We start from the raw sequence: 288,358 nt of genomic DNA on the forward strand, positions 1-288,358 counted from the left end.
CACGGCATTTAATGAGCAGCCATATTTGTTAAATCATAATAGACAGAGAGAAAAAAAATGACGATTATACGATATATTTGCGTAAAAAATGACAAAATCGTGCACAGAAATCTAAGTTTATGATATATACATGAATTGGTTCAAGAATTTGATAAACACTATTTTTCACCACTCAGTCGTTTCTAATGACTTTAACATGCTTATTGTCTTTCTGGGGCCTTTTATAGCTGACTAGGCAGTATGGGCTTTGCCCATTGTTGAAGGCCGTACGGTGACCTATAAAATTGTTAATTTCTGTGTCATTCATTAGCAATGATACCACAACTTATTTTTATATTAACTAATTTCTAGTTGTTAAAAAGGATCCATTTTCAGCAAATAATTAAACAAGATGTTTCTAGTCTAATAATTGCAATATCTTTAATACACAGATATATTTTTTTTTCTTTTTCTGAAAATCTACACTTCTTTAGAAATTATAAAAACTTTCGTTTTTTTTCAATATCAACTTTTAGTTTCCGATTTTCTCAATAATTTACCTAAGTATCTAATATAAACTGTAAGTCCGTGCTTGAGTGTGATGACATTTTTTTTTTTCGTCTGCATAAAAGAACAATAATAAAAATTTCAAGATAATCATTATCTCAGATATATTTTCTCCTTGTTTTACTCCTAGTTCTCATTTTAAAAATACGAACATGTGACGCCCGTCGTGCTGCTTATGTTATTTCAAACCCGGTACGTCTAATTCGGTAGGTCACATTCGTGGAAAAGGGGACGGGATTGTAGTTACGGCATTTGTAACACATCCGTTATCATCTGTAAAACAGATATTACATAACGGCCAACCATTACGTGATGGCGGCAGTAAAATTTACGAAGGGACTGATGATTTCAACTTGACCACTTGGAACATGTTTTAAAAGTTTCCCTTGTGAGAAACAACCCTCTATCAAGGAAAGCATGATACGAAATACACGCACCGTAATATCTTATCAACTTGGAGATATATACTCCGTATGCTGAAGTGTTGCTACATAGAAATTAAAAGTTCACAATATGGAGGCTAAAATCATCTATTTTGTCGTGCATTCTGTATGTCTAGTATGATTTAATCCCTTCATACATAGTTTGTATAATTCGTGAAAGTCTACTTCTACTACAAAATCGATGGAAAACAATAATTATTGTTAAAAACCGCGTCTACAAATTATAAAGAGTACTCTCTTAAACAACGCATAAATAGTGAATGAGATTTTGCACATCCACAACGTATCCTTAACTGTATTAAATCGCATCGTGCTAAAGATGGCCTGTATGAGGAGGTACGAAGATGGTCTAGCTCTGAAGCATCATGCAATATACTAAAATATACATGACCTTTCCGTGCTCCCACAGCCTCGATAAAGCTTTTGTTTGTGCTAATTCCTCGCAAATTAATAAGCAATTCAGTAGAAGAATTCGCACATATAACACACTTATTTCATTCCCTCCGTTTAGGGCTTGATGGACATAGTTTAACAGGACTGTGAATGTGTGCCGGGTCTGAAACGTGACCGAAGGATTTGATTTGTATATTACAATTATAACAAAACTATCAATTCAAAAAAACTTATTAAAGTTATAAAAACCAACAAAAAAATATTTCCTAAAACAAAACAACGATCTTCAAACTAACTAGAGTATTCAAAACATACAAATCGACCATACAACAAGCAAAAAAGAGAGAAATGAAGTTAGTGACAATTGTCCTAGTTAATGACCTGATAGTGTAAGCTACAAAACGATTAACGGCATGAGAAAAGGCGTGTTTGAATCAAGGCAGAATTATCACTAAATTTTTGTTTTAAATTGCTACTTTCTTCTCACCGATTAACATTACACGAAAGATGTTTGGCACACATATGAACCATGTCTTATTGATGTAATCAGAGTAAAAATCCCGTGAAAGAAACACGCAATAAATTTTCTTTCGTTCAAAATGGGGTAAATTTCAGCTAAAAAAATGGTCTTACTAAAATCATAAAATACTTATACTTAAATTATATAAATCTTTTCAGCTTTCGTTATATGATATATTTATTTTTTAAGCTAAATGATAAGTACTATCATTTGAACAAATAACACAGAAAGCAATAATTTTATTTTTCGTGTTAAAGATGGCCTGTATGACACAGGCACTTGTTTCTGTCAATGTGGGGTTTACTATCCATACCAGTACAAAAAAACACAAGGTAGCTAACGGAAATTTTCAATGTGTTCGCTTCAACCAATATTTTTTTAATTTCCCTTGATTTTTTCACAAATAAAAGTACAGTCTGTCGGTAATTGATTTATCTTTACAATGAAACAACTTTCACGTACCTTGAGAATACCCCTCAAACAGAATAACACACTTCAGATGAGAATTATTGACCTTTTTCCAGACCATTGAATTTGTAAGGACTTAACTTCCGGTAAACTTGGGAAGTTAATATAACTGTGCAATCCCATTGGTTTAATTCATCTGGTTACCTGTTTATTTATACTAGTTACCAGTAACCAGAAAAATGTGACCAATGGGATTGCACAGTTATATTAACTTCCTAAGTTTACCGGAAGTTAAGTCCTTACAAATTCAATGGTCTGGAAAAAGGTCAATAATTCTCATCTGAAGTGTGTTATTCTGTTTGAGGGGTATTCTCAAGGTACGTGAAAGTTGTTTCATTGTAAAGATAAATCAATTACCGACAGACTGGTGTACTTTTATTTGTGAAAAAATCAAGGGAAATTAAAAAAATATTGGTTGAAGCGAACACATTGAAAATTTCCGTTAGCTACCTTGTGTTTTTTTGTACTGGTATGGATAGTAAACCCCACATTGACAGAAACAAGTGCCTGTGCTGTATGAGGAGGTATTTTTGGGTACCCTAAGAAAACACAAAATTTTGAAAAACGTGACCACGGTAGCTTACGACGACATTCATGATTGGAAAATATAATGTTTTTCCAATAGTTTGCATATAAATATAGCCGTGTGTTATCCGTTAACTCAAACTCGTTAACTAGACGTCTTTTTCGATACTGGGCACCCTACTACTACGGTATTTTGCGCGAGTATCCTTCTTTGAAGTTTCGAGAACGAAATGTCATATCTCTGTCTGCTCTGGTTATACCAAACGAGTCTGATGAAGAATATTAGGGACTCTCCGTTTTGAATTTTTCTCGGAGTTCAGAATTTTTATGATTTTACTTTTTCTGTTATGTCATAAGTGTGGATATTTCTATCAAAATCCAACTCGACACATTTTCGGAGGGCATCATTACCTCAAGAGTCACTACTTTGATGCTGGCATGATTTATAACAGCTATATTTATAATTCATAATTATCCGTTTATAAATTTTGAAATAATCAAGAAACAAAGGTTATAACTTTCTCAGGCAAAGTTGACCTTAGATGGATTTGGCTTTTATTTAATGTCCTTTTTGGTCATAAGAGACTTATGTTGGATAGGTCTTATCAATATAGGACAAACTGAATTGATTGCAACGTTTCATTTTATGGAATATGCATATTTGACACTAACTCTGCTATGATTCTGCAATGTGAAAGTGACAATTTTTCTTTCTGGAAAATTCACATGTGGACAATTTCACGTACGCATGTGTATAGGTTATATACTGGTTATGTAAGGTTTATGGCAGTTATTTTGATAGTTATACTAAATGGGCCTTTTTTCAGTGAGTGTTTTTCCAAGTTTTAAAGTTCCAAAGTGTTTTTTTTTTAAATGAGACATCGACTTAGTATTGACGAAAACACCATGTCAAGAAAACAATTGAAACCCAAAAGGATTATAAATTAAACTATGCAATAGGCGTTCGTACCATAAATATCTTCTGTAATACAATGCATGTGACCACATGTAGTGTGATAACAAACTTATGGCCAGAAGAAGTTCGGTGATAACGAATATACGGAATCAACATGATCAATGAATTTGAAATTTAAACACAGTCTAGTATTTTTTATTTGAACACCGAAACGCTTGGTAACAATAACTGTGCAGAAATCCAAGAAAATGATCCAGCAATCATTTAACACTGTGACAAGTACTCTTTCTTATTGACGTTTAATATACAAATAAACCATTTCTCTGGTAATTGTGAAACATAAGCACCTTCTAATACCGGTTATCTACCGATTAGTTTCTCCGCCATAAAATTTAACCCTCCTCAGACCTTAAAAGACTACAAACATTTAAAGCAGTTAGTAAAATCTGTTTTTTCATTCCAACTGTCTACAATCGAAGTATACCGTGGTACTGTAAGAAAATATTGGAGAAGTTTCAGTTTTCTTCGCTGTTTGTACATAACCAATCCTTTAAGCGGCTTTTTCCTAGATAAATAGAAGTAACGTGTTTTTGTGTACTGTCCTAAATTAATTTAAGTTATCCGTTGTTATTCTCTGGTTGACATCAAAATGTACTATTATGTTATTTTTTTTTTATGTATTTCTTTGTCTTGGTTGTTCTAGCATTTATTTGTACTGCATTCCCGTTATGTAATGTTGTCATTTTAGCGATATATTTAACATTGCTATAAAGCGCGAACCACTAAACCAGATCAACACATTTTTTTTGTACCAATGCTCTGTATGTCAAGTCAGGAATTCGGCAGTTGTTATCTAATAATTCGTTTCTATTTATGTTGCATTGTCTTTTGTTTTCTGTTACACTTCAGTGTTCTGTTGTTTTGTTGTTTTCCTCTTAGTTGATGTGTTTCCCTCGGCTTTAGTTTGTAACCCGGATTTGCTTTTTCTCAATCGAATTATGACTTTTGAACAGCGGTATACGACTGTTGCCTTTATTTAACACTATTTTGTAAATCAGGCGGAACTACATTTTGTCATCATTATCAGATGTTGTTGTTGTTATTGGTTTTAGTACTAGGCGGCTTACTTATGTAGTAATAAGCAAGTTTTTGTCGTGTGTGTACTAACTCATAATGACATACATACTTTTTTTGAAAGCGTCTGGTTGCGTTTGTTATCTTTTATCTTTAATTATTGCTACAACTTGCTATGATGCCCAATATAATTGAGGTTATGAATACACGAAATAACACAAGCAAGTTAACCAAACAAGAAACCAACAGAGGTCACTGTTTAAATCATGATCGCCATCTGATATAAAAGAGTTAAAGATCCACCTGTTTTATTTGTTACGGAATAGTTTGTAATGAACGAACAACCAAACAGTTGAATGAATTCTAGAAAACTGCCGAATATTTCTCGTTAAGTGCTTTAAACAATCAATTAAAAGGTAAAATAATGAAAATACCGAACTCCACGATAAATTCAATAGGAAAGTCCTTTACCAAATAGCAATATCAAAAGCTCAAACACACCAAACGAACGGAAAACAACTGACATATTCCTGACTTGGTACAGCATTTCCTTATGAAAAAATGGTAGATTTAACCTGGATTTAGTGTAAGATATACCTCTAACTTTTAAATTTTATGTAAAACTGAAGATACATTTTGCTTATATGATAAATAAGTGTTCCGCTTTGAAGATCATTAGCTTTGGAAAAAAGGGACAAAGGAACGCAACAGTCAAAATTGCTCAAAGGAGTAAGATCTTAATATATATATCTTAAATATCTCTGGCCACTTATCCAAATCCAGTCATTCGCAACAAATGATAGGTATATAGACATAACAAAACAAGAACGAATCAAATTACTGTGGTTTCTGCAGATGCAATTGTTGTTTTTGGTGATTATTGTCTGGTGATAATAGCTGATGGCAACGTTGGTGAAGATCATGGCTGGTTATTTTAAACATTACAGTATTTGGGTTGACTCTGATATCTAAAGTAACTGTTGTTGGAAGTCTTATATCTATAGTTGATGAAACGTAGGGATGCAAGTTGTGCGTGATGCATTCAATGGATCTTTATACGGTTGCATGCAGAGGCAATCAACTTAATTTATATTCATGCCAATGTCGAACCTTTGAAGAAGGAATGATATTGTGGTATTTTTATATGTATTTATCGAGATTCGGATAGTATGTTTAAAGCTTATATTCATTTCCTCTAAGCCAATTGTGTTTTTTAAACCATTTTAGATTTCGGTTATTGTGTTTCATTCTTCTAACGATTTCTCTTTTGTTGGGGATATGGCATATGTGTATAGTGCTACGCAATGTTCTGTTTGATTTAGCTTTCGCCATTATACTTTAGTATTATCAATGAATAATAGACATTTTTTCACATTTGATATTTTAAAAGTTTAATTAATTATAAATGTTCTACAATGCTATCGTTTTCCAAAGCTACTGGTTGCATCTTGTTGGTTCTTCTGAGATTCTGGAAAAAAAATGATGTACACATAGTTAATATAGATAATATTAATATACTTTTTTTTATAAATTAGGCACATTTTATTGAATCCTAACTATTGAATTAATACTTATATTCTTTTCAAAAACGCCAAATGCATCGATATCATACTACAAATAAAAATCATTCATCAAATCTAATAGTCCAATTATATTTTGTTGATGATTGATTATTGATTTGATTTACACTATCATTTGGTTCAACTATTGTGATTCATGTATTTTTAGGATAATTCAATTTTGGTATTCATACATATTCAGATGTTAAGATTTGAACATTTCTGATGGCAGTAATTCGAGGAATGTAGCATCTATTTAGTGTTATCTTAATTTTCTTTTGACATTTATTGGTGTTTTAAACAGAATTAATTTTATAAAATTGGTTAAACTATCAATTAAAAATGAAAAAAATATCTTACCAGTTGTCACACATGCATCACATTTACAGGCTACAATCACAGGTACACGGGCTTTGTAAAGTCTCTTCTGACCGGGTAAACCACATCGTATATCTACTGTCTGCATACCACGCACAGTACCCTGGCAACATTTACAGGTCTGTATACAACCAAAGTTATCATATTCCATTCCGTCGTCCATCATAAACACAGGTATACTACTACTGTTACCACAGCTTCCGGAGCAGTAGGTTACATTGATTTCGTCAACAGTTTCACAGTCACCTCGTGTTATAACTCTCTTTTCTGTCTTCAGTGAACACGTGGCTGTGGAAATTGACAATAGAGACAATATTAATTACAATTTTCAATGTTCGTAACCTTTTCATAAATACGCACAATTTTTTTTCAATCATTTGATTCAAGTTAATACAATTTTTAACTTGGCTTTCAATAGTAATATCTCAAAACGTAGACACATAAATTGGACGTCAGTTAATAGTTACAAGAGCAAAAATTAATGTACAAAATATGCAATGGCAGTTTTAATCATCGTGTACAAGCCGGGATAGAATGAGAAATATAAAGTAAAATATATAGAGCAATTAAATAAAGGCAACAGTAGTATACCGCTGTTCAAAATTCATAAATCGATTGAGAAAGAAAAAAAAAAACACAAATCCGGGTAACAAACTAAAACTTACTTTCTTCAGGAATACATCTAGGACAGCACGGATCAGTTTGGGGGTAGGACAGAACTTCTCCCTAAAATATACAAATAAGAAATTAACTCTCCTGATTCCTTTACTTTCATCATCAACTTTCGATTTGAATTAACGATAGAACTATATTACATTTTGTCATTTGCCAATTGATATTCGAAATTGATTTTAAAACAAAAAGCAACACACAGGCAAATGTTCAGTTTTCAAAGGACTTAATTCTAATAACAATATTAAATAAACATAAAGTTAACTGCACTATTTTACATACCTCTTTACATTCGGGAAACTCGCATCTCCTGTTACAGACAATATCTCCACCAACACATTGACATACCTCACAAGCCACTTTGGGGTTTTTGAAAATCTTTCCGGGCTGAAAGAAATAAAATAAAATATCAGCATAAACTCTTAAATACCACAATTTATAAGGCTTTCGAATTAAATCGAGGATACATTTGACCGACTTAATGAAATTTATCGTGAAGAGTTCGAAGTTCTGTTTCGACAATTACTGCCCAGTCATCTACCTTATTAAAAAAATGGAAGAAGGAATAAATTCAGAAACTGTTATGTGCCAATGAGACATTAACACAAACACAACAAACATTCTTATTTTCACAATACATTTGAGTACATATTTAAAAATTGAGTAAGTTATATAAACTTTCCAAACATTACCAATCTAACCATCAAAATTATTTTCGGCAAAACAAAATTCAATTTTTAGTGCAAGGGTATTCAAACTGCATTTGAAGAAGACAAACATTTTTTTAATATCATATTACATTTCTTTTGCACTGGTACTCATACCTGTATTGGTTCATCTGGACTATCAGGATGATAACAAACTGAGCAATTGTCATTGGTAACGCAGTTGCCATTTTTGTCTTCAAAGTACCCTTCCTCACAAACACAGCCAGGGTTGAGTTCTTCACAATCTTCCACTGGGATATTTGTGAATCTGTTTAAGCATGTCGTTTCACAACGTGAATGATTGCTCCATTTCTCATGACCTTTATCACATACTGAAGTGAAATACCAATAATATAAATATCTTAAGGCAACCGCTTCCTATTTTCCGTATTTCGTTTGAATCTTTTAGTTTTCAATTGATAACACTAAGTTTAAGTCAATTACTCAAGCCAATGGATTAAAACTACCTACGGCTTTTTGAAACTCATTGCAAAAAGGTAATATAATATACAACGTTATTGTTTTATAATTATAATGGGAGAACTTGATTTTGAATTAAAGTCTTCTTAGTGATTTTATAGTTACCGCAATCTGCAAGATAACAGTCTCTTTCTTCAACCTGTAATTGGTCACATTTTACATAAGTGCTTGGTTGAACCAGATCTCTCTTTCTTTGTGACAGACCGATACCACACTCTGCATTACAATCAGTCCACTCACTCCATTCGCTGTATCGGCAACCACCTATACAAAATATTATATTTCCTTTTATAAATTCAATTTCATATTAATACAAAATATAGTAAAAAAACCCATATATTTTCATATCGATAGTCTTTATACATGTTATACCGATTATTCCAATATGTGCACTTAAGTCTTTTTCAATGTTTTAAAAATATCTGCACCAAGTGAGGACTATGTAGGCCATTCATCAATTGTATCAATTATAATGGTCTAAGCCAGTCCTACATGTAACAAGTTTAAAGCCCGTTGACAAGCTGGTCTACCTCTGTTTGGATTTCCGCAATTTCCATTGTTCTTTCTCTCGGTTGAAATAATTCAGATTATTCTCGAGTTTTAATCATCTTCCAAAATTGGAAACAACTATCCCCTCTTTTTTCAAAAAAATATTTTAAAGCTCGCAACGTTTAAAATAAAACGTAAAACATTTAAAAACTATTATTGATTAATGTTCTATATCTGTATGACAAGTTTTACTTACATTCCCCAAGATTACAAGGTTGAATGTCTGTAATATTCACATCAGAACACGAACTTTGTTCGGATGGATCTACAAAGAATCTTGTTCTAACTGATTCCCCATCATCACAGGATGCAGAACATTCACTCCAATCGGACCATTCAGAGATAATGCAGCCTAAAAAAAAAATACCACGTCAAAACAATTGCAACTGCTTATTAATGTACAAGAAGGGGTACAAGTATATAAATGTCATTTTCTCTATATTTTATTAGTCTTTCAAAAAAGGTTTTGATTAGTTGACTAGGAGGTAACAATTCATCGTTGCGTGCTGTATCAAAGAGCATATATCATTTTACCACAAAATGCATATTTAACTTCAGATGTTTCGTATCTTTTGTGAAATTGTCAGTACAAATGCAGGATTTTAAACATTTGCAAAGTCATAATAAAATTCATGCAACAAATCATTGTTTGTCATGATACAACTACAGTATCATAGATTTTGTTGGGTAGTTGTCTCATTGATAATGATACCATATCTCTTCATTTCATATGATAAATGTTTTTGGCTCCCGGGATAACACTTATGTTATTAATGCCATTACTTACTTTTTTTTTTATCTTTTTTATATAAAGAAAACACATTTCAAATTAAACTTTTTAAAAGATTACTAAAGATATCAACCATATTCATTGTAGTGGTGATTTTTTATCCATACATTGTTGAAAAAGATCGTTACTACTGTTTTATTAGACACTTTGAAGTAAAACATATTTACATGGAAGTTCTGCGTTACAATCTTCAACCTCTTCATTTCTTCCTTCGCATTCATTTCCATCACACAGTGGTAATGGGTCATTGCAGAGCCTAACTCTTGATCGCACGCCACCATCACATGAACTGCTACAAGATGACCATTCCGCCCAATCTGACCATGATCCGTTGACTGAATGGAAAGTTACATACAACATTAGCTTACGATGTGTTTTACAATTGTTTTATTTAAGATCATTTTCTGTTAACGATACCAATTATCACTTATTTTTAGATTTCTTTTTTAATCAATAAACATTCTATCCTAGTCGGAATTTTCTTGCTGTGTTTAAGACCCAGTGATTGTCTTCGACTGTCATGTTTTTACTCTTTGGTCGTGTTGTTGTCTTTTTGACACATTCCCAATTTTCATTTATAAATCTCTTTATTGAACTAGCTGACTACGATATTAATTTCTAAAGGATGTATTATTGAAATATTTGTATCTGTATTAATAATTAATGTTCAATAAATGTTAATTTTCTGTCCATGATTTCAATGATCTGCAATCGCAGCTAAACATGTATTCCTTTCTCAATTTTATTCATGTACTGCGGATAAATCATGTGTTTACTTGTTTAAACCAATGATGAAATGCGATATTATAGGGTTATTGCATGAATATTGGGGAATATTGTCCCGAGTAGAATTTTATATTGCACGAGCTTGCGAGTGCAATATATATTCTACGAGGGACAATATTCCCCAATATTCATGCAATAACCCTTTTATTGTATAGCAATATAATATTTGAAAGTAAAAATTGGTTTAAACTAAGATTTTGTTGTTGATGACGTCATGAATTTTCAAGATTTATTGCACTAGTGCAATATTGGAATTTATTGCACGCTAACTTTTGGTTACTTTCTATGGGAAATATTATATTGCTATGCAATAATAATTGTTTCTTATTAGTGTAAAGAAACCTTCACATATGTTCGGTGTTTCCTTATATAAAGGATATTTTTTTCCCTTGGAAAATGATATGATGTAAATAATATGTATCAAGTTCTATCAATACATCTATCATAGCAAAACTACCAAAAGTATACATCACAATATCATGTAATAATGAATAGAAGTATTATAAGTTAAAATATTGGGTACTAGGATTTTAAACGTTTTCATTTAAAATTGGTTCTTACCATTGGCAACAGGATCCGGAACACAGTACGAGTTATGAGTAGAATCACAGTAGCTACAATACATAATCATTGCGTTATTTATACGATATTCAGAGATCCAATTAGACCATACAGTATATTAAGAAAGTAACAAAACATAAAAAAAAAAAAATAATCAACCTAATATCTTATTAAAAATACTTTTTGGTATTAGTAAAAGACTTTAACTTTCAGTATAAAATAAAACCACGAAGACAACTTTCATAAGTTGATTGTAAGTAGTTATTTTAGTTTTTATTCCACATTCAAAGTCGCCACATGTTATTATATTTTGACAGAAAAGCATACCACTTTGTACATCCATTATCCCTGACATCAACTAGATCTCCAACACTGTATTCCTCGTTGTTGTATATACAGTCTATGCATTCGTCAGGTAGTGATGTCGGTGGACTACATACTCTAGTTATCTTGTCCTCTCCACATGTGTGAGGGTCTCCCACCAACAATTCCCTATTTGGAATTAAAATATCAACAAATTATTAGAACGTTTTTATATACGATATTAAAATCAAGCTTACGTAACAAATTTGATGCATAGAAATAAAAGAATTGAGTTTTAACTCATTTCGATACGATATTTATATTCAACGTTTATTTCCTATCGATGTTCTATCAAGGTAAAAAAATTCTTGTAGAGATCTTTTGCAACATGTTTCCATAAAACAAATTTTGAGAGGAAACAACATATTACAATACCTGTATCTATTCTGCACTCCATCTTTACAAGATTCACTACATTCTCCCCAGTGTCCCCATTCAGTCCATGCACAACCTAGGATAAATATGAATAAAGTGTTGTTCAATTAACATCGCATCTTCATTTTTCATTCATAAGTGTAAACCTTTAGCGAAGAGATTGACATAAAACATTTTGCAAATGATTGCTTACTGTTTTCCCAAATAAAGTTCCTTTTATAATGGCAACCCTGTTTTCTACTAATTTTACATAAATCTTTTTACTAAATGTTAATTCCACAATTTGTTGAATATGATGTGAAATAACAGTGACAAAGTCGTGAATAGACAAAAGTTATACAGCTTGAATGTTTGATATAGAACAGTGAAACTGGTTGGATAGTTAAAGCCATACAACCTCTTACTTTAATTTGCCTTGCTAACTTTTTACTAGAGAGTCGTTTGTTGATGAAACGCAGGTCTGGCGTACACTTTTTGTAAATCTGGTATCTATATAATAATGAGTTTATTTACTGTTTATTCTGTGAAAAATATATAAATTGTTTTCTTTCGAAGAAATGAGTTTAAAATTAACCGTTTATCATATTATTAAATAGACAAAAACCCACTGTAACCATGGATTTCTGGTATACATGCGATGGAATATGTTAGTCTAACTTGACAATTCCTAATATTCAAAGACCAGCAGGAAACGGTATATATGATAAACCTTTTAATTTATATTTCAACTTACAGTCAGTTTTGATACCGCATGTTAATGTCAATCCTTCTGTACAGATACTGCAAATAAAAAGTATTCATATCATTCTGTAACTAAATTATAACATTTCCGTTATATTTCAAATGACGATACATTTTTTCGGGCACATGCAGGCCAAACAAATCAATTAAAAAGTTGAAGAAAAATTGGACACCTACCACTCCTCACATTCGGATTTCATATAACTTAGACCAGGATTTACAGCTGTTCCATCTTCTTTGTAACATTTCTGACATTCATGGATAGGAATACAAATATTACTTTCTTCATCAAGAACATAACCCTCCATACATCCACAGCTAGGTTCCATATCATCAGGAATAACACAGCTTTCTGGATATTGAACAGTATAACAAGTCAGCTGACAAGTTGGTTCTGTTATTAATACCAACGGATGTTTGCATACTAAAACAGTAAAGATAAATGCAAGTAATAATATAAACACATAACTATAAATTAGGTGTTAACCACAATTATTGATGTCATAATTACACTCAAGGCTGACATTTATGAGGGGGAGGACAGGGGGGTACCCTTCTCCCTTCTCCCACCCCTCTTCTCCTTTCTCCTACCCCCGTTCTCCTTTCTCCCATTAGAATAAAACATCTCCTTTTGAGATAAATTAAAAAAAATTCTCCTTTCACCAACTTTTTCTCCTTTCTCCATCTTTTTCTCCTTTCTCCCAGCCTTCCTCTCCTTTCTCCTACCCCCTTTCTCCTTTCTCCCACCCCCTTTCTCCTTTCTCCTACCCCCTTTCTCCCTGTCTCCCTTACCCCTGTCCTCCCCCTCATTTATGTTCAGTAAACGGAAGAGCTTGATCAAATCAATTTTAATAAATCACAAATTATGCTGTCTACACTGTTTAAAACTTTAAAATACAATGTAAAATAGAGCATAATCAATACTTATACTTATCGAAACTTATTACTTCCTAACATACAAATCTTTAATAATAAATATAAGTGATATTCAAATTGTATAACTTGTTCTTTTAATTACAAAAATTACTCCTATATGATTTTTTTATACCATTTAATATGATTCCAGATAAAGTCTACTAATATTTTAACTTACATCATGTTTCTGCAATTGTAATTCTCAGATTATTATGCTTACCTGGATATGTGCAGTTGTTTACACATGGCTCCTTTTCTAAGGACGGACTGTCAGGACAATGTCGTTCTCTTGATCGTACACCTTCAGTGCAAGGGTCAGTAGTGCTGCATTCATTCCATTCACTCCACTGCTCACACATTGGCATCGTTGCTGTAAAAAAATATGTTATGAAAGATATTATTTTAAATCAATAACACTTACTATTGAAAATTTGCAAAATGTTTCAGTTGAATGTTTTCAATGGATTAACATAACTTCAACCTTTCATTTTCTAAGGCTTTTTCACATATATATGATAAAAAAAAAACAACATCGTTAATCATTTGATGTTATATTTGTTATTCTCATCGGATTTTTTCTAATTCTTAGTTCGTTTCTGTGTGTGTTACTACTTAATGATGTGTCGTTGTTCTCCTCTTATATTTAATGTGTTTCCCTCAGTTTTAGTTTGTAACCCAGGTCTGTTTTTTTCTATCGATTTATGAGTTTCGAACAGCGGTATACTACTGTTGCCTTTATGTAAGTCTAATATGAAATATAAAATCTCTTAATGAATAATCTTACTTGGTGTAACGCATGGTTCTATGTTGCAGTCTTCAATTTCTTTTAGATCATCAGCACATATGTTAGGATTGGTAATTGTAATTTTAATTCGTTGCCTTGTTCTGGATCCAACATCACATTCTCTTGAACAAGGTGTCCATTCACTCCACTGTGTATATTTGCATTCTAAAATATAGTATTAATAATAAATAGATAAGGTTGGGTTGATAGTCGAGTATTAAAAAGGTCCTGGAAAAACAATATGAAGACGACAAACTGCTTCACATTACACAACAAAATAAAGACAGACAAACAAATGCCCCCCTAAAAAGCCAATCGTGAACGCAAATGTTTCGACTAGTTAGCACATTGTGATACTCGAATTGCACCCGTTGATAAAATATCTGGTGCAATGCAAGAATAAACGTAATTCAATGTTTGAATGAATCTTTATTCCTTAATGTTTCAATCTGATAGAATTATTTTGTTTTTTAATGCACATCTACATAATACAAGGAATGAAAATATCCAATACGTCATGTCACTCAAAATCAAGAGAGAAGTAAACTGGTTTGATTTAAAACTGTAAAGAAAAATTCATGTGATACCATATGGCCTTTTATATGAATAAGAGTTATGGGTGTATCTTAACATACCTTCACATTGTCCTATATCACATCTGATATTACCATCCATTGCACAAGTACTAAAAATAAAAATTCAGACACTCAACCGAAAATTACTTTTTTTCTATTTCATTACCGAAAGTCTATTTCAATATGGTCATCAACATTTATTTTTAACTCTATCTCCAATTTTTGTTCTTCCGTCAGACTGCTGTTTCCAAATGTTGAACTCAGTGGGTTTAAATATGATAGAACAATACCTGTTTGACGTTCAAACTGTATAACAGATTTCGACCTTAGAATCAATCAATTATTGTTTTCACTACAATCTGAAATTTTAGTTTACCAAAAATAATTCTTTAGCTTATTTTAATAATTCTTTAGAAATCAAGCTTTTTGATAATGAATATAAAAACTGCAAGAATGTATGTCTGTTTAATATAAAGAAACAGCATCACAAAAAAACAATAATTCAAAGCTTACAAACCAGGAATATAATAAATCTGTCTCCTACCAGAAAATAAAATAATGAGATTTTAAGTTTTAAGTACTATTCTGCCGAACAAATTAAAAACCGTTATAGAAATACACTGACCAGTTACTACATCCAACGAAAACGACAACTCCTTCCTCTATAACCGAATCAATCTGAATTATTTCACTATTGCTTGTAAGACCCTCAATTCCATCTTTTTCAACAAATCCAACTATATCTATCTGCTCGTATCCAAAATTGTCTTTAAAGGCTTCTTGTGTGAATTGACAATACATTGCTGTAACAAAATTAATAATGTATTTAATGCGAATGAAGTTCAGTGTTTGTTGAAGAATTCATTACTCATTATAGAAAGAAGAAGTAACCTTTATAACTGTTAGAATTATATGACTTTGACAAACAAAAAGATAAAACAAAAAAGCTGATATTGTATATATTTTCGTAATTATCTTAATTATACCATAGTGAGTAATTCAAAATTTTGTGTAGCTGTCAACCGAAATATCAACCACAGATTCCAAAAATAATTCGCAAGTTGTTTATTTCATGACAAAACGAATAGCTAACAGAAAGTATCAGTAACTGTGACAATTGATTTAGCTACTATAAACAATTAAATCAAAGAGAAAACAAGGTCTACGTTTTACCTGTTGTTGATTTGAAAGTTGTTGTTCCTGTTGTTTGGCTTACAGCTGTTGTTATCTCTAAAAAAGATAACACCCAATGATAATAATTCAATATCTTAAAAACTATCAGATCATCAAGTTCATACCTTTGAAAAACAATAGGATACTAATTAATTTATAATGTCAAAGATTTTATGTAAAACGTTAAAGTCCTATCTTGAAATTCGTAAAAGACACTGTCAGAGTGCAGAATGTTGTCATACGGACTCCCAAGCATCCAGCCACGAATAACAAGCAAAAAGATTTGACACAGAAAAATACTTTCAGCAATATCAAGTTGCACACATTTAATTACCTGCTATTACACCCAATAACTGTTGTTCTGATTCATTTCTGTAGGTTGTACACCCCAAACACTTACTGATTTAATGTTTTTATACCTTTTGGATGAATACAGGCAACCACTTTTACTTCAGAGATGATTGGTTTTTCTCCTGACGCAACAAATGTGATCACAATTTCAGTACCAATGACACCATCAAACATCAATACAACTGTTTCAGTTGAGGCTGACTCTGGTTCTTTCTACAATGAGTGATTAATATACTTAAAAATATGTATGTATTGCTTTTATCCTAATATTTAACAACTTAAATTAACGTTTTTTACTATTTCCCGAATACATGTCCGTGAATATAGTTTATCAGTGTCTGTTTATAATTATTTCACAAGTAAATCTTTTTCAAATCAACTCAGATGTGTTTAATACATAAATTATTTTAATAACAAATACAACAAACAAATTTTTGTTAAGAACAAGCACCTCGGACTCCCTAAAATAAGGAAGTCCAGTTTTTATTTTCTTGCACTTGTAACTGTCTTAGAGTCTCCGTTATAACATATATAAATTTTGACGAAATTAGGTTCAAACTCACTAATCCAAAGTTGACATTACATGGATTTTAGAGAGAGCCGTGGTGTAGTGGTTTGTGCATCGGAGTACTAACACAAAGGTTCCTGGTTCGATTCCCGTCTGGGATGAAAATTTAAGGAACTGAATTTTCGGCTCTCCCTTGACACCATTTGCGAGTATGGTCTCGAGGAAACGATGATAGTCCGTCGGAAGGGGACGATAAATGGCTGACCCGTGTTAAGAGAGAGCCATATCTCTTGCACGTTAAAGACACCCTTGTAGATTTCGAAAAAGAGCAGGCTAATGCCGCTACAAGGCAGCACTCGCACCCGCAAAGTGGAAAGGGATTAATATAAGTTGCAAAACTTGTTTCCCAATCCACTATAATAAATATGTTTAAACTAATGGATTTTTTTTGTAATGAATTAAAGTAATCAAAACAGGTTTACATCCTATACTTTGAAATGTTTTGATTACGTTCCTTAAGATGACTTTTCAGTCGTACCCAAATAAATAAATTGATATTTTTATTTTCCAAAATATAAAAGATTAATTGAAGAAAGAAATATTCATTTTATGAGTTTTATGATTGCCTTTATAATTATGTGATCGTTTCAGAGTGACAGTTTTCAAACTAAATAGAGACTCTATAATCCTGCTATGCGTAACCCAAGATCCTAATGAGAACCGTGGTTTAATGGTTACTGCATCGGACTACTAACACAAAGGTTCCTGGTTCGATTCCCGATCCGGGATGAAAATTTCAGGGCTTGAATTTTCGGCTCTCCCTTGACACCATTTGCGAGTATGGTATTGAGGAAACGATGACAGTCCGTCGGAAGGGGACGATAAATGGCTGACCCGTGTTAAGATAGAGCCATATCTCTTGCACGTAATAGATACCCCTGTAGATTTCGAAAAAGAGCAGGCTGATGCTGCTAGAAGGCAGCACTCGCACCCGCAAAGTGGAAAGGGATTAATATAAGTTGCAAAACTTGTTTCCCAATCCACTATAAAATAAATATGTTTTAACTAACCCAAGATCTTACTTTCTCGTTACAGATTTGGTCATATTTATGTATTAGACACTGGGTGTAGTAGACAATACTGTCTTTGAACAAACAAACAGAGCTCACACTATATTTGAAGTTCTAACGATTAAGGTATTGTAACTTTACTTTATATCTGCATTTAAGTAGATTTATGACAAATCAAGTAAACACTTGTACTACCTAAATCTTTTGGACTTATACGACTTACTGTAACTGATTTTACAAATTCGTTTTCCACATTATTAAGAACAGCTTCAATCTTTCGAACATTGGCTACATTCATTATAACTTGATAGACCATGGGGCTATCATTACTGTCTCTTAATTCCAATGTAATTTTGGGTTCGTTTCTTTTAGCCACCCATCCGGAGGTTTTAAATATGTCCTCTGGATTAAACCCAAGTGCAGAGTCTTCCGTAATGACTGCCAACATATCTGGGGATACATCCTCCATAGTAGTTTTTATACATTCTGTAATAAAAATAATTCAATTAACAATGTGCTATACAACTTAATCAGATCAAATAAACTCATCATAGATACCAGGATTAAAATTTTATATATGCCAGACGCGAGTTTCGTCTCTAAAAGACTCATCAGTGACGCTCGAATCAAACTAGAGGCTCTAAAGAGCCTGTGTCGCTCACCTTGGTATATGTGAATATTAAACAAAAGAAACAGATGGATTCATGACAAAATTGTGTTTTGGTGATGGTGATGTGTTTGTACATCTTACTTTACTGAACATTCTTGCTGCTTACAATTATCTCTATCTATAATGAACTTGGCCCAATGATGATTGTGGACAAGTTTGGATTAATTTGGCCCAGTAGTTTCAGAGGAGAAGATTTTGGAAAAAGATTACTAAGATTTAAGAAAAATGGTTAAAATTGACTATAAAGGGTAATAACTCCTAAAGGGGTCAACTGACCATTTCGGTCATTTGACTTATTTGTAAATCTTACTTTGCTGAACATTATTGCTGTTTACAGTTTATCTCTATCTATAATAATATTCAAGATAATAACCAAAAACAGTAAAATTTCCATAAAATTACCAATTCAGGAGCAGCAACCCAACAACGGGTAGTCCGATTCATCTGAAAATTTCAGGGCAGATATATCTTGACCTGATGAACGATTTAACCCCTGTTAGATTTGCTCTAAATGCTTTGGTTTTTGAGTTATAAGCCAAAAACTGCATTTTACCCCTAAGTTCTATTTTTAGCCATGGCGGCCATCTTGGTTGGTTGGCCAGGTCATCGGACACATTTTTCAAACTAGATACCCAAATGATGATTGTGTACAAGTTTGGATTAATTTGGCCCAGTAGTTTCAGAGAAGAAGATTTTTGTAAAAGATTACTAAGATTTACGAACTAGAGGCTCTCAAGAGCCTGTGTCGCTCACCTTGGTCTATGTGCATATTAACAATGGACACAGATAAATTCATGACAAAATGGTGTTTTGGTGATGGTGCTGTTTTTGTAGATCTTTCTTTACTGAACATTCTTGTTGCTACAATTATCTCTATCTATAATGAACTTGGCTTAGTAATTACAGTGGAAATTATTTCCTAAAAATTTACAAAAAGTAACAAAAATTTATGAAAATTTTTAACAATTGACTATAAAGGGCAATAACTCCTTAAGGGGTCAATTGACATTTTGGTCATGTTGACTTATTTGTAGATCTTATTTTGCTGAACATTATTGCTGTTTACAGTTGATCTCTATCTAAAAAAATATTCAAGATAATAACCAAAATCTGCAAAATTTCCTTAAAATTACTAAATCGGGGGCAGCAACCAAACAACAGGTTGTTCGATTTGTCTGAAAATTTCAGGGCAGATAGATCTTGTCCTGATAAGCAATTTTACCCCATGTCAGATTTGCTCTAAATTCTTTGGTTTCAGAGATATAAGCCAAAATCAACATTACACCTCTATGTTCTATTTTTAGCCATGGCGGCCATCTTGGTTAGTTGGCCGGGTCACTCCACACATTTTTAAAACTAGATACCCAATAATGATTGTGGCCAAGTTTGGTTAAATTTGGCCCAGTAGTTTCAGAGGAGAAGATTTTTGTAAAAGATTACAAAAATTTACAAAAAATTGGTCAAAATTGACTATAACTCCTTAAGGGGTCAATTGATAATTTTGGTCATGTTGACTTATTTGTAGATCTTACTTTGCTGAACATAATTGCTGTTTACAGTTTATCTCTTTCTATAATAATATTCAATATAATAACCAAAATCTGCAAAATTTCCTTCAAATTACTTATTTCGGGGCAGCAACCCAACAACTGGTTGTCCGATTCATTTGAGAGTTTCAGGGCAGATAAATTTCCACTTGATGACCAATTTTACACCTTGTCAGATTTGCTCTAAATGCTTTTGTTTCAGAGATATAAGCAAAAATCTACATTTCACCTCTATGTTCTATTTTTAGCCATGGCGGCCATCTTGGTTGGTTGGCGGGGTCACGCCACACATTTTTTAAACTAGATACCCCAAAGATGATTGTGGCCACGTTTGTATTAATTTAGCCAAGTAGTTTCAGAGGAGAAAATTTTTGTAATAGATTACTAAGATTTACGAAAAATGGTCAAAAATTGACTATAAAGGGCAATAACTCCTAAAGGGGTCAACTGACCATTTCGGTCATGTTGACTTATTTGTAAATCTTACTTTGCTGAACATTATTGCTGTTTACAGTTTATCTTTATCTATCATAATATTCAAGATAATAACCAAAAACAGCAAAATTTCCTTAAAATGACCAATTCAGGGGCTTCAACCCAACAAACGGGTGTACGATTCATCTGAAAATTTCAGGGCAGATAGATCTCCACCTGATAAACAATTTTACCCCGTCAGATTTGCTCTAATTGCTTTTGTTTTTGAGTTATAAGCCAAAAACTGCATTTTACCCCTATGTTCTATTTTTAGCCATGGCGGCCATCTTGGTTGGTTGGCGGGGTCACGCCACACATTTTTAAAACTAGATACCCCAAAGATGATTGTGGCCAAGTTTGTATTAATTTAGCCCAGTAGTTTCAGAGGAGAAGATTTTTGTAATAGATTACTAAGATTTACGAAAAATGGTCAAAAATTGACTATAAAGGGCAATAACTCCTAAAGGGGTCAACTGACCATTTCGGTCATTTGACTTATTTGTAAATCTTACTTTGCTGAACATTATTGCTGTTTACAGTTTATCTCTATCTATCATAATATTCAAGATAATAACCAAAAACAGCAAAATTTCCTTAAAATTACCAATTCAGGGGCAGCAACCCAACAAAGGGGTGTACGATTCATCTGAAAATTTCAGGGCAGATAGATCTTCACCTGATAAACAATTTTACCCCGTCAGATTTGCTCTAATTGCTTTGGTTTTTGAGTTATAAGCCAAAAACTGCATTTTACCCCTATGTTCTATTTTTAGCCATGGCGGCCATCTTGGTTGGTTGGCGGGGTCACGCCACACCTTTTTTTTAAACTAGATACCCCAATAATGATTGTGGCCAAGTTTATTTTAATTTGGCCCAGTAGTTTCAGAGGAGAAGATTTTTGTAAAAGTTAACGACGACGGACGACGACGGACGACGGACGCCAAGTGATGAGAAAAGCTCACTTGGCCCTTTGGGCCAGGTGAGCTAAAAATGGTTCAAAATTGACTATAAAGGGCAATAACTCCTAAAGGGGTCAACTGACCATTTCGGTCATGTTGACTTATTTGTAAATCTTACTTAGCTGAACATTATTGCTGTTTACAGTTTATATCTATCTATAATAATATTCAAGATAATAACCAAAAACAGTAAAATTTCCATAAAATTACCAATTCAGGGGCAGCAACCCAACAACGGGTTGTCCGATTCATCTGAAAATTTCAGGGCAGATAGATCTTAACCTGATGAACGATTTAATCCCCGTCAGATTTGCTCTAAATGCTTTGGTTTTTGAGTTAAAAGCCAAAATCCGCATTTTACCCCCTATGTTCTATTTTTAGCTCTGGCGGCCATCTTGGTTGGTTGGCCGGGTCACCGGACACATTTTTTAAACTAGATACCCCAATGATGATTGTGGCCAAGTTTGGTAAAATTTGGCCCAGTAGTTTCAGAGGAAAAGATTTTTGTAAAAGCTAACGACGGACGACGACGACGACGACGGACGACGGACGACGGACGACGGACGCCAAGTGATGAGAAAAGCTCACTTGGCCCTTTGGGCCAGGTGAGCTAAAAATGTTAAAAGGCCAAATAAAGTAGAAGAGCATTGAGGATCAAAAATTCCCAAAGTTTTGCCAAATACAGCAAAGGTAATCTATTGCTGAGGTAGAAAAGCCTTAGTATTTCAACATAATTCTATTTTGTTTTTTATCGTTTTCATAAAACATGAAAAGAAAATATCCCAATAGGTTTGTACATGTAAAATGAGTGTTCTGGTAATCATGTATCCCTGTATTTCAATACTATAAATGCATTTTTACAGTCACTTTGAATCTAAGGCGTTTTTTTTCAGATTTCAAAATCTGCCTACCCTTCTAGAGCACATACGATCAACCCTTGTTTTTGTTTGGATTCGTGATCGTGTTTCTCAGTCTTTAGTTTTCTATGTTGTGTTTTGTTTTGTGGTCTTTTTTCTTTCGACGTATGAGTTTGAATGTCCCTTTAGTTACGTTTCGGTTATCTTTTGCTACTGTTTTGCTCTTGATGCATCAATTAATCCATACACGTAATAATATTCCCCTGAATTTCAATTGATTAAAAATATAATGCAGTGTATACCTGTTGTTGTCGATACTAATGGTGTTGTTGTTGTTAGTATTTGTGTTGTTGTTGATGGCCCTGCCGCTGTTGTTGTCGATACTATTGGTGTTGTTGTGAGTATTTGTGTTGTAGTTGATGGCGCTGGTGTTGTTGTTGTTTCTGGAATTAAGTGATATAGCATTACAATTGTTGTTAAACAATTTAATTTAAAAGACACTTCAACAAACAATAAATAAAGTCAAAGTGTGTATTGATATTTGTCAGTCAAAGTGCTGCTATGAGTGACAATACAAATTGAAAAATTTAAATAAAAAAACCCTTTTTTTTTAGATTTCAAATACATAATAACAGAAATTTGCAGTCAATAAATTGTGCTATTTGTACAATTACACGTATTCATAACCCGAGGAAACTGGTGATTGATCAATTGACGCAAATATCACAAATCTTCATTACAAGAACATACCATTTTATCCCATATACATGATGAAGTCATCTAAGAACAGTTACTTAATTAGTTTGAAGATTCGATGGGATATTCAAGCAATTTGATGTTGGAGTTTTAGGTAGGTGTCCATTTATCTTAATCAAAATACACTAATTATTCTACAAAACATCAAAAAGTTACCTTTCCTACAGATTTTAACTACCACATCCTTCACAACAGACGTCGCAAAATCGGACACAGGTGTAATTATCAATTTAATCTTGTTACCAGGAACAATGTCCTTCTTAATATTTGGTAATTTGACATCAACTGTCGGGTCATCTGGTTGAACCTGTTTAACAAAAAATTCAATAGTTACTTAACTAATACGATATAACATTCACTGAAGATAGATAACAACGTAAATTTGCAGAGACTTTCCTTTGACAGCAATTATAAAACATGTTTTTGGAACGAAAATATGATTTCAATTTCAATATTAAATGCATTTAAAATATCCAATTTTCTTTAACAAATATATGTACGAAGGAAAAGTTGAGTGCAGGGAACTTTTTGTCTAAAATAATGAAATAGTAATGAAATGTACAAAATGAAACTATTTACATTTCTTCAACAATTATATAACCACTTCTTTGGATATATCATACCTTGAATGGCTCATCAAAAACAACTTCATCGTCATTGTAAACAATCATTCGGACAGTGTCAACCTCTTCTGTTACTACAATTACATCCATAATTGATTCTGGTTCATCCCATGTCAATACAACGGTTGGAGTATCATCATCAGGTGCTGGAGTCCATCCTTCAGGTTCAAGAACTTGATCTGCCTCAGTTGGATTAGATGATGTAATAACATTTTCAACATCTAAGGGTTCAGATACCGTATCTACTGGACATTCCATGATAGCTATAAATATGAATTTGAACTTATTCTATAACTTTATCATATGTTTAGTACAAAATACAGCAATTTTGTATCTCTAATAAAGGTTCTTTTTTCCAGTCTGTATCACCTACCCTGTATCGCATACCCCGTATCGCATGGCTAAACCCGTATCGCATACCCCGTATCGCATAGCAAATTCCGTATCGCATACCTGGCATGACGTCACAATTCGAATGACGTCAACGTTTGACCTATGACGTCTAGTTGCTGTTCCTACTAAAAAAATGTCCTATCATTTCAACTTAAATCGATATTAAAAAAAAAATCATTACCCAGTAACTTTACTAGCGGTTTCCATAAAAAAATAAATACAATAAGATGTAGAAATGGCTGTAAAAAACTGTAAAAGAAAAAGGCAGCTGAAAAAATACAGGAAAATCATAATGTTCTTTTCTTCCTTATATTTTCGGACGATTTAAAAAAAAAACGGATATTGCATGAATCTAATTCTCGACCAATATCAGCCCTCGGGACCTTCGGCCCTCGGGACTGATATTGGTTTCTCGTGATGATACAGCATGCGATACGGATTTTACCATGTATTATTCTATATATAATCAATCGTATGCATATTTGTTATAGACTAATCAGTTGGATTAGATGATGTAATAACATTTTCAACATCTAAGGGTTCAGATACTGTATCTACTGGACACTCCATGATAGCTATAAATATGAATTTGAACTTATTCTATAACTATAATCAATCGTATGCATATTTGTTATAGACTATATTCATATATTGGGATTAAAACAATTCTGATTTTAGACACTATATTTGGGAAAGATGAAAAAATTAAACACATAAAATAAATAACATTTGCTTAAAACCACAAAATATCCGTGCACAATATAGTACGGACGTATATGAAATATATTTAAAACAGAAATCAAATCAACTCCTACTGAATCTAATTCAAAATGTGTTAGGAGTTATATTTGCAATCTGTTTAAAACACTTTATTGATACACACTCGTATCTCATATATTTATTATTTTATTTTCCTTTTGTTATGTTAATTTAAAAGGTAGCGATTAAGTTTACACTAACATACCTGTCGTCGTTGATACCAAGGTTGTTGTGTATGTAGTTGGCAGGATGACTGTTGTAATCTCTGGAAAACATAGTGTTATATTATTTCTTTCTCCACACTAAAAACTTACAGCATAAACATATATTTGCAATGTGTTACTCAGATATTTTGCAAGAAAATGTACTCAACGTAGCAATTTATTTGTAACAACAAAATGAATATTACATGTCATCCTTGTATATCATTTCTGTAAAAAACAAGTCAAATAAAGAAAGCCAAAATATTTTTACTTGAAATTCTAACAACTTAATATCATTTTTGTATCTAGCCAATATTCAAAATATGCGTAGACCTATACTTGATCTATTCACAGTAGATTTTCGGTGATTACTTGTTTAGGAGGTGATTATAAATATAAATAAATTGCTGTTCTTTGAGTTACATATAATCTGTATCATATGTTTCACATTTTTGTATTGTGTTATCGTGTGAATAATTGTAGAATATATGAATTGAAACATAAAAAATATACCTAGTCCTTTACAAAAATCATGATAACAAGAACATCACAATGTTACCCCGTTACTCATCAAGACATAGTAACTTAGTATACCAAAATATATGAATCTTAGATGAGAAATTAAAGAATTTGATCAGAGTAGGAGTTGTAAGTAAGTGCCATCTTAGCTTTATCGAAATCAACTAATTATTTTACAAAACATCAAAAAGTTACCTTTTCTACATATTTTAACTGTCACATCCTTCACAACAGGCGTCGCAACATCTGACACAGGTGTAATTATCAATTTAATCTTATTACCAGGAACTATGTCCTTCTTAATATTTGGTAAGGTGACATCAATTGTGGGGTCATCTGGTTGAACCTGTTTAACAACAAATTCAAAATGTTTCTTAAAAAATACGATATAACATTTACGGGATGTAGACAAACAAATATATTTACAGTGGATATCTTTTGATAGCAATTATAAAACATATTTTTGTAACGTAACTTTCATTTTAATTTAATGTTAAAAGAAATTTCGATATCCAATTGTATTGTATTAATATGTGCACCAAAAAATGGTTGTGTGTAGGGAACTTTTTGTCTGAAATAATGGAATTAAGATATCAAGTGCTTTTGTAAAAACAATTGAAAGGTATGTGCGAAAATGATAAAAGTACAAAATGACAAAGTGTGTAGTCATCAGCGATTTACTATATATTATACCTTGAAAGGCTTATCAAAAACAACTTCATCGTCATTGTAAACAATGATTCGGACAGTGTCAACCTCTTCTGTTACTACAATTACATCCATTATTGATTCTGGTTCATCCCATGTCAATACAACAGTTGGAGTATCATCATCAGGTGCTGGGGTCCATCCTTCAGGTTCAAGAACTTGATCTGCCTCAGTTGGATTAGATGATGTAATAACATTTTCAACATCTAAGGGTTCAGATACCGTATTTACTGGACACACCATGATAGCTATAAGTATGAATATGAACTATTACTATAACTTGAATCAATTGTATGCATATTCATCATAAAGACTCTTTTTATATGTTTGGATTAAAACAATTCTGTGTGGATGAATCCAATTTCGTGTAACTTGTTTTGAAAAAGGGAATAAAGAGATTAAAGTCTACAAATATTTTTAATTATATCATCGACATCATTTTTCTTAAACAAAGTGGTTGTGTGAATACCTTGCGCTAATATTTATAGCTGAATAGGCGCTATTGCCAACAATTTTTTTTTTAAAATATGCAAATCTCATAAATTCATTAAGAGGATACTAATCATTGTTCAGAAACAAGCTCATAAGAACTTCAGATGGAACTATTACAAAATCGGGAAAAGTTAAACACAAGTATATACAATATTTATTCAATGAATCGTTATCAAAAAAAATCTTTTTGATAGGATGTAATCGCTTGACTCTGCTACTAGTATGTTGTTTATTAGGATATATTTCAAATGATTAGTTATTAAACGAGAAAGCATGGTTGATTATTAAGAATACTACTGCAGTAAAATTTGCTTTGTGTATGCATGCCCAAGTTCAACACTACATTTTATAGAACATGGGGTAGTTTTTATGTGAGTTTGGATTTGCATTTGTTGTCTAGTTGTAATACAACATTTAATTAAAAAAAAAACAGTAAAAAAACAAATTAAATAGATATGGATTTGACAATGGTTGTTGCCACTTGAATTAAATCAACATACTGTAGAAATGTTCAAAAATATAAGACTGAAAATAACAATCAAAACGTCACTGTACTATTCGCTCTCAATTGACAGCTTTGTTTATTTCGTAAACTCTTATAAACGATGGAATTTATCAACCATATGTTTGAAAGCTTGTGTCACTTTTTCGTTTGAAAACAAAACTAGTTAGATATAGGAAGATGTGGTATGAGTGCTAATGAGACAACTCTCTATCCTAATCATTATTTATAAAAGTATACCATTATAGGTCAAGGTACGGTCTTCAACACGAAACCTTGGTCCACACCGAACGGCAAGCTATAAAGGGCCACAAAAAGTTCATTTCTCATTTTTTATAAATTTATATTTAAAGCTAGTAAATGCACTTATTATACCTGTTGTAGTTGGTACCAAAGTTGTTGTTGATGTTGACGGCAGGATGACTGTTGTAATCTCTGAAAACACAATTGCATTATTTCTTTCTTTCTTTTAATCAAATACTAAATTCCACCATTAAAATATGTGTAATGTGTTACTCAAATATCTTGCAAGAAATGAGTGTTCAGGAAAATTAAATTAATGTAGCAATTTAATTGAAGATACAAAATAAACGATTACATTCACTTTTTTAGCTCAGCTGGCCCAAAGGGCCAAGTGAGCTTTTCTCATCACTTGGCGTCCGGCGTCCGGCGTCCGTCGTCGTCGTCGTCCTGCGTCCGTCGTCGTTAACTTTTACAAAAATCTTCTCCTCTGAAACTACTGGGCCAAATTTTACCAAACTTGGTCACAATCATTATTGGGGTATCTAGTTTAAAAATTGTGTCCGGTGACCCGGCCAACCAACCAAGATGGACGCCATGGCTAAAAATAGAACATAGGGGTAAAATCCAGTTCTTGGCTTATAACTCAAAAAACAAAGCATTTAGAGCAAATCTGACAGTTTAAAATTGTTTATCAGGTCAAGATCTATTTGCCCTGAAATTTTCAGATGAATCGGACAACCCGTTGTTGGGTTGCTGCCCCTGAATTGGTAATTTTAAGGAAATTTTGCTGTTTTTGGTTATTATCTTGAATATTATTATAGATAGAGATAAACTGTAAACAGCAATAATGTTCAGCAAAGTAAGATTTACAAATAAGTCTACATGACCGAAATGTTCAGTTGACCCCTTTAGGAGTTATTGCCCTTTATAGTCAATTTTTAACCATTTTTCGTAAATCTTAGTAGTCTTTTACAAAAATCTTCTCCTCTGAAACTACTGGGCCAAATTAAACCAAACTTGGCCACAATCATTATTGGGGTATTTAATTTAAAAAATATGTGGCGTGACTCGGCCAACCAACCAAGATGGCCGCCACAGCTAAAAATAGAACATAGGGGTAAAATTCAGTTTTTGGCTTATAACTCAAAAACCAAAGCATTTAGAGCAAATCTGACAGAGGTAAAATTGATTATCAGGTCAAGATCTATCTGCCCTGAAATTTTCAGATGAATCGGACAATCTGTTGTTGGGTTACTGCTCCTGAATTGGTAATTTTAAGGAAATTTTGCTGTTTTTGGTTATTATCTTGAATATCATTATAGATAGAAATAAACTGTAACAGCAATAATGTTCAGCAAAGTAAGATTTACAAATAAGTCACCAATGACTGAAATGGTCAGTTGACCCCTTTAGGAGTTATTGCCCTTTATAGTCAATTTTTAACCATTTTTCGTAAATCTTAGTATTCTTTTACAAAAATCTTCTCCTCTGAAACTACTGGGCCAAATTAAACCAAACTTGGCCACAATTATCATTGGGGTATCTAGTTTACAAAATGTGTGGCGTGACCCGGCCAACCAACCAAGATGGCCGCCATGGCTAAAAAATAGAACATAGGGGTAAAATTCAGTTTTTGGCTTATAACTCAAAAACCAAAGCATTTAATGTAAATCTGACAGTTTAAAATTGTTTATCAGGTCAAGATCTATTTGCCCTGAAAATTTCAGATGAATCGGACAACCCGTTGTTGGGTTGCTGCCCCTGAATTGGTAATTTTAAGGAAATTTTGCTGTTTTTGGTTATTATCTTGAATATTATTATAGATAGAGATACACTGTAAAAAGCAATAAATGTCGGCAAAGTAAGATCTACAAATAAGTCAACATGACCGAAATGGTCAGTTGACCCCTTTAGGAGTTATTGCCCTTCATAGTCAATTTTTAACCATTTTTCGTAAATCTTAGTTATCATTTACAAAAATCATCTCCTCTAAAACTACTGGGCCAAGTTCATTATAGATAGAAATAATTGTAAGCAGCAAGAATGTTCAGTAAAGTAAGATAGTAAGATGTACAAACACATCACCATCACCAAAACACAATTTTGTCATGAATCCATCTGCGTCCTTTGTTTAATATTCACATAGACCAAGGTTAGGGACACAGGCTCTTTAGAGCCTCTAGTTTAATTCATATTCGTAAAAGATTTGGTTTGTCAAATACACAAGGAAAGACCCAAATATTGTTATCTGGAATACGTACATTCATAATAACACTGGGTCGATGCCTCTGCTGGTGGACTATTAGTCCCCGAGGGTATCACCAGCCCAGTAGCCAGTACTTCGTTACTGGCATAAAAATACGGATTTTTTGTGTTAATAAAATTTGCTGTTATAAAATGATAGAAAATATTATAAATTAAGGAATGTATCTCCCTCATGCAAAGCTCTGATTCCTTTCACGGATTAAAGCTCTTCATCTTTTATATCAGCTTTAGATTTCAAATATTTTGGCCAAGAGCATCACTGAAGAGACATGAATTGTCGAAATGCGCATCTGGTGCAAGAAAATTGGTACCGTTAATTTTATTATAACTGTCTTTATCGTAATACAGATATCAAATCTTTCAGAAAGTTATATTGCAATGATTTTTTTGTTTTGGTATAGAACCAGTAATTCGGCCTGGTCAAAAGTAACATACAAGAAGTTAATAAATGAAAATATTTACTACGCAGAGCTGAAACTTTATCAAATAGTGATAATGAAAAGTTGTGGTATCAAATGAAAGCTTAACGACTTGTGAAAACGGACGCATGAAATTATTAAACGTGTTGTTTTAAATTTTGTCATCACTGGGTAGATACCTCTGCTGCTGGACTATCAGTCCCCGAGGGTATCATCAGCCCAGTAGTCAGTACTTCGGTACTGACATGATTTAACAAACTTTGCTAAAATGTTCGTTTATAAATTTTAAAATTTTTAAGAAAGTACGGTTTCAACTCCCTTTGGCAAAGTTGACTTTAGATGAATTTGGTTATTTAGTTTAAGTATTTTTGTCATATAGCTCTTCGACGGTTTCGGTAATTATGCATCCTCGGATTTCAAATGTTTGGCTTTGAACGTTTCTGATGAAGGTAAATTCCAGAAAAGCGCTTCGGACGCATGAAATTATTAAATGTGTTGTTTTCAATTTTTTTTGTGATAATGACAACATTAAATATATCCATGAAGTGCTCTAAATATTAATTTAACCATGTCAATCGGAAGTATTTTTTATGCATGTATGTGTCCAAATACACTTTGTTTAATACACATATCTACATTATGCCATTACGTACCTTTTGGATGAATACACGCAATAACTTCTGAATCAGAAACAATAGGTGCTTCAGCCCTCAGTGGTGACACCAGTTTAATTACAATTTCTGTACCAATAACACCGTTGAAACTTAAAGCTACTGGTTCTTGTCCGGTTGATTTTGGCATTTTCTGTAATAATATGTCAAAGATCAAGTGTACAGGATTTACACACAATTTGAATAAATGAATCTGCGCCGTAACACCTATATGCCATTCTCCGCCGTACTATGATGTTTTAAATTCTCAAAGATATAGAACATATCCCTTTTCTCATAATTTGGCAGACGGCTTCTCAGTTGGTTTTTTGTCGGATATTTATGTAACGCTAGAGTGATGTGGCTTTCTCAAACAGCAATATATTACTATTTTTAATAGTGTCATGCAGATATTTTCAAACTTCAAGACAACTGGTAATATCATACATAAAATCTATTCATAATATGATAGTCTGCCTAAGAATCAATTTCGAAATTCAGGATATCATCTTCGGCTTCGATTCCGAAACCTTAAAATACTGGCTTCAAATATTATGTATTTATGTATTTTAGTGAAAAACATGAAATTTAGACACTAAGTTTTCCCTTTTTAAAACTTCACTTTAAAAACGTTTTGATTAAACAGTTTAAATAACCGAAATCAAATACCTGAATTACGTCTTATTGAAAAAAAGGTGTATAAATCGAAGAAAAATTTCCGTAAGATGAAAATAAAATATGCATCCAAATCTTGAGAAAACTTGCAAGTTTGCTATATCTGCAGATTAAAGACTTACTGTTACAGTTGCTACTGTTACTCCTTCAACATTCTTTAATTCAGCTTCTATCTGTTTGACATTAGTGACAGTCATGCTAACTTGGTAAACCTTTGGACTGTCGTTGTCGTCATTCAGTTTCAAAACAATTACAGGGTTTCTACCATCGGCAATCCATCCATTTGTTCCCAATATGTCTTCTGGGTTAAATCCATTGGCAGAATCATCGGTAGTAACTGCTAACATTGTTGGAGTAAGTTCATCTAAAACGGTCTTCATACACTCTGTTTAACGATTAAAAAAGTATTTTGGTTTAAGTTTACATGTGTAAATAAATAGTTGAAGAGAATAACAATAGTTTGCCGAAAGACGTGGAACGAATTCGGATAACAACTCATTAAATACTATATAAGATGAACACAAAAATAATATTAAAAAAAAAACACGTAAACACACAACGCCATGGCTAAAAATAAGAAAACTAAATACTAAGCAACACGAACCCTACCAAACACTGATGGTGATCTCAGGTGCTCCGGAAGGGTAAGCAGATCCGTCTCCACACGTGTTGCTTATGTTATTAAAAATCCCATAAATATTCTAATAGCAAAGGTTCGCTATCGGGCAAGTTTTTGATATAAAAGAATATACATTCATTTATAGTTAATGAATTTTGTGATGTCAGGGGTAAGAAATGCCCAATATAACGATTTTTTAAAAATGTTTTTCTGTTGGTTCTTCGTGTTTTTTGGGGCATGGTGTTGTTATTTTCTGCTTCTTTATGTTAGTACTACTAAATATTTACCTCACGTTAATAGAGTTTGCATAATAAATCTATCACATTTCACATTTTTCATATTTCTACATGTGGTTCGAAGTTCGTTCTACTTGGTACATTACTTTACCTGTAGTTGTTGATAACAAAGTTGTTGATGCTGCAGTAGATGTGATGACTGTCGTTATCTCTGTAAAAGATATTCATATGATTGTTTCATCTAAACACAAAAATACATTGAATAAGAAAAATACACATTGATAGCAGTGTTCTATAGTTAAATATTATGCAACCGTTAAAACATATTGTTTTCAGTGATTATTAAATAAGACGATGATTAAATTCAACAAAGGGATTGCAAATCTTCAATGTGATAATCGATGCCAGAAGAAATAATTCTTTAGCGGTTCTGCTGTATAATTGAGGATTATTAATGATTTTTGAGACGAGATGATGTTTCAGCTTCAATATCTTTCTAGTGATGATTTTCAATGTTTATAAAATAGCATTGCATGAATTATTGTCACTCAAAAAATGAAAAAATGGAAATGGAAAAATACAAAAAGTGACAGTTGATTTTTGTTTACTATTGGTTTAACTGGTGTTTATAAATATGTTATAAAACTTTCTGTACTTCGAGTTACATAAAATCTGTATCACATCTTTCATATTTGTACACTGTTGTTTCGAAATGAATCAATGCAGTATATGTGAATTCGGAATTTCGGTGAAAATATGCCTAGTTATGTATTCATATGTTGATTACAAGAAAATGCAATTTTACCCTTGCAGTTATCCATGCATAGCTAATTAGTAAACAGAAAAGTATGAACTTCTAATTTCGAAGCAAAGAGGTGAAATTCGTGTAATTTGATTGGGGTTAGGGTTGTAAGTAAGTGCCATCTTAGCTTTGTCGAATTTAACTGACTATTTTACAAAACATCAAAAAGTTACCTTTCCTACAGATTTTAACTGTCACATCCTTCACAACAGGCTTGGCAACATCTGACACAGGTGTAATTATCAATTTAATCTTATTACCAGGAACTATGTCCTTCTTAATATTTGGTAAGGTGACATCAACTGTCGGGTCATCTGGTTGAACCTGTATATCAACAAATGCATCATGTTATTCAGATGATCCAATATCTAATATGCTGAGATTTGTTTTATAACAAAAAGGCATAGGCACAGTGGTTATCTTCGACAGTTATTATGAACATGTATCTACCGTTTATCTTTCATTTCACTTTGATCGTTAAGAACTTTGTATTTATTTTAACACTGTATGTCTTAGACTAATGTTTACAAAAATTATGAGCTGGAATGAGATACCTTTTTTTTCTAAAAATATTGAAATTGCTTAATTTAAACAGTGCTTCTCAACTTCCGCCTGTGGTTAGCCTTTTAACATATTTGATTAGAGCGTCTCTGATGAGTATTGTGCAACTACAATTTCACAAATCTCTTCTTAATCTAATTTACATAATGAAAATATTTGTATTTCTTCAACACTTTAACAACCCCTTTTATGAATATATATCATACCTTAATGGGCTCATCAAAAACAACTTCATCGTCATTGTAAACAATGATTCGGACAGTGTCAACCTCTTCTGTTACTACAATTACATCCATAATTGATTCCGGTTCATCCCATGTCAATACAACGGTTGGAGTATCATCATCAGGTGCTGGGGTCCATCCTTCAGGTTCAAGAACTTGGTCTGCCTCAGTTGGATTAGATGATGTGGTTACTTTTTCAACATCTAATATATCTGATACGGTATTTACTGGACACTCCATGATAGCTATAAATATAAATATGAACTTGTAATATAGCTGTAATTAATTTTATGCATATTCGTTATAGAGACTATTTACATCTTTGTATTAAAACAATTGTGTTTGGAGGGATTCGATATCGTTCAACTTGATTTGAAAAAGGGAATAAAGAGATTAATGTCTTTAAAATATTTTTAATCGACATCATTTTTCTTCAACAAAACTTATTGCATATAGAAAGATGTGGTATGAGTGCCAATGAAAAAACTCTCCATTCAAATCACTCTTTACAAAAGTGGCTCAAACCGAACAGCAAGTTATACAAGGTCCCACAACTTTTTGATTCTATTGAATTCATTTTTTCTTTCTAATTTTTTATAAGTTTATATTTGTAGCTTGTAACTTCACTGTAACATACCTGTGGTTGTTGGTACCAAAGTTGTTGTTGATGTAGACGGCAGGATGACTGTTGTAATCTCTGAAAACATAATTGCATCATTTCTTTCTTTTAATTAAATTCTTAATTCAACCATTAAAATATATGTGTACTTTGTTACTTAAATATCTTGCAAGAAATAATAGTTCAGGAAAATTCACTGAACGTAGCAATTTATTTGAAGCTACAAAATAAACGATACCATTCACTTTATTTTCATTCATATTGGTTAAAGTTTTTTTTTGTTAAATGCACCAATCAATTCCCAATATTGTTATCTGAAATATGTGCATTCATAATAAAACATATAACTGTCCAGAAAGTGAATCATTCGAAAACTAATATTGCGATGACTTTTAGTCTGTGTAATGAACCACTAATTCGGCTTAGTCAGAAGTAACATACAAGAAGCAAGTAAATATTTTAAACAAAATATTTGATACGCATAGCTGTAACTTTATCAAAAAGGGATTTTGGAAAGTTTTAGTATCACATGAATGCTTATTGACTTGTGGTCATGACGATATTTGATAGGTCCACAAAGTGCTCCAGATATGAATTTAACCATGTCAATCGGAAGTATGTTATATTCATGTATGTGTCCAAATAAAGTATGTTATATTCATGTATGTGTCCAAATTCAAGCTTTTTTGCTTTGTTTAATACACATTTCTACATTATGCCATTACGTACCTTTTGGATGAATACATGCAATTACTTCTGTATCAGAAACAATAGGTGCTTCAGCTCTTAGTGGTGATACCAGTTTAATTACAATTTCTGTACCAATAACACCATTGAAACTTAAAACTACTGGTTCTTGTCCGGTTGATTTTGGCATTTTCTGCAATTATATGTCAAAGAGCAAGCGTTAAAAGATTTATACACAATTTGAATAAATGAATCCGCGCCGTAACCTATATACCACCCTTTCTATGAAGTTTTGAATGATCAAATCTTGATTAAAAATAAACCAAACAATTCGATCTAGAAAAGAAAAATATTTACGGTCAAATATTTAAAATGGTTAAAACGATAATAAAATAGAAAAAAATACTTCTAAGCATGTGCCTCGTTTGCATTTATTTGTGATGAAAACGAGGCAATAAAGCAAATATACTCATAGGATTTGTGGACCAACAACATATTGCCATGTCAAAGATATAGAGCATGTATTTTTTCTTATAATTTGGCAGTCAGTGCTTTTGTTCCGGATATTTATGTAACGCAAGAGTAATGTGGCTTTCTCAAACAGCAATTTTTAACTATTTTTAACAGTGTCATGCAGGTATTTTCAAACTTCAAGACAACTGGTAATACATTTTCTAAGATTAATGAATTGCAAGTTTGCTATATCTGCAGATTCAAGACTTACTGTTACAGTTGTCACTGTTACTCCTTCAACATTCTTTAATTCAGCGTCTATCTGCTTGACATTAGTGACAGTCATGCTAACTTGATAGACCTTTGGACTGTCGTCGTCGTCATTCAGTTTCAAAACTATTACAGGGTTTCTACCATCGGCAATCCATCCATTTGTTCCCAATATGTCTTCTGGGTTAAATCCATTGGCAGAATCATCGGTAGTTACAGCTAACATTGTTGGAGTAAGTTCATCTAAAGCGGTCTTCATACACTCTGTTTAATGATTAAAAACATTTTCAGGGTTGAAGTTTATATGTGCAATAGTTCAAGACTACGACAACATCTAATGCAACACATTACTGATACCAAATTTCAATGGACAATTTTGTAAATACCAGTAGTCAAGCAGTAAGCCCTTGTCCGTTAACAGCAACTTAATACTGCAAAATATTAGTTATAAGGGGTAAGGGTTGATTTTGATTACGTTTTCGGACTATGATTTTCTGCTACCTTATTTGACAATGTTTTACTGGTTTTTTTATCGGTTAAAGTCTTTTAAAACAATTGAAACAACAAGCATATAATACCACTGTTTTTATTTCAAACGTTCACTAACAGTCACGTTAGTGGTAAAAAGAATTAATATGCATTGATAGTTAACAAAGGTTAATGAAGTTTGTGATGCCACGGGTAGGATATTAACCAATATGCCCAATATTACGATTTTTTTTAAATGGTTTACTGTTTGTTCTTTGTCATTTTTTTGGCATGGGGTCAGTTTTTTTTCTGCTTATGTTGCTCCCATGAAATATTTGCCTCACTTGTATAGAGTTAGCAATACAGATCACATTTATTCGACTGTTTATTTTATATTTCTACATGTGTAACGCAGGTCGTTCTACTTGGTACTTTACTTTACCTGTAGTCGTTGATAACAAAGTTGTTGATGCTGTAGTAGAAGTGACAACTGTCGTAATCTCTGTAAAATATATTTATATGATTGTTTAATCTTAGCGCAAAAGTATGTGGGATAAGCTTAAGATAAAAACACATTTACAGCAATTAAGTGTTCTACAGTTAAATGTTATGCATTATCAAATAAGACGAGATGATAATATTCACTAAAGGAATCGCAAATCTTCAACGTGATTACCAATGCCAGCAGAGATAATTCTTTACTTGTTCTGCTGTATAATAAGGATTATATATGATTTTGAAAGCGAGATGATGTTTCAGCTACAATATCATTGAGATACGTCCTTTCTTTCTAGTGATGATTTTCAATCTAAATCAAGTAGCATCGAATAAAAAAAATGTCACTCAAATAATGAAAGGAAAAATAGACAAAGTAGCAACAACACCATACAAGGTTTCATATCTACAAAACTGTATTATTGTATATACTTATATATAGAACATGTTCATGACCTGTAATGTTTGAGCTTTTGATTTTACTATTTGATTAGGGACTTTCTGTTTTCAATTTTTATTTGTGTGACTTTATTTTTTTTTTTATTTAGTGACATTTGACTTTTGTTGACTACTTGTTCAACTGGTGTTTATAAATATGTTATAAAACTTTCTGCACTTCAAGTTACATAAAGTCTGTATCCCACCTTTCATATTTTTGAAATATTATTTCGTAATGATTAATTGCAACATATTTGAATTCGGAAATTGAGGGAAGATATGCCTAGTAATATGTACTCATATATATATACAAGAAAATGCAATTTTAAACATCCATGCATATGAACTTAGTAAAGGAAAAAGTATGAACTTCTGTTTTCGAAGCTTAGAGGAGAAATTCATGTTATTTGATTGGAGTAGAAGTTGTAAGTAAGTGCCATCCTATCTTTATCGAAATTAACTAATTATTTTACATCAGTAACATTTTACAAGAAACAGTTACCTTTCCTACAGATTTTCACTTGCACATCCTTCACAACAGGCGTTGCAACATCCGACACAGGTGTAATTATCAATTCAATCTTGTTACCAGGAACAACGTCCTTCTTGATATTCGGTAAAGTGACCTCTACTGTCGGGTCATCTGGTTGAACCTGTTAAAAAACAAATGCATTAAAAGTTTTCTCATCTATGTCATATGTTGGATATAAACAAAAAAGGTTATGCACAGTGAATATTTTTTACAGTAATTTTAAAACCGTTTCTCTATCGTCTCACTTCGATTATGAAGATTTATGCATGTATTTCCACACATTATTTCCTGAACAAATGATTAAACCAATGAGTAGTTGATATCAGAAGGACAAATAAATTATCTTTCTTTAAAATGTTACAAACGTTCATTTGATTTTTCAACTAGAATTTCACAAAACCCTTCTAAATCAAATTTACAAAATGAAATATTTGTATTTCTTCAACACTTTAACAACCACTCATTTGGATATATATCATACCTTGAATGGCTCATCAAAAACAACTTCATCGTCATTGTAAACAATGATTCGCACAGTGTCAACCTCTTCTGTTACTACAATTACATCCATAATTGATTCCGGTTCATCCCATGTCAATACAACGGTTGGAGTATCATCATCAGGTGCTGGGGTCCATCCTTCAGGTTCAAGAACTTGATCTGCCTCAGTTGGATTAGATGATGTGGTTACTTTAACAACATCTAATATATCTGATACGGTATTTACTGGACACTCCATGATAGCTATAAATATAAATATGAACTTATATTATAACTATAATCAATTTTATGCATATTCGTTATAGAGACTCTATTTACATCTTTGTATTAAAACAATTACGTTTGGAGGGATTCAAAATCGTTCAACTTGATTTAAAAAAGGGGATAAAGAGATTAATGTCTTTAAAATATTTTTAATTATTTCATCGACATCATTTCTCTTCAACAAAACTTATTACATATAGAAAGATGTGGTATGAGTGCCAATGAAAAAACTCTCCATTCAAATCACTCTTTACAAAAGTGGCTCACACCGAACAGCAAGCTGTAAAAGGTCCCACAACTTTTTGATTCTATTGAATTTATTTTTTCTTTCTCATTTTTTATAAGTTTATATTTGTAGCTTGTAACTTCACTGTAACATACCTGTGGTTGTTGGTACCAAAGTTGTTGTTGACGTAGACGGCAGAATGACTGTTGTAATCTCTGAAAACATAATTGCATTATTTCTTTCTTTTAATTAGATACTAAATTCAACCATTAAAATATATGTGTACTGTGTTACTTAAATATCTTGCCAGAAATGATTGTTCAGGAAAATTCACTAAATGTAGCAATTTATTTGAAACTACAAAATAAACGATTACATTCACTTTAAATTAATTCATATTGGTTAAAGATTTTTTTGTTCTTAAATGCACCAAGCAATTCCCAATATTGTTATCTGAAATATGTGCATTCATAATAAAACATATAACTGTCTTTATCGTAATACAGAAAGTGAATCATTCGAAAACTAATATTGCAATGACTTTTAGTCTTTGTAATGAACCACTAATTTAGCTTAGTCAGAAGTAACATACAAGAAGCATGAAAATATTTTAAACAAAATATTTGATACGCATAGCTGTAACTTTATCAAAAAGGAATTTTGGAAAGTTTAAGTATCGTATGAATGCTTATTGACTTGTGATCATGACGATATTTGATAGGTTCATGAAGTGCTCCAGATATGCATTTAATCATGTCAATCGGAAGTATGTTATATTCATGTATGTGTCCAAATAAAGTATGTTATATTCATGTATGTGTTCAAATACAAGCTTTTTTGTTTGTTTAATACACATTTCTATATTATGCTATTACGTACCTTTTGGATGAATACATGCAATTACTTCTGTATCAAAAACAATAGGTGCTTCGGCTCTTAGTGGTGATACCAGTTTAATTACAATTTCTGTACCAATAACACCATTGAAACTCAAAACTACTGGTTCTTGTCCGGTTGATTTTGGCATTTTCTGTAATTATATGTCAAAAATTAAGTGTTAAAAGATTTATACACAATTTGAATCAATGAATCCGCACCGTAACCTATATACCACCCTGTCTATGAAGTTTTGAATGATCAAATCTTGATTAAAAATAAACCAAAAAATTCGATCTAGAAAAGAAAAATATTTACGGTCAAATATTTAAAATTGTTAAAACAATAATAAAATAGAAAAAAAATACTTCTAAGCATGTGCCTCGTTTGCATTTATTTGTGATGAAAACGAGGCAATAAAGCAAATATACTCATAGGATTTGAGGACCAACAACATATTACCATGTCAAAGATATAGAGCATATATTTTTTCTTATAATCTGGCAGTCAGTGCTTTTGTTCCGGATATTTATGTAACGCAAGAGTAATGTGGCTTTCTCAAACAGCAATTTATAACTATTTTTAATAGTGTCATGCAGGTATTTTTAAAATTCAAGACAACTGGTAATACCGTTTCTAAGATTAATGAATTGCAAGTTTGCTATATATGCAGATTCAAGACTTACTGTTACAGTTGTCACTGTTACTCCTTCAACATTCTTTAATTCAGCTTCTATCTGCTTGACATTAGTGACAGTCATGCTAACTTGGTAGACTTTTGGACTGTCGTCGTCGTCATTCAGTTTCAAAACAATTACAGGGTTTCTACCATCGGCAATCCATCCATTGGTTCCCAATATGTCTTCTGGGTTAAATCCATTGGCAGAATCATCGGTAGTTACAGCTAACATTGTTGGAGTAAGTTCATCTAAAGCGGTCTTCATACACTCTGTTTAATGATTAAAAAGCATTTTCAGGGTTGAAGTTTATATGTGCAATAGTTCAAGAGAATTATAATAGTACGGCGAATTAGGGGGAATGAATTTGGATAACAACTCAGCAAATTCTATAAAAGAGGAACACATAAATAATATTTAAAAAAACACATAAGCACTGGGAAAATTAAGGTTCAAGCACACAAACAGACTAATAGTTAGACCAAAAAGTAATTCAAATCAAACCAGAAAGTAATTTAAGTGTCGTATTCCATAGAAGAAACTGCTACACTAGTGGCTAAATATTTGAAAGAAATCGGTGAGAAATCGAATTTGACGCTGTGTAAAATAAGTATGTATGTTGTAAAAACATTTCCAATCTAAGTTGAACGACTTCATAATCTATTGAAGGTATATCCAAGTGAGAGAGATGATATGTACCACTTTTCGTAGCCCATACTCGTTCTAAAATTGTCGATTACGACAACATCTAATGCAACTCATTACTGGTACCAAATTTCAATGGACAATTTTGTAAATACCAGTAGTCAAGCAGTAAGCCCTTGTCCGTTAACAGCAACTTAATACTGCCAAATATTAGTTATAAGGGGTAAAGGTTGATTTTGATTACGTTTTCGGACTATGATTTTCTGCTACCTTATTTGACAATGTTTTAGTGGTTTTCTATCGGTTAAAGTCTTTTATAACAATTGAAACAACAAGCATATAATACCACTTTTTATTTCAAACGTTCACTAACAGTCACGTTAGTGGTAAAAAGAATTAATACGCATTGATAGTTAACAAAGGTTAATGAAGTTTGTGATGCCACGGGTAGGATATTAACCAATATGCCCAATATTACGATTTTTTTTTAAATGGTTTACTGTTTATTCTTTGTCATTTTTTTTGGCATGGGGTCGTTTTTTTTTCTGCTCATGTTGCTCCCATGAAATATTTGCCTCACTTGTATAGAGTTAGCAATACAGATCACATTTATTCGACTGTTTATTTTATATTTCTACATGTGTAACGCAGGTCGTTCTACTAGGTACTTTACTTTACCTGTAGTCGTTGATAACAAAGTTGTTGATGCTGTAGTAGAAGTGACAACTGTCGTAATCTCTGTAAAAGATATTTATATGATTGTTTCATCTTAACGCAAAAGTATGTGGGATAAGCTTAAGATAAAAACACATTTACAGCAATTAAGTGTTCTACAGTTAAATGGTATGCATTATCAAATAAGACGAGATGATAATATTCACAAAAGGAATCGCAAATCTTCAACGTGATTACCAATGTCAGCAGAAATAAGTCTTTACTCGTTCTGCTGTATAATAAGGATTATATATGATTTTGAAAGCGAGATGACGTTTCAGCTACAATATCATTGAGAGACGTCCTTTCTTTCTAGTGATGATTTTCAATCTAAATCAAGTAGCATCGAATAAAAAAATGTCACTCAAATAATGAAAAGAAAAAATAGACAAAGTAGCAATAACACCATACAAGGGTTCATATCTACAAAACTGTATTATTGTATATACTTATATATAGAACATGTTCATGACCTGTAATGTTTGAGCTCTTGATTTTACTATTTGATTAGAGACTTTTTATTTTCAATTTTCCTCTATGTTCAATATTTGTGTGACTTTATTTTTTTTTATTTAGTGACATTTGACTTTTGTTGACTACTTGTTCAACTGGTGTTTATAAATATGTTATAAAACTTTCTGCACTTCAAGTTACATAAAATCTGTATCAAACCTTTCATATGTTTGAAATATTATTTCGTAATGAATAAATGCAACATATTTGAATTCGGAATTTGGGGGAAGATATGCCTAGTAATATGTACTCATATATGTTGTTTACAAGAAAATGCAATTTTAAACATCCATGCATATGAACTCAGTAAAGGAAAAAGTATGAACTTCTGTTTTCGAAGCTTAGAGGAGACATTCATGTTATTTGATTGGAGTAGGAGTTGTAAGTAAGTGCCATCCTATCTTTATCGAAATTAACTAATTATTTTACATCAGTAACATTTTACAAGAAACAGTTACCTTTCCTACAGATTTTCACTTGCACATCCTTCACAACAGGCGTTGCAACATCCGACACAGGTGTAATTATCAATTTAATCTTGTTACCAGGAACAACGTCCTTCTTGATATTCGGTAAAGTGACCTCTACTTTCAGGTCATCTGGTTGAACCTGTTTAACAACAAAGGCATTAAAAGTTTTCTCATATATGTCATATGCTGGATATAAACAAAAAAGCTTATGTACAGGGAATATTTTTTGCAGTAATTTTAAAACCATTTCTCTATCGTTTCACTTCGATTATGAAGATTTATGTATGTGTTTTCACACATTATTTCCTGAACAATGAAATCATGTAGCTCAGATGATACGATATCTCATATGTTGATTTAAATTGCAAATTTTAAATAGTGCTTTTCACATATATAAGGTAGTGCTATCAGAAGGACAAACACGGGATAAATATATTTTTCTTTATAAAGTTACAACATTTAATGGCTTTGACACATATGAATGGATAAAAGTACATGCAGCAATCGAGTTAATATTTAATAGAGAGTTGTTGTACGTAAAGGCAAAGAAATGTGAGGTATAACTTTGATCAGATCAAAATGTTGAGGATTTTTCACCGCAAGAAACGATAACATAAGTTGTTTTTGGAAACATCGTTTAGAAGTTTTTCTCACCAATACTCTTCAACTTCCTCCTATGGTTGGCATTTTAACATATGTGATTAGAGCGTCCCTGATAATTATTTTTTGCAGACGAACCGCGTGTCTGGCGGACATTATTGAAAGCCTGGTATATCTTTGATCAGATGATTTTTACATGGATGTCATACACAGGGACTAAATCACTGTATGAAATCGGCAGACATATGTCTATAATGAAACGCTTTGAAGTGTACTCTCTATAGACAAAACTGAATATTTCAACTTATATATTATTTCAGAATGGAAAATGACATTAAAATGAATCAAATGTCGGTGTCACTGTGAACTGCCACCTACGTGTCATTTTGTTTTACCAAATTAACAAACAGTGATTTAAACTTTTTACAATTTTACATTTACGCTTTCCTTCTATCATATAACTATGATTTTGCACAAAGAAAAACAGAAGCAGACAACTGGTAGGGCATTCCATTTTTGATAAAAATTTAAAGAATATGTTAGAGAACATTCGATTTTTCAACTTCAATTTCGCAAATCCCTTTTTTAATCAAATTTACAACATGAAACTATTTGCTTTTCTTCTCAATTAATTGTCTCATTGATAATCATACCACATTTTCTGTTTTAACTAATATTTCTTTGGATATATCATACCTTGAAAGGCTCATCAAAAACAACTTGATCATCATTGTACACAATGATTCGGACAGTGTCAACCTCTTCTGTTACTACAATTACATCCATTATTGATTCTGGTTCATCCCATGTCAATACAACGGTTGGAGTATCATCATCAGCAGTTGGAGTCCATCCTTCAGGTTCAAGAACTTGATCTGCCTCAGTTGGATTAGATGATGTGATCACTTTTTCAACATCTAAGGGTTCAGATACCGTATCTACTGGACACTCCATGATAGCTATAAATATGAACATGAACTTATACTATAACTATCATCAATTGTATGCCTGTACATTATTTGTAGAGGAAACCAAGTTTGTTCAATTTGTTTTTTAAAGGGATATTGAGACCAATGCCTTTAAAACATCTCAAATTGTCCAATCGACATTATGTTCCCTAAAAATAAAATGTTTTTTGTGAATACCTTCCGTTGAAAACGTTCTATTACCGACCTATTCACGCAAGCCTAGTTCAACACTATCTGTATATGTCACTTTTTATAAAATAATTCATATTATTAAACATTTTGTTTTTGTTTTTTATATAGGTTTGGATTTGCTTGTGTTGTCTTATTGCTAAATAACATTTACATCGAATAAAAAAAACACCAACTAATAACTTAAATAACTATGTACACGAATTAAAACACAGTGTTTTAGAAATATGCAAAAATATAAGAAATTCATAATGAAAGAACTAGGTTTCGATTAAAACCGGCTAAACGTCCCTGTACCAGTCGATAGCAATTGACGGATTTGATTAGTTCGTAAATTCTAGTAAACGCTGTCATTTACAAATTTTCAATGATTAAAAGACTGTGTAACTATTCTCACGTGCAAAAAATACAACCTTCGGTTCCCTTGAATTTCATTTTTTAATATCTCATTTTAACAAATTGATATTGGTACCATGTAATTTTACTTTAACATACCTGTCGTTGTTGGTACCAAAGTTGTTGTTGATGTAGACGGCAGGATGACTGTTGTAACCTCTGAAAACACAAATGCATTATTTCATTCTCTTAAGGATGTTCGCTTGTCATGTTTTGGAATTTTTGTCAGATTTTCGGAATCCTCTGGTTTTAACCATTTGAATTACTTAAACTATTTTGCCCATTGACACCCATTTTTCTTTTTATACATCTTTTACATGTATAATTATATGTCACTTGTTAAAGTCTTATAAAATCCTTGTTATTTTTTAATAGTTATTAAGCACTTACACTTGTCAATGATAATGCTATGAAAAATCAAGAGAGAACATTTTCCCGCCAAAATTGCAATGGCTAATATCTCGAAAACAAGCACACGGACATATATATATATATATATATATATATATTTTTGCTCTTTTGGTTCCTTTATCAAACCCCTAGCAATATATAATAATGTTATAAAAAAAGTTTGTTATTTTGAAACCGAGTAGCGAACTTCCGTAATTGCATACTTAATTCCATCATCAAAATGTATGTGTAATGTATATATTATATCTTGCAAGTAATAAATATTCAGGAAAAGGAACGCAATATAGCAATTTATTTGAAGCTATAAAATAAATAATTGTATTTCTTGTTTTAAATTATAACGCAAAAATTTGCTTTTAAAAGTCAAATGAACAAAACAAAACCTAAATATTGTTAACTGAAATAATCACATCCATAAAATCATTTGTAACGGCAGAAGTATATATTTCAAACACTACGAATAGCTGTAATTTTATTAATAATTAAAGTGTTTCAGAAAAATGTGGTATCAAATGAAGGCTTAAAAAAACTTGTGATCACTGTAAAACACTTATCAAAGCTTTTGATATTTTTTTTTAAAGTAAGAAAGTAAGGCATATTTGCCCTGTTGTTTATTCAAGATGTCCCAGGAAGCAGTGCACTACAATATGCGATTAAAGGTAGCTGATTTATTTTAGCACAAATCCAGCTAATGGATGGTTTTACAGAGAGCAACAGAGCTATAAACTAGTGGTGTTATTCCTTATGATGTCGCAGAAAATAAAGTTATAAGAGTATTTGAAATGCGCATGTGGAGCTTTTTTTAGCCATGCTGTCTGCTTTACATTTATGCTTTCTCTCTTTCAAAAATTGCTACTCTATGAATGGAATTGATGATTTTACTCACGAAGAGTTAGGGTTCGTATAATATAACAAAAGAGCGATATTTTATTCATCAATGAAGCATGACCCAAAACAAAACTTGCATCATTTCTATCTCCAGATATGAATTAGCCCATGTCAATCGGGAGTACTTTATATTCATGTGTATGTCCAAATACAAGCTTGTTTTCTTTAGCTTCCCTATATCTATAGTTTTTACTTACCTTTTGGATGAATACAAGCAATTACTTCTGTATCAGCAACAATAGGTGCTTCAGCTCTTAGTGGTGACACTAGTTTAATTACAATTTCTGTACCAATTACACCATTGAACGATAGAACAACTGGTTCTTCTCCGGTTGATTCTGGATTTTTCTATTGTAAAAAATAGAGGCCCACATATGAATACATTTTTGTTTTATACAAAATGAAATATCTTATAAAATGTCGCTGGTTTGATAATGCATTATTAATAAAAATAGGGTTGCAACCCTTTCAAGTGCACCTTTGACAGCTATCTCTACCACAATGTGTTGATGCTCGTAAATATCTTATATTTTGTTTTCAAGCTTTTTTGTCTGACAATGTCAGGAGTAATATTATCTAGAAACAGGTTACATGCCCATAGAGATTTGGGTTTACTTTAATTGCTGATATACTGTGAATTTAAGGATTTTACATGAAATTTTGCTTCGATAATGTCCTTATCAACTGCCATTAATTTGACACTATAATGACGAAAAATAATGATAACAGAACAAGTCATGGAATCTGAGTCTTTGTGTTTGGCAATTTTGAAATCCTTCCGGTTTCATGATGTGCGTAGATACTTTTTGAATATTCAACTCCTTTCATATTTATCCGCTTTACTGTATAATTGTAAAGTTAAAGAAACAGTATTCAACTGTTGACATATTTATTAAACAAAGGGAAAATATATTATCTCGTCAAAAAAATAATTAACTGGCACATATTTTTTAAAACAATATATCAAGACAACATGATGCAATAAATGAAAGTGTGTGACTTTATTTGAATTTTTTTTTTTTTTTTTTTGTGTCAGTTTAATTGTTAACTATTCTGAAGGAATTCCAGGCCACTATCTAATAGAATAGTTTTAAAATAACATAAAAAAATCAAAAGAAGATACTTGTATTTGTGATTTATCAATTTTACGTTCTAGACATACCGTCACAGTTGTCACTGATAGTCCATCTACGTTCTTTAGTTCAGCTTCTACCCTTCGTACATTAGTGACAGTCATGCTAACTTGGTAAATCTTTGGACTGTCGTCCTCATCATTCAGTATTAATACAATTACAGGGTTTCTACCATCGGCAGTCCATCCAGAGGATAACAATATGTCTTCTGCGTTAAATCCATCGGCAGAATCATCGGTAGTAACTGTTAACATTGTTGGAGTTAGTTCATCTAAAGTGGTCTTCATACACTCTGGAAAGTAAATTAAGTATCGATATCAAGTTTATTGTGCATGATTAAAAGAAGGGCGAAACATATCAAAAGGGCAATCAAACTCACAGATCGAAAATAAACTGACAACGCCATGGCTAAAAAGGAAAAAGACAAACAGGCAAACAATAGCACACAAGATACAACATAAAAGAAATTAAGTCTAAGCAACACGAACCCCATCAATATAATAAATATGATTTTGGTTGTATATTAAAACCACAATAGCTGATCCTAGTTTTGATGATATTTCTGTTGTTGTTATTTTCTTTATTACTGCATGTTTTCATTATCATAATCTCCTCAACAAATGGTAGTATGAGAAAGATACGGTTTCACTTTGTTTCGTTTAACAGGATAATCCTCGGGTATGAACTTATAAGATAATATATCATGGCAAAAATAGAATTAAATTCGGATTATGTTACAAACCTGTTGTTGTTGATACCAAAGTTGTTGAACCTGGCGTCGATGTGATGACAGTTGTAATCTCTGTAAAATATATCAATGAAATGATTAATTTTCATCCCTTACATTGAATGATTTGGTTTTCTGGTGAAAATTAAAACAAATAAGAACTACTAGCTTATCTTTTATAATTGTAAATATGTATTCATCGTTTATAACAGATGTACTCTTTTTCTCAGTAACATTAGTATAACATTTACAATTTCTATGTAAAATCGATATGTTCGTATACATGTGATTCTCTGCCTTATATATCATAGTTAACCCTTACATTTCATTATATTCGAATAAATAATAACAAGTGTCATAAAAATCAAAAGAAAGACCTTGACAATTTCAAAGTTTACATCGAAGTTGAAAATCCGAGTCGATTATGTCCAAAACAGTTATGGTAAACCTTTATAGGTTAAAAGAATAATTCCGATCTAGGTAAAACAATAATGGAGAATTAATGTATGTTCTGTGCAATAGCTGGTACTACACCAGTTATTGTCTAATAAAATATGTTTTAATTAAATTGATTACTTTTGTAAAACAGTAATTATCTGTTTATTTTTAATTGTGATCATACAATTTCAGTTAGTTTTGAATTGTGACATTATAAGTATCTTTAAGATTTAATTAAGATGATATAATTATCCGAAAGCTTTAATCCTGATGATATAGTTATCCGTTAGTTTTTATTCTATTGTGCCCTATTACACAAATATTAGTTTTAATTGGATATTTACAGGCATATACATTTTCTAAGTAATTGATTATAATAACTGTTCAATTTCAGGAGTAACCAGTAAATGTTTTTTTATCTTACCTTTTGGATGAATGCAAGCCTCAACTTCTGTATCGGACACTATTGGTGGTTCCCCCCTGAGTGGCGATACAAGTTTTATGACAATTTCTGTGCCGATTTCACCATCGAAAGTTAAAACAACTGTTTCCTCGGTAGTAGATTTTGGACTTTCCTGTAAAAATATGTTATAAGATAAGGTGTGTGTTACTGCTCAGTTTTTTCCAGAGTGAAAAAAAAAAATATGTAGGGATCATATGTATTTCTTGATAATTGATTCATTAAACAATATCAGTTTCTCCAAAAACTATTTAGGGTTTATTATAAGTAACCCATAACAAAAGAATATTAAAAATGACTTATAAATAAAAAGCAGGATGATTAAACAAAATATGTGATACTTAACAACCAGAAAATGTTTTATATGCTCGTGATACAATACAGAACAGATGTCTATGCAATATAATTATTTAAATGGTATTAGGTTTTATAAACCAAAATCGATTGTTGTTCCCAAACTCAACAATTGGTGTATTATGAATATTTTTATTTTGTCTAACTGTCAATTTTACTTCGTTTTCTTATCATTATATTGAGATTGATTTTTCTGTATTTATGTTTTAATAATACTAAAAGACTTACTGTTACGGTTGCTACTGATACTCCATCAACATTCTTTAATTCAGCTTCTATCTGTTTGACATTAGTGACAGTCATGCTAACTTGGTAAACCTTTGGACTGTCGTCCTCATCATTCAGTATTAATATAATTACAGGGTTTCTAGCATCAGCAATCCACCCAGAGGATAACAATATGTCTTCTGAGTTAAATCCATTGGCAGAGTCGTCGGTAGTAACTGTTAACATTGTTGGAGTAAATTCATCCAAGGTGGTCTTCATACATTCTGAAAGCGGTATAATATTTATAATTTGTACATAGAATGTATTGTTCCTCATAAATATGTTTATATGTTCATCATCAATGAATGTTTAATTTTTTTTCAGAGTGAGTTTATGAATGTTTTCGTCAAAATTTGCAATACAACACGTTCCCGAAAAACCCTATAGAATAGATAAATGTCACCTTCAACAATAACAAAATGTGGTATATATTATCTCGAGCCCTAAATCGTCCAAAAGATTTTCAATCAATATCAAATTGCCTCAGTGCTCACTTGCAGTTGTGTATTATCTTTCTACTTATCAAATTTAAATATTTTATCCCTTTACTTGCTATTCAAAAATAATTTTCAGAACATTATCCAACCTTCAAGACATCTTTTGAAGGGTTGTGGAGGAATGGCAGATGTATTCTAGCAGTTACTAGAACTTCTTTTGTTGTTGGTAACGCATTTAAAAATCAAGTACTCCAAACAGTTAGCATATAGCAGTACGATAGTTGAATGTATATTGTTTTTTACAAACCTGTTGTAGTTGATGGAACAGTTGTTGTCTTTGGTGATGTTATAATCTTCGTTGTAGGTTCTGAAAGAAAAAAAAATATTCTTGAACAGTTTTGTCATAAATCCAATTTAGATCAATTTTACATTTACGTTTTTGATGTGTTGATTAGAAGCATTGCTAGAATAGAGCTAGCTTGATAGGTGGTAATGTCAGCACATTTGTAGAAAAATTATCAATCAATAAATAAATTGCAATCGTATAAATAGAAACATGTTGTTATGAAATTTAAAACGGAAAGTTCGTCAACAAATGGCAAAAGCTCAAACAATCGGACAACTAATGACGAGGAATCTGTTTTATAAAGTATTCACGAGCAGTTGTGTCTTATCGTACTACATTTTAATAGTTAAGCGTCAATGAATTCCGACACAAATTTGTCACCCTATTGAACATTTAAGTTTTTAAGCAAGTAACGTCATCTCTTTTGGATAACAACACACACAAAATAGCTTTAGGAATACCAACTACAGACACGAGTCTTTTATTTATTTTTTTCTTTTCAATCAGATGTGAAGAAAAACTGTAATTTTTACAAAACTTATATTCACTAAGTTTATCAATTTTGGCTGAATAACATATGTTTATTTATCAATCAGATGGATATGAAACTACTTTTTATATTGCAATTTTGACACCATATTGCTATAAATCTATATAAAATGTCATTACCATAATCATACTGTAATTTCCGTGCTAGTGAAATGTTGTGCAAACTACAAATTATTTGTGTACTTTTTTTCCAGTCAGGAAAAAAATGATTTACTGTTAAACATGCTACAATTCATTTATTCTTATGAAGATGAAAAAAATTAACTTATATGTAAAGTCCCTTCTCGGGACTTAAAGCAAATGCTAGTTTATGAGTGCGCAATAAAAACAAACGCTCTAACCCTTAGATGTTGGTAGTGGTGGCGACGGTGTCATGGTAACTGTTTCGATGTGAGTTGTTGGACTTGATGTTGATCCAACTGCTGTTGTTTTGTGTTGTGTCATTGTAACTGTGAGGATAAAATATGATATGAAGAAATATTATTCATTAGGCTTTTTACATCTGTTTTGACATGACTTTTGTCGTAAGTTTTAAAATATTGGTTGGTTTTCATTTATGTATTGAGTTTTGCAAAATGTGTAATCCATATGGTACTGACAGAAGTGGGTGGAATTAACAATCATACATGGCGAATACAATCAATTATAGCATGTTAAACAAACATTTCGGTTACATGATAGACAATTTGGTAAGGACAGATGTTCAGCCATCTCTATTAAAGTTGACATTTGAGGACCTTGCATTTATAGATCTTCAGTATAAGTGTCAGAATATAAAATCTCGCAATGAATAGTATGCGATTGTGTGCCCAACATTTTAAAACTTGATATTGAAAGACAAAATGACATGACATTTATTAATTGTATGATTCTGCGGCACTTTCTGGATATACCTTCAGCAGGAACGGTCAAAGCCAATTATTTAAAAAAAAGGCCGTACAAGTACAATAAGACGGGACGATCCAGATTGCAAATATGGACCCAATACTATAAAGGTCAACTTGGTTACAGAGCTTTCAGGTCCCTCTTTCGTTGCTTATATATTGTAAGTAACTTTTTTCATATTATTGCATTTGAGATCATGTGATTTGTTTGGCAAATGAAATACCATATGAATTCTCAAAATTACGTTATTTTTTATTCGCCCTATTCATCTTGAAAAATTAAAACAGAAATTATCAATAAACTATAAATAACGTTTCTCAATAATTCACATTCTTGTTGTAAAACTGTATAAAAAGTTTTAAAGACAAAGTTGATGCTCAAATACAATCCATGACTATATACTTAGAGAGTGATGTTAAAGTACAACTTGACATGGTTCTATCTGATCAGACACACTGTTGACCCTCTATAATAATGATTTATTTCAAAACATAGAACATGTATGTGTTGTTTTTATCTTTGACATTTCATCAATTCAAGCTTGACAACTATAATTGAAGTCAGCCTATCAAACCATATAAACTGACAAATCCTGTACTCTGACAAATATAGACACATATAAAATGGGATGTAATATTTTTTACAAGAAGCTTTGTCTGTGTCGCCTCTTTCTTTTTGTTCTTTTTTAAATGACAAAGCAATTACCTGTTGTTGTCAAAACGGTTGTTGTTGAAGAAACACTTGGTAAAGTTTCAGTTGTTATGACAGTTGTTTTTGTAGTTGACGATGGTGTTGTAGTGATACTAACACTTGGAGTTGTAATGGCACTGGTTCCAGTTGTTTGTGTCGATGGTGTGGTAGGGGCTGTTGTTGTAATAGCAGCAGTTGTTCCTGTGAAAAATGATTAAACAAATATTAGAACATATGAAAGAAATACAATGACGAAACGTGTTTCATAAGAACTAACAAAAATGAGTCATCAATTTAAATACATAAAAAAAGACAATTCCAAACAAGCAGAACTATGACAAAAACAACAAATAATTTGATCAATTCAAAGATGTCTAAATACAGTTATAAAAGTAAACAGCATATACTACTAAGAACTGAGTTACTGACAATAAGAATTTATACAAAACGGAAAGAGAGATAATATTTATCTACTTATCCTACTCGGAAAAAGAAGATAATGAAACAAAACAGTCTTTTGTAAGAAAAATGTTCATAAACATGTAAATAATATATAAAATCAATGATTACTTACCAATCTCTTCGAAACATGCCTTGATAACTACATTTCTTATTGTTGGTGACCCATCAGTAGTGTCTGGTTTAATAATCAATTCGATGATGTTCCCAGGTTTTCCACCAAGACTGATAGGACTGTCAAAGTTGTCAACCTGAAAGAGAAAGGAATGTCTTATGATCATCTATGCATCATCTAGTAGCTTAAGGTTTTTGTTTATGAATTCTTATGATGCGCTCGTTAATCAATGTACTTCTTAACAGAATCTTTATTATTCAATATTTCGTTCTAAAGATGGTCGAAACAAATGATCGTAATACTTACTGGTATTCTATCTATTACAGTTGTATCCTGTTTAATTTTCACAATTACAGATTCGACATTGGTTTCATCAAAAGTTATGGAGAACAATTCTGATGTATCATCTGCATCGTTTATCTTATAGATAAGTTTAGGGTTTTGGTCTGTATCTGCTGGACTCCATCCTTTTGGTTTCTGTGAATCTGATGGTAGATCCCCTGGAGCATTAGAAGAACTGTCTACCGTGACATCAGATGGTCTTGCACCATCTAACATGACTTTAATGCACTCTATAATAAACAAAGAAATATCCTCTTATATAATCAAAAGACATCATTTAAATGAGTCAAGATACATGATTACAATCATTAACAGATACTGGATATATATATATGTTAATTGTTTGTAGTGTTAAAGTTTGACAGTTAATTAATTTGGTTAAAGCTTTGTTAAAATACAACTTGACATGGTTCTATCTGATCGTTGTCGACCCTCTATAATAATGATTTATTCCAAAACGTACAATATGTATGTATTGTTTATGTTTTGTTTATATAGATTAGACCGTTGGTTTTCCCGTTTGAATGGTTTTACACTAGTAATTTTGGGGCCCTTTATAGCTTGTTGTTCGGTGTGAGCCAAGGCTCCGTGTTGAAGGCCGTACTTTAACCTATAATGGTTTACTTTTTAAATTGTTATTTGTATGGAGAGTTGTCTCATTGGCACTCACACCACATCTTCCTATATCTATTGTATTTATCTTTATATTTCATAAGTTCTAGCTTGAAAACTATATATGAAGTTAGCGTAACAAACCGTATTAACTGACATACCCTGTATTCTGACAATCTGAACAACCTTATACCCTCACAAACAGTATATGAAATATAAAGAAACTAGATGTGTCAAAGCAAACGAATGGCTCTGTCCCAAAAAATTGAAAAATCTGCAATTTCAATAACACATATAAACACAAACATGATGGTAGTATCACATATCAAAAATCAGCTCAAAATCTGGAGGCATATAGAAGAAAAGTCCATAAAACTGTGATTTTCAACAATTTATCAAAGTCCAAAGCCCGTAATTTTGGGGAAAATTCACCAAGTGGAACGAAACTTAAACTTGATCTGTACCTCATCATGGTTAACTCGCATATCAAAAATCAGCCCAATATCTGAAGGCGTTTAGAAAAAAACTCCGTATAATGGTTCAATGTGGAATGACCGAATTACGGAATTTCGGAATTACGGAATTTCGGACAAGCGTAAAACTATATGGCACCGACAACTTCGTTGCGGGCCAAAAAAAATAGAAACATATAAAATGGGATGCAATATTTTTTACATGAGGCTTTGTCTGTGGCATCTCTTTCTTTTTATCCTTTTAGAAATGACAATGCAATTACCTGTTGTTGTCAAAACGGTTGTTGTTGAAGAAACACTTGGTGTAGTTCCGGTTGTTATGACAGTTGTTTCTGTAGTTGACGATGGTGTTGTAGTGATAGTGGTAGTACTAGGTTGTGTCGATATAGAACTACTAACACTTGGAGTTGTTACGACGCTGGTTCCAGTTGTTTGTGTCGATGGTGTGGTAGGGGCTGTTGTAGTAATAGCAGTAGTTGTTCCTGTGAAAAAATGATTCGAAAAAATATTAGAACATATAAAAGAAATATACAATGACGAAAAACGTGTTTCATAAGAACTGACAAAAATAAGTCATCAATTAGAATCCATCAAAAAAGACAATAAATAACAAGCAGAACTATCATCACAACAACAAATAATTTGATCAATTCAAAGATGTCTAAATACAGTCATTAAAGTAAACAGCATATACTACTGAAAACTGACTAACTGACAGTATGAATTGATACAAAACGGAAAGAGTGACATTTACACTTATCCCACTCGGGAAAAGAAGATAATGCAACGAAACACTCTTTTATAAGAAAAATGTTCAGTAATATGAAAAATAATATATAAAATTAATGATCACTTACCAATCTCTTCGAAACATGCCTTAATAACTACATTTCTTATTGTTGGTGTCTCATCAGTAGTGTCTGGTTTAACAATCAGTTCGATGATGTTCCCAGGTTTTCCACCTAGACTGATAGGATTGTCAAAGTTGTCAACCTGAAAGAGAAAGGAATGTCCTATGATCATCTATGCGTCATCTTGTTGGTTACGGTTTTTTGTTTGAGAATTATCATGATGCGCTGGTTAATCAATGTACTTCTTAACAGAAACTTTATTATTCAATATTTCGTTCTAAAGATGGTTGAAATAAATGATCGTAATACTTACAGGTATTCTATCTATTACAGTTGTATCCTGTTTAATTTTCACAATTACAGATTCAACATTGGTTTCATCAAAAGTTATGGAGAACAATTCTGATGTATCATCTGCATCGTTTAACTTATAGATAAGTTTAGGGTTTTGGTCTGTATCAGCTGGACTCCATCCTTTTGGTTTCTGTGAATCTGATGGTAGATCCCCTGGAGCATTAGAAGAACTATCTACCGTGACATCAGATGGTCTTGCACCATCCAACATGACTTTAACGCACTCTGTAATAAACAAAGAAATATCCTCTTGTATAATCAAAAGGCATCATTTAAATGAGTAAAGATACAAACTTACAATCTTTAGCATATAATTAAGATATATATATTAAAAAATGTTTGTAGTGTTAAAGTTTGACAGTTAATTAATTTTGTTAAAGTACAACTTGACATGGTTCTATCTGATCAGCCATGTTATTCACCCTCTTTAATAATGACTTATTCCAAAACGTAGAACATAAAATTGAGAATGGAAATGGGGAATGTGCCAAAGAGACAACAACCCGACCATCATAAATCAGACAACAGCAGAAGGTCACCAACAGGTCTTCAATGCAACGAGAAATTTCCACACCAGGAGGCGTCCTTCAGCTGGCCCCTAAACAAATATATACTAGGTCAGTAATAATGAACGCCATACTAAACTCCAAATTGTACACAAGAAACTAAAAGTTAAAATGATACACGACTAACAAAGGCTAGAGGCTCCTGACTTTGGACAGGCGCAAAAATGCGGCGGGGTTAAACATGTTTGTGAGATCTCAACCCTCCCCCTAAACCTCTAGCCAATGCAGAAAAGTAAACGCATAACAATACGTACATTAAAATTCAGTTCAAGAGAAGTCCGAGTCTGATGTCAGAAGATGTAACCAAAGAAAATAAACAAAATGACAATAATACATATATACCATCATACTACTAGTAGTTAACTGACATGCCAGCTCCAGACTTCAATTAAACTGTATATTAGAAAGGAGCAAAGACTGGCGTCCAAAATATGAACCAGCATACAATGAATAAAGTTATGTAAAAATTATAAATCTGTTCGGCTAAAGATGTCAAACGCGATCCGTATTAATTACCCGAAAAAGATAGGGTATATCAGGGTATCGACTGACGTATGTATGTGTTGTTTTTATCTTTAAATCTAAAGTTCAAGCTTGACAACTATATATAAAGTAAGCTTACAAACCCTTTAATCTGACAAACCCTGTACTCTTACTGACCAACCTTATACTCTGACAAACAATATATGAAATATATAGAAAACATAGATACATATAAGATGGGATGTAATATTTTTTTTCAAGAAGCTTTGTCTGTGTCACCTCTTTCTTTTTGTCCTGCCTATTATTATTTTGAACTATCCTTTGTTATAAAACTGTAGTTAGCATAATGTTATAGAGACCATGGGTTCACATCATGTAGGAAGTCGAGTACGCTTCCCAAAACATAATCATATCTCATTAACCTGCATATTTCCTAGAACTTAAATGAAGCCTCACCTGTACTTGTCGTTGGAACAGTAGTGGAAGTCGTTGTTGTACCAGTTGTTAAAGTGGTCGGTTGAGCTGTTTCTGAAGGTGTAGAAAATCCAGCAGTAGATCCAGTTTTTGGGCCAGCAGTTGTTTGTGTTTCGGTCACTACACTTGGTTGTGTAGTAGCAGATGTACTCACACTTGGTTGTGTAGCAGCAGATGTACTCACACTTGTCGTTGTAACTGCAGAGGTACTTACACTTGGTTGTGTAACAGCAGAAGTACTAACACTTGTCGTTGTAGCAGCAGAGGTACTAACACTTGGTTGTGTAACAGCAGAAGTACTTACACTTGGTTGTGTAGCAGCAGAGGTACTCACACTTGGTTGTGTAGCAGCAGATGTAATCACACTTGGTTGTGTAACAGCAGAAGTACTCACACTAGGTTGTGTAGCAGCAGATGTACTCGCACTTGGTTGTGTAACAGCAGAAGTACTTACACTTGGTTGTGTAGCAGCAGATGTACTCAAACTTGGTTGTGTAGCTGCAGAGGTACTCACGCTTGGTTGTGTAACAGCAGAGGTAATTACACTTGTCGTTGTAGCCACAGATGTACTTACACTTGATTGTGTAGCTGCAGAGGTACTCACACTTGGTTGTGTAGCTGCAGATGTACTTACACTTGGTTGTGTAGCAGCAGAGGTACTTACACTTGGTTGTGTAGGAGCTGAGGTAATTACACTGGTTGTTGTAGCCGCAGATGTACTCACACTTGGTTGTGTAGCAGCAGATGTACTTACACTTGGTTGTGTAGCAGCAGATGTACTCACACTTGGTTGTGTAGCCGCAGAGGTACTTACACTTGGTTGTGTAGCAGCAGAGGTACTTACACTTGGTTGTGTAACAGCGGATGTAATTACACTTGTCGTTGTAGCAGCAGAGGTACTCACACTTGGTTGTGTAACAGCAGATGTACTTACACTTGGTTGTGTAGCTGCAGAGGTACTCACACTTGGTTGTGTAGCAGCAGATGTACTTACACTTGGTTGTGTAGCAGCAGATGTACTTACACTTGGTTGTGTAGCAGCAGATGTACTCACACTTGGTTGTGTAGCAGCAGAGGTAATTACACTTGTCGTTGTAGCAGCAGATGTACTCACACTTGGCTGTGTAACAGCAGAGGTACTTATACTTGGTTGTGTAGCAGCAGATGTACTCACACTTGGTTGTGTAACAGCAGATGTAATTACACTTGTCGTTGTAGCACCAGATGTACTCACACTTGGCTGTGTAACAGCAGATGTACTTACACTTGGTTGTGTAGCAGCAGATGTACTCACACTTGGTTGTGTAGCAGCAGATGTACTAACACTTGTCGTTGTAGCAGCAGAGGTACTAACACTTGGTTGGGTAACAGCAGATGTACTAACACTTGGTTGTGTAGCAGCAGATGTACTCACACTTGGTTGTGTAGCAGCAGAGGTACTTACACTTGGTTGTGTAGCAGCAGATGTACTCAGACTTGTCGTTGTAGCAGCAGAGGAACTTATATTTGGTTGTGTAACAGCAGAGGTACTCACACTTGGCTGTGTAGCAGCAGATGTAATTACACTTGTAGTTGTAGCAGCAGATGTACTCACACTTGGCTGTGTAACAGCAGAGGTACTCACACTTGTCGTTGTAGCAGCAGAGGAACTTATACTTGGTTGTGTAACAGCATAGGTACTCACACTTGGCTGTGTAGCAGCAGATGTAATTACACTTGTAGTTGTAGCAGCAGATGTACTCACACTTGGCTGTGTAACAGCAGAGGTACTTACACTTGGTTGTGTAGCAGCAGAGGTACTTACACTTGGTTGTGTAGCAGCAGATGTAATCACACTTGTCGTTGTAGCAGCAGATGTACTCACACTTGGCTGTGTAACAGCAGAGGTACTTACACTTGGTTGTGTAGCAGCCGATGTACTCACACTTGTCGTTGTAGCCGCAGATGTACTCACACTTGTCGTTGTAGCAGCCGATGTACTCACACTTGGTTGTGTAGCAGCAGATGTACTCAAACTTGGTTGTGTAGCCGCAGAGGTACTCACACTTGGTTGTGTAACAGCAGAAGTACTCACGCTTGGTTGTGTAGCAGCAGATGTACTCACACTTGTCGTTGTAGCAGCAGAGGTACTTATACTGGGTAGTGTAACAGCAGATGTACTCACACTTGGTTGTGTCGCGGCAGAGGTACTTACACTTGGTTGTGTAGCAGCTGATGTAATAACACTTGTTGTAGCAGCAGAGGTACTAACACTTGTAGTTGTAGCAGCAGATGTACTAACACTTGGTTGTGTAGCAGCAGATGTACTCACACTTGGTTGTGTAGCAGCAGATGTAATCACACTTGTCGTTGTAGCAGCTGATGTACTCACACTTGGTTGTGTAGCAGCAGAGGTACTCACACTTGGTTGTGTAACAGCAGAAGTACTCACACTTGGTTGTGTTGCAGCAGATGTACTCACACTTGGCTGTGTAGCAGCAGATGTACTCAAACTTGGTTGTGTAGCCGCAGAGGTACTCACACTTGGTTGTGTAACAGCAGAAGTACTCACGCTTGGTTGTGTAGCAGCAGATGTACTCACACTTGTCGTTGTAGCTGCAGATGTACTCACACTTGGCTGTGTAACAGCAGAGGTACTTACACTTGGTTGTGTCGCAGCAGAGGTACTTACACTTGGTTGTGTAGCAGCTGATGTAATAACACTTGTTGTAGCAGCAGATGTACTAACACTTGGTTGTGTAGCAGCAGATGTACTCACACTTGGTTGTGTAGCAGCAGATGTAATCACACTTGTCGTTGTAGCAGCAGATGTACTCACACTTGGCTGTGTAACAGCAGAGGTACTTACACTTGGTTGTGTAGCAGCCGATGTACTCACACTAGTCGTTGTAGCAGCTGATGTACTTACACTTGGTTGTGTAGCAGCAGAGGTACTAACACTTGGTTGTGTAGCAGCAGATGTACTCTCACTTGGTTGTGTTGCTGAAAAAAAGAAAAAAACGTAAATAGGACTTTTTGTTGTTTTGAAAATGTTTTTATTTACTTAAACTGTAATAAGCATTTGTTTTGATTTAGATATAAATGGTACGTCCAGATAGTGTATTTTTATAACCTATCATTTTAAAAAAGCTTATTTCTTAATTCATTGATTTAATTATGCTTAGTTACCTGATGTTTCAACAGAAGTTGTGGATACCGTTGTTGTGCCAGTTGTCAAAGTGGTAGGCTGAGCAGTCTCAGAAGCTGTAGAAAATCCAGCAGTAGATGTAATTATAGTTGTTTTGCTGGTTAAAGGTGTAGTAGCCGCAACTGTTGTTGTTGCTATTTCAAAAAAGAAATGAATATCTTGTTTACAAGAATTATCATATATAAAGTGCAATATTCGATTCCCTTAATTGTTCTATATTCAGTAAACTGTGTTAAGGTTTTTAAAACCGTCTCTAAAATATTCTTACATGTATTCCATGTACAAAATAAAATTTACAGTGTTTTAATTGATATTGCAAAGTAAAATTTCTTTAGAAACCGATGAAATAACAAATTTGAGATATAGGCTCCCTGTATTGTGCATGGCCCACAATACATAAATGTCTAATGCCAATATATTTGACAGGGTCATGTTTACTTTCAAATTCACGTCCGTTAATTGATAAGTTCATCATAATTCTTTACTCATATCGATAACTTAACCTCCACTTGTGTAAAATTGTTTCGTGTTTGAAAATTATTGAGTCGAAAACATAAAATATCAGACTGCTCTGCCCCAATACAAAGACGTGTTGGAAATAAATCAAAAATATTATATCTGTCGAATACATTGACACATTAGAAGGGAATTAATTGTATTACTTTAATCTGTTCATAAAAATTCATTGAAATTATAATCAAACTATGAAAATGCATGTATGTTTATCAATTTGTCATTTTCTTTTTAATCAAAACTATCAACTTACCAGCTGGTTCAAAACAAGCCTTTATAACAACGTTTTTGATAGTAGGTGACAACTGATCATTTTGTGGAACTATTTTCAGTACAATTATGTTCCCAGACACTCCCTTCAGATCAACAGGACTATCAAACTCAAATACCTGAAATAAAAAATAGCTGTTCATACCACACATTGTTGATATTTGGGAAGTTTGAACGGGAAGAGACTGCGTAGTATGGTAGGTATCTTTTCATCAAAGTCCTGGGTTGACTTTGGTTGTGTTTATATCTTAGTTACAATGTGTAGTCTGATTTCATTTTATTCGTGTCTGTCAGAAATCCCTTGTAAGACTAATTTGTGCCGGGTTTACTTTTTATATCAGTACGATATTTGCACAATTCGAAAAATAAACAAGCAATTGAAAAGGCTACTTACTAATTTAGTTGTTAATTTGCAAAAGATATATAATCAACCATTCCGCATACTTTATTTTGAAACACTAACCTTGATATCGAAATTAAACAAATAATCAGTATGTCTTCAGATTTCAAACAAAATAGCAAGATACTGGGAGAAGTTCTTTGTATGGTCGAATGCCTAATTTCAAAGCCCTTTACACACACGATTGCAAAAAGAGAATTTGAATCACGATAAAATACTATTAATCAAAGAAACGATATTTTGTTAGGTGATTTTCTGCTTTGTACTGACCTGATGAGTTAAACCATTTTGAATTGATAGTTTGTCTTAACTTATGTTCTAACACCACATTTCTGTGTTTTATGAGACGTGAGAGCTCACAAACATGTTAAACTCTGACCTTTTCTTAATTATGTGCCTTTTCCAAGTCAGGAGCCTGTTGATCAGTTGTTACAGTGGGTTCATGTCAAGTTTTATTTTTTAGTAAATTGTTTTGTTGCTAATGAGGCCCCTAGTTTTCTTTTTCAAGTCGAGGCCTATTAAAGCCGACTATAAGAGGCTTTTCTACCTCAGAAATATATAAACTTAGCTGAATTTTGGTCCTTAATTCTCTTCGTTCTTTATTTGGCCTTTTAACTTTTTGGGATTCGAACGTCACTGATGAGTCTTTTGTAGACGAAACGCGCATTTGGCGTAAATACCAAATTTAATCCTGGTATCTATGATGAATTTATATATTTAATAATGGCCGTACGGTTGCCTATAATTGCTTATATACCCATTATGTGAACTTTGGTTTACAGCTGTATCATTGGCAATCTTATTACATCTCCTTATTTAAATATAAAATACTATTATGAAAAACCTGTTACAAGTTTAAAACTAATTCAACTATATGTTTTTGTTAACTGAAAAATTCCTAGACATCAATGTTAAAGTAATATTTTACCGATGCAACCCCTTAGTCGATACCCTTAAACTAAATCCAGTAAACATAAAAATACATTTCAAATGCAATTATTTTTATGCTTATATGCTGTGGTAATAGTAAGTTACCTGTTAATGTGAATCTGATCAGTTTTTACTAAATTTCAAAACAAATGTTTAGATAATTTCAAATCATGCATTAAATAATTGTCTAGAGCAACACCAAATATTCAGTTACTGCAATATTCGTATAAGCACTTTGTTTTTGTATTTGTTTATTGTAATAAAACAAAAGCAATGTCTAGTATATATTCTATCCAGCCAATGTTTAACTTAAATTGATAAAAAGGCCGTTTTTCTTGAACCAAAAATATTCGTTGTTTTAATTAATTTATATTTTACTCATTAAGTTTAACATCAATGCCACAATAAAGCCAGTTAAATCAGTTGAATCAACAAAAGACTAACAGCACCGTCCTTGAAAATTTCAATTATGTTTCTCAAATATGCAGACAAATTACTAGTTTTACCTCCAATATCAAACAATACATGAGTTAATGATATACATGTCCTTAAAATTATTCATGAGAGCTATAAAAAAGAGGAATTATACCTTTAAGTAACATATCAGTTAAATTAGGTTAACCGCTTAAAATCACTACAAACAATTTTTTACTTTTTTAAATGGTATACTAACAGGTATTCTATCTATTACAGTTGTATCCTGTTTGATAATAACTGTTACAGATTCAACATTGGTTTCATCCAAAGTTATAGAGTACAATTGTGATGTATCATCTTCATCGTTTAACTTAAAGGATAGTTTAGGAATTTCGTCTGTATCATCTGGAGTCCATCCTTTTGGTTTCTGTGAATCTGATGGTAGATCCCCTGGTGCATTAGAAGAACTATCTACCGTGACATCAGTTGGTTGAGATCCATCCAACATGACTTTAACGCACTCTGTAATAAACAAAGATATTCTGACTTAAAACAATAAAAGACATCCTCAACACAATTTAATAAATACGCTTACGATCATCTGCATATACTAGAAATGATTTCTTATTTCTTGCTTTTCTTAAGTAGTACATTTGATTTGTGTCTGTCTTAACAAAGTTTAATCAAAATGTAGATTACTAAATCAACAATAGATAAAAAGGATAAATTATTCATGTTTTCAACCATTTGAGTATTTTCACATTCTAAACTAACAGAAAACGTTGTTCAACATTGACCACGTAGATCATCTCGTGACTCTTTGTTGAGTATCATAGTTTCAGTCAGCTTTAACTTAACTTGAATTCACAAACTCAATTTTAGTACAATCGAAAACTATCAAAGGTTTACAAAATGGCTGATGTAATGTATAGAAAATAAGCAAACTGAATTATAAAATAATACATCAAAAGAATAATCAGTATAAACACAAATATTCGAAAGTATCAAATAACAACATCAATCATAACGCATTTACACCAAAATAACATGAAAGTATAAATGATAGCGATTACCTGTTGTTGTCAAAACGGTTGTTGTTGAAGAAACACTTGGTGAAGTTTTAGTTGTTATGACAGTTGTTTCTGTAGTTGACGATGGTGTTGTAGTGATAGTGGTAGTACTAGGTTGTGTCGATATAGAACTACTAACACTTGGAGTTGTTATGGCACTGGTTCCAGTTGTTTGTGTTGATGGTGTGGTAGGGGCTGTCGTAGTAATAGCAGTAGTTGTTCCTGTGAAAAATGATTAAAAAAAATATCAGAACATATGAAAGAAGTACAATGACGAACGTGTTTCATAAGAATTAAAAAAAAATAGGCATCAACTTTAATCCTTAAAAAATTCCAGACAATTCCAAATAATCAGTATTACAATGTATTACCAAAACAACAAATAATTTGATCAATTCAAAGATGTCTAAATACAGCGCTAGCCATCAAAGTGAACAACATTAAACACTGAAAACTGAATTACTGACAATTTGAATTTATACAAAACGGAAAGAGTAATATTTCCACTTATTCTATTCTGAAAAAAAAGATAATGAAACAAAACACTCTTTTATAAGAAAAATGTTCATTAATATATAAATGATATATAGAATCAATGATTACTTACCAATCTCTTCGAAACATGCCTTAATAACTACATTACTAATTGTTGGTGACTCATCAGTAGTGTCTGGTTTAATAATCAATTCGATGATGTTCCCAGGTTTTCCACCTAGATTGATAGGACTGTCAAAGTTGTCAACCTGAAGGAGAAAGACATTTCCTATGATCATCTATGCGTCATCTCGTTGCTTAAGGTTTTTGTTTGAGAATTATTATGATGCGCTGGTTAATCAATGTACTTCTTAACAGAAACTTTATTATTCAATATTTCGTTCTAAAGATGGTCGAAATAAAAGATCGTGTTACTTACAGGTATTCTATCTATTACAGTTGTATCCTGTTTAATTTTCACAATTACAGATTCAACATTGGTTTCATCAAAAGTTATGGAGAACAATTCTGATGTATCATCTTCATCGTTTAACTTAAAGATTAGTTTAGGGTTTCCGTCTGTATCAGCTGGACTCCATCCTTTTGGTTTCTGTGAATCTGATGGTAGATCCCCTGGAGCATTAGAAGAACTATCTACTGTGACATCAGATGGTTGTGCTCCATCCAACATGACTTTGACGCACTCTGTAATAAACAAAGAAATGTACTTTTGTATAATCAAAAGACAACATTTAAATGAGTAAAGATACATGCTTAGAATTATTAGCAGAGACTAGAGATAGTTATATTAATTGTTTGTAGTGTAAGAGTTTGACAGTTATTTTTTTCTCTTAAAGATTAACCTAAATCTACCTTAAATGATTAAATGGACAATTAAAAGAATATTTGATTCCTATTTACACACTTAGTAATTTTACATTTTTCCGCAAAAGCAAAGTCTTGTTCAACATTAAACAAGTCATTTTGATTTTTGGTCAACATCCATAGTTTTGCTCAGTTATTAATCAGAATTATTGAACTCAAAAACTCAATTTATTACAATAGAGAACATTCCGAAAACAAAATTGGTCTGAATAATTCAGATAATAGATTTGTTTTATGAATTAATAAAGAAAAAGAATAATTTACGTTCTGACATTTTTGCAAATGTTGAAAAAAAAAAAATGCAGGAACAGTTATTGCAATTTCTGGAATAATTGCATGCCTATTACAAGTAATGTATCAGATATCAGAATGCAAGTTCTTTTATTTTGATACCCACTCAGATGCAAATTCTCAATAATAAAAATCTTGCAATAATTTCTAAATTACAGTAATTTGTGTTAATACAAACATCGACAGAACAAAATAGCATAACACCCAACAATGCTCGTTTACACCGAAATAAAAAAGACAGTATAAATGACGAAGCATTTACCTGTTGTTGTCAAAACGGTTGTTGTTGAAGAAACACTTGGTGTAGTTTCAGTTGTTACGACAGTTGTTTCTGTAGTTGACGATGGTGTTGTAGTGATAGTGGTAGTACTAGGTTGTGTCGATATAGAACTACTAACACTGGGAGTTGTTACGGCACTTGTTCCAGTTGTTTGTGTCGTTGATGTGGTAGGGGCTTTTGTAGTAATAGCAGTAGTTGTTTCTGTGCAAAATGATTCAAAATATATCAGAACATATAAAAGAAATACAATGACAAAACGTGTTTCATAAGAACTGAAAAAATGAGTCATCAATTTGAATCCATAAAAAAACTAAGAATTCCAAACAAGCAGTGTTACCAAAACAACAAACAATTTCATCAATTCAAAGATGTCTTAATACAGCCATCAAGGTAAAAAGCATATACTACTGAAAACTGTATTACTGACAACATGAATTTATACAAAACGGAAAGAGTGATATTTCCACTTATTCTACTCTGAAAAAAGAAGATAATGAAACGAAATACTCTTTTATCAGAAAAATGTTCATTAATATATAAATAATATATAGAATCAATGATTACTTACCAATCTCTTCGAAACATGCCTTAATAACTACATTACTAATTGTTGGTGACTCATCAGTAGTGTCTGGTTTAATAATCAATTCGATGATGTTCCCAGGTTTTCCACCTAGATTGATAGGACTGTCAAAGTTGTCAACCTGAAGGAGAAAGACATTTCCTATGATCATCTATACGTCATCTCGTTACTTAAGGTTTTTGTTTGAGAATTATTATGATGCGCTGGTTAATAAATGTACTTTTTTACAGAAACTTTATTATTCAATATTTCGTTCTAAAGATGGTCGAAATAAAAGATCGTATTACTTACAGGTATTCTATCTATTACAGTTGTATCCTGTTTAATTTTCACAATTACAGATTCTACATTGGTTTCATCAAAAGTTATGGAGTACAATTGTGATGTATCATCCTCATCGTTTATCTTAAAGATTAGTTTAGGGTTTTCGTCTGTATCAGCTGGACTCCATCCTTTTGGTTTCTGTGAATCTGATGGTAGATCCCCTGGAGCATTAGAAGAACTATCTACTGTGACATCAGATGGTTGTGCTCCATCCAACATGACTTTAACGCACTCTGTAATAAACAAGAAAATATCCTCGTGTATAATCAAAAGACAATATTCAAATGAGTACAGATACAGGATTACAATCATTAGCAGATACTGGAGATATATATATTAATTGTTTGAAGTGTTGAAGTTTGACGGTTAATTTGTTTTCATTGAGTTAAATGTAGATCTACTTTAAATGATTAAATGAACAATTAAAAGAATATTTGATTCCTGTTTTCCACACTCAGCAATTTTACCTGTTACGCAAAAGCAAAGTCTTCATCGACATTGAACAAGTCATATTGGATTTTCGTCAACATCCATAGTTTCGCTGATCAGTTTAAACAGAATTAATGACCTCAAAAACTCAATTTATTACAATAGAGAATAATCTGAAGTCAAAATTGGTCTGAATGATTCAGATTATTGATTTGTTTTATAAATTAATACAGAAAATGAATAATTTATCTGAAATGTTTGCATTCATATATATCAATTTCGATGAATGGACACAAATAAGAGAACAATTTGCGATTTCCGGAATAATTGCGTGCTGGTTAATGTATCAGATATCAGAATGCCAGTTCTTTTTATTTTGATAATCACCCAGAAGCATTATTCGCAATAATAAACAGCTTGCAATAATTTCTAAATTAACAGTAATGTGTATTAACACAAACACCGACAGTACAACATAGCATACCACCCAACAGTACTCGTTAACACCGAAATAAAAAAAAAAGGTATAAATGACAAAGAAATTACCTGTTGTTGTCAAAACGGTTGTTGTTGAAGAAACTCTTGGTGTTGTTTCAGTTGTTATGACAGTTGTTTCTGTAGTTGACGATGGTGTTGTAGTCATAGTGGTAGTACTAGGTTGTGTCGATATAGAACTACTAACACTGGGAGTTGTTACGGCACTTGTTTCAGTTGTTTGTGTCGTTGATGTTGTAGGGGCTTTTGTAGTAATAGCAGTAGTTGTTTCTGTGCAAAATGATTCAAAATATATCAGAACATATAAAAGAAATACAATGACAAAACGTGTTTCATAAGAACTGAAAAAATGAGTCATCAATTTGAATCCATAAAAAAACTAAAAATTCCAAACAAGCAGTGTTACCAAAACAACAAACAATTTCATCAATTCAAAGATGTCTTAATACAGCCATCAAGGTAAAAAGCATATACTACTGACAACTGTATTACTGACAACATGAATTTATACAAAAAGGAAAGAGTGATATTTCCACTTATTCTACTCTGAAAAAAAGAAGATAATGAAACAAAACACTCTTTTATAAGAAAAATGTTCATTAATATATAAATAATATATAGAATCAATGATTACTTACCAATCTCTTCGAAACATGCCTTAATAACTACATTACTAATTGTTGGTGACTCATCAGTAGTGTCTGGTTTAATAATCAATTCGATGATGTTCCCAGGTTTTCCACCTAGATTGATAGGACTGTCAAAGTTGTCAACCTGAAGGAGAAAGACATTTCCTATGATCATCTATGCGTCATCTCGTTGCTTAAGGTTTTTGTTTGAGAATTATTATGATGCGCTGGTTAATAAATGTACTTTTTTACAGAAACTTTATTATTCAATATTTCGTTCTAAAGATGGTCGAACTAAAAGATCGTATTACTTACAGGTATTCTATCTATTACAGTTGTATCCTGTTTAATTTTCACAATTACAGATTCAACATTGGTTTCATCAAAAGTTATGGAGTACAATTGTGATGTATCATCCTCATCGTTTATCTTAAAGATTAGTTTAGGGTTTTCGTCTGTATCAGCTGGACTCCATCCTTTTGGTTTCTGTGAATCTGATGGTAGATCCCCTGGAGCATTAGAAGAACTATCTACTGTGACATCAGATGGTTGTGCTCCATCCAACATGACTTTAACGCACTCTGTAATAAACAAGAAAATATCCTCGTGTATAATCAAAGGACAACATTTAAATGAGTACAGATACAGGATTACAATCATTAGCAGATACTGGAGATATATATATTAATTGTTTGAAGTGTTGAAGTTTGACGGTTAATTTGTTTTCATTGAGTTAAAAGTAGATCTACTTTAAATGATTAAATGAACAATTAAAAGAATATTTGATTCCTGTTTTCCACACTCAGCAATTTTACCTGTTACGCAAAAGCAAAGTCTTCATCGACATTGAACAAGTCATATTGGATTTTCGTCAACATCCATAGTTTCTCTGATCAGTTTAAACAGAATTAATGACCTCAAAAACTCAATTTATTACAATAGAGAATAATCTGAAGTCAAAATTGGTCTGAATGATTCAGATTATTGATTTGTTTTATAAATTAATACAGAAAAGGAATAATTTATCTGAAATGTTTGCATTCATATATATCAATTTCGATGAATGGACACAAATAAGAGAACAATTTGCGATTTCCGGAATAATTGCGTGCTGGTTAATGTATCAGATATCAGAATGCCAGTTCTTTTTATTTTGATAATCACCCAGATGCATTATTCGCAATAATAAACAGCTTGTAATAATTTCTAAATTAACAGTAATGTGTATTAACACAAACACCGACAGTACAACATAGCATACCACCCAACAGTACTCGTTAACACCGAAATAAAAAAAAAAGGTATAAATGACAAAGAAATTACCTGTTGTTGTCAAAACAGTTGTTGTTGAAGAAACTCTTGGTGTTGTTTCAGTTGTTATGACAGTTGTTTCTGTAGTTGACGATGGTGTTGTAGTGATAGTGGTAGTACTAGGTTGTGTCGATATAGAACTACTAACACTGGGAGTTGTTACGGCACTTGTTTCAGTTGTTTGTGTCGTTGATGTTGTAGGGGCTTTTGTAGTAATAGCAGTAGTTGTTTCTGTGCAAAATGATTCAAAATATATCAGAACATATAAAAGAAATACAATGACAAAACGTGTTTCATAAGAACTGAAAAAATGAGTCATCAATTTGAATCCATAAAAAAACTAAAAATTCCAAACAAGCAGTGTTACCAAAACAACAAACAATTTCATCAATTCAAAGATGTCTTAATACAGCCATCAAGGTAAAAAGCATATACTACTGACAACTATATTACTGACAACATGAATTTATACAAAACGGAAAGAGTGATATTTCCACTTATTCTACTCTGAAAAAAAGAAGATAATGAAACAAAACACTCTTTTATAAGAAAAATGTTCATTAATATATAAATAATATATAGAATCAATGATTACTTACCAATCTCTTCGAAACATGCCTTAATAACTACATTACTAATTGTTGGTGACTCATCAGTAGTGTCTGGTTTAATAATCAATTCGATGATGTTCCCAGGTTTTCCACCTAGATTGATAGGACTGTCAAAGTTGTCAACCTGAAGGAGAAAGACATTTCCTATGATCATCTATGCGTCATCTCGTTGCTTAAGGTTTTTGTTTGAGAATTATTATGATGCGCTGGTTAATAAATGTACTTTTTTACAGAAACTTTATTATTCAATATTTCGTTCTAAAGATGGTCGAAATAAAAGATCGTATTACTTACAGGTATTCTATCTATTACAGTTGTATCCTGTTTAATTTTCACAATTACAGATTCAACATTGGTTTCATCAAAAGTTATGGAGTACAATTGTGATGTATCATCCTCATCGTTTATCTTAAAGATTAGTTTAGGGTTTTCGTCTGTATCAGCTGGACTCCATCCTTTTGGTTTCTGTGAATCTGATGGTAGATCCCCTGGAGCATTAGAAGAACTATCTACTGTGACATCAGATGGTTGTGCTCCATCCAACATGACTTTAACGCACTCTGTAATAAACAAGAAAATATCCTCGTGTATAATCAAAGGACAACATTTAAATGAGTACAGATACAGGATTACAATCATTAGCAGATACTGGAGATATATATATTAATTGTTTGAAGTGTTGAAGTTTGACGGTTAATTTGTTTTCATTGAGTTAAAAGTAGATCTACTTTAAATGATTAAATGAACAATTAAAAGAATATTTGATTCCTGTTTTCCACACTCAGCAATTTTACCTGTTACGCAAAAGCAAAGTCTTCATCGACATTGAACAAGTCATATTGGATTTTCGTCAACATCCATAGTTTCTCTGATCAGTTTAAACAGAATTAATGACCTCAAAAACTCAATTTATTACAATAGAGAATAATCTGAAGTCAAAATTGGTCTGAATGATTCAGATTATTGATTTGTTTTATAAATTAATACAGAAAAGGAATAATTTATCTGAAATGTTTGCATTCATATATATCAATTTCGATGAATGGACACAAATAAGAGAACAATTTGCGATTTCCGGAATAATTGCGTGCTGGTTAATGTATCAGATATCAGAATGCCAGTTCTTTTTATTTTGATAATCACCCAGATGCATTATTCGCAATAATAAACAGCTTGCAATAATTTCTAAATTAACAGTAATGTATATTAACACAAACACCGACAGTACAACATAGCATACCACCCAACAGTACTCGTTAACACCGAAATAAAAAAAAAAGGTATAAATGACAAAGAAATTACCTGTTGTTGTCAAAACGGTTGTTGTTGAAGAAACTCTTGGTGTTGTTTCAGTTGTTATGACAGTTGTTTCTGTAGTTGACGATGGTGTTGTAGTCATAGTGGTAGTACTAGGTTGTGTCGATATAGAACTACTAACACTGGGAGTTGTTACGGCACTTGTTTCAGTTGTTTGTGTCGTTGATGTTGTAGGGGCTTTTGTAGTAATAGCAGTAGTTGTTTCTGTGCAAAATGATTCAAAATATATCAGAACATATAAAAAAAATACAATGACAAAACGTGTTTCATAAGAACTGAAAAAATGAGTCATCAATTTGAATCCATAAAAAAACTAAAAATTCCAAACAAGCAGTGTTACCAAAACAACAAACAATTTCATCAATTCAAAGATGTCTTAATACAGCCATCAAGGTAAAAAGCATATACTACTGAAAACTGTATTACTGACAACATGAATTTATACAAAACGGAAAGAGTGATATTTCCACTTATTCTACTCTGAAAAAAAGAAGATAATGAAACAAAACACTCTTTTATAAGAAAAATGTTCATTAATATATAAATAATATATAGAATCAATGATTACTTACCAATCTCTTCGAAACATGCCTTAATAACTACATTACTAATTATTGGTGACTCATCAGTAGTGTCTGGTTTAATAATCAATTCGATGATGTTCCCAGGTTTTCCACCTAGATTGATAGGACTGTCAAAGTTGTCAACCTGAAGGAGAAAGACATTTCCTATGATCATCTATGCGTCATCTCGTTGCTTAAGGTTTTTGTTTGAGAATTATTATGATGCGCTGGTTAATAAATGTACTTTTTTACAGAAACTTTATTATTCAATATTTCGTTCTAAAGATGGTCGAAATAAAAGATCGTATTACTTACAGGTATTCTATCTATTACAGTTGTATCCTGTTTAATTTTCACAATTACAGATTCAACATTGGTTTCATCAAAAGTTATGGAGTACAATTGTGATGTATCATCCTCATCGTTTATCTTAAAGATTAGTTTAGGGTTTTCGTCTGTATCAGCTGGACTCCATCCTTTTGGTTTCTGTGAATCTGATGGTAGATCCCCTGGAGCATTAGAAGAACTATCTACTGTGACATCAGATGGTTGTGCTCCATCCAACATGACTTTAACGCACTCTGTAATAAACAAGAAAATATCCTCGTGTATAATCAAAGGACAACATTTAAATGAGTACAGATACAGGATTACAATCATTAGCAGATACTGGAGATATATATATTAATTGTTTGAAGTGTTGAAGTTTGACGGTTAATTTGTTTTCATTGAGTTAAATGTAGATCTACTTTAAATGATTAAATGAACAATTAAAAGAATATTTGATTCCTGTTTTCCACACTCAGCAATTTTACCTGTTACGCAAAAGCAAAGTCTTCATCGACATTGAACAAGTCATATTGGATTTTCGTCAACATCCATAGTTTCGCTGATCAGTTTAAACAGAATTAATGACCTCAAAAACTCAATTTATTACAATAGAGAATAATCTGAAGTCAAAATTGGTCTGAATGATTCAGATTATTGATTTGTTTTATAAATTAATACAGAAAAGGAATAATTTATCTGAAATGTTTGCATTCATATATATCAATTTCGATGAATGGACACAAATAAGAGAACAATTTGCGATTTCCGGAATAATTGCGTGCTGGTTAATGTATCAGATATCAGAATGCCAGTTCTTTTTATTTTGATAATCACCCAGAAGCATTATTCGCAATAATAAACAGCTTGCAATAATTTGTAAATTAACAGTAATGTGTATTAACACAAACACCGACAGTACAACATAGCATACCACCCAACAGTACTCGTTAACACCAAAATAAAAAAAAAGGTATAAATAACAAAGAAATTACCTGTTGTTGTCAAAACGGTTGTTGTTGAAGAAACTCTTGGTGTTGTTTCAGTTGTTATGACAGTTGTTTCTGTAGTTGACGATGGTGTTGTAGTCATAGTGGTAGTACTAGGTTGTGTCGATATAGAACTACTAACACTGGGAGTTGTTACGGCACTTGTTCCAGTTGTTTGTGTCGTTGATGTTGTAGGGGCTTTTGTAGTAATAGCAGTAGTTGTTTCTGTGCAAAATGATTCAAAATATATCAGAACAAATAAAAGAAATACAATGACAAAACGTGTTTCATAAGAACTGAAAAAATGAGTCATCAATTTGAATCCATAAAAAAACTAAGAATTCCAAACAAGCAGTGTTACCAAAACAACAAACAATTTCATCAATTCAAAGATGTCTTAATACAGCCATCACGGTAAAAAGCATATACTACTGAAAACTGTATTACTGACAACATGAATTTATACAAAACGGAAAGAGTGATATTTCCACTTATTCTACTCTGAAAAAAAGAAGATAATGAAACAAAACACTCTTTTATAAGAAAAATGTTCATTAATATATAAATAATATATAGAATCAATGATTACTTACCAATCTCTTCGAAACATGCCTTAATAACTACATTACTAATTGTTGGTGACTCATCAGTAGTGTCTGGTTTAATAATCAATTCGATGATGTTCCCAGGTTTTCCACCTAGATTGATAGGACTGTCAAAGTTGTCAACCTGAAGGAGAAAGACATTTCCTATGATCATATATGCGTCATCTCGTTGCTTAAGGTTTTTGTTTGAGAATTATTATGATGCGCTGGTTAATAAATGTACTTTTTTACAGAAACTTTATTATTCAATATTTCGTTCTAAAGATGGTCGAAATAAAAGATCGTATTACTTACAGGTATTCTATCTATTACAGTTGTATCCTGTTTAATTTTCACAATTACAGATTCTACATTGGTTTCATCAAAAGTTATGGAGTACAATTGTGATGTATCATCCTCATCGTTTATCTTAAAGATTAGTTTAGGGTTTTCGTCTGTATCAGCTGGACTCCATCCTTTTGGTTTCTGTGAATCTGATGGTAGATCCCCTGGAGCATTAGAAGAACTATCTACTGTGACATCAGATGGTTGTGCTCCATCCAACATGACTTTAACGCACTCTGTAATAAACAAGAAAATATCCTCGTGTATAATCAAAGGACAACATTTAAATGAGTACAGATACAGGATTACAATCATTAGCAGATACTGGAGATATATATATTAATTGTTTGAAGTGTTGAAGTTTGACGGTTAATTTGTTTTCATTGAGTTAAATGTAGATCTACTTTAAATGATTAAATGAACAATTAAAAGAATATTTGATTCCTGTTTTCCACACTCAGCAATTTTACCTGTTACGCAAAAGCAAAGTCTTCATCGACATTGAACAAGTCATATTGGATTTTCGTCAACATCCATAGTTTCGCTGATCAGTTTAAACAGAATTAATGACCTCAAAAACTCAATTTATTACAATAGAGAATAATCTGAAGTCAAAATTGGTCTGAATGATTCAGATTATTGATTTGTTTTATAAATTAATACAGAAAAGGAATAATTTATCTGAAATGTTTGCATTCATATATATCAATTTCGATGAATGGACACAAATAAGAGAACAATTTGCGATTTCCGGAATAATTGCGTGCTGGTTAATGTATCAGATATCAGAATGCCAGTTCTTTTTATTTTGATAATCACCCAGAAGCATTATTCGCAATAATAAACAGCTTGCAATAATTTGTAAATTAACAGTAATGTGTATTAACACAAACACCGACAGTACAACATAGCATACCACCCAACAGTACTCGTTAACACCAAAATAAAAAAAAAGGTATAAATAACAAAGAAATTACCTGTTGTTGTCAAAACGGTTGTTGTTGAAGAAACTCTTGGTGTTGTTTCAGTTGTTATGACAGTTGTTTCTGTAGTTGACGATGGTGTTGTAGTCATAGTGGTAGTACTAGGTTGTGTCGATATAGAACTACTAACACTGGGAGTTGTTACGGCACTTGTTCCAGTTGTTTGTGTCGTTGATGTTGTAGGGGCTTTTGTAGTAATAGCAGTAGTTGTTTCTGTGCAAAATGATTCAAAATATATCAGAACAAATAAAAGAAATACAATGACAAAACGTGTTTCATAAGAACTGAAAAAATGAGTCATCAATTTGAATCCATAAAAAAACTAAGAATTCCAAACAAGCAGTGTTACCAAAACAACAAACAATTTCATCAATTCAAAGATGTCTTAATACAGCCATCACGGTAAAAAGCATATACTACTGAAAACTGTATTACTGACAACATGAATTTATACAAAACGGAAAGAGTGATATTTCCACTTATTCTACTCTGAAAAAAAGAAGATAATGAAACAAAATACTCTTTTATAAGAAAAATGTTCATTAATATATAAATAATATATAGAATCAATGATTACTTACCAATCTCTTCGAAACATGCCTTAATAACTACATTACTAATTGTTGGTGACTCATCAGTAGTGTCTGGTTTAATAATCAATTCGATGATGTTCCCAGGTTTTCCACCTAGATTGATAGGACTGTCAAAGTTGTCAACCTGAAGGAGAAAGACATTTCCTATGATCATATATGCGTCATCTCGTTGCTTAAGGTTTTTGTTTGAGAATTATTATGATGCGCTGGTTAATAAATGTACTTTTTTACAGAAACTTTATTATTCAATATTTCGTTCTAAAGATGGTCGAAATAAAAGATCGTATTACTTACAGGTATTCTATCTATTACAGTTGTATCCTGTTTAATTTTCACAATTACAGATTCTACATTGGTTTCATCAAAAGTTATGGAGTACAATTGTGATGTATCATCCTCATCGTTTATCTTAAAGATTAGTTTAGGGTTTTCGTCTGTATCAGCTGGACTCCATCCTTTTGGTTTCTGTGAATCTGATGGTAGATCCCCTGGAGCATTAGAAGAACTATCTACTGTGACATCAGATGGTTGTGCTCCATCCAACATGACTTTAACGCACTCTGTAATAAACAAGAAAATATCCTCGTGTATAATCAAAGGACAACATTTAAATGAGTACAGATACAGGATTACAATCATTAGCAGATACTGGAGATATATATATTAATTGTTTGAAGTGTTGAAGTTTGACGGTTAATTTGTTTTCATTGAGTTAAATGTAGATCTACTTTAAATGATTAAATGAACAATTAAAAGAATATTTGATTCCTGTTTTCCACACTCAGCAATTTTACCTGTTACGCAAAAGCAAAGTCTTCATCGACATTGAACAAGTCATATTGGATTTTCGTCAACATCCATAGTATCGCTGATCAGTTTAAACAGAATTAATGACCTCAAAAACTCAATTTATTACAATAGAGAATAATCTGAAGTCAAAATTGGTCTGAATGATTCAGATTATTGATTTGTTTTATAAATTAATACAGAAAAGGAATAATTTATCTGAAATGTTTGCATTCATATATATCAATTTCGATGAATGGACACAAATAAGAGAACAATTTGCGATTTCCGGAATAATTGCGTGCTGGTTAATGTATCAGATATCAGAATGCCAGTTCTTTTTATTTTGATAATCACCCAGAAGCATTATTCGCAATAATAAACAGCTTGCAATAATTTGTAAATTAACAGTAATGTGTATTAACACAAACACCGACAGTACAACATAGCATACCACCCAACAGTACTCGTTAACACCGAAATAAAAAAAAAGGTATAAATAACAAAGAAATTACCTGTTGTTGTCAAAACGGTTGTTGTTGAAGAAACTCTTGGTGTTGTTTCAGTTGTTATGACAGTTGTTTCTGTAGTTGACGATGGTGTTGTAGTCATAGTGGTAGTACTAGGTTGTGTCGATATAGAACTACTAACACTGGGAGTTGTTACGGCACTTGTTCCAGTTGTTTGTGTCGTTGATGTTGTAGGGGCTTTTGTAGTAATAGCAGTAGTTGTTTCTGTGCAAAATGATTCAAAATATATCAGAACAAATAAAAGAAATACAATGACAAAACGTGTTTCATAAGAACTGAAAAAATGAGTCATCAATTTGAATCCATAAAAAAACTAAGAATTCCAAACAAGCAGTGTTACCAAAACAACAAACAATTTCATCAATTCAAAGATGTCTTAATACAGCCATCACGGTAAAAAGCATATACTACTGAAAACTGTATTACTGACAACATGAATTTATACAAAACGGAAAGAGTGATATTTCCACTTATTCTACTCTGAAAAAAAGAAGATAATGAAACAAAACACTCTTTTATAAGAAAAATGTTCATTAATATATAAATAATATATAGAATCAATGATTACTTACCAATCTCTTCGAAACATGCCTTAATAACTACATTACTAATTGTTGGTGACTCATCAGTAGTGTCTGGTTTAATAATCAATTCGATGATGTTCCCAGGTTTTCCACCTAGATTGATAGGACTGTCAAAGTTGTCAACCTGAAGGAGAAAGACATTTCCTATGATCATATATGCGTCATCTCGTTGCTTAAGGTTTTTGTTTGAGAATTATTATGATGCGCTGGTTAATAAATGTACTTTTTTACAGAAACTTTATTATTCAATATTTCGTTCTAAAGATGGTCGAAATAAAAGATCGTATTACTTACAGGTATTCTATCTATTACAGTTGTATCCTGTTTAATTTTCACAATTACAGATTCTACATTGGTTTCATCAAAAGTTATGGAGTACAATTGTGATGTATCATCCTCATCGTTTATCTTAAAGATTAGTTTAGGGTTTTCGTCTGTATCAGCTGGACTCCATCCTTTTGGTTTCTGTGAATCTGATGGTAGATCCCCTGGAGCATTAGAAGAACTATCTACTGTGACATCAGATGGTTGTGCTCCATCCAACATGACTTTAACGCACTCTGTAATAAACAAGAAAATATCCTCGTGTATAATCAAAGGACAACATTTAAATGAGTACAGATACAGGATTACAATCATTAGCAGATACTGGAGATATATATATTAATTGTTTGAAGTGTTGAAGTTTGACGGTTAATTTGTTTTCATTGAGTTAAATGTAGATCTACTTTAAATGATTAAATGAACAATTAAAAGAATATTTGATTCCTGTTTTCCACACTCAGCAATTTTACCTGTTACGCAAAAGCAAAGTCTTCATCGACATTGAACAAGTCATATTGGATTTTCGTCAACATCCAAAGTATCGCTGATCAGTTTAAACAGAATTAATGACCTCAAAAACTCAATTTATTACAATAGAGAATAATCTGAAGTCAAAATTGGTCTGAATGATTCAGATTATTGATTTGTTTTATAAATTAATACAGAAAAGGAATAATTTATCTGAAATGTTTGCATTCATATATATCAATTTCGATGAATGGACACAAATGAGAGAACAATTTGCGATTTCCGGAATAATTGCGTGCTGGTTAATGTATCAGATATCAGAATGCCAGTTCTTTTTATTTTGATAATCACCCAGAAGCATTATTCGCAATAATAAACAGCTTGCAATAATTTGTAAATTAACAGTAATGTGTATTAACACAAACACCGACAGTACAACATAGCATACCACCCAACAGTACTCGTTAACACCGAAATAAAAAAAAAAGGTATAAATGACAAAGAAATTACCTGTTGTTGTCAAAACGGTTGTTGTTGAAGAAACTCTTGGTGTTGTTTCAGTTGTTATGACAGTTGTTTCTGTAGTTGACGATGGTGTTGTAGTCATAGTGGTAGTACTAGGTTGTGTCGATATAGAACTACTAACACTGGGAGTTGTTACGGCACTTGTTCCAGTTGTTTGTGTCGTTGATGTTGTAGGGGCTTTTGTAGTAATAGCAGTAGTTGTTTCTGTGCAAAATGATTCAAAATATATCAGAACATATAAAAGAAATACAATGACAAAACGTGTTTCATAAGAACTGAAACTAGAGGCTCTAAAGAGCCTGTGTCGCTCACCTTGGTATATGTGAATATTAAACAAAGGAAGCAGATGGATTCATGACAAAATTGTGTTTTGGTGATGGTGATGTGTTTGTACATCTTACTTTACTGAACATTCTTGCTGCTTACAATTATCTCTATCTATAATGATCTTGGCCCAGTAGTTTCAGTGGAAAATGTTAGTAAAAATTTACAAATTTTATGAAAATTGTTAAAAATTGACTATAAAGGACAATAACTCCTTAGGGGGTCAACTGACCATTTTGGTCATGTAAACTTATTTTTAGGTCTTACTTTGCTGTACATTATTGCTGTTTACAGTTTATCTCTATCTATAATAATATTCAAGATAATAACAAAAAACGTCAAAATTTCCTTAAAATTACCAATTTAGGGGCAGCAACCCAACAACCGGTTGTCGGATCCATCTGAACATTTCAGGGCAGATAGATCTTGACATGATAAACAATTTCACTCCGTCAGATTTGCTCTAAATGCTTTGATTTTTGAGTTATAAGCCAAAAACTGCATTTTACCCCTATGTTCTATATTTAGCCGTGGCGGCCATCTTGGTTGGATGGCCGGGTCACCGGACACATTTTTTAAACTACATATCCCAAAGATGATTGTGGCCAAGTTTGGATTAATTTAGCTTAGTAGTTTCAGAGGAGAAGATTTTTGTAAAAGATTACTAAGATTTACGAAAAATGGTTAAAAATTGACTATAAAGGGCAATAACTCCTTAGGGGTCAACTGACCATTTCGGTCATGTTGACTTATTTGTAAATCTTACTTTGCTGGACATTATTGCTGTTTACAGTTTAGCTCTATCTATAATAATATTCAAGATAATAACCAAAAACAGCAAAATTTCCATAAAATTACCAATTCAGGGGCAGCAACCCATCAGCGGGTTGTCCGATTCATCTGAAAATTTCTGGGCAGATAGATCTTGACCTGATAAACAATTTTACCCCATGTCAGATTTGCTCTAAATGCTTTGGTTTTTGAGTTATAAGCCAAAAACTGCATTTTACCCCTATGTTCTATTTTTAGCCATGGCGGCCATCTTGGTTGGTTGGACGGGTCACCGGACACATTTTTTAAACTAAATACCCCAATGATGATTGTGGCCAAGTTTGATTAAATTTGGCCTAGTAGTTTCAGAGGAGAAGACTTTTGTAAAAGTTAACGACGACGGACGCAGGACGACGACGGACGCCGGACGCAAAGTGATGGGAAAAGCTCACTTGGCCCTTCGGGCCAGGTGAGCTAAAATGAGTCATCAATTTGAATCCATAAAATAACTAAGAATTCCAAACAAGCAGTGTTACCAAAACAACAAACAATTTCATCAATTCAAAGATGTCTTAATACAGCCATCAAGGTAAAAAGCATATACTACTGAAAACTGTATTACTGACAACATGAATTTATACAAAACGGAAAGAGTGATATTTCCACTTATTCTACTCTGAAAAAAAGAAGATAATGAAACAAAACACTCTTTTATAAGAAAAATGTTCATTAATATATAAATAATATATAGAATCAATGATTACTTACCAATCTCTTCGAAACATGCCTTAATAACTACATTACTAATTGTTGGTGACTCATCAGTAGTGTCTGGTTTAATAATCAATTCGATGATGTTCCCAGGTTTTCCACCTAGATTGATAGGACTGTCAAAGTTGTCAACCTGAAGGAGAAAGACATTTCCTATGATCATCTATGCGTCATCTCGTTGCTTAAGGTTTTTGTTTGAGAATTATTATGATGCGCTGGTTAATAAATGTACTTTTTTACAGAAACTTTATTATTCAATATTTCGTTCTAAAGATGGTCGAAATAAAAGATCGTATTACTTACAGGTATTCTATCTATTACAGTTGTATCCTGTTTAATTTTCACAATTACAGATTCTACATTGGTTTCATCAAAAGTTATGGAGTACAATTGTGATGTATCATCCTCATCGTTTATCTTAAAGATTAGTTTAGGGTTTTCGTCTGTATCAGCTGGACTCCATCCTTTTGGTTTCTGTGAATCTGATGGTAGATCCCCTGGAGCATTAGAAGAACTATCTACTGTGACATCAGATGGTTGTGCTCCATCCAACATGACTTTAACGCACTCTGTAATAAACAAGAAAATATCCTCGTGTATAATCAAAGGACAACATTTAAATGAGTACAGATACAGGATTATAATCATTAGCAGATACTGGAGATATATATATTAATTGTTTGAAGTGTTGAAGTTTGACGGTTAATTTGTTTTCATTGAGTTAAATGTAGATCTACTTTAAATGATTAAACGAAAAATTAAAAGAATATTTGATTCCTGTTTTCCACACTCAGCAATTTTACCTGTTACGCAAAAGCAAAGTCTTCATCGACATTGAACAAGTCATATTGGATTTTCGTCAACATCCATAGTTTCGCTGATCAGTTTAAACAGAATTAATGACCTCAAAAACTCAATTTATTACAATAGAGAATAATCTGAAGTCAAAATTGGTCTGAATGATTCAGATTATTGATTTGTTTTATAAATTAATACAGAAAAGGAATAACTTATCTGAAATGTTTGCATTCATATATATCAATTTCGATGAATGGACACAAATAAGAGAACAATTTGCGATTTCCGGAATAATTGCGTGCTGGTTAATGTATCAGATATCAGAATGCCAGTTCTTTTTATTTTGATAATCATCCAGAAGCATTATTCGCAATAATACACAGCTTGCAATAATTTGTAAATTAACAGTAATATGTATTAACACAAACACCGATAGTACAACATAGCATACCACCCAACAGTACTCGTTAACACCGAAATAAAAAAAAAGGTATAAATGACAAAGAAATTACCTGTTGTTGTCAAAACGGTTGTTGTTGAAGAAACTCTTGGTGTTGTTTCAGTTGTTATGACAGTTGTTTCTGTAGTTGACGATGGTGTTGTAGTCATAGTGGTAGTACTAGGTTGTGTCGATATAGAACTACTAACACTGGGAGTTGTTACGGCACTTGTTCCAGTTGTTTGTGTCGTTGATGTTGTAGGGGCTTTTGTAGTAATAGCAGTAGTTGTTTCTGTGCAAAATGATTCAAAATATATCAGAACATATAAAAGAAATACAATGACAAAACGTGTTTCATAAGAACTGAAAAAATGAGTCATCAATTTGAATCCATAAAAAAACTAAGAATTCCAAACAAGCAGTGTTACCAAAACAACAAACAATTTCATCAATTCAAAGATGTCTTAATACAGCCATCAAGGTAAAAAGCATATACTACTGAAAACTGTATTACTGACAACATGAATTTATACAAAACGGAAAGAGTGATATTTCCACTTATTCTACTCTGAAAAAAAGAAGATAATGAAACAAAACACTCTTTTATAAGAAAAATGTTCATTAATATATAAATAATATAAAGAATCAATGATTACTTACCAATCTCTTCGAAACATGCCTTAATAACTACATTACTAATTGTTGGTGACTCATCAGTAGTGTCTGGTTTAATAATCAATTCGATGATGTTCCCAGGTTTTCCACCTAGATTGATAGGACTGTCAAAGTTGTCAACCTGAAGGAGAAAGACATTTCCTATGATCATCTATGCGTCATCTCGTTGCTTAAGGTTTTTGTTTGGGAATTATTATGATGCGCTGGTTAATAAATGTACTTTTTTACAGAAACTTTATTATTCAATATTTCGTTCTAAAGATGGTCGAAATAAAAGATCGTATTACTTACAAGTATTCTATCTATTACAGTTGTATCCTGTTTAATTTTCACAATTACAGATTCTACATTGGTTTCATCAAAAGTTATGGAGTACAATTGTGATGTATCATCCTCATCGTTTATCTTAAAGATTAGTTTAGGGTTTTCGTCTGTATCAGCTGGACTCCATCCTTTTGGTTTCTGTGAATCTGATGGTAGATCCCCTGGAGCATTAGAAGAACTATCTACTGTGACATCAGATGGTTGTGCTCCATCCAACATGACTTTAACGCACTCTGTAATAAACAAGAAAATATCCTCGTGTATAATCAAAGGACAACATTTAAATGAGTACAGATACAGGATTACAATCATTAGCAGATACTGGAGATATATATATTAATTGTTTGAAGTGTTGAAGTTTGACGGTTAATTTGTTTTCATTGAGTTAAATGTAGATCTACTTTAAATGATTAAATGAACAATTAAAAGAATATTTGATTCCTGTTTTCCACACTCAGCAATTTTACCTGTTACGCAAAAGCAAAGTCTTCATCGACATTGAACAAGTCATATTGGATTTTCGTCAACATCCATAGTTTCGCTGATCAGTTTAAACAGAATTAATGACCTCAAAAACTCAATTTATTACAATAGAGAATAATCTGAAGTCAAAATTGGTCTGAATGATTCAGATTATTGATTTGTTTTATAAATTAATACAGAAAAGGAATAATTTATCTGAAATGTTTGCATTCATATATATCAATTTCGATGAATGGACACAAATAAGAGAACAATTTGCGATTTCCGGAATAATTGCGTGCTGGTTAATGTATCAGATATCAGAATGCCAGTTCTTTTTATTTTGATAATCACCCAGATGCATTATTCGCAATAATAAACAGCTTGCTATAATTTCTAAATTAACAGTAATGTGTATTAACACAAACACCGACAGTACAACATAGCATACCACCCAACAGTACTCGTTAACACCGAAATAAAAAAAAAGGTATAAATGACAAAGAAATTACCTGTTGTTGTCAAAACGGTTGTTGTTGAAGAAACTCTTGGTGTTGTTTCAGTTGTTATGACAGTTGTTTCTGTAGTTGACGATGGTGTTGTGGTCATAGTGGTAGTACTAGGTTGTGTCGATATAGAACTACTAACACTGGGAGTTGTTACGGCACTTGTTCCAGTTGTTTGTGTCGTTGATGTTGTAGGGGCTTTTGTAGTAATAGCAGTAGTTGTTTCTGTGCAAAATGATTCAAAATATATCAGGTACATATAAAAGAAATACAATGACAAAACGTGTTTCATAAGAACTGAAAAAATGAGTCATCAATTTGAATCCATAAAAAAACTAAGAATTCCAAACAAGCAGTGTTACCAAAACAACAAACAATTTCATCAATTCAAAGATGTCTAAATACAGCCATCAAGGTAAAAAGCATATACTACTGAAAACTGTATTACTGACAACATGAATTTATACAAAACGGAAAGAGTGATATTTCCACTTATTCTACTCTGAAAAAAAGAAGATAATGAAACAAAACACTCTTTTATAAGAAAAATGTTCATTTATATATAAATAATATATAGAATCAATGATTACTTACCAATCTCTTCGAAACATGCCTTAATAACTACATTACTAATTGTTGGTGACTCATCAGTAGTGTCTGGTTTAATAATCAATTCGATGATGTTCCCAGGTTTTCCACCTAGATTGATAGGACTGTCAAAGTTGTCAACCTGAAGGAGAAAGACATTTCCTATGATCATATATGCGTCATCTCGTTGCTTAAGGTTTTTGTTTGAGAATTATTATGATGCGCTGGTTAATAAATGTACTTTTTTACAGAAACTTTATTATTCAATATTTCGTTCTAAAGATGGTCGAAATAAAAGATCGTATTACTTACAGGTATTCTATCTATTACAGTTGTATCCTGTTTAATTTTCACAATTACAGATTCTACATTGGTTTCATCAAAAGTTATGGAGTACAATTGTGATGTATCATCCTCATCGTTTATCTTAAAGATTAGTTTAGGGTTTTCGTCTGTATCAGCTGGACTCCATCCTTTTGGTTTCTGTGAATCTGATGGTAGATCCCCTGGAGCATTAGAAGAACTATCTACTGTGACATCAGATGGTTGTGCTCCATCCAACATGACTTTAACGCACTCTGTAATAAACAAGAAAATATCCTCGTGTATAATCAAAGGACAACATTTAAATGAGTACAGATACAGGATTACAATCATTAGCAGATACTGGAGATATATATATTAATTGTTTGAAGTGTTGAAGTTTGACGGTTAATTTGTTTTCATTGAGTTAAATGTAGATCTACTTTAAATGATTAAATGAACAATTAAAAGAATATTTGATTCCTGTTTTCCACACTCAGCAATTTTACCTGTTACGCAAAAGCAAAGTCTTCATCGACATTGAACAAGTCATATTGGATTTTCGTCAACATCCATAGTTTCTCTGATCAGTTTAAACAGAATTAATGACCTCAAAAACTCAATTTATTACAATAGAGAATAATCTGAAGTCAAAATTGGTCTGAATGATTCAGATTATTGATTTGTTTTATAAATTAATACAGAAAAGGAATAATTTATCTGAAATGTTTGCATTCATATATATCAATTTCGATGAATGGACACAAATAAGAGAACAATTTGCGATTTCCGGAATAATTGCGTGCTGGTTAATGTATCAGATATCAGAATGCCAGTTCTTTTTATTTTGATAATCACCCAGAAGCATTATTCGCAATAATAAACAGCTTGCAATAATTTGTAAATTAACAGTAATATGTATTAACACAAACACCGATAGTACAACATAGCATACCACCCAACAGTACTCGTTAACACCGAAATAAAAAAAAAAGGTATAAATGACAAAGAAATTACCTGTTGTTGTCAAAACGGTTGTTGTTGAAGAAACTCTTGGTGTTGTTTCAGTTGTTATGACAGTTGTTTCTGTAGTTGACGATGGTGTTGTGGTCATAGTGGTAGTACTAGGTTGTGTCGATATAGAACTACTAACACTGGGAGTTGTTACGGCACTTGTTCCAGTTGTTTGTGTCGTTGATGTTGTAGGGGCTTTTGTAGTAATAGCAGTAGTTGTTTCTGTGCAAAATGATTCAAAATATATCAGGTACATATAAAAGAAATACAATGACAAAACGTGTTTCATAAGAACTGAAAAAATGAGTCATCAATTTGAATCCATAAAAAAACTAAGAATTCCAAACAAGCAGTGTTACCAAAACAACAAACAATTTCATCAATTCAAAGATGTCTAAATACAGCCATCAAGGTAAAAAGCATATACTACTGAAAACTGTATTACTGACAACATGAATTTATACAAAACGGAAAGAGTGATATTTCCACTTATTCTACTCTGAAAAAAAGAAGATAATGAAACAAAACACTCTTTTATAAGAAAAATGTTCATTAATATATAAATAATATATAGAATCAATGATTACTTACCAATCTCTTCGAAACATGCCTTAATAACTACATTACTAATTGTTGGTGACTCATCAGTAGTGTCTGGTTTAATAATCAATTCGATGATGTTCCCAGGTTTTCCACCTAGATTGATAGGACTGTCAAAGTTGTCAACCTGAAGGAGAAAGACATTTCCTATGATCATCTATGCGTCATCTCGTTGCTTAAGGTTTTTGTTTGACAATTATTATGATGCGCTGGTTAATAAATGTACTTTTTTACAGAAACTTTATTATTCAATATTTCGTTCTAAAGATGGTCGAAATAAAAGATCGTATTACTTACAGGTATTCTATCTATTACAGTTGTATCCTGTTTAATTTTCACAATTACAGATTCTACATTGGTTTCATCAAAAGTTATGGAGTACAATTGTGATGTATCATCCTCATCGTTTATCTTAAAGATTAGTTTAGGGTTTTCGTCTGTATCAGCTGGACTCCATCCTTTTGGTTTCTGTGAATCTGATGGTAGATCCCCTGGAGCATTAGAAGAACTATCTACTGTGACATCAGATGGTTGTGCTCCATCCAACATGACTTTAACGCACTCTGTAATAAACAAGAAAATATCCTCGTGTATAATCAAAGGACAACATTTAAATGAGTACAGATACAGGATTACAATCATTAGCAGATACTGGAGATATATATATTAATTGTTTGAAGTGTTGAAGTTTGACGGTTAATTTGTTTTCATTGAGTTAAATGTAGATCTACTTTAAATGATTAAATGAACAATTAAAAGAATATTTGATTCCTGTTTTCCACACTCAGCAATTTTACCTGTTACGCAAAAGCAAAGTCTTCATCGACATTGAACAAGTCATATTGGATTTTCGTCAACATCCATAGTTTCGCTGATCAGTTTAAACAGAATTAATGACCTCAAAAACTCAATTTATTACAATAGAGAATAATCTGAAGTCAAAATTGGTCTGAATGATTCAGATTATTGATTTGTTTTATAAATTAATACAGAAAAGGAATAATTTATCTGAAATGTTTGCATTCATATATATCAATTTCGATGAATGGACACAAATAAGAGAACAATTTGCGATTTCCGGAATAATTGCGTGCTGGTTAATGTATCAGATATCAGAATGCCAGTTCTTTTTATTTTGATAATCACCCAGATGCATTATTCGCAATAATAAACAGCTTGCAATAATTTCTAAATTAACAGTAATGTGTATTAACACAAACACCGACAGTACAACATAGCATACCACCCAACAGTACTCGTTAACACCGAAATAAAAAAAAAGGTATAAATGACAAAGAAATTACCTGTTGTTGTCAAAACGGTTGTTGTTGAAGAAACTCTTGGTGTTGTTTCAGTTGTTATGACAGTTGTTTCTGTAGTTGACGATGGTGTTGTGGTCATAGTGGTAGTACTAGGTTGTGTCGATATAGAACTACTAACACTGGGAGTTGTTACGGCACTTGTTCCAGTTGTTTGTGTCGTTGATGTTGTAGGGGCTTTTGTAGTAATAGCAGTAGTTGTTTCTGTGCAAAATGATTCAAAATATATCAGAACATATAAAAGAAATACAATGACAAAACGAGTTTCATAAGAACTGAAAAAAATGAGTCATCAATTTGAATCCATAAAAAAACTAAGAATTCCAAACAAGCAGTGTTACCAAAACAACAAACAATTTCATCAATTCAAAGATGTCTAAATACAGCCATCAAGGTAAAAAGCATATACTACTGAAAATTGTATTACTGACAACATCAATTTATACAAAACGGAAAGAGTGATATTTCCACTTATTCTACTCTGAAAAAAAGAAGATAATGAAACAAAACACTCTTTTATAAGAAAAATGTTCATTAATATATAAATAATATATAGAATCAATGATTACTTACCAATCTCTTCGAAACATGCCTTAATAACTACATTACTAATTGTTGGTGACTCATCAGTAGTGTCTGGTTTAATAATCAATTCGATGATGTTCCCAGGTTTTCCACCTAGATTGATAGGACTGTCAAAGTTGTCAACCTGAAGGAGAAAGACATTTCCTATGATCATCTATGCGTCATCTCGTTGCTTAAGGTTTTTGTTTGAGAATTATTATGATGCGCTGGTTAATCAATGTACTTTTTAACAGAAACTTTATTATTCAATATTTTGTTGTAAAGATGGTCGAAATAAAAGATCGTATTACTTACAGGTATTCTATCTATTACAGTTGTATCCTGTTTAATTTTCACAATTACAGATTCAACATTGGTTTCATCAAAAGTTATGGAGTACAATTGTGATGTATCATCTTCATCGTTTATCTTAAAGATTAGTTTAGGGTTTTCGTCTGTATCAGCTGGACTCCATCCTTTTGGTTTCTGTGAATCTGATGGTAGATCCCCTGGAGCATTAGAAGAACTATCTACTGTGACATCAGATGGTTGTGCTCCATCCAACATGACTTTAACGCACTCTGTAATAAACAAAGAAATATCCTCGTGTATAATCAAAAGACAACATTTAAATGAGTACAGATACAGGATTACAATCATTATCAGATACTGGAGATATATATATTAATTGTTTGAAGTGTTGAAGTTTGACGGTTAATTAGTTTTCATTGAGTTAAATTTAGATCTACTTTAAATGATTAAATGAACAATTTTAAAAGAGAATATTTGATTCCTGTTTTCCACACTCAGCAATTTTACATATTACGCAAAAGCAAAGTCTTCATCGACATTGAACAAGTCATATTGGATTTTCGTCAACATCCATAGTATCGCTGATCAGTTTAAACAGAATTAATGACCTCAAAAACTCAATTTATTACAATAGAGAATAATCTGAAGTCAAAATTGGTCTGAATGATTCAGATAATTGATTTGTTTGATAAATTGATACAGAAAAGGAATAATTTACATTCTGAAATGTTTGCATTCATACATCATAATTTCGATGAATGGACACAAATAAGAGAACAATTTGCGATTTCCGGAATAAGTGCGTGCTGGTTAATGTATCAGATATCAGAATGCCAGTTCTTTTTATTTTGATAATCACCCAGATGCATTATTCGCAATAATAAACAGCTTGCAATAATTTCTAAATTAACAGTAATGTGTATTAACACAAACATCGACAGTACAACATAGCATACCACCCGACAGTACTCGTTAACACCGAAATAAAGAAAAAGGTATAAATGACAAAGAAATTACCTGTTGTTGTCAAAACGGTTGTTGTTGAAGAAACTCTTGGTGTTGTTTCAGTTGTTATGACAGTTGTTTCTGTAGTTGACGATGGTTTTGTAGTCATAGTGGTAGTACTAGGTTGTGTCGATATAGAACTACTAACACTGGGAGTTGTTACGGCACTTGTTCCAGTTGTTTGTGTCGTTGATGTTGTAGGGGCTTTTGTAGTAATAGCAGTAGTTGTTTCTGTGCAAAATGATTCAAAATATATCAGAACATATAAAAGAAATACAATGACAAAACGTGTTTCATAAGAACTGAAAAAAATGAGTCATCAATTTGAATCCATAAAAAAACTAAGAATTCCAAACAAGCAGTGTTACCAAAACAACAAACAATTTCATCAATTCAAAGATGTCTAAATACAGCCATCAAGGTAAAAAGCATATACTACTGAAAACTGTATTACTGACAACATCAATTTATACAAAACGGAAAGAGTGATATTTCCACTTATTCTACTCTGAAAAAAAGAAGATAATGAAACGAAACACTCTTTTATAAGAAAAATGTTCATTAATATATAAATAATATATAGAATCAATGATTACTTACCAATCTCTTCGAAACATGCCTTAATAACTACATTACTAATTGTTGGTGACTCATCAGTAGTGTCTGGTTTAATAATCAATTCGATGATATTCCCAGGTTTTCCACCTAGATTGATAGGACTGTCAAAGTTGTCAACCTGAAGGAGAAAGACATTTTCTATGATCCTCTATGCGTCATCTCGTTGCTTAAGGTTTTTGTTTGAGAATTATTATGATGCGCTGGTTAATAAATGTACTTTTTAACAGAAACTTTATTATTCAATATTTCGTTCTAAAGATGGTCGAAATAAAAGATCGTATTACTTACAGGTATTCTATCTATTACAGTTGTATCCTGTTTAATTTTCACAATTACAGATTCAACATTGGTTTCATCAAAAGTTATGGAGTACAATTGTGATGTATCATCTTCATCGTTTATCTTAAAGATTAGTTTAGGGTTTTCGTCTGTATCAGCTGGACTCCATCCTTTTGGTTTCTGTGAATCTGATGGTAGATCCCCTGGAGCATTAGAAGAACTACCTACTGTGACATCAGATGGTTGTGCTCCATCCAACATGACTTTAACGCACTCTGTAATAAACAAAGAAATATCCTCGTGTATAATCAAAAGACAACATTTAAATGAGTACAGATACAGGATTACAATCATTATCAGATACTGGAGATATATATATTAATTGTTTGAAGTGTTGAAGTTTGACGGTTAATTTGTTTTCATTGATTTAAATGTAGATCTACTTTAAATGATTAAATGAACAATTAAAAGAATATTTGATTGCTGTTTTCCACACTCAGTAATTTTACATTTTACGCAAAAGCAAAGTCTTCATCGACATTGAACAAGTCATATTGGATATTCGTCAACATCCATAGTTTCGCTGATCAGTTTAAACAGAATTAATGACCTCAAAAACTCAATTTATTACAATAGAGAATAGTCTGAAGTCAAAATTGGTCTGAATGATTCAGATTATTGATTTGTTTTATAAATCAATACAGAAAAGGAATAATTTACATTCTGAAATGTTTGCGTTCATATATATTTTTTGTAAATTTTGATGAATGGAAAAATTTAAGAGAATAATTTGCGTTTTCCGGAATAATTGCGTGCTGATTAATGTATCAGATATCAGAATGCCAGTTCTTTTGATTTTGATATTCACCCAGATGCATTATTCGCAATAATAAAAAGCTAGCAATAATTTCTAAGTTAACAGTAATGTGTATTAACACCCAGTCTTTGAAAGAACCATGCAAAATGCCTATAAGTGGGTCCACATGACATATCAACCAAATGAAATGAAATTTTGCACACATGTTATGATAGTCAAGAGAAAAAAAAATCTAACTTTAAAATTTTATTTTAAGCTATTTTTAGATTTTACAGCGCCATCTACAGGAAATGCCTGAATTTCCAAAAAAATCTACAAAAATATCACAATTTTGTTGCTCTGAATATGCTAGATAAGGTTATGTTTAACTGGTATTTGAATTGATTTTTATAACAAGCATCATTCGTCCTTCCAAACTTGACAAAATGTTAAAGCTCGAGTATAGCTAAATTTTTAGGCTGACCGGTCCAAAAAGGGCATTTTGGGCATATTTTGGATACTTGGTAAAAAGATCCTCAAAAGGACATGAAATCTCATAAAGTACTTTGATTTTTTAAATGTTTTAAATATTTCTATAAAGGTTTACATGTGTACTACAAGTTTTATGATTTTTGAGCTGGGGTCTCTTACTCCGTTACCATGGCAACGGAATAAAAATGTGTTATTTTCATATATTTTCCACAATAATCTGTGTATTCAATCATGAAAACTGATTTATCTTTTGACACTATCTCATGATATTTGGCATGAAGGTGTATTACAGTAAGACAGTATGTCTCATATAATGAAAACTTCCAGTTGACCTTGACCTTTGACCTCAAGGTCAAAACATTTGATTTTTTTCACCAGTTTTTTTTTAGTAGAGCACACATTTTTCTCTTCCTTGAAGATTTTTTTAATTACTGACACACAATGTCAGCACCTTAATATGATGTGTTGTGTACCATGGATAATGACCTTGATATTTGACCTTCAAGGTAAAAAAAGGTCAAGGTCAAATAGATATTACTTAATGTCAGCCTAAAACACAACATTCTGTCTTGACATGTCAATATGAAAGAGAAGTGTACTGATTACTTATGAGACATCACAATTAAAATGGAGTAAGCAATTTTATTTTTTAGGCCACAGAACGGGCAAGACCTTTGTAGTACAGCTAAGGGTTTACCCTGTGGTCATGTTCCGCTTTCTCATATAATGATGTTACTATTTAGACTTATCTTTTTAAAAAATTCAGAACCCAATGTGTAACCCATATTTAATCTTAATTGACTTTCTAGTTCGTAATGGGGGTCACGCCCTGCCCCTATCTACAATTGATGGTTAAATAGCTTAAAATATTTTCATATTCCTACTTTAAATCATATATATTTTTCAATCAGACCTTAGAGTACACCAATGATGTTTTTGCTGGAGTTCGGTCTCCTTATAAACACTGTTCAGATACCCGCCTATAAACTATATACTTTAATAATTTTATATCATGACTAGACCAATTAATTGTACTATATATTATGCTACTCACGTCCTATTTAAACCCCTCGACTCTACAGGGAAGACATTAGTTTTGAAAGGCACAAGAAAAATGTAAAACTTCTTCAAAAAATTAAAAAAGAACATATTATAATACATTGTACCACATCTTCTTACTTTTATATTGTATGCTTTTTATACGACTGCAAAAAAAAAACACACATTTGGTTTAAGTGAATGGACCTCTATAATTTTAAAACTAGATGTGTCAAAGCGACACGATTGGCCCCGTCCCAAAAAGTTGAAAATCTGCAATTTCAATATAAAAACATGTGGACATAAACATGATGGTAGTCTTACATATAAAAATTTCATTGATTTATAGAGAGAAAATGTAAATTTAGGCATTTTTTGAGAAGAATTCTACAATGTACTTGAAAGAGACCCCAGCAAGTGTATTAGCTAAAATGCATAATTAAGTATTCCAATTGATAAAACAAAGTGAGTTATCCTAATATTTTTAATGGACCAAAGGCTGGATAGCTTTTAAAATATGTACTTTTTATGATTTTCTGAAAATATTTTTTACTGGATTATCTCCCTTGTAATAATCCACACACTGTTTCTTGAAAAATGTATGTACTGATGAGTTTCTAAAGCTTTAACACTTGATTATTCAATAAATCATCATTCTTTATCTCGTTATTTTTTGCATTTATAAGTTTCAGGGTGTTGAAATTGGTCAATTTCATAGACAAATACTGCCTTAAACACGGGAAAACTGGTTCCCGGTACAATTACAGCATCTCCAAGCTAAAAGACATGGGAACCAGATGAAATATTTTTAATATGAACTTCTTTCATAAAGATGTTTAAGCGCATAAAGTTTCAATCGAATCTGATGACCCCCCTTGTGGACTGTTTTGCATGGTTTTATGGGAGACTGGGTGTTAACACAAACATCGACAGTACAATATAGCATACCACCCGACAGTACTCGTTAACACCGAAATGAACAAAAAAAGTATAAATGACAAAGAAATTACCTGTTGTTGTCAAAACGGTTGTTGTTGAAGAAACTTTTGGTGTAGTTTCAGTTGTTATGACAGTTGTTTCTGTAGTTGACGATGGTGTTGTAGTGATAGTGGTAGTACTAGGTTGTGTCGATATAGAACTACTAACACTTGGAGTTGTTACGGCACTGGTTCCAGTTGTTTGTGTCGATGGTGTGGTAGGGCCTGTTGTAGTAATAGCAATAGTTGATTCTGAAAAAGTTCAAAAAAGTGTGAGAATATATCAGAAACTTTTTGTAAAACATTGTTTAAGCATTAACGCAAAATATTCTTAAAAGGTTATGTTAAAGTAAAGATGGCTTCAAACTGAGTTTATCTTTTAACAGATTTATATTGTGTTTAAATTAAGAACAAATATGATGCGTTTAGGTATGAGAATTACATTCTGCGCTACACTTGATATTTTATAAGAGTATAACAAATATTTCATTTCATGTCAATCCCAACTTTTGCTATGATCATTAAGGAGCACTGCATGTGTTTATCTTATAGAGATCCTTCTCGTATATTTTGTTTGTGTAAACATATTTCCTTGCGATTTAATACCTAGTTTTCTTACGGTTGATAAATGCTAATTTAAATGGTTTATCCGTGTCTAGGGCCATTTAGAAAACTAAACCGATTTATGTTTGCCTATGTCTTATGCATTTCAAGAAGCATGTAGTATTTTCAAATTACTGTAAAGGGTAATTTTTGCAGTGCATGTGAAGAAACAGGTGATTATAATATTTGAACATAGCATTTAACTGTTTTTTGCTTTTATAAAAAAAAAACTTATCCAAATAACAACTTTTTATGTTAAAAACAAGTAAAACTCACTGATCCACTACTAATAAATTTGATCTCATATGTGGATTATCATTTTTGTTCCTCATCTTTAGCATTGAGCCAAAGTTATAAATATCGATTTGTAGCTTATCTGATAAACTAAACTAAATTTAAGCCTTTTAATGTCACTCAAAATGACGAAAATAGTGTTAAGCAATTAGGAAATGTCTCATCTATGGTACAATGGTTATATATCAGCTTATCTATGGTGAAAAAACAGATCCTTATCTATTGAATAGTGGTTAAAATATGCCTTATCTACGGTAAAATGCGTGGTATAGTTTATATTAGTTAGAATACGGATTATTTATAGTATAGTGGGTAAAATTCGGCTTACCTATGGTAAAGTGGTAAGAATACGCCGTATCTATGAACTAGTTATTAGAACATATCTTACTAGAACAAACCCGTGATATCGCGGGTCTGTGACTGAATTTAAGTGTATAAATATGCGTAAGTCTTATTTAAGTATTGGTATTGTCAACTGATAAAGTCATGCCGATTATAAGATGTACAGTTTTCTCTTTTTTCAAAATCTTTCTGTTTAAAACCGTCGACCCATGGACCTGAAACTTGTCAATTATAATAAATTGGTAATATTAATTATTTAGAAAACAAAAGGGCCTGGAATGGTGTATTTTTTAATCAACAGCATTGTCCTGTATTAGTTTTTTTATAAAAAAAAGTTGAATTCTTTGATTCGATGTTTTATGTCATGCCGGCAAACAAATTGAAAACTGTATCTATACGCATTATCTTAAGTCCAGATTTTTAGTATTCCTATTGTCATCTTAGAAAGTCATACTTAAATTAAAATACTACAACATTGTGACAATGATTGAATTTAGTAATGTCAACCCTGTGATTATGACCCGGGTATATAGCAAAATCCTAAATACACCGTTTGGTGGTGCGCCTGTCAGATGCGGAACGTACAGATCAGGTAATAGGTAACATGTGAATATACTATCACTATTGATATCGGTATCGCATTCGACCCGGACTTGTTAATTATTGGCAATATTAATTATAGGAAAAACAAAAGGGTATGGAGTGGTGTAATTTTTAATCAACACCATTGTCCTATATTAGCTGTATATAAAGTTAAATCCTTTGATTTGTCGTTTTTACCCCATGACGGCTGACAAATTGGACCTCGTTATTTTAGTATTATAGATATATGGAAAAGTGGTTAAAAATAGTAATAGTAGGTCTTACGAAAGTACAATACTTGAATTGTTTAGCATCGTATCAGGTAAAAGCTAGATAAATTGAAGGTGGAAAATAATATGCATACCACTTGTTGTTGAGGAAGGCGTTGTGGTTGATCTTGGTATTGTGTGAGTTGTTTGCATTGGTTTTGTTGTTGTTTCTGTAAAGAAATATAAACTATATTGAATTGTCTTTATAAAGCTTTATGAATTTTTATAAATAAACATGCATAGAATTAAAATCAACGATGTCAGACTTAATCTTTAACTTCAAATGAAAAGGTCTTTCACAAAGTTTACATTCCTAAATTTGTTAAAAGGGTTTAACGGATTTCAATTTATGATATTTAACTGTAGTATGTGCTTACAGTTCTTTATGTTCCTATTCAAATGATATGAAACGGTTCTTCTACGCTACAGAAACATCACAAATTTATTTTCTTTTAATTTGTCAATAGTGTTTCCTTGTTTAGTGTCATCTGTAATATCATATTTCAAAATAGAAATTGAAAATGTACACATCTTATATTGGAATGAAGGTTTCCCTTGTGAACTGCTTGGTCATTATTGTCAATGAACAGAGAATGTTTGTTTTATCTGTATCTCCAACAGAATTATATAAATAACTTGAGATTGTGGTCTTGTATGAAAAAAATATATGCTTGTCTTTGTGTGTGTGTGTGTGTGTGTGTGTGTGTGTGTGTGTGTGTGTGTGTGTAATATATATGCATATTCTACTGACGATGAAAGGTTACACTAAGCCACTGAAAATTGAATTATTAGTTCATTATGGGAGACCTAGTGGTCTAAAGCGCGAGACACAGTGCAGACAGAGTTTTCTCGGTATCCCAATACCATTATTTCGAATCCCGACGAGGGAAAAACAAAAATTTGCTTCCGCAAATGATTTAAAAATTGAGGTGCTGATAATTAAAGTAATAATATATATATATATGATATATAAATGTCTAAGAATATAACTTAAAAACTCTAATAAATACATTAAAAAGTTCGATTAGATTTTAAAATTTTAGACAAACTAGCTTCATCATGTGTATGCATCTCTCAAGGATGTACATAGGGTGAATATATATGATAAACAAGTCTATAAGCGTACAACGTCACCAAAAATTTAAAATCATACTCAAATAACATTTTAAATACATTTTTTAACATAACAATGTTAAGGTTGCAATAGTCTCTCATAGATGTACTTGGTCACATTCTAAATAAAACATTATATCTGCAGAACTACAAAAATGGTTTGTAAAATATAGAAATACCTTCATTTCATAGGAGCATATTAAAAATAGATGGCAAGTTGTAAGAGTTCGAAGCACTTTTCAGAATTAATCTTTATCATACACATAGTCAAAAGCAACTAATGTATAGTTACCGAAACATGTTTGAAGTATTTGATCCAAAGGGACCAAAAGTATAGTACAATTTTAGTAAAATTTGGATGAATGATGTGAAACCTTTATAACTTTTTCAAAACGTGTCAAACGTGTGAATATAAAGGAGATTTTACCTGGTAATGTTTTGACATTTGTTGTTTTCATGTGTGTTGTTTGACGCCTAGTCGTCGCTGCCGTTGTACCACCAGCAGTTGTTACTCGTTCAGTTGTTCCCTCTGTTGATATTAATCCTGTTGTACCGAAGCTTGTACTTTCTAAAATCACATATAATCGTTATAACAATAAGTTATTGTTAAACTGGTTATCAATTATGAATTTTATAACCTCAAGAAAATCAAAAGATGTTTCAGACATGACGTATATAATCTGTATACATAATTAGTGTAAAATCATCAACAACTATTATAAAAGAGATTATATATACAAAATATTAGTGCTTGTTTATGCAACTCCAAGTAAATGGTTGTGAGTAACGCGGTTACATGTAATATCAGTTTTGGTGCAGAAACTGCCTACCCTTCAGAAGAATCTAATGTGTTTTTTATCTTGTTTTTTGTTGCATCCTTTTTTTTCCTTGTCTCAGTTGTCTTGACTTTGCCATGTGATTATGGACTTTCCGATTGGATTTTCCTCTAAGTTCAGTATTTTTGTGATTTTACTTTTTGCCTTTACGTCTTTTTTCGCTATGGAGTTGTATGTCTTTTTTCATTTCTGATTAAGACTATTTTGTCCTCCCCTCATATTTCTCGAAATATCCGATGCCATTTTTCATACATTTTTTTAATAAAGTATTAAAAGTCTTCTAGAAAATTGGATCTGTTGGCCATTTTAAGCTTTCTGTAACTCTCAGATCGGTACTTAGTGTACTTTGTCTTTCTATTAATTGTGTAAGTGCTTTATGATGCTCTAATAAGAAAATACATTTCCAAATGATTTCTGCAGTTTGGTCTCATGTCGTGTTTTACAAGACTGTCCAAGGTTTTGATAGGGTTGGGCCCTTACAGATATGTTCAACACCGTCACATTCTGTATATGCCTGTCCCAAATCGAGAGCCTGTATTTCAGAGGTTATAAGTCGTTACTGTCTGTCATAAGTGCTTTGCATTTATTGTTTTTTTTTTAATAAAATCAGCCGTAAAAATTTCGAAATGTTTACATTTTGTCATGTCTGGGCCTTTTATAATTCAGCAAACGTTATGGGTTATGCACATTGTTGAAGGCGTGCGTGTAATATTGCATAAAAATGAATAATTTAAATCAATTACTTTTACCTCTTATGGTAGTTTTAGTAAACTCGACAGTTGTTTCTATTCCTGTTGATGGAGTTCCACCTGTTGATGTAGGTTCTGTTGGTGTAGTTGGACTAGTTTGTGTTGATAGGGATGGTGTTGTTTCGGAATATGTTACAACTCTTGTAGTAGTCTCTGTTGTTGGAATACTGGTTGTTGTAGGTGTAGTTGGACTAGTTTGTGTTGAAAGGGATGGTGTTGTTTCGGAATATGTTACAACTCTTGTAGTAGTCTCTGTTGTTGGAATACTGGTTGTTGTAGGTGTAGTTGGAGTAGTTTGTGTTGATGGGGATGGTGTTGTTTCAGAATATGTTACAACTCTTGTAGTAGTCTCTGTTGTTGGAATACTTGTTGTTGTTGGTGTAGTTGTACTAGTTGTTGTTGATGGGGATGGTGTTTCAGAGTGAGTTATGACTCTTGTAGTTGTCTCAGTTTGTGGAATACTTGTTGTTGTTGGTGTAGTTGTACTAGTTGTTGTTGATGGGGATGGTGTTTCAGAATGAGTTATGATTCTTGTTGTTGTCTCCGTTTGTGGAATACTTGTTGTTGTTGGTGTAGTTGTACTAGTTGTTGTTGATGGGGATGGTGTTTCAGACTGAGTTATGACTCTTGTAGTTGTCTCAGTTTGTGGACTACTTGTTGTTGTTTGAACAGTTTCAGTGGCTCCTGTTGTTTTACCTCCAGCTGTTGTTATAGGTTCTGTTGGTGTAGTTGGACTAGTGTGTGTTGATGGTGATGGTGTTGTTTCAGAATATGTTACAACTCTTGTAGTAGTCTCTGTTGTTGGAATACTTGTTGTTGTTGGTGTAGTTGTACTAGTTGTTGTTGATGGGGATGGTGTTTCAGAGTGAGTTATGACTCTTGTAGTTGTCTCAGTTTGTGGAATACTTGTTGTTGTTGGTGTAGTTGTACTAGTTGTTGTTGATGGGGATGGTGTTTCAGAATAAGTTATGATTCTTGTTGTTGTCTCAGTTTGTGGAATACTTGTTGTTGGTGGTGTAGTTGTACTAGTTGTTGTTGATGGGGATGGTGTTTCAGACTGAGTTATGACTCTTGTAGTTGTCTCAGTTTGTGGAATACTTGTTGTTGTTGGTGTAGTTGTACTAGTTGTTGTTGAAGGGGATGGTGTTTCAGAATGAGTTATGATTCTTGTTGTTGTCTCGGTTTGTGGAATACTTGTTGTTGTTGGTGTAGTTGTACTAGTTGTTGTTGATGGGGATGGTGTTTCAGACTGAGTTATGACTCTTGTAGTTGTCTCAGTTTGTGGACTACTTGTTGTTGTTTGTACAGTTCCAGTAGCCCCTGTTGTTTTACCTCCAGCTGTTGTTATAGGTTCTGTTGGTGTAGTTGGACTAGTTTGTGTTGATGGTGATGGTGTTTCAGACTGAGTTATGATTCTTGTAGTTGTCTCTGTTGTTGGAATGCTTGTTGTTGTTGGTGTAGTTGGACTTGTTGTTGTTGATGGGGATGGTGTTGTTTCAGAATACGTTACAACTCTTGTAGAAGTCTCTGTTGTTGGAATACTTGTTGTTGTTGGTGTAGTTGTACTAGTTGTTGTTGACGGGGATGGTGTTTCAGACTGAGTTATGACTCTTGTAGTTGTCTCAGTTTGTGGACTACTTGTTGTTGTTTGAACAGTTCCAGTAGCCCCTGTTGTTTTACCTCCAGCTGTTGTTATAGGTTCTGTTGGTGTAGTTGGACTAGTTTGTGTTGATGGTGATGGTGTTTCAGACTGAGTTATGATTCTTGTAGTTGTTTCTGTTGTTGGAATACTTGTTGTTGTTGGTGTAGTTGGACTTGTTGTTGTTGTTGTTGATGGGGATGGTGTTGTTTCAGAATATGTTACAACTCTTGTAGATGTCTCTGTTGTTGGAATGCTTGTTGTTGTTGGTGTAGTCGGACTCGTTGTTGTTGATGGGGATGGTGTTGTTTCAGAATATGTTACAACTCTTGTAGAAGTCTCTGTTGTTGGACTACTTGTTGTTGTTTGTACAGTTCCAGTAGCCCCTGTTGTTTTACCTCCAGCTGTTGTTATAGGTTCTGTTGGTGTAGTTGGACTAGTTTGTGTTGATAGGGATGGTGTTGTTTCAGAATACGTTACAACTCGGGTAGATGTCTCTGTTGTTGGACTACTTGTTGTGGTTTGTACAGTTCCAGTAGCTCCTGTTGTTACACCTTCAGCTGTTGTTATGGGTTCTGTTGGGAAAAGAGGCAAATGATTTCTTTCCATATAATTATTGATGGTTATTTTGTGTTGCTTTTCATTAATTAATCGTTTCTTCTTATTCATGTCACAAAACGAAACAATAATGCTATTTTAATTTTAAACTGGTAAAAAATGAAAGCAGTGGTGAAGCACGAAAGCAGCAAACTCCGTTTTGATAGGTCTTTTTTCGTCAAGTTTTATAACATGCTGATAATTAATATTTAGAATGAAGGTATGCCAGTATGAGAATGTTATGACATTTAAAAATTGTGTGAGGCTCTGGACAACAAACTCATTGGTGACATTTCCATTATTGTTTTTTTTTTAAATTGTCTGCCAAAAAAAGAACTTTGATCCAAAATATGTACAAAAGAGCTTGCTGTTTCCTTGTCTACACATGATCTGGCAGTATGTTTAATAAAATGATATGATGGTAATACGCATAGCATTAATATGATGAAATAAAAAAATCCATGAGACAAGATAATGAATATATACAGTAATGAACACGATAGTGAACATACAAGTATGAGTATGTTGTTGGTTTTTTTTCTTTGTAAGGCTCTGGACAACATACTCAATAGCTGCAGTTCCATGATTAAAATGAATAAACAATAATTATTTCCTAAAAGTATGAAGAATAATACGTACCATCCTGAGGCAGCGTGTAATAAAATGTTAATGTTACAGGCATGCAAGGCTTAAATTACTATACATACCTTATTGACCTGAAAGTAATAGAATTAATAAAGTATGTTTACCTGTTTATACATACCCAGGAATCCATCTGTGTTGGCAATTCCTGTAGAAATTCCTAACAATTTCGTTCTATCAAAAGTGTACCTGTCAAAAAGTTAGAACATGTTTATGTCATTAACTATACTTACCTTGCTACTTACCATTTCATGTAATGTTCTTCGTTGGACCACTGTAAGCCATAGTGAACCCTTTGCCGCTATTTGACATCATGTTCTTCACAAATCCATGGTAAGCCATAATGAAACATTTCCGACCATTTCAAATAATTTCCGTCGCTGTTCCATGGTTAACCAAAGAAACATCTGGCAGTCGTTCTCTTTTGTCTTACTTCTAATCTCAAAACAATAAAGATTGAACATACAAATGTACCAATTTAAGACTATAATAAAATCAAAGCATCCATACTTACCTAGTTCCTTACCATTTCCATCGGTAATAGATGTTACAGTAATGATCTACTGATAAGCTTCTCCTACAAGTAAAATCACCATGTTATTTGTTGCCAGGTATAGATGCACAGTTGGCACACAATTTCCAGTGCAGGCTATTGGTCATCAAACATTTGCATATATATTTTATTTTTTTTGCTCACAACGTGTATGTATCGTTAAGGATTTCATGGGTTTTAATAGTGGTATGTATACAAAAGCATATACCAATAACAATGAGGCCGTTGTTGCTTCTGTTAAAGGATTTTGATTCTTCTAGTTGTAAATGACTTATAGAAGTTCGATAATACCTGTTGTATTACTCTCTGTCCAGTCTCGACTGATTCATTTTAAGCATTCAATTGTTGGACAAGAAAAATATCGTATCACTTTCTATGCTGGGTAGAATCTTAATAAGATCCCCTAATTTTGTAATTACTTTCTTTACATAGCCTTACGTTACGATAACATAAATCTGCATCAAAATAAAACAACATAATGAGATATTGATGTGCATTCTCGTTGAAACTGTAATAAATTATTTAGTTTCCTTCTGCTTTGTTTAGAATGACATGCTAGTACTTTTTTGTTTAAAAGTTCATCTGAAGATACCAAGACCTTGTTGATAAACATTCCGTATCAACTTCACAATAATACAAGATGGTCTTGAAGTATAGATTCTATGTACTGACGTTGAGTATCGTTTAAATAAAGTGCTATAGTAGTCTCTTATTTGTCTTTGTGCATATTACTTTTACTGTTTATATAAAAAGAAGATGTGGTATGATTGACAATGAGACAACTCTCCAGAAGAGATCAAATGACACAGAAGTTAACAACTATAGGTTACCGTACAGCCTTCAACAATGAGCAAAGCCCATACCGCATAGTCAGCTGCAAAAGACCCCGAAATAACAAATGTAAAACAATTCAAACGAATAACGACTTAATTTATGTACAAAAAATAAACGAAAAACAAATATGTCTATTTTTGGTAATATTCATTTAACGTGGCATGGTACTTATACATCCCGACATTGTCTTATTGTGCTAGAGTAATTTTTTTGTATTCTTGTCTTTTATTTTTGCTAATGTGCTTTGTCTATATACCTGTTTGTGTTATGTCTGTTTGTTTTGAGCGCACATCGTTGTCAATATAATGGAATTGTATGTGTCTGTCATACAAGAGAGAGGTTTGACTGGCTAAAAAAACAGTTTAACACCACCATTGTCTACAGAAGAAAATGCCTCAGCTTTTGATTTTGCAATTTGATTGGAGACTTTCCGTTTTGAATTTTTATCGGAGTTTGGTATTTTTTTTATTTTACTTATTACTCATACATCTGTCTTTTACAATTGAATAATTTATTTGTGTTCATTAAATTACCAATGATAGAAATTGAACACGTACAAAAACAAATTAATATGGCAGATATATATAATCCTTTTTATGCAAAATATGTCTCAGATTTAGTCTCAATGGTAAGTAATGAAGAGGTATTATTTTTAATGATTCTGATCAATAAGTACTCACAATATTTTAGAAAAACAAATTATAGACATTGACAAACGTGAAATATGAATATTCTTAACCAGACCAAGAAAAACAACTTTTGTACGTTTTGCTTATTCCAATGTTTCGTCATTGTTTGTGAAAGTGTAATGAATATAATGTAAAAAGAAGCGTCAAAAGTATTTCAACGTGATCAAACTATAAATATCTTTTTCATTGGTGTGTGTTGGTAAAATTCGAAATAACAATATGTTCACGAAGTATTTTTCAATGAAAAACTACGATAAATCAACATGACGTGAAAAGGAGAGAGACATCTGTGTATGGTTTCAAAATAATACATATTTTAAAACTAAAAGGAAGAACGGGGAAATCATGTTTCTATAACTTTCAATTGAAATACATCAGAACAAATGTGTTGCGATATTAACTGTATTTTAAATGTAGTAGACACACAAAAAAATATATCTAAAAACGTGTTTCTGCTGTATATTTGAGGTATATGTTTGGTTATAGAGTAACATGAGGAATTCCTCAATATTGAGAGAAAAAATAAAAAATTCAAAAGCGAACATCCTTATAAACCACAATAAATATTTATATATGTTTCGAGTTTTCAAATAACTACTCATACATACAATATCAGATATTTACAGCAGGGTTTACTTATGTAAAACAGTCACACCTTTGTGCTTTATGGTTTGTAATAGATACATTTCTTGCTTTAAAACAATTGCCGTTATTTAAAATTATATCAATCCTGAAATGCTTGACAAAGAATATTTTCATGATAAGACATTTTCTAGGAGAGAGCATCCGTTTGTTACAAAAATGCACCCACTTGTGTAAAATACCTTGCATAATAGCGCAACAACAAAAAAAGGTATGCGTCATTCTAGGATAGAATTGTTGCGTTTTTTTTCTCAGATCTTACACTTATCAATAGGATGTCGTTCTTTTTACTTTATTTCAAATGGTTGTTTTCTATGATTTAAGTCAGATTATAATTATACTGGTCTTTGAGTCTTTGATGAATTTCTAACAGAAAAAGATTTATTGTATTTGTTGATTGATTTGTGAATTTGTTACATTAATTGTGCAAGATTTGTAATTTATCAAGTAGTTACTTTTTGATAAATTATATCTCCATTATTTCTAATTTTTGTATCCTACACTTTAAAATCAGTAAAAACTACAGTTTTCATTATTAAAAAATACAGGTTAAAATATTATTTGAAAAGAAATTGGAAAGATAATAATTTAGTAGCACAATGAGTGGGAAAAAGTTAAGATGGTCAAATTTAGGTTGATAAATCAGTAGATAAATAAAATATAGCAAAATGAACATATTTGTTCTAGTCTGATACAATACTATAAGCTAAATAACATATATGTTCTAGTCTGATACAATACTATAAGCTAACTTACATATTTCTCCAGACCATGATATAAGGAAAGCACGGCTGCATATGCCAGTGTGAGCTTTTCTTTCTGTATACGTTTATATATCCATATATAAATAATCGAACATCTTTATCAAAGCTGACAAACGAATTTTCTTTCCTTTTGAAATAATAGGATTAAATTGGAGGATCGTAAATAGACAAAGAAAAGACAGGGTATGTATCTTTTATAACATGTGTTGTTTACTTCTATTTTGTTTCAGAAAATGCCTGTACGTATAATCCTATTATGATTTAAAATGATACTGTCCAAATTATTAATCACTTCTTTAGAATATTGTAGTCTTGTACAAAATAAATTCACTTTTCTTTTAAACCAGATGTTAGGTAATATTTCTATCTTATTTTAGTTTTTTGAAGTACAACTTGGAGAATAACAAATGAAACTGTCAGCAGTAAAACTTCTCTCTTAATATGTTTATAGAAACAAATAAGATTTTAGTTTTCAATACAGAGGTTAGTAAACAGAAACGTCTTTGGAACAATAACTTGGCATATAACAACGCTTTTGCATTTTATTCAGTGATATGCAAGATTTTTTTTATCAACAATATCTCTATTATTTTAATTCTGATTTTAAAATTCAAATCCAGTAAAAACTACAGTTTTCATTATTTAAAAATACAGGTTAAAACATTATTCGTAAAGAAATTTGGAAAAAAATAATAATTCGGAAAAACATTGATAGGGGAAAATCCAGTTAAGATTTGCAATATTTGAAATTCGACGAAAACGGTCTATAATACAAATGTTGTTGAAGAAAAGGAATATTTGATAATTCATTTACTGAAATTATCCTCGATTGTCAATCATATTAACAAACTTCAAATATATATCGAAACAACATTGAAGAGAGGCGAATGATACCAAAGGGACATTCAAACTCATAGGTTGAAAATAATCTGAAAAAGTTATGGCAAAAAAGACAGAAAGACAAACAACAGCATACAAAACACAACATATAGAAAATAAGACTGATTAACATGAATCCCACCAAAAACTGTGGACGATCTCCGGTGTTACGGAAGGGTTAGTTGATCTTGCTACTCATCTGACACTCATCCTGCTGCTCGTGTAATTACAAACCATGTCACAAGTCTTATTCGTTAGTTTAAATTCGGGGAATTGAAGGGCTGGATTCTGTTTACGACGATTGGAACATATCCGTCTTCATCTATGAAACAGATATCCCGTAACGGTCAAACTCATCTCTTTTGGTGTAAAGTTTTGTTCTCAAACGGCCCTCAATGTCAATGTATATAGGTAACTCAAGATATAAAGCACACTTAATTATATCTGTTGTTTCCTTTATTTTTAGTTCGATAGGGTATATGCATTCAACGTAGTCACCAAAGTTATTTAGTGAAAGGACATCATCTGTATAGCGAGAAGTGACGTTAAAGGATAATGCTAGCTTTTTTTCGTTCTCCTAAAGTCCGCCTCATATAAATAAAAGAACTACAATGTTACATAAAGTTCAAATATGGGATTCGGAAACAAGTTTGGATAAACTTGTATAAATCCGTCTCCCTAAATTTCAAGTTTAGTTTAACTTGGGACTATCTTACTTATATATTATGTCCCAGGTTTAACTATGAAAGTGTACTTGGACTGTGTTGTTATAGAAAATCATTTATCTTATGGAAAATCTTTAGAAATGTACTGATATTTTCGGAAGCCCATAGGGGATCTTAAAAAATAATGTTATAGCGTTATCTCAATGTATATCGTTATTTCGATAAAAAAATAAATCGTGATATCGATATACTTATATCGTTATCTCTATATTTATACATCGTTAAATCGATATAAGTTAAAATTCCAAAGATCTTTTAGAGTACATACAATCTTACTCTCTTTCATCTTGTAATAGTATTAAAACATTTGACTTTTCTACGCTTTACACAAGTATTCCACATTTCAAACTAAAAGACAAATTGAAAGAGTTGGTATTGCTTTGTTTCATAAAAAAGAATGGCCAACGTAGATACAAGTATCATCTTGTCTTAGGGAGGGATAAATCCTACTTTGTAAAGGATCACTCTGATTCAAATAAAAAATTCTCTGAAAATGACATCATCAAGATGCTTGATTTGTTGATTGACAACATATTTGTTACGTTCGGAGGACGTGTTTTTTTCAACAGACTGTCGGCATTCCAATGGGAACAAACTGTGCCCCTCTTCTTGCCGACTTGTTTCTTTATTATTATGAGACTGACTTCATACAGGAACTTCTTAGGAAGAAAGATAAGAAGTTAGCAATATCCTTTAACTCTACTTTCCGCTATATAGATGATGTTCTTTCACTAAATAATTCAAAATTTGGTGACTATGTTGAACGCATATATCCCATCGAACTAGAGATAAAGGATACAACCGATACAGTTAAGTTGGCCTCATATCTTAGATCACTATCTATTAAAATGCAAAATATTTAATGTACCTCGCCAAAAACACATTCACAACCTACAGATTCCAATCAAAATTTCTACTAATGTCTTACTTTTTGGCTCCTATAGACTCACAGTAGAACAAAACATACTGATATTTAAAGCTGTGCAAAACTTTATTATAAGTAGCAATCGATTCACATCCACAATCAAATAATTCTAATTACTCACTCCTCCCCTATATAAAAAATATTGTTTCATTTTTTAATAACATTCTCATTTTTCTAAAAACACCTTTCACCTCCTTCCTTTGCTATATATTTTTTTCTTATGAATATTCCTTTTGTTATTGTAAGCATTGACTGTATTTTGTTACATAATTATTCGTTTGCTATTCAGCATGTGTTCATAGCTTGTAATTTTATTTTCGAATTTAGGGAGACGGATTTGTATAAGAGCACTGCTCTTGTTTCCTAATCCCAGTTATTGAATCTTTTGTATATTTCGTATTTATGTCTTTACCCTTGTAGCTATATATATAATGATTTCTTTAATAAAATATGATTACAGGGAAAAAAAAGAAAAAAGACTGGTATTTTTCGCAAATACCCCTCAAGAACATGATATAAATACCCCGGCGGCGTTAAAAAATTAACGATCTTCATTTGATAACAGTAAACTGGTGAAAAATACACTGTCTATCAACCAATCAAAACCCAGGATTCTTACATAAGGTGTAATTATACAGTTTATCTAACTATGTATAGAAGAAATAAATAGTCGGAAACCAAGGAACATCAGACTTGTAAAACATTCAGGTCAACACACACTCCTGTACCTTAGTCTTCTACTTCTAACAAATTCTTCTGATATAGAATTAAACCCTGGTCCCAGGGCTCCAAAATACCCTTGTCAGGTCTGTTACAAAGCAGTTACTTGGAAGGACAGAGGAGTAGCATGCGATGATTGCAGCAAATGGTACCATGCAGAATGCATGCACATGTCAAATCCTGTATATAATGCTCTAATAAGCTCAAATATTTCATGGCACTGCGTCACTTGTGGCATGCCAAATTTTTCATCCAGCTTATTTGAGTCCTTTATGGTGAATACATCAAACAGTTTTGAACATTTATCTGACTCAAATGTAACCGCGAGTCCAGGTCCACCAGTATACACCTCGTCTCCAATAAAAACAAATAAAACAGATAGGAACAACTACCAAAAACCAAAGAACACAAAAGTACTAGTTGTCAACTTCCAGAGTATTAAAAACAAAAAAGAAGAACTTTGCAACTTATTAGACTCAGCAAATCCAAATATACTGATAGGAACAGAGACTTGGCTACGTAATGACATCAGTAGCTCTGAGATCTTCCCTGACGGGTACACTGTATACAGGAAGGATAGATGGGATGACTATGGGGGAGTTCTTGTAGCAGTAAATTAATCAGACTACATCAGTGAGCTTGTAGACATAGAAAATGACACTAAGTCGATATTTGTTAAAATATCACTTCATAACAACAAATCTCTCATCATTGGTAGTATTAACAGACCACCTAGCAGTAACATTAACTACATGGAGAAAATTAAACTTACAGTAGACAACTTGATAAGAAAAAACAGATCATCAGTTGTTTGGCTTGGGGGTGATATAAATCTACCTAATATATGCTGGAAAACACAATCTATCACGGACCATCAGAATCCAATAAGAATAAACAGTACTTTCCTCGACCTAGTACAAGACAACCACCTGGAACAGATAGTCACTTTTCCAACAAGAAAAAACCACACGTTACACCTATTTCTAACAAATCGGCTTTCATTAGTGCTGAAGATTTCTTTGGATGAAGGCCCTGGTTGAATTAGTCTTTTTAGCTATACTCTCTATGTGGGTGTTCCAATTAATAGTTTTGTGGATTGTGACGCCTAGATATTTTGCTGAGTCAACCAGTTCTAAATTGTGCCCATGAATGTTGTAGCTTGTTAGATGTGGTTTTGCGCTTGTTGGTAACGCGTAGCAGTTTGCATTTTCTGGGATGGAATTCCATTTGCCAATCAGATTCCCATCTGAGCAAGTTGTTCATGTCTTCTTGTAGTAACTGCAAGTCTGCATCATTTTGGATCCTTCTGTACAGTACGCAGTCATCAGCAAATAGACGGACAAAAGCTGTATGCTACACAACGCTAGTAAGACCATTGCTTGAGTATGCATGCCCAGTCTGGGACCCGTTCACCAACCTTAACATACAGAAATAAGAAAGTGTGCAAGCAAAGATCAGCCCGGTTTGTATTGAACAACTACCAACAAACCAGTAGTGTAACATCAATGCCAAAAACTCTACAGTGGCAACCACTAGCCGAGAGGAGGGCCAACTGCAAAGCAGTAATGATGTACAGGATAGTAAATGGCCTCGTAGCAATACCAACGCTAGAGCTACACACTACATCATCCGTAGCAAGAGGACACACAACACGATTTCTCGTACCGTATGCAAGAACCTCAGCTTACAGGCATTCCTTCTTCCCAGACAGCATAAGGATATGGAACAGCCTCCCACAACCTTTGGTGGACAGTACCTCACTAGATGCTTTCAACTTGAGCAGGGGGTGAGTAAGCTGCAGTATCCCTTAATTGCACCATCAGACTGTTTTTATCTTGCACCTGTAAATATTTTCTTGCACCTTTTTTATCACACCCAGCATGGGCAATAGTGCGATAATACTCAATTAGAGGACTGCACTGTATTGGAAGAAGAAGAAATATTTATAAATTGGATTTAAGCCTGTAAAATTCAATAAAATAAGATAATAATACAAACACAAATATCAATAGCAGACAACCTGAAATTGAATTACAAATAAAAATTAAAATAAGTCTTTATCTGATTCATTTGACATTATTATTAATGGGCCAAGTTTGTTATATGTCAAGTTTGTAATGTGCCGAGTTTGCACTGTGCCGAGTTTGTAATATGCCGATATGAGAGCTTGCTTTGAATATCCGGCATGACATGCGCAAAGTAAAGGAAGTACCACATGGAAATTGTAAACAAATTAAAAAAAGCGAAAATATGGAAAAAATCCCAGAAAAGGTATTTTTTATGGGGTTTATCGAAATGTGTAAACAGTGAACTTCCGAGAATTCAAATGGGAAGATCTGTCAGTATGGAGATTTATTGTAATGGGAACATGCTTTAGTTTTGTATTTTGTATGTTTACAAAATAAATTTACAGCTTTCTGTACATTTCATTTTATCGATGGTGGTTCCCTTGTTTAGTTGTAATTAACGATAGATGTAAACTGTCTTAATTCAGATTCGCATAAAAAAATGATTTATTTCAAAAAGCTTTATTGGGGTTAATAGGCTATTTGCCAATTCCCGTCAGTTAACGACACAAAACACAACTTAGAAATCTAAGGAATAAGCAACACAAACAACACCAAAAACTGGGGGTGATTTCAGGTGCTTTGGAAGGGCAATTAAGCTGATCCTGCTCCACATGTTGCATTGCCCAGTCCGGTTGCTCATGTTGTTACAAAACTGGAATTGTGGAATAACTAATCGAAGAATTCAAATAGAGAAAAAAAAATTTCTAGTGACCGAACAACACATTAATTCACGAATGCGCGTAGCGCATGAGTTAACTATCAGTGTAAGTGTTGTTCGGTCACAAGTTGAAAATTTTTCGATATTTGAATTCTTTAATTAGTTATTCTTTTTATTACATTGGCAAATGGCTTTTTTTTAAAATTAATGTAAAACATGTAAGGAACTATACCTTATTTCTATGCATTCACAATTTGTTTTGATCCGCTATTATGGATGTCTTGACAACACCTATTGTTGTATGACATCAGAGAGTGAAATAACCACGTTCATTTTAACCACGTTTATTTCATATGTGAAATTATCGGTTTTTATTTAACTGGGAAATCGATGTAATTCATTGCTACCAATGTAATAAATAAGTCTTAACTTGTTAAGTCTCATTCGGGAAAAGGTACAGGATTAGTTATGACATTAGAAACATATGAGGGAAGTAATGCCCTTTTGTTGTAAATCAACATTTTAAAATTATCTTCAAAATGGTGTATAACACGCCTTCTTCTGTTGTTGAAATCATTCCTAGTGGTCCTTCAAAGTTGGCAATCTGTAACAGGCATGGGGTAATCGTAATCAGTAATCGTAATCAGCTGTAATCGATTACATTTTGCAGTGTAATCCTATGTAATCAGTAATCATGCCATTTCTGATTACAAGTAATCGTAATGTAATCGATTACATTGCAAAAAACAGGTGTAATCATGATTACTTTTAGATTACTTTAAGATTACCATTCATGTGATTACTTGCTGATTACAAATCTTGTATATATATGAAAATAGTTTTTGATAGACAAGATGAAAATAAGAAAATGTAAAGCTTGAATGAAAAATCATGAAACTAGTTTAATGTGATAAATTGTATCATCTATATAACAAATTTGTATAACCAAGTGTTTTATTTTGTTAAGAGTTTACTGAAGGACATTGCCTCTCCAATATTTTGTTGTGAGATTGAGCTCTTATGATACAAATGTACAAGAATATGCCTTGATTGCATTTTTTCCCCCCTTGATTGAAAACTTCTGATATTAACTTCAATTTCATATAAGTTTACCCAATATTTTAACATAACTACTTTGAAATTCAAATGCAGAAAACATTTAGTTCCAATTTGACTTTGATGGTCGACATAAATATATGAGCCCACTTAATTCAAAATGGAAGTTAAAACCAGATTTCATTTATTGACAAATTTAATAAATTTTGTTTCCGATAAATTCGTGTATATGTGCTTTCTAATTTTTATTCTTTATTAACTTTGAGCCTTACAGCTCATCAGGATAAACAAGTACATGTACAGTGTATACATAGCCCATAATATTACAAACAATGTGCATAGTAAACAATAGGTGACGTCAGAAGTTTCATCAATACAAAATATCTTTTATTACAATAAACTGTTTTTTTAATTTAAAGAGAAATGTATATACTTTCCTATTAAGTTACAAAGTTGTTTTGTGTTTTCACCTGGCAATAATTCTATTAATTATTAATTTGATTAAGTATTACAAATTTTCAAACAAATAATGACAATCAACCACTTTTAACTTTATTGATATTGTTATTAAGACAATACAATTTTAATACCCAAGCTCACCTATTGTTTGTTTAAAAAAATGGAAGTAGTGATTAACACCTGTAAAAACATTAATGGATGTGTCAATTATGTCCCAACAGACAATAAAACTATACTTAATTAATTTTTCCTTATTTGTTCAGGTTTTTTGTTAATTTCAGTTGGTTAAAATTTGTAGAAAAACAATAAAGTTATATCAGAATTATTCTGTAAATTATTTGGACTTCTCACAGCAAAATTGCAACGTTTATCTTGCAGTGAACGATTATAATTCAGTCAAAAAGACTTATCATTTCTAAGTTTTTTATGTTTATATGAACATTTTTTACAGATCAATAAAGAGAAATCAAAAAACAAAAATGCATCACGATACTTTCAACCACAAGAGGAAGTTTATAACATTAATGACAAAACTTTGAAAAAATTCAAGAGTGCACATTGGAGAAAGAAACAGGATGGGAAAACAAGAAAGAAAAATGATGAATGGGCAGTGAAAAGGCTTAGAAAAGTAAGTTAATATAATAGTATGGAGATATGGTACCATTGCCAATGAGACAACTACCAACAAAAGATCAAATGAAGAGGATATACATGTAAGCAATTATAATTTTATTTTAAAGAAAAATTAAGCTCACCTGCCTCAATTGGTCATGTGAAATGAAGCCATGGATTTGTATATATATATATAACACGTCAAAAAGGGTACAACATCACCATTAAATAACTATATAATGAACAATCGTTGACTGTTTATTCAGTCATTTATATATATATATATATATATATATATATATATATATATATATATATATATATATATATTGCTTTTACATCTAACTCTCTTTGTGGGGGCACTTTAATTTTATACTAATGGATACAGAAACTTGCCTGTTTTAAACACTGGTGTCAAATGTGTCCTTTGATAATGCCAGGCAGGGGCAGATCTAGCCATTTTAAAAAAGGGGGGGGGTCCTAACCCAGGTCAAAGGGGGGGTTCCAAATACATGTCCCCATTCAAATGCATTTTAAAAATAAACTGACACCGCCATGGCTAAAAAGAAAAAGAAAACAATAGTACACAAAACACAACATAGAATACTAAAAACTGTGCAACAGGAACCCAACCAAAAAATGGGGGGGATCTCAGTTGCTCTGGAAGGGTAAGCAAATATTCTCCACATGTGACACCTATTGTGTTGCTTATGTTAATACTAACTGGTAATAAGTATCTATTAGAGATACAAGTGCATTTATCACAAATACTTGATGGGATATTTGCCCAACACAGAGAAAGTTTTCAGTATCATTTAGAACATTTCTCTAACAACCTGTTGTTTATTCTACTTCAGAAAACCAATGAATGATCAATGAGTTGGAGTATGAAGTGAATGAATAATGCTTATTTATATTTTTGATAATGGTTTTGTTAACTTCATATACATTTGTATAAAATGTAACACATACAGTACATAAAAAGGTTATCATGAAAATAAAAAAAATCAAATCTGTTGGACAGTAAAAGACAACCATGACAACATAACAATAACTGACTCATAAACAGGCTAACAAACAAAACAAACAACACATAGTCAAGATAGCCTGACTCATTTCTGAACATTATAGGGTGGGAGGTAAACCTGTTGTGTGCGCAAACCTCTCTCTTTACTTGAATATATATGTCATAAATTGACTGGTACATTTTAACATTTTAAAACATGCAATATTAAAAATACATGAACAGTTTGACCTCTAACTTTATAAAGGAAATATAAGACATCACATAATTAGGAAAACAGTGTCAAAATGTGCTTGCTACTAGTTAAGGAGAGCCTATGTCCACAGCTACAAATAATTTTGTTGCTGTAAAAAACATTTTCGTTGATTAATTTGACATGCTCAGATTCAGATGCCAAGGCTATTAATGTATGTTAGTGTACATGTAGTATTCAAACTTATGGAGCTATATCTTGACTAAGATGGGCAGGTGCTGACACAAAAAACAAACCTCTTATCCATTCAAACATATTTTATTCCTTATATCAAGCTCTAAACAATTAAAAAACATAATTTATACCTTCAGTAATTTCAAAACAGCCAAAAAACAGGACCTACACTATTGCCTCAACCTCGAATTATACTACATGTATATGTCTTGCTTATAAGAAGAAAGGACTGTAAGATATGAAGTAAACAAAAAAGCAAAAAAAAAGAAATAAAAAGCATCAATAATAAAAAAAAAATGAACATACATTTGTACATATAAGTATGTGTACTGGTATACTAAATGTCTAGCTATTAATGGAACAGAGTTAAGACCATTTGTAAAAAGAGCAACAAAAGTCTACTGAAAAGGTAACATTAGTATAGCATTGAATTGTGTCTCTTTTTCTGACTTGACATTTTTGTATTTTTTCAAGGTTGATAAATTCCCAGGGGATGCTCCTGTTTCAAAAGAAAAAATAAAGAAATACAAAAGAGGAAGTGATATGGAAGCGGTAAGATCTTTTTTATACAGTTGAGTAATTTAACCTGTGTTTTTCAAAAGTTAAAACAAAAGTCATGTTGTGCTATTATTTTTACTCATATTGTGTCAAAACATGTTATTTTGTTTAATTTTTATGCATGTGTCACTATCTTAAATACATTTGTGTACATGGTAAGCGACAGGGTAAATCAAAATCAGAACTGTTGATTGTGTAGCATAAATAATTCATTCAGATAACGATGTAACCTGTATTTGTAGGGAAAATGTAGAGTGCAATAAATTGAACTAAAACTGTATTATTGCTGAAATATCTTTATTTCAAGCCTCTGCTTTACCTTACATGTATCTTACAAGTTAGAGAAATGAATATAGATTCCACAACTACAACAAGTGTATTACGATATTCCTCCACTCGAGACATTTAAATTTTAATATTTAAAGTGTGAGGCTTGTTGAGCTTTTTAAATAATTAAAATTTAACTGTTAAGAGCGGAGAAATATCGTAATACACGAGTTACAGTGGTGGAATCTGTTTCTCTAATGATTTTTTTGCCCCACCTACGATAGTAGAGGGGCATTATGTTTTCTGGTCTGTGCGTCCGTTCGTCCGTCTGTCTGTTCGTTCGTCTGTCCGTTCGTCCGTCTGTTCGTTCGTCCGTCTGTCCCGCTTCAGGATAAAGTTTTTGGTCAAGGTAGTTTTTGATGAAGTTGAAGTCCAATCAACATGAAACTTAGTACACATGTTCCTTATGATATGATCTTTCTAATTTTAAAGCCAAATTAAACTTTTGACCCCAATTTCACGGTCCACTGAACATAGAAAATGAAAGTGCATCTTTCAGGTTAAAGTTTTTGGTCAAGGTAGTTTTTGATGAAGTTGAAGTCCAATCAACTTGAAACTTAGTACACATGTTCCCTATGATATTATCTTTCTAATTTTAATGCCTAATTATATTTTTTATCCAATTTCACGGTCCATTGAACATGGAAAATGATAGTGCGAGTGGGGCATCCATGTACTTTGGACACATTCTTGTTATCCTTCCTTTTCGAAGATTGAGAAAAGTTGTGTAGAAGAAAACAAGAAAATTTAACGTCACAATTAAATTTCAACCAATCATTTGCCGAGAACAGATTTTTCACTAGTGAGGAGAAATATTTTTCTCACACTGGTCAGAAAATGTGAAAACAGCACAAAAATTAGAGAATACTCCATCTAAAATTATGGACAAACACATACACATATAACTCCAATTCAAAATATTTCTTAGATTTGTTCAGTTGGCTTATACATGTACATTGCAGTAAGCTTCACTCCTCAGTACTCACATTGTCGACAAGTGCATTAGTTTGTTATAATAACTATCATAACTGTAAATATAAGAACACAATGCAGTTATTATTAAACTATGTAGAGTATATTTTGGTAATAAATCTTGATTTAATTTTTATACTCAACTTCATATCTGTGTATCTTATGCAAAACGAAATGTGTTAACTATCCTTATATTTTGTAAAGGTTAGCACCAAGAAAAAAGTAGATCACTGTTACTTACATTTTTACTTTTATATCCAAGTTCACATATCAATATTAGTCACTACAATCAGGATGAGCATCCAGAAAATGAACTCTTAAAAGAACTTTATTTAAATTGTCTGTTATAATTTTTGAATTGCAGACTCATGCCAGGACTAATTTTCACCAGTCAGTATTTGAACAGAAAGAAAAGAAATTACAACTCGCTGCCAAACAAGCTGCCAGATCAGAACTTCTTCTGCAGGAAAACTCTGGGTAGATATTAGTACTGTATATGAATTGATTAAAAATATAGATTAGATATATAATGAATATGATACATGTTTACAGGAAACCTCAAGCTGGAGGTGTACCGTACGATAATAAAGTTTGTTGTCATAGCCACAACTATTTTTATCCTTTTCATAATTGGTATGTACAAGCATCACCTCAAAGAATGATGTTGTGGATCATTGCCGAGGACCTTTGACCTGGAAAAAAATCATATATTATCATAATGGACTTTGAAAAATATTGTTCCAGCATGTTATTAAAATTTATTTGGAAATGAAATTATGAATCGAAAAAATACTTGTATTTCGTGTAAAAATTATGATGAAATTAAAGAAGATTATTAAATTGTCATTTTCTATATTTTTCATGCATTTGGACAGGCTTGAGACGGACAGAGCGCTTTTGTTTTAGATGATTTAGATATTAAAAGTCTGACTTGTGATAATTTGTAAACATATTTTGATATACAGAATTGTATTCCAGATTTATTGAAGCAGAATCTGATGAAGAAACAACTTACATCTCGCAACATGACATTGTTAAAGCTGTTGATATAAATAGTGCTTCCAAGGTTAGATTATAACAAGTAATACATGTAGCAATAGTAGTAACATTAGAAATGTTTCTGTATGTATTATGTAATACTCATGGCTGTTTCTATTTTAAGTAAACAAATATTTTTGTATTCACAGTAAAACTGCTGTTACCTCCTTTAACTGTTTTCATACTTCAAGTTTCTGCGATGGTTTTCAAGTATGAAAATCTATTTTTGAAAAGGTTCTGTTCTAAATACATAATAGTTAATATGACAGCAAAAGTTATGACTGAAAACTTTTATATTGCAGTATTTTGAACTCACTTTAAAAGATTTTGGACCCTATAAAATCCATTATACAAGAAATGGACGTTTTCTTCTCATGGGAGGAGCTAAAGGCCATGTGGCAGCTATTGATTGGCAGACAAAAAAACTTCTCTGTGAAATGAATGTTATGGAAACTGTTCAAGATGTTAAGTAAGGATCTGAATTCTGATTTTTGTACAAAAAAAAATGCATGTTCATTATAAGTCTTTGGGAGTTAATACACAATTAAAAAAGAGTCATATATCTCATAAATTCTAAGAAATTGACTGACATATACAGTACGGGTAGGGACTTATTTTTATGGATGTCTTAATCCGTCTAGTCGGATATGAATAATCCGACATTTTTATGGTAGGTAGTATGTTCATTAAACAACAGATCCAGGTGTGAATGGTCCTTTCATCTTAATCCGTGTTGCTAGAATTACGGTTCACTGATTTCAGAATCAGATTACCTGTAATTTTAACCTCTCAGTCACTTTATTGATTATATTAGTTCTACATCGTATTTGACATAAAATATTTTTACAGGTGAAGTCCTGGAGAAAACTTTGTTTAATAAAAATAGCCTATTTTTGTTAATAATGGTTTTGATATTTCAACTGTTAATATTTATTTTCTTTGTTCCTAAAAAATATTTTTATTTTATGTTCCTTTTCGTTTGTTTTTTTTTTTTTGTATCTTTTTCTTATTTGTTTGCATAAATTTTTTAAACATATATATTTTTACATGTATTCTATTTCTTGAAGCTTACGGTTATTTTTATTTTACTGATTTATTTTCCACGTAAATCCATTGATTAGCAGAATGCTGTCTCAAGTGCTGCTGCATACGTTTTAGTTTGACGCGGTCACATGCAAAATATTTCTATAATTTGTATTTAATATTCAGTCTGTTGTGTCAGTTCCGAGATAAAAATAATTACAGTTAGCAACACTTTTATATTATTAGTAGCTTGATGATTCTTTGTAGTTTTTACTTTTTACTGTAAACAAATATTGTCCGAAAGTTGGAGATGTATGACTAAAATAGAACGCAAATAATAACACTAGAAGAAAATATTGATTCTTCCCGGGCATAAGTTTATTTTAAGATTTCCGTGTTTGTTCATTATGCTAAATTAATATAATTGATCTGCATTTGGGGGTAGGGGGTAAAAGGGGTCCGGATCTCGAAATCCCGGGCTTAAAAACACGAAGTCCCAAGGTCCCGAATTTAAATAAATTTAAATCCCGACATCGCGAAAAAAGAATTCCCAGATCCCGAAAGGGTTAATCCCGAAATCCCGAACTTAATTGCATAATATTAATTTATGCACAATCCATGTAAAAAAGGAAACTTGTATGTTATATTTTTTATAGCAATCTAAAAGAAAAAATTGCCGTGAAAAGACAATTCCATGATACACATATCAGTGATCAACAGCGTGTGCACGTGGTTGAACTTTAACTTGACTCCACTCACAATAATATTGAATGCTAATAAAAGATATTAAAGATCGATTTTGTCCACTGCACGAGATTTTTATATGGCGGGAAATGTCGTAACAATAAACACAGGTGACCTTACTGACCGACCGTGGGAAAATTCATTCATGATTAAATTTGATGTGGAATGATTGACAGTATTGTGTTTTAGTTTTGAGGCTCTTGATCGATTTACCAGAATAGAAATTTAATCGATTTACATACATACATGTATAATCAAAACACGATTTAGTCTTCTTTAACTATTTTTTGTTTTATTTTTATCAGTCATTTCCCGGATTCCCATTTAAATAATCTATTTGGAGACCTCCTTTAAACTTCGGAAATAATACAACATCGATTTAAAAAATCATACTGACTGCGCGAGCTTTAGAATGACTAGAAGTACGACGAAAAAGTAAAGACAGCTGATCATGACTAGTACGACTAGCCTTCAACCCCATTGGGGTATAAATGTGCATTTAGTCAATAAACTATATAAGGTTAAACTTTGATTTTCGTGTATCAATTTGATACAATTTGTAAAATATATTTATAACACCGGCGATTTTCATAAAATATTTCAGACATGAAAATAGAAAGGCATATTATCTCAAGTGTCAACAATTTTAAATAAAATAAAAAAAAATAGGAATCGAAATATGATCTCGGCGTTATACATATTGTATTACAGTGACTTGACTGTAAGTGTTGCTATCCACCAATTGCAATTCATTCAAAATTTTGACCAAATTGCAATTTGTTTTATTAAACCAAATTGTTCAACTGGTCAGAAATTTGAACCAACTGCTGTAGAAAACCACAGTCAAGTCTGAAAGTGCAAGGTGATAAAATAAAACATACTTACAATCCTATAAGACTTTAACTCCACTTTATTGATGGTATTACTAAATCAGTCTATCAATCTGTATAGTTATATTATAGCCATTACCATACTAAAGGTGAACTGTTTTATTTTTAATTGCTATAAAAATGTCCAAACTAAGCTTTTATATAGTTTTTCTTTCCAAAAGTATTCTATATTCATAAGAATCACACATTATGTGAATAAAAACATTTCATATTCAGTAAAATATTTGTGAAATTGCAATATGTTTGTAGGAAGGGGAGATAATCTTTTTTGGTTTCAAAAAATCTTTATTCAAAAGAATAGTATTTTAGGTTATCTCCCCAAGGAAACTTATCAATACCATATTGTTATTTCACACGTATTTTACTGAATATATGATGTATTATTTTAAATCATATATGATTCTTATAAATATAAAATCCTTTTCGAAAGAAAAACTATATAAAAGCTTAGTTTGGACATTTTTATAGCAATTCAAAATAAAACATATTACCTTTAGTATGGTAATGGCTATAATATAACTATACAGATTGATAGACAAATTTAGTAATAACATCATTAAAGTGGAGTTAAAGTCTTATAGGATTGTAAGTATATTTTATTTTATCACCTTGCACTTTCACATTTTGACTGAACAATTTGTTCAATATTCTGACCAGTTGAACAATTTGATTTTATAAAACAAATTGCAATTTGGTCAAAATTTTGAATGAGTTGCAATTGGTGGATAGCAACACTAACAGTCAAGTCACTGTAAAGGAAACCAATTGTTTGACTTTCAAAGAGATTAACGGGAAATATGTCAAAATAGAAAGCACGAGTGATCTGTCTGACCAAAATGTTTCACTTGCGAGAAATGATTGACAGGTGTGAATAGATGTAGAGGCTCCGACGGGGAAAGTTGTCTCAAAAGGAAAATAACTTAATTCACAATGCCTATACATATTTCATAAATACGATATGTTGGCCTTATACTTAAAATTGAGTTTCTTATAATAACATATAAAGGAACAGGACGTTAAAAGCGGGAAATAATATAACCATCAACGAAAACTCGTATAATTTACGGGATTGAAGTCTCAACAATTTGATTTAAACTTCTATTGAAAACAGTCTTGGTTGTTATTAGGCTTATTATTTTGAATTAGATGAAATATTTACGGTTTACAAATACAAATACAAAATAGTTTATTGGCACAAAACTATTGAAATAATTGGGAACACAATATATTGTTAAAAATCGTCTTTATTTCATTTTCAAATTATAAAAAAAATAAAATTATATTTAATTTTAATTTTTATTCTTATATTTAATTTTAATTTTATTTCTTATATTTAATTTTAATTCTTTCTCTTTGAATACAAAACAATATTTTACATTTATCTATCCTCCATAACTACTAATATATCTGTACAGGTAAAATTTAATTCTAATCAAGCTGGTACAGATTGATTTACGACCTTCCACTTGGATATTGCACAGCAGGTGTTTATTACACTGGGACAACTGTCCGACCAGTCTGACATCTAGACGGATTAAGGCATCCATAAAAATAAGTCCCTACCTGTACTGTATATGAAAAAATAATATGCTATTCAAAAAGTGGACATTTTTTTTTTTAATCTTCAAAGAATCTAAAAATATGTTGAATCAGAATTTCAATATCACACATGTAAGAAAAACATCCATGCCTCAAACACAATCTCCTTGACCACTCGATAAAGTAAACATAATTTCTATGTTTGATAATATCAATTGACTTTCCATGCTTTAAGCATTTTTATAGAGTAACCATCTGTGGTGTTCTTTTTATAGAGTAACCATCTTGGGAGTTCTTTTTATACAGTAACCATCTGTGGTGTTCTTTTTATACAGTAAACATCTGTGGTGTTCCTTTTATAGAGTAACCATCGTGGGTATTCTTTTTATAGAATAACCATCTGGGATGTTCTTTTTATACAGTAACCATCTGTGGTGTTCGTTTTAAAGAGTAACCATCATGGGTGTTCTTTTTATACAGTAACCATCGTGGAGTAACCATCTGGGGTGTTCTTTTTATAGAATTACCATCTGTGGCATTCTTTTTATAGAGTAACCATCTTGGGAGTTCTTTTTATAGAATAACCATCTGGGGTGTTCTTTTTATAGAGTAACCATCTGGGGTGTTCTTTTTATAGAATAACCATCTGTGGTGTTCTTTTTATAGAGTAACCATCTGGGGTGTTCTTTGTATAGAGTAACCATCTGGGATGTTCTTTTTATACAGTAACCATCTGTGGTGTTCTTTTTACAGAGTAACCATTGTGGGTGTTCTTTTTATACAGTAACCATCGTGGAGTAACCATCTAGGGTGTTCTTTTTATAGAATTACCATCTGTGGCATTCTTTTTATAGAGTAACCATCTTGGGAGTTCTTTTTATAGAATAACCATCTGGGGTGTTCTTTTTATAGAGTAACCATCTGTGGTGTTCTTTTTATAGAGTAACCATCTGTGGTGTTCTTTTTATAGAGTAACCATCTGGGGTGATCTTTTTATAGAATAACCATCTGTGGTGTTCTTTTTATAGAGTAACCATCTGTGGTGTTCTTTTTGTAGAGTAACCATCTGTGGTGTTCTTTTTATAGAGTAACCATCTGTGGTGTTCTTTTTAAATAGTAACCATCTTGGAGTGACCATCTGGGGTGTTCTTTTTATAGAATTACCATCTGTGGCGTTCTTTTTATAGAGTAACCATCTTGGAAGTTCTTTTTATAGAATAACCATCTGGGGTGTTCTTTTATAGAGTAACCATCTGTGGTGTTCTTTTTATAGAGTAACCATCTGGGGTGTTCTTTTATAGAATAACCATCTGTGGTGTTCTTTTTATAGAATAACCATCTGTGGTGTTCTTTTTATAGAGTAACCATCTGTGGTGTTTTTTTTATAGAGTAATCATCTGTGGTGTTCTTTTGGCTTTCAAATGAAAACATAAACTAGCATAGGTTATTGCAAATGTACCCTTCTATTCAGAAGATCATGACCTCACTATTCAGCAATTTATTTTTATTTTTATATAAGCAGAAAAATTAAAAGTCAACTGATAATTATGAAACAAATTTAATATGATTTAAAATATTTTTTTATAAGCTTTATAAACTGTTTTGTATACACATATTCATAATTTTTAAGGACAGATCCTCAATGTATAACTGAAATAATTCCATGTATTTTACTAGATGGTTACATCAGGAAACAATGTTTGCTGTGGCACAGAAACAGTGGACATATATATATGACAATCAAGGAATAGAGCTGCATTGTCTGAAGGCTTTAGATTGTGTCTTAAATTTGGAATTTCTTCCTTACCATTTCCTTCTTGCATCCTCTGTAAGTATGTAGATTATTGTAGAGTGTTTGGAAGTCTGGAATTCAAGAATTTATCCTGCATTTTTTTTCATCATTTGTTGCGTAAGTCCTTGTCAAAACAATCATTGATAATTAATAATACACAACTCAGAATCATCATATAACTTTTAATTTTACTCTTAACTTTTTAAGTACAGATCTATTTCTTTTATACAAAATACAACTCTGTTTCTCCATTAAAGAGATATCACATGAATAAATTACATAAAGTATAGACAATTAACGGAGTTATGAATATAATGAACAGGTCTTTAAATTACATAATGATAAGTATGGAGCATATCTAACATAACAATGAATATAAATCGCGGTCAGTGACCATTATTCTTTTGTAAATTAAATCCTTATCATCATACTTGCATTGGTAACTGATATTATTTCTGTGTAATATTTTTGATAAGCAATTCTTAGAAGAAATATAGTTTAGATACTTTTTAACAGAGAGTTTTAAAAGATTTGTTATCAGTACAATTATACAGTTTACAATCAACTAGCAATCTTTTCTCCTTTCAGAACAGGAAAGGTTATTTATCATGGTTAGATGTCTCAATAGGACAGAAGGTAGCAGGACACAGCACAGGAATGGGACGATTAGATATAATGTGTCAGAATCCTTACAATGCAACCATTTGTCTTGGACATAGTGGAGGTAAGACCATTGTTAATCAACATGTCATAGTTTCTAAAAATGTCTTTACATGAGATTGATGTCTGAATATCATGTTTTAGAGTCCTTAAATTGCAGTGATTTGTCAAAATGTGACATCTTGATTTCATGTGTTAAAATCCATGGAGTGATAGGTCTCTGATATGGATAAGTCATTTCACCTTACATTCATTGATTTGTCTTGGACACAGAATTTGTGTTTATTATGTCTCCAAACCCTTACATACAATGGCCATAATGAAGATATTAGTAAAACCATTGTCAAGTGCAGAAGTTGTACAGAATTAGATAGCTGTATATCACCATACAGTGATTTGCGTCAGGTGTAGTTGAAGAGATATTTTATCGATGTGGTGTATTAAAATGAATCTTATGCAGTAATTTTGGACTTATTTGGTACCATAGAAATTACCTCTCTCTGATTTTTAAAATGAATTGAATGCAAATAAAAAATTTACTTGATGTTTTTATGTTGTTCTGTCTACAAATAACTGGAGAGAAAATTATTTGTCTAATTTTTAACTAGAATTGATTTCTGAAACGAGTTTGTTATTTCTATTTATACATTTCAGGAACTGTTACCATGTGGTCTCCAAATGTCAAAGAACCTTTAATAAAAATGTTATGTCATGGTGGTGGTGTACGCTCCGTCACAGTTGATAAGAAGGGCAGGTAACTGTTGAAAGATTATTATTTGCATAACAGAATGTGAACACATATATAATAAAAGAAATATATCAACTGTCACATTAATCGAAATATATTCAGTTAAGTAATTTAGAGTGCAGTATTCTAAAACAAAGGGAACCAAATGAAATATTGAGGTAGTATATAAATGTTCTACCTATTGTTTCTTGATTTATCTGTCTCATGGAACGAATTGAGTAATTGTAAGCACTCTGCTCATAATTTCAATATAAGACTTAAAAAATTCTAATAACTAGATTGTCAGGTAACATTTTTTCATGATCAAACTGTCAGATTATTTTGTTTATTTCATTGTGCCCATCTCTAGAATTTTTGGGTGATAAATCAACATCTATCTAAAGCATTCTTTCTTTTTTAAAAATAAATCTCTTCGTTCCTGTACATACTTAACTTCAAAATCAGCACATTTTGGGTAAATTGCCCAAATATGATGATTTTGCAAATTTATTTCCCTCTTAAAGCTTGAAAAAAACCTTTGCCACAACCTAGGATCCTAAATATTTTGTAAGCAAAAGTTGCCAATGATAGTTTTGATGTCCTAGACATAAAAACTTTCTTGATCATGCGTGGCACCAAATGTGAATTATGCTAAAAACTTTTTTTTTAAGATTATTTTTAATCTGAAATAGTTTATGCATAAATTCAGACAATGAACATTTAGTCTGCAAGGACAGCCGAGTTTCACTTTTTTGGTAACATAGTGCTAATTAAAAAGTTTGATGGTAAACACAACATATGAATTAAGTATGCTATGTGCTGTTTCCTTTTAGATATATGTGTACATCAGGAATAGATAGAACAATGAAAATATGGGACCTGCGGACATACAAGATGTTGCAGTCATATAAAATAGGAATGGGAGCTTCACATTTAGCATTCAGTCAAAAAAATACACTGGCTGTATCTAAAGGAAATATTGTAGAGGTATAGATATAATTTAAGATTTTTTGTAATTTAGATAATTATGATAACAAATGCTATAAACCATTCATTGAGAGATAGTACCTGTAATATGTTGTCAAAGATATTCATAATCTGAAACATTAACATGATTAACAGCTTGAAAATTTCCTCATAACGTATAATTATAATCCAAAATTAATCGGGGTAGGTCATGTGTGTGTTCTTTAAATTTTCCTTCCATACAGGGTAAAATATCTTGACCCATGGCATTCAATTTTCTTTTCATCATAAAAGATGATTTACCCAAATTTAACCATATTCTAAATTTCTTTTTTTTTAATTTGAAACCCAAATGATACCATGCAGATATAAGGTTAAAGTCAGAGTCAACCTTTTCCCAACAGTTAAATTTTTTGATATCATGAAAAAGAGCTCCATAACCTATCAATATTTTAAGCTTATTCTGTTCCTTAGGGTGCTATAAACAGTTTCGTATAAAAAACTATGACTATAAAAATTATTCCCCGACTAAAAATAACCATAGAGGGAAACCCCTGTTTATTTACTTAAATGGTGAAAAAGTATCATGTTTTTTGTATTTGATTGTAAAAATAAGTTAATTAGCTTTCAATTAAAACAGGTTGATTGATTAAAATAATTTAAAAACTCATATTAGATATACATGTTTTGAGGGGAGACAACACTGTAAACATCCTGTTTTTTTGGCAGTGAAAATTGAAAACTTATTTGCAGCCACTGTAGCTCTTTTCGGAGCAGGAGACCGTACCCTGAAACAGGATTTGTTTTGAAAGGCCAGGTAAAAACCTATAAATTTCATACAGTTTTGATTATTTAAAATGTGCATGGATCATGTCTTCATGGGTGTGCATATGACCTGATTTCAGGTTTTTTATGTTCAAATTAGGCTTTTTTTCCCCATGTTCTTTGGATGGATTTTTTTTAATATATTAAAAGTACACTTTATTTTTATTTCATTATAAACTAGAGAACATTCTGATTCCAGTGATATCTAGTTTTATACAAGTATCTTTATTAATCAATCCGCCACTAAGGGTCACTTATGCATGGTCCCTCAAAATATGACGTCCAAAAAAAAAACTGTTGATTGCACCCTTAAAGGGACAAACATATAATATAGTGATGTTTTAGCAAAGAAATGTGTTAGCGTATGGAGTAAAATAATTCTAAAAAATATTATACGGCATGTATACATTAATTTAAAAGCATCAGTTTGGTATATTTAATGCAAATATTACAGATTTGTACATAGCAACCACGTATAAGAAAACCAGACTCTGTGCGATATTGAAGTTTTTTCAGCTTTTTGCGACGTCATGATATTTTTATTCAATCTCTCATATATTTGGAACCAAAAGTTGCACATGAAAAGTGTAGATTTTTTCTACTTTGACCTTTACTACTGATCAGTGTAACATAAAATTTTATTCATTATATTATATATTTGGTACTTTTTATAGTCAAACAGGTACAAGTGCCATTCCTAAGAAAAACACCATTTCAATATTTTTCTCAACTCAGCACATAATACTTGGGACAAAATATATTTTAAGTAACTTTTTTTTCATGATTATTTTATATTTTTTATTCTATTTTTTCAAAAGAAACCCTATTTTATGATTTATTTTCTTTGTAAAACTGATGAAAATGTGATACAGAAAATGTTTTCAGAAAATTTGCCAGTTAAATCGTTTGCCACTGGCCAAAATGCAACTACTACACGACATAAAAAAAGAGCTGTAGTTTCACTATTCATGGTCACAATCCTTAAAGTAAGACATCATTTTAATTGGTTTAGTGTACTGATTCAGAAAAGTTGAGAAATTGTAATATATCGCATACAAAGTTTTGCCTTAACAACTCACAGTATCAATTTTGAATTCTAGATTTTTTGAATTTCCCCTTACTACACACCCTTAATGATGAGCATTACCTTTAATCTTTATTGGAACTGCAACAAATCACAAGTGGACAAAAATGGATGGAAAATAAGAATTGTAACTTCAAGTAGAACAAAGAGGCATTTAGAAATCACAATTACAATGAAAATCAAGCATAAATCAAAAACCACAAATCTAAAGACGTACAGAGTTTGTTAATCTTTTAAAACCGATTACAGTAAACCAAATGAAAATTAGGGCACAATCAAAAACAAGTATAACTCAAAAGTACAACAATCTTGACCAAAGAAAGTAGCATTAGTCAACACTACCTAACACAAAATACAGGGGTCAACTAGGATGATAATCAGAATAAGCATTTAATGCATGATGAAATGCTTAAATGATGGACAGGAAGAGGGATGGGCATTATTTAGAATATTAATTCTGTAACAACTATATCATAATGAAAATAAATATAATATTCTGAATTTGATTTAGATTTATAAGGATTGTTGTCAGGAAACTGTTACCTCTCCTTACCTGACCCAGAAACTGCCTTCGTCAGTGTTTGGTCTACAGTTTTGTCCATTTGAAGATGTATTGGGTGTTGGTCACAGTAATGGATTTTCTAGTCTAATTATACCAGGTATGGCAATTTACATATAAAACATGAAGTGAGAAACCAAAATATGCAATACATTGCTTGCCTTTTTCTAATTTTGTCCAATTTCTTATCAAGTTGTGCTGATATCTCCAACAAAACTTGTGTAGACATGGATATACTAGTCAACAAAAGAAACGATACATGACTTTTTTTCGAATTCAAGATGAAGGTTTCATTATATACGACCAATTTTGAAGAGGGTAATACCGAATGAGCACGGAGCTACAATTTTTTGCTTCCATGAAGTCATTGGGCAAATTATTTTTTTTACAAAATTTACAAAAAAACGACAATTTTAAAAAGAGAAGTTCCAACTTATGATGCCAAATCTCAAAGGTAAAGACAATGTTTGCCATCAATTTGTTTTTAAAAATCAGACAGTTTCTTTGTTTATTTGTAAAGCGAAATTCAGCCCCAAAAGAAATCGGTAAAATGTATACATAAAGTGAAATTAGGGGCCTCGGTGGCAGAGTGGTCTAAGTAGTTACTACTGTAATCACTAGCTAGTCAACACTGAGGTTGTGAGTTCGAACCCCGCTCGTGGGGGTGCACTCGACTCCAATCTCAATTGACTAGGATTGTCAGTTTTCCTATCGAAGGTCGTGGTTTTCTCCGGGCACTCCGGATTCCTCCGCCATTAAAAATGGAACACCAAAAATCAAAAAATCAATCATAAAGTGAAATTCAAATACACGGTATCAAACTTAAAACTAATCTGAAAGGTTCCAAATTTACAGTGTGATGTTTTCATATCTTAAGCATTTTTATGCCCCATTTATGGGCATTATGTTTTCTAGTCTGTGTGTCCGTCCGTCCGTCCGTCCCGCATCAGGTTAAAAAAGGTAGTTTTTGTTGAAGTTGAAGTCCAATCAACTTGAAACTTAGTACACATGTTCCCTGTTATATGATCTTTCTAATTTTAATGCCAAATTAGAGATTTTCCCCCATTTTCAGGGTCCACTGAACATAGAAATCAGATGGGGCATCAGTGTACTGGGGACACATTATTGTTTTTTAATTAAAAAAAATTGAGATTTCAAAAAACACTTTACAAAAAACTATAAAAAACAATATTTCAACCCATAGTTTACAATATGAACATAACTTGATAAGCATGGTGCATATTTTAAAACAATTTTGATTTTTTTTTGTACTTTGAAAATTGTGTGTCGATTTTAATCCAGTCTGCAAAAAAAATTTGACTAGTATAGTTAAGAAATATGCATATGATATAATTACATGTTAATTGTAAAACACCATATGACTGTCTTTAGATATGTTTTGTGTTTTTTGGAAGCAGTCATGGTTGTATACCCAAATCTACATTTATTCCTACTTATTAAGGTTAAAATTCAGATGTTGTTGAATATCTCTAATGATAGAACATGTTTCTTTCAATGGTCCTACATTGAAATTTTTGAATTTTAGTCTGATATGTTATTGTTTATTGATAGGTTCTGGAGAGCCAAACTTTGATGCTATGGAATCCAACCCGTATCAGACAAAGAAACAAAGGAGACAGGCAGAAGTCAAAATGTTACTAGATAAGGTATAAAAAATGCTACTGGAGATGATGAAATAATTGTCACTATATAAGGGATATAAAATGTCACTACTTATGGTGATTATATTGGTTTAAGTTAAATCGATTAACCTGCATTTTTATACGCCTGTCCTAGATGGGACGTATTTTGGTATACCGTTGTCTGTCTGTCCATCCGTCTGTCGTACCGTCCGTCCGTCCGTCGTCCACACTTCGGTAAACTTCTTAAAAATGCTTCCACCAACTTTAATGAAACTTTGGTGAATTGTTTATATATATTGAGGTAAGCTCCCTTTCGATTTTTATAAATTTCAGATATTTTACCATGTAACTGTTATAAAGTTTTATCCTTAAAAAAAGGGGGGGTTTCCAGTTTTCTGACAATAACTCAAAAATGCTTCCATAAACTTTAATGAAACTTTGTTGAATTGTTTATATCTATTGACGTAAGCTCCCTTTCGATTTTTATAAATTTCAGATATTTCGTTTCCATGTTATGAAGTTTTATCCTTTAAAAAAAGGGGGATTTTTCAATTTTCAGACAATAACTCAAAAATGCTTCCATCAACTTTAATGAAACTTTGGTGAATTATTTATATCTGTTGACGTAAGCTCCCTTTTGATTTTTATAAATTTCAGATTTTCAGTTTCCATGTTATGAAGTTTTATCCTTTAAAAAAAGGGGGATTTTCCAGTTTTCGGACAATAACTCAAAAATGCTTCCATCAGCTTTAATGAAACTTTGGTGAATTATTTATATCTATTGACGTAAGCTCCCTTTTGATTTTTATAAATTTCAGATTTTTAGTTTCCATGTTATGAAGTTTTATCCTTAAAAAAAAGGGGGATTTTCCAGTCCTTTTGATTTTTATGAATTACAGATTTTACGTTTCCGTGTTATGAATTTTTATCCTTACAAAAAGGGATTTTCCTGTTTTTGGACAATCACTCATAAACACTTTCACAAAATTTTATGAAACTTTGGTAAATTGTTTATATCTGTTGACTTACGCTACCTTTCAAAAATTAAAAGAAAATTAACTATAGGTCACCATATGGCCTTCAACAATGAGCAAAGCCCATATGCACTGTCAGTTATAAAAGACCCTGAAATGACAAATGTAAAACAATTCAAATGAGAAATCTAACAGCCTAATTAATGTACCAAAAAAATTATTTAAATCATAAAGACAAGCTAAAAGGGCAACAGGCGTATCATGCGCTTATAGCACAGCTCTTTATTCCACTATGTAATAGATAAAACACTTTAGATATATATTTATCAATGTCACATACAAGAGGTTTTATAAAACTGAAGTTGTATAAAGCCAAAGTTTACAGTCAACACATTTTGAATGTGCAATAGTTCAGTTGAAGTATTAACTAGATGTGTCAAAACGACACGAATGGCCCCGTCTCAAAAAGTTGAAAAACTGCAATTTCAACAACACATTAGGACACAAACATGATGGTAGTCTCATATATAAAAATTCAACTCAAAATTTGAAGGCATATAGACTATCATCTTCGCTAGCCAAGGGTTACGATCCATTTCATTCTCTCCACCCTTGGCAGATTGAGCCATGGCAACATTTGTGATAACAATGTTGTGCCATCTATCAGTAGATTAAAGTCATGCCCATTCCGAATACATTATTCTTAACCAATGGAAGCACTTGAACTCTTCAATTTGGAGGTAAAAACACGTTAGTGTCTAGATTCTACACACTTGGTTAAGCCAGAAACAAAAACATACGTCGAAATTCATACATTTGCGCAAGAAATAATACGCAGGAACTTCTGTTAGTTTATTACATTAACTTTCTACATTTACACATGATCATGTTATAGGCGCTTTTTGATTGGATGCAGCGAGTTTCGACTGCAACCAATGAGAATCATGACCTTGTGTCTCCAAAATTTTAACTCAATCCGCCAAGGGTGGAGAGAATGAAATGGATTGTAACTCTTGGCTAGCGAAGATGATAGACTGTAGTAAAAAAAGTCTGTATAATTGTGATTTTAAACAATTTTCAAAGTCGTAAACAATAAATTTTGACAAATATCAGCGGAGTGAAACTTAACCCTGATCTATAACTCATGGTTAACTCACATACCAAAAATCAGCCCAATATCTGAAGGTGTTTAGAAAAAAGTCTGTATAACTATGATTTTCAACAATTTATCAAAGTCCAATGCCCGTACTTTCAGCAAAAATAAAAGGAGCAGAACCTAACTTAAACTTGATCTGTAACTCATCATGGTTAACTCACATACCAAAAATCAGCCCAATATCTGAAGGCGTTTAGAAAAAAAAACCTGTATAACCCTGATTTTCAACAATTTATCAAAGTCCAAAGCCCGTAATTTCAGCAAAAATTAGCCGAGCTGAATAAAACTTAAACTTCATCTGTAACTCATCATGGTTAACTCACATACCAAAAATCAGTCCAATATCTGAAGGTGTTCAGAAAAAAGGCCTGTATAACTGTGATTTTCGACAATTTATCAAAGTCCAAAGACTGTAATTTCGGCAAAAATTAGCGGAGGGGAATGAAACTTAAACTTGATCTGTAACTCATCATGGTTAACTCGCATACCAAATATCAGCCCAATATCTGAAGTCGTTTAAAAAAAACTCCGTATAATGGTTTGGTTCGGAATGACAGAATGACGGACAAGGGTAAAACTATATGGCACCGACAAATTCGTTGCGGGGCCATAAAAATTATAAATGACACAAGAAAATTGTCTCCAGACTCAGTAAATAAGTACCTGACCAACTTCATATCACTATTATCAGTGAATAACACAAAATGTTACCAGATGTAGATGGTTATTATTACTTAAAATTCTTTCACTGTGATAAAGTAAGTAATGTTACTTGATAGTTCATATGAAATATTTTAAGACACATGCCTGTACAATAAGTGTGAGTTTGTAAAAATAACAAAATGACAAAATGTCTATTAAAATAGTTGAAAGTAACAGAAAAGCATTTAACAACATTGTAATAAATTAATATATGCTACTAGATAAAGTTTACTTGAATTCATTTCTCATATGTTTTGACTAATTAACAGTAACAAGTTTTATTAATGTTTTTGTGTAGGTACCATATGAGATGATTCATTTAGATACTGGTAAGATAGGCCAGGTTGACCAGAAAACAATGGAGGATAAGATTGAAGAGTCAAATAAAATTCTGGTAAGTAAACCCTTTGTATATGGTTTATTTTATGTTATGATGCATCTTGATTTAGTAATGCCTCTCACAAAAAGAAGGTTACAAAGACCTAAACCAAATGCTTCATTTACTTTTGTCTGATTTCAATTATAAGGTACCATACTTTCGTTTGACTTGACCTAATCTTTTGGAGGTTAGTGTTTATGATGAAAAGCAGTTGTGACGACCTATATTATATACTTTATTGGTTTGACTTATTTTTAGTTCAGATCTCTAGTACTTACAGACTTACAGTGATATATAACTTGAGTTCAGATCTCTAGTACTTAGAGACTTACAGTGATATATAACTTGTTGTTCTGGTACATCATTGTTTTTCTTAGTAATTATTGTCTTTCAAATGTATACAGTCTTTAGTGCTTCATTTGTACTGTTCGTTGGTAGGTTTATATTTCTTGGTAGAATTTTGAATGAGATTATTTATCACTTTCTTGCATGGAATATTTCGAATGTGTTTTATCCCTATAAAACCAAATATAACAGGAGAACACATATTCTATAACATTTTTTCTCTCTCAATATGAAACTTAATAATTGGACACTATATGTTGTATTTATTAGGTACACGAGTGCACCTTATGTTCTTTAAAGAGTGTTGCTCAAGGGTTAAGTTGGACAATTAGAAATAATCTTAGATGAGTAATAAATCTAGAAAACTGGGATTCTTTGTTATTTGTGGAATAATAAATTCTGTGGATTTTATAAGTATTGGTGAACCTTGATACCTTTAAGACTTAAATGTAAAGTTTTCAAAAACAGTTAATTCCAATATTCCTCAAACTACTCTTTTTCTAGAAATTAGTATATGTACTGAATGTAAAACAATTGAATCCACAGTACAGGTAAAGGCAAATACAAATGTTTAACTTGGACTTCCTCATATACATGAACAGTAATTTTGGTACATATGTTTACAAGTGAATATGGAGGAATATAAGGGAAAACATCACAATGGAAAATCCACTTTATTATCTGATCACATAAACAAAACATGCAAGTAGATTGTTTGTAAAGTATGACTGTAACAGAAATTAAAAAAAAGCTAAATAAAACTGTTTTATATCTTACAGTTCCTAAAGCCGAAGAAAATAGAATATGAGCCCTCTTATAAAATGAAAGGAAGAAGTAAAGGACTAAAGAAAGAACAGAGAAAGAAAGGAGTAAAAGAAGAGCGTAAAAGGGATGATATTAAAGAAATAATGGACTTAAAACAGAAAGAAAAGGAAAAGAATAAAACCTCTGTATCATATAATAATGTTTTAGACAGATTTAAAAAGAAAGAATAATATTTTTATTTGTTTGTTTTTACTACTCCACTTTTTTTTTTATCCTTAATCAAATGCCTTCTGGCATTGTCAGCTAGAACAGGCCAGATTGCTGTAATAATCCATTCCAAATGGCTTGACTCAACAGATTTGCATAAAGCACTTAAGGATTACAACTATCCAAAAAAGAAAAATTAACAAAAGGAATAAAAATAATTGTCTCTTTTATATGTTGCTGATTTTTTGTGTGAAACTGATATATCACAATTTTTAAAAAGGAAAATTATTGCTTTATTAAAAGTAAGTACTCTTGGTTATTTTTCAGCAGTATAAATTAAATTCTTGATTATTTTGAGAGAGAAAAAAAACAAATGTTTCATCATAATATTAAAAAGAAGATGTGGTATGATTGCCAAAGAGACAACTGTCCACAAGAGACCAAAATGACAAAGACATTAACAACTATAGGTCACCGTACGGGCTTTAAAAATGAGCAAAGTCCATACCACATAGTCAATTATAAAAGGCCCCGATATGACAATGTAAAACAATTCAAATGAGAAAACTAACGGCCTTATTTATATAAAAAAATTTGTAAGGGTTGTTTTGATTGTCAGAAGCTTCTGTCCAAGTTTGGTAAAAATCCAGGCTAGTTTAAGAATCTTAAAAATGTTTTAAATACTTTAACTGCAGACTGTATGTAATGTTAACTGGAAGAAAAACTAAGTCCATTTATAAGTAAAATACGGGAAAAATGGAATTTTATTTTTACAAAATTTACTTCTGGATACTATCTCCTGATCATAAACAAGCTTCTGGCCAAGTTTTGTACATTTCCAGGATAGTTTAAGAAAGTTATTAAAATTTTAAAAACTTTAACCACAGAGTGAATGTAATGTTTCCTGGCAGAAAAAACTAAGTCCATTTATAAGTAAAATACAGAAAAAATGGAATTTTATTTTTACAAAATTTACTTCTGGATACTATCTTATGAACATAAACAAGCTTCTGTCCAAGTTTCGTACAATTCAAGGATAGTTTAAGAAAGTTATTAAAATTTCAAAAACTTGAACCACAGAGTGAATATTTGTGGACGCCGCCGACGCCGACGGAATGTAGGATCGCTATGTCTCGCTTTTTCGACTAAAGTCGAAGGTTCGACAAAAATGAACGAAAAACAAATATGTAACACATAAACAAACGACAACCACTGAATTACAGGCTTAGGACAGGCACATACATAAATTATGTGGCGGGGCTAAACATGTTAGCAGGATCCCAACCCTCCCCTAACCTGGGACAGTGGTATAACAGTACAACATAAGAAATAATGGTAATTTCTATTATTTTTTCCATTGAATGGAAAATAGACAGAGATCAGTCTTACATCCAGCAAAAAAATTTGTTTACAAGAGTGGCACTTAACATTCACAATTTTAGCTCAACTTGCTGACTGGGCACGAGACCTATTGCCACCACTTGCATCCATTGTTATCAGTCGTAAATTTTTATAAAAATTCTTCTGTGAAACTACTTAGCCTAATGTTGTTAAATATTATTGAATGTATACAGCAATTTGATTCATGAACATGGTAGCTGTTACAAAAGCTTTAGATTAAAACTCTTGTATGTAGATATAAGAAGATGTGGTATGAGTGCCAATGAGACAACTCTCCATTCAAGTCACAATTTATATAAAGTAAAAGATTATGGATATAAGCCTTCAACAAGGAGCCTTGGCTCACACCAAACTGCAAACTATAAAGGGCTCCAAAAATGACTAGTGTAAACCCATTCAAATAAAAAAACCCACAATCTAATCTATATATATATATAAAACCAGATGCTCTACAGGGTGCAGCTTTATACGGCCGCAGAGGTTGAACCCTGGAGGTTGGTGCAAGTATGGACACAACATTCAAGCTGGATTCAGCTCTAAATTTGGATTGTGATTAAATAGTTGACACAGCATAGGTTTCTGACACAAAATGAATGTAGTCTAATGAACTTAAAATATTTTTTTTGCCTTTGAGCAATTCACTATGCTGTTGAATATTAATCCTCTCAAAAAAATGTTTGAAGAAATTTTCTTTCTATTTATGAAATCTGAAATGAGAAAAATTTAACCCCCCACCCCCATTTTTTTCACATCCTCCTTTCCCTTTTTCCAAAACTGATCTCAATTCAAATTTCTAATGGAGTTTGCAACAATAACTACTCATTTAAATACATCATAAAATATTAAAATGTAAAATAAAGTGCTTGTTATCACTGAATGGTAAAGATTGTTTTAATTTATCAGTTGGTAGTAAAAGTGAATATACATTGTATATTGTATAAAACAATGATTTAAGTTGATTCAACTACTATTCTGGACAAAGAAAGATAACTCCAATTGAAAATTTCTTGCTATTGCACAATATTGTGCAATTAGATATTTCTTGCTATTGCGCAATACTGTGCAATTGAAAATATTTGCTATTGCACAATACTGTGCAATTGAAGATTTCTTGCTATTGTGCAATACTGTGCAATTGAAAATTTCTTGCTATTGCACAGTACTGTGCAATTGAAGATTTCTTGCTATTGCTGAATACTGTGCAATTGAAAATTTCTTGCTATTGCACAATCCTTAATATAATAATTTTGGATCCTGATTTGAACCAACTTGAAAACTGGGCCCATAATCAAAAATCTAAGTACATGTTTAGATTCAGCATATCAAAAAAGCCCAAGAATTCAATTTTTGTTAAAATCAAACTTAGTTTAATTTTGGACCCTTTGGACTTCATTGTAGACCAATTTAAAAACGGGACCAAAAATTAAGAATCTACATACACAGTTAGATTTGGCATATCAAAGAACCCCAATTTTTTAATTTTTGATGAAATCAAACAAAGTTCAATTTTGGACCCTTTGGGCCCCTTATTCCTAAACTGTTGGGACCAAAACTCCCAAAATCAAACCCAACCTTCCTTTTATGGTCATAAACCTTGTGTTTAAATTTCATTGATTTCTATTTACTTATACTAAAGTTATTGTGCGAAAACCAAGAATAATGCTTATTTGGGCCCTTTTTTGGCCCCTAATTCCTAAACTGTTGGAACCAATACTCCCAAAATCAATCCCAACCTTCCTTTTGTGGTCATAAACCTTGTGTCAAAATTTCATAGATTTCTATTTACTTACACTAAAGTTATAGTGCGAAAACCAAGAAAATGCTTATTTGGGCCCTTTTTGACCCCTAATTCCTAAAATATTGGGACCAAAACTCCCAAAATCAATCCCAACCTTCCTTTTGTGGTCATAAACCTTGTGTTAAAATTTCATAGATTTTTATTCACTTTTACTAAAGTTAGAGTGCAAAAACTAAAAGTATCGGACGACGATGACGATGCAGACGACGACGCCAACGTGATACCAATATACGACCAAAAAATTTTCAATTTTTGCGGTCGTATAAACAAGAAACACTTATGAATCACAACAACAAACAACAACCACTGACCAAAGGTTCCAGTTGGCTTGAAACTATTTTTCAAAGTAAAACTGAGGGGAAAATAATCTACATATACTCACTTCATACTAACAACCTTTCACTTGAGCAATCGGCTAAAATATTTTACCAGTTGATCAGTTAGTTGGAGAAGAAATCTAACTACAGTTTGGTAAACTGTTTTAGCCATTGCTGTTGTGATACCACAAAAGTTACTGCAATATTCTTTATATTCCATCTCAAGTCAGTAGCCTGAAATTCAAAGATCCACTTTAGTTGCTCTATATCATCTTTGTTTTTCAAATTGACTTGTACATTTAGCTCTTGTGTTGTGCTTTCACACCACTGTCTCATGTTTGGGGAAGGTTGTTTGCCCTCGAGCATGTTAAACCTGCCACATTCTACATGTATATGTGCCTATCATTAAGTTGTTTGTATCTGTATACTGTGGAATCATTATTATTTGTTGGATATCAATTTAAGTGGGTTTCATGGGTACAGATGAACCATGATTTAAATGTTCAAGGAATGACAAATTTTCTATAGGCTTTGTGTGCAAAGAATGGCAAAAACACGGAATCAAATATCCATGAAATTTGTACCAATGAAAATCAATGATTTTTAAGTACCACTTGTTTTATTTTATTGTTTTGAAGTTTATTGTCGAGCCTGCAACTTTTGTTGCAGAAAGCTCGACATAGGGATAGTGATCCGGCGGCTACGGCTATGGCGGCGGCGTTAGCTCACTTCTTAAAAGCTTTATATTTTAGAAGGTGGAAGACCTGGATGCTTCATACTTTGTATATAGATGCTTCATGTTACCAAGTTTCCGTCAGTCACATGTCCAATAACCTTGACCTCATTTTCATGGTTCAGTGACTACTTGAAAAAAAATTCAAATTTTTTGTAATGTTGAATTCTCTCTTATTATAAGTAATAGGATAACTATATTTAATATGTGCGTACCTTGCAAGGTCCTCATGTCTGTCAGACGGTTTTCACTTGACCTCGACCTCATTTCATGGATCAGTGAACAAGGTTAAGTTTTGGTGGTCAAGTCCATATCTCAGATACTATAAGCAATAGGGCTAGTATATTCAGTGTATGGAAGGACTGTAAGGTGTACATGTCCAACTGGCAGGTGTCATCTGACCTTGACCTCATTTTCATGGTGCAGTGGTTATAGTTAAATTTTTGTGTTTTGGTCTGTTTTTCTCATACTATATGCAATAGGTCTATTATATTTGTTGTATGGAATGATTGTAAGGTGAACATGTCTAGAGAGCAGATGTCATGTGATCTTGACCTCATTTTCATGGTTCAATGGTCAAAGTTAAGTTTTTGAGTTTTGGTCTTTTTATCTAATACTATATGCCATAGGTCAACTATATTTGGTGTATGGAAATATATTATGATCTTTATGTCAGTCGCGCAGGTTTTATTTGACCGTGACCTCATTTTCACGGTTCATTGCACAGTGTTAAGTTTTTGTGTTTTGGTCTATTTTTCTTAAACTATAAGTAATGGGTCAACTATATATGTTGTATAGAAGCATTGTTAGCTGTACATGTCTGCCTGACATGGTTCATCTGACCTTGACCTCATTTTCAAGGTTCATTGGTTTTTGTTTAGTTATCATGGTTAATGTTAAGTTTATGTGACAGTTGTAATAAAGCTTAGCTTTATACTTAGGACTATCAACATAATATCAATGATTAGTATCGAAGGCGAGACATTTCAGCGTGTGCACTCTTGTTCTTATGTTGTTCTATTGCACTACTGTCCCAGGTTTAGACACCTGCAAACATGTTAACCCGTCACATTTTATATGTGCCTGTCCCTAGTCAAGAGCCTGTATTGATTGGTTATTATTTATTTAAACCATACATTTATTTTATTAATTGTATTGAAGTTAAAATTCTGTTGTTAAATTGCACCACTGTCCCAGGTTTGGCACATGCTAACATGTAAACAGCCCACATTTTATATTTGCATGTGTCAAACCATGAGCCTATAATAGACAACTTTCGAGTTCGATGCATTTCTGTCAAAAACTTTGGTTTTAGTGAACATCATTCGTGTGTTTAGGAACATTGTCACTTCAGTTCCAATGTTGAGCGATTGGTTGGAAAACTATAAAGCACTGCTGTCATTAGGGAATTGTGATTAAGTACCTACAGAACAAATATTATTTCTAGTTTATCCTGCACAATGACAATCAGTAAGACGCTTGATGAACGTTTATAGTGCAGGGATACAGGCTATCCCCTTTATCTGGTAAATGACGTCATAAAAGTCACGCATAATTGACGAGTTCTTTCTGTTGACAGACATACTCGATGGTGGTCTATTGAGTGGTTATCATTTGTTGCTTATACCCTATTTGTTTTTAGCTCACCTGGCCCGAAGGGCCAAGTGAGCTTTTCTCATCACTTGGCGTCCGTCGTCCGTCGTCGTCGTCGTCCGTCGTCGTTAACTTTTACAAAAATCTTCTCCTCTGAAACTACTGGGCCAAATTTAACCAAACTTGGCCACAATCATTATTGGGGTATCTAGTTCAAAAAATGTGTGGCGTGACCCGGCCAACCAACCAAGATGGCCGCCATGGCTAAAAATAGAACATAGGGGTAAAATGCAGTTTTTGGCTTATAACTCAAAAACCAAAGCATTTAGAGCAAATCTGACATGGGGTAATATTGTTCATCAGGTCAAGATCTATCTGCCCTGAAATTTTCAGATGAATCGGACAACCCGTTGTTAGGTTGCTGCCCCTGAATTGGTAATTTTAAGGAAATTTTGCTGTTTTTGGTTATTATCTTGAATATTATTATAGATAGAGATAAACTGTATACAGCAATAATGTTCAGCAAAGTAAGATTTACAAATAAGTCAACATGACCAAAATGGTCAGTTGACCACTTTAGGAGTTATTGCCCTTTATAGTCATTTTTTAACCATTTTTCGTAAATCTTAGTAATCTTTTAGAAAAATCTTCTCCTCTGAAACTACTGGGCCAAATTTAACCATACTTGGCCACAATCATCATTGGGGTATCTAGTTTAAAAAATGTGTGGCGTGACCCGGCCAACCAACCAAGATGGCCACCACGGCTAAAAATAGAACATAGGGGTAAAATGCAGTTTTTGGCTTATAACTCAAAAACCAAAGCATTTAGAGCCAATCTGATGGGATTAATCTGTTTATCAGGTCAAGATCTATCTGCCCTGAAATTTTCAGATGGATTGGACAACTGGTTGTTGGGTTGCTGTCCCTGAATTGGTAATTTTAAGGAAATTTTGCCGATTTTTGTTATTATCTTGAATATTATTATAGATAGAGATAAACTGTAAACAGCAATAATGTACAGCAAAGTAAGACCTAAAGATAAGTCAAACATGACCAAAATGGTCAATTGACCCCCTAAGGAGGTATTGTCCTTTATAGTCAATTTTTAACAATTTTCATAAAATTTGTAAATTTTTACTAACATTTTCAACTGAAACTACTGGGCCAAGTTCATTATAGATAGAGATAATTGTAAGCAGCAAGAATGTTCAGTAAGTAAGATGTACAAACACATCACCATCACCAAAACTCAATTTTGTCATGAATCCATCTGATTCCTTTGTTTAATATTCACATAGACCAAGGTGAGCGACACAGGCTCTTTAGAGCCTCTAGTTTATCAAATTGTTTTGTACAGTTTGTTCTTTTTATCTGTTCATCATCATAAACTTCTAAAACAATAATCTCTGGTGAAAATAAAGGGTCATATGTTTCCAAACTCTTCAAGAATAAACATTAGTGTGTGTAGTTTAAAAAATTGTGGCTGTTTCTGAAAATAGACCATTGGGGTAAAATTCTGATTTTGCCTTTCAACAGTTAGAGAAAATCTGACATTTTGGCTGTGTTGAAGACACATGTGTGACCTTCAGCTGTTTTCTACTCTGTGGTCGGGTTGTTGTCACTTTGAAACATTCCCAATTTTCATTCTCAATTTTATAAACTATATCAGTTAGATGAAGAATGAAATTAATGCAAAACTCATCATGTGAGAAAGATTCTGTGAAAGTTTCATAAAATTCTGTCAAGTGATTCAGAAGAATAAGTGGAATAGGTTAGACAGATTAGCACTCAACACTATTAACTGCCCACTTCAAAACGCAGGTAGGTAAAATCAAATTCATAAAAGATCATAAATCACAAATAAACTAAATCACAAATAAACAACTACACTTCTTTCACCTTTATTGATGTTCTGACAATAAATAATAATTATGAGATATTAACTTTTTTATGTGGGTTAACTAAAAAGTTAAAAATAGACCAATTATTAAAAATTAAACCTTCCCAAATTGCTTTGTCCTTTTACAGGATGTATGCACTGATCAGAAAGTCCATACAGTGATGCTCCCATAATGTAATTTTATTTCTAAATTTGATCTATTTCACCATTTCTTACTTCAAAACAGTACAAATTTGTATTTGCTTTAGACTTATTTAATGTACTTAAAGACCTTTTGTCCATGAAATTAATAAAACTAGTGTTACAAAAATACCTATTACTAGTATATGTTTAAAATTTGAAAAAAGAAACATGCAATGTTCATCATCAGAGAAAAAGGTAGGGGTGGACCTTTTTCAGGAATTTGGGATTGAGCTGTTCAATTCTTATGAATTCTGGAATAGCCAGTTAAATCTGGATTTAATAATATTGGGATGCTGGAATGGACACATTATTTTCAAGGGGATTCAGCATTTACTCTTCTCATGGAATTTGGGATAAAGCCCTTCCAAGCTCTCCTCAAAAAATATTCTCGTAACAATGATCTGACCATATAAAACCATCCATTACCATGTTATTTGTAATTAATGAATGTTTGCTACTGATGTGATGCATGTCTAAAAAGAAACCAGAAATAATGGCAAGTGTTTAGAAATTTTTAATGCAGTGACAAGGAGAAAATAATTTACCTAATTATCAGAATAAGTATTAAGAAACATCCGTGAACCAGTAAATTATTTTGTTTAAACTCCCAACATCCCCAAAAAGGTCAATTCTAGACAAAATTGCTGCAAGTAGACATATAAAGGCAGTGCTTAAGTAGATACACATAAATTGAGCAGAGTACAAGTGGGTCTACACAACTACCTACAGACCTATGCAATAAAATGACAAAAATGTCTATTCGTCACATCCATGTTTATCAAACATTAAATAAATTAACAAAGTTAAACATAATTGCTTTATACTCTCAAGAAGATATTTATTGAATGTTTGCACTGTGTCTCCTATCCATAAATTAAATCTGCTAGTCTTTATATATATTACTACATTCTTCCTAAAGTAGCTATTGCCTGTGTTAATTTTTCTATTTCTATTTCTGTTTCACTCATCTGAAAATAAAAATATAGGAAAATATTAATAAAACAGAAAGGTCTTGCCTACATTATTACACTTTTATATTTGAATAGGACTGACCTATTTGAAGTATCTAATGTGCATTGACTTGATCTTTTACAATAACCTAATGTGATTTTTTACTTTGTCTCAAACATAAGAGAAAATAAAAAAGACCTTTAAGTTGTGTTTCAAATTGTCATTACCATAGAACCACAAGATATGGTATTACCAGAATAATTATATAGCCTTTATAAGTCTAAATCTAAAGACTGCTTTCAGATTAATGAAACTGTATTGGAATACTTTAAAGTTATAGTTGTCAAAGAAGATGTGATTTCCAATAGATTTAGACTGAATTGTGTATTCCAATTCAGCTGCTTTACAAGCAATCTTTAGACAATACAAGCACAATTTAATGTGAAGTTATAAACAAGCAATTCATCTCGTCTTCAAAGTCTGTAAACTTTTTGCCTAGTATTGTCAGAGGCTGAGACACTTTATAGAATTTCATATAAACTAAATATTTACCTTCTGAGAATTCTTTTGTTGGACATCCTCTGGTACTTTAGTAGTGTAATCTTCTTTAGCAGTTGTGTCCTTTAATTTTTGTAACTGACCAGATAGTGTGTCTTTCTTTCCATTCAGTTTACTGATTTCTTTTGGAATATCAATTATACCCTATAACAATAATAATATATTATTATGAATATTAGTAATCCTATGATTGCATCAAATAATATAAGTAAGATATAAAATACTGTCATACAAGCACACTCCGTTCAAATATTCGGGAACCAGTTATACTTTTGAGCATTAATAATAGTTATGTATGAAGACAGAATCATCATGATAAATATATATGCCCTTGGGGCAGTTGTATTGACTTCAAGATTTATAATGCTCTGCTTGTTGCTTAAGTCTTGCTATGTTTCTGTCAATACTATTGTCCCTTGGACAGTTTACACAATTATGTCCTCTTCATATGTATTACTCTTATGAGGTGGAACAGTTTCCTTTTGATCAAATCACATGCAACACACACAGTTCAATTAACTTTCTCAGTCTTTCATTCAGTTGACCAGCTAAATGTGCCAAGTTTGAAATCCTCACACTTTTAAACAAGAATGTGTCCCAAGTACACAAATGCCCCATCCGCACTATCATTTTCTATGTTCAGTGAACTGTGAAAATGGAATAAAATCTCTAATTTGGCATTAAAATTAGAAAGATCATATCATAGGGAACATGTTTACTAAGTTTCAAGTTGATTGGACTTCAACTTCATCAAAAACTACCTCGACCAAAAACTTTAAATTGGACCAAAAACTTTAACCTGAAGCAGGACGAACGGACAGACAGACAAACAAACTGACGAACGTACAGACAAACTAACGGAGGGACAGACGAATGAATGGACGGACGCACAGACCAGAAAACATAATGCCCATAAATGGAGCATAAAAGACATTGACAATACCTATAATGTTTAATATCTTGCATGTAAGTTTACTTATAAATGACTTTAAAGAATTTACATCTAATACTCTTTCAAAATTATTAAGGCCCTCAAGGAAAACATACCAATAAAGAGTGCACTAGCTGTCTCTCTCTACACTTCTTACAGAAATAGATTATCTAAGTTGTTTGTGCTGCATACTCTTGAGGAAGTCCCCCCAAATGTCTTCAATAAACCCATAATTCATTGTTTAGATATCTAATCTTGACTGTAATAATCACCTTTAACATGATGTGACATTCACATTTAGCTGACACGGTCTGTACAGCACATCCCTCAGGTGGAGAGTCCCTGACCAGAATGTTAAGACTAGCACAAAATGTCAAGGTTTCTATCAGATCTGTGTACCTCTTCAATATAGAGGCTGTTTCTGTTGTATCACACTTTAAGTACACTGTAATAGAAAACAAAATATATTACCAACGTTTTAATCATTTTCAAAATATAAAATGTGACAAAAAATTGACCAGCATCATCATTGAGATTATGCCAATATGACTTGAATATTCAATAAAATATATTATTACATTAAGAAACTTCTTTAAAAATGTTTTTATTCAAAGAAGTTATTGGAAGCTTTCTTTGAAGTGTTGAAACAGATATACAGGTTATTTTGTTAAAATATCTTTTTTAAATACCATATGCTTTCTTTTTTATTTTACAATTTTAAAAGTCAAATTATCTCTAGAAGCACAGCCCTAGTGTGTGTACAACATAAGCTGAATCATTTGTGGATCACTTACCATCAGTTTTATTTTTATTGACTAAATTATAATCTGCTCGTGTTGATCTTATACTTTTAACAACTGTCTGGACCAAATCAACATCTGACTCTAAATCGGTAGATCTGTGTGGGTACTGTAAAATAAAGTTTTATACTATTATGAAAAACAATTGCATGAAATTTACATTTTTTTGGGAGTCAACATTTCAAACACAATCTTCTATTTAAAAAAATGCAGAACTACAGAATATTTATCTAAACTTGTAAATTGTTGAAAGCTGTATGGTGGTCTGTAATTGTTCATGTCTTTGTCCTTTGGTCTGTATGAATGTATATTTCATTTCATATTTCATATTTTCATAAAAGTTAAGAAGACACTAAAAGGGTATGAACACTGTCAACTAATGAGGACAAGACAATTCTAAAATTAAATTCAGAACATTAGTTCAAATATAATTCTTAAATTTAAGCTTATCATTTGAGAAAATCCTAAATGTATTTACAAAACTTTTAAATATTTTAACATTGTTTTTTATGTTAGGTATAGGTTCTATTTGATTTCTTTCAACAAACATCATGGATATACAATATCTCAATAGACACACAGACAAAATACATACTGTGTCAACATGTGGATAAGGAGCTATGCATATACTAGGTGCATGTTTATCTGATCTCCTTGGTAACCGTTGATACAGCTCTTCTGTCACAAAAGGCATGATAGGATGTAACAACCTAAGACCAACATCTAAACATGTATACAACACATTTCTTGAAACAGTCTTCTCTTCTTCATCATCACCATAAATAAGTGGCTTAATGTGTTCCTGAAATACATAATTAGATCAATTAAATGTATAAATATGCACATTTTAAAAGTAAAGTAGTTAAAGTTGTGAATTAACAGTGGCACTATCATATGATAACAGTATCATTTTCAGGTAAATCTATTATTGTAGAAATAAATATAATGAAGATTATGACCAAATATTGAACACATTGAATTTTGGCTGTATTTGGAGGAAATCATCCAGTACACTAATCCCATTAACAAGCACATATCAGACAATTGGAAACAGACCTTCGAGGTAATGGTGTTAAAATTACGTGTACTAATCCGTAAATATGTGAATTCTACTCACCAAGTACCAATCACAAAGTTCATACAGCCAAAAGTTATAACATCCAGTAGTAGCTGTCTGGAAGTCATAGTTAACAAATCCTAAGTTTGCCTGTTCTATAGCATAGTTCAGCCTACTCAGTATCCATAAGTCCATCTCTTTTTCTTTTCCACTTAACTGTTAAAAGAATCATAATAAAAATCATTTTTTAAGTTTACTTGAAAAAGATTCTGATTTTAAAATATGTATTAATTTTGAAATCTAGGTACAGACAATAGATTTGCTTCTCTAATGTGAAAATGAAGAAAAATGAAAGTCTGCTACATTGATTTGTTAGAATTATTTTACATTAATAAAATAACTGCAATATTTAAATTTGTATTATGGTTAGCATTATCTTTATTGTTTCTTAACTTAAATCTGTTCATAATAATTATACCCCCGCTTTAAAAAAGGGGGGGTATACTGTTTTACCTCTGTCTGTCAGTCCGTCCGTCCATCAGTCCCTCCGTCAGTCAGTCCGTCCCATGAAACTTTCGTCACATTTTTCTCAGGAACTACACATCCACCCTTTCTGTAATTTGGTATCAACATTTATATATGTCAGCCATACCGTGTGATGCGTTTTCAGATTCATCACTTGACAACTTCCTGTTTACCGAACACTTGTCTGATTTTACACATGATAGCCAAGTTGAAAATTTTCGTCACATTTTTCTCAGGAACTACAATACAAGGATTTCTGAAATTTGGTTTCAGGATTTATATAAGTCAGCTATACCGTGTGATGCGTTTTCAGATTCATCACTCGACAACTTCCTGTTTACCGAACACTTGCATATTTTTACACTATTAATATTATCCACTTGCGGCGGGGGTATCATCAGTGAGCAGTAGCTCGCAGTTTCACTTGTTATCTGTAGCATACCCTTCATGGGCTGATGATGGTAGGTCAAGTAATTGTTTATAGCATACCCTTCATGGGCTGATGGTAGGTTTAATAATAAAGTAATTATATTCTTTTTAATGTAAGCAAATATTAATTTAAAACTACTGTGGATTCATTATTATTTGTTGGATACCAATTTTCGTGGGTTTTGTGGGAACCGGTGAACAAAATACAATGTTTATAAAGTGGTATCCAGACTTTGGCAGAACCAGGCAATCAAATATCCATAAAAATAAATGATTCCACAGTATCACACAAATAAATACATTATGGCCACTGTTTCTTCATTGTTCTTCTGAGTTCATAGAAACAACTGAATTTAAAAAATCCTATCCACAAAAACTTCTGAAAACAGTTGATGTGAAAAGAAATAAAAGCTTTAAAAAGCCTTATCTGGTTGAAAAAAATAACTTGAGAAAAACAATTGAACAGCATTGCACTCATAGAAACCATTGTGGAACATCGAAAAAAACACAAAAATTTACATTATTCTGGTCTCCATCAATAAACCTTCTGTTTGTTAAAGGTCTGTTGGACATTGGTGTCTTACCTTATGTTCTGGTTCTGGTTTAAAACTATCACCAAGAGCAATCATAGCAAATTTTGTGGCATTCCATAATTTATTGCAGAAAAATCTATAGCCTTGGACTCTTAAAACATCTAAGTTAATGTCCCTTCCTGAAAAATAAAATAAATAAACTGTTATTATTTTATAACAAATGTATTATGCACTCAGCTAGCACTTATAAAGAAGTAGTTCATAGATTTAAAATTAACTATTAGATGCTAAAAAAGCATCAGGTATGTTTGAAATGCAATTTCCATATAATAAATAATTCCAAGGTGAAAAACTCTTTTGAAAACAGTTCATCTGCACTGATTTCTGAATTTGTCTGAGGCTATGCTGATATAAAGTTTTGATATAAAATATCTGGCAAGAATTGTATATGTTAATATAAAGTGCTTAACTTACAATGCAATTTTTCTAAAACAGTTGATCTGCACTTATTTTCTATATAAACCTAGTTAAAAATTCATAAATTTAGTTCAAAATCTGGCAGGAATTGTACATGTAAGTTCACTTATGTGTCACACAGGGTACAAGAACTTTTTAAATATATGAACATTAGCATGGTAAAACAGAAACTGACACAAAATGCAATGTACCAAGGTTGATGTCCTTATTTCGTCCATCGATATTATAATACTACCTTGAGAAGTATATGCAACCAGGGCAAATCTCAGTGCATCAGTTCCACATTCAGGGATACCATTGGGGTAATCTGCTTTCTAAAACAATAGACCAATAATAAATCATGCAATTCAAAACTTAATATCATCATAAGCTACATGACTTACTTAAATTGCAATAGCAAAAAAGATCAGTAATATTTCATGGACATAAAAGTTACTGTATTTTGGGTATGACAAGAAATACTTACGGTCATACGGTGACCTATAGTTGTTAATGTCTGTGTCATTTTGGTCTCTTGTGGACAGTTGTCTCATTGGCAATCATACCACATCTTCTTTTTTATATTTACCACTGTAAATGATTTTAAATTACTAATGGAACAAATCTGTATGGCCTCCTTTAGTTGTTATTAAAGACATATTTTATTATTAATAATTTAATTTTTAAGCGCAATCAAAATCAACTCCAGTTTTCCTTTATCAAGTTGAAAAGTATATTGAAAGCTGGATGTTTTTGTATTGTTTATTGTACTATTTAGAACCTTTTTCATTCATCCCCAAACTGCTTTCATTTATTTGCTTTTTACCTGTCCTTCCTGTGCTTTTTTAACTTCTTTCTCTTCCAAATTACCATCTTCAAGTCTACTGTGCAGATCCTGAAAAATACAATTTACTACTTTAATACTTCAAAGTGTACATAACTCTTCCCCTTCAAGTCCTTCTTTAAAGTAAAAATTGCACAATTCTTTAAGTGCTTTTCCCACTTCAAATCACTGACTTAATATATTTAATACTGGCCATGAAATTTGGCTAATGTAGATGAGATCAATTGTTTAGCAAAGTGCAGCTGGATATGACCACAGAGGTCCAACACTGAACAGTTGGGGCCAAGATGGACACAAAATTCACTCTTGATATAAGTCTGAATTTGGATTGGTAATTAACTATTAGACACATAAAGGTTTCTGACACAGAAAAATTGTAGTCAAGGAACTTAGAATTGGTTGTATGATTTGAATTTATATTCATTTTTTTTTGCTTTTGTGCAATACACTATGCTGTTGCGAATTGACCCAAAAGTTGGTACCAGAAGACATGGTCATAAAAGTTCTTCAAACATTTAAATTACATGTTGTAGATGACATTAAGCAGTGATAATCTTGGTGTATTTTTAACACATTGCCAACACCTTTTGTGGAAAGCGGCTTGATTAAATGATGAACAAAGTATATTAGTAGCTTTTAAGGTTTTTTTCTAGTATACTCCTTGAGTTTTCCCTTAAGTACTGTTTTTATGTTTACGCACCTTTAAAGTTATACCATATATAACATCTAATGGATCTATCACATTTCCTAGGGATTTACTCACCTTTAAAGTTATACCATATATAACATCTAATGGATCTATCATATTTCCTAGGGATTTACTCACCTTTAAAGTTATACCATATATAACATCTAATGGATCTATCACATTTCCTAGGGATTTACTCATCTTTCTTCCATGAGCATCTCTCACCATAGCATGTAAATATACCTATACAAATATACAAAATATATACTTAATCAGATATTGTTACTTTCTGCATTAACTTACTGTTAATAAAGAATTTTTGTGTATTTCTATTATAACTATTAATAGTTGAATAATTTACTATAGCATCTTTGCATAAAATTACTGGTATTACAAAATAACTCTTTTTTCCATTTGGAAACTGTGAAAGTAAAACAGCTGTTTTGAAATATGCTAGTAGTAAAAATAACCCACTTCTCCCACAGGAAACTGTGCATAGACTAAATTTCTGTTGTGAGAAGTGTATGTTATAACAATAACCCTTTCAAATTTGAATATCAACGTTACCTATTAAACTCTACGTTTCATTTTGTTTTTAAAATGTATTATGAAGTCCTGAAATAACTTTTAATGAGGTTTTGTGGTGTATTTGTTTGTGTGTTTGCTCATCCTTTATCTTTTAGCATATATTGACGGAATACGCCTTTGTATTTTAAACAAACAATTATCAATCAATTCTATGCTACTTTTTACCAAAATAATTTTTGGGGTTTCAATAGCAATCTGTATGACGAAATGACAATTCCCAACTCATTTCCAACCCATATGTTTTTGGTTGCTTTTATCTTTCCAGGTAGAAAAACATGGACTTTGCTATAATAATGCTAATGGAATAGTGTGTGTTTTTATTCTTTATATTGACATTTGGTTTCATTATTAAAATCAAGCAAAGATTGAATGATCATATGGTGCACTTAGACCATATCAATTGTTTATAATAATTACCTCTTTAAATGGCAGTTTTCCCATCAACACAAGTCCCATACACACCATCCTGGCGACCCAGAAAAATAGAATATCATGTCCTGTTTCTAGTAATGTTCCAGGATAAAATGCATTCAGTTCTTTTGTCTACAACATATAAATAGACAGCATTAAGGCAGATGACAAACACTTAATTAGGTTTTCAAAAATACATATGAATTCCCAATTTTACATCATGGTTTGTTGAAAAATAATTGCATGACAATTAATTTCAATTGTTTGATATTACTTTGTACATTTACATAAATAAATGATAAATATGCTTGTTACTGACACAATTAAGAGTACTCAAATTAAAAATGACCAAAATTGCCTCTTTAAGATCTTTCCTTTCACTGTTTTACTTTATAGTACCATTGACCTTTTTCAGAACTAATCTATGGCTTAAAATAGTCTAGTGGTTTCAAAGAATATTTTTCTATATGTTTACACACAGCCTACAATAAAATGCATACTAACCATTGACAAATTATGGCAAACACACACAAATAGGATTAGTTGTATAAAAAATTACCTGATCTGGCCATCCAAATATCGAGAAAGGAAATATTCCTGATGAAAACCATGTATCTAACACATCTTCATCTACAAAAAAGATCAAAAGAGGATAAGTTTAGATTGAAAATAATTTACATTGCATTTATTCCTACGATTTAAAAAATCTGGTATATTAATTGTATATTACTTGTAAGAAATCCATGTACCAATTGGTGCATTACAATTGCTTGCATTACTATTACATTTAAGCATTAAAATCATTAGACTGCATGCAGCTTTTGATAACATTTGTGTGTATTCATTTTTTATGTAAACTTGGGTCAATACTTATTTCATAGGCCTAGCAGTTATATCTGCCATAGCTTTTCACTTTACAACTGCAAAGATAATTTGCCTCTAAAGTTTTGAACACATGCCTATGTTATCATTGACAATTTAGAAGCATTGTTGAATGTTGTATTTATTTTTATCCTGTCTTTGCAATTCTTTACAGTACATAGACATGAAATATCCCCTTACTTAAAGTGTTCTGTTGATACCAAAAGTAAACCTAATGTACACTGATTTTTGTAATGCACCCATATGAATCGGAGTAATACTTGAATAAACAAGGGGTGAACTTGCAAAAACATAAAGAAAATTAACTTCAGGTAAATAGCCATTGTGCAAATTAACAAGAGGCTCTCAAGAGCCTGAATCGCTCACCTTAATTCTTTTGGTTAAATCTCTCATCAATGATTATTTTGGCTTTTCAATTTATTTAAATGTTTTTTGGATCGTCCTATTTTCTTCAAAAGCCAAAAAAAATAATCATTTTCTCCTATGTTCTATTTTAGCCATAGGAGCTATGTTTCTTGACATACAAGGAAATAAAATATAAAATTTATACTAGATACTCTGAAACTCATTTAGCCTAAGTTTGGCTGAAATTGATACAGCAGTTTCAAAGGAGAAGATTTTTTAAAGTAAGTCAACATGATGAACAAATTGTGAAAAAAGTCTTTAAAGGGCAATAACTCCTTAAGTGGTCAATTGACAATTTTGGTCAATTGACTTAATTGAAGATCTTACTTTGCTGAACATAATTGCTGTTTACAGTTTATTTCTATCTATAATTATACTCAAGATAATAAACAAAAACAGCAAAATTTCCTTAAAATTATCAATTCAGGGGCAGCAACCCAACAACAGGTTGTCTGATTCATCTGAAAATTTCAGGGCAGATAGATCTTGACCTGATAAACAATATTACCCAACGTCAGATTTGCTCTAAATGCTTTGGTTTTTGAGTTATAAGCCAAAAACTGCATTTGACCCCTATGTTCTATTTTTAGCAATGGCGACCAGTTTGTTGATAGATCATAACTTCGGATACAATTTACAAACTAGATACCCTAAGGAACATTCAGTTAAAGTTTGGAAGTATTTGGCCCAGTAGTTTCAGAGGAGAAGATTTTTGTAAAAGATTACTAAGATTTACGAAAAATGGTTAAAAATTGACTATAAAGGGCAATAACTCCTAAAGGGGTCAACTGACCATTTCCGTCATGTTGACTTATTTGTAAATCTTACTTTGCTGAACATTATTCCTGTTTACAGTTTATCTCTATCTATAATAATATTCAAGATAATAACCAAAAACAGCAAAATTTCCTTAAAATTACCAATTCAGGGGCAGCAACCCAACAACAGGTTGTCTGATTCATCTGAAAATTTCAGGGCAGATAGATCTTGACCTGATAAACAATATTACCCAACGTCAGATTTGCTCTAAATGCTTTGGTTTTTGAGTTATAAGCCAAAAACTGCATTTGACCCCTATGTTCTATTTTTAGCAATGGCGACCATGTTTGTTGATAGATCATAACTTCGGATACAATTTACAAACTAGATACCCTAAGGAACATTCAATTAAAGTTTGGAAGTATTTGGCCCAGTAGTTTCAGAGGAGAAGATTTTTGTAAAAGATTACTAAGATTTACGAAAAATGGTTAAAAATTGACTATAAAGGGCAATAACTCCTAAAGGGGTCAACTGACCATTTCCGTCATGTTGACTTATTTGTAAATCTTACTTTGCTGAACATTATTCCTGTTTACAGTTTATCTCTATCTATAATAATATTCAAGATAATAACCAAAAACAGCAAAATTTTCTTAAAATTACCAATTCAGGGGCAGCAACCCAACAACAGGTTGTCTGATTCATCTGAAAATTTCAGGGCAGATAGATCTTGACCTGATAAACAATATTACCCAACGTCAGATTTGCTCTAAATGCTTTGGTTTTTGAGTTATAAGCCAAAAACTGCATTTGACCCCTATGTTCTATTTTTAGCAATGGCGACCATGTTTGTTGATAGATCATAACTTCGGATACAATTTACAAACTAGATACCCTAAGGAACATTCAATTAAAGTTTGGAAGTATTTGGCCCAGTAGTTTCAGAGGAGAAGATTTTTGTAAAAGATTACTAAGATTTACGAAAAATGGTTAAAAATTGACTATAAAGGGCAATAACTCCTAAAGGGGTCAACTGACCATTTCCGTCATGTTGACTTATTTGTAAATCTTACTTTGCTGAACATTATTCCTGTTTACAGTTTATCTCTATCTATAATAATATTCAAGATAATAACCAAAAACAGCAAAATTTCCTTAAAATTACCAATCCAGGGGCAGCAACCCAACAACAGGTTGTCTGATTCATCTAAAAATTTCAGGGCAGATAGATCTTGACCTGATAAACAATATTACCCAACGTCAGATTTGCTCTAAATGCTTTGGTTTTTGAGTTATAAGCCAAAAACTGCATTTGACCCCTATGTTCTATTTTTAGCAATGGCGACCATGTTTGTTGATAGATCATAACTTCGGATACAATTTACAAACTAGATACCCTAAGGAACATTCAATTAAAGTTTGGAAGTATTTGGCCCAGTAGTTTCAGAGGAGAAGATTTTTGTAAAAGATTACTAAGATTTACGAAAAATGGTTAAAAATTGACTATAAAGGGCAATAACTCCTAAAGGGGTCAACTGACCATTTCCGTCATGTTGACTTATTTGTAAATCTTACTTTGCTTAACATTATTCCTGTTTACAGTTTATCTCTATCTATAATAATATTCAAGATAATAACCAAAAACAGCAAAATTTCCTTAAAATTACCAATTCAGGGGCAGCAACCCAACAACGGGTTGTCTGATTCATCTGAAAATTTCAGGGCAGATAGATCTTGACCTGATAAACAATATTACCCCTGTCAGATTTGCTCTAAATGCTTTGGTTTTTGAGTTATAAGCCAAAAACTGCATTTGACCCCTATGTTCTATTTTTAGCAATGGCGACCATGTTTGTTGATAGATCAAAACTTCGGATACAATTTATAAATTAGATACCCTAAGGAACATTCAGTTAAAGTTTGAAAGTATTTGGCCCAGTAGTTTCAGAGGAGAAGATTCTTGAAATAGTTTACGACGACGACAGACGACGACAGACGACGACGGACGACAGACGACGGACGACGACGGACGCCAAGTGATGGCATAAGCTCACTTGTCCCTTCGGGACAGGTGAGCTAAAAAAAAGCTTATAAATAGTAAAAAATTTCAATAAATATTTAAACAAATTTATGTTCTTAACTGGAAATTGTAGAGTATCTTTATACATGTAATAAAAGGTCTTCAATATTGAGGGAATACAATAAATACAAATTAAAATAAATAGGTAAAATTGTACTTATTTATTTAGGGCTATTCCAGTAAAATTTACCTAGGAGGGGCGGAACGCCGACGATATTTTTTTCCATAGGTGGGGGGTTATCAACATAATTGTATTCTGGAGGGTGGTGGTCCCGATTTAAATTCATTTCTGTTGGTGGGGGGTTTCTGAATGATAAGTTAAACATATTGTTCCCCCTGTTATGAAGGAAGATTCTCCTGAAAAGGTCATCCGACTGCAAATAAAGTTGGCAGACCACTAATTTTAAGCGTCCGTTTGTGTTCTTGTCAAACCAGTGATCGGGAAGGACGTGCCCCCTGCGCCTATAGCGCATATTGACAAGAAATGGCGCATACAGTGACAAATGTAAGCGCCCACGTGGCGCACGATACTTTTCACTTCGTTTCGAAACGTTTAGATATCGTCAAATGAATTTCCGATCGTGTTCCATGCCGCCATGTGTGTGTACACAACTGTGTAATGTTCCTCCAATAATAGGAGCACCTATATATTTTTGGGACGTCTGGGATGTTTACCTATGATAATAGAACCATGCGATTTCACGTCTCGGGTGTTTTCCTATTGTAATAATAAAACCATGCGGTCTAACTGATAACCCGAAAAACGTAATTAACCATCATTCATGATATATATTTTTTTTATAAACAACTTTAAATTTGTTAAATTTGGCTAGTACAGACGAGATTTAGCCCTTATAATAATCTCATTTAGTTTAGCTTGCTATTATTTCGATTGAAGAACCCCAAAGACTTTTTAGGAATATAGTTTTTGTCTCCATAAAAGACGCTTAACTGTCCTTGTCATTTTTTGGTCTTTGGCTCATTTTGACATTTTGTAAACATGACTTCTTCAGCGATTTGTTGTTTTGTTCTATGTATTAATGGTACTCTATACTGTTATTCTTGTCACCGTGATGAAGATATAATGATACAAGAAGTGCAGAGGAATTGCCTGAAATGTCCTCTGATACGGAACGTCTGGAATAAGTATGGTATCGACGAAGACCCAAATTTAATGTAAAAAAAAACCAACATGAACATGAACAAGGCAACAGTACCAGTTTAAACATTGTAAATAAAGGTTAACTTAAATATTGTTGCGGTTGGAAGAATTTATTGTATATTCATTGAAATTGAAATGGCAGAATTTGCTGTACTTAAATCTCTTTCCTTGCAAAGAATATGTCCTTAATAAGGTGGACTGGCCAATTCTTTGCAATTTTTGTCCCAAATAATATTTTATGGCATACAGTTTATAACAACTTCAAGTACCCTCTCCCTTGTATACCGTCTCCCCACAAAAAATATGTGTGGGTGACATTCAAACTATGCGGTCCATAAAAAAGTATTTATATTTGGCACAGACAATTAGATTTTTATTGCGCATATGTTGCGTGGGTGGTATTGAAGGAAAAAAATGGCCTAATTTTTGCGAAAAAATATGGCCTTGTTACACAGGAGAGTATATCATCTTCCTCAACATTTGCCTATTGAAAAAAAAAATGTATATAAGAAATACAAAAAATAAAAAAAGAATTACATTGCGCCTACCAAAAATATTTTATGGCTCAAACTAAACTCTGAAACATCAAATGGTTGGTGCCAACCAGTTTCCCCACCTGAAGAATATGTCGTACCTGAAAATGTTATTGACAGTTTTAAAAATAAAATGGGCCATAATTAAAATCGCACCCCCCTTTTTCGGTCACTGTGAGCTATTGCCGTCATGTTGCATCTGTCGTCTGCTGCTCCATAACATTGTTACAGGTTTCATTTTATATTTTAATAGCAACATAGCTAGTATAAAAAAGAAGATGTGGTATGATTGCCATTGAGACCAGAGGCGGATTTAGGAGGGGCCAGGGGGCCCCCCCTTTTTGGATGCACTGAAATAGATAAACCAACAAATTTTACATTTATTTGACAGGATGCAACATTTTTGTATACTTTAAAAAACTAGCTAACTTTTATTTTTTTTTTCTCTAGGTAGGGGGTCTTGGAAGAAAATACATGTTCTAGGTGGGGGTGTATTTTTTTAATCTTTTCCATAGGTGGGGGGTCAAAAAATAAGTGGCGTTCCACCCCCCCTGGATAATTTTTACTGGAATAGCCCTTACCAAAATATAAAGCTTATAACACAATGATTTAAGATGTAAGCATTATTTAAGCAAAAATGGGTTAAGCAATACAATAAAAATGTTACCCTGTTGTAATGATATCTTTTCTACAGCAACACCAAATTTATCTGCAGCTTTCTGTTTAGCTTCCTCTTCTGATCTGGCAACAATCCAGTAATTCTCATCTGTATCCTGTAATATTTAATACATTATTTAATATAATTCTTTTTTTACACCCCCTTCCTGACCTCAAATGATATGTACCACTTAGAAATTAAAGAAGAAGGCAGTTTAGCAAAACTAGAACACAAGTGTACTTGGGTTTTAGAGGTGCTTTGAGATACCAATAATTTTTTACCAATGGTCTACAACATATTTTATATTTTATAGGTATGTATATGGTAATAAATAAATTTGGTGTTTTTACTGTCTTCTGATTGGTTAAAATTATGAGTTTTATTTTCAATGTTCTCAATTTTGATGGCGACACACCCACTCTGACGTTGTGTATTCATACGCCAACATGAGTGTACGTTGTTATTGTTAATATAAATAATAAAAAAAGTTCTTTGAGCCTTATTTTTGACAGAAATTTATTTATAATATAATGAATGGCAATAATTTATTTTGATTTTATTGACCCATAAAACGAATTTTTGACTCTTCACATTTTACATTATCCGCATCGCTTCGCGGATTATTCAATGTGAAGAGTCAAAAATTAGTTTTATGGTTCAATAAAATCAAAATAGATAATAGCCATTCATTAAATAATCTATTAATGATCAATGTCATGATGCTAACAAAATGAATTATGCTTTCAGATTGAAGTATCTTTAATGTTTCAACACAGTCAAATATTCAATCATTTCTGTCTCTATTTAAAGAACTGCAAGGCCTTTTAGTTTTACACCATGTATGAAATGTTATACAAATTAAGTTTTGATATGCAACCCAGATAAAGTTTTTAGCCAACTGACAGAATATTTGAAGGATTCTGAAGAGTTGAGATATTTCAAAACTCAAAACCTCCTGATTTCCATAATTTCATAATAAAAATGGCAAATCAAAAGTCAATGGACATTTTTTTATGTGTGAAGGTGATTCTTTTTGTAAATTTTTTAGTGCTGAGATTCTTTATTTTTTATGAAATCATTGAATATATTTTTGAATGCTTACAGCCTTAAACAATATATGATTCAATCCTTTAGTAAAATTATATACTCACTGAACCTGCAGGTATACTGGGATCATTTATAGTAACAAAGTATGCTGGAATACGATGTCCCCACCATAACTGTCGTGAAATACACCAATCACTAAAAAATACATTTCAAGGTACTTATATTACTGAAACAACTATCATAGTTCATAAGAATGATAAATATAAGTCAATGCAGATCTTTAATTGTAATAAAATTTACAACAATCCGTCCCAACTCCTTAATAAAATAAGCAAATTTTGAGAGAGGAATATAATTAACTTGATAGTCTTCTCACCAAATCAATAAAGTATGTGTTTTATCGTATTATTCAACATTTCAACAAACAATACTTGTTTGATTATTTTTTTTCTCCTGGCCATATAAGTGGAGATAACTTGAAAGTCTAACTTTTATAAATATTTTACTGGAAGAATGGAATAGCAGTTCTGTGTGTACAATTGTGCAACCCTTAAGAAGAATTTTAGATGTCACCCAAACAACAGATAGGCACACATTATTAGCCATTACTCAAAAAACTTGAAAATCTTTGAGTAAAGCAATAAATTAAGCATACAAACTACCACACTATCAATCATATCTACAAATGTAACTTCTATCTCTATACAGGTACCATGTATAGCTTGATGAAGATACATACCGTGAATTTTCAAGCCATTTGTTCCAAGTCTGTATATGCATTTCTGGAATAATCTTCAGCTCTCCATCTCTAACAACCTGCAATATTTATACAAGCATCATTTTTCACAACTTCTCTGGTCTATCAAAGACACTAGAACTTATTAAACTTTTTGTAGTCCACTCCTTTCAGTTTCGATTGAAAACCTTTTCATCGAATATTTAAACCACGATCTCTTAACTATTTTAAATGTTTTCTTCAAATTAACAGTGCCAGAATCCAACATTTTCTATTTGTTTGCTTGCACAAATGTTAACTCTACAAAATGAAAATACTGAAAATATTTGCGCTGATCCCTGTCACATCCTGTGTCGTAACCAGATTTTATTTTTCAGAACCTCATCTTTAATGGTCACTTTTGATACTATTCATGAGTGACTGTTTAATGCCGGTTTGACTATTTTCAAGATGAGTCAAATTTTCAATATTGTTTTTTTTTTCTTTTGATAAAGTCACTCTGAAAATATGGTTTCTATGAAGGGATTCTGAAGGTCAATAAGGAAGGACAAAAATATAAGCATGAACGGATTGAAAATGTCACTGTAGAATATCTAACACTCCAAGAGAGGGTATATTTCAGGGTTTTTTAAATTTACAAGGGACCCATACACCAATGGCCCCTAAAATTTGGTGTGGGCTACTAAAATTTCTGCTTTTCGGTATATATGCCTGCAATAATTTAATGGGTTACCATGCCAAAATTTTATTTTCAATCTTTGGGTGTGATAATAAGATATCCTTTGTGCTTCTATCTAGAAATGAAAGGCAATAAAGATTAACACCATTACATCAACTAACCTTTACAGCTGCATCAGCCATACTCTGCATACTAACATACCACTGAGGCTTCAATAAAGGTTCTATCACATCTTTAGATCGACTGGAAATAAAAAAAAAAGTGTATCAGACTTACATATTAAGAAGAATAGTTTCAATAGTCTTTTTTCACATTTTTTTTTATTTTCATATAAGGTATAGCTCTAGAATGACGAATGTAGATATTTTAATCTACCAAAGAACTGTGGAATTTTCAGATGTAAATTTAAAGATTAGCCATCCACTCAATATTCCTACATTAAAAAAACTTTCAATAAACCAATCTTCTTTTTTTTTATTTTGTGGGTTTGCTTCAGCATTATTGATGGTAATGTCAATTAAAAAGAGAAGCCAACAAGGGTTCAGTCAAAAGACTACCCTGCAGAATTGTTATCAAAAAGTCTTTTACTCTTTTATTTAACTTGCAGAACCAGCCATCATGGATACATTGCAGCATCATCTGGTCTAATTTTGAAATTAAATACTGTGACTGTGACAAAAGTTTGGCACAGTGTACTTGCTTGAAAATTTGTAAGTCTGACAATTCTCTTTACACATCTATAAAATCTATGAATAACACAGTCTTGTTGTATTAAAACCTTCAGTAAAAGATACACAATATATATCAGAATTGTCTCCATTATGTATGCCTATACATAATGGAGACAATTCTGATATATTTAATGCATGCCTCTGATGTCAGAATTTTTGTAGTAAATGTTTTACTACTAATAAAAAAAAAAACATGGCTGCCTGACACTGTAAATTCAATATTAATAAAAATGAGACTGACCTGCAGATTGGAACAACCATGGGGTTATCTTTTGTTTCTCTGTATAAACCCTTGTCTTTTAGAGCTTTCAACACAGCTTTTCTAGCTTCAAATCTTTTCATTCCCTGAAGACAACAAACAAATTGTGTAAATCTTATAGCGTTTTGGAACAATCTCACGTTCACGAAAGAAAGCAAAATATAGATTATTCCAATGTGAACTTAATTTATTAATCACAAAATAACATTTTTATTCTTTGTAAATATTCCAAAAGAAATATAATTTTACATAGAAAATTAAAGCTGACTTGAATTTAATATCAAAATTTTGAAAAATGATGAAGCCAATTGTACATACACTAAATTCTCCACAATCAGCTGATATATTGCCTTCATCATCAATCATTGTAATAAACGGTAAATTATGTCGCTTTCCACACTCGTAATCATTCTGATCGTGAGCAGGTGTAATCTTCACAGCACCTTAAATAGAAGAAATACATTTTTAATGATTTTAGTCCGAGAAGAAACATTTTTTTTCAACATTTCAAAGGAAATCAAAATACTACAAATTAGATGTGTTGTAATGTATAAGATCAATGTACTTGTAAGTCATAAATTGCATGTGTTTGAAAACGTCTTCAATATTAGAAAATGTAACAAGTCATTGAAGTTTCTCCAACAGCTTCCATTTAGAAAAATCACCTGCTGACTATAATTCACTGACTTAAGAAATAAATAATAATATGTCATATATACTTATTTGAACTTTGTACTCGTTTGGTTTTAAATTCAGATGAGTTATACATTTCAGGGTTTATTTTTTATTTTTTGTTTAAGTTTATAAAATATGTTAGCTGTAATTTTTGTAAAAGATAGGCAAAAAATACTACAAGGACATTCTGAAGATATGAAAAATCCTTTGCCCAACAATTATAAAACATGAAAAGAAGATAGCATATTTCAGGCTGCTCTAACATACAACATTGGTAAATACATGAATATAGAAAAATAAATCATATGAACAATATATTCAGTAAGTTCTCAGCCTAACTGTACAACATACCTGTACCAAACTCTATATCAACAAAGTCATCACAGACAATTGGCATACGACGATCAACAAATGGATGTTTGACAAACTTTCCATGGAGATGTGAATATCTCTTGTCTTCTGGATGGACAGCTACAGCAGTATCACCTAACATGGTCTCTATACGTGTAGTGGCCACAACCAGTTCTTGATCTGAGTATACAGTGTGTTAGGTTAATATATACAACAGATTTCATATTATTGAATGATTCAGAGGGAATCTGCCTATTCATTGTTATTTCATATAAGAATTTTTTACTGTTAAAAGTAAATTTCGAGATTTATAGACTGCTATGAAAAAACATTTTAAATCCTAGAACACTTTAATACTTGCAGATTCAGCATAACACATTATTTAACATCTTACATTAAGGACTATTAGTTATGCTTTTAAATATTTCATGTTGAACATACACTCTCTCTTATTTATTTTTTTTGGCCAGAGGTCACATAAATCTAATGGGTGAACAAATGTTTTGCTTAGTCTAAAAAATATGTATTTCATTAGAATAAGCCTCATTTTCTTTCAAAATAAATATTGTCTATTTATATTTTTGAATAGTGTAAAAAGAAAAATTGATAAATAATCCATATGAGAAAACAATTCACGTAAATGATTCGCTTTTGAGAGAGAGAGGCATTACTGATGCCCGAGTATTCTTTGGTATTGATATAAACAACTACAAATTACAGAATGACTAGATTAGATTCCATTTTACCTGAGTCTTCAACAGGGTAGGCAAAAGACACCAGAACACCAAACTCAACTTTGTCTTTATACCCTGGTACTGGTAAAAATGTTCTACCAGTTAGTTCTTTCTTGTCAACCTGAGAAAATAAGGAACAAATAATCAAATTGTGTGTAACCCATAATTTAAACAACAGATATCCTTACTATAACAAACATATAAAAGCAAACACATTATACGGTTATTCCACAACCTACTACTGGCTATCAATATAGCGTTCCTAATTTACATTCAAAACAAATGTTTTTTTTTCTATTCTGTATAGCGCGATTTCAATGGATTTTGCAAACATTTACACTAGATTTTGCTCTGGGCATTACCTAGTGATCTACAGTATCAATAAGCAGATAAAGGGTTCATGAATAAACACAAACTAGAGGCTCTCAAGAGCCTGTGTTGCTCACCTGACTCTACTTGGGTTTTTGAAATCATATAAAAAAAGATAAAATTTGGCTACAAAGTAACATCACTTGGTCAGCACCTCATAAGGAACATTCATGCTAAATTACAACCAGGTGCTCCACAGGGCGCAGCTTTATACGACCGCAGAGGTCGAACCCTGAACAGTTGGGGCAAGTATGGACAATACATTCAAGCGTGATACAGCTCTGAATTTGGATTGTGATCAAATTTTTGACATTACATGGGTTTTTTTTACACAAAACAAATGTCAAGATTTTACAAATCAATTAAAGATTTCTTCTTCAAACTTTTTAAATCTAAAATTAAATAGTTGACACAGCATAGGTTTCTGACACAGAATGAATGTGGTCTAATGAACTTAAAAGTTTTTTTTTGCCTTTGAGCAATTCACTATGCTGTTGAACATTAATCCTCTCAAAAAAATGTTTGAAGAAATTTTCTTTTTATTTATGAAATCTCAAATGAGAAAAATTTAAACCCACCCCCCACCCCTTTTTTTCACATCCCAGTTTCCCTTTTTCCAAAACTGATATCAATTCAAATTTCTAATGGAGTTTGCAACAATAACTACTCTTTTAAATACATCATAAAATATTAAAATGTAAAATAAAGTGCTTGTTATCACTGAATGGTAAAGATTGGTTGGTAGTAAAAGTGAATATACATTGTTTATTGTATAAAACAATAAAAAAAACTTCATCAGCAACATTTTATATTGGCAAATTTCCAATGAAGTTATTTACATAAAGTTATTGGCAAATAAAAATAGAAAATGACATCATAGTCATGTCTGGCAAATGTCCAACATACATTATCTAAAAACATTTTAGATAAGATAAGGAAAAAAAGCTTCATCAGCAACATTTTATATTGGCAAATTTCCAATGAAGTTATTTACATAAAGTTATTGGCAAATAAAAATAGAAAATGACATCATAGTCATGTCTGGCAAATTTCCAACATTTATTATCAACTACTATTCTATACAAAGAAAGATAACTCCAATTGAAAATTAATTGCTATTGCACAATATTGTGCAATTAAATATTTCTTGCTATTGTGCAATACTGTGCAATTGAAAATTTCTTGCTATTGCACAATACTTGATATGGAATCCTGATTTGGACCAACTTGAAAACTGGGCCCCATAATCAAAAATCAAAGTACATATTTAGATAAAGCATATCAAATAAGCCCAAGAATTTAATTTTTGTTAAAATCAAACTTAGTTTAATTTTGGACCCTTTGGACCTTAATGTAGACCAATTTGAAAACTGGACCAAAAATTAAGAATCTACATACACAGTTAGATTTCGCATATCAAAGAACCCATTTATTCAATTTTTGATGAAATCAAACAAAGTTTAATTTTGGACCCCCATTTGGACCAACTTGAAAACTAGGCCAATAATTAAAAATCTAAGTACATTTTTAAATTCAGCATATCAAAGAACCCCAAGGATTCAATTTTTGTTAAAATCAAACTAAGTTTAATTTTGGACCCTTTGGACCTTAATGTAGACCAATTTGAAAACGGGACCAAAAATTAAGAATCTACATACATAGTTAGATTCGGCATATCAAAGAACCCCAATTATTCAATTTTTGATGAAATCACACAAAGTTCAATTTTGGACCCTTTGGGCCCCTTATTCCTAAACTGTTAGGACCAAAACTCCCAAAATCAAACCCAACCTTCCTTTTATGGTCATAAACCTTGTGTTTAAATTTCATTGATTTCTATTTACTTATACTAAAGTTATTGTGCAAAAATCAAAAATAATGCTTATTTGGGCCCCTTTTTGGCCCCTAATTCATAAACTGTTGTGACCTCAACTCCAAAAATCAATCCCAACCTTCCTTTTGTGGTCATAAACCTTGTGTTAAAATTTCATTGATTTCTATTTACTTATACTAAAGTTATTGTGCAAAAACCAAGAATAATGCTTATTTGGGCCCTTTTTTGGCCCTTAATTCCTAAACTGTTGGAACCAAAACTCCCAAAATCAATCCCAACCTTCCTTTTGTGGTCATAAACCTTGTGTCAAAATTTCATAGATTTCTATTCACTTAAACTAAAGTTATAGTGCGAAAACCAAGAAAATGCTTATTTGGGCCCTTTTTGGCCCCTAATTCCTAAAATGTTGGGACCAAAACTCTCAAAATCAATCCCAACCTTCCTTTTGTGGTCATAAACCTTGTGTTAAAATTTCATTGATTTCTATTCACTTTTACTAAAGTTAGAGTGCGAAAACTAAAAGTATTCGGACGACGACGACGACGACGCAGGACGACGACGCCAACATGATAGCAATATACGACCAAAAAATTAAAATTTTTGTGGTCGTATAAAAATTTTCCTCTTATAATATCATCCTCAATTATAGTTGTATGGTCTTATAAGGGGTGATGTCTATAATTGAAGTTTGAATAACATAAATAATGGAGACATTTTGCTTGTTAGCGAAATGTAACTTATCTAGAGAATGATATTCCTTTCACATAGTTTAAAATTAAAATATTATTTTGTTTATTGTTTTGTACATAAATCAGAACATTAGTTTTTTCATTTTGAATTGATTTACAATTGAGCCTTTTTAAGGCTTATTATGCTGTCCATGTTATTATTATTATTAAAACCCAACCTATAATTGTTAACTTGAAAATCATTAGGGCTCCTCTTTTGGAATGTTGTTTCATTAGCAATCATACCACATCTCTTATTTTACAGTGTATGCCTATGTCAGTAAACAATTAAGTGTGTTACCTCTATATCTGATATGGCAGATTTGAGTGTACAGGACCAGTTTACAAGTCTGACAGATCTGTAGATCAACTTCTTTTCGTGTAGTTTGATGAAAGCCTCCTTCACAGCTGTGCACAATTTCTATACAAAAATACCAATCATTAAGTTACAAGCAAACCTTGATCACTATAGGGAGTTTATATTCTGAGCAGGTAAATGCATATCAACACAAATGCAATAGAATATTAAACATTTATCACTTGCAGAACAACATTCTGCACCAGGGTTTCTGCTGGCGGTCGCCATTTTCGCAATTTGCGAAAAAATAATAATTGTGGCGATTAAAATTCGTCATTGGCGAAAGAATTTGGCGAAAGAAATATATATAACGATATGTTTTCAACCATCTTGTTTGTTTACTTTTTTTTCGGATTTCTCTGTCTTTACCTGGTCAGACAATACTCGGAATTCACCTTGAACTCGTTAAGATTTTGACAATAATCAGCTGATTGCATTTTATGCCTATCGACATCAAAGGACTAATTAATAAAGGTTTTGATTGTAATGTCAAAATGATATAGTTGAATGGCGTTCGTTACATGTCACTTAAAGGATCTATTAACCACTTTGCAACGCACGTGGTTGAAGCAAAATTTTGACAACTCCTCTCCTTCTTTTAATGATAGTCCAGAAAAGAAAACTTGCTATGAAGAAAAATGTTCAAAAGCAAGAAAGGTCTCTAATTTAAAACTTTATCATTTAACTTTGATATCGATAATTGATTTGAGTGGGTACTTTAAAGTTGTTTCAGTAACACACATGTTTCAAGCGTAGTTTTACTTGCACATGTATTTACGATGGTCTAGAAAAGAAAACTGTCGTTAAGAAGAAATTTATTCAAAAGGTTGGGAACAACCCCTCGAATGAAAATAACCCTTCAATGTTATGACTACACCTTACATGAGGGATCAATGTCAAGTGATAAACAAGAGGCTGTCACAACGACAGCAAACCGGATTTATTAACATTTATTTGTGTCCTGGCAATATCACAAGAACCATTACTGATGAATGGTGAAAGTGAAAATCGTCAATATCAAATTTGACCTCCATTTTGTCATCAGTATCAACATATTAAAATTTGAAAAGCTTAGATTGAATGGTTCATGAGTAAATGCAACAACGTGAATGGAAACACCATTTTACGATCTTTCAAGAACCATAACTCCTGAACGGTAAAAGTCAAAATCGTCATTATTGAACTTGACCTCTATTTTGTCATCAGTAACAACATATTAAAATTTCAAAAGCTTTGGTTGAATGGTTCATGAGAAAATGCACGGACACGACGGGAAACACCATTTTTCAATCTTTCAAGAACCATAACTCCTGAACGGTAAAAGTCAAAATCGTCATTATTGAACTTGACCTCCATTTTGTCATCAGTAACAGCATATTAAAATTTCGGAAGCTTTGGTAGAACAGTTCATGCCTAAATGCACGGACACGACTGGAAACTCCATTTTTCAATCTTTCAAGAACCATAACTCCTGAACGGTAAAAGTCAAATTCGTCATTATTGAACTTGACCTCCATTCTGTCATTAGTAACAACATATTAAAATTTGGGAAGCTTTGGTAGAACAGTTCATGCGTAAATGCACGGACAACTCCATTTTTCAATCTTTCAAGAACCATAACTCATGAACGGTAAAAGTCAAAATCGCCATTATTGAACTTGACCTTCGTATAGTTGTCATTATTTTAAATTTTAAAAGCTTTGGTTGAACGGTTCATGAGTTAATGCACGGACAACATTTGATTGCCGCCCGCCCGCCGTACATCCCCAAATCAATAACCGACATTTTTGTCACAAAAATCCGGTTAAAAACTTTTGTTTTGTTGTAAAAAACACTTCTTAGTACAAAAGAACACATGTTATTATTTTTTTAAAAACTTTCCCAAAGAACTGTGACATCTTTCAAAGATTTTTTTTTATATTCAGGATTTATATCTTCTTTAATTTCAAAAGTGGCCCCCTTCTTTTAAAGTTGTTCAAAATATAATCAATTTTCGAATTCCCTATACAGTACTTTTGTTTATAAGGTACATGTAAATGTTTAGTATTTATTTATTACAATACAGACTGTAAGAATAGTTTTAGAGAATAATCTTAGACAGCAATGGGGCAAAGTAATCTTATCTAGGTTTAAAAGGGGGATCCAAAAGAAAGATATATTTGTGTCACATGGCGAAAAAATAATAAAGTGGCGAAAAATATATTGTTTTGGCGAAAGAGGTGGCGAAAAAAATAATTGACCCAGGGGAAACCCTGTTCTGCACTATACAAAAAAACATGCATGTACTGAAAATTGCTACTGCTTTCAAAATAAGCTCTTGGTGTTAATAAGGTTGTCTCAGTGTTAATAAGGTTGTCTCAATGTTAATAAGGTTGTCTCAGTGTTTATATGGTTTTCTCAGTGTTAATATTCTTGTCTCTGGGTTAATATGGTTGTCTCTGTGTTAATAAGGTTGTCTAAGTGTTAATATGGCTGTCTCTGTGTTAATATGGGTGTCATGTTTATGATGGTGTGATAATATGGTTGTTTCTATTGAATTAATTCACAGCTTTTTTTATCAGATAATATCTTTCCATAAGGACAAGTGATGACAAGTATTTATAATAAATGGTGACCTCAACAGGTTTATTCTGGTTTCATTGCATTGTTACGTTGCTGCCTCATCAAAGGAAAACCCCAAATGTTTTGTTATTATCATATAAAAATATTGATTGGTTCTTATAAAATAAACATACTGGATCCATGGTAAAACAAGCTCTGTCCCAATCATAAGAGCCTCCTAGTTTCTTTAACTGATGATATATTCTGTCTCCTTTCCTGTTGAAATATTCATAACAAACCGTTAAAGTAATAATTATAAATGATATTTATGACAATTAATTATATATATAGATTCTACCACTGCATCGAGAGTGATACTACATTTATCCACTCGAGACAGTTAAATTTTCGAGTTTATAACGTGAGGTTTTCAGAGGAAAGCAAGAAAATTTGATGTCATAATGAAATTTTGACCAATGAAGAACTGAGATCAAATGAACCACATGTTGATTGAATACAAATAATCAACAGGTCAGAAAAGGGATAAATGGAGTAAGAATTAGAGAAATACTGTTCTAAGGTTTGTGTGCTAGTCAGATTTCTGGAGGTTTAAATACTAAGTTTGATAAATATTTGATAAACAACAAAAATAACTGAACTTTTCAATTCTAAAGCCGTTTTTTAACTATAGAGAAGTTTTTACAGTGTATAATTACTCTGTCAGTGTGTTTGTTTATAATTTTCTCAGTTTGAGTTCTACCGATGGCAATAACATCTATAAACATGGTAAACTACTGAATTTTAGCTAGCAAATGACATTAAAGTGATCATATTTGAATACCTTCATACTGGAGAAGATTGACTAACAAGCCAATCTTACAATACTTAAATCTATACCTACAGCCATTTAGATTGAGTCCTTATTGACAATAAATCGATTAGTACTCTGTCTTAAAATAATCTTACTCATTTTTCCAGTTCCACACTTGTTCCACAAATTTTTCTCTTCCAAGTTCATGACGACTTATTTTCTTCTCCCTCATTAGTTTTTTCTCAACAACAACTTGTGTTGCTATACCAGCATGATCACAGCCAGGGTTCCACAAGACAATCTTACCATGCATTCTGTGCCTACAATGTTTCAGTAAGTATGGACAGTTTTTTAATTTGCAATAAAACTAATCTATGTATTTATACTGCAACTAGTTGTGTTTATTACCAAAATATAGTAACACAGCTATATTTTGTGCAATGTCAATTTCATCATGGAACACTTTTTCTACAATCAAAGATTCATTACGAGATGATAATAAGTTTAAAATTAAGTTTAAATTTAAATAGCTATCAAAGTATAAAAGTTGCAGTATATTTAAATTTATATTTTCTGACATTGACCTAGCTAATATTGTAAATTAATTTCCTAACTTTTGGGTAACATCATGTACATAATATGTATATTAACTTAACACTTGAAAATAGTTATATCAGTAACTTAAGAAATAATTGATGCCAGCTATACTTTATTGTAGTTTTAACATGGGTAGGCATTATATTCGTGATTATTTTTGCCAGAGCGATAGCGAGGGCTAAAATAACACGAATATATTATTTCGATTCTGATTAGGACAATTATGGTAATTTCTATGTTCGCTGTGTATAAGTGTGCCGTATTTGTGTAGGCTCTTCCATCAACCTTCCTGTCGATTTTTATCCAACTAGTTCAAACCAGTTTAATTTCGCAAAGTTGTATTTCTAAAATTCAAAATTGAAACAGAAATTAACAAATTAATTTATTAACTAAAACAATATTTGTGTCACAATATAACAAAAAAGTTATATTACAACAGTCTTTTCCTTTGAGGTCAATTTCTGACACGCACATTTTCAAGTCAGTTGTCAATGGCGGTGGACGCACAAGGAGAATCGGGTAGGTCTTTATTTACTATATTAATCGTAAATATTCCGCCGGTTAATATTGTAGCATTGGTAAATATGTTCATATCTGATAGAGGATTCCTTGATAAAGTTGTGCTGACATTCGAGACTTGGCAGGAGGGGCCCTTTGACAGAGATCCATTTATACTTGCGGTGGCTACACCTTGTAAAGTTGATCAAAGCCAAAGGGCACGCCTTCGTGCATCTGACGATTTCAAATGCTGTATTAAATGATGATTAAAATTAATACTGGGTGACAATCTTGTTGCATTTGTAAAATGGATTGGAAACCTTGGTGGTATATTGGTAATTACGCCTATTTTTTTTTTATAGGAGAATGGGGTTCGATTCCCTGCTAGGGTCAATCCATTTTATCAGAAATATGAAACAATTTTGTCATTTCAGTACAACAGTAATAATAACCTATACTTTATTTTATATTTTATCGTCGGAACATATGTTTCAATGAAATTATTATATACAATGACATGCCTTTTTAACGGGAGAGATGAAACGTGTTTTTCAGAGGGAGGGGTTTTGAAATTAGAACAGCCAACATGAACGTTGTGGTATCTAGGTCAAATATGTCAATTACGAATTGTAACACATTGTTGCCATTGTAAAAGTATTAGTAACAAAATGTGTATCATTTTAGTGTTTGAAAGTGTTTTAATTTAAGGAAATACATTAAATGCATACCAATTTGACGAAATTCATTTTTCTGCCGTAGTCAATATACGCATGTGCAAACTAATTTTATTGGATAATAAAGTATGGTTTCTTTACAAAGCTAAAGAAGCACGTCATATTAGAATAGGTAATAAAATTGATGAACCTGCCATAACTCTGTGTGATTGTCCCAATCAAAAACTTTATCAATGGTTATTTTATGTCATATCTTAATGCTTTTGGTCTACATGGTCTATACAAGGAAATTTGGTCTTTCGTGATTTCTATCATGTTTATTTAAATCTCGCACAGCTTTTATAAATTATAGATGCAATTCATAGCTTGATATGTTTTTGGACACTTGTCTTCTGTTGATCTGTATACCTCTAGATGTCTTTTAGTTATTATCAATGTTAGGTGGCGTTCTCATATATTCCTACCCCTTTTTGTATCTATATTACAAAATTGTTCATAGTAATAAGTAATGGATACTTACAACTGACATAGTATTATAAAGAGCATATTGCATGTCAACACCTATAAGGACAGAGCATATCAGACAGTATTTAAAAGTATAAACAGAAATTTACTGTCAGGAGCCTGTAATTCAGTGGTTTAATATTGTTTGTTGGTGTGTTACATATTTGTTAATTTTTTTTAGTACATTTTTTTACATTGTCATTTATTTTGCCGTGGTCACTACTGCCGGCCCTTATTTCTTCAATCACAACATTAAAGTTTTCTAATTGTTCATTAATGACTTGACCTATGGTTTCATGACGAAGGCATTTCACAAATTTTTTGTCTGATAATATTGAATTGTTTAGGATGTCCACATCCAGATGGATGTACACTGGTTCATTCATAGTAAACAAACCATGCCCTGATATCGTCTGGTTCCTAAACGGAAGTCAGGGTTTAAGGATGCGCAAACACGTGAACAGCTAACCAGTCACGTTTCCGGTGCACTGGTTCACGATTTTTTAATGCAGTAATAGGAACCAGAATTACGAAACGTAAACACAAAAATACCGTTTAAAATTTTCTTAGTAAATCGATAAATATGAGGTCGGCGGAAATAATTTCTAAGGGCAAATGTGCGTTTATTTTTATTTGAATTAGCGAAAATTCGGGTCGGCGGATCCGTAAACCAACTTATTTAATAAAAACGGCCTAAGAGCATATTGCATGTCAACACCTATAAGGACAGAGCATATCAGACAGTATTTAAAAGAATAAACAGAAATTTACTGTCAGGAGCCTGTAATTCAGTGGTTTAATATTGTTTGTTGGTGTGTTACATATTTGTTAATTTTTTTTAGTACATTTTTTTACATTGTCATTTATTTTGCCGTGGTCACTACTGCCGGCCCTTATTTCTTCAATCACAACATTAAAGTTTTCTAATTGTTCATTAATGACTTGACCTATGGTTTCATGACGAAGGCATTTCACAAATTTTTTGTCTGATAATATTGAATTGTTTAGGACGTCCACATCCAGATGGATGTACACTGGTTCATTCATAGTAAACAAACCATGCCCTGATATCGTCTGGTTCCTAAACGGAAGTCAGGGTTTAAGGATGCGCAAACACGTGAACAGCTAACCAGTCACGTTTCCGGTGCACTGGTTCACGATTTTTTAATGCAGTAATAGGAACCAGAATTATGAAACGTAAACACAAAAATACCGTTTAAAATTTTCTTAGTAAATCGATAAATATGAGGTCGGCGGAAATAATTTCTAAGGGCAAATGTGCGTTTATTTTTATTTGAATTAGCGAAAATTCGGGTCGGCGGATCCGTAAACCAACTTATTTAATAATAACGGCCTAAGAGCATATTGCATGTCAACACCTATAAGGACAGAGCATATCAGACAGTATTTAAAAGTATAAACAGAAATTTACTGTCAGGAGCCTGTAATTCAGTGGTTTAATATTGTTTGTTGGTGTGTTACATATTTGTTAATTTTTTTTAGTACATTTTTTTACATTGTCATTTATTTTGCCGTGGTCACTACTGCCGGCCCTTATTTCTTCAATCACAACATTAAAGTTTTCTAATTGTTCATTAATGACTTGACCTATGGTTTCATGACGAAGGCATTTCACAAATTTTTTGTCTGATAATATTGAATTGTTTAGGACGTCCACATCCAGATGGATGTACACTGGTTCATTCATAGTAAACAAACCATGCCCTGATATCGTCTGGTTCCTAAACGGAAGTCAGGGTTTAAGGATGCGCAAACATGTGAACAGCTAACCAGTCATGTTTCCGGTGCACTGGTTCACGATTTTTTAATGCAGTAATAGGAACCAGAATTACGAAACGTAAACACAAAAATACCGTTTAAAATTTTCTTAGTAAATCGATAAATATGAGGTCGGCGGAAATAATTTTTAAGGGCAAATGTGCGTTTATTTTTATTTGAATTAGCGAAAATTTGGGTCGGCGGATCCGTAAACCAACTTATTTAATAAAAACGGCCTAACTAAAATTAGCTAAAAATTTCAAATAGACACACAGTAGAAGCAAACCAACATTTTACTATATTGTGTTTTCATTATAATTCTTGGGATTAGTAAATTTTGTTGACTTCATGGGTACAGGCATACCATAACATTACACAATCAAGAAGATGTACAAAACTTTAACAAATGTCAAACTTACCATCTTGTAATAGCATCTTCTACAGCATTTGTAAGAGCATGACCTAAATGTAATGATCCAGTAACATTAGGTGGCGGTATTACCATCACAAATTTATCTTCATAAGCTACATTGGTAAAATCTCTTCCCTGCATAAAATAGAATACATCAATATTAAAATAGAGGCTTGCAGGTTTCTTCTCCTTTCAGTTTCTAGTGATTCCTCAATTATTGAAGATTATTCTTTCTATCGGTTACAGTTGTCAAAATAAATGCAGACAATGTTAAAATTTGTTATTTAGGGCTTACCTGACAACCCACATGATCTGTTTGATAAAAATCTGTGAAGATGTCTGTGAAATTATCATAATTCCCATCAGTACCATACCCATGCATAAGTTTTTAATCTCCTTTATCAGAAGTTTTGTATCAGAAGTTTTTTGCCTTGTATGACCTGCATTTGAAACCGATGACTTTTTATTCAATTTAAGATTGTAAACATTTGGCTGCAAAACATTTTTATACAAAAATAGGTGAGTTGTATTCGCCTTTTTAGAATCTAAAGGACTATGGGTCATCTCATTGTTTGTACACCATAATGAAAATAACGTTATGCGATTGGAGGGATTTCTATTGTTTAGAACATTCTAAACCAATCACAACGTTTTGGTGTATGTTTATAAAAATATTACCCAGAATGCATTAGAATGTGAAACGGCAAATTAATGAATTGAAATATTTGAGATCACAGCACAAGTAGTATCATATATAAGAGCTTAATCAAATTAAAAAATTTATTTCATATTAGACGCTTAATCAAATTAAAAAATTTATTTCATATTAGACAGTCTATGTTGGCAGATTGACCGTTAACAGTTAACATTTAGATACAGTCTGGGGTCAAAGTGTTCTAAACATCTATAAATTTGTCAAACCTCAATGGAACTTTATGAAAATCAGAGAAAATTTGAAAGAAGTTTCTTCACTATACATGAATAGCATCTGGAGAAAACATTGGAATATTTTATTTTCACTTTTCCAAATTTAACTGATAAATAAAGAAATTTTTAATTAACATTACAAACTACATGTAGGTAAACAAAAATAACCTAGATCTTTTTCGTCTTAATTTTCCCCCATTAAACTGATATCTGGACAACATGGCATGCCTATCTATGTTTGTTTTTTTAAGTCTTGTTCTCTGGAATGCTAACATATCCCAATCAAAATGAGCTATGTCGAACTTGTTGGTTTGTTGACTCACTGATAATTATCCAATACCTCCTTATATTAATTACATTGTCAACATGATCATTTACAACAGGTATATATAAGACATGATTGATCTTACACCATACTCTGGTTTGAAGAAACCTTGTTCCACCCACCAATCATACCAAGCGGCCTCTACATACTGAGGACTGTAGGAATCTGGCATCACCCCGGATATATCTACCAAGAAAAATTAGATCTCTTTAAAATATTAAATCTGATATTAATTCCATGAGACTCACAGATTTTAGCAAATAACATGGGTCGTGCATCTAGTTACTACACCGTCACAAAGAGGAAAGTTGAACTTCATTCATTCTGCTAACTGATAAAAAAGCTGTGTTACATGTACAAATGTTGGTGTTAAGCTTTCATAATTGTTTTGTATTCCATGTTATAGAAACTAAATTAGAAATGTCACTATCAAATGCATTCATCTCTTTCATTTACGCTGCAAAATATTCACTGGCAATAATCAGTTTGTCAAATTATGATGTTAACAAATATATATGTAACTTGAACTTTTTTTGTCTCACTTGGCTTAGTGTCTGTTAATAAGATTTTACCTTTTTTATGACCTGGTTTTGTGTTTCCTTCATACTGCACAACAGTTTTTTCCTTCTTTTCTTTCTTTTTCTGTAAAATAAATAATAGAAGAAGATATCAAACAATCTACTTATTATATAAATAACAAGAATGTGTCCATAGTACATGGATGCCCCAATCGCACAGTCATTTTCCACAGGGTTTCCGCTGGCGGTCGCCATTTTCGCAATTTGCGAAAAAATAATAATTGTGGCGATAAAAATTCGTCATTTGCGAAAGAATTTGGCGAAAGAAATATACATAACGATTTATTTTCCTCCATCTTGTTTATTTACTTTTTTCGATTTTCTCGGACTTTACCCGATCAGACAATACTCGGAATTCACCTTGACCTCATTAAGATTTGGACAAAAAATCAATAATCAGCTGATTGCATTTTATAGCTATCGACAACAAAGGACTACTTAATAAAGGTGTTGATTGAATTGTTTGACAAAATGATATGGTTAAATGGCTTCCGCTAAATGTCACATACAGAATTTATCTACCACTTTGCGACGCACGTGTTTGAAGCAAACTATATTGACGTCTCCTCTCCTTTTAAAGATAGTTTAGAAAAGAAAGCTGTTGTTGTGACGAAAAATGTTCAAAAGCAAGAAAAATCTTCGATTTAAAACTTTAATTATTCTTTGACTTTAATATAGGTAATTGATTAGGGAGACTACTTTAAAGTCGTTTGAGTGACTCACGTGGTTCAAGCATAGTTTTACGTCTCAACTTTTTCATTTACGATGGTCAAGAAAAGAAAACTGTCGTTATGAAGAAATCTATCCAAAAAGTTGGGAACAACCCCTCGAATGAGAGTAACCCTTCAATGTAATGACTTCACATGAAATGAGGGATCAATTTCATGTGATAAAAGCTTTTGTTTTGTTGTAAAAAACACTTCTTAGTACAAAAGGGCACATCAGTATTTTTCTTTTAAAGAAACTTTCCCTGCGAACTATACTGGTATTATATAATCAAAACATATCCACTAATTTTGTTATAATCCAGGGCTTATATCTGCTTTATTATTAAAAGTATAGTGGCCCCTAGTCCAAATAATTATGACGTCTGGCAAGGCTATTTTAATTTTTTCTGGAACGCCTTCCTTGCCAGGCGTCATAATTATTTGGACTAAGTAGCCCCCTCATTTAGAAAAGTTGTTTAAAATACAATAAATATTTTTCCCTTTTAAAAAAGTCTGTTGTTTTAAAGTAAATGTTTAGTGTTTATTCATTAAAATGTAGACTCTAAAATAAGTTTGAGAGAATAATCATAGACACAATGGGGCAAAATCATCTGATTATAGGGAGGGGCGGGGGAGGGGTAGAAAAAAGGTAAATTTTAAACGAAAAATATAGTTATGTTACTTGGTGAAAAAAATAATAAAGTGGCGAAAAATATATTGTTTTGGTGAAAGAGGTGGCGAAAAAAATAATTGACCCAGGGGAAACCCTGATTTTCCATGTTCAGTGGACAGTGAAATTGGGGTCAAAACTTTAATTTGGCATTGAAATTAGAAAGATTATATCATAGGGAACATGTGTACTAAGTTTCAAGTTGATTGGACTTCAACTTCATCAAAAACTACCTTGACCAAAAACTTTAACCTGAACTTTGCAGTTTGCACTATCATTTTCTATGTTCAGTGGACCATGAAATTGGGGTCAAAACTTTAATTTGGCATTAAAATTAGAAATATTATATCATGGATAACATGTGTACTAAGTTTAAAGTTGATTGGACTTCAACGTCATCAAAAACTACCTTGACCAAAAACTTTAACCTGAAGCAGGACGAACGGACGATGAACCAACATACAGACAAACGGACGTACAGACCAGAAAACATAATGCCCCTCTACTATCGTAGGTGGGGCATAATATAGTAGGTGGGGCATAATATCGTAGGTGGGGCATAAAAATAAATAGGAAAATGTGTCCATGTTACACAGATGATGCCCCAGCTTGCATATCATATAATGTTATAAAGGGACATAACTGAAGACGGTAGAAGTGACGCTACCAATATTTGTACTTGATCTGAGTTTAGTGGTAATAGGTATTGTGTATGTCTCATAACAATTTAGCAGTTTTTAAGTATATAAAAGGGCAGACCTCAATAACAGTTATAGTGACGCCACCAAAATTCAAACTTGATTTGAATTATGTTGTAATAAGCATTGTGTTTAAGTTTCATAACTTTTTGTTGATGCAAACTAAGGTTAGAAAACGGAAACGAAAAATTCAGCAATTTTTATGTTTATAAAGGGACATAACTCAAGAATTGTAAAAGTGATGCCACACATTTTCGAATTTGATCTGTATTATGTGGTAATAAGCATTGTGTATAATATTCATAACATTTGGTTGATGCAAACTAAAGTTAGAGAACCGAAACCAACCCCTCTCCACTACTCAGTACTGCGGGGGCATAAAAATGTATAACAAATTTTGTAGTACTATTTGATAGATCCGTAGGCTTTTGTCTCTTTCAAACATTATCTATTTCTATTATCTATTCTATAAGTACAATGCAGAAAAAATGCATAACAACATAGTTCAAAATATGTTGTTTTATATGTTGACTTTTTCATCCATTTTATTCTTGAGAACTGCCAGGCTTTAGGCCAACATGTACAATGTACTGTTGATGTAAGTACAGACAACAAGATACAATAGCTTTTGACTTAACATTTCTGTATGATACATGTAATTTTGTACAATTGTAAAAAAAAATGACACATTATCATAACTTTTAATATATAGTATATGATGTTACAATGATGGTGAAAAATATAACCTTTGTCTGGTAGCAACCTTCAGTCATATTGTGATTCTGAGGTTGTTTCTTCCACTAAAATTTGTTATGTTGTAAACAGTAAATGTACATTATTTAGATCATTTAAAAAATGCAGTACAACACAAATTTGTTGAAGGCCTTACAGTGACCTATAGTTGATAATTTCTGTGTTATTTTGGTCTCTTGTGGAGAGTTGTCTCATTGGCAATCATAGACAACCATATTTTCTTTTTTATAGTTGACCTACCATGATGGAATATGGAATTATTCTCTATATATACATATGGGTCCATAATGAGACTATCTTTATCACTATATTACTGTTAACAAGGAACTCATGAGAGGAACCAGGTAAAAATAAAATGCTAAAGTAGAATAAATATGTTCACATGCAAAACAAGATGCTCCGCAGGGCGCAGCTTTATATGACCGCAGAGGTAAAAATAAAATGCTAAAGTAGAATAAATATGTTCACATGCAAAACAAGATGCTCCACAGGGCGCAGCTTTATATGACCGCAGAGGTCGAACCCTGACATTTGGGGCAAGTTTGGACACAACGTTCAAGCTGGATATATACAGCTCTGAATTTGGATTGTGATTAAACACAGGGTTCTAGCTAAGGATTTTTGAAGGCGAGTCCAGGGACTCATCATTTTTTGCCATGATGAGTCCAACAGCAAGACGAAAATAATTTATTGCAATATAATGTAATATTTTAGTCTCCATTTCCTAATAGAGCAATGTAATAACATTAAATTCAGATCACTTTTAAACTTTTGCTATAAACTATTGATATTTGTGTTTAACTGTGTTCAGTTGATACAAAATATTTCAATCTTGATGCATCTGTGGACTCACCAGTTTTTAAAATGGTGAGTCCAGAAAGATTTTGACGAGTCCAGGACTCATGGACTCCCCTTAGTGAGAACCCTGTTAAACAGTTGACACAGCATAGGTTTCTGACACAGAATGAATGTGGTCTAATGAACTTATATTTTTTTTTGCTTTTGAGCAATTCACTATGCTGTTGAATATTAATCCTCAAAAAAAAAAATGTTTGAAGAAATTTTTGTTTTATTCATTATTTCTGAAATCTGAAATGAAAGAAATGGAAACCCCCCCCCCCCAATTTTTTTTTTCACCTCCTACTTTTCCTTATTCCAAAAATGATTGCAACAATAACTACTCATTTAAATACATCATGAAATATTAAAATTTAAATATCATACAGTCATGGTTAAAATTAATATTAATTAATACATGTAGTAACTTCTAAACAAATAAATGGGGAATGCATCAAAAGGAACACAGATGATGCCCCGCTAGCATATAACGTTATAAAGGGACATAACTCACGAACTGTAAAAGTGAAGCTGCCAAAAATTGAACTTGAACTGAGTTAAGAGGTAATAAGCAGTATATACACATTTCAGTCTTACTGATCCGAATCAATGATACGCTTTGTAGATAAGGTAACTTTACAGGACAGTTGGTCACCTTGACAGATTCAGCTCCAAGTTTAATAGACAGTTTGGCACCGTATGAGACATATTTAGTAGACATGATTGATAGACAGTTCACAAGGCAGGAGACATTTGGGACAAGACAAATCAGTACCTTATTTTGCTTCCTTATTCTGTTCCTTATAATAAATACCAGTATACAAAAAAATTTTTTTTTTTATTTACCATAAAATTCACAAAATCATATTTGATCATAAGAAGAAAAAAACAATACTTGCAATATATGGTGACCTATAGTTGTTAATTTCTGTGTCATTTGGTCTCTTGCAGAGCATTGTCTCATTGGCAAGCAGACCTTATGATGGCTTATCTTCTTCTTTTTATTGATTGCATTTGAAAAAAAAAATTAAAACAAAACAGAATACAAATCCAATGAGTGTACAGGCCTATCAGATGGTGCCTCATGTTAAGAGTCTGATGAGACTGGCATTGATGAAACTAGAACCTAATTCCTGTGACATGACAAGTTTCGCAGTTGTACTTGACTCATATACATGTATATTTCAAAAGTATTTCAAAAGAAATGCATCAAATTCTGTTGTATCGTTTAAATTCGTTTTGCTCCTTTAATCAACTAAAAATGTACTGTAAAAAGGTTATTTTTAATAGAAATTTTTTGGACAAGTAACAATTTCATTCGGACAAATAAATTTTAGTATCTACTTGTCCTGTTGAAAAATCAAAGAGCTGATAGCTCTGAGGTGGAAGAAGGTGAATAAAAGGTCATTTGAATTACCATAAAAGCAGCCCCACTAACCCAGGCTGCTTAGTTCCATTTATTGTTTTTGAGATACGGAGGGACATATGAAACCCCCCTCCCCTCTTTTTTTTCTTCAAAAAAACTTATATATCACTAAGATAAAATTTTGAATCAAAACCAAAAAGTATACAGATCTTTACATTAATATAACAAAGAAGTGTGTAAAGTTTTAAGCAATAATCTAAATTGTTTTTGAGATACGGTGCAACATGTAAAAAACCCTCCCCCTTTTTTACAAAATACTAAATAACTGAAAAATAAAATTTGAAGAAGAAAAAGAAGAAAATTAAATTTGTTTGCAGTTTTTAAATCCTATATTTATTAAAATAAATCAAATTTCAAGAAATATTTATGTGAATTATTATCTTCCATCCATAATTTTTCTTAACAAATTAATAAATCAAATGTCCTGAAATATTTATGTCAATTATTATCTTCATCCATAGTTTGTCTTTACTTGTTTAGTAAACAAATTAATATCCATTTAGACCATTATTTACATTTTCACACAGGTAAACTAATTTGGCTATAAATAGATCAAAGCATGTCTGTGTAGAATCTCTAATCTAAAACCGTAATTGTTATAATTTTATTTCTTTAAATAATCAAATTTCAATTTATGAAAATAACCATGATTTTCGGAAGACTATTTATGTTTAGGTCATGGTTCTAGAGGCTTCTTCACATACTTGTAAACAAACCAATATGGCCGCCACACGTGATTACCTTTGCTCATGTGAAACAAATATTTCTGACAAGTCAGATTTCTCTTGTCAAAAGGGATTTATATTTATATTGCAATAAATTATTCAGAAGGAGGTACATTCAGTTTAAGTTATATTTCCTATGAGCATTTAGAGTTTAATTAAAATTTTCCCAACAGCAACGTACTGCTCTTGTCAATTGAGTCTTGAATAATTTTATAAATAGATTCAAACCATTTGAAGTAGAAGGGCATCTAATTCACATGACAAAGGAAAACAATGAATAAAGACATCAATTTAATAAGAAATAGATCCTTTCTATTTATTAAAAACAAAATCTTCTTGTCTGAAAATTCGTAACTTCAAGGGCGAACATGTAAACAGGGCGACTTGTCCTGATACCGAATTCACGCATGCATACTTCAAATATCTACAGTAAAAACATCCGGTTACAAGTACACAAATAACGTTCATGTAGATGAGATGAAATCTAATAATTTACATAAATAAAAGGGTACATATTTACGATAGTGATTGTTTTTCAATCCTAATTTACAAATTAAATGATTCAGATGCTTAATCATGTGTAAAAATCGGTGTCAGGAATCAGAACTTGTTATGAAATTGTAATACACAGAAACGAATGCGACATACGGAGAATTCAATGATTTTAAAGTCGGCACCATTGGCCTTCAGAAGACTTGAAGTCTTCTTCCACCAAAAAGTTATTGTAGAGGACTGTTCTGGACAAAGAAAGATAACTCCAATTTATTGTCTTGAAACTAGAAAAATGCTTGTTTTTGGTCCTCAATTCCTAGACTGTTTGCCCAATACTTAAAATAAATCCCAACCTTTTACTTATGGTATTAAAAATTGTGGTTCAATTTCAAAACAATTGAAATACTTATACACAACTTTTTGTCCTGAAACTAAATAAATGCTGTGTTTGGCCCCTTTGGTCCCCTAATTCCTAAACCTTTGGGACCATAACCCCCAAAATCAATCCCAAGCTTCCTTTTGTGGTTATAAACATTGTGTTAAAATTTTATTGATCGCTTTTTACTTATTCAAAAGTTATTATCAGGAAACAATCTGTCTTCGGACGATGCTGACGACGATGATGTGATACTTATATACGACCAAAATTTTTTTAATTTTTGCGGTCGTATAAAAACAACCCAATCTTTGATTTCCCAATAAAAAAAATTTTCAGCATTTTCATACAGTTAAGAACTGGATATTCCACCCTAAATTACTACAAACAGTGCACAGGGCAGAACACCACCAAACTATGCAGCTGTGGAACTAGGGAGACACTGCAAAACTACCTCATAGAGTGCTCTAACTATAAATGTTACTGAGAAGAAATGTACCACCAATAAACACATGCACTCTGCTAGGAAGATTAGAACAAGAAAACACAGAAGAAATTAATTATATAAGCGAAAGTTAGAAATCCTTTCGGTCTTTATTGCAAAAACAGGACGTTTTGACTTACCAGAACATCCGCAACCTCAATCGTAACAGTAAAACAAAATTAAAGTACATGGAGGAAGATTCACATAGGGCGTAATATGCACCAATGAGGACAGTTGTGCCATAAGGCCATAGGACTTAGGATTGAGGAAAGTTCCTGATTTCAACAATAGTAAAAAAAAATCTCAATAATGACAATATTCTACCTGCGATTCCCCTTCCTTCTTGGGTTGATCTTGCTTCTGTTTGAGTTTTTCTTGTTTTGCCTTAAATTTTTCAAGTTTTTCTTGCTTTTGTTTTTCTTTCAAAAGTTCTTTTTCTGACTTCACTTTTGGTATACCCTGTTCTGGTCCATCTCCAACAGCCGTTTCCATTATACCGAAATCCAAAGATTCGTGTATTAACAAATGATATTATACTAATCAAGTCAAATGATGCAATATTGTGAAAAAGATTGATGGTACAATGCGTTGAAATATCACAGATAAACGCTAAATGATTAAAATTGGTGAGTTTCAAGATTTTTGTGATTGCAGCATACACATGGCTAACCCGGAAGTGAAACCTCAAATAAAAAATATCGGGCACGTATATGGTCATTTATCCGGAAAATTGCATTTTACGATCTGGAGAAAATATCACTCTTGAGTTTTTCACATGGAAATACACACATAAATCAACATTAACAAACCACAAATAAAAAAGAAACTCACGCACATACATACACAATATTCTTGCAAAATAAAAATATATAAACGTTACATTGAAATTACTATACGGTAGGGGTGCACTTGTAAAGCAAAATTATATCCGGGTGAAATTTGATCCGGAGGAAAAAATGTCACAGTAGTTGTTGTTATTTTTTATCCGGAGGAAAATATTTCCCTGGGATATTTTTTCCTAAGTCGTGAAATTCTATCTGGGTAGTTAACTTATTGAATAGTTATTAGAAAAAAAACTTATCCTTTAAAAATACTTTGAAATAATTAATAGTGTATTTGAAATAAAGCGAAATTGTTAAAAAAAAATGTACATTTGTATTATAATGGGAAATAATTTCACAAATTATTCTTGAAAAAATTTCCTGAAATATTCAAGTCAATATCATCCTTTTAAAAAGAAAATTATCATGAAACATAGGGAAGAAAACCAGAAGTAATTTCAGAGATCGTAATTGTGAAAATAATATCATGATTAAATAAAGTTAGTGAAATACATGTAAAAGTGAGTTGTTTTCAGATCTCAGTACAAATATAAATTTAAAAGTAAGCAAGGTAGAAATATAGTTGAATTACTACTGTTAACAGTATTAGAATAATTGATTTTGATGATATTTTTAACTATATAAATTTTTGTCTGGGGACAGAGATGTAGTTGTTGATTATATGGAAATCAGATAAACCATGGCATAACAATATATTGGAACAAAAGCATGTTTAACAGCTGGATAGTTTTTACCTGTGAAATTTTATCAGTCTTATTAAATCAAGTTGCAAGTCATCTTTTTATATAAATGAATATATAAAAAATAAGATTCAAGTAAAAATTTCACTATAAAATTGATTCAGAAATATATTATACTAATATCTTTTAAAATATAAATTGCTCATAATTACCTCCCTTTGATAAATTATGCAAATTTGGTCTACCTTTGTGAAACATTTTATAATTATAGTCAGGTATATAATGATTGTGAGTAACTAACATAGTAGTTAATGGGACTCTATTTCACACGGTTCTGTGAAATATAGTACGGCAAATATATACCGGTACATACTATCCGCATTACACAGATAGATTTTCACTCCTCTGGAAAAAATCAACCTGTGAAATACCATGCCTGGAAAAAAATCACCAGGACAAATTATCCTCAGGATAAAATATCACAGAGGAAGAAATAAACCGTTACACACTCATCATGTCAGTCATCATGGCTAAACAGACTGATATGATGTACTCATAGGCATGTCCTAAGGCTAGCTGATAAAGGATGTGGCCCTTAAATTCATCAAATCATTTTCTGAGATCACCGACAACCACACGTTGATTTTTTTTTTATACAATTGGTTCGGCTGAAAGGGATAAATTTCCAAAGAATTAGGCCGTGTTCACATTGACCTAAATCCGGTGTTGTGTTAGTGTAACTCACACGAAAACTAAACACAATTGCGTTCCCATTGATAAAACTCAATGTTTACATGTAGTGTAAATTATGTTTTACCTACACACAGTCGATAGTCAATGTAGGCCTGGTGTAGGTTAAGTGTACACAAAACTAGGCATTAAGGACATTAGTTTTATCGTGTATATATTTAAGGAGGAAACTATTTTTGAGTAAAATTGATATTTTTGATAATTATTAGTTGAAACTATTTTTGAGTAAAATTGATATTTTTGATAATTATTTGTTGTCCAAATTTTACAGATTTTTTTTGTTAGAAAAAATTAACGTACTTTATTAACCCCTAATCAAGACTCAAAGCAGCATAATTGCCGAACCCATAAGGCAGCAACCAATTGATTTGTGTGTGTGTGGGGGGGGGGGGGGGGGTTATTATAGTCGAGTATAAAACATAAAGGCTAGGGGGTGGGGTGGTGAGCTATGGATTTTGTTTTGGAAACAAAAAATGTTTCCAGTTTTTGGCCCTGAAAAAAAATTTGTTTGTTTCACCCTACTGAGCTGCCACTATATATAATGCTAAAATTGATTTCGACTCGTCACCAAAATTTGTCCTGAAAAAAATCAATAGCTCACGCCCCCTCCCCCTCCACAAAAAATGAAGTAAATAGTTGCTGCCTAATTCATTTGAAAAGGTCTTCCCGAATCGACTTGACGTACACAGAAATATTCGCCACTGGTCTTTACTCAAAAAACGATTCACGCATAAATGCATGACTTAAAAAAGTGTGAGGTAAATGCTATGTTTGTCTAGTATCTCAGTTCTGTTAAATAACACGTAAAATAAATTAAAAAAAACGTTACCCTATTCCTTTACCAAATACTCCTCGGAGAAGAAATACCATTTGAAACGAACAGAAAAAATAAAAATGTAGTGATCCCTAATATCTCAATCCTTTTTCCCGGCTGTAAGCACGCTGTTGCAGCTAACGTTTTCTAATGCTTTATCCAGACATCTCTAGTATATTCAAACTACTGCAAATTATATAAAAATGGCTTTCATAAAGTAACAACCACTTAACTTAAAAAAAGGGGGAGGGTTATTTTTTTTTTATCTGAGTCAGATTTTTTTTCGCGCGTACGTTTTTATTCCTTTTTTTTCCGATGCTGGTGATCAAATACTTTTTCTTCAATATTTAACACTATAATAAAATTAACGGTACCAATTTTCTTGCACCAGATGCGCATATAATGTATGGGGAAACTATTGATTCAGAATATTTTTTTTATCATCTGTATGACCATTTTTTTTTATCAATTTGGGGATCGGAATATTTCCATTCCCATCCCCCACTCCCCTTTTGAAGTCAAATGGTTGTTCCCTTACCGCTAGAAAAATTTCCCAAAAATTTTGAATTCAGTTCTACGTAATGAACATTTAAATGACATATAGTTTACAAGTGGGAACAAATCTTATGTACAGGTAGCTAAACAAGGTTTATAGATGTGAACAAATGTAATGTGAAACCAGTGTACACTACACTAAACTAATTGTAAACATGTTTACTCTACACGGCGTTTGGTGTGAACACGGCCTTAGAGAAATATACACTAAAATATTCATACAGACACATAAACTGACATACATGTATAAGAAGAAACTTTACGTTAGCATTGTAATTATAAAAAAGAAGATGTGGTATGATTACCAATGAGACAACTCTTCACAGGATAACACTGAACTATGGGTCACCGTACGGCCTCAACAATGAGCAAAGCCAATACCGCATAGTCCGCTATAAAAGGCCCCGAAATCACAAATGTAAAACAATTCAAAGAAAAAATTAACGGCCTAATTTATGTACAAAAAAATTACGAAAAACAAATATGTAACACATCATTGAATTACAGGCTCCTGACTTGGGCCAGACACATACATCATACAGAATGTGGCGGGGTTAAACATGTAAGTGGGACCCCAACCCTCCCCTAAACCAGGGTATGGAAGGGGGGTCTGTTATTCTGTAAACATTTAATTTACACCCCTTTTTTTCTCTAATCTTCAAAAAAATAACGCCTTTTTTCTCTAATCTTCAATTTTTTTGCCCGTTATTCTCTAATCTTCATTTTTAAGGGCATTATTCTTTAATCATTTAACCCCATCTAAACCCTCCTGAACTGGGACAGTCTCAAGGGACAGTGGTGTAATAGTACAACATAAGAACGAACTTTAAAAGAGCTAAATTATGAGAGACTCTTTAAACAATATTAAAAAATACATATAATAAATATAGGTTGCTTAAGAATATCATTAAAATAAAGCATAATCAGATTTATAAAAAAAAAACATTTCTTCTGATTAAAATATTACTGCAGGTTCTGATAACATTTTCATAAACTTTATTGTTATTAAATAAGAAACCTAATTTATATCATCTGATAAAAAGTTCACATTAAAAATTTGTAACCAGGAATAACATTTTGAATGTCCTACACAACACTTCAAGCTTTAAATGCAATTATCTGTGATTCTCAATAAATAAAGTAAAGGCTTGCATTGACATGTATATTTCCAATATTAATACCATTGAATTTCAGATATATATATATTTTTTTTCAAATGTGCGATTACTATTTCGGAAGTATTGTCACACAATATTGCTTTCACGAAATAAAATAACATTTACAGCCGATTAAACTCAGTGTGTAGCTAAAGGTAAAATCTTTGGTTAGCCTGCTTGCTAGCTGAACTGTGAAGTCATTATTAGGTTTGATAAACTAACCTCCTCTAAGAATAGACTAGTCCGACAGATAACCTATCTGTTTGTCTGAAGGACTCGGCTACTTTGAAAGGAGGATAGTATACCTTACCTAGTAATGACTTCACGGTTCCGAGCTAACAAGCAAGCTAACGAAAGATATTACTTTTAGCTACACACTCAAGGAAATCGGCTGTATTTTTTTCTCACAAAGGTAACTTTGTCATTGATCCCGATTCTCCAGTAAAAGCACTGACGATGCGACATTTAATTCCACAGAAATGATAGTCTTTTTTATTTTTATAATGCGTTTTGTACAAATGCTTGACAGTCAATCTACCAATCTGCACCGTATGATCATTGCGGTAATAAGATCAAACTGATATTTTGAGTACACACAGACTAAAGAGGGTTTGAAAAAATGCATGTGGCCATTTTTCATATCCGTATAAAAGGTGAAGTAATTATTGATGTTTTATAAGTTTGCAAGTTGGATTAACAGCATTTCGTCAGTGTACTTAACAGGAAGCTGCCTCTCTGGCTTCTAAATTCAACCATTAAATCAACCCGCACTGCATGTCATTAACCATAACTGACCGTTTTCGAGGTTATTCTCAGTTTATCTCCAAATATTTGTGTTGTTAGAATAAATACACGTGGGTATCAATGTGTGTTGTTTAGTGTCACTGAGAAAGTAGTAAACTTGTTGCATAATGGTCCAACCCTATATATATAACCGACAGAAAGTACCAACTATAATCATTTGTGGAGAAATTAACGAACACAAGGTAAGATTTTTATTTAATTTTAAAATGGGGAGAAGGAATAAACCTTTAATTCGCGATAAATGAAAGGACTCACAAGGCCTATATAGCCCTTGATCTGTGTTTTGTGATTATAAGCATTGTATATAAGATTCGTAGTTTTTGGTAAACCCAACTAAAGTTAGAGAACGGAAACCAATTTTTAGACGTAATGTACGGACAAGGGTAAAACGTGCGAAACGTGCGACGTGAACATGGTAGCGGGCGCCCAAAATATCCCTCTAAATTACGACGGATCCTGGTGAAAAAGAAACACACAGGAACTTGTCTCAGAATTTTTGTTCTTATATACGTCAAATTAAGGTATATACTAGTAGGAATTTTGTTTTCTGAGACAAGTGCCTGTGAACAAACAGTTACACAATAAATGAAAATGTATGCAATACTAAAATTGAAAAAATAGGAAACCACCAAAGTACGGTTGGAGGGAAATAACAATCAGGCAATCGTCCGATCATCAAACATAAGCACAAACCATATCATTTTCTTCTAATTGAACCAATTCAAAACTTTCAATTCATGCTTTTTGTTCGAAATTTTTTATAATTGAGGTTTAATTTTGTGCTCCGCAAAAGGTTGTTTACGATTGTTCATAATATATTCTTTTTGGGGACTTTCAATTGTTTCATTAAGCTTTAAGCGAATATGAAAATAAGAAGGCATGGTATCATTGCCAATGAGACAAATCTCCACCAGCCCAAATAAGACATGAAAGTAAAAAAATATATAGGTCAACGTAAGGCCTTCAACAATGAGCAAAATCCATACCGCATAATCAGCTATAACCCCCCCCCCCCCCCCCCCCAATTCCAAAATATAATAAGAAAATCAAATGGGGAGAACTTTGTTAACTTATGTAAGAATTTTTATTTGTTTAACACGCTTTATTTCAGAAATCAACAGTTACAATATGTTATTCCAGTGTATTCTTTCATCACTACTGGTCTTTGTATTCACGGCGACAGTCCCTCAACAAAAACCAACCTTCTGTCATGATTTAGATTGTCCAAATTTTACCACGGTTCAATCTTTTAAGGTAATTTTTTTTATATATATCTACGCGTCCTTAGAACACTGTAGACATATTCAATATTGTGACTAGTTTTAATTGAGTTACTCTCTTCAAATTCTATAATAATTATTATTATAGTGACGACGACAAGTCAATAAAATTTGATTATGCAAATTCATTTATGGAGACGTGTTAACGGTCTTCAATGCCATGACAGACAGACTCAATTCGTATGAATGTATTCTATATACTGATATGCCAAAGAAACGACTGCAAATAAAACACGTTTTGATTAAGCTCTAAAATTTAAACGCGGCATAATTACCAAAACACACTGTAATGAGTGGGACAAAGGCACAATCAGAAGGCACAAAGGAGAACTAAAACATGTCCAACACAAATAACTGACTTTTCTGCAGTCATTGATCAGACACAAACTAGGCCTTCAGTACAAACTATCTGATTTTAACGTTAGACATTACATAAAAAGTATGAAATTTATGATAAGACATTTATGTTAAAAGAATACCACTCTATTTCGTGGATAATAGGAATACTCATCTTCACTAGCCAAGGGTTACGATCCAGTCCCCTATCGTAATCCTTAACTATAGCGAAGATGGAATAGACTTGGGGCATGATATATCAACTATCATTATATTATCGCATTGATAAGAGCAAGAACACATTAATTAGAAATAATTTAAAATAGAAATAATTTAAGATAAAATAAACATTTCACTCGAAAAAATTAACCCCCCCCCCCCAAAAAAAAAAAAACAGAATTAGAAAACCCCAACGTAGTCGTTTGCTTCATAAACATATGACGAAATCAGGATTTTTTTTCTAACTTCATATTCATTTGTGATTTTTTTTTCACACTTAATATTCACTTATGATCTTTTTTCTTCAGGATTATGAATTACGAAAATATGACGCATTGAAATGGGTTGCAACAAATGTGACTACAATGGAATATACAGATGATATAAACAGAGAAATGTTCTTTAGATTATTTTATTATATTTCTGGAAACAATAGTGCAGGTAATTAAGTAGTTTGTATATATCAAAATGTTGTCATTTACGGTCAAGGAACACCAAATAGGTTAGGTCACAGAATTTTGTAAAAATTGCATACAACTTGGCTCGTTGAACTATAACTGAAAATTGAAAAAGTAATGTGTTAATTTCCTTTATTTTCGGAATAATAGATTATGGGTTTACATTTAAACAGAATCTGACGTTGTAGCCCATTTACTGTACCTTGACTTTAACTTGCAGGTTGTTATAGTTAAAAATTGAAAAATAGTATAAAAGAAATAATCCAAAATGCTTTTCAATATAAAAATGGTAGCATACGCTATAAATTTCGTAATTGCTTTGGGAATTGTATATGGCCGATTTTGTGAACAAAAAAGGTTAAAAAGCTACACAGAAAACAAGGGATCAGTATATTAGAGTTTCTTATTGACAACGATGTCGCAACATATTTGTTGGATTAGAGTTGGTATTCCTATGGGAACGATTGTGTACCTCTCATTTTTTCATACAAGCTGGAGTTGCTTTAGATACTTGTTAAACCAATAAGATCAATAAATGCAGCAGCCAGATCATTCTTCAAAATTTTCTGATTGGTTTCCATAAATATAATTATCCTCCACAACCAGAAATAAAAGAAAAACAAAATACCCAGCTTCCTCCTCCGCTTTATTAATCGGATACTGTAATCTTTTAAGCGGGTATCTATACATTCCACCGTTGTGTTTTTGTGCTGTGGTAATTTAATATGACAACTGTTTTCCTTTTTCTTGATGTGTTTGAACTTTTGATTTTTCTATTTAATAAAGGACTTTCTGTAATGAATTTTCATTGAAGTTCTGTATTTTTGTTCTTTTACTCTTTACAGAGACAATGCCATGCAAATAGTTTCAGACTGGTCTCACTCCAACTCAAACTTTACTTGTTAGCTCAATTTTTACTTGTTAGTTCATTATATTGTGAAGCAGGTGTAGCTTTATTTACTCATCTCTTTTTGGTCATTTTGCACCACAATGTTTAAAACTAACTTTTTTACACCTTTTATTTTTTTTCAGCAATGAAGATTCCCATGACAGCTCCAGTGCTCAGGACAGTTATTCACGGACAAGGTCCAACATGTGAAGCTACGTTTATCACCCATTTTATGATACCCCATAACATGCAGACAAACACACCAATACCTACAGACCCAAAGGCATATTTAGTTACTATACCCGGAAAGAATTTTTATGTCAAGTAAGATACATATGAATTGGAAAACTTAAACTTTCATCTGTTTAAATGTAAAGAATTCCAAGATTTAAAGATCCAAAAAATCAATAATCAAGAAATCACATTAATTAATGTAGGTTTTAAAATCATTGTAGAAGAAACTTTACATTTATATCCCATTATTACAATATATTTAATACATCTGCCAAATTACATTACATCGAAATATTCGACTTTCCAAAAAAAAATAACCACCTCTTAATTTATGTACAGATTAATTAATTATAGACATTATTTTGGCGCAGGTCTTGATATCAAGCAACTTCTGATGCAATCAGGACTAGGTTGGTTATTGTGATAGCAGATCATTTGAACAAAATATTATAGTTTTAAAGAGTTAAATAGTGCCAACATCTGTGCAGACTTGCTTGTAGTGAGGTTGTACTCACATTACTAATTTCAGTTTGCTTAATTAGCTTGCAAAGCTCAATTTATGAAATAATTCTGGCTATTCAAGGTAAAAATAACCAAAAGGGGAGTACTATGTTGCATATAACACGATGTGTCAATTAACAAACACCAAATAACAGAGTTCACCAAGAAGAATCCTTGCTTTAACTACATGTATTCCTTAATAGATCTAGAATTTAGATCCTGGGGTAGCTGTTTTGACTAGTATGTTTAAAAACCATCCACGGTGACGGTATCGTTTTTATACTTCCAGGTCTTTCCCAGGTAGACCTACTGACCAAGACTTCGTAGAGAAAGTTGAAGAGCTGGCACAAGAAATAGGAAACCAAAACTTATATTTAGATAATTATTACTTCACTGCTAGTTATGATGGTCCTTATGCCATTCACAGACACAATGAAGTCTGGCTGGAATCTACCAGTGGCGTATCCAGGATGTTAGGCTAAGGATGGCAGCTTAAATGCGCCAACAAAATAGAACCTATTCCTAAGTAATTGATTGTAATGTCTTGGCAAAAATATCATGTTAAAAATGAATTCATGTGAAGAAGAATCTATGTAAATAGTATAAGTTGCTGCTTAAACTCATTCTGGAGTGTATTCAAGGTTATACAGTACATTACTCACTGAATGGCTGCAAAATTTGAAAAGATCTGAAATTCGCAAATAACAAATTCAGCAGATTAATATGTCTCAACATTTATTTGACAATGAGCATAACAACCTCATTTGCAATTAAAATTTAAAATTACTCAAGAGTTGTTCGTCTGTTATTGCACAAGCATGGGAATATTAACAAGTATAAGGTTTCTCGAAAAAAAACATCCAAAGATCTACAAAGGAAGCACTCATTTATTTAGATAATCCACTTATCAAATTGACAAAAATATGCACTCATTCTGAATGTATGTGACTGCAGTACTGTGAATGTCATTTGTTGCAGAGTTACATATTTGTCTTTGGTTCAATTTTTGTACATTCATTAGGCCGTTAGTTTTCTGTTTGAATTGAAGTTGTCGGTGCCACATAGTTTTACCCTTGTCCAAAATTCCGTCACAAACCATTATACAGAGTTTTTTTTCTAAACGCCTTCAGATATTGGGCTGATTTTTGGTTTCGCGAGTTCACCATGATTAGTTACACATCAAGTTTAAGTTTCGGTCCGCTCCGCTAATTTTTGCTGAAATTACTGGCTTTGGACTTGGATAAATTGTTGAAAATCACAGTTATACAGAGTTTTTTTCTAAACGCCTTCAGATATTGGGCAGATTTTTGATGCGAGGTAACCATGATGAGATACAGGTCAAGTTTAAGTTTTGTTCCACTTCGCTAATTTTTGCGGAAATTACAGGCTTTGGACTTTGATAAATTGTTGAAAATAACAGTTATACATACTTTGTTTCTAAACACTTTCAGATATTGGGCTGATTTTTGGTATGAGAGTTACTCATGATGAGTTACAGATCAGGTTTAAGTTTTGTTCCTCTCCATTAATTTGACAAAAATAAGGGTTTACAACTTTGAAAATTGTTGAAAATCAGTTATAGACTTTTTTCTATAAGCTTCCACATTTTGAGCTGAGTTTTATAATTATGAACATATCAATGTGAGACTACCATCATGTTTGTGTCCACATGTGTTATTGAAATTGCAGATTTTTCAACTTTTGGGACGGGGCCATTCATGTCGCTTTGACACTTCCAAGTTTTTCAAGTTTCAAAGATAGCATTAACATTTTCCCCATTTTAAATTCGACATCAATATTATTTCTTGCCCATTCTAGTACACCTGAACTGGAACTTTTGCAAGATGACTATATGTGTTGCTGTTTACCTATTGTTTGATTGGATTCAAACTTTGAACCCCAAACAAAGCAAGCTACCGTGCAACCAACAGAGTTACAAGAGTACTTCACTAGATCAGTTAATTGAGGGCAATTATACAAGATCTTTTTGCAAGGAAGGAAGCAATGCTGCAATTTGATTTTGGATTCACAGATGAAAGCAAATCAAGACAAAAATACTTAGCATGCTGTGCACACATCACTAGTAACTCATAAAGTATATAAGAGTTTCTTTAATCAATAGCACAAATGAAAATTCAAGCACAAAACAGCCAAATCAAGATAATAGTGCAGCATTATTAGTGATGGCATCTTTTCCAAGCTCCTGGGTGTTGATCCCAGGCTCAATATTATTGAGCGTCCAACAAGCTTGATAATTAATCCATTTACTGCATGAAACCTTATTTTTTTTTAACCTTTGTTTCGAAGATTTGCTACTTCTTATGTAGACGAAACACGTCCTGGCATGTTAAATTGCAGTGGCGGATCCAGAACTTTTCCCAAGGGGGGGGGGGGGGGGGGAGCTGACTGACCTAAAAGAGTGGGGGGGACCGCTCCAGTCATGCTTCCCTATATAATCAACCAAATTTTCCCACGAAAAGGGGGGGGGGGCCCTCCCTGGATCTGCCTTTGAATTATAAGCCTGGTATCTTTGATATCTATTATACCAAAATTACATTTCTAATCTTAATCCACTGATTCTGTTTATTTGTTTCCACCAAGACTCAAGTAAGTTAAATATATACTAGACCTGTGATCATTTTAAAATGAAAGTTTTAAACAAATATCAAATTTCACAGCTACAATGCATTACTTTTCAAGAAGAAAAATACTGTTTTCCTTTGTCAGCTATCCGCAGCTATCTCTTCATCAACTTCAGTGAGAGAGTTCAAGCTGATCATCATTCAAAGGATTCCAATATAAAAATTAAGATGATGTGAATTGTCAATGTAACAACTATAACCCATGACCAAATGAAGTAGAATCTAACTACAAGACACTATACATATGTTTGGTATGAAAAATCAATAATACATGTACTTTCTATAATATTTCCAAGTCTTTGTTGTCCTATTATTTCAGTTAGCTGAACTGAACCCATCATTACAAAAAATTGCAAGACATTTATGAACAAACATTCTCAATTCTATCTACAATAAATTACCCCTAGAATAAACGTCAAAACTAAACATATTATTTTCCTACTAACTAACACCATCTATTTTAAGGATATATGGGCAAAAGACATTGTTAAGACATTTTATTTTCACTATCAATTTTACTCAGACATCCAAGGAAGGTCAAAAGCCATCTTTGAGTTCAAGAACTCTCTGGTGGAAACCGCGAATGAATGGAAAATTCTTCATCATCGTAAAATTGATTTCAAATCATGTCAGTAACAATTGCCAAAACCATGTACCCAGTCATCATCGACAAATGCTTAGCATTTCTATCATTTAAATGTGATCCAGATGGACTTCAACATTTAACCAACAACTGTCAAAGGATTCCACTTAGCAAACTTTTTGGACAAGAAAATCTAGATATCAAAATTCAATGAAGCTGTAAGTATTATAGTTAACCAAACCTGCATACTTATCATTACTCTTAAATTGTTATTTTTAGTTTTGATTAAAATGCATGGCCATTATGTGGCAGATACACTTAGTATTATTCAAACAGGAAGTTGACAAGAAATGAATCAAAAAATACATCACAGACAGCTCCAATTAGTTGCCTTTGGGAAATGGCACAGCAAATATCAAACATTTGTTTCTATATCATTTATCTATTTTAGGCTGAAAAGAAAGTTAAAATATTTGCAATCTCGTCAGTCAATCTCATAGAATGTCGTAATAAGCTTTCATCGTTTTAAGACATTGTTGGACATTTTGTTTGTATCAATTTTACTCAGACATCCAAGGAAGGTCAAAAGCCATCTTCGAGTTCAAGAACTCTCTGGTGGAAACCGCGAATGAATGGAGAATTCTTCATCATCGCAAAATTGATATTAAAATGTAAAGTTACACCAACCTGACATGTCTCATCAAGTTGTAATCTTGTCCCAAAATAAAATTATAAATTAACAAAACAATATCTTGAAAAGGTTCTACCCGAAGTAAATTGGAAGTAACAAATTATCTCATTTCAAAGGAAAGAAAATAGAAACCATATTTGGAAAAGTTGTAAAGAAGCTATCATATGAAACCTGATGTAGCAAATTACCTGCATTTCAGGCATAAGAGAACAGATATTTAAGTCATTGCAATAAGGAAAACTTTTTACACAAGTGATTGTTAAACAGTTTCAATTGTTTTAGGTTGAGTATAGTTGACCTGTTATAAATAATATCAGAGATTCTGGCCTCATCTTACAATTATGTTCTCAATGAAGAATGGAAATTAGGTCAAGACCAAAAGTGAAAAGAACACCTTCCCATCAATCACCCTTTGTCCAAATTGTTGAAAGTGACAAAATAAATAGCATCAGTAAAAGCAATGAATTTGTCGAGGCTCGAGCAGGAATATTTATCATAAAAATATTCATTCCAAATTAACCAAGGCTTTTTCCTTCTTCCAAGAAAGTTTTAATTACACATGCAATAGATAGGTCTATTACTTTACTTGTATAGTTACAAGGAGTTACGATTTAGGAGTCTACTTAGCATTAACACATCAAATGATAAATTGTATAAAATATACGGGTTTGAATTATAATCACTTTAGTTCATTTGGCAGAATGTTAAGCATCATTTGTTCTCTATATTGTGATGGTTTTCAGATCCCGAAACTCATTTCACAAAAATCTTACTAGAAACACTTACAAGTCAAATATTTCAGTAAAACTTGCAATCAAAAGTCTTAAGACTTTTTGTGGAAAAAGCACCCTAGTCTTGACATTATGGTGTTGCAGGAAGATTTAAAATGAAAAAGGACCGAAGAAGTTGTACTACTATCTAATTCTTCTGCCAACACATCCAAATTCTTCACTTCTGACAGCTTCCTTCCTCCTAAAAAAAGTCCCAAGATCTACTATAGTAAAGACAAAACAATTGAACTACCTCTACAAAAAATGAATTTTATCAGGTATGATTAAATAGGACTATTGTCTTTATCATTTATATTGGATGGAAAGTAATTAAAGCATACAATAACAGAGAATATCAGATTAAATATACGGGCTTGGGTTATAATCATATCATTCATTTGGCAGAATGTAATCATCATTTATTCTCTGTAGAATATACATAAAGTATAAAAATATAAAAGAAAGTTCAAAAGATCTTGTTGCGTGGCTTTTGAGGTAAGAAAAATAGAAAAAGGAAATTTAAACAAGAATGTGTCCATAGTACACGGATGCCCCATCCACACTATCATTTTCTATGTTCAGTGGCTGTACATGTGAAAATGAGGTCAAGGATTAAGGCCTGGTTTTGGCCCAAAATAAAATGTTTGATAACTTTTTCAAATTGGCACATAATGTTTAGAAATGCATAGGGTCAAGAAATATCATTGAAAAACATTGAGATTTTTATGTGAGGATGTCACAATTATATGTACTGTTTTCACAAAAATGATGAAAAATACAGAATTTACTCAGTTTTCTATCTTTATTTCTGTTGTGGAAACATCGTGCACAGCCAAGAAACAACAAAATAATTTAACAGAACTTCAGAAGCTTTATAATAACTATTTACAAAATCTCACCACATAAAAAAGTTGTTTCTTGGGTGCTCACATATTTTTTCAATCTAAAATATACTTAAAAATTTAATGAAAAACAAGAAAATCACAATATTTTACAAATTATGCAAATTAAGTCCTGATTTGTTGCCATGGTAACTTGTTCAATGTCCAAAATTGTTTTGTTTTTCTGAATACTGTACAGTAATTAAAAAATATGTATGATAACTTTTAAATTTGTAGCAATTTTTGGGCCAAATAAGGGCCTTATTGTCCCTACTCCTTTGACTGTCATAAGTGAGAGGTTTAGCACTATTAAACCAGGTTCAATCCACCATTTTTGAAAATGCCTGTACCAAGTCAGGAATACGAGTTTTCCATTCGTTTGATGTGTTTTGTCATTTGATTAGGAACTTGAATTGAATTTTCATCGGAGTTCAGTATTTTTGTGATTTTTTAACTTATTTTTTTGGCATTAAAATTAGAAAGATCACATCATAGGGAACATGTGTACTAAGTTTCAGGTTGATAGGACTTCCACTTAATCAAAAACAACCCAACCAAAAACTTTAACCTGAAGTTGGACAGATGGACAAACAGACCAGAAAACATAATGCCCATAAATGGGACATAACTAAATATCAAAGGGATCATGCTCTACCAGCTTTTCTGTTTTGTCAACACATGTCAATTCTTCCTGCTTCCTAAAATATTCCAGTGATCTTAGATAACAGTTCCCTTTGTAATGCTTATTAACAAGGATTATCTTAACAACCATGGACTCTTAGATCATACAAGATTACAAGCTGAGGAGTCAGAACAGGATATCAGAAAAGTGAATCTACATGGATAATTAAGAGAGATTCCCATTTCACTTGAAGTTCATCGTCATATATCTCAATTCAATTCTTATTTCATGACAATTTTGAAATGCATTACATAGTGTACTGATAAAATAATGCTTGCTCTTTTCTTTTTTTTTTGGAAATTTTTCATAAGACTTTCCAATTTTAAGAGTGACAAGCCGACTTTACAGCAACATTGAACATTTACTGTAACTATTTTTTCTGTTGAGCATCTACTTTTGACATCATGAAACATGTTTAAAATGCATTTACTTTCTAGTTGCTACAAGGAGGAAATAAGACTGCAAACAAATTGTCAACAATCTCCTGTTTTGAATGGGCACTGCTGTCTGTCTCTATTTCACTAAACAAATGAATGTAAATTAGTAAATATATGCATTATAGGGACAGAAGAATTGGGTCTGACACAACATAGCATTAGAATACTAAATGTCCATATGTAATAATGTCAAATCTTTTACAAGAGATTGAAAACTGCACACAAGTTAAACATCTATGAGTATGAATCAATAAAAAGATCTGTCAGACCTGTACACAATAATTATTAGCAGTAATCAGATTTAGTCAGAATCATCTCCCATTGGCGATTGACCCAGATCCTTATCTGACCACAACAGAACGTTGCGACCAGCAAGTCACTGAGAATTTCCTCAGGGTCAAATGACACGCATGATTTCATCATTTTACGCATTCTGTACAAGGAGTCAAACATGTCCAATAACATTATATGCACTCAAATCAGTTAACCAAATTTGTTTACAGATGTCTTACATTTTGCAAGATTTTCATCCATAAACTAAAAACAAAATGCCAAGTTTTGAAATATTTTATATATACTTGTATGGTGTTGATGAATCTAAGCGGACCAGGAGCATTTGAACATTATTTCACAGGCAAAAGTTTCCATAAACTAGGTAAAAGTTTGAAGATGTATTCAGAGTTGATAAATATCATGTCAAATTCCCTTAAAACAAAGACTTCAAATCAAATGGCTAATGTAGGAAAAATCACATATCTTTTAATGTTTAACGATTATAAATAAAAACTTTGCTGTATCAGTTAGGGGCGAAAATTTGTCTTTCACTGAAAATCAGTTGAACTATGAAATAATCATTTACAGCACAGACTGATTTGATTTTAGTGATCTGTTGTCTTGTGTCTCAGAAATTAATATCGATGGAATTTCTTTTAATCACAAATTTTCATTGCTATGGAAAGGAAAAGGAAAATCCTTCCAGTTCATCAACCCTTCCTGCCATTTTAAAGCAAGAAACAAGATAATCCATGTATAAAATTTGAAATGTTTTATACTAATGTGACAGTCTCCGGTAAATGCATATGCCAACATTAAACAATTCTTAGACAACAGCAAAATGAAAATTTGGAAGTGGTTAAAGCACACCATCACAGACTTAACATTTTTTACTGATCAATTAGGGTTTTTTGGTATTCTTTTTAATAAAAAAATGTTTTTCACATAAACCTAGTTAGAAGCTGAAGATGGCAAAAAAAACAAAAACAATAGACTTATTATTTCAAAACCACACAATTTATTTCTACAAATGATCCTCACATTGATAATAGCCGTCTCAGACGGGGGCATTTGCTATCGATCACAGAACATCAGCTCTTGCATTCATCACTAACAGCTATTTTCACTATTTATACTGGCCTTGTTCATCAATTCATGAATCTATCCTAATTTTAACTTGCTGTCAATCACAGATATCAACCTCTGAATTCATCATCAACAATGAATTAAGATGGAGTAAAGTGCAAGAAAACAAGAGGCCCTCAAGAGCCTGAATCACTCCCCTGCAATTTTTGCTTAATAATATTGTAACTTGCTTACAGGAACGTTGCAGATCTGGGCACAAAAACTTGTCAAAAATTAATACAATTTCTATGTTCTGCAATTTCAGGGAATTTAATTTTAGGGTTAATATTTTTTTTAACAGTGATCAGCAGTGAATGAGATTTTAACTTGATATTCCATGAACTTAGAAGTATTTAAATACAAAACATTTAGTTCAATACATGGAACAAGCATGTAAATGATCAGTATTTCATTGTTGGGTCAGATCAAAGTTCATTTTACTTCAATAATAAATTCAGGACTCAAAAGTCAATTTAACCAACAAGACCAGTTTTGGTCCAAGACAAGTAGGTTGTCAAATAAAGAATTTTCACCTTTACAATAAATCATTCCTACTTCATCAATCTTGTTTTAAAACATTTGAAGTTATTTATGAACAAACCTATCTATTGACCTATTAACTGTTTAATGAAATAGGACCTCATATATTTCAGTTATAAATAAAATCAAGGTTAATTTTGCCATAGTAGTGCAAACTTGCCATGAAATTCACGCTGCAGTCAGAATTCAGATTGTAATCATTATATGATCATATGTCCCTATCTGAATTTGAAATCATCATTCCAGCAGGAGTAAAGTCAAGAAAGCAGAGTTAAAGAAAAACAATCCAACACGAGCGATTCTGTTGCATGTATCCATTAGAAACTTTGTAGAATTTAGTACATACCATGTTCAGTGAATCCACTCCTGTTTTAACGGGTATAGTATCTTGTATGGTTTTGACAATTTTTCTGTAAAAAAGGAACTGGTTTTGACAATTTTTCTGTAAAAAAGGAACTCCATAAGTAATATTCAGAAGTACAATATAGAAATGTAGAACAAGATGCATTGTAGAAAACAAAAATTAACCCAGAAAGGGTATGAAGTTTATTTAGACATTCAGAACAAGCAGTAGAATCATCAATTTCATAGCCCAATGCTCGAAAGTTTCATCCTAATGTCATCAAAACTATTAATACCTGACAAATATCAACAGAATATCTACCATAAGCGGATCCAGGGGGAAAGGGGCCTATTGTGGGAAAAATTTGGTTGACTTTATAGGGAATCACTGAAGCATGACTGGAGCCCTAGCTATGTGACAATTGGGAGAAAGAAAAAATATTGCAGTTTTGATTAGGCCAAAAAAAAAATACGTCTGTTTCCTGACGGACCCCGACTCAAACCCCCCGACCCTAGATCTTTTTATTCAAATCCGAAAAAAATCGTTTCAGGTCAGGAAAAATTTGTTTCCGGTCAAATCCAGATCCGTATCTTGCTATGCCAAAACACTCAAAATGGCTGCTCCCAGCACAAATGTGCTACAATTAAGGTTAATGTCGGCACCGGGAGGATTATTCATTTAAAGCTTCTTTAAAGGGATTAAATCATTTTGGGGTACAGGACCCTAACCAAACATAAAATTTAACCGACTGCAATTCTGACAGGGAGTGCAAAAATAAAAAAAATAATCCCGACCTACCGACCCCGATTTATTTGCCTTTGGCAGCAGTAAACAGACATGTTTTTTTTGGCCTTAAGATGAAATTCATGAAAATGACAGCCATTTGTAAATGAATGTTGGGAACAGTTATAGTGGCACCACCAAATTTCAAACTTGATCAGTGTTTTTTGGTAATTAGGATGGAGTACAAGATTCCCAACTTTTGGTGGGTCAAACTGAAGTTAGGGAGCAGAAAACTTCTTTAAGTCCTACGGACAAGGGTGAAAATGAATGCCCCGCACCTTCCACTACAGCAGGGACATAAAAAACAAAATATACATACTTTTCTAGTACTGCAAAAATCTGAACATAATGAATTACATTTTTTGAATGTATTTACAGATATTGGCAAAGCTCTCCCTTGTTCACGATTATAGTTGACCAACAAAAAAGATGAGATAAACATGAAAGTTAAGAATGTCACTTCAGACTAACATATGGCATCAGATACAACAGTGAGCTAAGATGAGGTGAGTAAGCCCCACTCACTGACATATAAGAAGGATCTATTGAAAACATCATTAGTGACATGGTTTGTGAATGGATTAGGGAATCTTTAACAACTTAAGTTGTACAACAATTGCTCAAGGTATATCATTTCTGTATGCATAGCATATGCCATAATATGGCATATGCTATGCATACAGAAATATTGAAATTTTTTTTCAATAAAAGCAGGAAATAAACACATAATTCATGACAATTAAATTACAAACTTGTAAATTTTGGAAAAAGTATGAATTAGTCTCGCACCTATTTCGTGGCCCGATGATATCGCGTCTTTGGTCCAGGTAATTGGAAGTCCAGATGAAAGAAAATAATTTTCAAAATATTTATTTTTTAGTGTTTTCAGGTGAAAAATATTTAATGTCTCAGAAATTGTATTTAGTTATGCTGCAATTGGTTTTTGGATACACAGATGAAAGTAAATCAAGACAAGAGAAAAATGCACAACATGATGTGCATACAGCACCAGTAATTCAAAAAGTACAAGAGGGAGTTTCTTTACTCAAAAGCACCTACACATTGCACAAATGAAAATTCAAACACACAACAGGCAAATCAGTTTCTAATTGATTCTAATTGGTGATGACATCTTTTCAAGCTCCTGGGTGTTGATCCCAGACTCAATATTATTGAGCGTCTACCAAGCTTGATAATAATTTTTGTTTCCACCAACAGACTTTATTAGTCAACTATATTCTAGACCTGAGGTTGTATCAAATTTCTTAGCTATTACTTTTCAAGAGGAAGAAAAAATAATGTGTTCCTTTGTCAGCTATCCGCAGCTATCTCATCATCAACTTCAGTGAGAGAGTTCAAGCTGATCATCATTCAAAGGATTCAAATTTAAAAATTAAGATGATGTATAATTGTCAATGCGACAACTATAACCAAAGACCAAATGAAGTAGAATCTAACTAGTCACTATACAGCCTTGGAAGGTTATCTTACTTAGTTGGGGTGTTCAGAATCCAGTGGCAAATATTTCATGCATGTTCTGGATGAAATTAATGAACAATACAAAGGGCCGGTCATGTAAAGGAGACCGTTCAGGATGAGATGAATGTTTTGGAAATTTAGACCACCCTGGAATTTGAGGGCATTTTTGGATATGGTCAGTAATGGTTGTTGCATCAGATTTAACCACCCATTCGACTAGACTAGTTGTGATCATGAACATCCTAATTAGTGGAACAGATGAAATATAAACTGAAATCCAGTCAATTTAAAACCTTTTCTTTGTCAGCTATCCGCAGCTATTTCTTCATCAACTTCAGTGAGAGAGTTCAAGCTGATCATCATTCAAAGAAAAATTAATTAAATTGGTAAAAAACATTTAGAAAGGTTTCAGTCAATCTTGTAAAAGGCTGCAAAGAAACTTCATATGCAATAATATCCAAAACATAGCATACCTCAAATTTCAAATTACTTTTTTTAACACTGGCTAAAAGAAAACAGACATTTTTTTCATTCTGCTAACCCTTGAGCTCTCCCAAACGTGCTGGACTCCAACAATCTAATGATATTGTTATTCAAAAGACAAATATTTGCAACTAAACATATTGTCAGTATGAAAAATTAATAATACATGTACTTGATACTAGGATTTTAGTGGGCAAGTCTTTGAAATCTGTCAAACCATCTACAGGTTGAGACAGTTTATTCAATTTAATTGTCTTCTGAACACTTTTTTCAATCATTTTCATGATCAAACTCTGATGCTCCGTTGACCAATTTTTGCAAGGGAATGACTTGTTACAAATACGATGTTTGTAACATTCATTGTGCTCATCCAGAGTATTCATCCTGTCCGGACACCTTACACACTTCTTAAACTTATGTTATCTTCCCGTTTCTCCTTCTTACCATACAACTTCTTATAATCCAAATAAACGTACAGGGAAAGCAACGCGTGTGCTTTAATGGCTGCCGCCGAGAGAAACTGAAGTTATGCAAGGGAGATAACTGGAGGTGTTACTGTATTTATATTAAACAAGAGTGCACACGCTGAAATGTCTCGCCTTCTATACTAATCATTGATATTATGTTGATAGTCCTAAGTATAAAGCTAAGCTTTAATACAACTGTCACATAAACTTAACATTAACCAAGATAACTAAACAAAGACCAATGAACCTTGAAAATGAGGTCAAGGTCAGATGAACCATGCCAGGCAGACATGTACAGCTAACAATGCTTCTATACAACATATATAGTTGACTTATTACTTATAGTTTAAGAAAAATAGACCAAAACACAAAAACTTAACACTGCAATGAACCGTGAAAATGAGGTCACGGTCAAATAAAACTTGCGCGACTGACATAAAGATCATAAAATATTTCCATACACCAAATATAGATGACCTATGGCATATAGTATTAGATAAAAAGATCAAAACTCAAAACAACTTTGACCACTGAAGCATGAAAATGAGGTCAAGGTCACACGACACCTGCCAGTTGGACATGTACACCTCACAATCATTCCATACAACAAATATAGTAGACCTATTGCTTGTAGTATCTGAGATATGGACTTGACCACCAAAACTTAACCTTGTTCACTGATCCATGAAATGAGGTCGAGGTCAAGTGAACTGTCTGACAGACATGAGGACCTTTCAAGGTACACACATATCAAATATAGTTATCCTATTACTTATAATAAGAGAGAATTCAACATTACAAAAAATCTGAACTTTTTTTCAAGTGGTCACTGAACCATGAAAATGAGGTCAAGGACATTGGACATGTGACTGACGGAAACTTCGAAACATGAGGCATCTTTATACAAAGTATGAAGCATCCAGGTCTTCCACCTTCTAAAATATAAAGCTTTTAAGAAGTTAGCTAACACCGCCGCTGGATCACTATCCCCATGTCGAGCTTTCTGCAACAAAAGTTGCAGGCTCGACAAAAACTCGACGAGCGTATGGGGAAGTAGAGGGAAATTGCAATTAGTTCAGGAGGCAGGTAAGTGGAAACATTGAAGTGAACAATATTTCCAAGTCTTTATTGTCCTTAAATTTTAGTTAGCTGAACCTTGCCTATCATTACAAAATATATATAGAAAGACATTTATGAACAGGCATTCTTAATTCTATCTGCAATAAATTACCCCTAGAATTAAGGTCATAACTAAACATTATTTTCCTACGGACCAACATTATCTATTTAAAGCATTTATGGGCAAAAGACATTGTTAAGACATTTTATTTGTATCAATTTTACTCAGACATCCAAGGAAGGTCAAAAGCCATCTTCGAGTTCCAAGAACTCTCTGGTGGAAACCGCGAATGAATGGAAAATTCTTCATCATCGCAAAATTGATCTCAAATCTAGTCTTTTCAATTCAACATGTCAGATACAAGTGCCAGATATTGGAATATACCTAAAACCTTGTACCTTTACCAACCCTGCAAGCTTACCGTTACTCTTTTAATTATTTATTTCAGTTTCGGTTAAATTACATGGCCATTATGTGGAAGGATCAGTATTATTCAAACAGAAAGTTGATAAGCAATGAATCTTAAAAATGCATCACAGACAGCTCCAATTGGTTGCCTTTGGGAAACAGCACAGCAAATATGAAACATTTGTTTCTTTATATGGGGACGGAGTCCCCAATAACAGTAGAAAATTCAATAAAAAAAAAATACGGGAAAATTTCCCGAATTTTTCTTTGTACTAATGAACTCAAAATCGTTCAAATTTTTTTTGTCGTGTTTTGAAATTCCGGACCTGCGCAGAAATGTACAATGTGCTTCCTTTTTCCGGTCTCGTTTGTATGAAACTTTGAGTAAAATATATATTTATCAGTCTAGTATAAAATAGGAAGGAACGCGCAATACCAATTTCATTTTTAATAATTCCTTAATATGATAAAACGTTACCTGATGATAGCGTTTCTTTGTTTACATTGCATATGACGTCATAATTTAAATAACGTCACAACTAAATCCCTAACAACAGAACCAAAATCGGAAACGTTACGGTATTTCCGTTTCTTTTTTAAAAAAAAAATATTTAAGTTACAAAAAAATAATTCACACAGACTTCGTCCCCATTTACAGGTAATGCCTGCCTCATATTAAAAAAAAATAATTTAGGAGATAATTTATGTCGGCCATCTAATTTAAGCTGAAAAGAAAGTTAAATCATTTGCAATCTTGTCAGCCAATATCATTAAATGCCGCAATAAGCTATCATCAATTTAAGACATTGTTGATGACATTTTTTCTGTATTAATTTTACTCAGACATCCAAGGAAGGTCAAATAGCCATCTTCGAGTTCAAGAACTCTCTGGTGGAAACCGCGAATGAATGGAAAAGTCTTCATCATTGTAAAATTGATATCAAAGTGTTTAGTTCCATCAACTTGACACGTCAGCTACTGGAGTTGTAATCTTGTCCCCATTTTTTTGTTGTTGTAATCTTGAAAAAAAATTCAACCTGGCAAATTATCTCTCCTCATTTCCAAGGAACAAAAATAGAAACCATTTTTGGAAAAGGTGTAAAGAAACTATCCAATAAAACCTGTAGTAGCAAATTATCTTCATTTCAGGCAAGAGACCAGATTATTTTAAGTCTATTTATAAAGATGATTTGGAGTCTTTTCAGCATCAACACAACAAAATAATTGTATAGAACATCAGATAAAATATACGGGCTTGGATTATAATCACTTAAGTTCATTTGGCAGAATGTTAATCATCATTTGTTCTATGTCAAATATATAGAATGGGATCCTGTGACTGGTTTCACTTTCTAACCTTTATACTGTTAACTTAAGACCATTTTTCTCTCAAAATTCCAAGAGATGAACTATATCCAGTTTTCAACAAGATTAATGTTAATTCAGAAATTTCTGTATTATTGCGATTGCTGAACCGTGACCAATGAACAAGATCCATCCAATAAAATTTCACTTTTTAAGGAAATGCTCCACACAAACAATACTTTTCAAAAGGGAATTTCAATTTCTCAATTATTGATTAGATAGCAAGTTTCATAGATCTTTGTTCTATTTGCAGTCAATGGTAGTGAGAAATCTACAAGTATCTTTCAAGCAAATATCAATCTATTCAATAACAGAGAACATCAGATAAAATTTACGGGCTTGGATTATAATCATATTATTCATTTGGCAGAATGTTAATCATCATTTGTTCTCTGTAGAATATATTGTAATGGTTATCAGATTTTCGAGACTTATTGCACAAATATTAAAACATTTCAGAATAATTTGTGATCAACAAGTCAAAATTTTGCGAAAAGAAGCACCTGTGTTTAACATTATGCAAATGCAGGAGTTTCAAGAATTTAAATTTAAAAAGACCATACAAAGTTGTACCACCATCTTCTGCCAACACATACCAATTCTTTACTCTCATCTTTCTTCCTCCTAAAAATAAAATCCAATATCTACCAATTTAGACATAACAACTGAACTACCTTTACAAGAGATGCATTTTAACAGGTGCTATATTAATTAAAATGACTTTGTCCTAAACATTTCAATTGGATGGGAAGTAATAAAACTTTAGAATATATACAATCAAAGAGAATATCAGATTAAATATACGGGCTTGGGTTATAATCATATCATTCATTTGGCAGAATGTAATCATCATTTATTCTCTGTAGAATATATATTTATAGTACTTAATACCCAGCATTAGCTGTCATTGGTTGAGCATAACATAAAATAAGAAAATTTAATGTTGAAAACACTTGGTCAATAAAAGAAATTATAGAAATTTTTGTTTGAACAATTTATTGATACTTTTTACCTTCCAAAAAACAATAGTCGACAATGCAAATTACCTTTAGCATCTTTTATATTGGACATTGAAAGAAATATATTACTTTTAACAAAGAAAAGTAAACAAAATTGTTGTTCATGGATAGTGGTCACATTTACAAGAATACCCACATCTTTATATGTAAAGGTTTGCCTAGGAATTACCTTTAGAATCTTTTATATTGGACATTGAAAGAAATATATTACTTTTAACAAAGAAAAGTAAACAAAATTGTTGTTCATGGATAGTGGTCACATTTACAAGAATACCCACATCTTTATATGTAAAGGTTTGCCTAGGAGGCAAAAGCCTATATTGGCTTTTGAAATTAGAAAAATATGAAAATTAAAGAACTCGACTTACCAACTAAATGTACAGGCTCTTCCTTATTTTGAATTTCTGTTGTCAATTAATGCATGTCAAATCTTCTTTCTAAAATATGCAAACAATTATTTAAATAAATCATTTCGATCTTATTTTAAGTTCCTTTTGTAATTTTAGCTCATTCATCAACGACATTTTACCATGAATTCTCAATTCATACAAAATAGCAAGCTGAGGAGTCGGAACAGGATATCAGAAAAGTGAATCTACATGGATAATTAAGAGAGATTCCCATTTCACTTTAAGTTAATCATCATATATCCCAATCCAATTCTTATTGTATTATAACAATTTTTTTAATTTCTGTACTGTTTATATAAGCCTCCTTTATATTTTTTTTTTCCACATGAATTCACTCCCAACATCACGAAACATGTTTGAATATGTATTTACTTTCTGGTTGCCACACACGACATAGCAGTTGTTCATTAAATATTCACATATAATAATATTAGAACCTGAAAAGGGCCATAACTGAATAATGAAAAAAAAAAGATCAGACCTGTACACAATAATTATGAGTAGTAATCAGATCAAGTCAGAATCATCTCCCTTTAGCGATTGACCCAGATCCTTATCTGACCACAACAGAACGTTGTGATCAGAAAGTCACTGAGAATTTCCTCAGGGTCAAATGACACGCATGATTTCATCATTTTACTAATTCTGTAAAAAAAAAAGTCAAACAAGACACATTTCATCAGTCTTCACGCTGAACTGCTAAATCTACAGGCCCCCAGCTCAATTTTTGAAAATTTTTAGTTAAGATTCTGTTGGCCTGTAGGTCTGAATTTTACAGGCCTGAGAGCAATTTTACCAGCCTGGGCTGCCACTCGGCATGAAGACTGTTTCATTAAATGCACACAAATCATTACATTTCTTTACAACAAATTTAGTTACTTTCCCCAAGTTTCTCATCCCCACATTTACAGACGACATTAAAAACATGAAAGATAAAATTTTAAAATAATTCTTATAATTGTATGGGGTTCACTGTTGCTAAAATAAAGCTTCTTTGCTGATCAAGAGCATTTGTCACAGACATCCAAAGAATTTTTACAAACTATTTCACAGCCTAAAACTACTGTGGATTCATTATTATTCGTTGGATACCAATTTTCTTGGCTTTCGTGGACACAGGTGAACCACAAATTCAAATGTTCAACAAATAACATATTTTCAATAGGCTTTCTATACAGAGATTGGCAAAACCACGAAACCAAATATCCACGAATATGAGTCTTCAGCAATCAACGAAAAATTGATACCCACGAAAAATAAATGAATCCACAGTAAGTAAAAGCAAGACTTGCCAGAGCTGTTAAATATTTTGTCAAATTCCAACAAAACAGACATTGAATCAAATTAACATAAGGAAGCTTAAAGTTTAAGAATGTCTGATAATTAAAAAAAAACTTTGCTGTATCAGTTAGGGGCGAAAATTTGTCTTTCACTGAAAATCAGTTGAACTATGAAATCATCATTTACAGCACAGTATACATGTAGTTTCCAGATGGAATTCACTTTTAATAAATTTTTGAAAGAAAATGGAAAATCCCCTCATGTTCAACCTTCCTAAACATTAAAAGCCATGTGTGAGCAAAAATAGACGACTCATGTACAATATTTGCAAAGTTTTATCCTTAGGTCTGATGAATGCACATGCATGCCAACAGGTGTTCTTGGAATTATTTTTTTATATAGGTTTTTGATGATCCATCAATGGACAAATGAATTAATAGCCGTCTCAGACGGGGGCATTTGCTATCGATCACAGAACATCAGCTCCTGCATTCATCACTAACAGCTATTTTCACTAGTCCTTTTCAAGACTGGATTATAGACGAAAGTTTCACTATACATGATATCGACTTCAAAAAAAGATTTTGGTTTACCAAAAGACCTTACTTTACATGAGCACCAAAAGTTCCATATTTAAAATGTAGCTTGATATTGAAATAGGAACAATGTGTTGGCAAAATAAAATTCAGAGGGAAATTAAAAAAAAAATTGAGGACAGATGCCAAATAGGGATCCTGTGCATTACTTTATTTTAAGTGGATTGAGAATTCTGTGGTTTTACAAAAGTCTGAATACACACCTGCAGAAAAGTATATTTGTACTTCTTTGAACATTAAAATTTCCAATGGCAGTAATTTCATGCATATTCAGGACAATATTGACAAGAATACAATTTGTTACCCGTCCCAACTTCCTAAATCAATTTCCTCTGTATAGAAGCCGACAAAATAGTATTTCTGAATGTGACAAATTGCATTTCAGTGCTGTATCAGTTAGGGGCGAAAATTTGTCTTTCACTGAAAATCAGTTGAACTATGAAATCATCATTTACAGCACATGTCACAAACACTATTAAATCTCGGGTTATTTATCCAATCTTGTTTTCACAAAATTATGGATTAGTCTTTAAAGGTCTAGTGGCAAATATTTCATGCATATTCAAGACGATGGTTGAGAACACACAAGTGGTACCCTAACATTTGGAAGATTCTTGGGTTTCAAGAGGCAGGTTGAAACAGTCTATCCCATGCAATGCATTGCCGCATCCTTGTTGACACTTTACCTGAGAAATTAACATCTTTAAAACTTTTTATACTGCATTGTCTCAGACGGGGGCATTTGCTATCGATCATAGAAATCAGCCTCTGCATTCATCATCAACAATGAATCGAGATAAAGTCAAGTTTAATCGGCAAACATTACCGTTGCAGATCTAGGCACCAACTTTATTTAAATTGTCAACAGTTTCTATGTTCTGCAATTTATATATGTGTATTAAATTTTTGGATTAGCTTCTTTTAGAGCCCAGGAGGTGATTTCACAAAAATACAATACTCAAGACTAACATTGATAGCAAGTTATTAACAATTCCATTTTTTTGTGCAATCAACTCCAGCCATACAATGAAATGAGATTTAAGACCCAACTGTTTAATACCTGGTACAAGCATGTGAATGACCAGTAATTTATTGTTCAAATCAAATCCTTTCGCTTGAATAATCAATTAAAAGATTTCTATTGCAATTAAATCTGGACAATTTTTGGTCAATGACATCTCAGATGTTAAGAGTTACTAGTCAAAACATCATTCCTACCTTCAATATTGTTTAATACATTTATGAACAAGCCTACATAGTCAGTGACCTGTTAACTGAAATGACCCCTTACAAATTGAAACAAAGAGAACTTTTTTTTTCTACATGTATTTCAGTTTTAAATAAAATCAGAGTGTAATTTATCAGAGTAGTGCAGACTTTGCCATGAAATTCATTCTGCTGTCAGAATTCAGATTGTAATCATTTATGATCATATGTCCCTATCTGAATTTGAAATCATCATTCCAGCAGGAGTCAAGAAAAGATAGCAAAATCTTCTGTTGCATATATTCACATGGGATGCAAAAGAGTACTTTGTAGAATTTAGTACATACCATATTCAGTGAATCCACTTCTGTTTTAACTGGCATAGCATCTTCTTGTACGATTGATTTTTCTGCAAAAAAGAAAAAGATATTGATGTACAATGTAGTATTGTAGATGCATTGTAGAAAACAAATGGTCAAAATAGGGTATATAGTTTAATATGACATTCAGAACAAGCAGTGGAATCATCAATTTCATAGCCCAATGCTCGAAAGTTTCATCCCAATGTCATCAAAACTGTTCACCCAAAAAATATCAACAAAATCTCTTCAAATTTTTTTACTTTGTTTAATCCTTTCACTGATAGATTACCTGACAGCAGCTACTCTGGGACTATTGCTACCCTTGCTGTGACCATTAAATTTACTCCCCATTGTTTGAATCAAAGTAATTGTCCTTATAAATATGTCCTGAAAGTTGATGAAACAGAGTACATGTACATGTACATAGTTTATGTTCAAAATGTTAAGCTTGGGGGAAATAACCTTGAATATTGATCAAACATTCAGAACAAGCAGTGGAATCATTAAATCAAATTTCATAGCCCAATGCTCGATAGTTTCATCCCAATGTCAATACTGTGCAGTGCATAAATTATACATTTGTATTCAAAATGTACTATCTTTTAAAGCCATTTATTAAGATGTTATTAAATATGCATGTAATCAGGTATATGGGGAAGTTAATTTTTATTGAAAGAATACATGCCCTGGAGACCCACAACTAGCTAAATTTGAATAAATAGGCAAATCATTTTATTCAACACATTTTTTTGGTGGTTTCTACTAGGGAATCAGTCTGGACTTTTGAGTGCTACATGTAGTTCTTTGGCCTGAATCACATATTTTGTAAATACAAATATTGGAAACCATCACAAGTAAATATGACTTAAAAAAAAAGAAGAGATAAACATGAATTTGAAGAATGTCACTTCAGACTAACATGTGGCATCAGATACAACAGTGAGCTAAGATGAGGTGAGTAAGCCCCACTCACTGATATATAAGAAGGATCTATTGAAAACATCATTAGTGACATGTTTGCAAATGGATTAGGGAATCGTCAACTTCTAATTATAAAATTGATTTGGAAAAAAATACTGCTCATTTCTAATTTTAAAAGTACATGCATATGCTATGCATTCAGACATATTCAACAATTTTTCCAATTGAAGGCAGGAATTAAAACAAGCCTTTAATACATATTTCATGATAATTAACATTCAAGTCTAGTGTCAATGATTAAACAGTTTTCTCCTCAGGTCCTTTTAGCATCATGGTAATGTAATGCTACATGTATATTTCTTGTAGAATAATTAATAGATGGTATTTAAAATGTTTCCGTTTACCAGGATGCTAAATGAAATATCTGGAGAACACAGATTAACATACATGTAATGCGATTAAATTTCCGACTTCAGATATTAATTCAATGCTTTTGACTTTGTTTTCATATCAACTCACATCAAAGACTACTTTGGAACCCTCGCTCGAGTCTCCATACTTCTCTGATGTCATGAAACTATTTCGTGTCCATTCAGTTAGAGCTAATACTGTATTTGTTCATCAACAAAGTCAGAATACCCAATACATGTAATCATCATTGTGACACTACTAAAATCATGACAGCAGGTGTGAATTTCTCTTATTTACAGATCCCTTCCACGACCAAACATTGTTCTAGCAAAAACCCTTTTACTTTAAATTTGATAGAAAGCAGCATTATTTAATAGACTGATATTCTTTTGAATGCATATATCATGTGTTTAAAAAGTTCCCCTCCTGAAAGAATTTATAACTATTGAAGTAAAAAAAAAGAAAATAATCAACATTGCCCAAGAGATTAAAAAATAATTTAAGCAGTTTACACTTGAATGTTTAAACCTAGCATGCACACATTACATTATAGGTACGGAAAGTGATTTTTTTTAAATCAACTGATCTAAGAAAAACTTTACCTCATTTTAAAGGCATTGTGAAGACATTTTCAAAACAGTTTCACTTTTATCAATACACATCATAACAACGAAGAAATAGCAAATTTTCAAAATGGAAATTTTTTACTATTCTGGAAAAACTGTTTCCTCTCTTTAAAAAATAATAAAATATATTTTTTTAATCATTTGGGTTATAGTTTTGTTTATATTGCTTCTTTTACATCTTGTTAGTCAATTTCAATCCTCCATATTAAGTTTTTTGGTCAAAATAGAAGCATAAAGCATAAAAATGTCAACCACTCTCATGAAATTCTATCATCCAAAGTCACATAACATGACGGTACCTTAATTTATATATTCCTTTTTTCAGAGCATCAGTTGGTATATTGAAAATGTAAAGTAAAACTTTATAAACATTTGAATGTAAAGAAACAAAATATAAATATGAATATTACTCTTTATATACAAATGTATATGTTTAATTGTGTGTGTGTATAAAAAAAAAGATGTGGTATGATTGCCAATGAGACAACTCTCCACTAGAGACCAAATGAAACAGAAATTAATAACTATAGGTCACCGTACAGCCTTCAACAATGAGCAAAGCCCATACCGCATAGTCACCTTTAAAAGGCCCTGAAATGACAAATGTAAAACAATTCAAATGAGAAAACTAACGGCCTAATTTATGTACAAAAAATGAACAAAAAACAAATATTTAACACATCAACAAACGACAACCACTGAATTACAGGCTCCTGACTTTGGACAGGCACATACATACAGAATGTGGTGGGGTTAAACATGTTAGCGGGCGCCCAATCCTTCCCCTGACCAGTCACAGTACAACATAAGAACGAACTATAAAAATCAGTTGTACCATGAGACAAGAATTGTTTTGAAATATGTCATCTTTCTTTGTATAGTCATGATAGTTTTAGAATGTTCCCTTTTCATTAACATTCTATTTAATGAAATATTCTTATTCTTATATATAGCATGTATAGTAAATGCTTATAAATAAAAATAAACAACAAGCTTTTAACAATTATTCTACAGGACTAAAATACCTGTTGCACTGAAAAACAATAAAAATAATATAATGTTATTTTTATTTGAGAAATTTTAAACAAAATAATTATGTCAGATCACTGTAAATACTTGTATGTATAAAAGTAAAGTAAATTCATATCTGTATACCAGTTACATGTACAATAGTTATACAGTGAAATATGTAAACCAATCTCATTCAGGACTGAAGTTCAAAATGCATTGAATGTGAATAGCATTCGAAGTTAACTGCCGCTACTGCATGGATTCCCATGTATGTTTTTAGTTGAACATGTTGAAAATACATATATTGATTGTTGTTAAACCACATTATTCAGTATCTTTACTATCTCGTGTGCAATGACAAGTGGTTGAACTATCTTTAAATCGCAATAAACTGGCTGTATAATGCAAAAAAAAACTATCACCGCTGATTTCCAATCAAAACTAAACCAAAAGTTGTCCATGCAAGGGAAATAACTCTGTATACACAAACAGGAGGGTTATTTATAAAAATTAATTTTGATATGAACACAGCTATCTAGATTTATTTATTGGACCTAATTATTTAATTAATATATTTAACTTAATAAAAAAATATATTTTATGGCTGTATAAAGTGCCCTTGTATTTTTTTGAAACGAATGTAACTTTCAAACCCTTGTTTGTACCTCAAATATTTCATCTTATTCCCGAAAATTATAATATACAAAATCATGTATATTCATATAATATCTATCAAAAGCAATCAGAACCTTCTGAGACTTAACAAGTTAATAGAAGGCCGTAATCGGAGGACACCCAAAGATTTTATTTTTACACACATCTGGGAACAATTATTTAGGGTAAGTTGGAGTTATCTCCCATTGGTTTGCCATACCTATACATTAATCTGTATTTGGATACAGACATTGCTTTTAAATCATGTAAATAGATGCATTTTTACATTAACAGTAAACATTTTTATAAATTCGAGTTTTTCAACACTACAATCTACATTTAATTTGTATATCCTCTGGGTAAAATCTGGATTCAGTACATTTTTTGGTCATCTGCTTAATCACAATATCCATCAATTTGTGGATTAATTATATTGTGGGGGAATCCTCCACCCATCCCATAATATTTTTTTTTGGGGGGGGGGGGGGGGTTAAATGGTCGAACTACCTATGCATGCAATCAACAAGCTTCTTCCCATTTGTCCATAAGACGTGGTAAAATATTATTTCAAGTCAACGTTGACTACGGATTGCTTGGATTTAAAACCGTACATCAGTTGATTGTCAGCAGCCTTATTGGCAACAGGAAGTGCATGGAGACGAGCAAAGACGGGAAATATTACATTATAATATGAGTATAATAACCCCATACTTTAAAAGTGCAGTTCTATGTTTCAGTCCAATCATACCAATGATAAAATAAATATTTCGATCAATTTATGAATTAATGAAAATTTGCAAATAGTTAAATTATGAAAAAAAAGGTTTAAACATTTGAACCAAGTAATACTACTTGTCTAATTTAATTTAATTCGCACTGTATAAGAAAGACAAGTAATCCACAAAAATCATACCTTATTAAAAACACATCACAGAGTACCGAACATGTGCTCACCACCCCTGTGCTCATCACCCCTCCGCAGTAAGGCAAGGACGTCTTCTGTCCAACCTCGTGGCCCAAACTGATTCCTCACGTGGTATCAAACCGGAAATGGCAAGATGTATCGTCTACTTCCGCAAGAAGGAAAAATGCATACAAAACAAACAAACAATTAAAAACAGCATAAAAAGATTCGCAACATTCATTTGTCTTTCAATAAATTAAAAACATCACAAAACAATGGACAATATTTCAAATACTTGTTTCTTACCGACACGGATGATAGAGGGGTATAAGGATTATTTTATCATTAAGACTTTTGAAAATCAAACGATGATTGGAACGAAAGAAATCAAAACTGTTGTTCATTATGTATCACCTGTAGTCGTTGAAATAAGAACTAAATGTTTTTAAGTTCTTCCGGAACATTTTTTTTAATTCCTTATAAAAAAAATATCCCTTAATTGAACCCCGATATGTTCGGTTATATTTTACGGTTATACTTAAGTTCGATTTAATTGTTTTAAATCTTAAAATAAAATGTTATATTTGAATGTCCGTCTTTCTTCTGAGACTTAACAAGTTAATAGAAGGCCGTAATCGGAGGACACCAAAGATTTTATTTTTACACACATCTGGGAACAATTATTTAGGGTAAGTTGGAGTTATCTCCCATTGGTTTGCCATACCTATACATTAATCTGTATTTGGATACAGACATTGCTTTTAAATCATGTAAATAGATGCATTTTTACATTAACAGTAAACATTTTTATAAATTCGAGTTTTTCAACACTACAATCTACATTTAATTTGTATATCCTCTGGGTAAAATCTGGATTCAGTACATTTTTTGGTCATCTGCTTAATCACAATATCCATCAATTTGTGGATTAATTATATTGTGGGGGAATCCTCCACCCATCCCATAATATTTTTTTTTGGGGGGGGGGGGGGGGTTAAATGGTCGAACTACCTATGCATGCAATCAACAAGCTTCTTCCCATTTGTCCATAAGACGTGGTAAAATATTATTTCAAGTCAACGTTGACTACGGATTGCTTGGATTTAAAACCGTACATCAGTTGATTGTCAGCAGCCTTATTGGCAACAGGAAGTGCATGGAGACGAGCAAAGACGGGAAATATTACATTATAATATGAGTATAATAACCCCATACTTTAAAAGTGCAGTTCTATGTTTCAGTCCAATCATACCAATGATAAAATAAATATTTCGATCAATTTATGAATTAATGAAAATTTGCAAATAGTTAAATTATGAAAAAAAAGGTTTAAACATTTGAACCAAGTAATACTACTTGTCTAATTTAATTTAATTCGCACTGTATAAGAAAGACAAGTAATCCACAAAAATCATACCTTATTAAAAACACATCACAGAGTACCGAACATGTGCTCACCACCCCTGTGCTCATCACCCCTCCGCAGTAAGGCAAGGACGTCTTCTGTCCAACCTCGTGGCCCAAACTGATTCCTCACGTGGTATCAAACCGGAAATGGCAAGATGTATCGTCTACTTCCGCAAGAAGGAAAAATGCATACAAAACAAACAAACAATTAAAAACAGCATAAAAAGATTCGCAACATTCATTTGTCTTTCAATAAATTAAAAACATCACAAAACAATGGACAATATTTCAAATACTTGTTTCTTACCGACACGGATGATAGAGGGGTATAAGGATTATTTTATCATTAAGACTTTTGAAAATCAAACGATGATTGGAACGAAAGAAATCAAAACTGTTGTTCATTATGTATCACCTGTAGTCGTTGAAATAAGAACTAAATGTTTTTAAGTTCTTCCGGAACATTTTTTTTAATTCCTTATAAAAAAAATATCCCTTAATTGAACCCCGATATGTTCGGTTATATTTTACGGTTATACTTAAGTTCGATTTAATTGTTTTAAATCTTAAAATAAAATGTTATATTTGAATGTCCGTCTTTCTTTAAAAATTAATAGTTATAATTATAAATTGTATTAAAAGAGTCATTGGTCATCGGGAAAAGTCGCGAATGACGTAGAAATTCTACGGAGTACGTGTCCTTGACTTGAATGAAGAGAAACCCACACGTTGACCAATCATATATCTACGGATGTAAATAATTAACCAATCAGCTTTCGACACGAATCGTAGTAAGGGAAAAAAGACGACACAATCGTGCACAAACGACATATCTGAAAGACTGGAAATTGAAGAAGCGACTAGTTAGAAAAGAGAAATAATCTCTTTGAAGAATTTGATTAACCAATAAGCCTTCTTATAATAGAGACACGCAGTAAGTAAAGTTACACACACAATCTATATTAAATTGCTTAGTTTTTTTGGGACACCGGCCGGTGTAAAATTTGCACCTACAGAAACAACGTGACAGTCTTTTTTGACAGCTGGATTAGTGTTATTAATTCTTGATTTGAGGATAAACATGTAACAAAGTTAACAGAAATGTTAATCCACCAATATTGTGGCTTTTAGTTTAATATCTTCATATAGAGTAGACACAATTTCCAAAACGAAAAATACAAGACTTTAAAAAGTACAAATTATAGATGAACAGTAAAACACAAAGTCAAAAAGCACTGTGCACAGTACAAGCTGGCATTTACCAACTGTATTTAAGAACATACTCAAAGTACTATTATACAAAAACCAACAATTTGAAGTAAAGTAAAAGCAGCACCTTACAACTTAGACTTCTTGAAAGGCTATTACTATTAATGCTTTCATATAACACTTCATGCTTGTATTTTCCTCCAAAGTTTATTATATTCTGAGTTCGTTATAATGGGGTGTATGTCATGGACATAAGCCAAATTAACAGGGTGTACTCAAAATTAAAAATGTCTGTCATACTAGTATTGCTATTATAATGTTGAGTATACAAATACAGGGGCGGATCCAGCCATTTTAAAAAGGGGGGGTTCCAGCTATATGCTCCCATTCAAATGCATTGATCGGCCAAAAAAAAAGGGGGAGTTCCAACCCCCGGAACCCCCCCTCTGGATCCGCGCCTGAAATATTTGCAACTCGCCAGTCCAGATGAAATGTGAAAAAATTGGAAGCTGGAATGTTGTAGCTAACAATTCAATAACTTTGATATTGGTTTTTTTTATTAGGGCTTAAATATTAAAGAATGACCTTTTCTTGTATAAAATATTTAAAATATTATGTCCCATACTTAATACTAAAGCACTAAATCTATATCATCACTTATTTAAACCTTTGCTGGCATTAATGTAAGACATATAAGTACATACATTTCTTGACAGCATATGTATATATGATATGCAGATCACAGGGGCGGATGCAGGAATTTTCGAAAGGGGGGGTGCTAACCCAGGGCAAAGGGGGGTTGCAGGGGGGGTGCAAAACATATGTCCCGATACAAATGCATTGATCGGCAAAAATAAAGGGGGGGTGCGCACCCCCGGAACCCCCCCCCCCCCCCCCCCCTGGATCCGCCACTGGATCATATTCCAAATCAATATACAGAAACTAAATGCATCGGAATAAAGGATGTCATTAATAAATTAGACATTAAAAAGGAGGGTCATTTTTACACTAGGCAAAAAAAAATATGTGAGTTTCCTATTATATCTTAGAATAAAATAGGGTAGGTAGGATTTTTTACATTGAGTATGGGAGGGACATTCTGATTTTAACAGTGCTTATTGAAAACTGACCAAAAAAACTTGAGGGTAGGCTATTGAACTTGAAAAATAGGGAGGGTGGGTTAATAGCAAACATCAATATTTTTTTATTTGGCCTAACATTTCGCTTAATTATTACCCCATATTTTTTAGCACATCCTTGTATGCCCAATAGAGGAAGTTAAACCCCACTCTTTGTGACTTTAAAGATCATTATTTAAGCTGTTATTTATACGTTAAAACAAATGTTGCAAACATTTATATTGTGATACAAAACAGTTTTATAAATCCCCCAAGCTTACAGTAAAATACATGTACTCCCCCTATTAATTGGAAAATTCAGGGCACACAACTTTTTTCTCAAGAAAATTTTACAGCCTTAATTGACGAGGGACTTTGAAGTGCTCTTAACTTTTAATAAATTATTAGAGTCCTCACTAAGGGCGAGTCCATGGACTCTTCAAAATCTGTCTGGATTAACCATTTTAAAAACTGTTGAGTCCAAATATGCATCAAGATGAATTTATTTTGTGTGAACTAAACACACATATCATTATTTTACAGCAAAAGTTTAGAAGTAATCTAAATTTAATGTCATATCATAGCTCTAGCTATTAGGTCGGAGACTAAAATAAAAATTTGTATTGCAATAAAATATTCTTCTCCATGGAAGCGCCTTCAGAAATCCTTAGCGAGAACCCTTCCGTAATATCATTTATATATCAATGCTTTTGAACATTAATGTCTTTTGTAGGAATGAAGTTGATAGGATTTATAGCCCTTTTGGGTATGAGCTGTGTTATGGCCAAAGATGAAGAACCTAAAAAGGAAAAGGAAACTGTTGGTACAGTGATTGGTATTGATCTGGGAACAACTTACTCATGGTATGTAAAACAATATTATATATTTACAAGTTCCAGGGATGAACACTTATAACCTCAAATAAATCAACACAAGTACAGAAGTTGCATAAGAATTCTAAATGGAAATTTCTTTTTTTGGAGTTTGTACATGTACATTTATTCATCAATCATCATCAATGTAGGATTTTTTCATTCTTGAAAAAAAAATAATCTTGAAGTGCAGGACTAAATAGTTTGTTGAATTAAAAAATTCTAATTTTATTTGCCTTTTAAAAACATTAGAACATTATATTGCAATTTGCTTATTGTATAAACATGTATATTTACCTACTACAATGTAAGTAGATTTTCATTAATCATGTTAATCTTTTATTACAGTGTTGGTGTGTTCAAGAATGGAAGAGTTGAAATCATTGCCAATGATCAAGGTAACAGAATTACACCATCATATGTGGCATTCACAGAGGATGGTGAGAGATTGATTGGTGATGCAGCTAAGAATCAGCTGACAACTAATCCTGAGAATACAGTCTTTGATGTTAAACGTTTGATTGGACGAGATTGGGATGACAAATCTGTCCAAGCTGACATCAAGCACTACCCATTCAAAGTTTTTAACAGAAACAGCAAACCAATCATTCAAGTCAATGTTGGAGATAGTCAGAAGAGTTTTGCACCAGAGGAAATCTCGGCTATGGTATTGGGAAAGATGAGAGATATTGCAGAAGGCTTCCTTGGTAAAAAAGTAACCAATGCTGTTGTCACTGTTCCTGCTTACTTTAATGATGCTCAGCGACAGGCCACCAAAGATGCTGGTGTCATTGCAGGTCTTAATGTCATGAGAATCATTAACGAGCCGTAAGTATGCAGTTTTTCTATCTTGTTTGTTTTATTAGGTTGAAAATCACTAGAATTTTATCGACCAATAAAATTGAACACCATGTATTCATACCAATATATACGTCATGTAACAAATGTATAATAGCAACAACAAAAAAATGTCATTAAACAATAATCAGTCAAGCTGCTGTTATCCAATTGATATATCAGTATAGTTGAATATGATAATGGTTTTATATGTATTTGGATATAAAGAATTTTGTGTCAACAGACGGAACAGATGTGATTTAAATAATTTGATAATTAAATTTGTTGACGATTAGCAATATATTTAAAACATTTTAATATGTTTCTAATTTTTTTTGTTGAATTATCAAAAGTCGTCTGAACTTTACAAATATTTAGTAAACATCTGACAATAATGTAGGAACATAATTAGATCAACTATTTTGATAGAAATTGAGCATGAATTAGTTTATATTTGTAGTAAACATGCTGTGCCTCTATTTCAGAACTGCTGCTGCCATTGCATATGGTCTTGACAAAAGGGAAGGTGAAAAGAACATCCTTGTTTTTGACCTTGGTGGTGGAACTTTCGATGTATCATTGCTGACCATTGACAATGGTGTGTTTGAGGTTGTTTCGACAAATGGTGACACTCACTTGGGAGGTGAAGACTTTGACCAGAGAGTAATGGAACATTTCATCAAACTTTACAAAAAGAAGAAGGGAAAAGACATCAGAAAAGATAACCGTGCTGTCCAGAAACTTAGACGTGAAGTAGAAAAAGCAAAGAGAGCATTGTCATCTGCCCATCAAGCCAGAATTGAAATTGAATCCTTGTTTGAAGGAGAAGACTTCTCTGAAACTTTAACTAGAGCCAGATTTGAAGAACTTAACATGGTAAGCATGTGATATGTCATCCAATGTATTGAGTGCTAAAGGGGAACATAGCAGAAACTTCACTGCTTAGCTCACATGGTCTTTAATTGGTTTAAACGTTTCGGTCGTATAAACCAATTTCAATGTCGCCTTTTGGTAATCTCTTGATGTGTTTAATTGACAGTATATTATTATTCAGAAAACAAAATAATTTGATAAATACAAAGTGGAGGTTTTACTACAAAGATTGTAATGACAAAATTAGAAAATTCCAATGTTAAAAGTTAACAATACATGTAATGTCAATCATGCTACTCGTGACAACTTTTTTAATAGTATTAACTGCAAACAACCAATGTTTTATGGAATATTGTTTTTTACAGGACTTGTTCAGATCTACAATGAAGCCAGTCCAAAAAGTAATGGAAGATGCAGATATGAAGAAAGAAGAAATTGATGAAATCGTTCTTGTTGGTGGTTCTACCAGGATTCCAAAGATCCAACAGCTTGTCAAAGATTATTTTAATGGAAAAGTAAGTGCATTTCCATTTCATCAAATATTATCTTAAGCCAAAAATAATAGATATAATAAGATGTGGCATGAGTGCCAATGAGACAACGCCCCATCCAAGTCACAAGTTGTAAAAGTTAACCATTATAGGTTAGTACAGTCTTCAACATAGAGCCTTGGCTCACACCAAACAGCAAGCTATAAAGTGCCCCAAAATGATAAATGTAAAACCATTCAAACAGGACATTTACAGAGAGTGGTAAGGTGAAAAATTACCTGAAGTGTCAAAAACTAAGTATAAACTGTCAATAAGATTAATCAATTGCCTGATACATTTTAATTTTCACAACGTGAATATGGCAGCTGTAAGAAACACGGAACTCATGTGATGAAATTAACTCTGCCGCCATTTTATTCAAACCAATATTAAAACATTGATTTATATCATTTGCAAAAGAATTTTTTTTAAATTGAAGTTAGGACATCAAATTTAAATATTGTTTTATTGTTTTTTTTTAAAGGAACCTAACAGAGGTGTAAACCCTGATGAAGCTGTTGCTTATGGTGCTGCTGTCCAGGCTGGAGTTCTAGGAGGGGAGGAAGATACAGGGGACTTGCTCTTGTTGGATGTCAATCCATTAACAATGGGTATTGAAACCGTTGGTGGAGTCATGACCAAACTTATCCCAAGAAACACTGTCATTCCAACAAAGAAATCTCAGGTATTCTCTACAGCTGCAGACAATCAACCAACAGTAACAATTCAAGTCCTAGAAGGTGAACGTCCAATGACCAAAGACAACCATCAACTTGGTAAATTCGACCTGACTGGCATTCCACCAGCACCAAGAGGTGTACCACAAATTGAGGTAACCTTTGAAATTGACGTAAATGGTATCCTGAAAGTAAGTGCTGAAGACAAAGGTACAGGAAATAAAAATAATATCGTAATTCAAAATGACAATAACAGATTATCTCCCGATGACATTGAACGTATGATAAATGATGCTGAAAAATTTGCAGATGAAGATAAGACAGTAAAAGAAAAAGTAGAAGCTAAAAATGATCTAGAAAGTTTTACATACAATCTTAAAAATCAAATAGGTGATAAAGAAAAATTGGGAGCAAAATTAAGTGATGATGATAAGAAAACAATTGAAGAAGCTGTAGATGAAAAAATTAAATGGTTGGACAGTAATCCTGATGCTACAACTGAAGAACTTAAAGAACAAAAGAAAGCTTTAGAAGAAATTGTCAATCCAATTGTAAGTAAAATTTACCAAGGGGCTGGAGGTGCTCCACCACCAGGAGGCGAAGGAGGAGAGGGAGGTGATGAAGAAGGATCAGAGAAAGACGAATTATAAAAGTGACTCAATTTAGGATCATACATTTTAATTATTTATTATTAACACTATTATTGTGATAGGGTTCTTTTTGTTTTCCATCAAAATCTGGTCTCAAGTTACAAGGTGAAGGTTACATGTTCAATCCAAACAATTACATGGTTTATTTAAACATTTGAAGTGAACATTGATTTTCACAAAATAGCATAGCCTTTAAGTTGGCCAAAAAAAAACAATAGTGCTGCTTAGTGCATAATTTTCTTCATTTAATTTGAATGATTTTCAGACCAGACAAAAAGAACTGCAACATGTGCAGTTCACTCAAAGAGTATTCTGTCTAAAATCACCCTTGCTGGTGTTAGTGAATCACTGTGAAACCAGGTGATTGCTGGTGATCAATCAGATTAAAATACAGATCCAGTGCCTGTACAAGGATCTGACAAAACGGCTGATACTTTTTGTTCTGGTGATGATTTCTGGCTCTAAATATTTGAGGGTGTAAATTGGTTACCAAACAGGAAGTAGATCATTGTCAGTTCCTTGTATGTGAAGTGTGGTCATATGATCTGTGTTCCAATAAGATTGAAAGCAGGTGATTAAAGAGAGATTACTTGGATTAATAATCCTGTCGCTTTAATATCTTGGAATATACAAAGAAGTTTTTAGAATGATTTTCCAACTAAATCACCTTGTATCATATGTAATGTATCAAGGCACTACTGTGTTGTGTATCTCATTTTCATTACGAGTGGAAGTTTGGCTCAATACCAGTCTGAGAGTGATGCATAAAGTTCATATTTTGTTACTCGGTATGAATGATATAGATACTTTGTATATACAATATGTTTATACATTTTGTTAGGAATAGTACAACTAGCAGATGAGTGAATGTGTATAAATGTGTTTGATAGTGCAATAATTTGTGTGTAAACTTTTGAAGTAGAGAGGTAAAAATGGTTTTATGAATGTAAATATATATGTAAGTTACATGATATGTTATGAATAAAGTTTATTGTTTGTAAAAAGTTTTTTTTTAGCCACATGAATGGGCTAGTGGGGTCCTTCAGTTCTTCAGTCCATTTATAGGCTATTCAAAATACAATAGAATCTGATTTTCAGTTTGGCCTTAATTTTTTATTGCACGTTAAGAATTACAATGTAGTATGATAAAGACTGCATTTTGACACTTGAAGGATTAGAAAAGCTTTTTTTATTCATTTTGTAGTCCAATTAATACTTTACTAGTAGGGAACTTTAAATAAGTAATACAAAATTTAGAAAACAAGTTGCAGTGTTTCAATGTTTGTGTAGATATAAGAAAAGACCTGCAGAAGAAATTTAACCATGAAATAAAAAATCATATTTCATAGATATATAATGAGTGGCAAATAGGCATTGCATAGACTATTGGTTTGCTCTTTGTTGAAGGTCTTAAAATGGCCTATAGTTGTTAACTTCTATTTAATTTGGTGGAGTGCTATCTCATTCGCAATTGTAGCACATCTTGTTTTTTCCTTGACAGTCAAACAGTGAGACTTGTTTACACTGTTTCCAGCAGCAGCATACACAAGGTATTAGTTTGTGATTAGGTCAGCTTAAGGGGAACCACTAGTGGTAGGTCAATCATATTTGGTATGAAGTTGTAATAGATTGGCACATCGTATTTCAATGGAGATTATTTGGACATGCCCCCTTGGTCGTGGTGTATTGCCTTTGAAACTTGCCTAGTTTTGCAAGTATTAGTTTGTGACTAGATCTCTTCATGGAGAACTAGTGGAAGGTCAATCATAATTGTTTGATATCCATTTGTTATAGCATTGGCACATCTTGTTTCCATGGAGATTGGTTGGCCCTCCACATTCAGTCAGGGTTCATTGACTGAATTTTTAGCTCACCTGGCCCTAAGGGCCAAGTGAGCTTTTCTCATCACTTGGCGTCTGTCATCCGTTGTCGTTAACTTTTACAAAAATCTTTTCCTCTGAAACTACTTGGCCAAATTTAACCAAACTTGGCCACAATCATCATTGGGGTATCTTGTTTTAAAAATGTGTGGCGTGACCCGTCCAACCAACAAAGATGGCCACCATGGCTAAAAATAGAACAATGGGGTAAAATGTAGATTTTGGCTTATAACTATGAAAGCAAAGCATTGAGAGCAAATCTGACACGGGGGTTAAATTGTTTAACAAGTGAAAATCTACCTGCCTTGAAATTTTCAAATGAATTTGACAACCAGTTGTTGGGTTGCTGCCCCTGAATTGGTAATTTTAAGGAAATTTTGCTGTTTTTGGTTATTACCTTGAATATTATTATAGATAGAGATAAACTGTAAACAGCAATAATGTTCAGCAAAGTAAGATCTACAAATAAGTCAACATGACTGAAATGGTCAGTTCCTTTAGGAGTTATTGCCCTTTATAGTCAATTTTTAACCATTTTTCGTTAATCTTAAATATCTTTTACAATAATCTTCTCCTCTGAAACTACTTGGCCAAATTAATCCAAACTTAGCCACAATCATCTTCAGGGTATCTAGTTTAAAAAATGTGTCCGGTGACCCGGCCATCAAATCAAGATGGCCACCACGGCTAAAAATAGAACATAGGGGTAAAATGCAGTTTTTGGATTATAACTCAAAAACCAAAGCATTTAGAGCAAATCTGACATGGGGTAAATTTGTTTATTAGGTCAAGATTTATCTGCGAAGAAATTTTCAGATGAATCGGACCACCCGTTGTTGGGTTGTTGCCCCTGAATTGGTAATTTTAAGGAAATTTTGCTGTTTTTGGTTATCTTGAATATTATTATAGATAGAGATAAACTGTAAACCGCAATAATGTTCAGCAAAGTAAGATTTACAAATAAGTCAACATGACTGAAATGGTCAATTGACCTCCTAAGGAGTTATTGTCCTTTATAGTCAATTTTTAACAATTTTCATAAAATTTGTAAATTTTTATTAACATTTTCCACTGAAACTACTGGGCCAAGTTTATTATAGATAGAGAAAATTGTAAGTAGCAAGAATGTTTAGTAAAGTAAGATCTACAAACACATCACCATCACCAAAACACAATTTAGTCACGAGTCCATCTGTGTCCTTTTTAATATGCACATAGACCAAGGTGAGCAACACAGGCTCTTAAGAGCCTCTAATTATAGATAGCGATAAACTGTAAACAGCAATAATGTTTAGAAAAGTAAGATCTACAAAAAAATCAACATGACCAAAATGGTCAGTTGACCCCGTAAGGAGTTATTGCCCTTTATAGTCAATTTTTCGTAAATTTTGATATCTTGTACAAAAATCTTCTTCTCTGAAACTTAGACAAATTTAACCAAACTTGGCTGCAATCATCATTAGGTATCTAGTTTAAAAAATGTGTCCTACCCTGCCTGCGAAACCAAGATGGCCGACATGGCTAACAATAGTACATAGGGTAAAATGCAGTTTTTGGCTAAAATCTCACAAACCAAAGCATTTAAAGCAAATCTGACGAGGATAAATTTGTTTGTCTATCTGCCCTGAAATGTTCAGACCAATCAGGCAACCCGTTGTTGGGTTGCTGCCCCTGAATTGGTAATTTTCAAAACATTTTGCAGTTTTTGGTTATCTTGAATATTACTATTGAGATAAACTGTAAACAGCAATAATGTACAGCAAAGTACGACCTACAAATAAGTCAACATGATCAAAATGGTCAATTAACCCCTTAATGAGTTATTGCCCTTTATAATCAATTTTTAACAATTTTCGTAAATTTTGTAAATTTTTATTCGTTTATGATATGCACAGAGACCAAGGTGAGCGACACAGGCTCTTTAGAGTCTCTAGTTTTCACAAATTACATATTGAAGTAATGCTATTTAAAGTAATTTGTTTTTTCTTTCATTATAACAATTTACCTTTAACTTTCATTGTAAACAGTTAATTATATTATATAACCTGTGAATTGCAGTGCAAGTCATTTCTTAGTAAACCATCTATCTTCTAGATACCAAATGCTGAAGTGTATATATTACCGAAAAGTTTCAAGATGTCAAAATAAGTCACTTGTAAGATTCCAATAGACGTTGTTTCGATTTGTTAGCAAGTGTTAAGTTTATAATAAGTTCAGTTAAGAGAAATCACATAGTTCATGATGTCAATTCGGTGATATTTGGTTTGGGGTTTTATTAGCTTTGCCCCAAGTTTAGATTCCATCTGGATATTGTTATGCTCAACACAATGAAGTATAATAAAATTGAGAATGGAAATGGGGAATGTGTCAAAGAGACAACAACCTGATCACAGAACAGACAACAACAGAAGGTCACCAATAGGTCTTCAATGCAGCGAAAAATTCTCGCACCCGGAGGCGTTCTTCAGCTGGCCCCTAAACAAATATATATACTAGTTCAGTGATAATGGACGCCATGCTTAACTCAAAATTATACACAAGAAACTAAAAGTAAAAAAATAATACAAGACTAACAAAGGCCAGAGGCTCCTGACTTGGGACAGGCGCAAAAATGTGGCGAGGTTAAACATGTTTATGAGATCTCAACCAAACCCCTATACCTCTAGCCAATGTAGAAAAGCAAACGCATAACAATACGTGCATTAAAAGTCCGTTCAAGAGAAGTCTAGAGTCCGATGTCAGAAGATGCAACAAAAGAAAATAAACAAAATGACAAAAATACATAAATACATAAATAACAACAGACTACTAGCAGTTAACTGACATGACAGCTCCAGAACTCAATTAAACTGATTGAAAGATTATGTCTTCATCATATAAACATCAGGCACAATCCCTCCCGTTAGGGGTTTAGTATCATACCATCACAAAATATATGAGGAAGAGCATAACCCGTGTCACGGTGCTCACTGTGTCTAAACCACACCGGCAAAATTTGCTCGGACTCGATGGTATCTAACATCAGGCACAATGACGGAACACCAATAGACAAAAGAAAGGTAGGTTTCTCCTTATTTTTTTATTTTTTTTATGATATCGAAGAATATATATACATATACAACTATTTTCTATTGTGAGATGCAATATTTTCTACAACCGTTCTATATTAACGGAGAAATAAGTCAAAATGCATGTCAAAATGACGAATTGAGTGAACCTTGCCTCGAAATTGTTTAATTTCTCGTTAAATTGTTCACATTGTACGGAAAGAAAGGTACGAGAAGATAGATATTGACACGGAGATTGCAAATTTAGTTATTATGAGCATCTCCATAATTGTATCTCTGTGTATGGAACGAAAGAAATGGGTCATGTCAAAATGGAACTGGCCGGTTTCGTCAATGTATACAACCCGGTTTCGTCATAGATTTCAAAATGCATAACCCGGTTTGGTCAAATAAAAACAATCATAATCGCATTACATTATAATTGATTATTTAACTTCAGCGTTCAAAAGGAGTTTTGTGGGTCGTTGGAAAACAAGTTCGTTCACCGGACAACGGCTTATTATTTATATCAGTCTCAGATTCAAATAAATAATAAGCAAACACTTGAATTCCTACTCTTATAGAACACAAATATTTTAATTTACTTTGCATTCCGAAATTTTTTAACAGCATATTGAGATTAAAGCTCTCTAAATATGCGTTTTCTATATGAGTTATGGGAAAATATGTTGAACATGTTTAAACTTGAAATTAAAGTTTACGGTCTTAAAAATCGAAACACACAATTGATATATGATTTTCACGCACAAAAGGATGGACACCTTTATAAGTAATCTAATCATTCTATGTATGTAATCTTTTCTACAATCGTTAAGGGATAATTTTAACTATGATACAAGTTTTGGCACACATCGCGCATTTACTATACAGGCTCTGTCATCGGACGAGTTAAGGTTTTTTCATCATTTTTATTATTTGTACTTTTGTTGTACTGTTTGTGTCAGCGACAACACTTTGACTCAGTCCATTCCCGAATCACACGCTTGTAATTCCATGGTTGTCTTTGGTTGCTTTATGCCATATGCGTTTTGAACATAAAATAGGCAGGTAGTTTTCTTGTTTGAATTGTTTTACATTTATAATTTAGGGCCCTGTTATATCTTGCTTTCATGCATTTGTGTGTTTTTCTCATTGTTTAAGGCATACGCTGACCTAAACTTGATTAATTCAACATAATTTTTGTGTCTAAAAGAAAGTTGTCTCATTGTCAATGTTTATGGGATAGGTGGTTACCGTCACTTCTTCTTTATAAGACCTATATATAAATGACGGTCATGTTTTGCAAACCAACTTTTATTCACATTGAAAATACAAAACTGTCAGATATTGTTTTCGAAAGTTATCTTGAAGTTTCATTTGAATTTGAACTGTACAAAAAATGAATTTGAACTGTAAAAATAATGTGAAAATCATGCCTATGAAAATAAATGTGCCTACCAGAAACGGGGAGAAAGTTACAAATCTCACTGCTATGTTATGGATGCTTAAGTGTGAAAACTCGCTTTAGTGCGCAAGTAACACAGTATATATAGTACCAGAAAATCTGGCAGGACTGCATGCATGATTAATTTGTGCAGAACAGTATAGACTATAGTCGGTTTGGGACTGTTCGTTAATGATTGAATGCATAAATGTATTAATAATTGATAGTAAATATTGTAAACTAAGTGTATATAATATAGTATAGTAAATTAAAATTATGGCACAATCAAAACACATCCTTTTATTTTTCATCTTTACATACTACTATTATAAACAAAGAAAATATAATAATGTTACAAAATAATTAGATACCAGTGTTTGCTATTCAGTATCTATATTCCATTTAAAATTAGTTTGAAGTTGAGTGAAATAAGGGATACGCCTTTCATTTGGAAAATGTGTATTACTTATCATAATTAACTATGTCCAAAAGTGCCCGTTTAAAATAGATTTTAACACGCCAAGTTTACTTTACAATAAATACATATTTAAATTCTCGAAAGACAATGTTCAGATCCGTGCCAAAGTTTCTTTTCATGAATTGTTTGTTAAAAAAAAAAACCAAAAAAAACCGGGTGATATATATAGACGAAACCGGGTGATTGTGTAGTAACAACATGACGAAACCGGTTTATTTTAATTTGACATGACCCTTTTCTTTCGTTCCATACACAGAAATACAATTATTGAGATCCTCATAATAACTAAATTTGCAATCTCCGTGTCAATATCTATCTTCCCGTACCTTTCTTTCCGTACAATGTGAACAATTTAACGAGAAATTAAACAATTTCGAGGCAAGGTTCACCCAATTCGTCATTTTGACATGCATTTTGACTTATTTCTCCGTTAATATAGAACGGTTGTAGAAAATATTGCATCTCACAATAGAAAATAGTTGTATATGTATATATATTCTTCGATATCATAAAAAAAATAAAAAAATAAGGAGAAACCTACCTTTCTTTTGTCTATTGGTGCTCCGTCATTGTGCCTGAAGTTAGATACCATCGAGTCCGAGCAAATTTTGCCGGTGTGGTTTAGACACAGTGGTGCTTGTCTGTCCCAAATTCATGTGTTTGGTTTTAATGTTGTATTTGTTTTTCTCGTGGGATTTTGTCTGATGCTTGGTCCGTTTCTGTGTGTGTTACATTGTAGTGTTGTGTCGTTGTTCTCCTCTTATGTTTGGTGCGTTTCCTTCAGTTCTAGTTTGTTACCCCGATTTTGTTTTTTGTCCATGGATTTATGAGTTTGAACAGCGGTATACTACTGTTGCCTTTATTCATACCGATGTAAAGCCACAGTGAACCCCCCGATGATTATTATTTTTTCCCTTAAAAATACATGGATACAAATAAATCTTCGGCTTTGACAATCCCGCCAATTATTATAAATTCTACAATCTTCGGCTTTTCAAAATCTTCGGCTTTTCAAAATCTATGGCTTTTTCAAAATCTACGGCTTTTCAAAATCTTCGGCTTTTTAAAATCTACGGCTTTTCAAAATCGTCGGCTTTTCAATATCTACGGCTTTTAAAAATCTTCGGCTTTTCAACATCTACGGCTTTTTAAAATCTTCGGCTTTTCAAAATCTACGGCTTTTCAAAATCTACGACTTTTCAAAATCTTCGGCTTTTTAAAAATCTACGGCTTTTCATAATCTTCGGCTTTTAAAAATTCACCGACGATTATTATCATAAAATGCAGACGCGGAACGTGCGCGGAACAGAGAAATACATTCGAAACTCTCTAGATTTGCATATTCTGGCCGCTATTACAAGAAATTTTGAGATAGGTAGGTGTTTTTTTGACAACTGAAAACCTTAAACACGCAAGAGCGTTCAGACTATATAGTATATTTTAAAAGTGTGTGCGTACAAGCGTATGGATAATTTTAAGCCCCCGCAACAAAATAGAGGGTGGGTGTATTAATTACACACCTGTCCGTTCGTCCGTAAGATGCATAATTTTGTTTGTCCGGCTATCTCTTACAATTAGCTTTCCGTTAATGATATAGATATATCACGATCGAGGAAATGGCATTGTCATTGTTAGTATTAGCTTTATTTCTTAAAGTATTGAAGTTCAACAGGATAAATTTCATTAGTATACATACTGAAGTCGTCATTATTGAGAGCCAATTTATCATCCAAATATCTAAAAGTATTATTAAATATTTGTATCAGATGTTCTTTCGATGGTTCTTTGCTGATTTTAGTCATAAATTGTAACTCATAGCAATGCAAAAATGTTTTTTTTCTGGTCAGCACAACTCCTCTGAAACCACAAAACTGAGAATTTCATGAAACTAGAGAATTGTGCATATCAACCCTCTTCTAATCTGTGACAGTGGTATAACTGTTCAACGTAAAAACAAACTATAACAAAGAGTACACACGCTGAAATGTCTCGCCTTCTTTACTAACCATTGGTATTATGTTGATATTCCTAAATATAAATCTTTACTTCAACTATTACATAAACTAAAAATGAGTTCAAGGTCATATAAACCAAATGAGAAATACATATATACACATTCCAATCATTCAATACACTAAATATAGTTGACCTATTGCATATAATTCCTAAGACACCGACTTGACCAAGAAAACTAAACATTGACGAATGAACAATGAAAATGAGGTCAAGGTCTGATGAACCATGCCAGGCAGACATGCACAGCTTGCAATTCTTACATACAACAAATATAGTTGATCTATTGCTTATAGTTTAAGAAAGAAAACACAAAAACTTAACACTGGGCAATGAACCGTGAAAATGAGGTCAAGGTAAAAAAAATCTGTGAGACTGCCATGTACATCTTAAAAAATTTCCATATTGACACTTTGCTTATAGTATAAGAAAAAAGACCAAAACTCAAAAACTTAACTTTGACCACTGAACCATGAAAATAAGGTCGGATAACACCTGCCATTTGGACATGCACCTTACAATCATTCCTTGCACAAAATTACTAGGCCTATTGCTTATAGTATCTGAAATATGGACTTGACCAGCAACACTTAACCTTATTCACTGATCCATGAATTGAGGTCGAGGTCAAATGAAAACTGTCTGACGGGCATGAGTACCTTGCAAGGTACGCACATACTAAATATAGTTCGCCTATTACTAATAACAAGAGAGAAATTAACATAACAACAAAATTAGGAAGTCAAAGAACCATGAAAATAAGGCCAAGGACAATGGACATGTGAAACGCGGAAACTTCGTAACATATGGGATCTATATGCAAAGTATTAAGCATCCAGGTCTTCCACCATCTAAAATATAAAACTTTTAATAAGAGAATTAACGCCGCAGCCGCCATATCACTATCCCTATTTTGATCTTTCTGCGACAAAAGTTGCAGGCTCGACAAGAATCAGTTGAGAAAGGCTTAAATCATCAGATGTATGCAAATACATATAACAAAAACAGAGTCGACGTTATCTTTTACTTGTACCTCCCACAACAAAAAGATACCAAGTACAGTCAGATCTGAGAGTACTCACATTTGCTGACATCTAGTTCAAAGCTAATAACAACTACTAGTAATAAAACAATATGTATCTACTACTAAAATATCAATTAGTACACATCCAATAGATTTAGTTTAAAGTCGTCATTGGCAGTCAGAGAAAAAACATGACATTGTACAATGCCATACTGTAGGCATCGACAGGTTGTAGTACTGTGAAATATTTAGTAGGCGTACAGTGGTTCATGCTCTAATATAACTGCATTAATACGTGGCTTTATTTCTGATGCAGCAAAAATACTGCAATCTGATTGGTTGACTACCCCGGTGTAAATAACACCCCACCCTTGTTCACCCGGGGATAAATAAAATTTTGCCAAAACATTTAAAAAAATAAAATTTTGCCAAAAAAAGAAAAAATATATAAATTTGCCATAAAAATGAAAAAAAAATAAAATTTTAGAAAAATATTTAAATGTAACCAAAAAAAAAAAAAAAAAATATTTTGAAAAATGAAAAAAATAAATAAAAAATTCTTGAAAATTCAAAGAACACAAAATTTTTCTGAACCTTTTCCAAAATACAGAAAAAAGTATTTGACAATGCGCAGCAGCATCGACGTTGAAAAAATGTTACACTTGAAATTTTATTTACCATTTTCAATTTTACATCCTGGTTTAAAAATGAGTAAAGGAATTGTTCATAAGAAATAAATTCGTTATCTTGGTGTTATAAGGGGTGTACGGAATTTTACACCGTTGTTGAAAATTCATACACCCATTCGGCTGCGCCTCAGGGTGTATGAATTTCCAACAACGGTGTAAAATTCTGTACACCCCTTATTACACCAAGATAACTAATATTATACTTTATAACTATTTTGATTTGAGCGTCACTGATGAGTCTTATGTAGACGAAACGCGCGTCTGGTGTATGAAATTATAATCCAAGTAACTTTGATAACGATTTGTGTCTTGATATATGCATGTATTAAAATACTTATATATGAAATTATATTTACCAAAACCGATGAAGATGGTGGAACAGAACACTTGTTGAATAAAAAAATAGTGAAACATTATTTCCACTGCAAACACAGTATAATAATGATAACTGTTGAGTTCATTGAGGAACACACACAAATAATATCGATGAAGACGGCATTTATACTATTTTCTAATTTTAAAAAGAGCTAGTAGTAAGAGAGATAACGCAATCTATATAGAGACTATGGCTAAGGCAGGTGATGATAGCGACTTGCACATTAAAGATATATATATATATATATGGGTAAAACTAGCAAACAGAGAAACAAACTTACTGGTATAGCGTTGAATTTAGATTTTTGTTTATCAAAACTTTGACTTAGTTTTAATGTCTGAAATTGAGATCAATTAAAAAGATTACGGTAATGTAATTACTTTGACAATATTTATTTCCTTGGTGCAATTCTGGAGCATGATTTAGAAATTACCGAATACTGAGCATTATTGCTCAAAGAAAATTGGTATATACGGGAATTGGTAAAACCGGGTTTTCAAAGATAATATGTATTCATCTGTTCCTATATAGAAATGAAATAAAGGCGATTCGAATATTAGTTTTAATTGCAAATATATTAGACATAAAAAAAAAGTCAGTCACTAAAGATATAAAACGATTATATTTAATTTAAATTTAAGCAATGGACAATTATTTGATCTTTTCTCTTGTTCTAAAAGAACCATTAGTTTTAAGAAAGCATGAATAGTGTTATTATTTCAAATTCACCATTGCACTAGCACTTTTAGAAGGGGTTTAACCTACTTGATTTGAAAGGGAATCATAATTGCATCTATTGTTCTATATTGTTTACAAACAAAAATTTGTGCTACGGTAATTGAAAAGGGGAGCGCTTATCAACGGTTTACAGTTTTATAAGCAGTGTCATAGCCTTTCTGATTTCCCTTGCGTCATGCTGCGTTATTTGGTCCTGCACCATAAGTCGTGGTTCATCGACATTTAATGTTTTGAATAGTTTACATGTTTAAATATTGCCATTTGCATTCAATATTTGCATTTCACTATCAAATAACCCAAAAAATGAAACATATCTCTGTGTTAGCAGTCTATTCATGTACTTTTTTGTTATATATATATAGTAATTTGCTCTCGATCAATGGACTTATAGCATTTCACGTTTCTTACATGCATGTTAGAAGCGAGTTTAAAACATTGTAACTGCTTTTCAAACTGCCCTAAAGCCGATTCGTCAGCTTGGCAGGATTTCTGTTCAAATATTCTTTATATCATTTAAGAACATACTCGGTTTCGCCTTGGACTTAAATCTTCATAAAACATGACCAAGTATTGTCTAACCTATAAATAGAAAAATAGGTTGAAGTTTATGTACCTAGTTTATAAACATAGAATATTCAGCACTATAAATACATACAATGCATATATCATTTTGTTTTGGAAAAGGTTTGCCCAGCTACTAGGAAGTTAATCATTTTAGCAGCAAACAGAGATTGGTTAGAAATTTACTTATATCAACTTCACCTGCATATGGGAAATACATTTTCAAATTATTCGGTATTCCAGAGCTTGCAGCTGCTGAGCAGAAAGTTGATTTACCAGGGTTATGTCAAAGAACGTTTCGTTCTTTTTCTAAAAAGAAGATAATCGGAAGTTACCAAGACCTTGTTGATAAATACTTGGACTGTTAGTATAATAGTCCCAGATAAATATTCATTATCAACATCACAAATAATACATGATGGTTTTGAAGTACAGATTCTATCTTGCTGTAAAACCAGCATGAGGGAATGCCCATACCAAGTCAGGAATATGACATTTGCTTTCCATTCGTTAGATGTGTTTGAGCTTCTGATTTTGGCAATTGATGAAAGATTTTCCGTTTGAAATTTTTGGAGGTCGGTATTCGTGCTATTTTACTTATATGTAAACTATCGCATTTAATTGGCATCGGTCGTCGATTTTTATTTTCCAAACTAGTTTTAGAATCATATTGCCGCCTATCAACCAAACTGGCCGCAGTCCAAAAAAAAAACCTAACTAAGTATCAGAATCATTCTGATATCTTGAAACCTATTTTTTTAAATACTAAATTAATGAGTTTTCCGATTTCTGTAGAGAAAACGTGTGTAATAAATGATTCCTGCTGCTCTAACATTTTTCATGTTTATTAGGAAGTGTTTTCTTGTAATATTGCAAATGCGTGATGACAATGCTCCGGTAGAATATGGAATATCATGGGATTCTGCGACTCCAGCTTTATACACACACTAGAAAGTGATTGTGAAATTGACATACATAAGGTGATATTTAAAAAAGGTAAATGCTTATGTCTCTCAATCAATGCTTTACAAAATACAGCTATTTTTGTCCTTTTTTTTGGAATGGCGCTGTTAGTTGTTCTTTCACTTATAAGTTTTGAATTTCCCCTTGGTATCTTTCACCAATTTGTATTCACTTGACAGGAAATGATAACTCAATTGTAAATTTGGATCAAGAAAATACAATACAAGGACTACTGGTATACCGTTTAATAAATGTTTATTGCTTAACGCCCAGGTTCAAATATTCCTTGCATTTTCCAAACGAAAAAAAAAGCAAACAATTTTAAAATAAGTTAAAATAAGTTAGGTTGATTTGGATGGAGAGCAAAAAATTTGGACTATCGAAATATGAGAAAATTTGGATTAGTGTTTTTTGTTTGCCTTGTAACTGTCACAGAGATATTCACAAAAAAAACTGTTACGAAGGATGTTTTAATACCGTACAGAGTATAGAAATAATCAGACACGAGGCGTTCGAAGGATGTTTACCGTACAGAGTATCATGAGAAATAATCAGACACGAGGCGTACGAAGGATGTTTACCGTACAGAGTATAGAAATAATCAGACACGAGGCGTACGATCGGATGGATGTAATCATATTTTTAAACATAAGCCAAACCTGCAAGTTCAATGACTGAGAAAGACTGCACAATTAAACTATTATACCCTTTAACTTTGTAACAGAATAAAGATTGGCGGTTTGATTGTGAACAATACCAGTTTAAAAGAATATTCAAATTTGGCAGCAAATCTCGATGAAATGTAAAACACATCCAATTTTGAGCCTTTTTCCCTTTTTAAACAAGCACGGTTACTTATGTTTTATTTATAAATCTTTTAAAATAGTAGTTGTCTAATTAAACATTAATTGTATCTGAAAATCACTCAAAAATAACATAAAGTAAAGATATTACAACTCCCCGGCCCGTTATTTCACTTTTCACAGATTACTTTCAAGTTTACTTTAACACATAGGATTGTATGGTGACACGTTTGGTTTGATTTTCAATCTGAACTAGTTAACATAATTCAAATATCATAGGCACCATCACACTAAATAATGCTCAATTGATGCGATAACAAACACATTGATCAGTTGTTAGAAATACGCAAAGTTAATAACGTTAATAGAACAGGACTTTCCTTATGAAGTGTAAAAGAAGTAATAGCAGTACACACTTATGCGTGTTATCTAACCAGATGTCGCACCAATAAGCTTGTTTCCATATCATTTGAGTATCGGCTTGTTGAGTATCATCATAATGTGTAATCAACTAAAAAACTTAACATTGTCATTAAAAATGTAGCATTAAAAACATGACAAACTCGAAGCTCTAGATATGTAGGTACGTCTTCTATTCTTTCATTAAAATGACTATAAAGCTGATATGGATATTCGTCTATAAAACACTAAACAACCATAACACATCATATCTAGTGGTGAACATATAACCAACAACACACAAGATCGTGGTCATACAATTCTACCATATGACAAGCTCTAATTCGCAACACTTTTTGTTGTTTCCCTTTTATCACAGTTCAAATTAAAAAAAGTTCTAATTTAATTGCTAAAATGAGAGGAGGCATTTTGTAATGCTTAGGATGGAATAAGAAAAAACAAATATCAAAGTTACATATTTGTATCGTTTAACCCAACAAGATTTTATACTTTTATTATTTGTTAAATATCTGATCATTTTTCATTATGATAAAAAATCTAATGTTATGAGGTCAGAGGATTGGAAATATCAAACCGAGTGATAACAATAACTGTTGGGTTCGAATACCATGTATCCTTAAAACAGGTTTGAACGAAATTATTGGAATGAAATATATATAAAAAAAGTCAGAGCAATTGAACAATTTAAAACCCTTAAGTAGCAAAATTTTCAATCGTGTAGGTTTTTCATGTAATTTCAAATACATTCGTGTTTTTAAATATTAATCATTACAAAAGGAATGTTTAAATGGGCTTCTATTGATGAACACTCATACATTTTATATGCACACATACACACGTATGTATTTTAACAAGTGTTGTGGCAGACAATGAGAGGCATTTTGCATTTGTTATTCCTTTCCTGGATTACAATAGTCCACGGTAAGTGTTGATAGAGAACGATGTTTTATACGGACAATTATATACGATGATACCGGTTGTGTGTGGTGCGAATAAAATCTTCCATTTTGATAGTTCTGTGTAGAATTTTGTTTCAATTGTTTGAAACTCGAGGGTTTTGTGAAAGATCTGCATGTTTATTGTCGAAAAAAGTAAGATAACAAAATATCAGACTCCAAGGTAAATTCAAAACGCAAGTCCCTTATTAAATGACAAAATCAACAGCTCAAACACATCAAACGAATGGAAAGCAATTGTCATATGACTTGGACTACAGGCATTTCTTTGTGTAGAAAAAGTTGGATTAAACCTGGTTTTATAGCTAGCTACACTACTCAATGGTAGGACGTACAGTAGCATATAATTCAAGTATATTGACAAGACTTTGTGAGCAGAACAAACATGTCAAAAATTGGGGTACACCAGTCACCAGTTACAATCTTATATAATCACTATAAAACAAATAAGTATTTCAACAAAGACAAACACAATGCTATATAGACACTTTAGTGCCGACCACTGTATATGCAATCACACAAGCAAAAATAAAGACAAAAATACAAAATTTATTTCTACGTTTTTTTATAAACAGTTCTTGTCTAAAGACTTCACTCCTTTTTATTTGTATTATCTACTTAACTGTAAAGTGTCCTTCAAGTTAATATCTATATTTTCTGCAAAAATAGATCGTGGCAATAAGTAAAAAGATAAAAAAGAAATAGCAACACAAAAACACACTTGTATATTAAGCAATTTATTTCATAGCATACCAGTTTACAAAGTAGTTATCAAAAGTACCAGGATTATAATTTAGTACGCAAGACGCGCGTTTCGTCTACATAAGACTCATCAGTGACGCTCAAATCGAAATATTTATAATGCTAAACAAGTACAAAGTTGAAGAGCATTGAGGATCCAAAATTCCAAAAAGTTGTGCAAAATACGGGTAAGGTAATCTATCCCTTGTATAAGAAAATCCTTAGTTTTTCGAAAAATTCAAAGTTTTGTAAACAGGAAATTTATAGAAAAAGACCACATACTGGATATTCATGTCAACACCGAATGTTGACTACTTGGCTGGTGATACCCTCGGGGACGAAACGTCCACCAGCAGTGGCATCGACCCAGTGCTTTAAATAGATATCAAAAGTACCAGGATTATAATTTAGTACGCAAGACGCGCGTTTCGTCTACATAAGACTCATCAGTGACACTCTTATCGGAATATTTATAAAGCCAAACAAGTACAAAGTTGAAGAGCATTGAGTATCCAAAATTCAAAAAAGTTGTGCCAAATACGGCTAAGGTAATCTATGCCTGGAATAAGAAAATCCTTAGTTTTTCGAAAAATTCAAGGTTTTTGAAACAGGAAATTTATAAAAATGACCACATGATTGATATTCATGTCAACACCGAAATGTTGACTACTGGGCTGGTGATACCCTCGGGGACAAAAAGTCCACCAGCAGTGGCATCGACCCAGTGGTTTAAATAGTTATCAAAGGTACCAGGATTGTAATTTAGTACGCCAGACGCGCGTTTTGTCTACATAAGACTTATCAGTGACGCTCATATCAAAAGTACAAAAGTCTGGCGTACTAAATTATAATCCTGGTACCTTTGATATCTATTTACACCACTGGGTCGATGCCACTGCTGGTGGACGTTTTGTCCCCGAGGGTACCACTAGCCCAGTAGTCAGCACTTTGGTGTTGACATGAATATCAATTATGTGGTCTTTTTTTTTAAATTAAATTTCCTGTTTATAAAAACTTTGATTTTTTTCGAAAAACTAAGGGTTTTCTTATCCCAGGAATATATTACCTTAGCCGTATTTGGCACAACTTTTTTTAATTTTGGATTCTCAATGCTCTTCAACTTTGTACTTGTTTGGCTTTATAAATATTTTGATATGAGCGTCACTGATGAGTCGTATGAAGACGAAACGCGCGTCTGGCGTACTAAATTATAATCCTGGTACCTTTGATAACTGTTTATCATTCATGTTTGTTTGAGTGAGCTTTTAACAATATCATTTGATAATTTCTTTTTGAACTTTATTAGGGGTTCAGTATTTGTTATTTTGCCTACTATATGAATGTTAATTTAACGATATAACCGCACCAAACAAACAATTTCGTTTGAAAATGACATATAAAATGATGGATAGAGAGGGATATAAAAGAGGGACGATAAGTGTTTCGTTATTACTAATACTGTATTTTGCAGACACCTTTATTGCACTTTTTAGTTTTTATATTAATTTTATATTATTAAGAAACGAAGGTTTCAACTCTCTCAACAATAGATGGCCAGTAAGTTGTGCTCTTATTGTTTTTGGTTGTTAGAGAAATAGGCAATCATCTGTTAACTTTTCTTATAAATGAGGTTAAATGGGCAATAACTCAAAACGCAGAATTAGTTATCGGTTGGACATTTACATTTTACTCCACAATATTATTTGCACCTTAAATAAAGTCAGAAAAATACTATATTTAAAATGAACAACAATCATAGACAAAAGACCTGAAATGTATGTTTTTTTCTCTCGTTTTTAAGCCACAGAACAGCGGAAGACAATATCAAAACCTAGTTTTGAAAGTCCATGGTACGACGTGGCCGCCCAAGTGAATCGTATTCAATCTATACAACATAATCTACAAGACTACCCTGTAAAAGTTGATGTTCAAGTTAAAATAAGACATAACAACACCGATTATATTTTCACTGCTTCGAGATCTTCGCAAAGAGATGACGATTCAAGCATACCTTACGGTGGAGCAGTTTACATTTACAATCAGAATGAAATAATTGTGACTTTTCCTGTGCGTAATAATGAACATTCTGCAGGGGGACTTGCTTATACAGGTAAAAATTTCAGGAACTCAATTTTCGGCTCTCCCTTGACACCATTTGCGAGTATAGTCTTGATGAAACGATGATAGTCCGTCGGAAGGGGACGATAAATGAGTGACCCGTGTTAAGAGAGAGCCATATCTCTTGCACGTTAAAGACACCCATGTAGATTTCGAAAAAGAGCAGGCTAATGCCGCTACAATGCAGCACTCGCACCCGCAAAGTGGAAAGGGATTAATATAAGTTGCAAAACTTGTTTCCCAATCCACTATAAATAAATATGTTTAAACTAAAACTTATAACTTCTTTCAACTAGCTATTTCGTCGTTCAATAATGCAATACGTTTTTATTTCATTCTGAATTGGACCATTGGTGGTAGGGTGCATTCCTCAAATGTTAAGTTTGTTAATTTGAACCCTTATAGGTAAAAAAAATAAAAAATCTGTATGCTCTATTCATATATTTTATGATGCATTACAATACCAAAAATTTGGGAAGGATTGTACTTGATTGTCATTGGATAAAGACACATAATCTTTCGATTAGTTTAATTGAAGTATAGAGCTGGCATGCCAGTGACCACTAGTAGTTTATTGTTAATTCGTGATGACTATTGTCATTTTGCATTGTTTCTTTTTTCCATTTTGTAACCTATTCATACACCACAATCGATACTTTATTTAAAAACTTATTTTTACTGTGCGTATTGCTGTGTTTATTTTTTTCCCCACATTTGCAAAGGGTATTAGGAAGGGTTGAGATCTCATTGCATTTTCGAGCTTGTACCTGGTCAAGTATCTGTAGCCTTTACAGTTTTGTATGGTTTTTGTTTTTAATTTTTGTTCCTTTAGTTTTTCGGAGTTTAGGTTGGTGTCCATTATCGCTGAAGTAGTATGAATTATTGTTTATGGACCAGCTGAAGCCAGCCTCCGGCGATAAATATCTTTACTGTAGATGGGGTGGTTTCTGCTTATTGGTTAGGTTTTGTCTTTTAGGTACATTCCCCGTTTCCATTCCCAATTTTATTTTGAATAGGTAATTGCAGGGTTTCTGCCTACATTTATGATCTTACTCTTTGCATAGAAAAAGATCATTAACATAGATGAATAGAGTAAGACTCAGAGTCGACCAGTATTTGTTTCAACTCTGTACGTCTAACGAAATAACAATCAATTTATTCCTGTCATGTAATGTTGTCATTTTAGTGGTATATCTATTATTGTCATTAAGCGCGCAGTTTGGCTAGCCACAAAATCAGGTTCAACCCCTATTTTGTACTTATAATGTTCTGTACCAAGTCAGGAAAATGGCAGTTGATATCTAATAGTTCGTTTCTATGTATGTTACATTGTCGTTTGCAATTGTTTTGTTGTTTTCGTCTTATAGTTGATGTATTTCCCTCGGTATTAGTTTGTTATCCGGATTTGTTTTTGCTCATTCGGGTTATGACTTCTGAACTGCGGTATACTACTGTTGCTTTATTTAAGTACTTGTACTTTGTTTTTTCTGGATAATTATCTTATTAGCAATCATACCATGTCTCATTGGTTATATTATTTTTTTTTACCTCGAAATTTATATTTTTATATTTCCTTTGATTTCTTCTCGGTTGTAGAAAAGGTTTCGGTGGAATATTAATTCACAGTAACAGCATACGACAATACCATTAAAAGTTGAGTTGAGACGTGACTGTTCTGATGCAGGAAAATTGGTACCGTTAATGTTATTATTAAGGAAACATCTGATCGTCTTCTATCCATACAATATAATTTCCATTTCATTACTCTGAGATCCTTTTATATTTGTATCGGAAAACGATCAAATACAAAAACGAAAAAATTTACTATGTGTTTTTTGTTGAACATTCGATAGGCTCTTATGGAGAATACCAAGGACCAACAAATATAAATTTACGAGGACCATACTTTACGGGAAAGGTAAAGGCAAGAGCATGGCTGTCTTCAGATCTTCCAAAAGCGTCCATCAACATGTCTGTTTACATGGATAGTGAGTACAATATGGGTTTTGAGTATTTACTGTTTATGAAAGTCACATTATGTGGTATGGTCATAAAACATTAATGGCGTATTTACAGGATAACTATTGAAGATAAAAACATAAAGATACATTACAATGTATAAAACACACATACGTATCTACTTTCTCAAGTGGAATATCAATGCAGAAGTTGAACATTGAATTAACGTATTTGTTTTAATACGAACACCATAAAAACCCAGGGGTGATATCAGGTGATCCGGAAGGGCAAACCGATCCTGCTCCACATAATACACTTGTCTAATTGTTAATAAAAGTACAAAACCCTTGATATACATTCTAATTCGATATGTCAGAGTTGGGAAAACGAAAATTGTAATTACGACAATTGGAATCGTCATCTGTGAAACAGATATCCGTCGTCATAACCGTCGTCATCTGTGAAACAGATATCCCCAAAATAGTCATTCAATTCGCGAAATTGACGGTGGGATTATTTCAACTTCATCATTTGAAAACTTTTTGTTTAATAGCTTGCTTTTCAGTAGTGTCCCTCATTCCATCAATGAAATCATGATAGAAAATGCAGACCTTAGAATATTTAAAAACCTGAAAGACATATTAACATATGCACACATGCAGTGCTGAAATGTTGAAACATAGAAATTGATTGATTGATGGTCAGTGTTTACGCTACTTTTAACACTAGTTCGATATTTCGTGGCGGTCTGTTTTTACTTTAAGTGGTGATTTTTTATTATTGCTTTCCATGTTGAGTTACTATGCGTTAGAGATTTTATGTCTTGTAGTATGACCAACATTCTTAATTGATTTATACATTACATTCTATAATTTTCTCATTATTAGAATATGTGAGTTACAAAGAGCTGAATCACAACCTAAGCTTTTATCTTGACATCATGTCTGTACAAGTTAAGTTGAAAGAATGCAGTAAACAAATGTATGAAGGCTATATTGCTGGAGCAGAAGGTAGGCATATATCTAAAGCACTAAATTATATTGAAACCCCTAAAAGAATGTACAAAAAATCAAATATAAAAGTCCGTCATAACTTTTTGTCATATATGGTCGTGGCAACATCTCAAGTTTTATTGTAAGTACAGACAACCCTGAAAACCAAAAGTTTCAAGTCAGGGTTGGACCTAGTGTCAAAGTCAAATGCTTTATCTTTGGTCAGAAAATTTAATCTTTGTTGGATTTTGATGTCCATTGTATTGTGGCATATATAAATTAATGCAAAAGAGAGGATATGGTGTATCAAAATTTCCACGTGCATAAGAAAAAATCAAAAGAGCGGCGCTTTAATAAAGTTATTCATTACACGTCATAGAAAGTTAGTTTACATTGTTACATCTGTGAGAATACCTCAGGTAACAAAAGAGGGGCAAACGATACCTGGGAGACACTCAAACTCATCGATCAAAAATAAACTGACAACGCCATGACTACAAAAGAAGAAAAAACAGGCAAAACAATAGTCCTCAAGTAAACATAGAATAAAAAAGATTAAGCAACACGAACTCCATCAAAAACTTGCGGTTATCTCAGGTGCTCCGGAAGCGTAAGCAGATCCTGCTCCATATGTGGCACCGTCATGCTGCTTATGGTATTTCGAACCCGGTAAATAGTCTAATTCGGTAGGTCACATTCGTGAAAGGGAACGGGATTGTAGTTATTAGAAACATATCTTATATCATCTGAGAAACGGATATTCCCTAATGGTTAACCAACTCGTGATGGCGTCCTTAATATTGTACGAAGGGATGCTTTCAACTTCACTTTCGGAACTCTTGGTTTAATAGCTCCTTGTGAGCAGCAATATATATATATATATTAGATATAAATATAAGATACTATATCTGCCGCAATAGGTGATTTGAATAATGTAGCTGAATGTATCAAATGAAATCCGGTGTTCGTTAAACCATATTGCCGTTGCAGAATTTGACACATTTTATTTCTCAACCGTCAGTTTTAATGCTCTTTAACTTTGCATTCAACTTGGCCTTCCACTTTGACTATCTTGCGTGCTACATTATAGACCTGGTATCTTAAGTTATTATTTCATCCTCTACTCTAAATATCAGCAGAACAATGTTAAATCTGCAAATTTATATTTATATATATATAGGTCAAGTCTGCTACGCAGGTTTGTATTTAATAAAGCTGTTTTAATTAATTGACTATTTTTTCTCTTCTTAACTGTATTGTACAATGATATGTGTGTTTGAGATGCAATGGAAAAGCGTTACTTGTAGTTCGTGAAAATAGTACCATGAGATGGGATTGAGAATGGTATTGTTTTAATGTACTAAAAGTTATCCGTTGTTTCCAGTACTTAAACAATTGTTTGGACGACTTTTCTCAAGGAATGAACCGCCTCGATTGTCCTATGGTAGCGCGCTGGCCTCGAGTGCAGATGAAATCAAAGTCTTACAAATTGGTATTTGCTTCTTTAATCTAAATACGTGACATTAAGGAGTAGCAGCAAAGACTGGTCGGCTCGGATCCAGAATAATGTGACTAGGTAGTGTAATATGTCTTACTGAGAACGGTTGTTTCCTTGTGAAGTATCATGCTATAAATCCGACTCAGTGTATGGAATATACATTCATAAGATATTCAAGAGCTTGAGGCAGCGGTGTCTGAGCAAACCATTTATCAGCAAGAGTTCTGTTAAAGGATTTTTCGTCCTTTTTACAGAAAAGAATCATCGAAAAGTACCTTTTCCTAATGAATAAATAATAAGTGTCTTCATCACAAATAATACAAGACGGTATTGAGTTATAGATTCATAGTTGTTTTACTTCAGTTTCTCCTTTATTTGTCTTCGAGTATTATTTTTGTCGTAAAACTTGTAAAGAGACTAGGGCTTGATGCGTCCTGCCATCGGGATAATTTTTTTACAATTTAACTTTTGACATTTCTTGGTCAGATGGGTCCTGATGTGTAATTTGGCTTCTTATAGTGTTCTTTAAATTTTGTTTGCCATTGTATTTCTTTTTACTATATCAAAAAAGTGTACATATAAACGGTATGTACTATCAACGGCAATTTGATTTCTTGCTGGTGACTTCATTGTCCTATAAACGCACTGGTGATAAAATGTGCGTTTGGGGTACATTAATTCTGTCTTGGCATTTATGATGAGTTATGTCTATATACACCTTTTTTCAATCCAAATCATTGTCACATTAATCTACCGTATATCGGGTTATATTCGCGGTTGTAAAATTTCGCGATTTTCAATGAATAAGGTACTAGTATACGAAATATTTTGGCGGATTCAAAACTTTTATCAATACCTTTGCATGTAAACATCTAAATTGGCGGAATTTATTTTGGTGATTTTGTTCTATCCGCGAAAATAAGCGAAATTTTTCACCCCGCGAAAATAACCCGCTATACGGTATTTGTCTAACCAAATCTATTATTTAGAATCCTCAGAAGGAGATTTTGATGTTAGAGATGGACACAAATACTCGTTTGACGTTTTCATTGAAGGCGATACATTATGAAGTTTTCCTTGTTTTTAATGTAACTGTTTCTATATTATAGGCACAGTTATGGACTCAAGATATCAAGCTGACATTTGGGGACTTATTTTTGGATACGACGATAACAAAGTACGTCTGTGGGGTAAGTAGAAAATAACATATAACTTACATTAATCTTACCTCCTATACATTTCTAGGAATATGATTGGTTAAAAGCGTTCGCGTGGAGATCGTGTATATTCCATTTTAGGTTAGTAGGGAGGCGGGGCTTGTTTCAATATACGGTCGGTTTATGAGTTTGACTGTTCCTCTGGTACTTTTCGCCCCTCTTTTTTAATATTAAAGAGGAGCGGGAGTGAGTCACCCTAAATTTTATAATCTGATATCTCATGTCGAGAGAGTACCATTATCTCCGTAATTAAAAAATTCTGTCAACTCTTTCTTTTTGTTTTTTGCAAAGGTATATATATAATTTATGTTCATATCAAATGTACCCAGTAACAGAAATAAAACAGTCCAAATAGTTCAACTTTGATACCGACTGACTCCATTTCATTGGATTAACTGTTTATACATTATCGCCGTCCTTAAAACACAAAAATCATTCAATGTAATTTTTTGCCTTTTTTAAATTTTGGAGATAATTTCTAAATTTTAAGGCAAGTATGATATGGTAGCATTGTTGTAATAAAACAAAAGTAAATTTCACCATTGAAACTAAATCATTTATATCCTCTGAAAACAATATCTCTATATACCAGAACGCTACTTGCGTGAATATTTTATTTGAAAATTAATTGTGATAAAAGAAATGTAATGAAACACGTAATCATATAGAATAATGCTCTTATCGCTGAAATGATGTTTCGTTGCCAAATACTCGCTTTTACAAATTTGCTATGTGAGGAACATCTGCGAAAAAGAGGATAAAACAAATTTTCCAACCGAAGAATGTGGCAAATCCATATTTCTGGAACGATCGATTTATATTTCCGGGAGATCCAGCTCCATCAAATCTAATTAGTTCGCTCGGAACACTTATTTAGGTAGCAATACATTACATAGTTAGGAGCGTGTTTTTGCACTTTGATCCCGCTGTTTGTTTTCATTTATTGAAGTTATTGTGCAACGAAATTCTGTTCTAATTCGAATAGCTGAAAAATATTATAGCCGTGAAAGTAAAGTGGGTTTAAATGGACATCATTTTGTTTCTGTTAAACAGTCAGTATTTTTACATCCGTAGCGGATTATTTGATGCTCGAAATTTACAATATGATTTTTTAAGAAAAGTGAGATGAAATGCAAACCCATGCTGCAGTATTTTGCATCCGATTAATGCTGATTGTTGCCAATGATTACACAAAAAAGAATAAGTAGTGTTCACTTATTTAACTTTTAAATATCATACCTAAGGAAGATGTGTACATACATGTCAGAAAGCAAGGGAAAGAGGGTGGTTAAAAAATGTGCATGCTAATTTCAAGGTTTTTTTTCCTCACAACTGCGTATTGCTACTTTGTGGTATGTAGAACAGAATTGCTCATTTTAAAACAAATCATACAACAATCTACTAATATTTCTATTCTTGTTCAAATTATGAGAAGAAACATTATTCAGGATGGCAATATATATAAATGTTGTTAATATGGTCATGAGCAACCACGTAAATATATTTTGACACAAAGACTTGTTTTATATATGTAAGGTACATGTACTCCTTGTCTGGATAGTAAAATATTGGACGGATAAATCATTGATAACATGGTAAGACAAACATATAAGTGTTAAGCATGTGGTGTGAAAAAAGAGAAATATTCGTGCAAACGATTAAAAATCAATTCCAAAATATTCTACTCAAACATCTGTCTTTTATAGTCCAAACAATAATTTGAAATTTGGCTGTAACTGCACATTTTTATGTTTTAATGATACAGAGTAACATTGAGGCTACTTTCTTCATGTATTTTGTCTGATAATTGTTCATCTTTAGTTTACTTTGTACTTAGTATTTGGTATTTTAGAATAATTCTTGAGTTTTGTAAGAATAGAAATTGGCGTCGTGTGATCAAATATTTTGTTTTTGAACAAAACAACGAGATAACCCCTTTTTATTTACATTTGCATATACTAATGCATTACTTACGATCATGTATTTAACATAAAAAGGACTTCAATCAGGCCAGTGTTTTTCTCGTTTGAATTATTTCAGGTTTTTTCATGGTGGCGCATGTAAGGTATGATAATAGTTGATGACCGTACGCTGACCTTTAGGTGATTACATCATCGCCATAGGGTCTCTACCGTATAGTGTTACCTAGCAATCACAAAACATCCCATTATTAAAGTCATATGAAACCTCAAATTAAAAAAAATGATGCATATGGTTTTTTTTATAACAAAATGAATAGTTGTCATTATTTAACTTATGTACACATACTTTTTCTGAAGAAAAATTCTTTTATTTGTTCACATTTTGAAGAAGTTACTTTTTTTTTAATTGCTTGCTTCCAGGAAGAAATTCGCCGACATATTTTCCGTATTCAAAGTGACCTTCCGGTGATTGCAATACGCATGGATCTGACACTGAAATTAACTTTTATCTGATTGTACATGTAATACACGTGCTCAATATTCATGCTTTTTTGTTGATTGTTTACTTTAAGGTTACAATCGGTAAACTACGGCTTCAAAGAACGACAATTAATGAGCTGCCATATTTTCCATTCATAACAGACAGAGAGAGAGAGAAAATGGACAATTATACGATATTTTTACATAAAAAATGATAAAATCGTGCACAGAAGACTAAGATTATGATATATACATGCATTGGTTCAAGAATTGGAAAAACATTGTTTTTTACCAGTTACTCGTTTCATATGACTTTAATTCAATTCATTTATAACACTTTTTTTTACTTTCAGATTTAAGAGGACAATTATTTATAAACAGCGCCGTTTTCATAAGCTTGACATAACTTTAAAATGAAATTTAGAATGATATACCAAAGTATTTACATCAACCATCAGTATTATTTATTTTAAAGTCCACCAACATGGTATCTTCGGAGCAGCAGATGGATGGGGCCTAGCCGTAAATTGTAAAGGAGGTGACGTCACGATTCTTGGATGGGAAACAGATAAAACTAATGTAATGTTTCAGACAAATTTCACTGTTACCAAGAATAATGTACCGGTACCATCGATTAAATTTCCGAGGAAATATGATTTTTCAAATTATCTGATAACTGTACAGGTAAGATATTTAGGCATGTTGGGCAAATAAATATATCATGTGTAAAAAGGTAAACATTATCGTATGTCAATGAACTGAAAACTTTGGTATTATCTATAGCAGTGTGACAAAAATGCTTTTACATCACCGTCCTGCCTTCAGAGACTTTCATTGTATCGATAACCTTGATTAAGGGTGCCACACACAGAGCATGATATGTATACCTTTCTAGAGCAAATGTGATCACACCCAGTTTTTGATGGGGTTCGTGCTGCTTAGTCTTAATTTTCTTTGTTGTGTTTTAGTACTGTTGTTTGTTGGTTTGTCATGTTTTAGCCATTGCGTGGTATCTGTTGACTCTGTTCCGGTATTGACCATGCATATCATTTGAACATTTTATTAATATAAACATCTGGTTATATCATTGGCCGTGTTAAAAAGAAATGCATTTTATTATCGTCCTTTTTTTTGTTAACCTTTTTCACATCAACATTTGAGACTGAGTGGTCAAAGTATTTCACCCCCTGCATTCTATGCTGTGACGTCAAAAGCGATGTTGTGAGTTCGAACATATCACTCGGCTGGTGCATTCGACTCCATCCTTAATTGACTAGGATTTCAAGCTTTCATACTGAAGGTCAATTGTTCTCTCTATGCACTCCTGTGTCCTCCATAATTAAAAATTGGTCAATACGAAATAGACAATAGTGTTGAAAGTGATATCAAACATCAATAAATCAACAATCAAACACGTTGACATCGATTTTTAACAAATTAAATCTCTACAACATCCTTTCAACATGTATTACTGCTCCTGTACCAATTTGAAATGTTTTACATGTCCGAGCGCGATAATGAATATATTTGACCAACATTGTATCAACTTTTTTCACACTAATATACTAAATTACATCAGCTTCATTGTCGATATCCATGCTGATAGTTATCAAAGGTACCAGGATTATAATTTAATACGCTAGACGCGCGTATCGTCTACATAAGACTCATATGTGACGCTCAGATCGAAATAGTTGTAAAGCCAAACAAGTACAAAGTTGAAGAGCATTGAGGACCAAAAAATCCAAAAAGTTATACCAAATACGACCAAGGTAATCTATTCCTGAGATCAGAAAATCCTTTGTTTTTCGAAAAAAATAAAGTTTTGACAACAGGAAAGTTATTAAAATGTCCATATAATTGATATTGATGTCACCAATGAAGTGCTGACTAATGGGCTGGTGATACCCTCGGGGACGAAACGTCCACCAGCAGTGGCATCGACCCAGTGGTGTAAATAGTTATCAAAGGTACAAGGATTATAATTTAGTACGCCAGATGCGCGTTTCGTCTACATAAGACCCATCAGTGACGCTCATATCAAAACATTTATAAAGCCAAACAAGTACAAAGTTGAAGAAATACGACTAAGATAATCTATTCCTGGAATAAGAAAATCCCCTGTGTTTTTCGAAAAAAATTAAGTTTTGACAACAGAAAATTTATTAAAATGACCATATAATTGATATTCATGTCAACACCGAAGTGCTGACTACTGGGCTGGTGATACCCTCGGGTCCGAAATGTCTACCAGCAGTGGTATCGACCCTTTATTGTTAACACCATTTCCATTGCCAACATTATGATGTTACAGAGACAGTAACTTAACGTCACTCCCCTTCGAAATTTTTTAAATAGGGCATATGCCAGTGAGGATTCTTGTTCTTTTTATTTGAAAAATCTCAAAAATAGATTCAGACGAAAAGTGTTGATAGGATTTTATTTACATTTATTAGCATTATTAGGTTGATGCCATGGGCGGATCCAGGGGGACCTGAGGGGCCCGGCCCCCCCCCCTTTTGTGGGAAAAAATTGGTTGATTTTATAGGGAATCATTGAAGCATGACTGGAGCGGGCCCCCCTTAGGTCAGTCAGCGCCCCCCCCCTAAGGAAATGTTCTGGATCCGCCACTGGATGTAAGTACTGATGAACTGCTAATTCACGAGGGTATTATCCGATTAGACGTCGGTGCTTCGATGCTAACATTTATTTATTCTTAAATTATTTCAAAATAGGCGGAATCAATTTTCGCCAATAACGGATTTGAGAAGGTACCAATTGCGCGACTTTCTGTTGGAAAATTAAGAAATAATTAGATTCCAACTCCCTCAGGCAAAGTTCAACTTTAGATTAACTTAGTTATTATTTCTGTCGCTTTTTGTCATTTAGTCCCAAACGTTTCTACACGTATTTATATCTCTGGCTTTCAGATGTTATATTGGAATGTTATCCCAGAAAAGAACATCTGACGTAATAGTTATTCAAAGTGTTTATTTTCACTTTATCAATGTTGTTATTTAAGTTTTACTACACTTTAAACGATTTATACGATTGAGAGATATCAAAAGTTATTTTTTCTAATTATGTACTATGTGGAGAGTTGTAACACCGGCAATCAAACCACATCCTCTTATTTTTATAATATTACTTTTAGCCCTGTATAAATAAACTCATCATAGATACCAGGATTACATTTTGGATACCGCTAGACGTGTGTTTCGTCAACAAAAGACTCATCAGTGACGCTCGAATCCGAAGTGGTCAAAAAGGCAAAATAAAGTACGAAGCTTGAGAGCATTAAGGACCAAAATTCCAAAACGTTTTTGCCAAATTCAGCTAAGGTAAAAAGTAAAAACACATAAATTTTCTGAGGAAAATTCAAAACGGAAAGTCCCTAATCAAATGGCAAAATCAAGTGATAAAACACATCAAACGAATTGACAAATTTTCCTGAGGCGGAAAAGCCTTAGTATTTCAAAAATGAAAAAGTTTTGTAAACAGTTAATTTATAAATATGACCATAACAATGATAATTCATGTCAGCACAGAAGTGCGGACTACTGGGTTGGCGATACCCTCGGGGAATTAAAACTCCACCAGCAATGGCATCGACCAAGTGGTTGTAAATAAACCCATCAGAGATACCAGGATAAATTTTGTATTTACGCCAGACGCGCGTTTCGTCTACAAAAGGAAACATCAGTGACGCTCGAATCCACAAAAGGTAAAAAGGCCAAATAAAGATCGAAGTTGAAGAGCATTGATGACCAAAATTCCTAAAAGTTTTGCTAAATACAGCTAAGGTAATCTATTCCTGAGGTAGAAAAGCCTTAGTATTTCAAAAATTTAAAAGTTTAGTAAACAGTTAATTTATAAATATGACGATATCAATGATAATTCATGTTAGCACAGTGCCGACTACTGGGCTTGTGATACCCTCGGAGAATTAAAACTCCACCAGCAGATTATCCGATGGAATCGTCACATAATTAGACGTTTATAAATATAAAATATAAAATATAAAATGTCTAAATATTAGTCAACGATCGTTCATATATACGAGGGCGCTGAATGGTTACGAGTAACGATGCCTGTTCACAATACACAAATTATATAAACGTCTAAAAGGTTTACAAAACAATAATAATTTTAAAACAATCTTTATAGTTATACAATTAAAACCCGAACAACGCTTCTTAAATTTTAAAATATAAAAAATAATGTAGGTAAAATCAATGTGCATAACTGTAAGGATTGTTATGGTTAAATCAGAATAATTGATATAATAAATTTTACATCATAATAATCATACTGATGAAGGATAAATACTACCCACACTTATATCTAATATTATATATAATATACAATTTTATTAGTAGGACAATATTTTTATTAAAGGTTAAAATTCCCGACGGCGACGGAAATAATGCAAATATGATATTTAACGCAGTTGGTTCGTCAGTGGCAACTGGCTCAGCAAGATTTGGTGGCCTCGTTTTTGTTTATACCACTAGAGATATATTATTTTGGAAACCAAAATCTTCATTAGGTCATATGGTTTACATTGGTGGAGTTTGGGGTTCAGGACTCAGCAGTCAACACAGTGATACTGTTCAAGTGTTGATATCTGTTATTTATTTATCAGGTAATATCTTTTGTTTCTTTATAAGGAATAATTCTTCCAATCCAGTTTTATATATTCTTATTGTTTTAGTTTTGATGAAGGCTTTTATATCACTTCTTTTTAAATATAAAAAGAAAAAAGATTACAACCGAAATAAGCTTGGATTGGAAATTTAAAAAAAACTGCAATACTCGTAGCAGCAGCTCTTGCTTTATTTTTAAAAAAGTTTTTTTAATGAAACAGTGTGAAACTAAAAAGCTTAACTTTTTCATAATTTCATAATGCATGCAATAAATGATAATATAAAGTCATGTCATCTTGCAGATCAGAACTAAAGTTTTTCTTGGCACGTGACCTTCCAAAATTTGTCACTCAGTCATACAATAAAATAATAAAAAGATAATCCAATGAGGGTTACATCGAGTTGTTTCACATCAATATCATGCAAATATCAAGTTAAAAGGCAAAACAGTTCAAATGGAACTTTGCCATTAAAGTGCGAGGTTTGGCATGCCACAAAACCAGGTTCAACCCACCACTTTTATTCCCCTTTAAAAGTGTCCTGTACCAAGTCAGGAAGATGGCCATTGTTATATTATTGTTCGTTTCTGTGTGTGTTGCATTTTAACGTTGAGTCGTTTGTGTTTTCTCTTATTTTTGAGATATTGAGATCAGACGTGGCACGGTACTTGTCTATCCCAAATTCATGTATTTGGTTTTCATGTTATATTTGTTATTCTCGTGGTGTTTTGTCTGATGCTTGGTCCGTTTTTGTGTGTGTTACGTTTCGGTGTTCTCCTCTTATATTTAATGCGTTTCCCTCGGTTTTAGTTTGTTACCCCGATTTTGTTTTTTGTCCCTGGATTTATGAGTTTTGAACAGCGGTATACTACTGTTGCCTTTATTGATTGTTTATGAAAATAAATGTGAAAAAAGATAACCCAATCTAATAAATCTGGAATCTGCCTTTCATATGATTGTACAACACATTATGTATTTAATTTTTGTACACTGTACTGACTTTTTCATCACAGTAAAATCTGTATTCATGTTTTTTAAGGAACACATTTTGTTGGTTAGTTGAAAACGTATCAACATGAATATCAAAAAACCTGTTGATAAACTTTATAGCCAAAACATTCATTGATGTTGCCCTGTGTTCTGTTAACACATTAGCCGTAGGACATTTAACATAGAATTATCATCATGTATTTTCTTCAGATCATTGTTTTTCCAACAACGTGACAGTTACAGAGTGTATCCCAGAACTTACTGATCTTTTATTTGTCATTGACACATCTCAAAGTAACAGCAACAACATAAATCAATCAAAAGATTTTGTTTACAACCTAGTGAACAAGTTATCAATTGGAATCAACGATTTTCAAGTTGCAGTTATAACTTTCAGTTCGATTCCAACGATAGAGTTTGATTTTAATGATTTTGAAAACGACAAGTCTTCTATTTTATTATCCATCCAGACGATAAAGGCCGGCAATAGAAGTACAAATATAGTCAAAGCTCTAAATATGGCTGAAGCGGTAAGATTGTTTTTAATAATTTAAAATGTTTGAAGGAATCATAACTATTTAACGATCAGGCATTTCATATAATATTCGTATTATAATCAAGGTTATAAAACATAATGCATGCCAGGTCTAGAAATTAGCTACTAAATTGAGCTTACGAGCCTATGCATATAATCTTTAGGTAAGAAGTGATCGACTTATAGGTATTCGACGCAGCTTTTTTCTTCATGTATTGGTGGTTGAGATACGAGACGAATTCATTTGATTAACATAGAAGTAACAAACTTTTTTTTTATAATATTTGTTCTTGTTCTTAAAAGCGTTATTATCAAACACGAACAGTCTCATTATCTTATATTTTCAGTAAAACTTTCCGAAGATGTTTTATAGTTATGGATTTGGATTGAAATCTGAATTGCGTCTATTTGTCTTTCATCAAATTAATTGCTTTTATATATGGTAATACAAATTCCTGTGATGTCTTGGTTTCTTCTGGTTTAATAGTCAAAACTATATTCTCTGCTGATATATGATAATACCTATATATAGATGGTTAATGTTTGTTATTGTCTTATATATAGAAGAAGTGTCAGTTTCCGCCTGAATGTGTTTCACTTACTGGGCCATTTCATGAATTTGTTACGAAAAAGCTACTGGAATTTTGATATTGATGGATATTTGATTTAGGCGAGTGTAATATTTGAAAAAGACGTCTAGTTAAAGACTCACAAAAATGTACAGTGCAGTTTTTGTAAAATTGACGTTTATTTCAGAAATTACTTGAAAATTGTAGAATTACGACATGTTTTTCAAGCAAAGGAAACTAGTTGTATCACTTCTTTTGGGCAGATTAATTAAGTGAATTAGATTCTTAAAATATTGAAAAACAATATTTACAACTGTAAGTCCGCATGCATTTGCATTCTTTCTAAATATTTGATATTTTATACGAAAATTTTCAAAATCCTGACCTTTTCGGATCTACAATTTAATTTTTATGAAATGTTTTTGCATTCTGCCGTTTAGAACACACCAAATTACTCGTCAGTTATCATTTTTACATTCAAGACCAAGACTTTATCTCAAGGTATATTGCATTGTGTGTACGGCTATTTGTCCTTTTGTCGTTTTCCTATTTTAAGATATATAGAGGTTATAACTATCAACTACTAGTACATCATTTCTGTTGGCTTCTTTGTTGGGTGAATTCTTATGTTAGTTGTGTAATATTATGTTTGTGATGTTTTGTCCAAATTATTGTCACATAAACCTTTTATGTTTTTTTGAGTTGGTACTCATTTTTCTCCTCAATGTAAAGAACCTATATACAGATGTCATAAAAGTGGGATGTTAAGCTAGCTATAAAAGTTGTTTTCTCCTCATTTTCTTCGGAAAATGCCTATGCTAAGTCGGGAATATGGTAGTTGTCTTTCACTTATTCTGTTTATTGCTATTGTTTGATTCTGTCAGTTTTCAGTTTTTATTCCTGTTTTGGGTAACGTCATATTTATGGTTCTTCAGTTATCATGTCCCTTTATAACTTTATATTATTTGCAAGCGGGGGCATCATCTGTGTCCTATGGACACATACCCGATTAATTTGAAAATGACACCTGGACACGAAACTTCTTGGAGTTCGTTGCTTTTGTTATACCAGTACTTTTTTTTATTATTAGCCTGTTTAGTTTGAATATTCCTTTGTGATCGCCTCTCTAAAATACAATATCACAAAACTCGTTTAACCCAAATTACAATAGCAATTTAATTGGTAGAAATTTGAGAAACCACTAAATTTATTGAATCTACCGCGGCAGCACGGAATCATGAGTGGTGAGAATTCAAAAGTCTTAATCTTTCTTGCTTTTCGTATGTCGATAAATTTTGAAAAGAAAAAATGTGAGCAAATCCTTATAAAGTGAAAAGACTGCAAAATATTTCAGAAGGATCTAACGCTTAATCACAACAGTTCATCAGTTTTGATTTCTGTTTTTAATTTGACAGTTTGTTATAATAAAAAAAAAGACTAGCATATAACGTTTGGCAGAAACAGATACGTTGACCTTACCCAAAAAGTAAAATCACAAAAATACTGAACTCAGAGGAAAATCTAATCGGAAAGTCCATAATCACATGACAAAATCAAATGACAAAACACATAAAAAACAATGGACAAGAACTGTCATATTCCTGACTTGGTACAGGTATTTTCAAATGTAGAAAATGGTGGATTACTGACTACAGCATTTATCAATTGTCGGTCTCAAATTTTAGATATCTTGAGTAGATATCTAGGATAATCAACATTGTAATTGAATCTATATTTCAAATAAGCTTAAAATTTTTTCGCTCGCTTTGAGAGTTTTTAAGTTTTATCACGAAAGGCTTCGAATGTTTCGTACATTTTTACTGAACCGTTCACGCTTAAAATAAAAGTAAATACAATCCAGTAGCAAAATTTATTATAAAAAATATACAAATTCTTCCTCATAAACTTTTCCAAATATTGAAGGTTTTACGGAACTGTTCCATGGGAGCGAGAGGAAATGGTATTATGCAGTTTGTTGTGTTACTAACTGATGGACTTTTCTCTGATCGGAACCAGAACTTGATAAATAAGGCAGGAGCAGATTTCCAGAATAACGGGGGACGAATCTTAAGTGTTGGGATAGGCGATTCAATAAGTCACACTAATTTGCTAAAAATGTCCGGCAGGGCTGACTATGTTTTTCATTTTCCAGACGTCGAGGAAATTTACAACAGCATCATTAAAGAAAGTCTACATTCAAGCTGTACAAGTAAGATAATAAATTGTCAATATTATTATAATAAAAACTCATTTTGGACTCACATGAGCCAGTGGTTTGTAAAAGACGTCGTGAGGTATGGACGTTTGATTAACCTTGATATTGAAAGAGTATACCACGAAGATTTAAAACACACACAAAATCATAGATTTGGACTAAAATCTTTCCAAAAAAGAAAAAGAGTATGCATTAAAATTAGTTGTGTTGGTAAACAAGTCTTCAGTCAGCCAATAAAAGACACGTCTAAACTAATGTCTCAAAATATAAATCTTTTTGTGATATATTTCGAAGCGAGAACCAAATATATAAAAAGGACCTTAATGCCTTATCCATCTTTTTCTTGAAATGAAATGTCCTGAACTAAGTCAGAAATATGGCAATTGTTATCAAAAAGTCCGTTTCTATGTATGTTGGCGTTTGATTTTTGTTGTAGTTCAGTCTTTCCGTTTTCCCCCTTAAAGTTGATGTGTTTCCATCAGTTTTAGTTTGTAGCCCGGATTTGATTTCGTTTAATCAATTTATGACTTTTGAACAGAGGTATACTACTGTTGCCTTTATTTGGCTCGATAATATGGAGGTTTTTTTCCTCATAAAGACAACTTTACATAATAAAATTTGAAAAGACAGAAGAAATAGAAAGTTTTGAAATAAAGCATTGCTATCACAAACACAATAAAATGTTTGCTGATAGTTTCGACAGATATACAACGAATAGTTCTACGTTTAGCTTTATCTTGTTCTCATGGTTCTCTTGCCCTGGGAAACCTCGAGAGTAAAAATAAACAAGATATTTTATAAAAGATTATGTAATGTACCTAATTATCTATTTACCTCAGGTACTTGAATATATTTTTCGTGTGTTCACATTTTCCGAACAAATATTTAGAGTTTTTTACGATACGAAATTTTCATCTCATTGCCGTCATAACTCAATATATAAGTATTCATTCATGTTAAAGTCTATTTTTCAGATTGTGTAATGAAGTCAGAAACTGACATTATCATTATGATGGATACACGAAAAGATCAGTCGTTTGACAACTACCGGTCACGCCAAATAGCGGTAGAACAGCTAATTACAAAGACGGTTGCTGTTAATCCGGATGTTCTCCTTGGAATGAATGTGTTCTCTGATGAACCCGATATTTTGTTCAACCTATCCCTGTCCAAAAATAAACATGATCTGATAGCAAAAATGTATCAAGTCAACAAAGATAGAATATTCAGCACTATAAACCCATCTCATGCATTGCAGTATTTTTTAGAAAAAGGATTTGATGTACGCCCAGCTTCAAGAAAGATGATCATTTTAGTAGCAAACGGAGAATGGGAAGATGTTTATGATATAAAAATGAAAGTACAGTATTTAAGTAATTTCAACATTGAAGTGTTTGGATTACTTTCTGGGACGGATTTACATTTTGACAGTTTTTATGAAATTCTAGAAAATTCAAATAATCTCTTTTACATTTCAGATGAAGACTTTTCCGTTTTAGATGTATTCGCATCTTTAACAATTAAAATTAAGTGTAATGCAACGCAGTTAAAGAACAATGGATAATAAAATAGGTTTTTTTATCACATGGTGCAAAGGACTTATATATGTATGTGAACTACAAATGCAGCATAAACGGTTACAATAACGTTTCGTCCTTTTTCTAAAGCAAAAGTTCATCGGAAGGTACCAAGACCTTGTTGGTAAATATTCCGTATCAACTTCACAAATAATACATGATGGTCTTGATGTATATATTCTGCTTACTGATGTTTATCATCTTAATTATAACGTGTTATATTGTTCTTTTATGTGTCTATTATTAATATTACTTTTACTGTTTGGTCTTTTTTCTGTGATATCCATTTGACGTGGCTCGAAACTTATACATCCCGTCAATTTGTTGTTTGTATTATCTTTCATTTTTTGGTGTGTTTTGTACGTGTGACTTTTTGTGTTTCTTTGGTACATATGACGTGGCTCTGTACTTTTCAAGATCCCGCCATTAAGTTATTGTTCTCTTATAATGCCGTTATGTAAATGTTCTATTATAATTTTGAAAATACTTTGAACGACAAAATTATTTTACTCGCGTAGTGGTATTAACCATATGTGGATTCTAAAAAAAATTCTTAAGAACTTCTGGATAATTTCAAATCATAATGTAATGTAACTTTTACATTGTTAAATTTGATAGATGCTTTTTGTGCTTCTTTGTTAAATATATGTTTGTTTTGTGCTATTTGAGATTGTGACACAGTGATGACCATTGTACCCCTATTTTGACAATATTATCAAGGTTCAACCAACCATTTTTAACCGGATTTTTGTGACAAAAATGTCGGTTATTGATTTGGGGATGTACGGCGGGCGGGCGGGCGGTCGGGCGGGCGGTCGGGCGGTCGGGCGGTATCGGCAATCAAATGTTGTCCGTGCATTAACTCATGAACCGTTCAACCAAAGCTTTTAAAATTTTAATATGTTATTCCTGACAACTATACGAAGGTCAAGTTCAATAATGGCGATTTTGACTTTTACCGTTCAGGAGTTATGGTTCTTGAAAGATTGAAAAATGGAGTTGTCCGTGCATTTACGCATGAACTGTTCTACCAAAGCTTCCCAAATTTTAATATGTTGTTACTAATGAAAGAATGGAGGTCAAGTTCAATAATGACGAATTTGACTTTTACCGTTCAGGAGTTATGGTTCTTGAAAGATTGAAAAATGGAGTTTCCAGTCGTGTCCTTGCATTTATGCATGAACTGTTCTACCAAAGCTTCTGAAATTTTAATATGCTGTTACTGATGACAAAATGGAGGTCAAGTTCAATAATGACGATTTTGACTTTTACCGTTTAGGAGTTATGGTTCTTGAAAGATTGAAAAATGGTTTTTCCCGTCGTGTCCGTGCATTTTCTCATGAACCATTCAACCAAAGCTTTTGAAATTTTAATATGTTGTTACTGATGACAAAATAGAGGTCAAGTTCAATAATGACGATTTTGACTTTTACCGTTCAGGAGTTATGGTTCTTGAAAGATCGTAAAATAGCGTTTCCATTCAGGTTGCATTTACTCATGAACCATTCAATCTAAGCTTTTCAAATTTTAATATGTTGATACTGATGACAAAATGGAGGTCAAATTTGAAATTGACGATTTTCACTTTCACCATTCATCAGTAATGGTTCTTGTGATATTGCCAGGACACAAATAAATGTTAATAAATCCGGTTTGCTGTCGTTGTGACAGCCTCTTGTATTTTATTAACATGTCCTGTACCAAGTCAGGAAAATTGCCATTGTTATAGTATAGTTCGTTTCTGTGTATGTTACATTTTAATGTTGTTTTTCTGTTGTGTCGTAGTTCTCCTCTTATATTTGATGTGTTTCCTCAGTTTTAGTTTGTAACACGGATTTGTTTTTTTTGTCAATCGATTTATGAATTTCGAACAGCGGTATACTGCTGTTGTCTTTATTTACCTAGTGTGTCTGTTTTGTTCACGCATCGTTGTCAATATAATGGAATCTGATACGACTGTCATACAAGTGAGAGGTTTAGCCACATATGAAACCACAGATACTTGTCTCATAATTGTTTTTCATATATTTGTTAAATTAAGGTACATAGGATTTTTTTTCTGAGACAAGTGTCTGTGTATTTAACCAGGTTCAATCCACCATTTTCTACATAAAAAATCCTTGTACCAAGTCAGGAATATGACTGTCGTTATCCATTCGTTTGATGTGTTTTATGATCATTAGATTTTGCCATTTAATTAGGGACTTTCCGTTTTGAATTTTCCTCGGAGTTCAGTATTTTTGTGATTTTACTTTTTGTTTAATTAATTGTAGCTTACATGTACAACGTCGATTTGCAAATATTCTTTGCATTTTCGATACGAAACATTTATTAAACAGTGCAGATATCATCCGACACTACGCGTCATTGAACGTCTCTTTGGCGACTGAATTTTGGTCATGCTGACTTTTTTGTAAATCTTATTTTGCTGTACATTATGACCAAAATGATCAATTGACCCCCTAAGGAGTTATTGCCCTTTATAGTAAATTTTTAACAATTTTCAAAAAAAATGTTTTTTACTAACTTTTTCCACTGTAACTACTGAGCCAAGTTCATTGTAGAGAGAGATAATTGTAAGCAGCAAGAATGTTCAGTAAAGTAAGATCCATCACCAAAACACAATTATGTCATAAATCCATCTGTGTCCTTTGTTTAATATTCACATAGACCAAGGTGAGCGACACAGGCTCTTTAGAGCCTCTAGTTAGTTTAATACAAGTATTGGATTTAGAAATGAATATATACTGCTAACATAATTTGTCCCTGATGAACATTTTTCAAAGCTTTGAAATTGGTTAAATTCATTTTATTAATTATACCAGATCTTAAAAATTTTAAAGTCGTCCGGAAATCTAAATGAAATCAAAACAAACACCCAATTTTGAGCCTCATTTCACCTGCAAACAAGGGTTCACCCAAACAAGCACGGTCGCGTCTGTTTTATCTAATGTTTTTTTTTTCAAGGACGCATTACCTTAAACACACACACAAAATAACATGTTAAGGAGGCTCGCGGGTACAAAAAATTCAGCTAATATTTAAAAAAAAAATTATTACAAATTTTATTTATTACAATATTAGTTGTTACTTTACGCAAAGACGTATATGTTAGTTATACATCCTTGCTTTACGATATGGTACAAAATCAACCCAAAAAAATCGTTTTGGCCCCAGATGACTTTTAAAATGTTTATTTCATTTAAAAAGCTTCAAATATCTTCCTTTTGGTGAAAAAATGCCATTTTTTGCATTAAAATTGAAATATCTTTTTTTTTTTAACTCATCGGTGACCTATATATTTTATAACTTTTTCAAATAAGCTGTACCTAAACTAAACTATTGTAAAAGTTAAGCGATTTCTGTAATTATATTTCGATATTACCTTTTTTCTCCTATTAGTTCAACAGAAAAAAATACCTAAACAAAAATGCATGCTTCTTTTGAAGGTAGATTGTGAGCTTAATTAAAGTCATAAGAAAACTCAAATTAAAAAAAATAATGCATATGTTTTTTTTATAACTCAATGGATAGTTTTCATTATTAAAATCTTATGTACATATATTTTCTTCTGAAGAAAATTCTTTAATGTGTTCATATTTAGGAGACGGTTTACTTTATTTCAATTGCTTCCTTCCGGGAATTCCCCGACATATTTTCCGTATGCAAAGTGACCTCAGTGTGAACTGAACCGTGATATCATTATTAGGTCAGGTATACATTCTGTATTATTAGTTGCACAGTGTGCAATTGTCCTAATACGAGAATATATCGGGTCAAAAAAATTCATATCGGGTGAGGCGAAGCCAAACCCGATATGAATTTTATTGACACGATAAATTCCGTATAAGACAATTGTACGAGCAATTGTACACTGTGTAACGAATTTATCCTTATTTTGTTATATTACAAATTTATATATTCAAATTCAATAATTAAGACAATATCAACCAAATATAATTATATAATCAATCTAAAACTGTGAAAATGAAAAATATTTAGACTATAAAGACTATAAAGCAACTAAAAAAAATGTTTTGTAGGTCAAGGTTATAAGGGGGAGATAATTCCAATTGACGTAATAAAAATTGGTACTGAAATTTATTACGTCAATATCAGCCAATCAAATTGCGAGAAATTACTCTAAATCAGGATAAGTATATATATATATATGTGCCTGTCCCAAGTTAGAAGCTTGTAATTCAGTGGTTGTCGTTTGTTTATGTGTTACATATTTGTTTTTCATCCTTTTTTGTACATAAATTAGGCCGTTTAGTTTTCTCGTTTGAATTGTTTTACATTGTCATTTCGGTGCTTTTTGTAGCTGACGATGCGGTGTGAGCTTTGCTCATTATTGAAGGCCGTACGGTAACCTAAAGTTGTACAATGTCTGTGTCATTTGCAGGTCTCTTGTGGAGAGTTGTCTCATTGGTAATCATACCATATCTTCTCAATCTAACTAAAAACCGATCTCTCATCGCTCCTGTTTTCTGATATGTGGCGTGGGAGATCTAAAGAAACCCGCTTTGAGGTTACATGTGAGTGAACTAGAAGTTATGAATTTATAATGATATGCAAATGAATTGACAACCTATCAATAAGCCAATCAAACTTGAAAGTTTATGAATTCTTTTGACTGACGATTTCTTCGTAAATAAAATGAGTAACATCCCTTTACCTCACGATAAACTTTCAAGATCGTGGAAGACTCATTTTCATTGGTCGAAACTTGAGACACACCTACGAGGTCACTCACATGTGACCTCAAAGCGGGTTTCGTTAGATCTCCGACGCGACATATCAGAAAACAGGAGCGATGAGAGATCGGTTTTTAATTAGATTGATATCTTTTATTTCTATTTATACCCTCTATTCGGAGAAGTCTAGTCCTACAGACAATACATCTTACTATACAAATCCTTGGTTATATATCTGTCGTACTAGTCTTCCCTTAAAGGAAGCCGTAGTGTACCTAACCTAGCTATTAATGACTTAAATTCACGGTTCAGCTAGCCCAGTAGCAAGCTAGTCGAGGATAATTACTTTACCTAGACACTGAATAAATTTTGGTGTAACATGTCACGGAAAGATAAACTATTTGAACGGAAGAATAAAAATCTTACATTTTTTAATTCGTTGAACCAGGACTTTCTAGTGAAGTATAAAAGATTATTAATACCTCTTTATCCGTGTTATCCAACCAGGATGTTACACCAAAGCGTTTCAGTATCATTTGACATGTTAACTTTGAGTATGGGTTTGTTTAAAAAAAAAATAATTCAAAACATGCCAATATTAAAGCTCTTGATGCTAACAATATTTTAAAAAGGGACTAAAAAGACAAATAACAATCAGTCATAAATCATGAATCATGAAATTTAGACAGCTTATTCTTAAAACAACAATTGAACAAATATTTTAACATGATTAACAAACAGTACAAATTCGACCAGGTTTATGCAGTATTCATATGTATGTATCCTATAAGCTGCAGTTGCTTTTGGGATAAAGTATTGTTAAAATAATACGATTTGTGTTTTAAACTAGATCGAGTTGTATTTCAAGCTGGTCCGTGTTGTGTTGAATATTGGTCCGACTTGTCTTTAAAAGAATAGTCCGAGTTGTCATAAATATTGGTCCGAGTTGTTTTGGGTCTGACTTGTCTTTGGTCCGAGTAGTTATATAAATAAGGCTTAGGGCCTATAAATAAGTCATAGAAGCATTTTGTAACCCAAGAAAAACAATATTGCTTGCAGAAATCTTTCATTTGAAGGGATATTCAATTATGTTTTTAAAATGATAATAGCTAAATCATCGTAAGGTCCGAGATGTTTCGAAAGAATGGGAGGTTAAAGGTCAGCCCAATCATGAGGAAGAACACAGGATTAATGTTAACTTTCTTAATTTTTGCATTAATTGTCCCTTTTACAGTTCAATACAAGCCCATTATATTTATGCATGGCATTATTGGGAGTCCTACTGAGGCAGAATATTTGATTTCTACTCTTCAAAAGGTAAAAATGCACAGTATCATGAGTATGTTCGTCCTATATATTCCTCCTTAAGTAGGAGCACCACCATTGGTAATGTTTAATGTGAACGTTTGTTCGGAAGAACCGAGTAATAAATCGGCTTAACTTTAGAAGTAAATCGGTTTATATGAACATAAAGTGACAGACTGACAGGTCGACAGGTTGACACTATAAAGCTCGACAAGTTTAAAAGTCGACAGGTTGACAAGTGTTACGGTCAGCAGGTTGACAAGTGTTACGGTCAGCAGGTTGACAGGTTGACAAATGTTGAGGTCGACAAGTTGACAGGTTGACAAATGTTAAGGTTGACAGGTAGACAGGTTGAAGGGTTAAAATAAAAGTACATCATCCATTAATTAAAATTAAAATTAACTTCAGTTTTTAACCTTTTTTACAAGTATTGACTTATAACTTTTATATCTGTTCGCTGTCAATCTGTTTACCATTTGTACATTTTACATTTCTCAAAATGAAATTGTCAACCTGTCGACTTGTCGATCTGTCTACCAGTCACTAATAATACTATTTTACACTTTATAAATGCTCTCAAGTTGTCAATCTGTCATTTTGTCAACTTGTCAACCTGTCGACTTGTCAACCATAACTTAATTGTTATTATATTAAATTATCAATTTATCAATCTGTCAACCTGTCGACTTGTCAACCTGTCAACCACTTATTTCACCCATAACATTTTTAAAATTGTCAACATGTCGACTTGTCAACCTGTCAACCACTTATTCCAACCATAACGTTTTTAAAATTGTCAGCCTGTAAATTACTCATTTATTTCAGTTTAATGTAAAATTTAAACAGTTTTAACTATATTACCCATGAATACATACGCATATTAATTTATTGCAAAAGCCGGAACTATAGTACATGTATAGTATGCCTGTATATCAATTAGGACTTATAATATTTTGCCACAAATCTCATCCTAAACTTTGTTTATTGCACAGTAATCAGTATGAACATTATTTCTACATTGTTCTATTTGCTCTATACACATAAATTTTTGCAAATTTATGGGTCTCATTCTTAATTGAGGGGGGGGGGGGGGCTGGACCTTTTTTGGGATCAGGTGTTTTTAAGCTCAGAATTTCGGGATTGACCCTTTGGGATTCGGGAAATCTTTTTTTTCGAATTTTAGGATGTCGGAATTTTATTTTTTTTTAAATTCAGGTCCTCAGGAGGGGATTCCATGTATTTAAGGATGGGACCAGGCCCCTCCGACCACCCCATCTTAATAAATGAGGCTTATTCTTATTTTACAAATTTATTACCTCAATCTAAAATCTTTCAGATCCAATACATTCTCATTCTCATTCACAACACAAATATATAAATATCAAAATAACTAGTCATTTTGGGCCGTTTATGAGGGTCGAAGTGGGACTACCTTCATGACGAATAACGGTAAAAAATTCTTGCCAAATGACGTTAACAGTAATTTTTGGTGTATGACGATAAAATGTACACTTTCTTTTAGTAGATAAAATCATCGACTGATTTTGACGAATCACATTAATTTTTTTCCAAAAACGACGGTAACAACAATTATTAGAGACGCCTGATGAATCCCGAAAAGGATATTTTGACAAATCACCGTAAAATTTTAACCAATTTGACGCAAACGGTAGCCGAAAATAACTGTTTGGCGCCTGACGTTAAAAGGCATTACTACCCTCCTTTATATCTTGCTGTTTGCTGTTGGACCTATAATTGTTCACATTTAATACAATATGACTTGGATTAAGAGTTTTCTTATTGGCACTTATACCACATATTCTTATTCATAGATGGAAATTAAAAAATAATTCACATAAAGTAAATGAGATTACCATTTAATAATGTATATCATAATAGACCAACATATTTATTAATTGTTATTATGTACATTATTTATAATATTATTTTTTAGGTCAGTTTAATCCTTTCTAAGTCCAATATCTGATTTTACTGCCATGTCAGTGTGCCAACACAAACATTGTATTCAGTTTATCATAACAGATCGAGACACAACTAGTTTCTTATCCAGAAAAGCAAGAAAAGGGATTAAATAAGTATGTCACAGGAATAGAAAAGAGACCTAGGGCAAATGCAATTGGGACTTCTAAGCAAGTGTTATAGATTTCAGACAGTATTTTTTTTCTATCACTGTAATTTAAAAGTCTCAAAGGGATGGTTCTATAAGGTTAGGCACCTCATTGTCTGAATATAATGATACACTTTTTTTAATAGAAATCATGGTAATTAAATTACTTTCACCAGATGCAACAATCTACAAAATATATAATATTAAAAAGTTTTGGCTGAGCGAAATAAAATATGTTAGTTGTCAGTTTGAGATCATAGGTAGCAATTTACAATATATATCTAAACACAATATAAACAAGTTAACAGCGGTCCTGAAATGTTTTTCCCCTGTTGATCTTTGCAGAAAATTTTCTGGTCCTGACTATTATTTCTATTGCAAAATACTCTTCTGATAAAGTTCATTTTGAGCATAGAAGATGGATCCAGGTGAACAAAAAGTAATGCCAAGATATTAATATTTTACCACTCATTCAATAAGTTTTCCATTGTATTTGAAATTGTAAAAGAGATGACTGCCTGCTTATTTTGTAAGCTTGTTTTTTTAAGGTAAATTTATATAAATTAAGACACCAATTTGCAAAACTTAAATCTTTTATTAGCTTGTTTAGTTTTTCTTGAAGACAATGTGATGGAGAGGAGACTGGACCATTATATCCTCTGCATACATGAAACTATGTATACTGTTATAAACAGCAAATTTAGCATAATCTGGTCAAATGTTTGTTTCAGGAATAAAGTAATTTATAACATTTTGAAACAAATAAAAACTTATTTTGACCCTATATATTCTATCTGGAAAAAATATACTGGCAATATAATATGATATCTTATTATATATGTAGATAGGTTATGAAAAAATTAACCTGCAAGATTTATACAAGATGATTGATATAGGAAGTAATAACCTTCATTTAAGAATTTTAAGTTCTGTCTTGGTTAATATGCTTAAACTTCATTGAATGTAAAGACAATAAAGATGTGGACATTATGATTGCCAATGAAACAACTCTCTATCAGAGACTAAATGTCATAGAAGTTAACAACTATAGGTCATCATACAGCTTTCAACCATGAGCAAAACCAATGCCATATAGTCACCTATAAGTTTAGACAGTTTAATTTGAGTCCTGTAATATTTGTACCATAAAGTGTTGTATGATTTGTTCTTCAGGTTCATCCAGGGACACAGATAACAGCAGTCAATGCCTTCAATAAAGTCCAAAGTTTTGAACCACTATGGGAACAAGTCAACAATATCACTAAGATAGTACAACCTATAATGAACAGCAGTCCAGATGGTGTCCATCTCATATGTTTTTCTCAAGGTTTGTCAGAAAATCTATAAAGTTTTGATTAGGCCAATTAAAATTAATTGATACATTTTCATCCCCGCCCGCCCCTCCGAAATTGTCCCGCCCCAATTTATTTTATTTTCAAAAAAATTTCGGTTTTCATATTTCTTCGAGTAATTTAAAATGATTCTGCAGCTCTATGATGACAAAATCATCTACCGAGAATAGAGATTGATTACGAGAAGGGTATACAATAATCGGTTTACAAGTAATACGCTGTGTCCAAGAACGCAAATCGCGGCATGACACAAATTTCTGTGGTTAGAAAACCGTTGATTTTTTATTGATAAAATGACTTTGTAGCAGAAATTTTGGACTGTGAATTATATCCAAAGAGAAGGAACTTGGAACACATTGATACAAAAACATAATTGGATTAAAAAAATTGACACAAGCACGAACTTGTTAGATTTATGACAGTATAATGAGTTTAAAAAGTCGGCAAACATACACTTAGGTTTACCCATGGCTATTGTTTTTTTGTTGACAAACAGCAAACACCTTCTGTCCCAGTATCCTCAATAGAGTCATTAAACAACTTCTTCTTTTTTGTTAAGTTCGTGTTTTACATCTTAATCATATTTGCATCTACAAGAAGAATCTTAAAAACACCAACCCTATTATTTTCAAAACAGTTTGAGTTTTCATTTTATTCTGTACATGTACTCATAATTCTTTTATTGCATACCAATGCATATTTGTTTCATTTTATGGAGACTAAAAAAACATAGCTTAGAAAGACAAATAATTTGGTGAAGGTAGTCGAACTGAAGAGAGCATTTCTCTATGTTTTTGCTGTCTACTAAAAATAGGTTTCTAAAGCAGCAATTACATGTGGAACAGTGGTTACCAATCAGAGGTATTTATTTACCTTTGAAAAATTATATACGATTCCTTATACATCTATTTACATGATATATTAAAGCTTATTATTACACTTGCATATATGAAGAACAAGTCACAAGAGGGTTTCATAAGAAATAAAAATTAAAATATAAAATCCTCCCACCCGCCCCATTTTTTTCAAAAATTTGGATGAAAATCTACTAATTAATTTTAGTTGGCCTTAGATGAAAACAAATCACTGACCAAACGAAATCTGGATATTGAAATCTACTCATAAAAGAGTTATGACGAGGATTTACTTAACTGTTTAATAACACAACATAGTGTTTGTTTTAAAAGTAATCACAAATTTTGTGGCCTGTCTAGATCTGTCTTTGGTAAGATTTCAACAAAATCGATGTACATAGTAAATATAGATTCCACAACTGCAACAAGTGTATTACAATATTTTTCCACTTTACACAGTTTAATTTTAATATTTAAAGCTGGAGGCATGCCAATCTTTTTGAAAATAATTAAAATTTAACTGTTGAGAGTGGAGAAATATCGTAATACACAAGTTGCAGTGGTGGAATCTGTTTCTCTAATGATTTTTATCCTTCCTGCTCAAAGATTTGAGGAAAGTTGTGTACTTTGTGTGAAAAAGCAAAAGGTCAGACTTGTTAGGTGTATAAAGTGATTGAAATATGTAGGTCCATCTTGCAGGGTTCATCTGACTTTAACCTCATTTCTTGTGTCAATCATCAACATAAATGTTTTGGTGGTGAAGTCTATTTCTAAGAAACAGTACAATGCAGCAGGTCAACTTTATTTGGTGTATCAATGGGAAAGTATGTCCATCTAGCATGGTTTATTAATTTTTTGTATCTTCACCTCATTTTTATGAATTATTGATAATGTAATGTTTTTGTGATACATGTACCTCAACATGCTGAAGGAAAACCTTTTTATCTGAAAGACTTCCAACAGGATATAATTATAATCAGAAGAGCCATAGAGACATTTCATCATATGCACTCTAGTTTCTAACTGAAAAGCTATGAATTTTTCCTTCAGATAAGTTATTTCGCTTGTTCAGTTTCATAAGAATTTTATTAATCTAATCAAGAACCCATAAACATGATAAAGGGCATCATTTTACAACAATATTATGCACAATAGGATTGGAAAAAAGCAAAACAGAAACCTAATATTATAATATAATTAACGTTGTTGACAGGATCAGAGCTTAAACACAACATGTGTCTTCCATTACTATTACATCAAATCTCATACTAATAAAATATTATTTCATATATTTTGTTAACGGTACATCAGGATCTTATTTCTAAACCTTTAATAATATAATTTCTTAGGCACATGAAATATTACTCTTGAAAGAATACACTTTAAAACATCTAACCAACTTTATCTTTTCAAGTTGTACGATTAATTTTGTAGACAATGTTTTGTAATTCCATATGATAATTGATTTTGATTTCAGGTGGTCTGATCTGTAGAGGTTTGCTATCTGTATTGAAACATAATGTTGACACATTTATAGCTTTAAGTTCACCATTAGCTGGCCAGTATGGGGGTAAGTAATTATTCCACACGTCTGTCCGTCCGTCCGTATTTCTGAAATTTGGTTTCAGGCTTTAAATAAGTCAACTCTAAGTTCTAACATGTGATGCCTTTTCAGATTCATCTCTCAAAAGCTTCCTTTTTATGGAATACTTCATCATTTTACACATGACATCAAAGTTGAACAAAAAAAGTCATTTTCATCACATTTTTCTCAGGAACTGCATTACAAGGATTTCTGAAATTTGGGTTCTGGGTTCATATAAGTCAGCTATACTGTGTAATGTGTTTTCAGATTCATCACTCAACAACTTCTTGTTTACCGTGTGTTTAAACTAATTGTCCATTTGTTTTGTAAAGCATGAATACTTACTTGACTGAATTATTTGAATTACCAGTACACATCTTTGACTCTTGTTATCACTGGAATAGCAAGTAACTTGTGTTTTGCTTAAGATAAGAAACAGATATTAAAATCATAACTTTATGCTGATTAACAGTTAAAAAATTTTAAATGAATAAATATTGAATAAATTTTTTTATTCTTATCAAATACAATAAATATAAGTTGAATTTTTGGTATTTTGTCATTTTTTTTTAGACACCGACTACCTCAAGGATTTTTTTCCATACTACCTAAAGGAAACCATTTATAAGTAAGTTTTTGACATATAACATGTATAAGTATGGGGAGAATGAAAATGTCTATAAATTTACCAATAAACATGAGAATAGAAATGGGGAATGTGTGACGTGTCAAAGAGACAACAACATGAGATAACTGACTGGGGTTTTATTCAGCAATGTTATTAATGGACTGGGGCGTGTGGGGTGAAACATGTTTTCATAGGTAAATATTTAAGCTATGGAACTTTTTTCTATCATGTGAGTGTGATAGAGGATTACTGTCTGTGGAGTGGAAAAGTGAAATAATAGTCAATACGTTCTTGCTCTATCCTTTGTAGCTTTGAAGATTCCTCTCTAATACTTGGCTTTGACCACTTGTTTAACCATTTGATAAGTGTCACTGATCAAGTTCTGGTTTAATTGCTATTTCTTCAATTTAATAAAGAAGATAATAGGCAAATGAGTTTTAAAAGATTGAATTTAAATTTGCTTCAGTCTCATGTTCTATTTCTAAATTACTCTTTCATTTAATAATTATCCTCAAAAAGAAATTGTCTTGAAAAACGAGTGTAATTCTAATCTTATGTGCATTGCTTACCTCATATACCAGCTGTGTGTATATTTCAGTTCTACCTGTCAGAACAATGTATATTTTTTTGTAACATTATAATAATTTGAAAAGTTTGAAAAGATATTTCTGAAAGATGGAATAATACTGTATTCATTAGATTTGTCATAAAATTGTAAGAGTTATCCCTCTTTTCTTGATATTACAGATACTTTTACACAAAGAATGGACAGAAATGGTCTGTAGCTAATTACTGGAGAGGTATATTTATCTATCTATCTATAAGTCTGAGCTATGCTTTGTTATATATAACAACAGTAAGACTAAATATTATTATCTATCTATAAGTCTGAGCTATGCTTTGTTTCATATAACAACAGTAAGACTAAATATTATTATCTATCTATAAGTCTGAGCTATGCTTTGTTTCATATAACAACAGTAAGACTAAATATTATCATTTAAAATTTAAATGATAGTATTTAGTGTATGTTCATCTAAATCAATAATTCTTATGTTAATGGTCTAGTAACTCAGTTTATATACCCTTCCACTAAAATATGAGAATATATAGAGTAAGCTTAAGAAGTTACTTACATCCACTTCCTTTGGTTTATGTGGATGGTTGTCTCATTTGCAGTCATACCTCATCACTTTATTTTTGATAGATTGTACACCTTGCTGTTCTTTCTTTCATATATATTATAATGTATCAATACCAAATCTTCTTGATGTGGGTTGTTTGTTATATAAAAAGAGAAATTGAAGGCAAAAAAAAAAAAAAAAGACTTTAAATCTAGTGTTAATGTTATGATGCTCAGTCTAACATTATTTTTTTTTAAACATTCACATGTATTTATAGATACCAAGATTATACTTGGGTAAAATAGAAAACCTTATTTTTTTTTTTTTTTAAATATTTGTATGTATTACAGATCCCCACCATACAGATTTGTATCACGAGTTCTCATCTTACCTATACAAGCTAGATAGTGGACAGAATTCAAGTAAGTAATAAAACTTGTGGAGTATATTTGGGAATGAAACCGCAAGAGTTGTAATGTTTAACTACCAACAACCAGTTATGCTTTTAAGCTCACCTTACCCAAAGTGTCAAGAGAGTTTTTCTCACTTCAACTTTAAAAATAAAAAAATCCTTGAAACTACCAAGGCCAATTGGAACTAAACTTGACCTCACGGTCATCTTTTGGGTATATATTTAGAACTTGCTTCCTGCCCTTGAATGATCTATTTTACTTAAGTTTTGTATATCATGCAAAAACTAAAATAGACTTTGGAAACAAATTTGTAAATGGTTCCACTATGTCTTGCTTGCAACTGCTGCTGTCAGTGTCAAGAGTAATGTACAAAAAACGCCTAGTCTATCAGAGCTCCAGATAAGAAATCACAAATTGTGGTTTTTACCCCTCCATTTTTTATTAAATTGAGTGAAATAGTTTTTCAATTGCATTATCAATTCAAAGTCACCCCTCAAGCAAATATCATATTGGGTTTTTCACCACCAAGCTCCTTAATGTATTGTTTTTTTCATTAACATGATATTGAATGCATGTGTTCACTCATCAACTAAAATGAAATATATACTATATATACTCTTGCACTAAAAATAAACAATGTTTTTGTCTAACTTTGTTTACATAAATCTGGATTTACTTGTCCCTTATTAGAACTTTTGGATTCCGATGTTGACTTCATATAAGTGATTTGGACTCATGTTCCAACTGATTTAGTTTTGAAGAGTTCTAAATCTGTTATCGTTAAGGCACGCAAATACGCCTGGATGCCCCATTGCACGACCCTGTGCGTTCAAGGGACCCTTCCTGACAACGCTAGCTGAGTCTTGTTATCATCATAATACTCTCAAAAGGAAACTAAAACATGCTTCTATTCAATATTTTTACCAGAAATTTACTTTCGTTTTAATTCATTGCTAGTTGTTACGTTAAATCCCGAATAGTACGAAAAGAATTATGACGACATGGCTAACACTATTTGGATAAAGACAGAGAAGATCGAAATGTTTTCCTCACCATGTGTACCGGAACATTTCAATAGGGACCCTTACAACGATCTATTTTTAGAACGAAAGGACATTTCCTATTTTTAATATTACAAAAATAGATTTACGTGACGACTATGTAATAGATGGCTCAATATCTTTAATTATTTTTACATAGGCGGTAATGGTAATGTTTTTTCCTGTAGCTCAGTCCATATCGTAAACTTGGATATGTATGATAGCTCGTTTCGAAGCTGTGACATTTTCACATATGTGGTTAAATTTTTCGGGGTACGAAGTGAGATTACTTTTTCCGTAAATTAGTAAACCCCGAACATCCTTTTGTGATGCGGCTCCTTGTGGTAAAATATCCCCTTTTTAACACAATAAGTTCTTTGAAAATTTAATACTTTGAACACATTCAATAGCTCCATAGTTTTTACACATTTATTCTATGTTCCTCTACTTTCCTAATCACCACAAATAATTAGGTTCAGTCATTTGTTAAAAATAGAAACATGTCCAATATCACTACACAGAGATTTTTTCTTTACACGTGACTTTTGAGTTCCTCATTTCGAGGCGCATTAGGGTTGTTGTCCCAGATAAGGGTAAATAACCCACACAATAACGACTAAGAGCATTAAGAACTCATGGTTTTGACAAATTATTGTGTTTTTCTTAGGGTTATGAATTGGGTTATAGAACTCTGCAATGGGCAATTGCATTGGGTTTTCAATTATTTTTATTCCGCAAATACGCAAATACGCAGCTTATCTGGAGCTCTAAGTCTATCTTTTAGTGTCTTACAGTATAAAAGAAAATGCCTTCATGTTATCTGTTAGAATCAAACTTGTCTAATCCATTGCAGTTTTTTCAGAGTTATGCCTTTTTTTGTGTAATACATTTGTATCAGTAGTACATTTAATCAGAAAACCTTTCAGTTTGTTGGATGTTATCATTCATTGTACAATCATAAGGGTTTGCCAAATAACCTATTTTACAGTAATGTGCAAAATAACTTTAATTAATTCTCTTTTTATACAAATTTTAATTATGAAGGATGGTTCTGGTTTTGTTACTTATTCTCCTTGTACAGTTTTCAACCTATGTCCTTGAAATTTCACAGAAAGATTGCAAACATGTTGAAGTTGTGCACCTAGTATGATGGAATTGTTTCAGGAATTTATTATTATTCCTTTGAACTTGGGAACTTAGTCATTTGTTATCAAAATTTTCAAAAGAGAGTACATGCACCAATATGTGTAATCAGCTTTTGATGAATAGTATGAATTTGTTCACATCATGATGATGTATATCCTTTGCCTTTGAGGTCAAGTATGCCAGTTTTTAGTAAGCTACAACTTTATTATTTTTTAACGAACACTTCTTTTATGATATGTGTAATTTTGGTTTACCCCCAAAAGTTGATGTGTCACATGCAATCATGACCAAATTTTACCATATAATCAATATACAACTTACTTATATGTGCAAGAATTTTATGTAAACTAAGGCTGATGAGTCCAATGTCAGCATAACAGTGTTAGAAAAGTGATTTTAAAATAAAATAGAATATTTTTTTTTAGACTACAAAAATAACTTTGTACGTTTGAAGAAGCTTGTTTTGATAGGAGGTCCTGATGATGGAGTTATTACCCCTTGGCAGTCCAGGTTTGTATAGTTATTGTATTTTTCATAAAATAATGTATGTAAAACTGATTGAACACCTTAAAACATAACGTGTCACTGTACATTAACTAGATCTTAAATATATAAACGTTCTAATGTTAATGAGTAAAAATATCTTGTACCATGTGTGTGTTAGAACCAGCTGTTGTTGTTTTTACAAGTCCGACAGAAAAGTAGGTCTTGTGAAGATTTGGTTCTATTTTAATATATTTTTTATTGAAACAGATCTATAAAAAACAACGAAAGGGGATAGCAAATATGACAATTTTCATTAAGGCATAGCAGTAAAATATTTTCTTCTTCAGAATATTTGAGTAGTGTGAGGAGGTTTTCTGTCTTTTGTCTTTCCGTCCTTGCTTCTGTCCATCAGTGTGTCCAAAATTTAGTGAATAATAACTTGAGTATTCCCTACTTCATTGGAATGAAACTAATACAGATGAAAGATTTTTATCGGGAAAGGAAATAAGTCTAGAGATTTTTATCGGGAAAGGAAAGAAGTCTGGAGATTTTTATCGGGAAAGGAAAGAAGTCTGGAGATTTTGAGGTCAAATATAAAGGACACCGTTACAAAAATAGAAATAATTTCAATGGTTTCAGGATAGCAACCAGATTTTCCGTTCCTTTATTAGAAACGCACTTTATATGCAGACGAAATAAATAGGGGAGGAGAAGTAGCCTATTGATTTTTGGATAGAAATGTCAAAGGTTATGGTCAATGTAATTAAAATAGGGGGAAAATGAACAATGGTTTTAATCACAGCTACATTTTTGCTTTAGAAAAACATGAAGAATAACTTAGAATAATGTAGATGAAATGTGCATCTTGTGATCTTGTGTTTTAAATTATAAGCCTTTGATAACTAATCAGATATATCCGTTATTTTTGTAGAAGAATAATTCTCCCCTTTATAGCAAGCAGTTATTCCAAAGGCTATCTGCTCTTTGGTCATTTTGTTGTCTAATTGACATATTTCCTGTTTCCCTCCTCAATTCTATCCATATTTATTTGTCAAATTAGTGGGTGCCATCACATACAGATATCCAAAAGATTTGTCAGACATTGTCACAACAGAAATTCTGAAATATTTAGTTTGCTCAAGTGCTAGTACATTTTTACTGGACCTGATTTCCATTTAAAAATCAATAGAACGCAGCATAAAGAACTTTTATTGTTTAAAGGTCAAGTGAAAGTTGAATATTTTTGTGACCAAATCCTTAGTAAAAATAAGATGAATCTTTTCACATCATGGAATTACAGAATGCAGTTAATAACATTGTCATTGTAGAAGGTCGTATGTATTGCCTTTAATTCTTTACATCCACTTCATTTGATATTTGGTGGATAGTTGTCTCATTACTGCATCTCCTTATTTATATATTAAATATATCAGTATGAATTCTGATTACAAAAGGCAATGAAATCATGCATGTAGTGTGTATGTACTGGAACAAACAGCAAGATCTAAACACTAATTTAACAATACATATAACAATGATCATACTCAGGACTTATGATAAAAGTACCTATTGACCTGCTGTTTATAAGTACCTATTGACCTGTTGATAAAAGTACCTATTGACCTGCTGTTTATAAGTTCAAATAATCAACCATTTTTGTAGTCACAGATGTTGAGGTTTTTTATTTTAATGTCATTTGGTTTGTTATAATCAAGTTGTATAATATTTTTTGTTAAACATCCTGAGTAAATTTGAAAAAGATTTAAGACCTAATAGATGAGAAAATTTTACCATACTGAAAGTGTAGAATAAACACTTTGTCTGGAAAGTTGATAATACATGAAGCTTGAAAATCCACATCTTTATTCAAAAGATGCAGATCAATTTAAATAATAACAACTTTTTTGTACTTTCCTTTGTATACTTTTATTCCACGCCTATAAAAGAGGGACGAAAGATACCAAAGGGACAGTCAGACTCATAAATCTAAAACAAACTGACAACGCCATGGCTAAAAATGAAAAGTACAAACAAACAACAGCACACACGACACAACATAAAAAACTAAAGACATTAGGGGACATTATATTCTCTGGTCTTTATGTCCACCATGATCTTTCTTTATCAGTCTGTTAGTCGTATCCGTTTGTCTTACCCTTATCAGGTCAAAGTTTTGGTTGTAGGTAGTTAATCATGAAGTTATGGTCATACTTGTGACATCAACTTTAAACTAAATGCAAATCACATCAACTAAAAACATACAAACATTTTTCATCAAGGTGAGATCTCTTAAAGAGGTTTTGATCCTGATTTTGTGGTGCACCTGACATGAAAATGTGACGGTGTTGGTGAGTCTTGGTGTTGTACTTTTTAGATGTTTCTGTATTGGCTTAACACCTTCAACAACTTGTTAAAGTTTTAATAAGATCTGTTTTGTATACATTTGTATTAGCATTAGCTCATTTCATTATCGTCCAGATTTTTTGGCCCTGCCCACTCAATCATGGTTAACATCATCATAGGCAGATCCAGAGAACCAGTATATATGTGTCTGTTTTGTTTTACTTATTTCACGTTTTTTTATTGAAACAGATCAGTTGCTTTCATTTTGGGATTAACTTTTTTAGTTTTTACTGACCTGTCATAAAAATGCTTTTCATTTCAGCCATTTTGGATTTTATGATGGAAATGAAAAAATTAAAGAAATGAGAAATCAGGAGGTTAGTTACAAAAATTAAGAAATAAGAAATGAAGCTTAAATACATGTAGTAGTACAGAGTGAATTTCGTAGTAAATTATTTATTATTACAACATGTAGAAACATGTATAAATTATAAAGATATAGTATACAATCAAATATCTGGTATAAAAATTGGGGATACTGAAATAAAAATTTCACAGTTGGCTGGTGATACTACTTGTTTTTTGAAAGATGTATTTTCTGCACAAAGATTATTAGATTCTTTTAATGATTTTGAGAAGTGTTCAGGGTTAAAAGTCAATTTTTCTAAAACCAAAGCAACATGGATTGGAAGAAATACATTTAACAAAGAAGGTTCCCTTCCTATTAAATGGACAGATATTTTTAAAACCTTAGGTTTAACATTTAGCGCTTTTGAAGAAATGGTTTGTTCTAATTTAGATACATGCATAGAAAAAATGGAATCAATAATTAAAATGTGGAGGATCAGAAACCTTTCCTTGATCGGTAAAATCGTAATTCTTAAATCACTTGCAATATCGAAGCTTATTTATGTCATTTCATCTACACATGTACCAAAATCTTATGTGATTAAAATACAACGTGACATTTTAAAATAGTTTTTTATGGAATGGTAGTACTCCCAAATTTAAATCGGAAGTTATTCAAAAGTCTCCTAGCGAGGGGGGACTGAAAGCCCCAAATTTTGAAATACAGCTGTTATCCTTTCGTATTATATGGGCAAAAAGATTTTTGTCAGAACATGACTTTAAATGGAAACATGTTTCCAAAGCATTCTTCTCCCTTTTTGATTTAGAGGATTTATTTATGAGCAGATGTGAATTTGAGTTTTTAAATTTAAAAGCACCACTTTTTTTTATATAGAAGTGTTATCTGCTTGGAAACGTTTCAAGGGTATTTTCATCCCGTTAAATGCATTTTATGATAGAAAAGAATTTATTTTGTTCAATCTGTTTATCAAAGTTGACCGAACAAGTATTTTTTACAGATATTGGTACATGAAAGGCATAAGGTTCATCAATAATATTGTATGATAAAGGCGAATTTTTGTCTCATGATGCTATTAACAAAAAATATAACCTGAATGTTACTTTTGTAGACATTGTATCTATTTAACTTGCTATACCACATGACTGGAAAGATTTGTTATTACAACAACACATGTCACCTAACAGCAACTCATTTGGATTCGTTTTTGAGCATGAAAATAAAAAATGCCTATCAGTAAATTATTCGCTAAAGATGTATATTCACTTTTTATCGATCGGGGTAGTGTTTCTCCTATTTCACAACAAAGATGGGAAGAAAGTTTTAACATAGAAATTAGTGACAAAAAGGGGAACAATATTTATTCACTAGCTTTTAAATGTACTATAGAAAGCAAACTACAAGATTTCCAATATAAAATTTCACATAGAATGGGGGGGGGGGAGTTATTTAATTAAATATATGTTTGATATGATCATATATATTTAATGTATTCCAAAGTTTCCAATTGTATAACACTGCCATAAATATCATGTCATTCACTTATGTATTGTAAAAATGAAATGTATGTATGCACTGTAGTTTGAACACCAAAAAGATCAATAAAAAATAAAAAAAAGTATACAAGTGATAGGGATACACCTGGACCAATGAACGATATTAAACATGTTCAAATTTTCATGTTCTATAATATATCATGTGTCAGCCTGGGGGTGGGGGATGTTACTTCCTATATTTTTATTTGTAGAGTGTGCCGCAAAACAAGGTCGCTTTTTCATGCCCTGTTGGTTAGAATAGGGTCCCTTTTTCATGTTCTTCTGGTTAGAACAGGATTCCTTTTTCATGCCATTGAGAACAGTGTCTTTTTTATACAAAATATTTGTCTAGAACAGGATCTCTTATTTATGTCTGTCTAGAACAGAGTATGTTTTTTAATATATCTGTTTAGAACAGGGTATGTTTTTTGATATATCTGTTTAGAACAGGGCATGTTTTTCAATGGTTTCTGGTTCGAACAGGGTATAATTTGGCAAGTGCTGTCGGCACAGTTATACCCGAAAGGATAAACAGTAAACCCCGGGGTGTTAGCATACTTTTATATACCAACTGAAATTTTTCCATAGAGTTATCCCCTCTTGGTCAAAGTGTTTAAACTTTTGTCAGTTCTATAACACTAGCTATTGTTATCTTATTCTGAATAATTAGGTCCCTACTTGTTATAGACCTCTACTACTTGTGATGGCCTGAATTCCTTACAGGCTAGAAACTGTTCAAAAATCCTGGATTTTGATTGGTTTCTTGTATGAATAGTGACCAATCAGCCTTCAGCTTAATTGTCGAGCCTGCAACTTTTGTTGCAGAAAGCTCGACATAGGGATAGTGATCCGGCGGCGGCTACTGCGGCGGCGTTAGCTAACTTTTTAAAAGCTTTATATTTATACCCCCGCTTTGAAAAAGGGGGGGTATACTGTTTTACCTCTGTCTGTCAGTCCGTCCGTCCATCAGTCCGTCAGTCAGTCCGTCAGTCAGTCCGTCAGTCAGTCCGTCAGTCAGTCCGTCCCATGAAACTTTCGTCACATTTTTCTCAGGAACTACACATCCACCCTTTCTGTAATTTGGTATCAACATTTATATATGTCAGCCATACTGTGTGATGCGTTTTCAGATTCATCACTTGACAACTTCCTGTTTACCGAACACTTGTCTGATTTTACACATGATAGCCAAGTTGAAAATTTTCGTCACATTTTTCTCAGGAACTACAATACAAGGATTTCTGAAATTTGGTTTCAGGATTTATATAAGTCAGCTATACCGTGTGATGCGTTTTCAGATTCATCACTCGACAACTTCCTGTTTACCGAACACTTGCATATTTTTACACTATTAATATTATCCACTTGCGGCGGGGGTATCATCAGTGAGCAGTAGCTCGCAGTTTCACTTGTTTAGAGGGTGGAAGACCTGGATGCTTCATAGTTTGTATATAGATGCCTCATGTTACGAAGTTTCCGTCAGTCACATGTCAAATGTCCTTGACCTCATTTTCATGGTTCAGTGACCACTTGAAAAAAAATTAAGATTTTTTGTAATGTTGAATTCTCTCTTATTATAAGTAATAGGATAATTATATTTGGTATGTGCGTACCTTGCAAGGTCCTCATGCCCGTCAGACAGTTTTCACTTGACCTCGACCTCATTTCATGGATCAGTGAACAAGGTTAAGTTTTGGTGGTCAAGTCCATATCTCAGATACTATAAGCAATAGGTCTAGTATATTCGATGTATGGAAGGACTGTAAGGTGTACATGTCCAACTGGCAGGTGTCATCTGACCTTGACCTCATTTTCATGGTTCAGTGGTTATAGTTAAGTTTTTGTGTTTTGGTCTGTTTTTCTCATACTTTATGCAATAGATCTACTATATTTGTTGTATGGAATGATTGTAAGATGTACATGTCTAGCGGGCAGATGTCATCTGACCTTGACCTCATTTTCATGGTTGAGTGGTCAAAGTTAAGTTTTTGAGTTTTGGTCTTTTTATCTAATACTATATGCCATAGGTCAACTATATTTGGTGTATGGAAATATTTTATGATCTATATGTCAGTCCCGCAGGTTTTATTTGACCTCGACCTCATTTTCACGGTTCATTGCTCAGTGTTAAGTTTTTGTGTTTTGGTCTATTTTTCTTAAACTATAAGTAATAGGTCAACTATATTTGTTGTATGGAAGCATTGTTAGCTGTACATGTCTGCCTGGCATGGTTCATCTGACCTTGACTTCATTTTCATGGTTCATTGGTCTTTGTTAAGTTATCTTGGTTAATGCTAAGTTTATGTGACAGTTTTTAATAAAGCTTTATACTTAGGACTATCAACATAATATCAATAATTAGTAAAGAAGGCGAGACATTTCAGCGTGTGCACTCTTGTTTTATCAGATATATAAATCCTGAGCTGCTTCTGAATGATTGTTTACCGACCGTGTGAGAGCTGTATAGCCAGGTTGTTAAACACTTCCATTTGTGATGATTGATTGAAAAGCCAGTCAAGTTCGTTAAACACTTCCATTTGTGATGATTGATTGAAAAGCCAGTCAAGTTCGTTAAACACTTCCATTTGTGATGATTGATTGAAAAGCCAGTCAAGTTCGCTAAACACTTCCATATATGATTGATTGATGATTTGTGATTGTCTATGCATTTAGACTTTAATGTAGTAATCTTAGATCAGTGGAATATACCAACTCAATTTGGGTTATTGTTCTCAAAATTTCTCTGTGTATTTCATTTGCTTGGTATGTTGATAGAGTGGGGTGCACATATTCGCCGGGGACACAATTTCGCCGTTTTATGACTTTGAGGTGTGGAAACTTCAAAGGATGGCTGAAATGAAAGAAAGATGCCGGTAAATTAAATTTTTATAACAAATATGATTTTTTTTTAAACTACGACAAAATTGCATCACTTACCGCATAAAACCGAAAAATGGACAACGATTTTCCACCAATTTCCTGAATGAAAAACTCGATTTCAAAGAAGTATTTCTTAGTAATTCTTTGACTGATCACCCTAAATTTTAGTTTTGTACACCTATGAAATGTCTGCTATTGCCGTCTATAATGAATCTGATTTGAAAAATATTGTTTAAATTACGCTGCAGTTATTTGGATTTAAGTAGATGTATAAAAACGGCGAATATGTGTCTCCCATAGACAAAACATCAGGCAATTTCAAACACCCTTTAATCTAATTTTTGCAGATGATTATTTTCAAACATACAAGTTTTCAAGCTTAAGAATATTTTGCATTTGAAGTTATCTTCGTATAGAAATATCAGTTTTATTCAAAAACATATAGACCTGAACATAAACTGTAGAAAACATGGAAAGATATGGCGAAAATGAGCACCCCACTCTACATGTATTTAATTTAATTTAGTAGATAATTTTTTTTATCAGGCAAATTATTCAATGATTGATATTTTTCTTTTAGATAGAATTTAAAGGTCCCTGTGAATAACAAAATATACTAAGTGTGAGTTCGTGGTCTAGTGGTTAAGACCGATGGCTACAGTGCTGGAGGTTCCGAGTTCGATTCTCACTCGGGATGCTAAAAATATCAGTACATCAGAAGGGTAATTTTCACCCTCTCACACACATCTCTGGTACCCAGACCGGAGTTTAAACTAGAATGGGTACTTTGGGGGCCTCGGTTGGTCAAAGTTGTCCCCTACTTTGACCTGGAGATCAATCTTCTGATATCTCTCTGGTTTGTCTGTTTCCACCGAGTGGCCTGGTGGTTCTCTCCGAGTACTTCGGCTTCCTCCACCATAATAACAGACTTCCCGGTGTCCTACACGCTCCCTTGGGCGGTGTTGGGTGGGGATTGTTCTGGTGGTGGGATAATATTGTAAAGGACACATCTCCATTAATCCTTAGGGAGTGTACATGGATCCGCTGTACCCTTGCAGTCAATCAAGGGGTGCGTCTTAATTGGCGGAATCTCAGTACATACATACATACTAAATGGCTAGTTCACATTAATTTAACATTGTCATAATCAAGTACATCTTAAAATATGAATCACTTGTAAATATCAATAGTGTATATTTTTGTCTTTGTTTTTTTTCAGTATTTTTTGAATGATACATTTGGATTGAAAGAATTAGATGGTAGAGGAGCAATAGATACACATGTTATACCTGGTGTAGAACATGTACACTGGTACAGAAATTCAACTGTGTTCAACAAGTACATTGAACCCTATTTAACATAGTACTAGGAACAGAGAACATGGCAATGATGTGGAGGATTTGATTAATTTTTAGATAAAAATTCAGGTTTTATTTACATTAAGGTGGTACCAAACACCTTTACTACAATCAATTTAGCTTGCTTAATTTTCTTAAATTTAAAAAATTTACTTTGCCCCTTTGACAAAAATATAAAAAATAAAAAAAACTTGAACCACACACTTTATCTGAAAAATTTTCATTGGTTATATAGCAGTTTTTAATTTGATCATTGAGTATTTTAATATTTCCTCAATAATATAGAGTTATTAAAACATTCAGATGGTTTTTACAGAGTTATCTCCCTGTAATGTTATCATACCACAT

The 288,358-nt window shown here is 32.3% G+C and overlaps 10 protein-coding genes, 1 long non-coding RNA gene, 8 other non-coding genes and 1 pseudogene across 20 annotated transcripts in view; 6 read left to right on the plus strand and 14 right to left on the minus strand.

Moving 5' to 3' along the window:
- Window positions 1-6,249: 6,249 nt before the first annotated feature.
- Window positions 6,250-51,833, minus strand: LOC143062558 (uncharacterized). Its single transcript, XM_076234222.1, has 52 exons — window positions 51,731-51,833; window positions 50,802-50,861; window positions 50,019-50,281; window positions 49,401-49,551; window positions 48,554-48,613; window positions 47,841-48,103; window positions 46,876-47,026; window positions 45,479-45,538; window positions 44,523-44,785; window positions 43,215-43,365; window positions 42,208-42,267; window positions 40,894-41,156; window positions 40,211-40,361; window positions 39,487-39,546; window positions 38,822-39,084; window positions 38,311-38,461; window positions 37,318-37,377; window positions 36,409-36,671; window positions 35,727-35,877; window positions 35,016-35,075; window positions 34,361-34,623; window positions 33,767-33,917; window positions 32,943-33,002; window positions 32,059-32,321; window positions 31,265-31,415; window positions 28,060-28,119; window positions 26,676-26,938; window positions 26,178-26,328; window positions 25,466-25,525; window positions 24,109-24,371; window positions 23,642-23,792; window positions 23,032-23,172; window positions 18,446-18,708; window positions 16,713-16,857; window positions 16,294-16,350; window positions 15,746-15,923; window positions 15,181-15,230; window positions 14,546-14,710; window positions 13,982-14,131; window positions 13,024-13,270; window positions 12,839-12,885; window positions 12,106-12,181; window positions 11,695-11,859; window positions 11,368-11,420; window positions 10,188-10,355; window positions 9,427-9,582; window positions 8,787-8,945; window positions 8,319-8,533; window positions 7,777-7,881; window positions 7,488-7,548; window positions 6,805-7,110; window positions 6,250-6,353 (listed from the first exon to the last, which is right to left on the minus strand). Exons 1-52 carry the CDS (start codon window positions 51,831-51,833, stop codon window positions 6,304-6,306), a joined length of 7,800 nt encoding a protein of 2,599 aa, XP_076090337.1. The 3' UTR covers window positions 6,250-6,303.
- A 702-nt stretch (window positions 51,834-52,535) lies between these two features.
- LOC143062559 (uncharacterized) lies at window positions 52,536-56,381 on the minus strand. Its single transcript, XM_076234223.1, has 7 exons — window positions 56,130-56,381; window positions 55,823-55,958; window positions 55,229-55,447; window positions 53,845-54,110; window positions 53,539-53,674; window positions 52,980-53,165; window positions 52,536-52,543 (listed from the first exon to the last, which is right to left on the minus strand). The coding sequence occupies exons 1-7, from the start codon at window positions 56,379-56,381 to the stop codon at window positions 52,536-52,538; spliced, it is 1,203 nt and encodes a 400-aa protein (XP_076090338.1).
- Window positions 56,382-57,388: 1,007 nt separating this feature from the next.
- On the minus strand, window positions 57,389-60,812 carry LOC143062560 (uncharacterized). The gene is made up of 3 exons (XM_076234224.1): window positions 60,782-60,812; window positions 57,676-60,675; window positions 57,389-57,408 (listed from the first exon to the last, which is right to left on the minus strand). Exons 1-3 carry the CDS (start codon window positions 60,810-60,812, stop codon window positions 57,389-57,391), a joined length of 3,051 nt encoding a protein of 1,016 aa, XP_076090339.1.
- A 26,777-nt stretch (window positions 60,813-87,589) lies between these two features.
- On the minus strand, window positions 87,590-101,749 carry LOC143062561 (uncharacterized). Its single transcript, XM_076234226.1, has 12 exons — window positions 99,474-101,749; window positions 98,316-98,456; window positions 96,871-96,945; window positions 94,719-94,937; window positions 91,477-91,657; window positions 91,086-91,204; window positions 90,498-90,716; window positions 89,484-89,749; window positions 89,178-89,313; window positions 88,590-88,808; window positions 87,668-87,848; window positions 87,590-87,593 (listed from the first exon to the last, which is right to left on the minus strand). The coding sequence occupies exons 1-12, from the start codon at window positions 101,719-101,721 to the stop codon at window positions 87,590-87,592; spliced, it is 4,008 nt and encodes a 1,335-aa protein (XP_076090341.1). The 5' UTR covers window positions 101,722-101,749.
- A 5,094-nt stretch (window positions 101,750-106,843) lies between these two features.
- On the plus strand, window positions 106,844-110,128 carry LOC143062562 (uncharacterized; annotated as a pseudogene).
- A 1,123-nt stretch (window positions 110,129-111,251) lies between these two features.
- On the plus strand, window positions 111,252-135,293 carry LOC143064625 (WD repeat-containing protein 46-like). The gene is made up of 14 exons (XM_076237575.1): window positions 111,252-111,353; window positions 113,776-113,952; window positions 115,862-115,939; window positions 117,609-117,721; window positions 118,223-118,310; window positions 118,585-118,751; window positions 124,156-124,306; window positions 124,859-124,994; window positions 125,585-125,684; window positions 126,491-126,644; window positions 129,044-129,191; window positions 130,664-130,758; window positions 133,865-133,960; window positions 135,070-135,293. The coding sequence occupies exons 1-14, from the start codon at window positions 111,273-111,275 to the stop codon at window positions 135,283-135,285; spliced, it is 1,800 nt and encodes a 599-aa protein (XP_076093690.1). The 5' UTR covers window positions 111,252-111,272; the 3' UTR covers window positions 135,286-135,293.
- Window positions 135,294-143,687: 8,394 nt separating this feature from the next.
- Window positions 143,688-184,434, minus strand: LOC143064626 (valine--tRNA ligase-like). The gene is made up of 27 exons (XM_076237576.1): window positions 184,079-184,434; window positions 176,581-176,650; window positions 176,094-176,194; window positions 174,764-174,891; window positions 170,448-170,612; window positions 169,676-169,757; window positions 166,884-167,003; window positions 163,664-163,772; window positions 162,918-163,097; window positions 162,210-162,334; window positions 161,874-161,977; window positions 161,063-161,144; window positions 160,226-160,302; window positions 159,591-159,681; window positions 158,449-158,554; window positions 152,520-152,590; window positions 151,967-152,092; window positions 151,100-151,204; window positions 150,256-150,324; window positions 149,686-149,764; window positions 149,025-149,152; window positions 147,547-147,702; window positions 147,025-147,231; window positions 146,424-146,538; window positions 145,902-146,074; window positions 144,693-144,842; window positions 143,688-144,157 (listed from the first exon to the last, which is right to left on the minus strand). Exons 1-27 carry the CDS (start codon window positions 184,244-184,246, stop codon window positions 144,092-144,094), a joined length of 3,153 nt encoding a protein of 1,050 aa, XP_076093691.1. The 5' UTR covers window positions 184,247-184,434; the 3' UTR covers window positions 143,688-144,091.
- Window positions 184,435-189,400: 4,966 nt separating this feature from the next.
- Window positions 189,401-194,059, plus strand: LOC143064627 (heme-binding protein 2-like). Its single transcript, XM_076237577.1, has 5 exons — window positions 189,401-189,538; window positions 190,468-190,610; window positions 191,500-191,632; window positions 192,682-192,862; window positions 193,563-194,059. Exons 2-5 carry the CDS (start codon window positions 190,485-190,487, stop codon window positions 193,753-193,755), a joined length of 633 nt encoding a protein of 210 aa, XP_076093692.1. The 5' UTR covers window positions 189,401-189,538; window positions 190,468-190,484; the 3' UTR covers window positions 193,756-194,059.
- Window positions 194,060-196,430: 2,371 nt separating this feature from the next.
- Window positions 196,431-196,526, minus strand: LOC143065551 (small nucleolar RNA SNORD14). The gene has a single exon (XR_012975514.1). It is a non-coding gene; the product is annotated as a small nucleolar RNA SNORD14 (small nucleolar RNA).
- A 532-nt stretch (window positions 196,527-197,058) lies between these two features.
- Window positions 197,059-197,154, minus strand: LOC143065528 (small nucleolar RNA SNORD14). The gene has a single exon (XR_012975493.1). It is a non-coding gene; the product is annotated as a small nucleolar RNA SNORD14 (small nucleolar RNA).
- A 3,593-nt stretch (window positions 197,155-200,747) lies between these two features.
- LOC143065553 (small nucleolar RNA snR60/Z15/Z230/Z193/J17) lies at window positions 200,748-200,823 on the minus strand. The gene has a single exon (XR_012975516.1). It is a non-coding gene; the product is annotated as a small nucleolar RNA snR60/Z15/Z230/Z193/J17 (small nucleolar RNA).
- A 5,969-nt stretch (window positions 200,824-206,792) lies between these two features.
- LOC143065557 (small nucleolar RNA SNORD14) lies at window positions 206,793-206,889 on the minus strand. Its single transcript, XR_012975520.1, has one exon. It is a non-coding gene; the product is annotated as a small nucleolar RNA SNORD14 (small nucleolar RNA).
- Window positions 206,890-207,815: 926 nt separating this feature from the next.
- Window positions 207,816-207,912, minus strand: LOC143065556 (small nucleolar RNA SNORD14). Its single transcript, XR_012975519.1, has one exon. It is a non-coding gene; the product is annotated as a small nucleolar RNA SNORD14 (small nucleolar RNA).
- Window positions 207,913-208,204: 292 nt separating this feature from the next.
- On the minus strand, window positions 208,205-217,961 carry LOC143064629 (uncharacterized). The gene is made up of 4 exons (XR_012975287.1): window positions 217,756-217,961; window positions 213,205-213,266; window positions 209,733-209,801; window positions 208,205-208,969 (listed from the first exon to the last, which is right to left on the minus strand). It is a non-coding gene; the product is annotated as an uncharacterized LOC143064629 (long non-coding RNA).
- LOC143065549 (small nucleolar RNA SNORD47) lies at window positions 208,213-208,287 on the minus strand. The gene has a single exon (XR_012975512.1). It is a non-coding gene; the product is annotated as a small nucleolar RNA SNORD47 (small nucleolar RNA).
- Window positions 211,171-211,246, minus strand: LOC143065550 (small nucleolar RNA snR60/Z15/Z230/Z193/J17). The gene has a single exon (XR_012975513.1). It is a non-coding gene; the product is annotated as a small nucleolar RNA snR60/Z15/Z230/Z193/J17 (small nucleolar RNA).
- Window positions 212,036-212,111, minus strand: LOC143065552 (small nucleolar RNA snR60/Z15/Z230/Z193/J17). Its single transcript, XR_012975515.1, has one exon. It is a non-coding gene; the product is annotated as a small nucleolar RNA snR60/Z15/Z230/Z193/J17 (small nucleolar RNA).
- A 1,966-nt stretch (window positions 217,962-219,927) lies between the features above and the next one.
- Window positions 219,928-226,923, plus strand: LOC143064628 (endoplasmic reticulum chaperone BiP-like). The gene is made up of 6 exons (XM_076237578.1): window positions 219,928-220,087; window positions 222,214-222,343; window positions 222,701-223,180; window positions 223,675-224,065; window positions 224,428-224,577; window positions 225,077-226,923. The coding sequence occupies exons 2-6, from the start codon at window positions 222,216-222,218 to the stop codon at window positions 225,917-225,919; spliced, it is 1,992 nt and encodes a 663-aa protein (XP_076093693.1). The 5' UTR covers window positions 219,928-220,087; window positions 222,214-222,215; the 3' UTR covers window positions 225,920-226,923.
- Window positions 226,924-241,136: 14,213 nt separating this feature from the next.
- LOC143064630 (uncharacterized) lies at window positions 241,137-262,981 on the plus strand. Of its 2 annotated transcripts, XM_076237579.1 has the most exons (10): window positions 241,137-241,276; window positions 243,854-244,162; window positions 246,024-246,158; window positions 247,017-247,139; window positions 249,729-249,809; window positions 252,714-252,922; window positions 256,637-256,883; window positions 258,084-258,403; window positions 260,901-261,186; window positions 262,167-262,981. In XM_076237579.1, exons 1-10 carry the CDS (start codon window positions 241,225-241,227, stop codon window positions 262,754-262,756), a joined length of 2,352 nt encoding a protein of 783 aa, XP_076093694.1. In that variant the 5' UTR covers window positions 241,137-241,224; the 3' UTR covers window positions 262,757-262,981. The 2 variants fall into 2 exon arrangements, with proteins under 2 accessions (XP_076093694.1, XP_076093695.1); XM_076237580.1 differs by lacking the exons at window positions 252,714-252,922; window positions 256,637-256,883; window positions 258,084-258,403; window positions 260,901-261,186; window positions 262,167-262,981 and adding an exon at window positions 252,592-252,707.
- Window positions 262,982-268,584: 5,603 nt separating this feature from the next.
- Window positions 268,585-288,358, plus strand: part of LOC143064631 (lysosomal thioesterase PPT2-A-like) — a 26,939-nt gene continuing 7,165 nt past the window's right edge. The window contains exons 1-9 of the mRNA XM_076237582.1: window positions 268,585-268,783; window positions 272,073-272,226; window positions 274,583-274,675; window positions 275,264-275,318; window positions 276,066-276,118; window positions 276,793-276,864; window positions 279,467-279,551; window positions 282,193-282,247; window positions 287,872-288,358. The exon at window positions 287,872-288,358 is cut by the window's right edge and continues 7,165 nt beyond it. Coding sequence (XP_076093697.1) covers window positions 268,598-268,783; window positions 272,073-272,226; window positions 274,583-274,675; window positions 275,264-275,318; window positions 276,066-276,118; window positions 276,793-276,864; window positions 279,467-279,551; window positions 282,193-282,247; window positions 287,872-288,015 — 897 coding nt within the window. The 5' untranslated portion in view covers window positions 268,585-268,597 and the 3' untranslated portion in view covers window positions 288,016-288,358. The remainder of the gene's footprint in view (window positions 268,784-272,072; window positions 272,227-274,582; window positions 274,676-275,263; window positions 275,319-276,065; window positions 276,119-276,792; window positions 276,865-279,466; window positions 279,552-282,192; window positions 282,248-287,871) is intronic.

This window comes from Mytilus galloprovincialis, chromosome 2 (assembly GCF_965363235.1).
Source record: "Mytilus galloprovincialis chromosome 2, xbMytGall1.hap1.1, whole genome shotgun sequence".
NCBI classification, from domain to species: Eukaryota; Metazoa; Mollusca; class Bivalvia; order Mytilida; family Mytilidae; genus Mytilus; species Mytilus galloprovincialis.

Excerpts from the sequence above, each read along its gene's own strand:
- LOC143062558 (XM_076234222.1), bottom strand. The coding sequence starts at position 51,833 with ATGACACAACACAAAACAACAGCAGTTGGATCAACATCAAGTCCAACA. Across the intron at positions 13,271-13,981 it reads AAACAACTGCACATATCCAG|TATGCAAACATCCGTTGGTA; the intron begins GTAAGCATAATA and ends TTACTGTTTTAG. Across the intron at positions 6,354-6,804 it reads TGATGCATGTGTGACAACTG|AATCTCAGAAGAACCAACAA; the intron begins GTAAGATATTTT and ends TTTTTTTTCCAG.
- LOC143062559 (XM_076234223.1), bottom strand. The coding sequence starts at position 56,381 with ATGTTGGATGGTGCAAGACCATCTGATGTCACGGTAGATAGTTCTTCT. Across the intron at positions 55,959-56,129 it reads CTGTAATAGATAGAATACCT|GTTGACAACTTTGACAATCC; the intron begins GTAAGTATTACG and ends TTTCTCTTTCAG. Across the intron at positions 53,166-53,538 it reads GGCATGTTTCGAAGAGATTG|GAACAACTGCTGCTATTACA; the intron begins GTAAGTAATCAT and ends CATTTTTCACAG.
- LOC143062560 (XM_076234224.1), bottom strand. The coding sequence starts at position 60,812 with ATGATAGGTTATAAAAATACACTATCTGGAC. Across the intron at positions 60,676-60,781 it reads TAAAAATACACTATCTGGAC|CAACACAACCAAGTGAGAGT; the intron begins GTACCATTTATA and ends TCTTTTTTTCAG. Across the intron at positions 57,409-57,675 it reads TGTTCCAACGACAAGTACAG|AGTATAAGGTTGGTCAGTAA; the intron begins GTGAGGCTTCAT and ends ATTGTTTGTCAG.
- LOC143062561 (XM_076234226.1), bottom strand. The coding sequence starts at position 101,721 with ATGGAAAGAAATCATTTGCCTCTTTTCCCAACAGAACCCATAACAACA. Across the intron at positions 90,717-91,085 it reads GGCATGTTTCGAAGAGATTG|AAACAACTACTGCTATTACT; the intron begins GTAAGTAATCAT and ends CATTTTGCACAG. Across the intron at positions 88,809-89,177 it reads GGCATGTTTCGAAGAGATTG|AAACAACTACTGCTATTACT; the intron begins GTAAGTAATCAT and ends CATTTTGCACAG.
- LOC143064625 (XM_076237575.1), top strand. The coding sequence starts at position 111,273 with ATGCGCAAAGTAAAGGAAGTACCACATGGAAATTGTAAACAAATTAAA. Across the intron at positions 113,953-115,861 it reads CAGTGAAAAGGCTTAGAAAA|GTTGATAAATTCCCAGGGGA; the intron begins GTAAGTTAATAT and ends TATTTTTTCAAG. Across the intron at positions 130,759-133,864 it reads TCAAAATGTTACTAGATAAG|GTACCATATGAGATGATTCA; the intron begins GTATAAAAAATG and ends GTTTTTGTGTAG.
- LOC143064626 (XM_076237576.1), bottom strand. The coding sequence starts at position 184,246 with ATGGAAACGGCTGTTGGAGATGGACCAGAACAGGGTATACCAAAAGTG. Across the intron at positions 176,651-184,078 it reads AGAAGGAAGGGGAATCGCAG|AAAAAGAAAGAAAAGAAGGA; the intron begins GTAGAATATTGT and ends TTTATTTTACAG. Across the intron at positions 167,004-169,675 it reads CTTGTTTTACCATGGATCCA|AAATTGTGCACAGCTGTGAA; the intron begins GTATGTTTATTT and ends ATTTTTGTATAG.
- LOC143064627 (XM_076237577.1), top strand. The coding sequence starts at position 190,485 with ATGTTATTCCAGTGTATTCTTTCATCACTACTGGTCTTTGTATTCACG. Across the intron at positions 190,611-191,499 it reads CCACGGTTCAATCTTTTAAG|GATTATGAATTACGAAAATA; the intron begins GTAATTTTTTTT and ends TTTTTTCTTCAG. Across the intron at positions 192,863-193,562 it reads GGAAAGAATTTTTATGTCAA|GTCTTTCCCAGGTAGACCTA; the intron begins GTAAGATACATA and ends TTATACTTCCAG.
- LOC143064628 (XM_076237578.1), top strand. The coding sequence starts at position 222,216 with ATGAAGTTGATAGGATTTATAGCCCTTTTGGGTATGAGCTGTGTTATG. Across the intron at positions 223,181-223,674 it reads ATGAGAATCATTAACGAGCC|AACTGCTGCTGCCATTGCAT; the intron begins GTAAGTATGCAG and ends CCTCTATTTCAG. Across the intron at positions 224,578-225,076 it reads AAGATTATTTTAATGGAAAA|GAACCTAACAGAGGTGTAAA; the intron begins GTAAGTGCATTT and ends TTTTTTTTAAAG.
- LOC143064630 (XM_076237579.1), top strand. The coding sequence starts at position 241,225 with ATGAGAGGCATTTTGCATTTGTTATTCCTTTCCTGGATTACAATAGTC. Across the intron at positions 247,140-249,728 it reads CTATATTGCTGGAGCAGAAG|GCACAGTTATGGACTCAAGA; the intron begins GTAGGCATATAT and ends TCTATATTATAG. Across the intron at positions 258,404-260,900 it reads CTCTAAATATGGCTGAAGCG|GTTTTACGGAACTGTTCCAT; the intron begins GTAAGATTGTTT and ends CAAATATTGAAG.